The 288,358-nt window shown below is 36.1% G+C and overlaps 1 long non-coding RNA gene and 1 pseudogene across 2 annotated transcripts; one reads left to right on the forward strand and one right to left on the reverse strand.

The window, feature by feature from the left end:
• Positions 1-3,922: 3,922 nt before the first annotated feature.
• On the reverse strand, positions 3,923-218,691 carry LOC105377262 (uncharacterized). 2 transcript variants are annotated; one of them, XR_938847.2, is made up of 4 exons: positions 218,348-218,691; positions 11,825-11,906; positions 9,118-9,280; positions 3,923-4,176 (listed from the first exon to the last, which is right to left on the reverse strand). It is a non-coding gene; the product is annotated as an uncharacterized LOC105377262 (long non-coding RNA). The 2 variants fall into 2 exon arrangements; XR_938848.2 differs by lacking the exon at positions 9,118-9,280.
• RNU6-699P (RNA, U6 small nuclear 699, pseudogene) lies at positions 38,321-38,430 on the forward strand (annotated as a pseudogene).
• Positions 218,692-288,358: the final 69,667 nt, after the last annotated feature.

The following is a 288,358-nucleotide window of genomic DNA, read 5'->3' on the forward strand; positions in this document are numbered from 1 at the left end:
AAAATTGACAATTGGGATCTAATTAAACTACAGAATGCTTTTACACTGCTGGTGGGAGTGTAATTAGTTCAATCATTGTGGAAGACAATGTGGCAGTTCCTTAAGGATCTAGAACCAGAAATCCCATTTGACCCAGCAATCCCATTACTGGGTATATACCCAAAAAATTATAAATCATTCTACTATAAAGACACATGCACACGTATGTTTAGTGCAACACTATTCCCAAGCAAAGTCTTGGAGCCAACCCAAATGACCATATATGTGGCACATATATACCATGGAATACTATGTAGCCATAAAAAAGAATGAGTTCATGTCCTTTGCAGGGACATGGATGAAGCTGGAAACCATCATTCTCATCATAAGAACATGTTCTCACTCGTAAGTGGGAGTTGAACAATGAGAATATATGGGCACAGGGAGGGAAACATCACACACCAGGGCTTGTAGGGGGTTGGGAGAGGGATTGCATTAGGAGAAATACCTAATGTAGATGATGGGTTGATAGGTGCAGCAAACCACCATGGCACACATATACCTACGTAACAAATCTGCACGTTCTGCATATGTATCCCAGAACTTCAAGTATAATAAAAAGTTAAAAAATTCTGCTTTATCATTATGACTATCATCCTAATCATTATTATTATTTTACTGCCTCTCTCGGGATGCAAATAGCTATGGTTGATGATTTGCCTGTTTTACTAATTCTTCTTTAATTCTACCATATCTGCTCACCTTAACCTTTTCCCAAAGTTATAACTTTATTATAAATAATACATGAATAAGTAAAACCGTAAACCTACCATAAACCAAAAACTCTCAAACCTACACAGTTTGAGATGTGAAGGGAATCTCTGAATAAATATATCCTTCTTCTCTGTTTGTCTTTCCAGCCTTGCCATTTCTTGAGTCTGGGAATTTCCTCTCCTTTCAGATAAGAGCAAATCTAAGTGATCATCCTGCTTCCACTGGGGAAAGAAAGAGATAATGCTGCCAGGTAGTGACCAGGAAAGCTGCAATGGGTTGTGGGTGGTCACATTGAGAGGTGACAGCGTGCTGGCAGTCCTCAGAGCCCTCGCTTGCTCTCGGCACCTCCTTTGCCTGGGCTCCCACTTTGGCGGCATTTGAGGAGCCCTTCAGCCCACCAATGCACTGTGGGAGCCCCTTTCTGGGCTGGCCAAGGCCAGAGCCGGCTCCCTCAGCTTGCAGGGAGGTGTGGAGGGAGAGGCTCGAGCGGGAACCAGGGCTGTGTGCGGCGCTTGCGGGCCAGCTGGAGTTCTGGGTGGGCGTGGGCTTGGCGGGCCCCGCACTCGGAGCAGCCGGCCGGCCCTGCCGGCCCCAGGCAGTGAGGGGCTTAGCACCCGGGCCAGTGGCTGCGGAGGGTGTACTGGGTCTCCCAGCAGTGCCAGCCCACCGGTGCTGCACTCGATTTCTCACCGGGCCTTAGCTGCCCTCCCGCGGGGCAGGGCTCTGGACCTGCAGCCTGCCATGCCTGAGCCTCCCACCCACTCCATGGGCTCCTGTGCGGCCCGAGCCTCCCCGACGAGCACCACCCCCTGCTCCACAGCGCCCAGTCCCATCGACCACCCAAGGGCTGAGGAGTGCGGGCACACGGGGCGGGACTGGCAAGCAGCTCCACCTGCAGCCCCGGTGCGGGATCCACTGGGTGAAGGCAGCTGGGCTCCTGAGTCTGGTGGGGCCTTGGAGAACCTTTATGTCTACCTCAGGGATTGTAAATACACCAATCGGCACTCGTATCTAGCTCAAGGTTTGTAAACACACCAATCAGCACCCTGTGTCTAGCTCAGCGTTTGTGAGTGCACCAATGGACACTCTGTAACTAGCTGCTCTGGTGGGGCCTTGGAGAACCTGTGTGTGGAAATTCTGTATCTAACTAATCTAATGGGGACGTGGAGAACCTTTGTATCTAGCTCAGGGATTGTAAACTCACCAATCAGCACCCTGTCAAAACAGGCCACTGGGCTCTACCAATCAGCAGGATGTGGGTGGGGCCAGATAAGAGAATAAAAGCAGGCTGCCTGAGCCAGCATTGGCAACCCGCTTGGGTCCCCTTCCACACGGTGGAAGCTTTGTTCTTTAACTCTTTGCAATAAATCTTGCTACTGCTCACTCTTTGGGTCCACACTGCTTTTAAGAGCTGCAACACTCACTGCGAAGGTCTGCAGCTTCACTCCTGAGCCAGCCAGACCATGAACCCACCAGAAGGAAGAAACTCCGAACACATGGGAATATCAGAAGGAAAAAACTCCAGAGGCGCCACCTTAAGAGCTGTTACACTCACCGCGAGGGTCCGCGGCTTCATTCTTGAAGTCAGTGAGACCAAGAACCCACCAATTCTGGACACAACATGGTTGTAGTTTCTTTTTGGTACCAAACAACCGTGGTTGGTCCTTTCTTTTTTTGACTCTTGTTTTTTTTTTTTTTTTTTTTTTTTTTTGAGATGAAGTCTCAGTCTCTCCCCCAGGCTGGAGTGCAGTGGCACAACCATGGCTCACTGCAAGCTCCGCCTCCCGGGTTCACACCATTCTCCCACCTCAGCCTCCCCAGTAGCTGGAACTACAGGCATCCGCCACGATACCCAGATAATTTTTGTTTTTGTATTTTTAGTAGAGACAGGGTTTCACCGCGTTAGCAAGGATGGTCTCGATCTCTTGACCTCGTTATCCGCCCGCCTTGCCTCCCAAAGTGCTGGGCTTACAGGCGTGGTGAGCGACCTCGCCCGGCCTGACTTTTGTTTCTTAAGCCACCTTTGCAGCCAGGAGTCTAGAAAGGCATTGTGAAGCTCTAACATTCTAAGGAGCATCACTTTATCATTAATTTAGAAGTCATTCCAAGAACCAAGAGAATCTCTCTATGTATTCTGTGATTACTCAATGAATTCTTGGTTTACCCAATAGCAATCTGAAGGTAAATTATACACATAACGTTAGAGGAGAATTTTAAATTTGAGTCAATTATTCCAATGAGCAAATAAAATTCAACACAGAGACTATGGGCTTCTCTAATAGTGAGCCATCCATCACTAATGTACACCACTCTATTTATTATTTGTATTCATCTGCTTCAGTTGAGACAACAAAGTACCACAGACTGAGTTGCTTAAACAACAGAAATTCATTTCTCATAGTTCTGGAGACTGGAAGTCCAAGATCAAGGTGTCCACAAGGTAGGTTTTATTCTGAGGACTCTTTTCTTGGATTATAGGTGGCTTCTATCTCACTGTGTACTCAGATGACCTCTTTTTTTGTGATAATTTCTCTTCCTCTCTCTCTCCTTTTCTCTCTCTCTCTCTCTCTCTCTATCACATTATGAAGACACTAATCCCGTCATGAGGACTATACCTTCATGATCTCATCTAACCTGAATTACCTTCCAAAGGTCCATCTCCAAATACCATCACATGGGGTGTATAGTTAGGTCTATAAATTTAAAGAGAATATAAGTCAGTTCATAGTATTATTGATTTCTTAAATATAGTATTTTCATCAAAAAGAATTATTCTTAGTATCAAACAACTTTGCTGTCATATTGAAATGAAGAACAAAATTTAAAACTAACCTTGAAATTTAGACTGGGTCTTAAAGGGGAAAGACTATTTATTCTAGTACATCCTTATTTATACAAATGACTGGAAAATGTAAACACATTAAAGAAAGAAATGAACACAAAACAAGCAGCCAGAACAATCTGAAAGGGTTCAAGAGACTTTGTAAACAGAGTTATATGATAATAAAGTATGTTTTGACAGATGTGTAATATGCTATTTGGCCTACAGAAGATATCTGTGGTCATTTCAAAAAAAATTAGAAGGCATAAGGGAGAATTACAATATTAAAAAATGGAATTGTGAAATGAATCATACACAGCTAAATAACCTTTGCTGACTTTTAGAACATATTATAAAACGTTTTGTTTAATGTGCAACACATATAATTTGGTTCTAAATATTCTTTGTTTTTAATTGTGACAATCAAGAGTAATCTTTAAAACAGTGAACTGGCATAGTCCAGGCATCAGCCAATCTGTACACATTGGAAAAGAATCCTACAGGCCCTGCCATGCCAGTGGACCCTGTAGTTTCTGGATTCTGTTGATGTCTACTGGGGTTTTGGGGAGAGGGGATGGTGGCAGCTGAAATGGCGAAGGAACCTAGAAGAGAGAAGAATCAGAGTTTTAGCAACCAATATAGAATTATTTAAATATTATAACTGCACCAGTGTGTACCAGCTATACATCAGTCCTAATAATAATTTATGAGTAATTGAAAGGCAACTTCGAATATAAATGCTTTCTCCCAGTATGATCAAAATATGTCTCTTGACAATAATCACTACATAAAATTTATTTTTTTAATTAATATATTTTAGCACTTTACAGCTGAAAAAGGGATATTGGAGTTAATTTCATCAAAATTGTTACATTTCAATAGTGGGTTAATAAAAAAATTGATGGATGAATTTTATGTCTGTGCATGACTACTACATATGTATATACATATTACTATGGCATATGATATACACATGTACATATAGAGCTGATATATATATGTGTGTATACACACACACACACACACACACACACACATGCTTTAAATAAAAGTTGCTATGTATTTACTTTAAATCAAAATTGTATTTTCTGCATTGGTTTCAGCCTACTTAGCTTTAAGAAAAAAATGATTTCTCACTTCTCATTTCCTATTTTCATTTTTAATAATTTCTCATTTAAAACTAGTCAGAACCTGTTGGGAGAAAAAAACAAATCAGAATACATTTATTAGCATATTTTACACAAAGCTGTACAGTGAATACTATTTTAAAGTTTCTCAAATTTAAAACATGTCAATGGAATTTTACCAGTGATAGTATAATACTGTGAAACATAAGAGAAGAAAACAAGGTTTTGTCTAAGCAAGTAAAGGCAAGACATAGAAATAATATTTGCTTAACAGTATTCTTAGTAATTTGAACACCAAAAGAAGTGAAAAATGCATGAGGATGAGAAGTTTCTTACCATAGGTAAACAAAATTATATTTTATATTTTGAAATGCATAATATTATTTTTTAAAACTACGAATAAATAGGAAAAATTCTATGTCATGTTATACGGGAGTAACATAGACCTGGGGTCACATTATATATTTTGTTTCTTTCTTTCAGATCCCCAGATGTCATTAGGAATTCCATCAAAACAACCAAAATGGAATAATTTTAATACTTAATAATGTGTGTAATGAAGTGGGATATTTTTGTCACCATTTCTTGTTTTCCTTAATTTTTAATCAGTGCCTATATTTTCTAAGTTACCTAAATATTGCTTATAACTGTCATATTGACCATACAATGTGCACAATGTAATCAAATGCAACTATATTTTTACATCTCATTCTCTCTTTAAATTTTTTTCAGTGGAGGTGATCTTCTCTTGGCCCAAAATGAAAATTCAATTCAGTGTCATGAGTTTTATTCCCACTCTTAGGTAATGGAAAGTTCGAGGCGACTTTAGGTCACAAAGCAGTCTCAATCTAATAATTCTAAAATAAGATATTAATCTATGCTCTAATTTTTATCTGAAGGTAACACTCCTCTTCACTCTGCCGACTTTGTCCTGTGAATGACTGCTGCCTGAATTAGGAGAAGAGATGTGGTCAGCTTTACCCCAGTAACTTCTTTACCCCAGTAACTTCTTTCCCCATTAAGTACATGATATTTTAAATCCCGCCATAGTGGAATCAGGGCAAAGGAGTATCAGGGCAAAATATGGATACAACTGTTTTAATTTGGATAGGTGCTTTTGAGATTTCTAGGCTGACTCTCTCATGGAGGACTTTTGTAGATCCTTCAAAGAGTTCCATCACTAAAGCCTTTCATTTGCTTTCTCATGTCATAGGCAAAGTACCGATTTACCAACCTGCCATGCCCACTCCATTACTCTGTCCCTGGTTTACTGAAAGTACCATGTAATAGTTAAGACTCTCAATGTTTTTTATTTATTTGTTTATTCATTTATCTAGTATAAATTTAAGGGGTACAATGGAAGCTTTTTCACATGGCTACATTGCATCATGGTGAAGTCTGTGCTTTTAGTGTAACCATCACCTGAATAATGTACATTATTACCCGTGAAGAAATTTCTCATCCCTCACACCCCTGCCAAACTCTTACCCTTGAGTCTCCAGTATCGATTATTCCACACTCTACACGCATGTGCAGACATTATTTAGCCCCCACTCATAAGTGAAAACATGCAGGTTTGTGACTTTCTGTTTTCAATTTGTTTCACATAATATTATGGCCACCAATTCCATCCATATTGCTGCAAAAGATGATTTTATTCGTTTTAATGGCTGAATAGTATTCCTGTGTGTGTGTGTGTGTTTGTGTGTGTGTGTGTGTGTGTGTGTACAGACAACATTTTCTTTATCCAATAAACCATTGATGAACATTTAGGCTGATCCCGTATCTTTGCTATTGTAAATAATGCTATGATAAATATATAATTGAGTGCAGGTATCTTTTGATATAATGATTTCTTTTAAGACCATAAGTTTTTATGTTAAATAAACTTGGTTTTAAATCAGCACCTGTTATTTGTCAATGAAAATCTTAATATAAATTAATTTACTAAGCTTCAAGATGTGTCTGTGCGTGTGTCTGTCTGTCTGTCTCTGTGTGTGTGTGTGTGTGTGTGTGTGTGTGTTCAGTATTTTTCCATCAATATTGAACACTAAACTCTTTCTTCAGGGACAAGTAGCCTAGAAAATAAATTCCTCAGGCACAGTTGCCATCAGGAGTCAAGTTCACATTCAAATCAATGAGATAACTAGTACAAGAATTTTAAGGAAGAAGAGGAGAGGCTATTATTCTGCTCTAACAGTAGCAGGTTCATGTGGAGACAGAAGGTAACTATGAAGATTTTAGTACCTTCCAGGAGAGCTCCTGAAAATTACCTGTGTTGGTATAGGAGGCAATAGTGATAATTAGCATTTCCCTGTAATTTCAATAATTCCCAGTGTCCTCAAATCCAGTAGTGGTTCTCTCTGGACCATACTCATCAGTCCTATCAAAGTTTTGTAAGCATGTAATATATCACACTCCTTACTAAAATATCTAAATGGCTTCTATACTCTAACTTGATTAATACATGTGTAGGCTGAAAAAAATGTGTATATCTCAGGATTACACTGGGAAACATATGAGATAAAGCTTTTAGCACAGTGTCCTGCCATCATCACTGTTTTTTTGTTGTTGCTTTTTACTGTTGGTTCAATGTTCTTCCTGACCCTAATCTCCCTGATGACTATAGTGTAAATACTATGCATCTCATAATTAGCCACTGTGCATAAAAGAAAAAGCTAACTTCCAAACTCAAGATTTCCAACAGTGAATTCAGCATTTGCAACTGAAAACCTTCTTGAAATATTATTTTGAACACTGGACATGAAACTTCAGAATTATTTTTGACTAATTTCTTTAACTTGTTATATTAAATCAATTATGTTCACTCTCTCCCTGCAGCATCGTTCTCATATATTTGTCTCCATTTCTAAGGGAGCTACCATAATACAGGGATGATGAAATGTAAATTATATAATCCATTCAATCATCCAGTACACCCAGTAGAGTGCTGATCCATAGTAGGCTTTCAATTCTCATTACCTTCTGTTTCCCATAAGGCTTTCAATACTATTGTAAGTATCTCTAATTGCTGTCCTTGTAAGTGTCCACTTGGTAACTTTGCCTCTGGTATCTCCCAGTTCTCATCTATATAACATTCGATTGCCAAATTAATCTTCCTAAAAGAGCCTTCTGAGCATGGCATTGCAATTGTCAGAAAACTTCAATTACCAACAGAATAAATTTGTATATTTGTGCCTTTCTCCCTAGGAATTCAGTTTTCCGTACTCTATCTGTGTGTAACTGCCTAATGTTAACCTCTCACTGCTTCTCTCTTTATGCCTCATTTTCTAGTAAGACTGAATTAGTTACTCTTCCCAGTTAATCCTATTTTGTATTTCTGTTTTTACTGTCTGTCCTTCTGTCTAAAATGCCTTTCTTCCCATGTTTATCTACCGTAATTGTACTGATCTTTTAAGGTGCTATTCAAATCTCATGTTGCAAACAGAGCCATGCCTAAGTGAACTTTCCCTCTTTTGTGACTTTGTTATGGCTAAATTGACTATAGTCTGCCTTATATTTGGTATATTTTCATGTATACTAGTTAATTTTCTTGGCTTTTCTACCATAAGACAGAGATTGGAGCTACCTTCTAATCCTGGTACAAGAAAATGCAGGATAATGAAAACTTGTTAAGACCATTGGCTAAAAGTTCAGACCTAAGTAAAACGTCACCTCTTCTATTTCCTAGCAGCATGACTATGTAACATAGGTTAATCTAAATCTTCACTGTTATCTTTAAAAAAATGATAAAATCGTATTTTACTTTTAAAGTCCTGTGTGCCACTTAATCAATCAATCAATATTTCATTTTCCTTACCTATTTTTGAAAACATATGATAAAAACGTATCTCTTTTATTAGGAGTATAGTTTATAACCTACAAGATGCTTTGACACTGGTGACTATTAATATTTGTTGCATCAATATACATAAATTGCAGCCTCTATAATATATTTACAATGAGTTTTACAGCAGCTCAACTGCTTAGAGTAGAATGACTTCTTTAGTATTTATAAAAGTAGAAAATTTTCTCTGTTTCCAAAATATTTTACATTGGCCTCTATTATTTTCATTTTTCCAATGAAAATCTTTCTCTCATACCTCATGGGTCAACAGATTACTCATTTCTCCTGTTTTCATACTCCCTGGGTTAGATTATCCTGCTGTTTACTTTCCTATATTCAAAAAGGTAATCTTAACATCCTGATTGACCAAAGGATCACCTTGGTACATGTTTACCAACAGAACATTAACTATGGCTTCAAAATGGAAAGTGCATCATTTCCCTAAAGGGAAGAGATGCTTTCAATCACACATGAGCAGTCTGGATTTTGCTTGGGTAGGGATTGTACATCTAGAGGAACCTGAAAGGGCAAAGTATTTCTCATGCCAAATTTTATAGGATGCAACTGACCAATTAAAAAACAAAGGAGTCAGCATTTGTGTGTGTCCCTTCAGGAGGTATCATGTCAGCAAGTTATTCTTCATTGCAGCGTTTTAACACACCATTAAGCAGCATTCGTGGTCAAACTGATGTTGCTGTGGCTTTTCTTTGCTGCTCCCAGTACCCTTGAACGCTACAGAAAAAAAAAGTCAATGATCTGATAATCATAGGAATCAACAAGGTTTATTTGGAGGAGTACTGGATGTGGAATTAGATTATTCAATTTTTCGACATGGTTAATCAAATAATATATGATAGCCATTGGAGAAATTCCAATTCAAGATTGTGAAATAGTGATAACATAGGCAGAAGGAAGAGACAGACATAAAAACAAGTGATTACAACCACATGCAGAAAGTGAGATATGGCAATATACTACAAATTGATCAGATTGTCAAAGGTATTTATGGATCTATATTGTATCTGATTGGCTGTTGAAGTTTTTCCACTTACTTAACTATTATTACTCTAGAGCTTTTCTGCTAGTTGTCAACCAGATCAAAGTCTTTCTTTTTCTTTGCACATCTTATCCTGCACAAAACTAAGTTCTTACATCACTTATAAAGCCTTTATCTTAATTTATATTATAGTACTCTTAGTAAATGCTATTACAGTAGCACTGAGGGAGCAAATTTTAGCTGACAGAATTGTTATCTGGAGCAATTTTCTAAGCAAGTCGTGTGTGTGTGTGTATTTTATATATGAAATTAGGACAAATACAAAGTTTTACCATAGGTTGTAATTGGACTACATTTTGTATCCACTTCAATTCAGACTCAAATAATTAAGTCTGCTCAAGAAATCCCAAAATTAGCACTAAAGGCAAGCAAGCTGTTACTATTCCTAATAATCGCTACAGACTAATTGCTGCAAAAAAAAAGTTAAAATGTAACATCCAAATAAAAGTATCAGTAAACGATATTAAAAAGACAATTTTTAAACAAGTATGAGAGCATAATGAGCATTTTTTTTTCTACAGAGACAGGGTCTTGTTATTTTGCCCAGGCTGGTCTTCTATTCCTGAGCTCAAATGATGCTCCCACCTTGGCCTCCCAAAGTACTGGGATTACAGGTGTGAACCACTGCACTCAGCCAAATAATAAGCACATTTTTAAAGGTACCATCAGTTTCTACTATTTGTGAGCATACACTGCCTCTAGGAGCATTGGTACATTTCTAGGGAACCTTTATAAAGGAACCTTCATATAGTAAATTTCTGATTTTAGAAATTTATCTAAAAGAAAATTTGGAGATGCAGAAAACATTTTATACATGAATACTCTTTCAAAATAATATGAAATAATAATAATAGTGTAATAGGGGCAGCTGCTATTTATTAGATGCCTGTGGTATTGTATGATGTACTTTATAAAATCTAATTCTGATTGTTAAACCCTGGCAACCATTATAATAGAATGATTTATATTCCTTTGGGGATATACTCCGTAATGGGATTTTTAGGTCAAATAGTATTTCTGGTTCTAGATCTTTGAGGTCATGTCCTTTGCAGGGACATGGAGGGAGCTGGAAGCCATTATCCTCAGCTAACTAACACAGGAACAGAAAACCAAACACGCATGTTCTCACTTATAAGTAAGTGGGAGCTGAACAATGAGAACAAATGGACGGAGGGAGGGGAACATCACACATTGGGGCCTGTCGGGAATGAGGTGGAAGGGAGAGCATCAAGATAAATAGATAAGTTTTCAAGGGCTTAATACCTAGGTGATGGTTTGATAGGTGCAGCAACCACAGTGACACACGTTTACTTATGTAACAAATCTGCATGTCCTGCACATGTACTCCAAAACTTTAAAAAAAAAAAAAAAAACCTGGCCAGGCACGGTGGCTCATGCCTGTAATCACAGCACTTTGGGAGGCTGAGGCGGGTGGATCATAAGGTCAGGAGTTTGAGACCAGCCTGGCCAACATGGTGAAACCCCCTCTCTAAAAATACAAAAATACACAATACTAAAAATACAAAAATTAGTCAGGTGTGGTGGCGAGCGCCTGTAATCCCAGCTACTCGGGAGGCTAAGGCAGGAGAATCACTTGAACCGGGAGGCAGATGTTGCAGTGAGCCGAGATCGTGCCACTGCACTCCAGCCTAGACAACAAGAGCAAGACTCCATCTCAAAAAAATAAAAAAAGAAAAAGAAAAACCCTGGAAATCAAGTATAGGTAACCACATGTAAGCAATAAAGGAGTGCATTGTACGTAGAAAACATACAAATCATAAAATGTACTAACATTTATTTTTTTTTTTAACCACAGTACCATCAGTTCTAAATTTCATTGACAAAAATACTCCTTGCAAAATTCTTTTGTAAGTTTATGTTTTAAACAATCGCTGTGATTGAGATTTAATAACATAGATGTAATTTTCAAATTAGTTTTAAAATAATGTATTATTTAATATTTATTCTATTATTATAATACATAAAGTTAATTTTGTCAGTTTCCAGTTATATAGCTAGCCCCCAAAATACATGAATTCAGTGATGAGCATTTATTTAGAGAATAACTAACCTAATGATTTCAAATGGTTGAACTCAATTCAGGTTACCATTGGGTCTGCAGCCCTTGTGGTGCTACATATTCCTGTCTTTATGCACTAGATTAGAAATAAACAATGATACAGTGATTGTAAAGAGAAAAAAAACAGAAGTAGACTTACTTTAATTCTGGCATTTTATATGTCTGTTGGAAATTCTTTCTTTTTTTTAAGTACACGCATTTGAAAGCTGCTAGAATTGATTCTGAAATAACAAAGGCATGGCCAGTTTTTAATTTCTAGAATTGATTGTGCAAAGGAATTTTTATAATTTCTGCCAAATTTTTTCTTATGTTTAAATTTCTTCCTACATATTTGTGTATCCTTTCATATGAGATAAAAATTTTAAATTAATATAAATAAAAGGTGTTATTTGATAAATTATCAATAAAGATAACCTGACCAACTTGGCTATACTGTCTACTGAATATGATGTCTTCTAATGAGAAGACAATTAAGCCTGAAACAAAATAATTAACATATTTGAAAAAGTTAAGGGTTAGAAACTTTAATGCTATGATTCATATTAATAGTCATCACTTATAATACCAGGCAAATAAGTAGCTCTGAGTTTTTTCCCTCTTTTCAAAAGCTATACAAAATATACCAAATTAATTATAAAATATTAATATATAACAAAAAATTTCTTTATACAGAAATTTTCATCTTTATACAGAAAATTTTAAAAATTTATTTACTGACAAAATTATGCACACACACATGAAGTACAATTAGGAAAAGTTTCACTGTCTGATTTTTTTTCTGAACATGATTATTTGTTTCATTTCCTGTTTATTTTTGAAAACAATTCTGCCATATGAAAAGGGGGTATTAAAAATGATCCACTCCAGGTGACACATGTAGCAGGTACATGACTGCCTAGTAGGTCAAAGAGTAATTGAGGAATTGAGAAGTTACATGCTTGATTATCAATCAAGTTATATCAAATTTCATGCTTATAAAATGTAACAAGAATATTTATTTCACTGTGCTCATGTTAATGAAAGAAAAAGTTCTATAAACAAATGATTTGAAGTCTTCAAAGCAAATAAAGACAATATAAAATATATTTAACACTTCGATCTGCCATAAGAAAATACCAGAGACCAGGTAGCTTCATTCACAAAAATTTATCTTCCATGGTTCTAGAGTTCAAGATCCATGTGGCAGCAAGGTAGCTTTTATTTTGATGCCTCTTCTCTTGGCTTGTAGGTGGTCACCATCTTGCTGTGTGCTCAGTGTCCTCTGCTTTGTGCAAGTGTGAGCAGAGAGGGAGAGAAGAGAGCAAGCCCCCTAGTATCTCCTCTTACAAGGACACCAATCCCTTAATGAGGGCAGCCACCTCATGATCCCATCTAACCCTAACTACCTTCCAAAGGCCTTGTCTATAAATACCATCATATTGGGGGCTAGGGTTTTAACATATACATTTGATGGGGTAGGGGAGCCCAAACATTCAGTCCATAACATAAAATAATTCAGGAAAAACAGATTTATAATATACTTGTTCTGTAGTCAAAAGTATATTTTCAGCTTCAGTGAGGCAAATTAATATGCTATCCATTGTGGTTTCTGCAGAGGTCTTTGCTGATTAAAAAGAACACTCATACCTCTTTCTCAATCTAACAGTTTTCTGTAAACTTGATGTCTGTACCACATTGCTTTTTCACTCTGTTGTCTGAGGATATTGATTATACATGGCATGGCATGCTTAGTCATTATACTGAGGTTGAAAGAAAATTATGTTCAAAAATGACATAGCACATTACATATTCTTTACATTTGGTCAAGTATATTTGAGAATTAATTCTTCACAGATAATGCCCAAGGGCTTTGACAAAAGGAAATTGAATCATTGATGTTTTCTTCATTGTGGGGTGAATGCAATTCAAGCCGGTGGAGAAAACCACGTTAGTCATGGAAAGCTCCCTAGGGTTGCCTATGTCAAAAGATATGTGACATATATGTACATTACTAAAGATATTTTATACTACTTATTTACAGCATAAAAATCAAACTACAATTATTGGAATCAGAGTTTTAAGCAAAAGAGTTACTCTGTGACATCACTTTTCTGTCACTAATTTTGACAGTTCTGAACTTCTGAAACCAAATACAGCTGATCATGGAAAAAGCCCAAAGGCTTTTCAATCAAATGAAATTAGGCCTCAACACTGCTGGGAAGTAGATGCGTCTTAATGTTTTAGATTAGAAAAGAGTAACATGGAGGCTAAAACATGTTAAATGAATTGCTCAAGGCCACTCATTAAAAGCATCACTGGCCTTTCTGAGGTATTTTATCAGATGAAAGCCAGACTAATTCTGTGATTTTATTACACCCATTGTGCTTAGCTGGTTAGTAGATACTTTCTTTTATCTGGAAAAACTGTAGATTTATTACCTTTTGTGTGCAGTCTTGAGGGGATGGAGCATGACAAAGGGGCACAAGGTTTTGCCTTACAATATTTGAAATGTCTAGAAACCCCAGATTTTTGTCTGGCTTTTCCTGATACTAATAGTATGTCTTCCAAATTAATGTACTTATATTTATTGAAAATAAAACGATACTACAGAAAAAGTATGCAATGTGTTACTTTGTGGTGGGTTCCCCTCTTCCCTTTATTTTGAAAAGCAGTTAGCTCTTTTCCTATAAGCCAAGAAATATTTTCATTCCTGTAATACATGAGAGAGGAATCGGGCCTAGCTAAGTTTTCATATTGCTCTTTGAGTGTATTTAAGTATGCTAGTAGTCAACTTTTATTAAAGTAATTTCTATTGGGTGTATTTTACGGCTTAGCAAAGAGGCAGTATTGGGGTTTTATTCATTGTGGCTTATAATAAAAGGAACTTGAGTGACATACCATAGAGAGGCGTCCCATGATAAACTGGTACTTAGAAAACTAGACTAAATGTCTTGGAACACATTAGGAAACAATTTCCTATTAAATTTTGAAATCTTTCTCTAGGTTTAGTGTCTATAAAAATAATCATCAGAGTTCTTCAAGGTTATTTTTTTTAAAGACTTTGAAAGAGTTCCAAATAGGATGTATGTTTTTTTAATATTTTTATTTTGTAGCACCTGAATTCATTTTTCAGTTTTCCTAGTCCAAAGTTAGTCATTATTGCCTTGCTAAATATAATCATGTTTGCTTGGACAATATTACAAATAGATTTTCAGAAAATTCCAGTGAAATATCAAGTATTTTGACTGACACACAGAACTCGCTGTAACATTATTATGAAAGGGACAGAAAGGTATGTTTTTTTAGCAGTGTAGTGGCAGTAAATCTCAATTCCTACAAAATTGGCCTTCCATTTCAAGTCTTAATGTTAGAATTATTCTAATAATTTCTCCCATAGAACAATGCAGACTCAAAGGTATGATTAGAAATTTTACCATAATTTACAAGAATTAATATAATCTAATAATGTGTAACAATTTTGTATATTTCTACTCTGGGGCATAATATTCCTAGGGAATATATCAGTCAAGCAGATTTATATATATCCTATTTCCAGTTTCCTAAGTGTCACCTAATTCTATCTGCCCCACCAAATTGGCCTTGGAAGCATTATAGTAACACAATATGTATGCAAAAATGCAATATACCAGCAATTTTACTCTTATAATACATCAGATTTAATGCCTCATCAGATTCCATCTTTACTTTTTGTTATTGCAGATGTTCCACTTTTAAGAAATGTTTTATGTAATTAAAAAACACCAACTAGACATCCCCATTTAGCAAATATTTACATTAAAGAAAACAGAAAACTTTATTTGAGCATCTCTTATAGGAAAGATAATAGTTTTTTGGAACTGAAGCAAGTATTTTGAATTAATCTCATACATTGAAAGTAAAAATTCTTGTTAATTGTATTTTCTGTATTTTTGAGTCATATAATATTGAAATATTATGATAGCAAATATTAATCAAATCTCAGCCAGGCATGGTGGCTCACTGTAATCCCAGCAGTTTGCGAGGCCAAGGCAGGTGAATTGCTTAAGTCCAGGAGTTCGAGACCAACCGGGGTAACATGGCGAAACACAATCTCTACCAAAAATACAAAAAAAGATTAGCCAGGCCTGGTGGCATGTCCCTCTAGTCCCAGCTACTAGCGAGGCTGAAGTGGGAGAATTGCTTGAGCCCGGAAGGTCAAGGCTGCAGTGAGCAGTGATCATGCAACTGCATTTCAGCCTGGGCGACAGAATAAGACCCTGTCTCAAAAATAAATAAATAAATAGTCTCATTTAATGCACAGAATGTGAAGCATTGTGAACTGGACAGAAAATTATCTTCAACTTTTCATTATTTTAAAGTTGGTAGACCAGGTGATTTGTAAGCCATGTTTTAACTGTGGTAATTTGCCAAAGGACTTTATAAATTAAATGGAAAGAATTTCGTCTTTTGTCAGTAAACTTTGAACCATATTTTGATTATACAGTTGATTATCATTATTTGTGGTAGTTGGGTTCTGTAAAGCAAACAGTAGAAGCATTGCTCACAGAGAAAAAATAAGATTAGGTTCCTATGAGCTTCTGATCATAACATTTCAGCAACTGAGCAATATATAACCTTGTTTTATATGTATTTCTATTTAATACCACCTCATTGAATATATATTGTCAATTTTGAACTTTGAACTCATGGCCAGCTTTAACTCATGTCTGAAGTTACTTTCTCCATAAGGCACATCACAGCCTTCTTGCACTTAGGAACACTTTGTAGAACTTCAGCACTATCACTGTTTTAAACACAAAAATCACTGACAAAAAGCACAAAGATGCAAAAAACATGACACCAAATAGACTGCAAAAAGGTCATTTACATATAGTAGGAGAGCTGAAACAAAAAGACTGAGCATTCTTTTGTTCTACCTTAGTTGGAACATGTGTCTTAGGCAACTCAAATTTTCTGCCACTCTGCATATGTACAAGTCCACAGATGCTCATTAAAGCACGGCAATATTGATTTTGGGGTTACAAATAAATTTTAGTAAGCATGACATTCTAAATACAGAATATGAGAATAATAAGCATTGATTAGATATACTTTGGAAGTTATGCGAGTGATTTTAGTGACTTTTGTCCTTTTTTTAAACGTTCATGTTAATTGAATGCATTTTTACATTCTATAACGATGTGATTCAAACCCTTATGAAGTGCTCTTGCTGATGCTAGTGCTAGTAGTGAAAAAACTAACCCACGATCAATAATTTTGGAGTAAATGTTAAATGTTATAAAATACAAAGCCAAAGGCCACCTTGCTGCTCATTTGGAGAAAGAACCCTTTAATAATAGAAATGATAATAGTTAAAAAGAAGTATTTAAGCAACAACTTGCTATCATTATTGTATAACTGTGTGCTCTAAGACTGTCAATCCAATTTTATACTAATATCTATATAAAACTAATCTTGAATAATTTATTTTTTCACCTATGGGGGTTATTCTGAAGTGCATGCCTAACATAAAATGCAACAACATTGGCCGGGCACAGTGGCTCACGTGTGCAATCCCAGCACTTTGGGAAGCCAAGGCAGGTGGATTACCTGAGATCAGGAGTTCAAGACCAACCTGACCAACATGGTAAAACCCCATCTCTACTAAAAATACAAAAATTAGCCAGGCGTGGTGGTGCATGCCTGTAATCGCAGCTACTTGGGAGGCAAAGGCAGGAGAATCGCTTGAACCCAGGAGGCAGAGGTTGCAGTGAGCTGAGATAGCACCACTGCACTCCAGCCTGGGCAACAGAGCAAAACTCCAGCTAAAAAAAAATGCAAAAACATTATAAATGCAAAAACAAAAAAAATGCAAAAACACGATATATATATATATATAATTATATATATCACTAAGTCATTTCTACGCTCTATAGCATATACATTTTGTCATTTTTTCATTTATTCATTCAGTAAATTTTTATGGGTTGTCAACTGTATTTCAACTATTACACAAGGCCTAGAAGATACAATGACAAATGAGACAGCATACCTGTTTTTGTGAAGCACATAATCTAGTGATAAAGTCAAATAAGAAGCAAAAAATAATAAAAAGGTATTATGTACTTGTTTGCACAGGGATTCACAGAAGAGATACCTATTTCGGACTTGGTAGGAATAGAGTGAGAAGGGCAGAGGCAGACGTTTTGGAAATGTTTCCAGAAGAACAGACATCTGAGCCAAGCACTGAAGAATGAGTAGAAGTTAGAGAGGCAATGATGATGTAATAGGGGTAAAGGAATGGCATGTTCTGAGCCAGAGGCTATGAAAAGACCAGAAGAACAAAAGAAGGTGAGTGCAAAACAGGGAAGCAGAAACAAATGAGGCCGCGGGAATAAACTGTCTAAAGATCATAAACAATTGTGCTTTCCTGATTGGTCAAAATACTTAAAATAATACAGAGAGGCATTGCTGAATTTGAAACAGAGAAGTGACATGTTGAGTGTGACAGTTTTAAAATATGGCCACAAAATTCTTTGGCACTTGTCCCTTTGAGTCTAGGCTTTATAACTGCTGGGCCAACAGAATATACAGCAGACATAATGCTGTGCCAGTTTCCAGGAAGTTGCCCATCTGGGAAACTTCTTTCTTTTGGTATAGATGCTCTTAGAAACCAGCCACTGTCTTGAAAGAGTTCTAAGCAATCCTGGAAAGCCCATATAGAAAGAGGCTTAAAGTTCCTGGCCCTGAGCTGAGCTTCCAATCAGAACCAACTTGCCAGCCATGTAAATTAGCCATCTTGGAAGTTCTTCTTTAGCCTTCGAGTGTTTCTTTTGACTCCGCATATAGTAGAGATGGTCCTTTCCCCCAAATTCTGGTCCAACTAGCAGACTTGGGGCTTAATAAATTATTATTGAGTTAAACCCCTGAACTTTGAGGTGGTTTGTCATGTAGCAATGGATGACTAGGACAATGGGACTGGTTTTTGTAAAGGTGACTGACATAGTTGTATTATGGAAGTATGATTGGAAAAAGCAAAACTAGAGATAGAGAAGTCACCTGGAAGTCCACTGAAAGATCCAGAAGAAAAAAGATGATGGCTAAAACTTAGGTAACTAGAGTTGGGAACACTTCCAATGTTGAACTGCACACATACCATGGGTAAATTCTATGGTAGGTAATTACACATTAATAAAATGTCTAAAAAATAAAAGTAAAACACAATGTTCAGGTTATGGCTTGAACGATTACATATATATGATTTTAATGTTCATGTGAGAATTCTATAAAGAAATCTATTCCTCCTTGCACTTTTGCTTATTTCCATGACATTGCAAATGGTTATCTTGCCAGTAAAAATCTTAGCTAGGCTCCTTAATTAATTACCAATGTTACATACAATATTCCCACCCAACTTACCTGCATTTAAGGATAACCATTCCACACAAAATTGAATTGTCTCATGTTTTACTTTTATAGAAGTATCAGTTTGAGAGAATTATGTTGGTAGGAGGTATTTTATAGCATATGCAAACCATTAACTGCTCTATTTATCCTAGGCTTTATTCTTCAGCCATGCTGCTAATGTGTGCTGAATTGTATCAGCCTCTCAGTTTCTTTCACTCAGTTGACTAAATTTGTTTTAGTCACAACTTACATTGAATGCCTTAAGCACTTCAACAAAGCGTAACATTTAATTTATTTTAAAGATTTATTGAAAACATTATTTAATACATCATTCCAGTATTACCTATTTGCAAAATAAAACTTATATATCAAGAAAAGTTATTTACCTGATAAATCAGTTTGCATTTGTATATGTATAATACAAATTATGCATTTGACTAGATTTTCTTTGGCCACCAGGAAGTTTAGAGTGAAATTTGTGGCTCAGATCTTATAATTACATAGAAACTTATGATTTGCATGACTACATCCTCACTTTCAACCTGGTCTTGAGCTGCCATTTTAGGTATTATTTACCTAATTCTGATTTTTGTTTACTTTTCTTCATGTTATTGGGTTATGTTAGAATTTTTGTGTTAGTTATTAAAAAACAAATATTGCTAGCATCAGTAGAAAAGGATAATTTATAATAAAAAACTCAGGTAAGTATGGAATCTTTTAATTTGTTAAGCTTATTTATTTATTTATTTATTTATTTGGTCTCTTATTCCTGCTCCTCTCTATGTATTTGCTGAATTTTGCCTAGCTGTGGCAGGAAGAATATGCCCCCCTCATAAAGCCAAAACATTCATGCTACAGGTCTTATCATGTGAAAAATGCATCATTTTGTCTACTTGTGTTGTTTGTCTTTCTCTCTTTCTCTCTCTCTCCCTTACCTACCCTTGCTTCACACTTACTTACTCACTTTTACTCTCTCTACCAATTCCTAGATTTCTAACAGAGACTTGACTTGGATCAGCTTGGGGAAATTGCTCACCTCTGGTGCTAAATACAAAGGCCAGAAGTTTGTGGGTCAACCAGGAAGCTCAGTGGGCAGATGGGCATTTCAGAGCCAGGCAGACATGCCAGATGATGTCTACCTCAGCATTTAATAAGGTCCTTCAAACTCTTTGCAGAAAAGCTTATCATTATAAGGAGGCATTGGTCCCCTTACAACCTAGGAGGTATATAACTTTTATCATTGCCATTTTGCAGATAAGGCATGAGGAGTTTGTGACTTGATATATACAGGAATTAAGTAGCAAAGCTGGAATTTTAACTGAGATGATCTTGTTCAAGTCTGAGATTTAGCCGCTATACGACACTTGTTTCTATGGAAGGGAAGAAGAATGAGGAAGTTCTACATAGTGCACTGCCCTCCTCATAATGCATTATCTGGAAGAGTTGACAGTTACATTTAGATAATTAAATATCCAACACAGGGCTTTCATACATCCATTGTTTCAAAATTAAATTGTTAGTGCTGCAATACTTGTACTTTCCCAAGAAAATACATTTAATATATGAAATTATTTTAAGAGATATGGCCACATTTTTCTAAACTTTTATTTTTCGTAAGATGCAGTCAGAATCAACATTGTTCCTCCCCCCATTTCCACCCCCCAAATTAATGTTTTACAAAAATAATCTAACACTTAATACATATTTGTATAATGTTTACATAACTGTTAGTAACTAAAAATAGAAGAAACACTCCAAACTGAGGTACAGAATTTAATTTTAATATAAAATTTTGACATGTTTGGTATCTCATGATAAGGTCACCATAATAAATGAGAAGGAATTATACATTTTACCTTAGTTCCTTTTTACTTTGCATTTAAATAAATGATTCAAGAATCAATATTCATTCATAATTTCTGAGGGCCTATTATGTGCCAGGTTCTAAACTAAGAGCAGAATAGTTACACATGCTATACATTTTGAAATAATAAAGAATCTTTCAAAATAGAGATTAAGATTCAATTTTTCAGATGAGGCAAAATTACGCAGAAAATTCAAGTTGCTTCTGAAAATCATAGACCAGAATCTGAGTTTCCTTCATCCTAACAAACATTTTATTCTACAGTGCTCCATGAAAATCTAAAAGCTGCCTTTCTAAAAGTCTTCTTGGTAATTAGAGCCTGATCAAAATTGTCATTATTATAAACTGTCTACCTCTCAAAAGAGCTATATATGTGTGAAGGCTGACCAACTGTTCACTACTTCACTTAGGACAGGCTGGGTCAAAACTATGATAATTGATAGATACAGGATGAGGCTGCATACCTAATGGAAATGTTAAGCACAAAGCAAATTCTGTCAACATAAATGATTGGTTCTTTAAATGGCAGCACAGTTTAAGGATGACATACTGAATCAATCCCTAACTAATTGAAAAATTAATTAGTGCCTGTCACTTTAACTCTGAGTATTTTTAAGCTTGAGTGTGAATATAGTTAACCAGCTTCCTGCAAGAAGCCAGTTTGAAAATGCAGTGCAACTGTTGCCTAAATTTTTCACAAGAAAAGATATCATCCTTTGTGGTCTTACATACCTTAAGGCTTAAAAATCCATCAACCCACTAATATCTATCAATGACACACTAGTAAATTGTGTCATTGTTATTATATCTCTTTTATTGTATGTCTTGTAAATTTAGCTATTGCTGCTGGCCTCATTAGGGTCTATTAGATTTATTAATCCTAGAAAGATAATAAAATGTGTTTAAATGTGTTTATGTTTACTATTTTCCCTAAAGCTAAATGTTGAGTATTTTAATATATTGAATATGCTAAAGGATCAAAAATAATAATAATGACTTCTTTAAAAGACACAATTTATACATCTATTACTTATTATTATAGCTCCTTTAGTCATCATGGAAGTGAAGTCCAAGAGTCATTCTATCAGAGATAAGGACTCAACATCTACTGAGTACCTACTAGTATCCATGCTGTATATTGACGTTCTGTGCTTATCCTTCAATACGGCCTTATGAAGTGGATATTATTATCTCCATCCAGCAGATAACAAATAGATAACCTAAGAGGCAAAGCTTTTTATTAAAGGCCCCATAGCCAATGGGGTATTAAGTATATGCAAGTCTGTGTTCTTTCTATACACTAGACTCTATCCCATTTGTAGATGAAATATGAGAACAGACAATTCAGAAATATGGAAACATAATTAGTAAATAAACAGAAAATAAAATGCTTATTCGTGGGAATGGAATAAATGTAAATCTAAACAATCATAATATATCATGTGTATTTGTAAAAGAAATATTGACTTAAAATGTTAATACGCAAAGCTGATGAAAATATGATAACACATGCCCAATCCTACTCTGCTTGAGCAACGGTAACATATTACAGTATTTTAGAAAAGTGTTTGGAATTATGTACCACTAGTCAAAACATGTTTATTCATCTTAATTCTATGATCTATTTCTGAAAATTTAGGCTGAGAAAATAATACAAAATAGGAAATCTGTCTTTATATAAAGATATTAATCATCACATATGGAAATGGTCATGTAGATTATTATACATCCATTGGATAGAATATTATGCAAAATAATATGGTTTGGCTCTGTGTCTCCACCCAAATATCACCCTGAATTGTAATACAAATTGTAAGGCCAATCGTAATTTGCATTTGTAATCTGAATTGTTATTGTTGAGGGATGGACCTGGTGGGAGGTGATTGGATCCTGGGAGTGGTTTTCCTCATGCTGTTCTTGTGATAGTGAGTGAATTCTCACAAGATCTGATGGTTTTATAAATGGCAGTTTTTTCTGCTCTCTCTCTCTCTCTCTCCTGCTGCCATATAAGATGTGCCTTGCTTTCCCTTCACCTTCTATCAGAATTGTAAGTTTCCTGAGCCCCCGCCCCAGACATGTAGAGCTGTGAGTCAATTAAGACTCTTCCCTTTACAAATCACCCAGTCTCTGGTTGTATCTTTATAACAGTGTGAGAATGGACTAATACAGAGAATTGGTACTGGGAGTTGGGGCACTGATGTAAAAATAACCTGAAAATGTGGAAGCAACTTTAAAACTGGGTAATGGGCAGAGGTTGGAACTGTTTGGAGGGTTCAGAAGACAATAGGAAGATGTGGGAAAGTTTGGAACTCCCTAGAGGCATGTTGAATGGTTTTGACCAAAATGCTGATAGTGATATAGACAATGAAGTTCTGGCTGAAGTTGTCTCAGATGGAAATAATAAATTTATTGAGAACCGGAGTAAAGGTCATTCTTGCTATGCTTTAGCAAAAAGGTCAGTGACATTTTGCCCTTTCTCTAGATATCTATGGAACTTTCAACTTGAGAGAGATGGTCTGAAATTGGAACTTATGTTTCAAAGGGAAGCAGGTCATAAAAGTTTGGAAATTTTGCAGCCTGACCATGTGATAGAAAAGAAAAACCCATTTTCTGGGGAGAAATTCAAGCCAGGTGCAGAAATTTGCATAAGTAATGAGGATCCAAATGTTAATCACCAGGACAATTGGGAAAATAGCTCCAAGGCATGTCAGAGACCTTAATGGCAGCCCCTCCCATCAGAGGCCCAGAGTCCTAGGAGGGAAAATGGTTTTGTGGGCCAGGCCCAGGGGCATGTCGCTCTGTGCAGCCTCAGGACTTGATTCCCTTATCTTAGCTACTCTAGCTCCAGCCATGGCTAAAAGGGGCTAACATACAGCTCAGGCCATTGCTTCAGAGGGTGCAAGACACAGACTTTGGTGGCTTGCAGGTGTTGGGCCTATAGCTACACAGAAGAGAAAAGTTGAGCTTTAGGAACCTCCACCTAGATTTCAGAGGATGTATGGAAATGCCTGGATGTCCAGGCAGAAGTTTGCTGCAGGGACGGATCCTTCATGGAGAACCTCTGGTGGGGCAGGGCAGAAGGGAAATATGGGGTTAGAGCCCTCACACAAAGTCCCCACTGGGGCACTGCCTGGTGGAGCTGTGAGAAGAGGGCCACCATCCTCCAGACCACAAAATGGTAGATCCACTGACAGCTTGCACCATACATTTGGAAAAACCTCAGGCACTCAATGCCAGCCCATAAAGGCAGCTGTGGGGGTTGTACCATGCAAAGCCACAGGGGTGGAGCTGCCCAAAACCATGAGAGCCCACCCCTTGCATCAGTGTGCCATGGGTGTTACAGGTGGAGTCAAAAAAATTTTGGAGCTTTAAGATTTACTGACTGCCAGCTGGATTTGGACTGGGTTTGGACTTCCATGAGGCCTGAAGCACCTTTGTTTTGGCCAATTTCTCCCACTGTGTCCCCATTGTATCTTGGATGTAACTAACTTGTTTTTGATTTTATAGACTCATAGGCAGAAGAGATTTGTCTCAGATGAGACTTTGGATTTGGACTTTTGAGTTAATGCTAGAATTAGTTAATACTTTGGAGAACTATTGGGAGGGCATGATTGTGTTTTGAAATGTGAGTACCGAGATTTGGGAGGAGTCAGGAGCAGAATGATATGGTTTGATGGTGTCCCCACCCAAACCTCATCTTGAATTGTAATTGGAATTGTAATCTCCAGGTGTCAAGGTAGGGACCTGGTGGGAGGTGATTGGATCATGGGTGGTTTTCCTCATGCTGTTCTTGTGACAGTGAGTGAATTCTCACAAGATCTGATGGTTTTATAAATGAGTTTCCCCTCTTCTCTCTCCCTTTCCTACTGCCATGTAAGGGGTGCCTTGCTTCCCCTTTGCCTTCTGCCATGATTGTAAGTTTCCTAAGGCCTCCACAGCCATGCAAAACTGTGAATCAATTAAACCTCTTTCCTGTAAAAATCATTTAGTCTCTGGTAGTATCTTCATAGCAATGTGAGAACGGACTAATATACAGGTCTTACAATTATTACAAAAGGTATCTTATTATTATCTTTAAAATATTATAAAGTAAAAACATCTAGATAAAATATTATATAAGAATTGTTATCAAAATTGTATAAATATAGATAAAGGAAAAAAGATTGTATGGAAGCAACCAAAATTTCAACCAGGGTTGATGTTACCATGAATTGTATGTTTCCTGTATATACTATACACTTTATTAAAAAAAAATGCTAAAAGAAAGAATACCAGAAGTCTGTAACTAAGCCTGCAAATCAAAGTGTAGAATAATATTAGGGTGCAGTCAATTCCTAAAAACAATAAGACAGTATCAATTATTTTGGAGAATGTATATATTTGACATCAGCAGCAATGGTTTTCTTATGATGATAAAGCTTGACAAGATCAATCTAGAAGGAATATTTCCATCAATTAGTGGGTTTTGTTCACCAGCAATTGTCTACCAAATGAGATCATGTATAGAAAAGGGCTTGATTAGCTCTGGCATGTACATATTATATTAATTTTGCTATTATCAAGAAAAGAATATATGGACAATATATACCTTTTGGGATCCAGATCTACTCAAGCTTGTTATCAGGGTGCTGTTCTATAAACTAGATTTTTTTTTTCTTATTATACTCAGTGAACACATGTCCTTCTGTATGCTTGTGTCATATTTTTTCTCCTCTATACATTATTCTTGAAATAATCACACTGAGGGAGGACATGGAAACTCACTTTTGTATTAGGTTGGTGCAAAAGTAATTGCAGTTTTTGCCATTGTATTAATTTTGCGAATAGTAAGAATCAGCAAGAATCTGTAAAAGATTTAGAGTGAAATACTAAGTATTAATTACTTACTATTATAAAATCTAATAGTCACAGGATATTCATACAGAAATAAGTTCAAAATGCAATCATGTCCAGGTGCAGTGGCTCACACCTGTAATCCCAACACTTTGGGACACCAAGGTGGGCAGATCACTTGAGGTGAGGCATTCAAGACCAGCCTGGCCAACATGGTGAAAATCCATCTCTACTGAAAATATAAAAAATTGGCTGGGCATGGTTGTGCATGCTTATAATCCCAACTACTCAGGAGGCTGAGGCAGGAGAATCATTTGAACCCAGGAGGCGGAGGTTGCAGTGAGCTGAGATGGCGCCATTGCACTCCAGTCTGGGTGACAAGAGTGAAACTCCTCTAAAAAAAAAATGCAATCAGGTCTTTAAATATTGTATTAAAGTGCAGTTTTTATATAACAATTATTTTGTCAATTTAAAAAGTGTTTAAATCATTTTCTGCTTCAAAATATTTAATGTAGTTTTAAATTACTACACCAAGTATTTCCCATATCAATACTGTTCATTGATATATCATCTACATATTTCATAATGGATATCAGGTAAAATATTAAGCATCTTTAATCAACTAAATTTAAGACTTCAAATGTTTTCATTGAGATTCATTAAACTGACAAAATTTAATAAACAGAATGCAATAAATAGTACTTTCCAATATAATATAAATGGGAGGAGCTTTTGCATAACATTTACTGTTTATCTCATAATGACTTCCACTTTTCTTGCTTGTTTTTCAATCAGATTTATTCTGCTTTCTCAGGTGAGTTAATTTGCCCCTTCAAATTCACAGACCATGTCTACTATCTCCAGACTTCCCACCATCTTTCCCCACCTTTGTTCCTTTTGTCTAAAGGGATAATAGGCTTCTTGGAAAAACATTTTTTAGGTGACATGGGTTTTACATGAAATTGCTGGGGAACTAGGGAAAGGTGGCATATGTGGGCATATGTTGGTTTTGAAATGATTTCAAGACTGTAAAGCAGAAGGAAATCTAGCACTTTCAGAAATAGCAAAGGAGAGAGATTTCTGTAGATATCTGTAACTGTTCATATAATTTTGAATTTTCTATTTTTCACACTTTACAGGGATCTCAAATTTGTACATGATTGTCTTTTTGTGGCATTTGTTGCAGCCCAAAGAAGTGCTCATTGTTATCTCAGTACATAACATCCTTGATAATTCTTTAGAGATGCATCACTCAGTAGGAATCAGTTACCATTGGACACTAATAAGCACATAGCAGTCTGAAACAGAGGAACGTTAACACAACAGCTTAGGAAATGTAAGGCAGCCTGATTCATAATATATCTGATTCAAGCTATTGATGCATAATGGGCACAAAAATAAAATCTATGCCCTTTACTATTAAGAACAGAAGCCTGGCAAACCCCTTCCAAATAGCCACTCTATGTAGAATGTACACATGCTGTTGCTTTTTCTCACATGCATATGAAGAGTGAGAAGTTTAAAAGACTAGAGGGAAAAAAAGCAATACCTCAAAATTATGTATGTGACAATATGTCCTTTGGTAAATCTACTTGTGAAAGATAAAAGAGATGTTTTAGAAAAACAAAGCCCATGCCTGGCTAAACAAAGCAATGATCCTGAAAGATCATTGCCTCATTTCCCTTTGTGTTTCTACTGTGCTAATGCATGTCAAGCATTTAGAAGAGTTTCTAGCACATAGAAACTTCTTTTTTTTTTTTTTTCGGAGAGACAAGGTCTCACTATGTTGCCCAGGCTTGTCTCAAACTCCTGGGTTCAAGTAATCCTTCTTCCTCAGTCTCCCAAAGTGCTGAGATTACAAGTGTAAGCCATCACACCCAGCCCAGAAATATTTAATAAATATTTGCTACTACTACGGTGGCTGTGGCTACTGTTGCTGATGCTATGGCTAGTACTACTATTGACTACAAAATTGTAATCTCTAGTGCAAAGTAACAAAATAATCCACCTTTGAAATCAGGAAATCAAAACAAGACTTCGATCTATATCATTTACTAGTTGTGTGGCCTTGGGAAATTAAAATAACTTTTGGAACCTCCCTTCCAAAAGTTATTTTGGAACGTCCTCCTCCCTGTCTTGTCCTTCAAATAAAGGTATTAATAATAATAATTCATGGAATTGTTATTAGAATGTCATGAAATTAAGTGTGATATATAAATACAATCAGTTATTAACATTCTACATATTACGTTGCAGATTTAAAATTAAATGGTTCTTTCTGTCTTTTATTGGGGCTAATTTTGATGTGACAATTTCTAAATTATTACCACATGAGTATAAGTCACAGGATACAATATAGTCTTTCTAGCATCACACTGTATGAACTTGAAAATAAATTCCATCTGTTCTCCTCCAGCCCCCTCTCCTTCACAAACAGCAATGTACTTACTCATTTGTGCTACCTGGCTGCTTGGTTACCAAAATAAATGTATTAGCAACATCAGATTTGGTTAAAATACTTCCCTTCTCAGGGAATGTATAAATGAATTTGCATAAAAATAGAACTGGCATACAACAGTTTCACAACAATAGATACTCTTCTATCCACTTATCATAAACTCTGGAGGTCTTTGCCTTGCATTCAGCAATTCCAGCAGTTAATCCCTTAGGCAAAATGCATTTGCTGCACATCTATTATATACTCAAACATAGTTTTAGCAACAGTATGAATATGAAATTAAAATGTTCCTGCCTGCCCAGGCGTGGTGGCTCACACCTGTAATTCCAGCACTTTTGGAGGCCGAGGCAGGCAGATCACGAGGTCAGGAGTTCGAGACCAGCCTGGCCAATATAGTGAAACCCGTCTCTACTAAAAACACAAAAAATTAGCCAGGTGTGGTGGTGGGCACCTGTAATCCCAGCTACCCCAGATGCTGAGGCAGGACAATTGCTTGAATCCGGGAGGCGGAGGTTGCAGTGAGCCAAGATCATGCCATTGCACTCCAGCCTGGGCAACAGAGCGAGACTCTGTCTCAAAAAAAAAAAAATGTTCCTGCCCTTGAGGACCTTACAGCTCCATTGTTAAAGCAAGGTATATTTTCACAACAACAACAACAACAACAACAACAACAACAAAAAAATTAAAATGAATTTTGTTAATTTCATAGAGCACAGAAGGCAAAGCCAATTATATGAATTGATGGAGGAATAAATCATCAGTAAATTGATGAAGCAGAATAAATCTGAAGTATTCTGAAAGTTTTGAAAATATTCACAAAGATCTAAATCTAAATTTAAAGCCTGAATCACTACTTTGAAAAGTCTGTCTTCTTTCTCCTCTTTTCTTTTTCTCTTTGACCACTTTACTTCAAAAACATTACCACCAGGCAACTGCTCAAATTGGATAAATTGCTATAGAGACATTTGATATGTGGCCCCAAAATGCTGTTTCCTACTTCATTTGATGATGCTTAGCATTTGGTTTTCAGTTGAGATTCCTTCTAAGTTCATACCTTCAGCATCAAAACTAATACTTTTATTCCAGCAAGTAGACAGATAAATATGTTCACCTAAGTATAGCTGGCTCTATATAAATAGACTCTTTATATATATATGACCCTATAACCTAAACACCCTCTTAGTATTAATAGTTATCTTTCTTTGTGATTTCTCCTCTTTGAGGATTTCTTGCTTTGCTTTTTGGTGCCCCAGAAGACTCCCTTGGGATTTTCTCTCAGTAAATAATTATGTCAAAATTCTCTGACTGTGAGATTATTTATTCATTGGAGATTATTTACGCTCTCATGGCCAAACAGAGTATGGCTAGAATGCAGGGAGGTCTTATTTCCTTACTGTTCTTTCCACGCCATTGTGATTTTTCCTTCTCTCAGTAAGCCTTTATCTTTTGAGATGCCTGCCATCTTAGGCTACCTTTTCCACAATTCTTTACATTATCTACCAATTTTTAGATCATAACTCCACATTTAGCATTTTTCTCAACTAACTCACACCCTTTCTTTCATTACAACTCAGCTAATTTCAAGATCTAAGTGAATTTTAACAACTACCTATAGGTGAATGATGCTAAATCCATATTCTAGCATCCTTCTTTCTCTTAAACTCAGGAATAATTCCTCCTCTTGGATCTATTCATTCCGAACCATTCTGGAACTCTGAACTGTAGATTTTCTTGCCTTCTTCTTGTATCTGAGTTTAAAAAATATCTGTGTGTGTTTTTCCCCTGTAGCATGTAAACATTGTCAATTATCTGATATTTTCCCCAGAAAAGTTTTTAATCAATTTCCCTTCATAATTTGCTGCTTCCTTCTGTCCTCTTTACTAGCAACTTCTTTAAGAAAGAAGTTTCTAGGTCTACTTCTTCACCACATTGCAATTTGTCTCCTAATAGTAAACTGTACTGAAATTTCTGGAATGAAAGTCAGCAGTGGCTTCTTATTGGTCAAATTCACACCTATCTTATGTTCTTATCTGTTTCTACATCTGGTTCATCACTGCCTCCTCTTCCTTTCAATTCTTATGTATCAATTTTACCCAGGAGGGGTTGAACACCATTAGTTACTAAACAGTCATTTCCTGTCTCCTTACCCTCACTGCAAATCCCATTGCCTATAACAAAGGCTGAAAATGAATGTCATTCTCTTTCCTGAAGCTCCCTTAAGATTTTTGTGGCTTATGGTGAGTTCCTTCCAATGAGGCAAAGAAAAATCTTCTACCAAGTCTTCTCAAAAACACTTACTCCACAAATAGAAAGGGAGATGAAAGATTAAAACTCATATCCATTCTATTGTTCCTTGCTATATGTGGACTGCTTGTACAAGTAAATGATGCTTGCAGCTTTGGGAACCATTTTTTGACAATAAGGTCATAGGTTAAAAAAAAAGGTGAAAAGACCCTTAGTCCTTGATGACAGTGAGAGTGACCAAATCAACCCTGCAATTGCTGACCTGCTGATTTCTTGTTCTAAAAGAATAAATACATTTTTTGGTAACTCACTTTTAATTTTTTGTTACCAGTCCTCTTCTCAATTCATCTCACCTTTAATCCCATTTAATCTTTTGGCTCCAACTATAATACACTGCATGTGACACAGAAAGCACGCAGTGACCTGGCACACAGTTGTCTTATCTTCAAGATACCTTTCTATTTTCTTCTGGATAAAATACAAGCTCTTTCGCATGGCAGAAAGGTTCTGTCTCAAGTTGACCCTGTATTTTGACCACATAAACTTTGTGTGTCTTTGTCTATGCTGATAGCCTTGGGTTGTTCTTCCTGCCCCTTCCTGTTTAGCTTTGTGAAGTCTTGTTACAAGTCAAGTGCCAGCTACTCTGATAAACCTTGCTTTCTGCTGGAGGCACTTAAACACTCCCTCCTCCATGTTTGTGGCATCTGTTCATACCTTTATTATAGCATTTATCAACTTATATGGCAATGATTTGTTTACCTGTCTCTCTTTACACTGTGTGTGCCATGAGAAGAAGAACTGTTTCTTATCTAAGTGCGCCCAGATCCCAGCTCACTGTCTGGCACAGAGTGGAAACCCAATTAATTATTCTGTTATGAGTAATGACTCTTGCTCATTAGTTCCTCAGGAGCAAAAGTCAGATAATAGCCTGATTTTTATTTCCTTTTAAATTCTGAAAAGATGACAGTCCTAAAAAGCATATATTGTGAGATAACAACAAGAACATTGGCTGAAATTGTGCCACATATGTATTAGAAAACATTAAACATAGCCAATGTTTCAATACATCATGTTAATTAATTACAACAGCCATATTTTTACAATGTCAGTAAGGGATATTGCTCATACTTTACTATCTCATTGCAAATATGTAAGCAAGGCAAACATCTATCAGAGGATAATTTCAATTATATCATTAACTTTCTATGTTAATATAGTTTTTCCTCTGGGAATCTCTCAAATAGAATCCCTAACTTTTCTCTGGCAAAACCAGAGCCACCCCTCTTCTTGTGGCATTATTTTGCTTCACAACTCTTGCAATATGCCACTGGAGGAGGACGTGGTCATCATTTCTTTCTTCCCTGGCCAGTCAAAAGGTATACCCATCATATGCCCCCATGTTTTCCTGCAGATGCCTCCTCTGATTTAGAGGGAAGATGGCAGGGTAGAAAGAGGGATGCTCACTTAGCTCTAGTACCATGTTTTGTGGGTAAAGCAAGACTTTGAGTCATGCTTTAACGTTCAAATGAAAGAGTCTTCTCATGATTATCTGGATCCCTAACAAAGCTTAACAATTTTCATGCACTTCCATCACTGAACCCCTGTTTTTGAAGTGAGTTTTTGTACTTTCCCACAAAGTCAGGTCATTTCTCATGAAGCCAATTAGTCATCTTTCTCGACTTCATTGTGTAAAGTACAAATGATATTGGCTCCCATAATTGTCACTTAACAGCTTTATTCCTTTGAGGAATGTGAAAAGTGATTTCCAAGCTTTGACTAACCTATGCCTGCACTACTCACAAGAGCAGTAAGAGAGGTTTATCTCCTATTTTCTATGTAAGATGAAAACAAATTGAATATCTGATGATAGACCACACTGAAATTTCACTGCAGAGCACAGAGCTAGAACCAGGCACCACAACTATCAGCTCAAGATAGTTTGGACAGAAAAAAACAAGCCAAACCAAACCAACCAAACAAACAAACCAAAAACCACTCTAGGTAAACATAAATACCTCCACAAACAAAATTTTCAGAATGTTGCAACAAAGCCTGAAATATAAACAATGAATAAATGCTTGTTGAATGGATGCATAAATGAATGGGATTTTTTTTTTTTACTTTTTAAAAATAACCATTCTGATTGGTGTTAGATGGTATCTCATTGTGGTTTTCCACAAAGACCTAAAAACAGAAATACCATTTAACCCAGCAATCCCATTACTGGATATATACCCAAAGGAATATAAATCATTCTATTATAAAGACACATGCATGCATATGTTCATTACAGCCCTATTCACAACAGCAAAGACATAGAATCAACCTAAATGCCCATCAGTGATAGACTGGATAAAGAAAATGTGGTATGTCTACACCATGGAATACTAAACAGTCATAAAAAATAATGAGATCATGTCCTTTGCAAGGACATGGATCTGGAGACCATTATCCTTAGAACATTAACACAGGAATAGAAAATCAAACAGTGCATGTTCTCACCTCTAAGTGGCAGCTAAATGATAAGAACCCATGGTCACATAGAGGGGAACTATACACACTGAGGCCTTTCAGAGGGTGGGAGGCGGGAGAGGATCAGAAAAAACAACTAATGGGTACTAGGCTTAATACCTGGGTAATGAAATAATCTGTACAATAAACCCTCATGACACAAGTTTACCTATATAACAAATCTGCACTTGTACCCCTAAACTGAAAATGAAAGGTGAAAATGTAAATAAATTAAAAAATTAAATTAAAAATTTAAATAGCTAACAGGTAATAGGAAGATACTTGTCAACCAGTACAAAGTTTCAGTTAGACCAGAGGAATAAGTTCTGGGGTTCTATTACACAGCAAGGTGAGTATAGTTAATAATAATGTATTATATATTCCAAAAGAGCTAAAAGAGAAGATTTTATGTGTTCTTACCACAAATAAATGATAAATAAGTGAGGTGATGGATATGCTAATTATCCTGGTTTGATAATTTCATGATGTATACATGTATTGACACATCACATTGTACCCCATAAATCTACACAATTATTATTTGTCAGTTAAAAAATCTGAAAAAATAATGTATTATGGTTTTTCTCTCTTGGTAAAATCTTGGTTAAATCTAAAAAGTAAATAGTTTCATTCCAAACCTGCTCAATATTAAGGAATGTTCAATTTGGATTTTCAAAAAAATGGGCATCCAGGATAATATTAACTAACAATCTACATATGAAGTTAAATACTTGAGAATATTTTATGAGACCGTTCTTCATTAATAATGTTAGTCTGAGAGAAGTCCAGAAGCACCACATCTTTTATTCCTCATGTAAAATTCTCACTAATTTGTGCCAAATAGCAAATACATAATGAAGATTCCTCCCCATCCCCCAGTGTTTGGCATACAATTTAAGAGAAAAGTCCAAAACAGGCCTTCCTTTATTTTTTGCATATACATCCAGACTCATAGGCATCTCAAAGAACACTACATAAACAAATAAAATTTAAAACAATAAACCTGAAAAGATATAAAATATGCTTTTCATCCTTCAAAGGAATCTAAATTCATTTAGAGGAAACATGAATCAGGCTAGAGAATACTTGGGATGACAAATACTTGGTGACACATGGGAGCATTTCTCAGTTCGCTACCATGATTGAACTAACAAATGAGATACTTAGCAGAGTGGAACAAAATTAATGTAAACTTTATAATATAATGGATAAAGAATATTTTTATTGATATGATAATATCAAAATGCATTTGCTTATTATTGTAAACTAAGAAAGGCAGATTTATATTAGAAATTTGTCCAAGGTATCTAGAAACCTAGCCGTGGTAGGGGGACATTCTCTTAATGGAATATGAATTCACTTATACTTTTAAAAAATACATATATGTAGTTTGACGGGAAATGTCTGAAGAAAGAGAAATTTCAATATCACAAACATTCATTTTTCTATCTTCTCACCATAGCAACTTGACAAAACACCTGCCCTGTTTTCAATCATGATTTTTTTGCTCTGTGAAAGTGAGGTAAGAGAGCTTTAGCAAATCATGTGGAGATTGCTTTTTATCTGCAGGGATTGGGATGAAAGACCACTGTAACAGCTCATTTTTATGAGCATACACGGTCTTTTAAGCAAGCACCCGTTTTCACTTCTTTGCCTTCTAATTTGGATCATTTCACAGCACTCAAAGAGTTACCTGTGTAAGCCTTCCCTTATCTAGAAATGGTTGCCACTAATGTCATGAATAGGCCAATAGTCTCCTATAGCCTACAACAAACACCCCACCTCTAAGGAAATGAATTACCCCCAAATTAGTGCAATGTTTTCATTTTTATTCTTTTTATATTTCCACCATCTGAGAAAAACTGGCCTTTAAAATACCTTGAACTTGACTGTTTGAAGGAAAATCTGAGCCTGCAATTGTTCTACACAGCTTTTTCCAAATAAAATTATCTTTCATCGTGGAAATTTATTACTGTGAAACTTTTATCATTATATTACTAGCAAAAGAAAATAATTTGCTACTTACTGAAAGGCAAAACTCATCAAATTATGTCAAGATGGACTCAGGTCTCCTATAAAAAACCACTAAGGGTTTCAGGTTAGGTGCCTGAAACTGTTAGTGGTAATTTTAGGTAACACTTAGGTAATTTTCACTTTAGAATATTAACATCTATGTATGTGTCATGGGACCCATTTTATATTAAAGAGAGTTTGCTGGGTCATCAATATCAACAGCACATATTAAGAACTACAGAGGAGAGAGGATTCTGGGAAGATGGCAGGGGAGGTGGTGTAGTTATTTAATTTCTCCAAATCCCCACATAAAAAAGAGCATTTAAATAACAAAACCAATAAACCAGGGTCAGCATTTAAAACAAACTAGATGGATAGTTAACTCATGAACCCCAGAATACGTGGGGTGCAGACAAAGGGCCAATAGACTTTAAAATGCATGATATCTCTATATCTGCAGGAGGAAGAGGAAGAAAGCAACAGGGTGGGGTCTTCGGGGACTGAGAGCAGGAGAAAGTTAAAATCATCAGTGGAGCTCACTGGAAAGCAGGGACCGGTAAGGGCAAAGCCGATGAAACTGCGGCGAGTTTGTGAGTGCCACCCTTCCCTGACAGGAGGACCAAACAATCTGGAACCAAAAACACCTGTTAAATCTCAGAACTCACCTACCAGGCCTCCCCTCCCAAAGAGGAATGCACATTAAAGAAAAATAGCTGGGAGGGAATCAAAATTCAACAAGATAGAGAAAACAAAAAGAAAGGGCGGGGTGGGGGAAAAGCCCAGACCAAATCTCAGAAAGCACCTTCCCCAATTTTTAAACACAACATAAGACAACAGAAGAAGCTCTGTAGGTTCCATAAGCTTTCCTAAACCCCACCTTAGGAAAATCCACTTCACATAAACATGAGCAACAGAAAACAATTAAGGCCATATTTCTCAAGGGGTTATAATAACAAAAAAGGGAAAAAAGTGAAATAATGTACATGTAGATAATAAAAGCATGCCAAAAAGTATACCCACAAAACAGAACAAAACTGTAACCTACTGTTTCAAAACTAGCTAAGAAACATTAAGAAAATGTTACAATACATCAAAGAATAACATAAATTAGAACTAGAAAAGCTTAAAAGTAATATCCCAAAATTTTGGAAATAATTAAAAATTAGAGAAAAATTCCAAAAATAAAAAATAAACTAGAAATAACACAATAGAGAATAAACACAACAGATGATGTTTTGGTAAAAGATGAAAAGAGAGTAACTTTAAAAATCAAAAAGTAATGAAGGAAAAGAAAAAAGGATTCAGAAAACAGCAAAAACTTTGAAGACAGGCAAAAAAGTTTGAGCATATGGATAACAGCAGATGAAAGCCAAAATAAAGAAACAGAACAATTACTAAATCCAGTAATCCCAGAATATTTTCATGAAGTAAAAGATTTTAAATTGCATATTGACATTGTACACATTAAAGAATCTCAACCCATAACAACTAACACAAATACATATTCCAGTAAAGTTACATGATGTTTCTTATAAAAGAAAGAAAGAAGGAAAAAATCTTTGGGCACCTAGAAAATAAAGAGCATATGACTTACAAAGAAAAGAAAATTATATTATCATCAGACTTTTCAACTGTAATACTTTGTGCCAGAAGAAAATGCAGTAACATATTAAGATATTCAAGATAATGCAATTGTGTGCCAAGGATTTTTTTTTTATCCAACCAAAGAGATTTTCAAGTTCAAAGGACATAGGCAAACTCTTATTAGTATGCAAGAACTATAGAAATGTTGTTCCCATGAGCCCTTACTAAGGAATCTATAAGAAAACAACCTTTAGACAAGCAAAGTGACTAGAGAGACATTGACATAAGGACTGCGGGTACATAAATATATAGTTACTTGTGGCACTGAGACTAAATAAAGGCCAAGGGGGAGAGAAAATAGTGTGAAATGACTATATCCTCAGGCAATGTAGGTATAGAACAACTCTAAAAAACAGAGAATAGAGAGAACAAAAGCACTACAATGCTAACAGTTTCAGAAATCAAATTGGTGGTTGTATTAGCACTGCTACTCTGAGACTATTGAATGTGCAGTATTTGATAAAATAAATGAGCAATGATAAAATTTTCTATCATTGCCCATGCCCATGAGAACCAGTATTTTCAGTAAGAAATAAAGGAGACACAGATGCAATAAAAAAGAGGTTAAGGAAATGCCCTGTAGTTTTGAATTTGAGTAGGACACATCAATCTGAACTTAAGGTAGATGGTCATCAGTGCAAGAGAGAAAAACATGAGTGAGGAATATGAAATGAAGAGAGGATTACTATTTTAAATAGGAGGGCCTAGGAAGATGACTCTTAAAGAGAGCTGAATGATGTGAGGATGTGAGCCATTTCATATCTGGTGCAAAGCAATCTCAGGTGAAGAGATCCACAGGTAAACCATCCTGAAGCACAATGTTGGTACATTTGTCCTGGGAATTTCTGTTCCCTTTTAGTGTGCCCAAAAGTATAAAAGTTCAGAATTCACATGGAAAAAATTCATTCTTATAATGTGATTGACAAGATACATAGAAAAATCTCCCCAGAAAGTTATGAAAACTTTTTCTTCCTATTCTTTCTATTGTTCCCTTGTATTCTAGAAGGAAAGTTCTAAGAAGGATCCCAGTCTTTGCTGCCTCCCTTGGTAGACAGTGGATACTAACAGAGATAATGTGAAGCAAACACAATGGTGAACTCTGGAACCAGGGTCCCAATTATGCCACCTATCGTTTTTATGATCATTGTCAGGATGCCTGCCTTCACTGAACCTCAATTTCCTCATCTATGCACTACTGGAAATAATAGCATTTGCCTCATAGAGTTCTTATAAGGACCAAATGAAATACCACATGTAAAGAACTTAGAATAGTACTTGGCTTATATAAGACCTCAATAAATATTATCTATTCTTAGTTTATGAATTATCATTGGATACAGAACCTTCTATCTCAATGTGATGTGGGTTAGAAAATGACAGATCATATCCCAGTTCTAAAATGTACCAGTCATGTTCCTCAGTCAAGCTCCTTAAATTTGCCGAAATTCTTTCCTTCACTTATAAAGTAGAGATAACAACTATATTCCTAGAACTAATATGAAGGTTCGGTAAATTTTAGTTGAATGTGAATACTTATCTCATCGCTTAATACATATTACCATAAATGCTTCCAAAACAAATATTTAATACACAAATATATACATATACCATATCCATCATAAGAAAATTAAGTTATCCTTCTTTCTATGTTCCTGAAAAAAACAGTAGATGGTACTTTCCCATCCAAAATTAAAATTCCAAGAGTGCCTGACTTGGAAGTACATATTGGAATAAAAATTGGAACAACTTGATGAAGATTAGCATGACCCTACACAAGAATGACATGGAAATACATCAAGTGTTCTCTGTTTTTAAAACTCTTTGAACTGTACACTTACAATGGAGAATTTTTATTGTGGAAATTATTACTCAACAAACATGTTTTCAAAATGTATAACTTACTAGAACCTGAGAAAAACTTTTCTTTTTATTGATTTTCCAAACTGAGGACTTTTCCTTAGGCCTATTACCTACTCCCCAAAATCTCCACAATTTTTTAAAGATGCTATACATGTAATTATGGGCATGTATTCTTCTTTAAGAATACACTCTGGGTAACGTAAGCAGTGAAGATCTGTGTCTAATTAGATGTTCAGTCTTCTATATACAAGAGCATCAAAGATGCAATCTTTTTTTTTTTTTTTGAGACAAAGTCTCACTCTGTTGCCCAGGCTGGAGTGCAGTGGCACGATCTCAGCTCACTGCAAGCTCCGCCTCCTGGGTTCACGCCATTCTCCTGCCTCAGCCTCCCCAGTAGCTTGGACTACAGGTGCCCGCCACCATACCAGGCTAACTTTTTGTATTTTTAGTGGGGACAGGGTTTCACCGCGTTAGCCAGGATGGTCTCGATCTCCTGACTTCGTGATCCACCCACCTCTGCCTCCCAAAGTGCGGGGATTACAGGCTTGAGCCACCGCGCTAGCCTGAAGATGCAATCTTTAGTGGTTGCTTGACTGATAAGGTACAAGGGGAATTGGAAATCTTTCTTTTCTATTGCCTTCCTGAGCTGCACATAAACAGGTAAGCTAGATTCCACCTACCATATTTCTTACTAGTGTAAATAAGTTAATAATTTGTACTTTAAGGTTCACCCAACTAAGATTATTTATTATCTTTTAAACCTTACTCCTATTGTGTCCAGAATTGGTGAGTTCTTGGTCTCACTGACTTCAAGAATGAAGCCGCGGACCCTCACGGTGAGTGTTATAGTTCTTAAAGATGGTGTGTCCAGTTTGTTCCTTCTGATGTTCAGACGTGTTCTGAGTTTCTTCCTTCTGGTAGGTTCATGGTCTTGCTGGCTTCAGGAGTGAAGCTGCAGACCTTCGCAGTGAGCATTACAGCTCTCAAGGCGGCGCACCTGGAGTTGTTCGTTCCTCCGGTCCGGAGTTGTTCATTCCTCCAGGTGCGTTCGTGGTCTCGCGGGCCTCAGGAGTGAAGCTGCAGACTTTCGTGGTGAGTGTTACACCTCATAAAGGCAGTGTGGACCCAAAGAGTGAGCAGCAGCAGATTTATTGCAAAGAGTGAAAGAACAAAGGGCACCTGAGCAGGTTGCGTCTGCTGGCTCAGGCAGCCTGCTTTTATTCCCTTATCTGACCCCACCCACATCCTGCTGATTGGTCCATTTTACAGAAAGCTGATTGGTTCATTTTGACAGGGTGCTGATTGGTGTGTTTACAAACCTTGAGCTAGACACAGAGTGCTGATTGGTGCATTTACAATCCTCTAGCTAGACATAAAAGTTCTCCAAGTCCTCACCAGATTAGCTAGATACAGAGTGCTGATTGGTGCATCCACAAACCCCAAGCTAGACACAGAGTGCTGATTGGTGCATTTACCATCCCTGAGCTAGACACAGAGTGCTGATTGGTGTATTTACAATCCCTTAGCTAGACATAAAAGTTCTCCAAGTCCTCATTAGATTAGCTAGACACAGAGCACTGATTGGTGCATTTACAAACCTTGAGCTAGACACAGAGTGCTGATTGGTGCATTTACAATCCTTGAGCTAGATACAGAGTGCTGATTGGTGCATTTTCAATCCTCTAGCTAGACACAAAAGTTCTCCAAGTCCCCACTAGATAAGCTAGACACAGAACACTGATTGGTGTGTTTACAAACCTTGAGCTAGACACAGAGTGCTGATTAGTGTATTTACAATCCCTTAGCTAGACATAAAGGTTCTCCAAGTCCCCACCAGATTAGCTAGATACAGAGTGCTGATTGGTGCATTTACAAACCTTGAACTAGACACAGAGTGCTGATTGATGTGTATACAATCCTCCAGCTAGACATAAAAGTTCTCCAAGTCACCACTAGACTCAGGAGCCCAGCTGGCTTCACCTAGTGGATCCCGCACCAAGGCCACAGGCAGAGCTGCCCACCAGTCCCGCGCCGTGTGCCTGCGCCCCTCAGCCCTTGGGTGGTCAATGGGACCAGGTGCTGCGGAGCAGGGGGTGGTGTTCATTGGGGAGGCTCGGGCCGCACAGGAGCCCATGGCAGAGGGGAGGCTTGGGCGTGGCAGGCTGCAGGTCCTGAGCCCTGCCCTGCGGGGAGGCAGCTGAGGCCTGGCTAGAATTCGAGCACAGCGCCAGCGGGCCAGCACTGCTGGAAGACCTGGCGCACCCTCCACAGCTGCTGGCCCAGGTACTAAGCCCCTCACTGCCCGGGGCTGGCCGTGCCAGCCAGCTGCTCAAGTGTGGGGCCCGCAGAGCCCACACCCACTGGGAACTTGCACTGGTCCACAAGCACCAGGGCGCAGCCCCAGTTCCCGCCCACGCCTCTCCCTCCACACCTCCCCACAAGCAGAGGGAGCCAGCTCCGGCCTCGGCCAACCCAGAGAGGGGCTCCCACAGTGCAGCAGCGGGCTGAAGGGCTCCTCAAGCGCAGCCAGAGTGGGCGCTCAGGCCAAGGAGGCAGCGAGAGCAAGCGAGGGCTGCCAGCACATTGTCACCTGTCACTATTATTTAAAAAATGAGCCACTGGGCACATTTTCATGAAGAAATAAATTAAGTACAAAAGCCTGAAACCAATTTGTTCAACTTAGTAAAGGCAGTTCTTATTTTGTACTGTTATTTCAGTTACCATGGTTTAGTTAAATAACACTAGACTCCCGACAATATGGTTCAAATTTCAGTTACCAGGGTACATTAACTGTGAGTGACTGCAAAGAACAAAGTTTGCTGCTACCTCTTCAATTAACACATCACTATACAAATAGAAAGTGCACATCATGATCAGTGACAAGTCACGTCACTTCTTTTCAAAGTCTATTAGTGTCTGGTCCCTGTACATTTGTTACTCACGCATAGACAACAAAACATGTAGCTGTTATGCCTCCTTATCTCCTGGTGATACAGAGATGCTTTAGGTAGAATAATTTAATTTTTAAAATATTACTACTAGTAGATAATACTCCAGTTGATTCTGCTGGGTACATGAATGAAAATATAAAACTATGCTTTTTACCACCGAACGATTTCATTAATCCAGCCACTGAACCAATAAGTTATTTCAACTTTTGAAAAGCATATTTTCTTAGATGGATTTCTCAGACAGGCTACTGATGCTACAACTGAAGAACATGCCATTTCTTTAGCTGAGTTTGGGAAGAAATATAACATAGCATGCAACTGAGAATATCCAAACATCATGGCAAGTAGTAAAATGCATGCATCATGGCAGAAACTTTATGGCACTGTGCAAATAACTGCAGGATTTGAATTGTCTGTAAATAGAGGAATGAACGAAATAGCTGACCATGGAATGTTGACAATGATGCTACCAGAGAGACTCCAGGTACACAGTCAGAAGAACTTACTGAAGGGAAACCTACCAGAATAAGAAGTGACACTGTCAAATAAACTCCATATTAAAGAAACTCTCTAGATATTTCATGACATTGAAAATGCAAAGGATGAAGCCTTAAAACCTGATGCAATCTTAGAAAACCGTATAAAAATTTATCAAGCCATAGAAAAAAAATACTCACTTCATATCAAAATTCACATGACACAAAGAAGGCAAGCACTGGTAAACTATTCTTGACAAGATTTTTTTTTACAAAGAAACAAAACACTTTAATGTTCTATATTTCTAATTTTTAAATTACACTGCCACTGAATCAATATTGGTTTCAATATTCTGTTCATTTTTCTGCATGTTTATAACCAAATGAGAGTCCTCAATATTTTTGCAAAAATACTTGTAAAGTTTATGGAACAATCATATCTTTCCACTGATTATTAAGGTCACTTTTCATGGTTTTAGCTTGCACAATCATATTTTATGGCCCCTCACTACTGTGCAAAGTGAGGACTACCTGTGTATTCTTCAAGTACTTGGTATTCAGGAGCAAATATTTATATTCAGGACTGATATCATCTACACAAAACTAAGTTTAAGTGTCATCAAGATACTAAAGCATTTTCATCAATTTTGGAAGTCTAGAAAAGTAATTAATAGAGCAGTATGACCTAACATGGAAATATGTTCTGCTGAAGGAACTCTTGGTCTTTCACCAAAAGCCTTATTCTGAATTTCACCAAAGAGGGTTGACTAAATAAGCTTTCCCAGATTTCACTACAGGGCATTTGATATGCACTTTGTGCTCACTACTACACCGCAAATTTAATTGGAGCCTTTTTTGTTTTTCTTCTCTACCCAGTGGCTCTAATTTAGCTACCATAACGTGTTAGTGTGCATTAATACTGTTTCTATTTACTTGCTAGGTTTATTCCTATTTAGTTAAGTGAGAACAATCCTCTCCAGGAGCATTTCACATTTCTTTGATATTTAAATTCTACAATGTTCTGATAAAAATGATGAGTAGATGTGGTCCTACTTCACAGGAACAAAAAAGTTGGAGTTAGCAGAGTTTAAATGAAATCAGGAGGCTTTTTAAATAGATTAAAGGAAGAATTTGAAAACAGTAGTATTTTAAACTTTGGAGAAAGTTATAAAATAAATATCGCTGAAAATGTTTAAAGAAAAGTTTCTGAAAACACATTTATTTGTTGATCAATGAGTTTGTAAGCACCTGTTCAGTATCAAGTATCATTTAGAAATTTCTCTTGGTATTAAGCTCTCTCTTCTAAAAACTAACGGGTAGTTCAAATGCAACAATTTTAAGGTAGAACTAGCAATATGATTTTAAATTTTAATTGCCTTTTACATTTCAAGCATTCTGGTTTTACTTCCTCACATTAACTAAAAATAGTTTGCTCATTTCCATGGCTAAATGTGGAGACCACTAGGATTAACAAGAATATATTCCCATATGTTCTAAGGGGAGGAAAAAATCACTTCTTTAATCTCCTTCAGCCACTTAAACCTGTTTTTTATGCTGGACCAGAGTAGGACCTGAGTCTCCAGACTCTATAGATGGACAACTGTTACTAACACAAACCAGTTAGAATAATAATCAAAAGTGAAAAATAATTAGTACTGTTACTGGGGTGTGTTCGTGTGTGTGTGTGTGTGTGTACGTGTGGGTGTGTTTGTATGTTTGGGGGGTAGGACTGCAAACAACTGATTACATCACTGAATTCATCAGTATTACGATGTAACTGTGTTGATTTTTGTTGCTGCTCTTTTTATGAGGAGGTATCAGATAATTTGTTGAAAATTGTTTTCTTCAGTGATGCTGGAAAAATTGATGAAAAGTAAAAAATCCAAACAGATATATGTGGCTTTGATTTGTAACAGAGTATGAAAATGATGTATGTGTTCTTGAACAAACATGTGACCTGATTTGATTTAATTTATTGGTTCTTTTACTTTTAAACTCAGCGCTTATATAAATATGTTTTAGATTCCAAACTCAAGATGCAGGAAAATTATTTTTATTATGTATCTATCTGCCAACATCCAAAAGGAGCTGAGACAATTATTTTTAAAATTAATATCTGTATCATATCAACTACAATTTGAACCAATATTCATATGAACTTATCTGAACTACCTTGAATCAAGGATGATCTATAAATATTTGCCATTAGTGAAGTAATAAGAAACAGTACAATACCTTTTATTTGTACTTTCATTTAAATTAAATAAGTAAACTGATTCTGTGATTTTATGTACATTAGAATCACTAGTGGCACAACAGATGTACTAAATGAGAATGTCTAGAAGCAAGATCTGGGCATAGATACTTTGACAAAACTCCACAGAGTTGATTCTGATGTGTGGCAAAACTTGGGAATTTCTGTTCAAATGTCTAACATTCCAAAAACATTAGGCAGAATAAAACTGAAGTAAATGACATGGGCTCACTCTCAAGAAGTTTAGAATTTTACTGGAGAAAAAGATCTTAAAACATAAAAGTTTACCAGGCCATATGAAAACATATAAATACGCTATATTGACTCACTGAGAGATACATTTTAAAGCCATTAAAAATAACACTCAATGAAATAAATTTCTTCATAATCACTTTTGATAACTTTTTCTTATTAAGAAATGATCATTAAAATATGTAAATAGACTAAAAACCAATAAACAAATAAATTACACTGGAAATAAAGAATGTTAATGTGTTGCCCCTTCAGTTCAGCATTTCTAGAAATACATTTGTGGTGGTTTGGTTTGTTTGCGAAATTTGTCTCAACATGATATTATTATATCAAGAAATATGATAGTATTAATTAGTCTTCAAAATCATGGTTTTTAAACAGTGCATTTATCCATCATATGAAAGAAACAAATTATTGAACTGTTTTCATACTGGTACTCACTTATATTTCTATGCTTTAGTATTGTAAATAACACTATAATAATTTTTTTATGAATATTTGTACATATCTGATTATTTCCTCATAACACTTTTTGAATGGGTTGAATCAAATAATATATGCTATATGCTGCAAAATTGTCTTCTAAATATTTTGCCAATTTACACTCATATTAGCAGTGTTTATGAATGGCAACATTGGCTATTATATTTTATATATCACTGACAATGTGAAAGGACGGAATGTAATTTAATTGATAATTTAGTATGCATTTTTTTCTTGCTGATGATGATTAATCCCTTTTTTATGGATTTCTTGGCTAAAAGTATTCCTATAGTCATTAGAAAAAGTACATTTAAAGAAAAATATTAAAGAAAATCTATCAAGATTATAGAGAGTTTCAAGTTTGGCAAAGCTTAGAACACAGCTGATACGCATAGATTTGTTTCTCTGAATCAAAATCAAAGAAAACATAAAATTTTCAGTCATGTGTTTAGTATTTGGCATGTTAAAAGAAACTCATACATTAATTCTCATAAAACATTAAAAGTCTCTTCAATTGGCTAAAGAGACATCTCAGAGTTTTAAATTTTATGTGGCACCTACACAGAACATTTTAATTAGTCAAGGCTAAGTGACACAGAAACATATGGAACTGGCAGTAATCTGGTTGCAGAATGATTGAGCAGTTGTGGGTGAAACAAGTTAAAGAGGATAATCAACATTAATGTTAATTTTTTTTAAGCATTAATGGCTCCTTAGTTCAAAGCTTCACAGCTTCCAGGTGTCCACCCAGATGCCACACATTAAAATGGTCCTTAGGTGCACACTGAGTCACTCATGCAGGGCATAAAATGGCAACTGGCATGGAAAATTATTCTGAAAATGAAGTCACTGATGGGACATTTTTCAATTTCCACATCTTTAACACTCATAAGGATCAGTCCTTGCTCCAACTTCAGAATTTTTTGAAATTGGAAAACCCATTAAATATGATTAAATTTTTTTAAGAAAAAAAACACTTTTGCTCTTTTATTCCACAATCTTCTTTAGACACATAGACTGATCCTATAAATATTGCAACAATAACATTGCAACTTATTACACACACATTCCACAGTGCAAATGACAACTCATCACTTAAAACTACAAACATAAAGCACCTGATGTTAAGCTGATTAGGTTTTTACAATAAAATCCAAATGCCCTATGACCTAGCAATCTCCCCTACTCACCTGGCTCAGACAGGCTGGCCTTCTGCGGATCAGATGTGGTCTTGCCTTGGAGCCAGGGCCCTGCCTTGTATTTGCTTCCTTTCTAATTAGGACACCTTTCCCTTAGACATTCACATGACTAAATGAATTTTATTCGGTCTTCAGCACCTTAGAAAAGACATCCTTGACTATGCTCTCTAAGGAAGCTTCTTCCCCTAGTGTGTACTAATGTCTTTTTGTCTCACTACTCTCTTGCATTTTCCTACAGCATTTAGAACTGTAAAATTATTTATTTCTGTTCCCAGTTGGCCCATATTGGATTTTATTGACATTCCCACTTAGTTAAGAGCAATGAGACTTTTCAACTGTGTAGGTAACCTGCATATGTTGTATCTGTTACTATTTTTCACATGATAAAACAAGCTTTCTTTATAACCCCATAGAATGCATGCTAAACAGAACTTAAGGAGAATAGTGTCCATGTAATAGAAATGATTTTCCAAGGTACACTATATATTTTGGACTAGATAGAGAAAAATACGCTTTTTATCAATAAAAATATGAAAGGGAAATATGCTTTTTATCAATAATCAGTATCCTCTGAATCCTTATTCTAAAGAAGCAAAAAGAAAACTAATATATTGTCATTGGAACATAGTCTACTGGAAACAATGTATAGAAAAAGATTCTCAACACAGAAAGAAGGTCTGGACTTGGAAACTAAGAAAGATATACTTTTTTAGGGCCAGGAGGGACACCCATTGTTATGGACAAGAAAACATTCAGAATCAGAGATAGGCATGTTGCTACAGAGATGACTTAGGGTGACAGAGAAAGGAGGAACAGAGGAGTTATGGGATAGAAATTGAGTTGAGGGATAGAAATTGAAGAAAGAAGCTAAAGAAAAATAGGTGTTGAAATGTATCAACCTCATGATTGTTTCAAATAAAATATCATTCCCAACACTTAGTGAAAAATACAGTGATTGTTCAGCAGAGTACTGTCCATGTTAAAGGGTTGTTGTTATACTAATTGACCATATTTCTATTCTAAATTATAAAATGAATCAAAATAATTTTGAAGCCAACATTGTTTACTTTCTTTTTGTCTTTCCATATTATTTAAAATTATAATAATTTTTAATTTTTAATAATGGGATATTATTATGGCATAAAGAATTCCTTAGATCAGTTACCTGTGCCATAATATTTTCATTAAAGAATTATGCAGGACAAACTAAGTATATTCAAATATGAGTACATGTATTTTATCTCAAAGACAGCAGCTATTCGTACCTGGATTAAGTCTCTTTGTAGGTGCTTAGTCAAACTTTCAGCCACTAGAACTTCAGTCAGTTACAGAAGAAAATAGCCAGCATCCAATAAGCTCCTTTGTAAATTCACCTTACATAAAGAGATAACCAAAGGCTTGTCTGTTATCACATTTGTCCTCACAGTAATGGATAAGGCTCCATATCACTATTAAACCTCGAGGGACACTGAACAATAGAAAGTTAAATTACCCTTCTCGGATTACACACCTTCTGGAGTGACTAGTCTCCAGGGATGTTGAACTGAAAGCTGATGTCAAGCCTCTTAAACTGGTGTGTCAAACCTCTTAAACTGGTGTTTATGCTTTGTAGGTATATCATCAGCATACTTCATTTATTGCTACAAACACCTTGTTTTTGTTAAAATTTAATTTCACTGTAGGGAAAAAACATATTTAAAGAAAAATTTTGCAAGGTCCTTTTGCTTAAATTTACTTATTTTTATGAGGAAAAAAACATTTTTTAAAACCGAAATGGTAAAAGCATGAAAGTTTAGTGGATTATTGGTTATAATAAATATAATCCTAAATATTTTTCTTCTTTTATATTTGACCATCAAAGCAAAGGAAAATGCTTTAAATTTAAACATTGATTATTTCATTTTAAACAGTATACAATAGACATAATTGGCACAGAGTAAACTGCATATATCTAAAGTCTACAGTTTGATCAGACTTGTAAATCTATCACCATAATCGAGGTAATGAATATATTCACCACCCTCAACTTTCTGTATTATTTTATAGTCCTCCTTCCTGCCATTCCTAGTCCCACCTCCTTTTCCAGTCAAACCCTGCCCTACTTTATGCCATTATAGGTTAGCTTGCATTTTATAGAACCTTAAATGAATGACATAATATAGCATGCACTCTTTTGTGTCTAGCTTTTAAAATTCTACATTTTTTTTATTTATCCATATAGTTGCATGTACCAATAATTTATCTTTTTTTTAATGCTGAGTAATATTCCACTGCTTGGAAATACCACAACTTATTTAAGCATTCACCTGTTGTGAATGTATATTTGGGTTGTTTCCAGGGTTTTGTCTATTACAAGTAAAGTTCCTGTGAATGTTTGTGTACATGCCTTTGGATGGATATACACCCCCATTTATCTTGAGTAAATATTTAGGAATGCAATGGGTGGATCATATGATAGGTGCATATTTAACTTTTAGAAAGTGTCATAGTGTTCTCTAGAGTGCCTGTACCAGTCTACATTCCCATCAGCAGTGTATAAGAGGTCCTGTTCCTTCACATCTTTGCCAACAGTTGATATGTCTTTTTAATTTTAGTATGCTTGTAAATTTGTGGTGGTATCTCATTGTGATTTTAATTTTCACCTTTTTTAATGACTGTTGTTAAACATCTATTCATGTGCTTTTTACCATCTGTATATGTTCTTTGGTGAAATGCCTATTCAGACCTTTGGCCCATATTTTTATTGGTTTTCTTATTACCCTATTACTAATTTTAAAAGCTCTTTGTATAATCTGGATGTGAGCTTTATTTTTTTTTAAATCAGATATATTCTTTCTAAATATTTCCTCCATGTGTATGGTTTGACTTTTCATTCTCCTAACAGTGGCTTTCAAAAACAGAAAGTTTTAATTTTGATGAAGTCCAGTTTTTATCATTATGGATTGTTATCCAGTATGTAAGATTAACCTAAGAACACAAATATTTTCTCGTAAGTTTTCTTCTAGAATCTTTTAGTTGTAGATCCTGTGTTAAGATACATGAGTCAATTTCAGTTAATTTTTGTATATAGTGTGAGGTATACATTAATGTTATTTTTTAGATGTTGATATCTAAATGTTCCAGCATCATTTGTTGAAAACATTATCACTTATCCATTTAATTACTTGTCCATCTTTATCAAAAATCGGTTGTCCCTATATTTATATGAAACTATTTCTGGAATCTCTTCTCTGTTCTCTTGGTCTATTTGCCTATCTTTATGCCAATTTCATACTGTCTTGATTAATGTAGCTTTATAATGAGTCTTGAAATCAGGTAGTGTTACTCCTCCAACTTTGATATCTGTTTCCGAATTTGTTCTGGCATTCTATATCCCTACATTATTTTATGATGTTACAATCAACTTGTCAATTTATACCCTCCCAAAAATGTCTTCTGGGATTTTGATAGGGATTGTGTTAAATCTAAATATGGAGTTGGAGAGAATTCACATTTTGACAGTGTCGAGTCTTCTGAACTATGAACAATGTATGTCTCTCCTCCTTTTATTTATTTTTCTTTGATTTCTCTCAGGAATATTTTGCAGTGCTCAGTGTAAACATATTTCACACGTTTTGCCAGATTCTTCCTTAATATATTTTATATTTTGAGGCTATGATGAATGAAAATATATCTAATTGTTCATTGCTAGTAGATAGAAATGCAATTGATTGTTGTACATTGCTTTTATGTCTTGCAATCTTGCTAAAATTAATTATTAGTTCTAATAGCTTCTTTGTAGATTCCAGTAGTATTTTTATATATATGATCATGACATCTGCAAATAAAAGCATTTTTTAAATTTCTTTCTCTCCAATCTGGATGCCTTTTATTCTTTTTCTTGGATGATTTCACAGACTAGACTTCCAGTGTAACGTTAAATAGAAGTGTTGAGATCAGGATTCCCCACCTTCCTTGGTCTTAAAAGGAAAACATTTAGGTTTTTACCATTAAGAGTAATTTAGCTATAGGTTTTTCATTACTGTCTTTCATTAGCTGTAGAAACACAACTTCTTTTATTAGCTCTTTCCTTCTGCTACTAGTTTATTGAGTATTTTTTTAATCAGGAATAGACATATTTTATCAAATACTTTTCTGCATCTATTGAATTGATCATATGGTCTTACTCTTTAATTTTATTAATCTGATGAGTTATATTGACTGATTTTTAAAAAAATGTTAAACCCACCTTGCATTTCAGGGATAAATCCCATTTGGTCATTAGTTAATACCCTTTCATATACCATTGGATTTAATTTCCTAAAATTTGGTTTAGGATATTTCATCTGTGTTTTGAAATGTATTGGTCTATAGTTATCTTTTTTCTTATAATGTCTTTATCTGGTTTTCATATCAAGGTAATGTTAACTCATAGAAGGAGCTGGGATGTATTCTGTCCCCTTTGATTTTCAGGGAGAGTATTGGTAGTATTGGTATTACCACTTCCTTAAATATTTTGTAGAAGTCACACACAAAAAAGCCATTTGGGCCTTGAGTTTTCTTGGGGAGAAAGATTTTAAAGGCAAATGCAATTTATTTAATTGATATAAGACTATTCAGGTTATACATTTCTTCTTGGGTGAGCTTTTATAGTTTACCCATTGTCAAGATGAAATGGTCTACTTCACCTTTGTTGTCAAATGTATATTACATGATTATTCATAACATTCTTAATATATTTTAATATCCTCTTAATATCTGTACAATCAATAGTTAAATCACCTCTCTCATTTCTAATACTTATAATTGTCTTCATTGTTGTTGCTCTTTTTTTCTGATAGTCTGGCCAAAGGTTAATCAATGCATTAATGGTATCAAAGAACCACTTATTGGTTTCTTTGATTTTATCTATTATTTTTCCATTTCTAGTTCACATATATGAAAACTTTACAATGGTATACTTCCAGTTCTCCTCTCCTCATCTTTGTGTGGCTGTTACACATTTCTTTTGTACATAATTTATTTTTACATAATATTGATAACTATATTATGTACAAAGATAACAATATACATAACTATATATATAGATAACTATATTGTTATCTTTGTTTAAACAGTCAATTATCTTTTAAAGAGATTGAAGTAATACTTTCAACTTTCATATGCTTATTTACATCTTCACCTACTACAAATCCCTTCTTTCTTTATGTAGACATATATTTCCATTTGGTTTCATCTTCCTTGTGCCTGAAGAACTGCCTTCAATATTTCTTATAATGAGTGTCAGCTAGTGATAAAATTTTCAACTACTGTATTTCTAAGAGTCTATTTTGCCTTTGTTTTTGAAACATATGTTCACAGGATATAGAATTTTAGATTCATATTTATGCTTTCTCTCTCCTTTATCTCTTTCTTTCCTTCAATAGTTTAGAAATGCTTGCCATACTTTATTCTATCTCATGCCTTATTTCCAATGAGAAATCTGTTGTGATTTTTATCATTGTTCCTCTGTATTTATGTTTTCCCTCAAACCTTCTCCCTCAGTGCTTTCAGAATGTTCTCCCTCAGTGCTTTCAGAATGTTCTCTTTGTCACCAGTTTTGAATCATTTAATTATAACATACCTTGATGTAGTTTTCTCACATTTCTTGTGCGTGGGCGTCAATAAACTTCTAAGATCTATGGACCATAGTTTTCATCAAACTTCAAAAACTGATCCCATGTGTATTAGTCCTGGACATTTTTATCAAAAGATTTTTTTGTTCATAAAACATGTCAGGCACCTACTACTCATCCATTTATTGAACAAATATTTCTTGAATAATTGCTACACATTGGGAACTCTTTGAATCACTAGGAATACAACAGTCAACAAGAGAGCAGAAGTCCCTGCCCTCATGAAGATTACATATCATATGAGAGAGACAGATTACAAAAAATGGGTAAATAATGTGTTAAATGTCAAAAACTGCTTTAGGGGAAAATTAAGGTATTAATAATGTGACATTTGAATAGACACTTGAAACAAGGATATAAGCCATAAATGGAGCATGGAGAATTATTTTAGATAAATGGAAGAAAATACAAATGCAATGAGACAGGAGCAAGCCAATTAATATTTTTCAAGGATTTCAAGAATGCCACAGTGCCTGTAGCTGAGTCAGTGGGAGATGAACTCTTTTACTTAGTGATGGCCCAAATTATGTGTAGGTCATTATACAAACGTTAACTTTTACTTTGAGAAAATAGGGAATCCATTGCAGAATTTTTTAGAAGAAAAGTACATGATCTTCCTTATGTTTTAAAACATTCATTTCACAGCTTTTGGAAGGATATACTATAAAGGAAAAATGATGTATAAAGGCAGATAAGTAGGGAGGTTACTGTAACAATCCAGATGATAGATGATGGGGCTTAGAAAAGATTGGTGAAAATGAATGGGTGAGACATAGATTCTGGTTACATGTTTAAAGCAGAGAAAAAAAAATTTGCTTGTTGAGTGGATGTAGAGTATAAGAAAAATACAGAAGTCAAAGATAGAGTCGTTGTTTGTGACATGAGTGGTATAAATAAAGTAGCTAACATAGAGTGAGAAAGTGTGCAAAAAGGGTACATTGTGGCATTATGACTGGGATTTCTATTCAGTATTAATTTGAGATGTCAAATACATAGTTCGTTATAAGAGTCTAGAGTTAGGACTTAGATTTAATTCAAAGTATTAATAGATATATGAATTTAGCCAGTAGATGGTTTATAAAACAATGAAACTTGATGATATCTCATCTGGACAAGATCATAAGGAGTGATATAGACATAGAAAAGAAGAGGTCTGAAGATCTGTCTCAAATGTGTAGAAAAGTCCAAACACATTGTGAGAGTTTTTCATATGTTATTTTGTGGTCATTGATAGTATTTTAATATGTAGCTTGAGATTGTATTAACAATACATCAAAGTTGATTCAGAAGATACCAAAGAAATAAGTTGACATTTTAGATATCTTTGCTTTCGTCAGGAATTATTTTTGTTCACAGATGCACTGCGTATGTGTCATGCACTACATTTAGATTTTGGACACCTGGCAGTGTTGTTGGCTGAATACCAAGAATGAGAGTTTTTGTTAACTTGTGACTCATCAAGATATTTCTGATTAAATGTGGTCTTTTAAGAAAAGATCTTGCCTTTCTTCAGGACTGATGTCATATTATCTGGGTTTTCATTACCAAGATAGGTCACTGAACAAGATAAATAATTCTAGCAGATGAATGAAAATGGAAGTATCATTTAATTTTAATAAATGTTTTCTAAATCACATACACATACAATAACACCTATTGTAGTGAGCAAGCCTCTTTATATCATAATAAGAACATAGAAATAGAGAGAGCAGATTTTTAAAGTTTCCGGCAGTCTTCAAGTTACACAATCATTTTAAAAGAGGAAACAGACCAACAAACTCCATCACTTTGTTGGTATGTCTGAAAGATGCCCAATAAAGACCTCTTTTTCTTCCATTCACTTGACCTGAACCCTATATACCTATCAAAGTATCGCACAATTTCAGAAGAGCAATATTTACATTATTGTCTAAGTAGATGGAGACATTAGGAGAATTACTTACAAGTAGATAAATAAATATTTTAAAGAAAGTACATGGGCACTAATGTTTAAAATGAAAAGTAATAATATTTACTAGTAAGAGATGACTACAGGAATAAGAATAATTAGCCACAATGCTCTTCTTTACTACATTTGACTTATCTTTCTACGTCAGTGGCTTTCAAAGTGTTGTCTCTGAACCACACTATTAATATGACCTGGAAACTTCTTAGAAATAAGATTTTCAACCTTACCCAAAACCTGCTGAATCAGTAACTCTGAGAGTGGGGCCCCACAATCTATGTTTTGCAAGTCCTTTAAATGAATCTGGTTTACATTAAAGTTTGAGAACCATCGATCTATGTCAAACGTAATAATAATAATATCACCTAGTATTAAATAAAACCTATGTGTACTAGACACTCCATTAGGTACCTCACATATATTTTTAATTTTATAACTTTTCAAGGTAGCTATTTTTCTCCCACTTTAACAATGAGAAAATAAAGGCTCACAGAGGTTAGAATAAACATTTTAAAATTGTTTCGCTATTCTGAAAATAGTGATGTTTTTCTTATTTTAAAGTGCTTTAACTTTCAAGGGGAAAATGATAAATGAGCTTCAAATATCTAAAAGATAAGAAAATCAGTAGTATTTGATAATGCTAATGTATTCTCAGAAGGACTTTTCTGGGCTGTTAAATTTTTGTAATCAAGTGTCAACTTAATTCAATGATATGTAGTTCTAAAGGACACTACTAAAATTAAAAGTCAAACTGAAGTAATGTATAAAAATCAGAAGCCAATAGCAATAATATTTGCTTGACATGATTATCTTTGCAGTTAAAGAAAAGAAAACTAAAGGAAGTGAAAATACATTAACAAATCTATCAGGAACAGAAAAAAATCAGACTTTTTAAGCATTTTTTTTCTTTATTTTCAGACAAGCATAGTAGATGAAGATTAACTTTTTCCTGGAAAGAGTGCATGAAGAAAAAGTGTAAGACTATGCACTTACAAAAGAACCCTCACTTGGAAGAGAAGGAGAGAAAATGGAGACATAGAACGTCCATTGCATCTAAAAATGCCACAAACTTTCCAAAATCTTTTTTGTTCCAATTTATTAATGTCAGTATTTGACTTGATCCTATAGCACATAATCCCATTCAGAAAGGCAACATTGTTATAAATTTTCTGCCTACGAAATATTTCCTGGTACTCCACAGCTAATTTACCCCTGGAAGGGGCAGATTTTAAAATGTGCTAATGTAACTACAACTTCAGGGCAGCTCTTTGGAGACAAGAATTTATTTGAGTCATAAATATATTTTTCTTTTGTGACTTATTTTCCAAAATAATAAGAAGAAATCATCATTAGGGGTTTCTCCGCTCACCAACTGCTACTAAAAAAATTATAGAAAGACATTCTACGTAAATATAGGTCATGACTTGAACTAGAATGCAGAAATGAAAAATCATGTGGACTGATGACAGAGGATTGACATCTAAGAAAAAGAGATATTTTGGCAGAAAAGTTGTATTGTATTTAATTGTGCCAGAAATATTTGGAAACATTGTTCACAGTTTTTCGACTTGCATATGTTGGCTTGGAGAAGTAAAACAAATCAAAGATTATTAAATACATAAAAATGCACTGAGGAAACCAACACTTCATTACAGGTTAAACATGTGTTTTTACTCTTATGCCTTGGTTTTTGTGCTCTCAACTTGATATAAGTCCTCAAGCCCAAGAAATAAATGTTCATCAGTTTCTGTCTTTTGAAAAGTAATTGAAAACAAAAGTATGAAGTAAAGAATTTTTATGTAAAATAATTATGTTTTGATAATATCGACATTTTACATATTTTCCACCTCTTTAAAAATGTGTGCATATAAATTCAGTAATCCCCCAAATAACATGTTTAAAGCAAAAAAAAATGCTTGGTACATATGCTATGTCAAGTATCATCCAAGGTACTAATGATGCATTGATGAATTAGACACAGCCACAGCTACGGTGAAGCTAATATATTTGTAGATGTCAAACAGAAAACAGTGGGCAAATGTTGGCTTCAACAGCTTTTAGTTTGCTTATTTTGTTTTGTTTTAAGCGTATTCAAGGCATGTCGCTTGGATGTATTAATTACATAAGATAGTAGACATTCTTTCTCACAGATTTCTTTCCCTATTTTACCCCTTAAATTCTAGCGTTCTACAGGTTTCCATTCTAAACCTTCTTTGAATGATCTCATTACACTGCATTAAATTTTACTACCTTTCAAATGCTTTCAGAACCATCTCTCCAGGCAACATCTACCTTAGACTGAAGAAAGTATGTTGGGTCTTCCCAACACCTGTATGCCCTTGGCACAGCTGCTTACTGGCAGTATCTGCAACTTTCTGTCTGATTGCTTTCTTTGATGGCAGGAGCATGCTAGGGACCTGCATGTAAATTAGGCCACAAGTGTGCTGACCTTGTTCCCAGGAAGCAGCTTCAATCAATGACAGACCAGAGTTGGTGGATAATCCCTCTAGCCCCCTCACTTTTCAGTGGATCCACTCTGAAGCATGCTCTACAGAGTCTTTTACAGATACAAATGGAAGAAAAAAAAAAAAAAAACCCAGTTACCCACACAGGTAACTTGTGAATAGCACTCCCTGTGTTGGCTTACTTCTCCCTTTTTTTTTCTCACTTCTCTATTACCCTTCCAGTGCTTCCCAGGATGAACTTTCAAATAAACTATTTGTGTTCAAATCCAAGTCTTGCCTTAATCATCCATCTATTGGGTCTTTATATCTGTATGTTTCATAGACAACTGAAGTTAAACATACGTGAAATCAATCTCACCTTTTTCAGATATATAGCTTGGATATTCCTTATATCAACAAACAGTGCCACCATTCACCTTGGAAAACAAATGCTCAAGCACATTTTTAATTTTATTATTTCCCTTATCCTCTATGACCTGCCACAAAGCCTCTCAATTCTAACTTTTCAACATTTCCCAAATACGCCAATTTTCTACATTACCATGATCTATACTTTTATGTAGGTTCTAATTGTGTATTATCTGCATTGAAGCAATTGATTTTCACTAAAGTCGTATCTCCCTCAATCTTACATAACCAGCAACAATTAATTTTATGTATCAACTTGACTGGGCCATGAGGTATCCAGACATTTGTCAAACAGTATTCTTGATATAACTGTGAGGGTGTCTTTGGATGAGTAAGATTTGAAGTGGTGGACTGGGTAAAGCAAAATGTCCTCTCTATGTTGATGGCCCTCATGTAATCGGATGTAAAGCCTTGATATGGTTTGGCTGTGTCCCCACCCAAATCTTGAATTGTAGCTCCCATAATTCCCATGTGTTGTAGAAGGGACCTGGTGGGAGGTAATTGACTCATGGGTTGAATCATGCGGACGGGTGTTTCCTGTGCTGTTCTTGCGATAGTGAATAAGTCTCACAAGATCTGATGGTTTTATAAAGAGGAGTTCCCCTGCACATGTTCTCTTCCCTGCTGCCATACAAGACGTGCCTTCGATCCTTCTTTGACCCCTGTCATGACTGTAAGGCCTTCCCAGCTTCGTAAAACTGTGAAACTGTGAGTCCATTAAAACTCTTTTCTTTATAAATTACCCAATCTCGGGTATGTCTTTATCAGCAGCCTGAAAGTAGACTAATGCAAGCCTGAATAAAGCAGAAAGGCTGACTCTCTCACAAGTGAGAAGAAATATCTGCCTCATTGCCTTGAGTTGGGTCTTTGCACTGCTAACTGCAGCCTCTATAATCACATGAGCCAATTCTTTTTTTTTTTTTTTTTTTGAGACAGAGTCTCCCTCTGTCAACCAGGCTGGAGTGCAGTGGTGCAATCTCGACTCACTGCAACCTCTGCCTCCCAGGCTCAAGAGATTCTTCTGCCTCAGCCTCCCGAGTAGCTGGGACTACAGGCACACGCTACCACACCTGGCTAATTTTTGTATTTTTAGTAGAGACGGGGTTTCACCATATTGGCCAGGCTGGTCTTGAACTCCTGACCTTGTGATCTGCCCGTCTCAGCCTCCCAGAGTGCTGGGATTACAGGCATGAGCCACTGCTCCCAGCCCACATGAGCCAATTCTTAACAATAAATCTTTATCTGTTTATCTATCTACCGCCTATTGATTCTGCTTCTCTGGAGAACCCTGACTAATACACAGCCACTATATGCATACCCTGCCATCATGTTGGTTATTAAAAAAGAAAGAAAAAAGGAAAAAAGAAAAGAAGGAAGAAAGGGTCACAGGAAGAAAAGAAGAAAGAGACTCTATATCACCAATCTGCTTAAAATGGAAACAGTGACTGTACATAGCTTTCAGGATAATATTCAAATCCCATGAGCATGGCATAAAAATGTCTGAAATCTTCCTTCAATGAATATTTCAATCCTCATCCACTTGACGTCACAATAATATTGAATGCTTTGTAATTCACAGAACACTCCATACTCTCCTTTACCTTAATGCTCTCAAATAGTTTATCTTTATTGCCTAAAATATGCTCCCATAATCTCCTTCTTTAGGCTAACTCATTAATTAATATTGAATCCTAGTGCAACCTACTCCAGCATATCTTCACTGATCCACTTCAACCCCCAAATCTGTCTTAGTGCACTTTCTATCTGTTCCCATTTTGTACCATGTGCTAAACACTGAACTAAATGTTGGGGGAAATATGAAGTCTAAAATATCATTTCTGCTTCCAAGGAACCTACAGTCTAGCATAGCCTGGCATACAAATTTAAGAAATTTATTTGAAATGAGTAGAAGAAAAAAGTGACAGAAAAGTATAAAATGTCATGATTTCTTCCAACATAAATCCAGAAATTTTAAACTGGAAAAAAAGTGACTTGGAATTACAACTTGACATTTATGTTCTCTCATTAGTTTTTTATTCATGTAAAATATAAGCCACTAATTAATTAATTTTCTGTTTTCAGCTTCCTCCTTAAAAGCAAAAAAAAATAAACTTTCAATATGTTACTGGTATATATTAAAATTCTGAAAAATAAACTATTTAAACTTAAAAATCATTGTATCAGTTCTAAATTATTGATTATTGAAGGGTAATAAGAGTACAGATAAGAATTGCAAGTTTATCTCTGAATTACTTTAAAGGAGAGGAATTTACTTTCTGGTTCATGGTTAATTAAAATTTTAAAAGAGAGAAAATAAAATAATTGACCATTAAAAATGGCACTAAAGTAAATTTAAGGCAGGTTAAAGATAAAAACACAATATCTGCAAACTATAGAAAGAAAGGTTGGCAAATGAAATACGTGTGTGGTACTATGGAGGAACCAATTGACGTAACTGAAATTGCTATTTCTCATGTTTCTAAGCATCAAATAGGAGTTGACCTTGTGCTCTCAATAGTCTTTGTCCCTGTCTTCCATTCGAGTTAATGAAGATCTGTATAAATTTGCCAACATGAGCTGGAGCTTAAAGCCCTGGTGTAATTAGTTGATGTATTAATTTGCCAGCTAGACGTGAATTGAACATTACTATGGTGGATTACCATGCCAAACCCTTACAGTAAAAGCCCTAAAGGAAGTAAAGAATATAGGTCATTTCCAGTTTCAAACTACTGACTGAAAATTTAACACAGAAAACAAATCATTTTCTAAGAGGAGAGTAAAGCTTCTTTACCAGCAGAGGATTCAGCATCTAACCGCATAAACAAATATGCTTAAAGAATTACAAGTCAGCATCTTCATTACTATCATAGAAACAAAAGAAAAAAAATGCCAATATTAAAACTATCTCACAACAATTTAATTCAAACATCCAATGTGTTACTGATGTATTATTAAAATTCTGTTTAGCTAAATATTAAGTCTATGAAAAGGGAATACGTGAACTGCATTTACGTTTCATCTTCATGTTTGTATCTTCTTATAATGAAAGTATTATTCTATGTAGATCAGAAATAATAAGTATGTCCATTAACATTATAAACCATAATTTACTTAGATACATGCGAGTCATCCATAAACCCACTGTAAGTTTGAAACATGAATTAAAAACCATAAACACAACTTGGAAAGTACCTTTAGCAGTGAACTTCATAGAAAAAGGGATGAGAAATGTCTCAATCTATTCCTTTGTGTCTTTCTAATTTGCCACTATATCTTCAGTACCCACTTTAATTTTATTCATGCCTGTATTATCACATAGGCATGAATAGAATAGTGCTTCAGACACAGTAGGCACTCACTACATATTTTGGAAAGAATATTTAAGTGAAAGAGGTTAGAGTTCCAGCACTGTTTATAAGAAGCTAATACAATGATACAATTGTGTATTAAACACAGACAGGTGATCCTGTAAATGTGTTGTCTAAACTCATTGCCAGAAATAATTAAATGTTCTATTTCAGGCTATCTAATTAATACACACACCTGGGAAACATACAGTCAAAACTTGTCATACTGGACTGACAAAACTCAACAGGAAAACATTCTTTCCACCTCACCCCAATCCATCAAGCCAAAGACAAAGAACAAAGTAACTAGAAAAAAATAAGCAACTGAACATTTTTCTAGTCAAAGTTTACTAATAGTGTGAAAATCTATTAATAAAGACATGTAAGATATCCATAATAATCAGCTTCAACAAGCCTGTTGATTTTTTCAATTTGGATTAAATTGTTTCCCATGGAGACTATCGCCTGGGGACCCTATTTGAGTTCATAATTCTCACAGGATTCTTACCCTCTTATTTAAGAATAAACAAATTTTGCTTGTAAATAGTCATTTAATTTACAGAGGATTGTGATATCTAGGAAAAGTTGTAGCACTTAAGTAATCCAGCACCATGTTAGATAAATGCTGTTCTAACCCGCAATTTGCCAAAAGGTGAGATTCCACCAAATCATGATTTTGTTCATTCCCTATATCTAAATTTGTTATGGTTTCATTTTTCTCAATTTCTGCATCTATAAGCTGTATCTGCCTAGTGCTAACTTAGGTACAAGGCTCAATCTTGGCTAGATTTATAGAAATAATCCCCTAACACCAAAATTTTCAGAAATTTCATGTCCTACTAATGACTTGAGGAAATATGGCAGGATGTGAGACAGGCAATTGTATAGTTTTTCATTATTATATTGATTCTGTATCCCTTTCTCTTTTCCTCCGTTTTCCTACTATCATTACTTGTAGCAAATAAGTTCTCGGCTTTATAAGTAAATTTTACTGAAGTCAAAGGCAATAGTCATTTTTGTAGCTATTTTTCTCATACCAAGAAATAGGAGTAAAATAACTCTATGTCATAGTTATTCTCAATTTACCATCTCTTCACTCCAAATTTTTTCCAGATATTTCTTTTGCTCATTTCTCTCTGTCTTCTTCTGGTATTCCCATTACACATATGTTACATCTTTTACAGTTGTCCCAAAGGTCTTGGATATTCTGTTCCTTTTCATCAGTCCTTTTCTCTGTTTTTCAGTTTTGGAAGTTTCTATTGACATATCCTCAAGTTCAGAGATTCTTTCCTCAGCCATAGTCAGTCTAAGAAATTAGCCATTTCTGTTAGTATTTTGATCTCTATCATTTCCTTTTTATTCATTCTTAGAATTTCTATCCCTCTGCTTATTGTATCCGTCTGTTCTCACATATTGTCTCCTTTTTTTCTTTAGAATATTTTTCATATCAGTCATAGCTGTTTTAAATTCCTGGTCTGATATTTCTAATACTCCTTCCATATCTGAGCATAGTTCTGAGACTTGCTCTGTCCCTTCACAATGTACATCTTTCATTTTAGTGTCCTTTGTAATTTATTATTGAAAACTAGACAAGATGTATGGCAGTGGTCCCCAACCGTTTTGGCACCAGGGACTGGTTTCACGAAAGACAGTTTTTCCAGGGATGTGATCATCAGGCAGCATTAGATTATCATAAGGAGCACACAACCTACATCTCTCACATGTGCTTGTCGCAATAGGGTTCGCACTCCTATAAGAATCTAATGTCACGGCTTATCTGACAGGAGGTGGAGCTCAGGTGGTACTGCTTGCTCGCCGGTCGCTCAACTCCTTGCTGTGCCTCCTGGTATCTAACAGGTCACAGACAACTAGTGGGCTGTGGCCCGGGAGTTGGGGGCCACAGATGTATGGGGTAAAAGGAATTGCAGCAAATAGACTTTTAGTAATGCAGTGGTAAGATGTGGGGGGGAGGGCAAGCATCGTATAATATTATGACTAGGACTCAGTCTTAACGAGCCTGTGCCCCTGGACTGTTCACTTCACGTGTTTGTTTTATCATCCCTCCTTCCTCCATGGGACAGGATGGCTAGAGGGGGCTAGAGTTGGGGATATTTCCTCTCCTATGTGAAGGCTAGAGAAGGTGAGAGTTGAGTGTTTTCCTTCTCTCAGTTCAGTTAGGTTCTGGTAAAATCGTTTCTTTTGAGGGCAAGCCTTGTTAAGAACAGAACATTCTCACATATCTCAAATGACTACTTCCACTCCCAAACACCCCGCATCCCGACACTTAGAAACCGGAGAGGATTTTTCTCTGATCTTCACTGTGATAACCTGGTCAAGCAAACTAGAATTCACAAAAATGTAGGCATGTCTCCCTGATACTGGGCTCCTCTGCAGTTTCTAACTCTCAGATTTTCCTGTATTAAGCCTTCAACAATTTGTCAGTTACAGTTTAGGTTTTCTTAGTAAATACCAGCAGTATTTCTCATAGCCGTTTCTGCTTATGGGTTCCTGCTTTGGCAAGTTGTGATTCTCTATGTCCATCTGTCTGTCTCTCCAGTGTTTCAGGCAACAGTTATTCCTGTGATCTCAATTCCCCGATTGATCAAAGAAAAATTGTTGATTTTCAGTTTTTTCAGCGTTTTACTTACGGTTAGGATGGGGTGATGAATTCTAAGGTTCTAACATGTTGGACCAGAACCTGGAATTCTCCCAATCCTTTTTCTACTTTTCTCCCTTTTGCTCTGAATCCTGTGTGGCTGATCTCTGCAGTCTATACCAGCAGCACACTTTGCTGGCTGGTGTCTGCTTCCATTTAGTCATGAGAGTTACAGGCAGGAGATAGGGGAGGAGACAAGAGACAGGAAGGGCTATTTCTTTCCTAGCTCCTTCTTCCTCCGCTTCATTGCAATGCCTCTGGAAATAACTAAATATTTCAGGACCACTGTTTCCGCTCAGCAGTCCTCCACAGTACCAGCCCTCTGGGCTCCAGTAACACCCTCTTTTGGTTGTCCCATCCACTGTAGGGGTAGCAGTAGTTTCTTATTGTTGCAGATCTCTTTGTGTCTCACCATTAATATGTGTTTCCTTCAAGTAATCAGCTCATTTTAACTCTCTTCAATCGAATCACTTGGGATACATTCTGCTTCTAGTTGCAACTATGTAAATAGAAACAGGACACACAAAAATAACCCAACCAAGTGTTGGCTGTTTCTTGACTCTTTGCCATCCCATCTAAGACCTATCAGAGGTATCAGCATGGTATTACTAATAATCTCAAATATTTTAGTAAACAAATTAGGAAAACATTCATGAGTTTAGAGAAATTTAGTCAAAATATTACACATTGTTTTTATCCAGATTTATGAAATGAAACTTTTGAATATAAAGACTTTTGTTTAGGAATAGAGGATGAGTCAATTAGGATTAGAGCTGTGTTCAAATAAAGGAAAGTCTATTTTTCTTTCACGCAAAAGCAAAACTGTAGCTCCCCATAGCAATTCCACATGCATATCTGAGGTTACTATTTGCTCTTCTTTTTAATAAGGAGATGACTGGAGCTGGCTTGGTAGAATGACAAAGATACATGCATTGGCAGGCTCAGTGGCTCACGCCTATAATCCCAGAACTTTGGGAGGCCGAGGCGGGCGATAACCTGAGGTCAGGAGTTCGAGACCAGCCTGGCCAACATGGTGAAACCCTGTCTGTACTAAAAATACAAAAATTAACCGGGCGTGGTGGCATGCACCTATAATCCCAGCTACTTAGGAGGCTGAGGCAGGAGAATCGCTTGAAACCGGGAGGTGGAAGTTGCAGTGAGCCAAGATTGCACCACTGCACTCCAGCCTGGGCGACAGAGGGAGACTGTCTCAAAAAAAAAAAAAAAAAAAAAAAAAAGATACATGGCACCAAAACAGCTCTTGTCAAAATCATTTTCATGTTGCCAAACTCTCTTCATCTTACTTGCCTTGTCTGCAGCCTTCAACAGAGACGAGCACCACTTCCTTCTTGAAATAATCTGTTCTCATGGCTTTCATGGCACCACTTCTTCATCAATTTCTTTTCCTACACTTCCTTTTGTGATTCAGCCTCATTTGCTAGTTCTTGCTCCTCAACGATGGGAAGCCCTTGATCCTGGACTTTCTTCTCTTTTTCTGTTAGAGTCCTCCTTCAGTGAATGTATTCATTTCCAATTTCTAAACAAACTCATTCACTGAGATCAGATTTGTAGATTTAATCTCTTTGTTTACCTTCTATATCTCAAACCTAACAGGCCTCCAATAGTTTTTTATTCTTCCCTTCTTAAAACCTATCCCTCAATATTCTCACAATTTTGTGATTTCATTTGACAGCCTAATGTTTAATTCACCCTTGGTTCCTCTTTTCAGGTTTCACTCTCTTTGTGCCACACCCTACACATCAATTTCTATTTATGATTCTGATTCTAAAACATATCTCAATTGCCTGCTCTTCTATCTCCAGTGACACCTCCCTGGTATAGACTACTGATGTCTCTGGCCTGAGTTTCAGCAAATGCTTTAAATGAAATCTACACTTCTGTTCTTATTCTTCTCAAATTTATTTTCCACAGAGTAGAAGGAATGTTCCTAAAACACAAATTGGATAATGTTACTTCCCTTTAATGTCTTTGCATTGCACTTAGCATTAAAGCCCAAAGTTTTCTCTATGGTCTGTAGGACAAACCTATCTATTCTAGTCATTATTCTGTCTTCAGTCTTCAACCCCCTAGCATTTCACTTTGTTTTTTCCACTTCAGCTACATGCTTCTCTCTGTAGCTGAAACATTCCAAGCTCTTTCCAAGCTTAAATTCTTTGAACATGATGCTTTTTCTATCAGAAATGCTTTCCCTTTCTCTTTGCATTACCAGTTCCATTTTATCAATCTTTGTTGAAATGTCACTGCCAAAGATAGGTCTTTCTTATCCCTGTCTAAAGTCAGTGTCACCTGCTAATAAAGAAGAATAAAACATTCTTTTCATTGTCTTCCATCACAGTACCACATTTATTTTCTTAATGGCCCTTGATCATAATTTACAATTCATTAAAAACGTTTTGGTTTCCGCATTTTAATTGTGTTTACTCCACTAGAATGTGACCAAAAAAAGCAAGAGAGCATGTCTATTTTGTACACTCTTTAAGCCATAATAGAATGACTAACCTTAGAAGCTCATAATTAAATATTTCAGAATGAATTTTCAATATTTAGACACCTATTCTTTCCCTTTGTTTTAATGTGTGTATGTATTAATCTGTTATCTTGTATTTTTCATGTTAAATAACTGTTTTTAACCTTCTCCCTCAGAAAAATCTACTCAGTGCTGGCACCAACATAACTATTTTCTACCTTGCTACTCACTCAGTATGATGACTAGTATATTTGGTGAAAAAGTTTAGGGCAACTGGCTTTGAGGAGATTGGAATAACTTCCTTTGACCATTGTTTCTTCTTCCAATAAGTGCAGCCCGTTGAAGTTATAAAATATGCACAAATCACACTTAAATACAAAGTTTTGTTCTAATCTATATCTGATAAATCATTTTTTCTTAAACAGGCAGCCTTCTGTAATCTCATGTTCAACCAACCATGGATTGAAAATATTTAAAAATATAAAAAAACAATAAAAATCATATAAATAAAAAATACGATGTAACAACTATTTACATAGTATTTACATATATTAGGTATTATAAGTAGTCTAGAGATGATTTAAGGTACACAAGAGGATGTGTGTAGGTTATATGCAAATACTACATCATTTTATGTATGGCACTTGGACATTCACTGATTTTGGTAATCACTAGGGTCCTGGAACCAATCCCCCACAGATAACAAGGAACAACTGCACTATGTTTTCTAAATAACTCACTTAAAATATTTTAAGAACCTGTAATGATGTAAGAATATGTTCTTTAGTGCATTCTCATTACAGAAGATAACAATAAAATTAATTTGCTTCCTTAAGTATAGGGGGTTTATATCAATGAATTTATACTATAAAGCTACAAGCCTGATGGAATTCTGACATAATAATATATATTTCATCTAAAGATAGCTGATATTAGCAAGAAAAGATAGACAAGGAAATCATAAGACACCAGAGTATCTTAAAATTAAAATGGTACCAACCACTAATGAATTTTTTGGTTAGGAATTAGTTACTAATTAAAAGATCTTGTATGCTGCATCAACAGTGGAAAGGGAAGGCTTAGGAATGCAGAATTAATCAAAACAGACAGATTTGATCACTTTTGGCAAAAAAAAATAATTAAAGGAAAAGGAAATAAGTATTTCCTAAGCAATGATAGATTCTTATTTTTGTAACAGATACTTCTAGATAGAGTCCAATGTCATTTGTAAGATCTCCAACAGTGTTAGTCCCCCGAATAATCCATAACCTTAGAGCCTACAATAGAAGTCAACTACACATCATCTTCTTCCATTTCAGTTTCTACCTGTAACTCAGATATTCAACAGCCAAAAATTTCAGTAGCTTCAGATACCCCTGACCTAAAGGACCATTAAGATTGCCAGGGAAAATACAAGATTACCCATTTATTTTGAACTATATTATTTGAAAGTAATATTCTGTAAACTTCAAAGCAGCAGCAAACAATTGAAAGAGTTCCTAGTGTTAGTATAATTCACTGATAGTTGTTACAGGTTATGGTATGCATTTCTAGGCACTCCACGGCTCTAAGAAAAATGCTGAACATAATTGATGATAAAAAATTGCATAATCGATAATTAGAAAATCTCAGGTTTTATCTAAGGCATTTAATACAAAGTAGTTCAACTTTGAATATGCTGTATCATGTAGATTCCTTTAAAAAAAAGTCAATCCAAACTTTAACTTAAGTAACCATTATAAGGGTACTACCTATATTTTGATGGATGTATATCTGATGAATAGTATTGCAACTTTAGCTCTGTAATATCAGGTGAGGTAAACCAGATGAGTTTCACTCCAAGTAAATTTTACCCCCAAATCTAGAGTTCATGATTCTAACATCTAATTGAAGTCATAATGGCCAACATGCTTCTCTCCCCAAGGAGTACCTTTATGTTGAATTGTGTCTGACAAAAACCATCTGAGCATTATTTTTATTTGAATTATTAGCATCTTTTGTTTAATGGTTCATTATTTACCTAAAAACATTACTTTAAAAAAGGTAATAGGAGAGGTACTTTTTTAGTACAGAATTAGTTTTCACTAACATATAAGGTCACATTGTACATTACGTGCATCATTCTCACAAGTACATTTCAGTAGTTTAAAGTACATCTTATCCAATAAAATTTATTTTGCAATATTTTATATCATGTAAAGTTCTAATAAAATTAAGCTTTAGTCCACATTTCTCAATATAATGTCTAGATGAAAAATGTATGAAACAATCATTGCTTGCATATTAATAATTTCTACAGGCCGGGTGCGGTGGCTCACGCCTGCAATCCCAGCACTTTGGGAGCCCAAGGCGGGCGGATCACGAGGTCAAGAGATTGAGAACATCCTGGCCCACATGGTGAAACCGCATCTCTACTGAAAATACAAAACTTAGCTGGGTGTGGTGGCACATGCCTGTAGTCCCAGCTACTCAGGAGGCTGAGACAGGAGAATCGCTTGAACCTGGGAGACAGAGGTTGCAGTGAGCTGAAATCGTGCCACTGCTCTCCAGCCTGGCAACAGAGAGAGATTTCGTCTCAAAATAAATAAATAAATAATAATCATAACAACTTCTACAAGGTGAGGAACAAAAACAGGAACTTAAAAAGCAGAAGGAACTAGTATCAGAAACAACTATGATCATTTGCTAAAATATACAATTGTCCTAATTATGAATTATTGTAGTTAAGTCAAGATTTTACTTGATTAGAACCATCACTTTGCAATAAATGAGAGATGATAAATTTACAGATACTGAGGGTTAGGACTTCAACATCTATTTGGGCAACACAATTCAACCCATAACATCTCCTTAACATCAACAGGATCTTGGGAATCCTGAAGTCCTATACTCTGCCTCCAGCTGGAGTTTCATGGTAATGCTCCAAAGTGCGGCCCCCTCTAAAAAGCATTTGCCCTGGAACAGTGGTTCCCACACATAGCGGATCATCAAAATTGTTGGACAGTATTTACAAAATACACATACCGGTATCCTCTAATCTCAATTAGAGGATCTTAATGATTATGTATGAGGAAGAAAACTGGCAAAATCATTTTTTAAAAATTCCCCCAGACTCTTCTAATAGTCAATTTGATATGGGAATCACCTGATTCCAAATTATACTCCTCTGAATATGTAAATATAGTCTACCGGAGTGGAAGAAAAAATTTCAGAATTTCTATTTCTATTCATTCTACTGTAGATTTTTAAATGTCTGTTTATATGTATTTTTCACAAGGTAATTTATATTACAACAGTAATCACATATTACATATATGAAGGAAGGTATATAATTTATAAATTAAGGTATATTTAGGATGCATACATTCAAAGCCTTTTACCAATAGACTGCAAGCCTAGGCTTTTGGGTCCCATTGTCCTGAAGGGTACTGAGATAGACAATTATCTTGTCTTCTCTACCATGCATGTATTCACAAAAACAAACACAATGATGAGGATGGCAGTGATGAGCAAGATCCCCATTGGACTTATAATAAAAACATGTTTATGGGACCTTAAAATACATAACTTTGTACTTATTATGGGGCTTTTAATTTGTACCAATAAAACATTCTATATACCATCCACATTATATAATGTGGACATTCATTGCTAAACAATGGATGAACTGTATGCATAAATCTGCATATACATAAATCAGTGCTCCTTTGTGTATTTTAAAGTGAGAGAAATACATTAAGATGGGGATTTTTTATTTTAAAAAAGAAGTAGAAATATAAACCCCAAAAATAAAACAATATATAGCTTGAAGAAGGAAAAAAAAAAAAAGAAAGGAGAAGAAAAAAGAAAAGGGGCAAAGGAAGATTCTTTTAAATACAAGGAACATAAAAAGATTTCAGGTATTAAATTAGAATGAAAATACCTTCCCTATAAACAATATAAGTGCTGCCAATTGTGCTGAGAGAGAATGAGGTGGAATTGATTGTGCCAGAATTAGATAAAGCACTAGCTAAACAAAGAGCTTCTGGCATCCTGAGGAAGGAGCCAGAATGTACAAAAAAAGATCAGTTCAGTGGCAGTCAGCCATTAGATACCAATGAAGCTAATCCACACCGCTAACTTGTGAACGAAGTAGATTTTCCTCCTTGTCTGTTCTCACAAACAATCATTAATTTTAAGTGCAGCTTAGGCAGGTGCTCAGAGAGTCCCTACTGTTTTGACATTATGTTGGAGGATTTCCAAGCAGCAAGCTGGTATAGTCCTTGAGTCCCTTCCACTTCGCTGCTTCTGAAATTCACTTGCACCTACAGACAGCCAGTCTCCTACCCATAACATTCAGGGGTAGACTAGCTGGCCTGGCATCTAGGGAGGTTCATTTTCAAAAATTTAAAGCCAAGACGTCTATCAACATATTCAGCAAACGGCAGTAGGAGCATCTAGTCATTGATATAAACTGTCTAGGATAAGTCTGCTAGGGTAATATGATTGCTGATCATACTACCTTGATTAATATGATTGTTGATTGTGTTATATGTTGATCATATAACAGTAGCCTGTTAGATCAGCTTCTGTGGAACGAATTTCTGACATCTTTATGTCCAAGGAGATGTACTATGTAATGTGACTCACTGCCCTTACGACCAATGCAAATGATCTATAAATTTATACTGGACTTAATATACAGAAAGCATTGAAAAGGAAAATAATTCAACTTTTCCCCGATCTAAACTTTTAGCATTTTAGTTCCCATTCTACATTCTATAGTGCACGAGACTGGATGTCCACTTACTTTTCTCACCCACTTTGCCTTTTTTAGGGAAGGCAAATAAAAAATAAAAAAGGAAAAGGTTAGAAGCTGTTTCATCTACCTCTTTTCTACCCATCTGAAAGTCTTGAATAAACAGAAATTATTCCTATGAAGAGCAATAATCCATTTATTAATGCTTATAGTTAAATAAATGCAGATGTCACAAAGGAATTATAAAACCTAGGTGAAATGTGTTCCCATTGTGCATATTGCACTCACTCACCCCCTAAGGTTTATAGACTAGTACCTGTCTTGGTGACAGATCCTCCATGGCCACTGCAAGCTTTCTAGGTGGTGAGCAGAGAGTGCAGCCACATGAGGAACCATCTGTAACATAAAGACATCTGCCAACTCTCTCCTCAAGATTTGGTGAGGACCAATGACAGTGTATAGAGCAATTCAATTTCCTTGGAAAGAAAGACCTGTGAAGTAAGAGTACATTTATTGTCCCTTGGTGTTAGCAGGTAGCTGCCTCCTACCTACCCTATGTGGATATGCCTACAGATGCATAGATAGAATAGGTGGATTGCCTACTAACATGGAAGATTAAATGACAAGGTTAGAAACAAAAACCAAGCACTATTGTCTCCTAATGCAGGTAATGTGTCTTCAGTTCACCAGAGGAAAGAGACGGATGTATCAAGGTATAGAAAGCTTGAATTCCTTCTCTAAATTTCACATACTGAGAAATCTTATCAGTTATAAAATCTACCGGATAAAAATCATCTGGTAAATGGATAATATATTTAAAAAGGAAAAAAAACTTGAGAAATTAGAAGTCACTGAAGAGAACAATTACATTTCACTTTTAAGACATCTATTAGAAAATAAAATATAAGCCAAAAATTGATAAAGAAAAATTACTTCAATTTCAGCTAGAACCCAGACTACATTCTTTTATAAGCTTTGAGACTATCACATTTAAAGATAAAGTTATATTCTTTGAAATGGAAACTTGAGGAATTGTGAATGCAATTGGCCCTCTGAGTTTAAGACATTCATGTCTTGAATTTTAATTCCAATTTTACAGCTTGCAAGCTAATGCCATAATGGACATGTTTTCCTCTCTATTTAGAAGGGAGGAGGAAAGGGAAAACTACATATGGCATCACTGGAAACAAGCCAAGTGGCAGGGTGCTGGGGAAGGAATTGGCAGCCACACCATCTGAGAGATCAAACTGGCGACAACTTTTGTTGCATTTCAAAAATAAGATGTGGCATAGTATGACAAGTACAAACTTTTTAACAAAAGCAGTGAAAATCATTTCACTCCCTCCCTTTTTTTTGCAATTATCATTCTAGCTTTCTAAATGTTCCCATTTGATTTCAGCTACATTGCTATTTTGGTATAAATGTCAAGAAAGTCTTAAAGACTATATTTTTCTAATCTTGGAAGATGCATCAACTTTTTTTGAGAAAACAAGCTTCTAAAAAACAAAGAGAATTTGGAGGTGACTTCTGCATGATTAAAAATGGAAAATATCAGAAGGAATCATTGCTAAAGAAAACCAAACTGGCTATTTAAATTGTTAGCATTCTACAAGGCCTATAATCTAGTCCATGATACTTGAACATAATGGCCCCTTTTATGTGAGGTCCTTGGAGCATCTCCAAAGCAGTCATCTCTTTAATCTCCAAACTATTGCTGCAATATAGAAAAGAAGGGCTGTCTATCAAAGCCCCATTTTCTAGATAGTAAACTCTCAAGTGCAAGAAATGTAAGTCTTATTTGATCTATTAAAAAAAGAAATGGGTGTTGGATCTGAACTGTGTGAGCTCAGATTGTTACATATGGCCTTATCCTCTAACTCTTCACATTTCCATCCATGGATGGATGGGGAAAACTTATACTTCCCTCCCCAGGAAGGAAATGTGTTGGAGGAAATGTATCTAGTTACTTTCTCCCCTCCCATTCTTTCATTCAGTCTTTCCCTAGAGAGGAGGAATGGCTCATTTTAGGAGAAAGGCCCTGAGCAGGTGTAGATCAACCCCTCTGGGTGCACTCTCTGATCTAGCCCCCCTCTCAATACAAACACTCTTCTCTGTTCCAAGTTATATTTCCATCAGGACAGGCTCTGCCTAGAAAGGACAGAACCCTGGAGTTTAAGGTGGAAAAATTGATTCAGTTGGGGAAAGAATAGGAATTCTGATTTTGGTTGCAAATTTAAGCAGAATCTCCTAATCTAGCTTTATTAGTAATGAAGCTGTTGTTCTGGTCCTTTACTAAGGTCCTTTACTAAGAAGAATTATGGGTAGCACTTTATACACCTCCATCAATATGTCCTGTCATTTGGTTTAAATCAATCCATAAAAAGATGCCCAGTCCACAAGACTTAATCTGTGAAAAAGATGCTAGTAATGACAATGGTGATAATAAGTAGCATACTTTGACACTTACCACATGCCTACTCTGTTACCCATAGTTGATTTACATATAATAACTAACTAGATTCTCATACAAATCTATGAGATATAAACTATTATTATAATACAGATAATAAACTGAAGCAATCCAGGCTTAATTATCCCTTCAAAGTCACACAGCAAAGTCTGTTCCCTCCATCATCTTTATTGTCACTAATAACATCGGACATTATCTAACTCTCATCTTCAAATTGTCAAGTCATTTTATAATAAGCATTATTTATATTTTTAAAAATCTGTTCACTTTGACTACTTAGCATGTTGTATTTATGTATCTTTTTTATGGTTGTTTTTTATCTTTTGTTGTTTTTATCTTTAAACATGATAGTCTCAAAGCTTATAAAAGAATGTAATCTGGGTTCAAGCTGAAATTGAAGTAATTTTTCTTTATCAATTTTTGATTTATTATGTTATTTTCTAATAGATGTCTTAAAAGTGAAATGTAATTGTTCTCTTCAGTGACTTCTAATTTCTCAAATTTTTTTCCTTTTTATATATATTATCCACTTACTGGATGATTTTTATCTGGTAGATTTTATAACTTAAGATTTCTCAGTATGTGAAATTTAGAGAAGGAATTCAAGCTTTCTGTACCTTGATACATCCATCTCTCTCCTCTGGTGAACTGAGCATCCATTACCTGCATTAGGAGACAATAGTGTTTGCTTTTTGTTTCTAACCTTGTCATTTAATCTTCCATGTTAGTAGGCAATCCACCTACTCTATCTATGTGTCAATAGGTATATCCACATAGGGTAAGTAGGAGGCAGCTACCTGCTAACACCAAGGGACAATAAATGTACTCTTACTTCACAGGTCTTTCTTTCCAAGGAAATTGAATTGCTCTATACACTGTCATTGGTCCTCACCAAATCTTGAGGAGAGAGTTGGCAGATGTCTTTATGTCACAGATGGTTCCTCATGTGGCTGCACTCTCTGCTCACCATCTAGAAAGCTTGCAGTGGCCATGGAGGATCTGTCACCAAGACAGTTGCTAGTTGTTTTTTATGGTGATTGTATTAGTTCATTCTCAAATTGCTACAAAGAACTACCCGAGTTAACGGGTGCAGCACACCAACATGGCACATGTATACATATGTAACAAACCTGCACGTTTTGCACATGTACCCTAGAACTTAAAGTATAATTTTAAAAAGATAAAAAAGAATAAAAATAAATAAATAAAATGTTTTTAAAAAGTGAAAAAAAAAAAAAGAACTATCTGAGACTGGATAGTTTATAAAGAAAAGAGGCTTTTAAGTGGCTTACAGTTCCATGGGCTGTATAGGAAGCATGGCTGGGGAGGCCTCAGGAAATTTACAAGGCAAAGGGAAGCAAGCACGTCTTACATGGCCAGAGAAAGAGTAAGAGAGCAAAATTGGAGGTGCTACACACATTTAAACCACCAGATCTGGTGACAACTCAGTCACTGTTATGAGAACAGCAAATGGGTTGTCCAAACCCTTGATTCAATCACCTCCTACCAGGCCCCTTCTCCAACACTGAAGATTACAATTCGACATGAAATTTGGGTGGGGAAACAAATCCAAACCATATCAGTGATTTTCAAAAAAAAAAAAAAAAGGTAAATAACAACAATAAAGATAATACCTGAAATTTTTGTCCAGGAGCTATATTAAGCACTTATGTCATCTGATATAATCTTCAAAGCAATCAAATGAGGTAGTGGTGTTATATCCCTATTTTACAGATGAAGTTTCAATTTGTTTTCAACATGAAAATATTTGCTATCAAAATATCTTTAAGTAGGCCTTTAATCCCAGCACTTCGGGAGGCCAAGGCAGGAATATCACTTAAGGCCAGGAGTTTGAGACCAGCCTGGGTAACATAGCAAGATCTTGTCTCTACAAAAAAATTTAAAAACAGTTGATCATGGTGGTGCACACCTGTAGTCCTAGCTACTCAAAAGTTTAAGACACGCGGATTGCTTGAGCCCAGGAGTTCTGGGCTGCAGGAAGCTGACTACGCCACTGTACTCCAACCTGGGTGACAGATCAAGACTCTGTCTCTTAAACATGAATAAATAAAAACAAAATTAATTTTATGTATTGGTCAGTCTGTAATGCTTCAGAAAATTAACCCATACAAAATTTTAAGAAAACATATCTTTATATTAAACCACTTAATATAATAAATGCATTAATTATCTTTATATCTCAAATCATAATGTATTTTTGCTTTTTGCATATTTAAATCATGAGTCTGATCATAACTTTCTAGTTTTGATGGAACTGGGGGAAATTTGAAAGACAAGGTAACTAATGTGTTTTACTTATATTTCACAATAAAAAAATCCCAAAGCCAAGCTTATGTCACCTATTTGCAAGCTCTGAACTCACCCTCAAAACCTTCTTGGATGTTTTTGCTTAAGAAAAATGTAGCTGACAAGCTAAGTGTGGTGGCTCACGCCTGTAATCCCAGCACTTAGGAATGATGAGGTGGGTGGATCACTTGAGGTCAGGAGTTGGGGAGCAGCCTGGCCAACAGGGTGAAACCCTGTCTCTACTAAAAATACAAAAATTAGCTGGGGGTGGTGGTGCATGCCTGTAATCCCAGCTACTTGGGAGGCTGAGGCAGGAGAATTGCTTGAACCTGGCAGGTGGAGGATGCAGTGAGCCGAGATTGTGCTACTGTATTCCAGCCTGGGCAATAGAGCAAGACTCTGTCTCAAAAAAAAAAAAAAAAAAAACCAGAAAAGAAAAATGTAGTTGACTTCTTTAGCATAGTAGTTTGGATAATTCTGTCATTAAAATATCCTTCTGCTTTTTCCAGAATAAATAATCATCACAATTAATTTTTCTTTTCTACCATTTTTATACATCGCCTTCTAAATGAACCATTCTGTCTGAAAGGTTCATTAGCAACATCTAAAAGCTCTACTGATCATTAAATGGCAAGGTAGAATTACCAACAAGGAGGCCCTGGAATAGAGCCAGCCAAACTGCATTGAAACTTGATAAAATACAGCCACCTTTCTATGCCTTGCACATAATTGGAGCCCAACAAATATGGGCTGATTTGTTGATCCACTGAGTTGGATCGGTGGGGAGCATGGATGTGCACAGGATATTCAAGCAGTTCATGGATGATGAGTGAAGTAGGGTACCTACAAATGGGGAGATTAGAAACAAAATGTTTTTAAAGATATCCTGAAGCAAAACTTCAAACACTCTGTCATGGCTATGGACCACTGAGAAACCCACACAGCAGATGGCTCAATCTAATGCCCGGCTAAAATGAAATGGCTGCTTTCACAAAAGTACCAACTTCCCTCCAATGGGAAGAAACAGCTTCAAATGTAGGGCAGTCTGCATTTGTATAGGGTAGGGAAAGGGCTGCAACACACAAAAGAAACATTTTCAACTCAAATGTCATTAAAATAAGCAGTTTCTCTAAATTTCTCTCTGCCTCTTTTACTAAACTTATTTATATAAATGCCTTACTTTATCACTCAAGTCATCAGTAATATCATAGTACACAAATATATTATAGCATAATAAAAAGGACATATATTGAAAAACCTATTCCATAATTCTATCTGGTAAAATGTCATATAGATAGGCTCATCACTTTTTCTAGCCTACTTATTTTTTTTAAATCCATATATCTGCTTCATTTACATTTTTACATTAATCCAATTATTTCAAAATTGTTGACTATCCGTTATCTACAATAATTGAAATCTAGAGTTAAGCATATTTACATTGCCTGTATCACTCATACTTCCTAATTTTTTCCATGAAGTTCTCAACTAAATATTTGGATTTCAAATAAAAATAATTTAATATCACAAAAATTGTCACTAAGGCAGAATTATTAAGTAGGAACTCTCAGCAGAATCTCATTTTATCTTTCAGGTTTTTTCTTCCACTTTTCATGTCAATGCCTTTTTTATGTCAGAAATTCTTTCCACCCCCATTGCCCTCATGTTTTCACCACCCTCTTTTTACCAAAACTTTTCTTGCTATGAAACCAACTGAATGATGACATGGGAGGGTCATGGTAGCTCCTCCCTTCCCACGAGTGCCAGCCTGAGAGAAAAGTCAGGAGAGCTGAACACAGCAGGAGAGAAGGAAGTCCAAGGAACCAGAGCAGGAACATTATTTTAGAACCAGGCTGGAAGTGATGCCTGATTCCTGGTGCACACTACTGCAGAGGCCACAGTGCGCTTGCTGGGCATCCTCAGGGACCATATTGGAAAGAAACTAGTAAAGTAAATTATACTAATGTGTGATTGAGTTATAATAACTATATCTTTTACACCTCCAAAGGTTAGATAGACTTCAAAGGGGACAAAGTAGTTGGGGTTAAAGTTCGAGAAATTCAAAGAACATCTTTTGGTTTTCCTGAGGGGAAAGTGTTATATTTCAACACTCCTGGCTCCTTGCCTCCACTCTACTCCTCTCCATAGGAACAGAATATGGTACCTGGTGAGTTGGTCATGGGCATTATTCCAGTCTTTTCAACTGGGTAGAATAAGTTCTAGATATCTTCTGTAAAATATAGTACCTGTAGTTAACAGGATGTTATAGTACACTTAAAAAATTGTTAAAAGGGTAGATCTCATGTTAAGTGTTCTTACCACAAACACATACACAGGCATACACACACACACACACACACACACACACACACACTGGGACTTTTGGAGGCGATGGTATATGCATATGTTCAAACTTATTAATGGTATACATTAAACATATATTTTTGGTATATCAATTATACCTCAATAAAGCTGTTAAAAAAGAATAATGAAACAATCATGTGAAAAGTAAAGAAAAATATTACCTATTAAGGACTGAAAATTAACAAATTAAGAGACATGTCCCAAGAGCTAATTCTTTGAACACATCAATAAAACAGACTGATAGTGTTCATTAGTAAGAGAGAGAGAAAAAGAGGTAGAGAATGAGGGTATAAGAGATTGGCTTTGGAATTAAAATATTGGAAAAGATATTACAGCATATATCATAAAATACAGACTCTCAGGAAATTAACATAAAATTTTTAAGTAAAAATAATGTAAGAAGCTTTATCACATGATACATCAAATTTAAATAATAAATAAAGCAAATGTATAAAATAATTTATTATATTAGTGAGAAAACTGAGTTTAAGTATTAGTGATATTGAGAATATCAAAAAATAGAATGGTAGGTTCTCGTATGACATTTTATTCCTAAATAAATTTAAAATGGGTTAAATATTTAAATAAAGAACCATAAATGTATCAGAATGAGAAATGACTTTTAAATACTTATTTCGAGGTAAAAAATACAGAACATTTGATATTTTAGACTACATAAAAATTGAAAATATTTGTAAAGCAAAAACTATCAGAAACCAGGCCAGGCGCAGTGGCTCACACCTGTAATCCCAGAACTCTAGGAGGCCGAGGTGGGCAGATCACTTGAGGTCAGGAGTTCGAGACCAGCCTGGCCAACATGGTGAAACCCTGTCTTTCCTAAAAATACAAAAATCAGCTGGGTGTGATGGTGCGTGCCTATAGTCTCAGCTACTTGGGAAGCTGAGCCAGAAGAATCGCTTGAACCTGGGAGGCAGAGGTTGCAGTGAGCTGAGATCATGCCACTGCACTCTAGCCTGGGCAACAGAGCAATACAAAAAATTGAGGGCAATAAGTGTCAAAATAGGTGATGGACCAGATAGTTGATCTATTACTTTAGGAAGTAAAATATATTTTCTCCATACAAGTAAATGTGTATCCAAGACCCACTTTCTTGTCAGCTCCTATATTACCAGACTAGGGAAACAAAAGGTATCTTGAATATTAGGAAGTTGGACCTTGCTTCTCCCCTAAAGCCAAAGAAGAAAGGTCTGAGAGAATCAATTGAAGAAATTGGCATCTTAATCCTTAGTTGAAGGTCTTCTTATGAAGCAAACTGAATGATCTGCACACCAGAGTATTTAAGCAGGAAAGGAAATGAGAAGTTGAGAGAGAAAGTTGGATGGAAGAAGGGACAGAGCATTGGTAAATTTGTTGTGGAGAAAGTAGACATTATAGAAAATAGCAAGGCTTGAAATATTGTGTTTGTCTCAAATCGTGAAAGCAGGTTACCAGGCAAGGGGAATCCCAAAACATAGGGCTATATTGACGATCAGAAGGAGAAACTGAAGTGTGTTTGAAAAAGTTAGCAGGAAGGAGGTCTCCTGTAGTAGTCCATTCTACACTGTTATAAAGAACTTCACTCAGACTGGGTAATTTATAAAGTAAAGAGGTTTAATTGACTTACAGTTCCACATGGCTGGGGAGGCCTCAGGAAACTTACAATCATAGTAGAGGGGGAAACAGGCACGTACTTCTCATAGCAGCAGGAGAGAGAGAAGTGCAAGCAGGGGAAATGCCAGATGCTTATAAAACCATCAGATCGATTGAGAACTCACTATCATGAGAACATCATGGGGCAAACCGACCCCATGATCCAATTGCCTCACACAAGGTCCATCCCTAGACATGTGGGGATTATGGGTATTACAATTTGAGATGAGATTTGGGTGGGGACACAGAGCCAAACCATATAAACTCCCGTGTCTAGGAACTGAACACCGAGGAGATCTCCTATTGGGATCACATGAGCACCCCAAGAGAAGCAACGTATGGAAGCCTGCCACACAAGAGAAGCAATAGCTAGCCAATGTTAGCCAAGAGATAACCTAACCAGAACATCTTTCTCTCTCTCTCTTTCTGGCTTCCATTCTATAAGATAAAAAAGAGAGGCATGGAGAAAATAAATTTGGAATAGATATATTAGGAGCAGACTTGGTCTTATCCCTACTTCAAGTTCCATAAGAGAAGAACTAGCTAGTACTAAGATAAGAGGAAATGTGCAATAAATTGGATATGCAATTGTACTTTTAAAAACTGGACTTGAATTGACTGGACTTTAAAAAAAATAACTGAAAATAATGAGGAAGTTGAGGAACTAGTCAAGATGTCCCTAAGGAATGGAAAAGGGAAATCTGAGAGAGCATAGAAAAAGATAGTTTGATCCCACAAACTTCAGACTGTTCAATAAGCCTGTTATATGTACCATGGTTCCTAAAATAGTCCATTCCTCTTCACATAGAAATTTCATTTTTGGAATTTATCTGTGGTGACACAAAGAATCGTATTGTCAAATCTGACGCTAGAAATCATAGATTTTACCCAATATGAAACTTCACCAATGATTTAAAGAACACAGGTGAAGAATTCTTTCCTTGATGTGATCTGAAACCTTAAGATGCAGCTTCCAATAAAAAAGGACTTTTTTCCTACCACAATAAGACATCATTTGTCTCCAGGTTAATAGATGAAGCAGTGGAGCAATGTACATATTGCTCACACAGAAGCCATTTGGGCTACCTCACATAGTTACATGTTGTCCATGACCTTCCTCAGCTAGCCAGCCACCATAAATCTATAAATACCAGTTGCATTTACAATAAGCAACGTCAACACAATATTTTTCCCCATGAAAAATCTTCATAGATAAGAAATTACCATTATCCTTCTGCTAGTAAAAAAATAATTATTGGGTTTACTGGTAATTCGTATGTTTACCAAGAGGTAGTTTGCATGTTTGACAGTAGAATTAATACAGTCATTCTTTCTTCCTGGACATCCCTGAGAGAGAGAATAGGGTACAGAACTACTGCAAACCCTTTTCTTCCTAAACCATAGTAAAATAATTGGGTAAAATTGCACCTATTTAGGTATAAGGATGTTTTATTCAAGTAATTATAAATAACCCAAATAAGTAAGAAATGAAATTTCTTCAAATAAATTGTTCATACATTCATATTATACAATATTCTATAGTCACTATGAATGATAACATGTAGAGATATATTTTTGGACATAAAATTATGGCTATGAATGAGAGTTTAGTGAAAAGGTATGTTACAATACAATATACACAGCATGATACAGGATGATATGAGTTTATTAGCACTCAAACACGCATATAGAAAAAAACTACAATGCTTCAGAAAATATATTAACAAAGTTTACGTATAACATTCATCCAGTCAAATAGATTTGATTCTAAACTTTAGCTCCTTATAGTTTTATAGATACATAAAGACACATCAAACCCAAAATAGTCTACCCCCCTTATGTATATATGACCTAAAGAAATTTTCTTAACCTTACAACTTTTTGCAAAAATATCTGAAAATCATTATAACCCTCCTGCCTTGCCCAGGCTTTGTTATATATGGCTCCTCTCTTTTCCAACATTTCCCTATTCATACATATATAATAGCACATATCATATGTATGTTTATTATTTTGCTTGTCTCTTCTACTAAGCTGGAAATTCTCTTAGGCAGGAGCTACCTCTATCATCTTGATAATCTATCACAACACATGACATACACAATCTATTATAAACAAAATTTTTTTTCCAGTCTGGAAAGGAAGAAGAAAGAAGATAAAGAGAGAGAGAGAACTACAGGACATTATACTGTGTATTATGGGATGCAGTACTTATCTGCAGTCTTAAAAATTTAGGTTGGAAAAATAAGACACGGCTATAATTTGATTTCCAAATTATGGGACAGAGTTCCTACAGGGTCAGAGTAACTGTTAACCAGACTCTTCTTTTTCTTTCCCCTTCTTATCTTGCTCCTGACCCAGTCACTCCAGGGGAGGAGGACTACACCCATTACATGTTTGTTCTCCAAGGACAGAAACCCAACTAAGAGTAGTTTAAACCAACAGAGGTTTATTATTCACACATTACAGGAAGTCTGAAGGTTAACAGCGACTGGCATTTATTCCTTTTTTCAACATCAACAAGAAACCAAAATCTTTCTATTTTTATGCTGTTCTGACCTTAGCCCATTGGTTTGGGGCCTTACAGCTGCATGATAACTGCTGAACTTTGAATACTATAGCTACAATTCAGGGAGGAAGAGGTAAAAGGAACAGAGGTAAAGGGGTATTCTAGGTGAATAGATTACATTTTATCAAGAATTTAAAAGCATTCTGGGAACTTCTACCCAGCTGACAGACATTAATAATTCACTGGACAGAAGAAGGGTCATAAAACCATAGCTGGGTGGAAAGAAGCTAGAAGGAAGAGCATTGTATTGGCCAGAAAACATGGCAGCTACAGTTTTTTAAGTTGGTTAGTTATTGCCTGGAACATTTCATGGACTATAAATATTGGTGGGCCGTGGTATCACGCTTTAAAAGTTACAAACACATATTAAGCTTCTTCTCTTGAAATCAGTGATTCTTACTTCCATGTAATAAGCAGACTTGGCCAGGACAGGTTTCCTCTATTTGTGCCCAACCATGCCTCTCTCTTCTCCACCTCCTTTATTTCATGTAGTTCTGTGAGTAAGCTAGCTTAAGACCTGCCCCTTGACAAACCATACAAGTTGCCCCATCTTTACCTTGTTTCTTACATGTTGCTAGCCAAAGAAAACCAATTTTTAAGATTCCATTAAGGAGGATGAGGAATGCTAGGAGATCCACTTAAACTTGAGCACAACTCTCTTTGTTCTTCCAACCTTTAGCAACATTTTCATTGGCGATAAGAGGTAAAATATCACTCATAAAGAAAGTGGTATTTCCATTTTCTTTTTTATGATTTTCAGGAATCCTGTGAGCAGCAAGGAAAAACTGGCAAGTTTCAACAATTTTCATATGTTCTCTTTATAATATCAGCAATTTCCTTCGCACCCCAATTTCTAACAGACCCATGATAGGCATGCAGCAATTAGATCCATGAATGCGCAGGCATGTTTGAATATTCTCAACTAACAGACAGTAAATATTCAACTATTTACAACACAAGCTATTTAAAGTATGTTGATGCTATAAATAGGTTCTTGTATGCAAAAAAAAAAAAAAAAAAAGTTTATAACATTGCCCTAAAATGGAGCAAAGCAGATTTTTTAAAAAATCAAAGAAATAAGTATGCTGTCTTGGCCAGATTTTCTAAAATGTTAGAGAGAATTAGGGGTTACAGAAGAACAAAGAACCAACCATGAAAATCAAATTATACTGGTGGGGTAAAAAGAAAATACACATCTGAGGAAACAGATGTAGCAATATATAGAAACATTCAAACTTAGATTCTTGAGAGTAATATATAAAATATGTAAGATACATGCATATAAATGATATGTTATATCAGAAAGAAAGACAAAACCTACAAAAGTTTAGGCTTTTGAAATTGTTATATGATAATAATATTTTTATATTATGACAAATCAAATAATTTTTATTTTATATTCTACTACAAAACAGAAGGTGTTTTCTGTTGATGTTGGTGAATGGCTTACTGTTAATAAATGTCAGGAAGGAAATTAGTGTCATCTCCTATTTCATTGCCTTTTTTATCTTCAAGGAAAACATTTGTTGGAATGGGAAGTATAAGGAGAACAACGATCAGAGGAAATTAAAACTGGGATATGTGGCCCTATCAGAAGAGGACACTATAGGCTTTTATTAGTGGCTTCCAAACGCTAGCCTGCAGACTGACTACAGAAGAAGGCTGAAAATGGGTACAGATGCTCAAAGAGGAAGAAACATTGTTTAAAAATCCAGAGGAAAGATTTTTGTTTGCCTAGGTCAAAGGACAGCAAGAAGGCCACTGGAACTAGAAATATAAGCCAGTATAAGCTGGTGTGAGAGAAACAAAAAATGCAGGTGGAAAGGTAGACAGGGAGCAGCTCATGCAGGAACAAACATGGTTTATAATAAGGACACTTTTTTTATTCTCAGTGCATTGAGAAGCCAATGAAGAATTATGAGCAAAACATGCGTTTTAATATTAACAAAGTTTAAAAACTTTTATTATAGGGCAAAAGAAGATGAACAAAATTTATTGTCTAATCCAATAAATTAATGTCAGATTAACATTAATTTGCTAAGATGGCAGCAGTGAAGATAGTGAGAGCTTGACAGCCTAGATATATTTTATAAGTGTAACCAAAAGAATTTAGGATAAATAGGATATGGAGGGTGAAGAAAAGAAAGAGCTCAAGGAATATTCCTAGACATCTGGCATAGCACTTAGGTAACTGGTGGTGCCGTTTTCTGAAATGAGAAAATCTGAGAAATGAGTATGTTTGGCGGGGGAGGGTGGGGAAAGTGAGAAGACAGAATTCTATTTTGGATGTATTTTCAAAGAATTCTATTTAGGACATATTAAATTTGATATGCCTGTTAGACAACAAAGCAGAGATGTCAAGTAGCCAATGAGGCATACACGTCCAAAGTGCAGGGAGAGTTTCAGGCTGGAGCTGAAAATTGGGAAGGTCATCACAAAGGATATACTTTAGAGCCACGGGACCAGAGGAGATAATCTCAGGGATGGGTTCAGGTGAGAACTTCAAGAAGGTTGGGGAACGAACCTTGGGCGCTCCAACATGTATAGATTAGGTGAGCAAAGGAAAAGAACAGAAACTGCCAGAAAAATGGGAGCACTGGAAATCATACAAGGTAGGTATTCCAAGAGCAGGAGGGAGTAATCAATTGTATTAAGTACTTTGAACTCATGAAATAAAATGAGAAATGAGAATTAATCATTGGACTTAAAAGATAAATGACCTTGTCAAGGGTATTTTAGTGGAGCGTAGAGGTGAAAGCTGATTCAAATGAAGGGACAAATAGAAAATGAGGAATGGAAAACTGTTTTGAAAAAATCACAGTAAAAGAAAGTAGAAAAAAAAAGGTAATACAGGCAAGGGCATAGGGCCAAAAAGAAGTGAGTATTTTTTTCTTTATTAATGAGTGCTTTTGTAGTATTTTGGATGCAAATAAAAATGCTTCAGTAGCAAGAAAAATATTCATTAACCTATACTGCAGATTTTAGTTTCCAAAAGTGACTGTAATAATATTTCCTATCCCATGTGTTTTTCTACAATGGGACCTTGACACTTTTCTCATCAAGAAGGGTGGTTGATGTTCCTTCCCCTCAAATCTGGCAGTTTTTGACTAGCTTATAATCAGCAGAATAGTTGCTCTGTGAAACATCTTTCTGTTCTGTGGCTAGGACAGAAAAGGAAATGAAACTTACTCCTGGATCACTGGAACACTCCCACTGAACCCTTAAATTGCTTCGTAAGCATTCTGACTGCCCTGAAACTCTGCGCTGTGAGGAAGCCCGAAGCAACCAATGCAGAGATGCTACAGAGAGAAGTTTTGAGATTCTGTTTAGTGAGATAAACAATAGCCATTCCCCAACTGCTCCTGACTTGCTCCTCCATTGGTTCTAGCCCAACAACGATCTGAATACATCACATAAGGGATACTGGGCCAGAGAACACCTGATCCAATGACCCATACTAGATAAGAAAATGCTTGTTTTAAGATACAAGTTTTAGGATAATTTGTTAAGCAGCAATAATACTTAAAGAAAGGGGAAAATTGCAGAATAATTTTGCTGAGTAAATCAGAAGGACTGAAATTCAATGCATAAATGTAGAGTTTATCCACGGCAAAAAGTAGATAAGCAACAAATATATGTCCAGATGTGTAGAGCTGGCAGATTTCATGGTAAATGATGAGGTATTTGTCTTCTGGCTGCTTCTATATTCTCAAAGCTGTAAGAAAAGAGTCATTAATGCAGAGTAAAAAGATGAAAGAGATGTGAAAATAGGAAAGAGGAGAAGATGGGAAATCATGTTTTGAAAGAGTAAGAGGGTGACCTGATTAGAGAAATGGAGTAGCATAGCCAGGCAGTCTTGAGGAAACACAGGAGGTTTGTGATTATGATTTTTAAATGAACCAGTTGGTACATTTGTGTGTTTCCCTCTTGCTGTGTTTGGCTGCAAAGTTGCAGGTATGGCTAAAGAAGGGCTTACCTAGTGTTGGTATTTTACTTTATCAGGCAATATGGAGAACAAGAGAGGCAAGGGAGCTGAAATGAATTCAAGGAACTGCTACGGCAAAACAAGGCAATGTAATCTGGATAAGAAGAGATTTTCAGGGTTATCCTGCATGGTTAAAAAGGTGGCATAGAGTTAAAAAATGTGTAAGGTACTATGAAATAGGCAAGCTAGAAGTATTTGATGGTCAGAGAGTGGAATTCCTGAAATTGAGGTTTTGTGGAAATTGGTAATGAAGAAGTTCAGGGAATGACATAGGGATGCATGGTTGAGGATATGAGGAGGGCATAATAATTGGGGTTAAAGGCAGTCAAGCAATTGAGGGTCCATGATTTTAGACAAGGGGTCTCAATGACTGTTTAAGATACTAAGAAAAATAACATGCATAGTGAAATCAATCGCTAAATCTCCAGGGAATGGCAAGATATAACAGGGAGTTTGCAATATGAATATCCAAGAAGCACACAGGGAGCTGTTGTCATGTTCCTCAAATAATCTGAGGGTTTCGACAAAAAGCGGGACAGATGGTGGTCTGGGCAAAACAATGAGAAACACGGAGGACATCTAGTCCACCTCTGATACCCATGGTACATGAAATATAGAAGAAAAACCTGTCACAATTCAAAGAGCTATATCTAAAAGGTACCTGAGCTTATTTTAGAGCAAAAGGTGATTACATATTACGAGAAAAAGATACAGGAGATTTTGTAGACAATACAGTAAAGGGTGTGGGCAAATAGGGAAGGGAGAAAAATTGATTCCGATTAAGGAACACACAGCCATGTGGAGCTGTAACCATGGTGAATGCCCCAGGAGGCTTGAACCTGAGTTTGTGATCAAGGTAAGACATAATGAAATCAGTCCTGATGGTTTCTCGCAGAATGTAGAGAGTCAACTTGATTTATAGTCTCTTTCTTATGATTTGTCTCTTAAACATTGTATAATGTTAAGAAGAGACGAGGTGGGACAGGTGATGAGGATAGTGAGTGACAGTCTTACCAAGTGCGTATGGATTTGCGGGGGTTTCCCAAAATCTTACTCTGGTCATTGTCAATGATGTGAAGACACGATCTTACCAGAATCACAAAGACTTCCTTGGGATTGCATTAAATCTTATTGCAAGTTCTATTGTGACAATATGAGGAACAATCTTACCATGGCCAAAGGGAGCCTTGGGCCTAAAAGGAGTTACACATAAGAGAGTCAAGACCATGGGCAGAAAATATAAGCCTTGTATAGAAAAGTTATTTCTGTTTCTGAAGAATGACAAAATAAGTAAGGAATGAACAGTTAAAGATGTCTAGAAATTTTAATGTTAAGATATGAAAATTCTGAGACTCAGACAACCTTAGAAAAGTACTGATTAATAATGCCTATCACAATGTAGGAAATGAATATAAATTTGATGGATTAAATAATTGTTTGGAATTGCTGTGCTGTATGCAATGGAAAGATAAAGGAAAGGTATGTATGTATTGCTAAGTATCCTGGAGAGTTAGGCATGAAAGTGTAGATGGCAGGGATTATGTCTTCTCTGATCCTCCTGATGTACCCACCCAAGGCCATAGCATGAAAGTTCCTAAAATTTTATATTAGAAAAGGAAAATGTAGTAATTAACATTCTATGTTTATACCTTTAATGGGACTATAAATGTGATATTGCTTTCCAGCTCCTGGCTTCATCCAAGTTGGAACCCATTTACTATATATTTTTACTCAAGATATGTCATTTGATAGTCTAGAATATGTGCTCCCTGAGGTCAGGAAAGATATCTTATTCACCTTTGTATCCCCAGCTAGTATTGCAGCATCTAATATCTAATACACACACAGAGATATTGACTAGAAATGCAACTACACATACGTATTTGTGACACCTTCTAGGAGAATAATGCATGTTTATAATTTGATAAAACTAGACTATTAAAAACTTTGCCATTTTTATATTGTCAAGATTCTAGTACTTTTCTACTTGTTATATATATGTATATACTCTCTCTCTCTATATATATATATTTTTTTTTTAATGAAAAAACATCTCATTTAGCTGCCAACCTAAGACCAGTGGTAGTAATTACAGCTTGCATGCTCACCCACTGTAATGGCAAAAAACTTATGTGAAGGAAAAATGGTATTGCTGGTGTTCTTAAAAAATAAAAACCTATTGTATTGCAAGATTTTAATGCCCAGGTGTTACCTAATGTGTTGTAAATATGTATAGCAGACAATTTCAGAAGAAGTTATTTCATTTCCATGGTAACATCAGGGCCACAATGGCGGGTGCTGGTTAAAAATGGATTCTTTTCATTAAAATCACATAACACGAGGGGGCAATTAACAGACCGAAGGGAAGGCCTAATGAATTTAACAAAAATACAATAAAGCTGTCCCTCTATTTTTACTGTAAACATTTAGGAAGCAAGACTACAAATAAAATGCTTGATAGATTCCAGCCTATTTCAAGAGACAATTCTACAATTATTTGATTTCAAATGTTATATAAAATATTTCATGATTTCCTGACCAGACTGAATAGGAAAAGAAAGAACAGACAAACCTAAAAAGGTTTGTTTTGATTGTTGAAATCACTTAAACTCCATCTAGTATACAAAATTGTGAATCTTAATCACTGTTCAGTAGAAGAAAACTAGGAAAGTCAAAAAGGCTAATTAAAATTTACATAAGTCCAATATAAGATTAATAAGTAAAACCACAAAACATATATTTTCTCCACTCAACTGGGGCTGCTACTGGTCAAGATTGAAAGAATTCTTTTTAAAGTCATGCATTTATTTGCCTGATACTCTGCCACTGTCTGGCACCAAAGAATATAATTCAAAGTGAAACTTGTGTCAGTCATTCAGAGGTTTTGACTACACAAGGCTAAACATCTGCATATTTGGATGAACGCCTGGCTTTCTAATTCACTAACTGAGAGGAGATGCACCATTAGCTGTTATCCTAGGCATCAAGAAGGTTAATTCATTATGCATATCAGGTATCAGTGTACTTGTTTGGGATACATTTATCTTATCATCTAAGATTATGTTGATTTTATTTAGATCATATCCAAATAAAGGATAATTAAACTGCTATGTGACAGGAAATAATCCACTGTTAAAGAATTCTGCAAATATAAAATTAACTGCCAGGATGACCTTCAGGGTACAGGGGAAAAGAGTACAGGAGCAAGAACATGAGGCCCGTATCAATCCTCTCTTAGTAAATCGCACTGTGAGTTCTGTCAAGTCATTTAAAACAGGGGTCCTCAAACCCTGGGCCATGGACTGCTACTGATGAGCGGACTGTTAGAAACTGGGCCCCACAGCAGGAAGATAAGCTGCAGACAAGCAAGTGATGCTTCATCTGTATTTACAACCACTCCCCATCACTCACATTTACCACCTGATCTCCACCTCCTATCAAAATGGGGGTAGGGAATTAGATTCTCATAGGAGTGCAAACTCTATTATGAACTCCGTATGTGAGGGATTTAGGTTGCATGCTCCTTATGAGAATCTAATACCTGATGATCTGTCACTGTCTCTCATCACCCCCAGATGGGACTGTCTAGTTGCAGGAAATCAAGCTCAGGGCTCCCACTGATTCTACATTATGTTGAGTTGTATAATTATTTCATTATATATTATAATATAATAATAATAGAAATAAAGCACACAATAAATGTAATGTGCTTGAATCATCGCAACCTGCCATCCGTGGAAAAACTGTCTTCCATGAAACTGGTCCCTGTGCCAAAAATGTTGGGGACTGCTGATTTAAAGCATCTGTTTCCTCATCTACAAAATAGAATTAAAAATTCTTGATTTACATATTTCCACATATAGTTATAAGATTCATGATTAATTAGTGTTTAAGAGTTAAAGCTCTGGAATTAAGTATGCCTGATTTGAATCCTAAATATCACTAACACTGTAAATTTAGGCATGCTTCAGTTTCCTCACCTGCAAATTGCTACAAAGTCTCTAAGTATTAAGTGAATATACACCCTGAATGCTTAGCACAGTGCCTGGCATTCTGTAAGCAACTAAGAAATATGTGTTTTGGAAAATCAAAGAAACATGTTCCAAGTAACTTGGAAAATGCAGAGAGCCATAGATTGTATCATTTCTTACATTTGAGATGCCAGAATGTATAAGTCATACCCTATTTTCTAAGCTCTCAGAGTTAAAATGAACAAAAACTCATTAACACCGGCATAAACAAAAGGTATATTTATATTCTTTTTTTCTTTATCTGTATGTTCCTTTCTTTTCTTTAATTATTTTAATACCTACCCAGAGATAACCTAGAAATCCCCAGAAATCAACCCAGACTTCTACACCAAACGGATCAAACTGGAGGCCAAATTTAACCTGGAAATATGCTTCTTGTATTTCAAAGTGCTTAAAAAATATTACCCCAAAATAGAAAAATTGGAGTTTTCAAATAAAATTGTTCCCTGGCTTCACTTTAAAAAATTAGATAATCTGGGAGCCTTCAGTGCACGTACTCACATGCACGAAGCTGCTGAAATATAAGAGCAAATTCCCTTAATAGAGATTCACAAACTCTTCAGTTCTCATAGTCCTCACTTCTTATGATTTCTCTGATACCAGGACTCAGTCCAGTCACTGCTTATCATCATATGTACCCAATTATTTTCCTTATAGCAAAGAAACAGTTCCCTGTACTCATGTCTCTATCTAAAGCTGGAATAAGAAAGATCTTTAGGTTACAAGTTTCTAAAAAAAACAAAAGGGATGACAAATATTTTTGTGAATCTTAAGACTGTTGAGACCCATTTCTTAATCTTTTTATTGAAGTATAACATACATACAGAGGAGGACATAAATTATAAGTTCAATGAATATTTATTATCATAAATTAAACCTGTGTATGTGTAACCAGCACCCAGATCAAGAAACAGAACATTATCAGCACCACAGAAGCCTGCTTTTTTGCCTCCTTCCATTCACTATTCCCCTATTCCCACAAGGGAACTGCTATCCTAATTTCTAATGCCATAGGTTTGTTTTGTCTGTTTGAACTTTACGAAAATAGAATCACACAAAAGGTACTCTTGCATGTCTGACTCCTTTTGCTTAATATCTTGTTCATGAGATTCATTCATGTGGTTATATGTAGTTATAATTTTATTGATGCACTTATAAGGTACAAACAAAGCTTGCCTATGACCCCTTTAACTTATGTGACCTGCTGGTCCCATTAGCCATGGACACCCTAATCTAGACGTACATTTTTCTTTAAGAAGTATCCCCCCTGCAATTCTCCTGATACCTCAAAATCCCTTGGCCTTTCTACAACAATTTAACTCCCTGACCCATGATTTAAATTTTCAAAGGGCCTTCCTTGCTCAAGCAGAGATAAAGTTATGCAGTCACCTACTGACTTAATCCTCTTTCCCATCACTAAACTCTTTCCCCTACAAGTTCCCCCTTCTTTTCAAATAAGCCTGAAATATCTTTAATTGCCAAAAAGGGAAGTGATTTTTTTGTTCCTGCTTTCTGTGTTGCTATTTTGTCTGTTCTTGAAGAAGAGGAAGTGGTGTTCAAATATCACAGCTTCTTTGTACAACAGCCTAGAATCAATGCTTTGTAAGTAAAAGTAACTTTTTTGTGTGTATTTTGAATGATAAAATATGTTGCACCTGACATGTAGCCATCGTCAATTACTGATATCACATCATTAATTACCCAAGATTTTTCAGAAGAAGAATAAGGCTAGTGATTCCCAACCACAAAATTATAATCTGTCCAGACATTTAATAGCTAATAACAAATCTTTTGCTTAACACACCCACACATGGTATATGAGTTATTTTTTAATGCTCCTTTGGAAAAATTAAGATATCATGATTCAAAATGTTATTTGGGCAACAAAGAAAAAATGACTGCATTTGCCAACAACCAAGAATAATTTCACTGGGAATTCTCTACTTCATATTTTCTCTTGAGATTTTTAATAGGCTTTTAAAGAAGATTCTGAGCTGGGAACTAATCCAAGAAATAAAGAAAGCCAAGGGGAAAAAGTAATAATAATAGACAGTTGTACTTGATTGTTTCCATGGTCAGGGCCTCCTCCTGAGTGACAGATAATTCATCTTCTGTCAGTTTCCATTGCCTAGAGATCATTCTAAGTATTGTTATCAGCAAAACCTCCATAAAATGAAGGATTTTCAAACAGGAAACCAGATGTGATGGGGTCAGGCCCTGCATGTGATGGGGATATTTGGGTTAATGATGACTGATGCCATATCACATTTCATAAAGTACACACTTGCCAAATCAGGTATTTTTCCCGTCACATAGGAGCAGTTGCTAAGTTCCTTTATGGTAAAGCACCAAGGTGAATGAGGAAGGAGTGAACACAAAAGAAAGGTGGCATAATAAAACAAAGATAATCACATTGCATATTGTATAAGATTTGCATGATAATCTGTCCTAAATGTCTGTTATTTATCTGGGAATTCTAAAACATTTCAATTTTTTCTGTACCTACAACATACACCATGTTTTTGTTTCCTGTTTGTTTGTTTGGGGTCTACTTTTAACTTTGTTTCTCTAAATTAATATATTAATTACATTAACTGTGTCCTTACTGTAATTACTTTATCAAAATCAATGATTGAAGTGGTGAACTCTTAACTTTTTCATCACATATGTCATGATTTGGGGAAAAAAAGTCACTCAAAATACAAATGTATTATCGAACAACACTGCCTTCTATTTGACGGTACATGTAAAGGTAGTGATTTAATTACCAATCTTGCTTTAGTAACAAGTAGGCTTTCTTTGTGTGATATTTTAATATGGGCATATATTTAGATTCTCTAAGAGGACAATTTTCAAACATGCTCAAGGGAAAAAGAGCCCTCACTATTTAATCTTAGAAATAAATCTTTGCAAAACCATTATGCTGTTGTTTTAGAGCTTGATGTTTTCAAAGGAAGGATGATAAATGTTACAACTATCCTAAAATAGCTCTAGAAAGCTTAATAGTTATTATTATGTTGATGTATTTACAAGGACCTTAAAGCATTCATGGTTTTCTACAGCTATTGGTATATTATCAATTTTTTCAAACTAGGAATAATATTTCACAGAGGCTTATAGTCAAAGCTGGTGTAGAAGCTTATATGGTTGATTTTACAATTCCTTTCCTATAATTAAGACGTATCTGGTGGAAAGTAATTGGAAGCAAATAGTTTTGAAAGTCTAGGTGCTAAATAAAAAGCAGAACCACTTTGTCAATGGTAGACTGGGAATTATTGATCTAATAAATTATAAAGGTGTAATGGCTAATTTTATGCATCAACTTGACTGAGCCATGAAAGGCCCAGATATTTGGCTAAATATTAGCTCTGGGTTTCTCTATGAGGGTGTTTCTAGATGAGATTAGCATTTTAATCAGTAGACTGAGTAAAACAGATTGCTCTCTTCAATGTGGATTGGCATAATCTAATCTTTTGAGGGCCTGAGTAAAACAAAGATAGCCAAAGGGAGAATTTGCTCTTTTTCTCTCTGCCTGACTGTTGAACTGGGATACTGGTCTTTTTCCCTTGGACTGGGATGTGCACCATTGGCTCTCCTCATTCTCAGGACTTTAGGCTCAGCTGGAACTATACCATTAGTTCTCATGGTTTGGGCGTCTTCAGACTTGGATTGGAAATATACCACCAGCTCTCCTGGGTCTCCAACTTGCCAAATGAAGCACATGGGACTTCTCAGCCTCATAATCATGTGAATCAATTTCTTATAATTTCTCTCTCTTTCTTCCTCTCTTCCTTTCTCTCTCATTTTTCTCACTTCAATATTTTTTGTTTGTGTTTCTCTGGAGAACCCTAACTAATCACATTTTAGAACTAAGAAGTGAGATGCTGTTGTAACAAATACCAAAACATGTGAAAAGGCTTTGGAAGTGGGTAATGGATAGAGGCTAAAAGGGTTTTGAGGTGCATGCTAGAAATATGAGCATTAAGGGCAACTCTGGTGAGGGTTCAGATGGAAATGAGGAACATGTTATTGGAGACTGAAGGAAAGGAGATCCATGTTATAAAGTGGCAAAATACTTGGCTGAATTTTATTCTAGTGTTCTGTGGAAGGTAGAACTCATGAGAGATGAAACAGAATATTTAGCTGAGGAGATTTCTAAGCAAAGTGTTGAAAAAGTGGCATTGTTCCTCCTGACTGATTTTGGTAAAATGCAAGACAAGAAGAATAAATTAAAGAAGGTTAAGTAAAGAGGAACCAGAGCTTAAAGATTTGACAAATTCTCAGCCTGTCCCTATTGCAAAAGTTGAGAAACCAGGTTAGCAGGAGAATACCAAGGGTGTTGCTGACCAACCATTTGATAGGGAGATTAGCATGGGTGTGAACCACATACCCAATCAGCCATCTCAATAACACAAGCCAGAAATAGAGATGAGATTATACCATCAGAAACACTGCCAGCTGGAATTGAAAAAATAAAGAAATAAGCAGAATAAGGTCTAGTGTTCTGTAGCACTCTGGAGTGACTATAATTAACAATGATTTAATGTATGTTTTTAAATAGCTAGGAGAGCAGATTTTGAATATTCCCAACACAAATAATTGATCAATATTTTAAGTGAGGGATATGCCAATTACCCTGATTTGATCATTACACATTGTATACATGCACAGAAATATCACACTGTACCCCATACATATGTATCATTATTAAGGGTCAATTAAAAATAATAAAAGAAATAGAGAAAATAAGACAGAACAAAGGCAGACCGTGAACATGTGTTAAAGGAAAGAAGGAGCCCAGAAGTGATTTACAGATTATCAGGACTACTATTGCTACCACAGGTCCAGAGTGCCTGGGCTAGGGGGAAAAGCTGCTTTCACGTTGTTTCAAAGGGTGGAACTGCCACCCAGCAGACCCACCTGAGGGTGAGGGGGACCGTCTCAGAGAGCCAGACAGACAGCCTTCCACTGAGCTAAAGGGTACTACTGACACTAGAGGCAATACGGCCAACCCAGTGAATCTGGAGGGCAGAGCATGGAACTAAAGAGGATTATTCTTGAGCCTTAAAATATAATGAACTGAGTAATGGATAGAAGCTGAAAAGGTTTTGAGGTGCATGCTAAAAATATGAGCATTAAGGGCAATTCTGGTGTGGGTTCAGATGGAAATTAGGAACACGTTATTGGAGACTACAGGAAAGGAGATCCAGTTTATAAAGTGGCAAAATACTTGGCTGAATTGTATTCTAGTGTTCTGTGGAAGGTAGAACTCATGAGAGATTAAACAGAATATTTAACTGGATTCTGAACTTCCTTGGGATCTCTCATCTCTTTCTTCTGATTTACTGCTTTTGGAATGGGAATATTAGTTCTGTGCCTATCCCGCGATTGTTTCAGAAACACATAACTTGTCTGTTCTCACAGGTTCACAGCTGGAGAGAAATTTTACCTCAGGGTGAATTGTATCTCAAGTCTCACTTATATTGGATTTAGATGACATTTAAATAAGGCTTTGGACTTTAGACTTTAAAATGAATACTAGAATGAGTTAAGAATGTTGGAGCTGTTGGGATGATTTGATTAATGTATTTTACATGCAAGAAGGCAGGAAATTTGGGGGTCTAGGGGCAGAATGTTATGGACTGAATGTTTTTTGTCCTTTCCTAAAATTCATATGTGAAAACGCTAACTCCCAAGGTGATGATATCTGAGGTGGGGTCTTTGGGAAGTAGACTTAAATGAGGTTATGAGGGTAAGGACCCCTAATAGGATTAGTATCCTTATAAGGAGAGGAAAAGAGATCCGTAAGCTGGTCTCCCAGACTTTCTCTTTCTCTCTTTCCCCTTGCTATGTGAGGACATGAGGACAAGGTAGTTGTCTGCAAGCCAGGAAAGAGACCCTCACCAGAAACTGAATCTGTCAGCAGCTTGATCTTGGACTTCCCAGCCTCCAACTATAAAAAATAAATGTCTGTTCTTAAGCTATCCAGTCTATGGCATTTTGTTAGATAGCAAACCAATCTCACTAAGACAAAAAGAAAATCCCACACCAAACCTTGTTAACAAGTAGGGGTTATTAGCCATCTGCCTATATAATTAGAGCACATGAGGGGAACTGACTTCGGAAGAGATTCATGAGATCACTAAGATTAAATCACAAAATTTACAAAGCTCTTTGAGGCATCAGCCTTGGGTCCTTTCTTACACTCTTTAAAAGAATAAACATTAAATATTTAACGTATTCAAATCCTTCAAGCGAAGGATTCCAGGTAAATTCCTGAGAGGGATTGCCATGAGGGCAAATAAAATAGATGAGACCACAGAAGATAACTGTTTGAATTCACTTGTGAGTACTGTGTTTAAGGCTCTGCACATCTCTCTTTTGGAGTTCTTATTTTGGGAACAGATTTATTAATAAAAGCAGACATATCTATTTCTGTCTTCATTAAGGGAAGTGCCTAACCAACTAACCTGTTTAATAAAATATAAACAGAACTCATTCCCTGTTTAGGGTAATGATAATCAAATTATATCTTAATTATATACTGCACAAAGATATTTTGATGACATTTAAAAAATATATCTGCACAGCTAGTACCAGAACTAGAAGTACAGAAAACAAAGTCTTTCAAATCTGTTCTCACAAACCTCTGATAGACAGGAATCCAAAGTACAAAAGCAGCAGAGTACTCATAGTCTTCCACCAGAGGCATGGGGGGGGGAAAAACGAAATTTTACTCTCTCATGGCTCAAGGTGAAACTGCTCAAATCTGAAGGTAACATGAAAAATGGTTGAGGGAAGGGTTAGCAAAGAAGAGTAGCCTGAGCATCATTTTCTCCTGAAGCCTTCTCTTTTTCACAATGACATCTCGTCCAGAATAAAACTGGCAAACCTAATAGCCACTGACACAAGCCACATTTGCTGAACAAATAATTTTTTTTAATTCTTTCCAATGTATTCTAAGACACCAGCCATTTTAAACAAAGAAGAATTCGCATAACTCTTTAAAATGTAATAGTCTAGTATGTATAGTCTAAATCTAAGTCTAAAACATATATTGCACCATTATACTTGTTTAACATTTCCTGGGAAGAGCACATGATATGCTCGGTGAAAGGAAATCTTTTACTGTTTTCAATAATAAATCCATACGCACATAAAAGGAAGCTACAGATGATGAGCTTCACAATTCAGAGGAACGAGGAACAAGAAGAGGAAGGTATTCTATTTGCATATCTTTTATACTATTCACACAAGCATATCCAAACCTCACAACAATATTCCAGAGAAAAAACTACATATATATATATATATATATATATATATATGGAAAGTAAGAACCAGAAAAATCAAATAGCTTGTACATGTTATGCAAATATACAAGCTCCGTATCCAAATTGCAAATTGAGATACCTAAGACAACTCACATCAAAAGCAGCCCCTTAATAAAATCTCACAACAGCTGTTTACTTTGGGTTTTGTTTTTATTATTTATTTATTTACTTTTTGAGACAGAGTCTCACTCTGTCACCCAGGCTGCAGTTCAGTGGCTCCATCATGACTCACTGCAGCCTTAACCTCCCGGGCTCAAGAAATCCTTCTACCTCAGCTTTCCTGGGTAGCGGGGACTACAGGTGTGTGCCTCTCAGCTAATTTTTGTATGATTTTTAGGGAAAGGGTTTCGCTATTGTATTAGTCTATTCTCACACTGCTATGAGGAAATACCTGAGACTGGGTAATTTATAAAGAAAAGAGGTTTAATTGACTCAGTTCCACACGGCTGGAGAGGCTTTGGGAAACTTACAATTATGGCAGAAGGCACCTCTTCACAGGTCAACAGAAGAGAGAAACCAGTGTCAGTGAAGGGGGAAGCCCCTTATGAAACCATCAGATCTCCTGAGAACTAACTCACTATCACAAGAACAGGATAGGGGAAACCACCCCTGTGATTCGATTACCTCCACCTGGTCCCTCCCATGACATGTGTGGATGATGGGAACTAAAATTCAAATTGACAGTTGGGTGGGGACACAGCCAAACCATATCATTCCACCCCTGGTCCCTCCCAAATCTCATCTCCTTACAATTCAAAACACAATCATGACCTTTCCAACAGTACCCCCAAATCTTAACTCATTACAGCATTAACTCAAAATTCTAAGTCCAAAGTCTCATCTGAGGCAAGACAAGTCACTTCCAGCCATGAGCCTGTAAAATCAAAAACAAGTTAGCTATTTCCTAGATACAATGGGGATACAGTCATTGGGTAAATACAGTTGTTCCAAGTGGGAGAAATAGGCCAAACAAAGGACCTACAGGCCCCATGCGAGCCTGAAATTTAATACGGCAATCATTAAATCTTAAAGTTCCAAAATGATCTCTTTTGATGCCATGTCTCACATCCAGGTCAAGCTGATGTAAGAGGTGGGCTCCCACAGCCTTGGGTAGCTCTGCCCCTGTGGCTTTGCCTAGTACAGCCCGGCTCCCAGCTGCTTTTGGGGCTGGTGTTGAGTGTCTGCAGCTTTTCCAGGCACACGTGGCAAGCTGTTGGTGGATCTACCATTCTGGGGTCTGGAGGACAGCGGCCCTCTTCTCACGGCTCCACTAGGAAGTGTAGTGGAGGCTCTGTGTGGGGGCTCTGACCCCACATTTCCCTTCTGCACTGCCCTAGCAGAGGTACTTCATGAGGGGGTTCTGCTCCTGCAACAAACTTCTGCCTGTACATCTAGGCGTTTTCATACTTCCTCTGAAATCTAGGTGGAAAGTTTAATTCTTGACTTCTGTGCAACTGCAGGCCCAATAACATGTGTAAGCTGCCAAGGCTTGGGGCTTGTATCCTCTGAAGAAATGGCCTGAGCTATATGCTGGCCCTTTTTAGTCACAGCTGGAGCTGAAGCAGCCGGGATGCAGAGCACCAAGTCCCAGGACTGCATAGAGCCAGGGGCCCTGGGCCAGGCCCAGGAAACCACTTTTCCCTCCTAGGTCTCTGAGTCTGTGATGGGAGGGGCTGCAATGAATGTCTTTGACATGGAGACATTTTCTCTATTGTCTTGGTTGTTAATATTGGGCTCCTTGTTACTTATGCAAATTTCTGCAGCCAGCTTGAATTTCTCCCCAGAAAATGGGGTTTTCTTTTTTATGGCATAATCAGTTTCCAAATTTTCCAAACTTTTATGCTCCACTTCCTCTTGAACTATTTGCCGCTTAGAAATTTCTTCCAACAGATACCCTAAATCATCTCTCTCAACTTCAGAGTTCCACAGATCTTTAGGGCAGGGCAAAATGCCGACAGTCTCTTTGCAGAGCAAAACTTACCTTTATTCCAGTTTCCAACAAGTTCCTCATCTCCATCTGAGACATCCTCAGCCTGGACTTTATTGTCCATATCACTATCAGCATTTTGGTCAAAGCCATTCAACAAGTCTCTAGGAAGTTCCAAACTTTTCCACATTTTCCTATCTTCTTCTGAGCCCTCCAAACTGTTCCAACCTTTGCCTATTACCCAGTTCCAAAGTCGCTTCCACATTTTTGGGTATCTTTACAGCAGTGCCTCACTCACAGTACCAATTTACCGTATTAGTCCGTTCTCACGCTGCTATGAAGAAATACCCAAGACTGGATAACTTACTAAGAAAAGTTTAATTGACTCACAGTTTTGCATGGCTGGGGAGTCTTCAGGAAACTTACAATCATGGAGGAAGTCACCTCTTCACAGAGTGGCAGGAGAGAGAAATTAGTGCCCAGTGAAGAGGGAGGCCCTTTTAAAACTCACTATCACAAGAACAGGATGGAGGAAACTGCCCCTGTGATTTAATTATCTACACCTGGTCCCTCCCATGACATGTAGGGATTATGGGAACCACAATTCAAGATGAGATTTGGGTGGGGACACAGCCATACCATATAAGCCATGTTGCCCAGGCTGGTCTCGAACTCCTGGCCTCAAGTGATCTGCTCACCTCAGCCCCACAAAGTACTGATATTACAGACATGAACCACCATGCCCAGCTTGGTTTTATTTTTAAAGCTAAAATTTATTTTTATTAAATTAATGCACATACATTGTTAAAAATTAAATCATCCAAAAAGACTCATGATTAAAATGATTAGTTATTTTCTTCTCTTCCCCACTCTAAGTTTCGCTTTGCTGCTAAGAATGTACATTTTTATTGTCATTGGTTTAAGTTTTTCCTGTGATTCATGAATTTGACCTTATTCATTACCTTTCTACAGAGCTATATGAGGAGGTAACTTTACAACAATGTCCATTACCTCTCACCCTCCACTTTTCCCAAAATGTTAATATTATTAATTCCTCTATTTATAGTTTATAACCTAAATAATCTAACTTTATTACTTATCTTAAATAATATAAATAATTGTTCCTATACCCCAAGGCTATTTTTTCCTCTACCTTTCCCCTGACTTAACTTTTCCTATCTTCTAGATTTTAATTTTGGTCATCTTTACTTTTCATATTTTATATTTATATTTTGACCTCAAGTATTTTCTGTCTAATTCTAGAGTCACAAACTATGAGCTGAAAACTGTCTAGGGCTCAAAAAAGTAGTGTGAGCTAAAGAAATAAATTCAAAATGTATAAGATGTTTAAATCTATTGAAATAAATATACATTACCTAGAAGGAATGTGTATAGCAAAAAGGCAGAAGAAGAGAACTTTGAGCTTCATGAATAGTTAGGGTTTGGGTAGAGGAGGAACCCAATAAGGGAGAATGAAAAAGATATTGAAGACAAAGAATGAAAGCCAGAAGAGTGTGATGAAAATTAAGAGGAGTTAGTGTTCTTGATAAAGAGGAAATAGCATATTACATCACTTCTGCAGAGAAGTTGGATACGAAAAGGATAAAAATTCAGTGTGATAATGTTGATGACTATGACAAGTGGTGTGATGGGCGAGGAAGCAACATTACAATGGCTTAATGAATAATTTGGCAATGAGGGAGCAATGATATCTTCTGTAGAAAATGCCTTCCAAAAAAATTGGATGTGAATGGGAGCAGAGAAATGCAGCAGTAGCTGGAGGGGTGTGGAGTCAAGAAAGTAATTTTTAAGCCAGTGTACCAATGTGTCAGTAGAGAAAACCCAGTGGTGCCCCGCAAGCTGAACAGATTCTATAAGATAGTGTTGGCCAAGTACATACTGAACAAACATACTGTGGCCAGAGTGGGGCAATAAGATAAATCCATGGGCTGAGGACATCATTTTGGGCTTCAGGTTTCCAGGCTTAGAAAATGATTCTCTGATCCTTATATAACTTTGAGTCATATACTTGGGTGCTGTTAAGTATTACGTGAGTCATTATGGGCTTTGAGAGACTAGAGAACTATAGGTAGGGCCTTTATTTACTCTAATATTTCTGCTACTGATATTTACTGGTGTACAATTTTTAACTATTATTATTAAACTTTTTGCCTGATATTTTTATTTGTAGAATCTCACCATGTTACTGAAACTGTGCTGAGGACTTTAAAAATATTAACTCATTTAATTCTCATTACAACACTATTAAGTGGGTACTATTATGTTTATTTTATGAATTGAGGCACAGAAAATTCTGTTACCAAAGCAGTCTATTTTAAGAGTTCATGATGTCAAACCCTGCATTCAATTATTCCTCTTTTATAAAAGTGCTTATTTGCAAATGAGAGTTGATATGTGGTCAGGTGGAAAACATTTCACCCGACCTCTGGATGGGTGATTGAAGCCAAGTGAAGAAGATTCCTTTTGTTAGTTAACTTGGGCCTTCTGTTCTGGTATCTCTGACATAGTCTATGAACTAGCAGCATTGGCAGTGTGCCTACCATATCAGTTTTCTTTAAACCTACACTAGATGAAGTGACCTAGTATAAAAGCTCATTTTTATCATTAATAGGTATGATGAACAAAGAACTAATTACCGGTTTGCTTTTTTTCATTTGAGAGGGACAGAGTTTCTAACTGAAACTCTAACTTCTTTGCACAGACTTCCTCTGAAATCTGAAAAGGAGCATCTGGAAGAATTGCTGTAGTAACATGACTGGAGCTGCCATCTCTAAAATCATCAATTCAACATTCCCACTATGGCTGGTTGTCTCTTGTCCTCACTGCTACTGCACATGTTCTTTGACTTTAAAATATCTTAAGGTCCTTGACCTTTTAAAAATCTTATTCATTGGCTTGGCACGGTGGCTCATGCCTGTAATCCCAGCATTTTGGGAGGCCACGGCAGGCGGATCACTTGAGGTCATGAGTTCGAGACCAGCGTCGCCAACATGGTGAAACCCCATATCTACTAAAAATACAAAAATCAGCCAGGCATGATAGCATGCGCCTGTAGTCCCAGCTACTCAGGAGGCTGAGTCAGGAGAATCACTTGAACCCGGGAGGAGAAGGTTGCAGTGAGCCAAGATCACGCCATTGCACTCCAGCCTGGGCAACAGAGTGAGACTCCATTTGAAAACAAACAAACAAAAAAAACAAAAAACCTTGTTTATTATCTTATTTCCAACTTTATCTCCTTACCTGTCCATCCTAAATCTTTACCTATTTCATGACCCTCTTGTAGCACCCTCAATTTTTTTACATTTATGTTTCTAGTTCAAATTCCCAAAACATGATCACTTAAATAAATCCAAATGTTGAATTCTCTCCCTCTCCACTCAGACATCTGAAGACCCAGCTGTGTAAAATATGACAATTATATGGACTGATGGTACCGCAAGCCTTGGACATCACACATGAATCCTTTTAGATAACTCAGACCAGTTCCCTGTCTCCTTATCTCCTCTCATTAAGACATAAGCTAGACTGTGCCTGACTCAATTTCAGCCTCATAATACAAAGGGGAGTGAGGTACTTCATCTGTAAGTCCGTCTGCTTCCTATTGCCTCACCTTGATCCCCAGGTCAGGAAAGGGGGGACTGCTCCTCTTTGCAAGGTACTTCTTTCATACATGCTTTACATGCTTCTTTCCCTGCTTCCTCCAGGCTCTTGCTCCAACCATTATTCAATTTTTCTGTATTGGCGAAATTTCCCATTCCATTAGCTCCTTCCCATAAGTGTAGCCAAAATATGCCACATAAGAGACACAAAGAAAATAAATGGAAACTCTTCTACATATCTGTGTTTTTTCTCCTCTGTTACCTTTATTCTACACAGCATATCCACTTTTCCCAAAATATTAATACTTGCTAAAACTTTAGAATATACACTGCATGTCATAACTTTACATATGTTAACTCACTTAATTCCTATAACAACCCTATGAGATAGGCATTTGTATTATCTTCATTTTAGACATGAAAAACTGAGTCACAGCAAGTTTAAGTAAATTGTTCAACATCACTTAGAATCACTTCTTCCCATCCCATTGTCTCTTTGACCTGTTAATTAATTTTTCAGGAATCATCATGGGTGATTACCTGCTTACTTGTATTGCTGCCAGATTTTAAAATTTTAAACTGACCACTTCTTTCAGGATGTTTTAAAATATCTTTTTTAATTTCTACTTTAAAAATTATTTGAACTCTATTTTTATATTTTCTATTTCCATCACAATCCCAACTTGTACTCATTTCTCAGTGATTTAAATGATTAAAAAAAGCAAACTGTAATTGAAGTCAAAGTATATTAAATCTGAATGTATTTTCAGTCAGAGTGTATTGAAGTATAAAAAATACATATATTTTATCTTTGTTACCAAAAAATTATTTTTAAATATTCAAAATTAACTATTAAAAAGAAGTAGGAATAAAAAAATACTTACCATAAAATTTTTAATTTAAAAAATTGTTAAATCTTATTAAACATTTTTATAAAAATATAATTCATCTCAATTTTGCACTTAATGTCTATTTACCAAAGTAAAGCATCACTATCATGCTTCATGAAGCTTACATTGAAACCTAAGTAAATACAAATTTAAGAAAAACATGAACCATTTAATGTAAAACAGATCAAGCTCTGCCACATATTGAGAATGCCTGTTTTTTGTGAGTACCTTAGAAATGCAAATTGGAATATAAAAAGTAACAAAAAATAGATGCTCCACACTACCAGGTAATGGTACTATATTTTGCAGGAATCTTTAGTATTTGTGCCATTTGAGAAGAAGCATTTGGCAGATCAACTCATCTATCTTTTCTCTTACCAATCCCTTTCTGTGCTCTGATCCTGCTCTCACTCTGATGCACTGCTTTTATCTCCAATGTCACAGTGGCATAGCCCACAACCTTCACAGCAATTGGACACAGTTGCCTTTTGCAAGAGATGAAGAAAAATATTACCCTGGGTGAGTATATTATTAGTCAGGAGAATAGATGTTTAAGATTACAGGAGTACAAGTGTTGAGTGCTATATTCTATCTTATAGGAAAACCTATATGTCTTTAAAACGGGTACATACGTGTGTCTAAGATATTCAAAATCTTTTAAAGTACAAGGCTCATATTCAAATTCTTCTAAAGTACCAAGGGCCGCTCTTGTCAGGATCCAAGGGAGTTTTGCTCAAGATGGAAACTAAGTTTAATTGTGGAAACACAAAAAAAGATAAATTATTGAATTTCATAGTTTGAAAATATATATCCAGTATACACTACAGTAAATTACACATACTTTACAAACCTTTATTGATAGTCTGTTTTCTTTCCAAATTAGAAGCTTACTTAAAAAACTGGAATTAGGTCTCAATTAATTACTGTGGTCCCAATGAAGAGCCTATCTTCTGGCACATATCAGCAAATATTGCTGTAGATAATCCATTGTTCCTAAGGAGAATAGGCTGGGATCAAGTACATACAGGAAATGAGCATGCTGAGGGCAAAAATATGTAAAAGGGATTTAAATGAGAGTATCATGAATGGTAAGTAGAAACAAATACCAAATTTAAAGATTATTACAAATGTAATATACGTATTTTCCTCCTCTTTTCTCATTTTTCTTCTTTGAATGAACAATTCCCAATAGTAAATAAAGAAAACCAAGAGCTCTTTAACCACTATATTTTCCAATAGCTATTACTTGTATAGAGTTTCCTTGATATACAAGGAAAAATGTTGCTATTAAACTAAATTTTAAGTAAAAGCACATTATGGTAGAAATAAGGCCCTCCAGAGAATAATTTTATGAGACTATTATTGCACGGTAGCTTGGGCAGTTGAACTCACGTGAAACAAATGGCTCTATAAAACAAGTCCCAAAGTGGCCTATTGCTTAATTAAATTCATATACAAAACGTCCCTCTGCCTTGACATGTGTACATACATATATTAAATACATTTTAAAATTCAGTCTGAAAAAATATGACCTCATAAAGATGCAAAAGTCTAGACTCCACTTCAAAGCCAAAGAACTTCTTGAAGCAATATTTTATGTAGAATTGTGACTTTTAAATAATTGCTTTTTCCCCTTAACCTAGTGAAACCAGTCAGTTTGATGTATATAATATGTTTAAGCTTTCTGCCTAGAAGGGTATGCCATAGTCTCTATGAAATGTTTGCAAGGAATGCAAGTACTGCTAATTCTTTCTTCTCTTATTTCATCAAAATGGAAGCATTTCTAGAGAAGCCTGGGCATGCATAGGAAGAAACACATTTGCAAGCTCTATAGCCCAATCCTTCAAATGAAACATGTCTACTTAGAAGAATGTTAATTTAATGAATGCAAATAAATTAAGACATGTTTTTTCCCTTGAATATAAAATTGTTTTACCACAATGTATTACTCTACTCTTCTGTTTCATGAACCACCTACATGTGGGTAACAGCCCTCCAGGAACAGAATGCAGTCCAGTCTGTTCAATAACCTAAAAACATCTTAAAGCCATCTGCTATTAAACATGTTCAGGGAAGATGGAAGCAAAGGGGTAAAAAGAAAACACAATATTCAAAATGTTACTAATTGATTATAAGATTTTATTTCTGCAAATGTTCAGTTTCAAAATTTCATACTAAAGAATCTAAAATTAATAATTATAGCCTGTCTATTTTCACCTATTCTTTTGGGAAACTCTTTAATAGTGCTTATTCAACTAACATCCCAAAGAGAAATGGGAAACAGTGTGTAAAATCTAGATACATACAGATGATTCTCAAATACAGAAAGTAAATGAGGCCAGTTCTAAATATGTAGGTTACATATTTTTGGGACTTATAAAGAGAAAAATGAGAAAGGTCGTATGGTGGTCTGAATAATTTTTGCAACTAGACACTGAACATGTCCTACATAAACATGTATGGGAGAAAAAGTAATATATTTTTCTCACCCACTGAAATGATCATAGCTGATATCCCTATAACAAAAGACAAACTAACAAGAGAAAAGCAATAATAAATATATTTAACTGTATTTTTATGTGACATGGGATCCCTCAGAAATGAAGACCCAAAGATGCATAAAATACTGTGTATTTTCATGCAGACATTTGATGAAGAATGAACAATCATGTAGAACTGTAACTGGACAAAAAGGGGAGATGATTAGTAATAACTTAAGGGGAACTTAGCAGGGCCTGTTTCTTCAGATTCTTCTTGGCTTCCAGATATAGGGTGGGACTCCTCTAGAATGAGGACCTTATGACTTACTTTCAGAATTGCTTGATGACCATGCTTCAGTGAAGAAAGGTAGGAGAAGGTCAGTGACTTTGCTTCTGCTGTTTATTCAATTGCCTCAGTTCCATATTTTGGGGAAACATGTTCTGAGCTCCGGCTAACTATTATTTATTATATACTCACTGAGTACCAGGCACTATATCAAGCATTTTACACTCATTATCTCATTTAACTCTCATGGCACCTCTATGGATGCATTCTTAGTTTAAAAATGAACTGAGACACTGAGACATTATGCAAATTATTTCAAATGACACAATTAGTTAGTAAATGGCAGCATGAAATTCAGCTCATTTTTCTCTGACATAAAAGCCTATTTTTTGGCCCCTACATCCTTGCTGCCAACTTTGACAACAAATCATGTCTTTTGACCTGGGGAGAATCTTTGTAGTACACGTCTTAGAATCTCACAGAGATAACTCTAAATTTAGGCCACTGACAAGAACAACAACAGGTTAGAGTCACAGCCTGAACATTCACCTCACCAAAGGCAGACTGCACAATCTGACCAGTGTCTAAACCTGCATTTGAAAAAAAAAATTATGTTAAAAAAAGACGTTTACACCTGGCAACACAGTGTCTGCCTCAGTCATTTATATTCACAGATCATTGGATCCTTTAAAGGAATTTGTTTTACCACCATTCTGTAATATTGAGATTTAGAGTGTTTTCACTATTTTTAAATTAACACCTCTTCTGCCATGTAGCACTTTTGAATTCTATCTCTTTACTTTCTTTCAAAGAAACTTACTTTAAGGTCCACATATATTCAACAAATACTTATCAAAAGCCTACAAAATACAAAGCATTATATACAATTGCAGATATTCTTGAATTCAAAGAGAACTTACTGTCAAGCAAAAAAAGTAAAACAAATGGCCAAAGCTATAATGCTAAACAGCCCAAGAGAAGTGCTATTTGAATGACAGAAACTAAATACCTAAGAGAATTTCAGAGTTTTAATTTGGCTTTGGAATGATCAAGTGACCTTATAAACACTAGAGTGCAGCCAAGGTCAAGGCTCCTTAGATGAGGAGAGCTCTTTGTTTCGAAGGTCCTAGAATGGAAATTTCTTGGTATTGCAGAAATACTAGGATTTGTTTACTCTTAAATTGCTTTGACTCAGTTACATTGCAAAGTTACCGTTGTCCTTTGCTAAAAGACCAAATACTCACTCAACGTTAAGAGAACATCTCTTTCTTAACATGAGGGTTTTGTGAATTAAATGCTATGAAGAATATTTAAGAGAATCCAGAAAGAAAAAGTTAACTTTACAGATGAGATGCTGAAGCCCAGATAAGTGAAGTGAGTTATGGGCAGAGAGGACGTCGGCGCCTTGTTTTCTAATTTCTTTTTTTTTAATTTTATTATTATTATACTTTAAGTTTTAGGGTACATGTGCACAATGTGCAGGTTAGTTACATATGTATACATGTGTCATATTGGTGTTCTGCACCCATTAACTCGTCATTTAGCATTAGGTATATCTCCTAATGCTATCCCTCTCCCCTCCCCCCACCCCACAACAGTCCCCAGAGTGTGATGTTCCCCTTCCTGTGTCCATGTGTTCTCATTGTTCAATAACCACCTATGAGTGAGAACATGCGGTGTTTGGTTTTTTGTCCTTGCGATAGTTTACTGAGAATGATGATTTCCAATTTCATCCATGTCCCTACGAAGGACCTAAAAACATTTTATGGTTTTAGGTCTAACGTTTAAGTCTTTAATCCATCTTGAATTAATTTTTGTATAAGGTGTAAGGAAGGGATCCAGTTTCAGCTTTCTACATATGGCTAGCCAGTTTTCCCAGCACCATTTATTAAACAGGGAATCCTTTCCCCATTGCTTGATTTTCTCAGGTTTGTCAAAGATCAGATAGTTGTAGATATGTGGCATTATTTCTGAGGGCTCTGCTCTGTTCCATTGATCTATATCTCTGTTTTGGTACCAGTACCATGCTGCTTTGGTTACTGTAGCCTTGTAGTATAGTTTGAAGTCAGGTAGCGTGATGCCTCCAGCTTTGTTCTTTTGGCTTAGGACTGACTTGGCGATGTAGGCTCTTTTTTGGTTCCATATGAACTTTAAAGTAGTTTTTTCCAATTCACTTTACAGACAAGCAAATGCTGAGAGATTTTGTCACAACCAGGCCTGCCCTAAAAGAGCTCCTGAAGGAAGCACTAAACATGGAAAGGAACAACCAGTACCAGCCGCTGCAAAATCATGACAAATTGTAAAGACCATAGAGACTAGGAAGAAACTGCATCAACTAATGGGCAAAATAACCAGCTAACATCATAATGATAGGATCAAATTCACACATAACAATATTAACTTTAAATGTAAATAGACTAAACGCTCCAATTAAAAGACACAGACTGGCAAATTGGATAAAGAGTCAAGACCCATCAGTGTGCTGTATTCAGGAAACCCATCTCATGTGCAGAGACACACATAGGCTCAAAATAAAAGGATGGAGGAAGATCTACAGCAAATGGAAAACAAAAAAAGGCAGGGGTTGCAATCCTAGTCTCTGATAAAACAGACTTTAAACCAACAAAGATCAAAAGAGACAAAGAAGGCCATTACATAATGATAAAGGGATCAATTCAACAAGAAGAGCTAACTATCTTAAATATATATGCACCCAATACAGGAACACCCAGATTCATAAAGCAAGTCCTGAATGACCTACAAAGAGACTTAGATTCCCACACAATAATAATGGGAGACTTTAACACCCCACTGTCAACATTAGACAGATCAACGAGACAGAAAGTTAACGAGGATACCCAGGAATTGAACTCAGCTCTGCACCAAGCAGACCTAATAGACATCTACGGAACTCTCCACCCCAAATCAACAGAATATACATTGTTTTCAGCACCACACCACATCTATTCCAAAATTGACCACATAGTTGGAAGTAAAGCTCTCCTCAGCAAACGTAAAAGAACAGAAATTATAACAAACTGTCTCTCAGACCACAGTGCAATCAAACCAGAACTCAGGATTAAGAAACTCACTCAAAACCTCTCAACTACATGGAAACTGAACAACCTGATCCTGAAAGACTACTGGGTACATAACAAAATGAAGACAGAAATAAAGATGTTCTTTGAAACCAACGAGAACAAAGACACAACATATCAGAATCTCTGGGACACATTCAAAGCAGTGTGTAGAGAGAAATTTTTAGCACTAAATGCCCACAAGAGAAAGCAGGACAGATCCAAAATTGACACCCTAACATCACAATTAAAAGAACTAGAAAAGCAAGAGCAAACACATTCAAAAGTTAGCAGAAGGCAAGAAATAACTAAAATCAGAGCAGAACTGAAGCAAATAGAGATACAAAAAACCCTTCAAAAAATTAATGAATCCAGGAGCTGGTTTTTTGAAAGGATCAACAAAATTGATAGACTGCTAGCAAGACTAATAAAGAAGAAAAGAGAGAAGAATCAAATAGATGCAATAAAAAATGATAAAGGAGATATCACCACCGATCCCACAGAAATACAAACTACCATCAGAGAATACTACAAACGCCTCTACACAAATAAACTAGAAAATCTAGAAGAAATGGATGAATTCCTTGACACATACATCCTCCCAAGACTAAACCAGGAAGAAGTTGAATCTCTGAATAGACCAATAACAGGCTCTGACATTGTGGCAATAATCAATAGCTTTCCAATCAAAAAGAATCCAGGGCCAGATGGATTCACAGCCAAATTCCACCAGAGGTACAAGGAGGAACTGGTACCATTCCTTCTGAAACTATTCCAATCAATAGAAAAAGAGGGAATCCTCTCTAACTCATTTTATGAGGCCAGCATCATCCTGATACCAAAGCCGGGCAGAGACACAACCAAAAAAGAGAATTTTAGACCAATATCCTTGATGAACATTGATGCAAAAATCCTCAATAAAATACTGGCAAAACGAATCCAGCAGCACATCAAAAAGCTTATCCACCATGATCAAGTGGGCTTCATCCCTGGGATGCAAGGCTGGTTCAATATATGCAAATCAATAAATGTAATCCAGCATATAAACAGAACCAAAGACAAAAACCACATGATTATCTCAATAGATGCAGAAAAGGCCTTTGACAAAATTCAACAACCCTTCATGCTAAAAACTCTCAATAAATTAGGTATTGTTGGGACATATCTCAAAATAATAAGAGCTATCTATGACAACTCACAGCCAAGATCTTACTGAATGGGCAAAAACTGGAAGCATTCCCTTTGAAAACTGGCACAAGACAGGGATGCCCTCTCTCACCACTCCTATTCAACATAGTGTTGGAAGTTCTGGCCAGGGCAATTAGGCAGGAGAAGGAAATAAAGGGTATTCAATTAGGAAAAGAGGGAGTCAAATTCTCCCTGTTTGCAGATGACATGATTGTATATCTAGAAAACACCATTGTCTCAGCCTAAAATCTCCTTAAGCTGATAAGCGACTTCAGCAAAGTCTCAGGATACAAAATCAATGTACAAAAATCACAAGCATTCTTATACACCAATAACAGACAAACAGAGAGCCAAATCATGAGTGAACTCCCATTCACAATTGCTTCAAAGAGAATAAAATACCTAGGAATCCAACTTACAAGGGACGTGAAGGACCTCTTCAAGGAGAACTACAAACCACTGCTCAATGAAATAAAAGAGGATACAAACAAATGGAAGAATATTCCATGCTCATGGGTAGGAAGAATCAATATCGTGAAAATGGTCATACTGCCCAAGGTAATTTATAGATTCAATGCTATCCCCATCAAGCTACCAATGACTTTCTTCTAATTTCTTAATCTAAGTGTTAGTTCCAACACACTATCTTAGTTATTTAGTGGTTCAAATTTATTTAGTCAGTGAAATGCTGTCTATAGGTGTTTTTGCTTTGATCACATTTGATGATTTGTTAACTTGTTTTACAAGTTATATGTCTATTTCTGGGATAAAAACATAAATACAGTGTCCTGAAAGTAAGCAAAGGGATAAAGAAGCTTGGCATAAAACACCAAATAATTGCTTTTGTCTCATATTTTATGAAACATACAAATCTGTCTTTCATTCAAGAGTCGATGTCCTATTATTTTTAGGTTTTGACAACTGAATGCCATAGAATAGTTAGGACTTAATCTGACTGTATTGTTAATTATAATTTGGAGATCTTCGTTTGCACATCTTGCCCATGAAACACTCCCGAAGTTCACATGTCATTTGCACATGAAAATCATCTCAAGTCCACTAGATCAGGTGTAAGTATTCTTCAAACCTGCTCTTCATAAAAAAACAGCCTATGTTAATCTCTCTTATGGCACCCTATGTCATACTATTATTCATGACACTTAATGCGTGACAATATCATAATTTGAAATTATATATACATATGTGTGTATGCATATGTATATTTGTTCATTAGTTTAACATCTGTCATATGATACACTGTAAGCTCTGTGGAGAAAAACAATTAGTCAGCTTTGTGTCAATTTTATTTTCATTCTGGCACCTAGTGGTTATTCAGTAAATATCTTTTGAATGAACAAATGATTACTGATTGGGTGCTCTTCTGAAAATGGAAATTGATGAATATTCTTACATTTTGGCTAGGTACAATTAATAACAAAAAAGGAGTACCATTGCAATACACACCACGAAGATTTTTTAAGTCTATTATTATTCATTTGGTTTAGGTCCAAGCGATACAACACAACAGTTTTAGGTTCAAGTGATAAAACACCACTCAAACTCATTTAAACAAATGTCTTACAGGGAAGTCTGAATTTACACATAAAATAACACAGAATATAGTTAAATGCCAAAATACTTGTTACATATAATAAGAGATATACAATCCTAAGGAGGAGAGAAAAATGTCTATCCAAAATGTTAGTGGAGCATGTAGAGTAAAAAAACTCAAAATGGGTTTTGAAGATTAAACAGAAATAAGAATAAAAATGTGGAGAGGATCTTCTTATTAGAGATTACAGTAAGAGCATGGCCATTGTGGGAAGTGTAAAGAGATAAGACTATTTTGAATAGAATGGGAACTTAATTATGACAAGAATCTTGAGATCAAAAATCAAGAAGGAGGAATGAGAAAAAGAAGGGTCATCAAGGTGTTAAAGTTTCAAAAAGTTGTCTACAAATGTCTGAGAAGATTAATTTTATGAGATTCCATTATAAAGTAAAAACATACTTAACTTCATACTAAGGTTAGAAACTATTTATGGTTTCCTATTTTCTTAATCTTTTAAAAATTCTACTAAAACACGACTCTGAAAAATGTTAATTTTAACAACATTTTAAACTGCAGTAGTACATGTTTCTCTATGTGGATCCAATATGATGATCATAGAAATTTAAAAAAAAAAAACAACCTTTGACTACTGAGGCAGGATTAGAAAAACCATTGTAGAAAGGTCTAAAAGACTTAAGGGAATCAATGCAATTAAGAAGAAAGGTTGATATTAAGCTTACAAAGCATATGAATCATTCTTTTGCTTCCTAAGGTGACTCCCCAAGTCATCTGATATTTTATCCTTATTTTCTCTTTACCTTCAGGGAGAAAAATAAAGCTGGAGTTTGAGCTTCCCACTCACCACCAAAAAATTGTCAGCATTTTCCATTAACTATGTGCCATGAATGCCTCCCTCTCTGCTAGACTTTTCCTCCAGGAATTTTAAGGTATTCAACTCTCTGATTTTATTTATAAAACAAAACAAAGTTAAATCTTCTCTAAGTCATCCTCTGCCTGCTGTCTAGTTCCTCTCCTTTCCTCCTCAGGCAAGTGTCTTTAAAAAGCAGTGCTCACTTCCCATTTAGTCCTGAATTTGCTGTACTCTGACTTCGCTTCCAGCCTCCACATAAATTTTTCTTGGCAAATGATCTCAGCATCTCCTGTGATCTCTCCTTCACCTCATTCAGACCTCTACTCGCATATGACCTCTCCACAGAGGCCTACCCCATGTCCCTATATGTTCACTTGTCCTGCTTTACTGTTCCTCAAAGTATCCATCCTTCCCTAAAATCATATGATTTGGTAATTTGGTTAAGTCTGGCTCCCCACCAGAATCTGCACCCACAAAAGCAAGGACAAGGACTTTGCCTTGCTCCTCTCTGTACCCCAAGATGTAGACATCAACAGACACTAAACAAACATGTGTTGAATTATTTTTACTAAACCCAATTAAAACATTTCGATTTTGACTTACTTTGCTACAAAATTATAACCTTCTTCTTTTTAAATATGCTTTTGTCATAAGTTCAGTGATGATTATTCTTTAATGCCTTCCTTCCTTTATTTTTGTTTCATGCTTCCCATCCTAATGCAAAGAGATATCTTTTTTAACATCCCGCAGGAATGGTTTGGTCCTTGGTCCTCTTTGTTACTCACCCTCTTCAGCCTCTTCCTGCGGTCTTATTTGCTTTAATGGCTTCAATTATTATGTACATGTTCTATGACAACTTTACTTTTATTTATAAAAAACTGTGTTGTTTACATCTTTACCACAGAAATCTCTCTTTAATCCCACAAGAATGTCTTAGATGGCCTACTGATGCCTCCCCATGGAGAAATGTGAAACTAAATGATATATCTCCTCTCCTCTTTTTTCCTGGGTATGCCCTAAACCTTTAATTTATATTTATTAATTCATGGAACTACCCACTCCCTTAATCCTGCCTGACCTTCAAGCATTACGTGTTTTCAATTCTACCTCCTCAATAGCTGACACATGCCATCATTTTTCTTTATCTTTGCTGAAATAGTGTTACCTCAAGCTCTCATTGTTTTCCCTGGATTCATGCCACAGACTTCTACTGGGTCTCCTTGCCTATCATCATGCCTGAATCCCTAATCGACTTGCTATTTTGGTTATTAGAATGACAACTTAGAAATTCAAGATAGCATAATATAAAAGGTCCCTGATGGTGTGTTCCTTAGCTTCCCTCACACTGCTGTTGGGCAAATGCCCAGTGCTTTTTCCCATCACTGTGCCTTGGTGGGAAAAAGCACTGTGCACATGTTGCTTCTACTTTCCGGATGCTTTCCCCCATCGTTTCCTATTGGCCTGCCTAACTCTCACTTTTCTTTTACACCCTGGTTGAAATGTCACTTCCTTCAAGTTTCCTCTTCTGACGGTTACCCCCACCTCCACATCTAAACTTGCATTTGGTGGCACTCCAATGTGTTCCCATAGCTTCCTCCCTACTTGTCATAGGTACATTTGTACTCAAATTAATATGATTTTAAATTATGATTTACTTGCCTGACAGCCTATATCAGTAAGGTAATACTAGCTGCCTAGACAAACCAGCCCCAAAATTTCAATATTTCAATGCAATAAAGTATTATTTATCACTCGTATAACAATCTTGTCAAAGACAAAACTAAGTCTTGGCTAAAACTAACAAAGTCTGTTTATTCATAAACTTGAGCAAAAGAACCCATTTACTATCACTCTCCCTTCAGCTGGGGTTCAAAGATGTCGGAAAGGAGAGTAAGCTTTAAACAGTATAAAGAAAGAACTTAAAGACAGTTCCTGATCGGCAAGTATTTTATTAAAGTATTTTGGAAATAGAGAAGGCTTGCTGGTTTCCAAATACATTTGGTAGCCCTTGAATGCTTGCAGGAGACGAGACAAACAAGCAGTTTGTGGACATTTTAAAAAGGGATTTTTCATTGTTAGTTTAGGAGGGTTTTCTTGTTTGGTTGGTGTGTGTGTGTGTGTGTGCGCGCGTGTGTGTGTGTATGTCTGGCCATTTATTATAACAAATGGAAGTGCATGGGTTTTTTTTTTGTGGTTAAATTTTCATCATGGTCCTTAAGTTGTAGTTGCCATGACAGGGAGTTTCTCTGTCCAAGAACAGTTTCCCTAGTGGTTGAATTGCTTTCTTTCCTGTGATGATGCTGACATGTAAGCTCCTTCTTTGTATGACCCTACCATATGCTTCTAGCATATAAGGAAAGAAATGGCATCCTACTACTTACAAACACCAAACAGGGACTAATAAGCATTACTTTTATTCACATTCTATAGGTAAAATCTAAATCTATGGATATAACTGGATACAAAGGGTGCCAGGAAACATAGCACTAGCTGGGTAACAACCTCCTGGTGACTCATTTTCACTAAGCCAGGGGGAACATCAGTTTTGGGTGAACAGTTTGTAGACACCATCTCTGCCACACATTCCCATCAGATTTGTAGGTTTATAAAAGGAAATACTGTATATTTCCATTGACTGGCAAAGGGACGATGCCACATGTTAGTTGCTCAAAAAATAATGCTTGGATGATTAAATCAATAAATGTTTGAATGGCTCTATCATCCGAAAACTCAGAATCACTAAAGTTGCCTCTTTCTATTCTTAAAGGTTTACTCAAGCAAATTACGTTTAATGGTGAAATAAAAACATACAATTTATAGATATAAGGCATCATTCTGAGAGCTAATACTGAATATCCTTCTATTTGAAAAAACAAAAATGAATCTAAGAATAAGCACTATAGATAGTAAATATCAAATAAACTAATAGCATATTTTGAAAAACAAAAAATCAATATTATACAATAAATTAGAAGAAAAGTTCCTCTAATAAGTGTATTTTCGTTACATACTTGCCAAAGGAATCTTCCTAACATTTTGAAAAGTCTATTCATAAGAGTCATAGGTTTGATCTTAATAACCAACTAGAGATAGATTTTTCTTGAACTTTGAGCTAATTTTTCAGGGAGGAAGATCATTCTTAATCATTTCTATTTGTCACTTGAAGATATTTCTAAAATAAAATTGTCAAAACTAAAGCATGAAATAAATATCAGCACATCACCTAGTGAAAAATATAATAAACAACTTTCCAATTAGTTGTAGAGGTATTCAGGAATGAATTATCCTCTGCTTTCAGGTTTCATGAATAATTCAAATTCCAGTGTCAGTCGACCTAATTAGTAATTATACAAACTATTTCTGAATTATCTGGTTTGAAGCTACCTGTGTTACAGTTAGGTTTATTTCTGATATAATTATTAACCCCATCCGAGTTGGTCTTGTCTCTTTTTCTGTTTCTGGTAATGGAACAGGCATCTCCAGAATGCAGAAAAACCTGCAGATTCAGTTTATTAATGTACCATTACCAATTAGTCCCTCTAGTGCCAAGAACTGACAGCATATACCATACAAGGAAATATTTTAAGCACTTAGAAATGTCTGTCTTACATTCTACTGATTTAACTCTACAACCACAGAAAGAGAAAGCTGGCCTTAAAGGGAAAGATGAAACACTGGAGTAGATATAACAGAAGGATAGTGAAGCAAAGGGACTTACTTAAGGACAGATTGAAACATATTCGGGTGATTGTAGAGGCCCCACATGCTTGGACACTCTTCTCCATGTGATCCATGAAAGCAATTGAACATATTCAGAGCCAATATGGTACAAAGGACATCCATTAAGCTCAAATTTAATGCTGGATTATAATACCCAGAATTATGTTTTCTTTGTATTTTAAATTGCAGTATATCTCAAATTGTATATTTCTTAACAACACTATTTGAACTTACAAATACCTTCTCCCTCAAGAAAACAGGTTTACAAAATAGATTGTAACATCCCTACCCCCAACAAAACCTAAAACCTTAAAATTCTCAACAAGTCTTGAGATAAAACAAAACAAAATAAAATTATAATCGTGATGGGAAACCTACTTCATTGATGGTTCCAACAGCATCATAAATTCTGGGGTGAAAATTGCATTTAATCATGCACCTATTCTCTGATTTCATTCTACTTGTTCCTAAAAGGGGGAATTAGCTGAAATTGCATTACCTTTCTCTTCTTAAGTGTTATTTTTTCTACTGGAAGCTTTTAGAGATTATAACACTCTATGCCATTCTTTCAAAACTGTCAGAAGCATTTACTTTTAACATGCAAGAGCACATCATAAAATTTTATTTCACATTTGCTATTTTCCTGCAATAATGGCTTCACCTATTATCGTCATTAATAGTGTCCTCCAATCCCATACACATTCAACAACAACAACAAAAGAACTCTACTTTTTCTATTTGTTCTTTTTCCAGATTTTACTGACAACGGAGAAGAATAAAAGATGTGATAGGCTTATGGTCATTCCTTGAGTCAGCCTGCTCACAATTCTCACTTTACAGTGTTTTTCTCCCTGTTTTGTTCTTTCTCTTGGATATATTTATAGAAACTTTTCTTATTTCCTTTGAGTCCCTTAGCAACATTATTTCATTTTGCTTTCTTGACTCCCTTATTGTGTGCCTGCATTCCTTGATGGGCAGCTTATATCTATTGCTTTCAATCTCCCCTCTTTTCCATTTCCTATACAATTCTATTTTGTATTTCAGTGCTTACAGAGACCCACCCTTAACCACAGATATTTTTTAATCTTCTTTATATTTTTAACCTGTATTGGAATAGATGTTGAGCTTCCCATGCTGAGCTCGTCTCAAAACTCATTTCTTCCCCTTTCTACCTGCCCCTAGCAAGTCGGCCACTGACTTCATTTTAACTGGTTATTTTGCTCAATACATTAATAAAAAACTCTTCAAGTTTAGTGACTACTCATTGCATCAAGGACATGGAACAGGTATTTAACAATTAGTAGGGACTTATTGGTCTAAAAATGAAGCAGGAATTTTACACACAACCCTATAGTGTCTAACAAATAAGTGAACGGGTGATGATACAGTATCATTGCATACTAAGTCCTACTGAGTCATTGGGATAGGACTGACTTCCCTGAGCTAGGAAAACAGAAAGTCCAGATAATCTCATCATAGATAATTATTGTTGGTCAGCTGATTCATCTAATTGACAAAACTGTGACAGCTGGCACCATTGCTAAGGCCAACCCCAGGTTCACTTAACTTGGAAATACCCTGTATCCAACTGCTCCCGGGACTCAAAAGCCCTTAGTAAATTTGTTAAAGTAATCTTGATAAAGTATGGCTCTGAATCCTCAAATTGTAGCTAGTATAAATATAGCCATAGAATCATAGAAGATGATGTAATAAAAACAGCTTAGCCTAAAAATTCAAAGTTTCATGTAAAAATCTTTTAGTTAAACCTATAGACACATTTTCAGGTAAAAATCTACCAAATGTCTGACTCGTTTTGAAAAACTAAAAATGATCTGGAAGCCTAGAGAGTTTTGTTAACCAAAATTTACCTGAATACCTCAGACCTGTTCCAGCCCAGATATTTAATGATGTCTTCCCAGTAAGCCATTGTGTGCTCTTAAATGAAAGAGCTAAACCCACAGAAATTAAACTAACAGCCTTGCCCCTCCCAAACCAAAAGAAATATAGAAAATATATAAAAGACACTGTAGCTATAGATTGCTCTGAATCACTGGGTGTCATGAGGAGGAGCAAGGGCAAATATTATTCAAGTTATCTCATTTCATTTCACTGGCACCACTTGAAAAAGAAAGATAAATTAAATATTTGCTTCAGGGTGGCTATTTACAAACCTTATATCTATTTGAATCAGCTGACAATTTATATCTGTCTTTCAGTTAATATTAGCTCCTCTACACCTGAACATTTTAAACACAGCTGAAGATTCGTTAGTAACTGATGGTTTTATCCAATTATTCTGATTTTTTTTTGACATGGTGGAACTTATCATATAAAGATTAAAATGAACTTAGGCCCTTCCTTCAAGATACTTCCAAATTAATTACAATCTAGATAAAAATATCTGTTTTATCACTTGCCTTCACACACACACCATTCTAAATTATATGTGTGTACACACACACACACACACATAGCAAGTAGACTTTTAATATTCTTTTACACAGATGGCCACAAGCATTTGTATAGCTAAAAAGCAAATAATCAAGCATAAATTCAAGCAAGATTTTACAGGAGGTAGAGAAAGAAAAATCAACTTTCAGAATCTAGAAAGAAGACTGCCTGCTAAAGGATCACCCACCTCAACCCCCACCCAGTGGAAAGCAGGGCATGCTTCATACGCGTTCCTAAATAAATGACATATAAATTTGTTCATGAATAAGAGAAAAAGGACAACTTTTTTGTAACATGAAGAAAGGGTAAAAGTAAAATACCATCAACATTAAGTGGATTTTTTCCCTTTTTTATGGATTTTACATTTGAAGCTCATATGTCATGACATTTTAATGTAGCAGTACTGAAATGGAGAAAAAGAACATTGATTTTGTGCCCCAGAGAAAAATAAACAATAGCACTTTCCAAAAAGGCTTTGGCCTGAGCTTCCCTTGAATGATATAAAGGACATTAATCCTCAAACTGAATGATGTTGGTAATGACTGCACTTTCCTGACCACTCTTACCATTGAAATATTCTGATTTAATCCTATAAATGAGGTCATCATGATATCCAGGATGTAATATGAAGTGCTGATGAAATATTACCATGAATTCAGATTGATTCAATTTCAGAATACCAAAAATTCAGAATAAACTGCATAAATATAAGATTAGTAAAAATGATTGAATATCCTTCATGTATTTAGCTATAAAGTTGGCAATTTTTAAGAGCAATTTTTACTGAGACTTAAAAATTTAAAGTGTATATCCAACTAGCATATGTTTTAAATATTTTTCCTACTTAAAATTATTTTCCATTCTGTTTTTAGTTTTGATACAGACAAACTGTGTGCTGATTTTTAGTAGTCCTAAAATGAAATGAAAGAAAATACTTTCATTAGGATTAAACTAAAGTTAAAAAGGTTTTTAAAAATGCATATTCTACTTTTGATGCAGGTAAAACCTATTAAATGATGATATGAGTTATATTTAGCAACAGAGGAATTCTTTAACTTCTAGTTTTAAATACTGTCATCTGAAGATTCTTGTTGACATGTGTTGTCTGAAGTCTATTGGGAAAATAAACTATTTTCCTATTATTTTTTATATTTTCCCAGTAGACTTCAGATATCTACTTTTGAAGAAAATAAAATAATATGTGTATACTTTCTTGGATATAAAAAGCCTTCCAACTCTACCAAAATGTATATATTGGAATCCCATTAAAATACCCTAATTAGGATCTATGACACAAGACTATTGTTTAGATGAAATGATATTACGCTGACATTCTTCTGAAAATTCTTATTGTAAATCTTCCATTGTAGGAGGCCATATTTACACAATAGAGTAAAATATAGGCCTACAGCATATATAAATACATTGATTTATGTAGGAAAATTAACTCAACCATCACTTTGATGATGGGAAACTGCCATTTACCATTTTAAAAAATTACAAATTAATAAATTCTTCTTTTCTCATTTCTATATTGTTCTCTGCAATCATACTAAAACTCTATGGGTAGACAGCCTTAAAGAATCTCAAGATAGCATAGCCTTTTCACTTCCTCTGCATGGCCAATTCCCACCTGACAGATGAAAAGCCAAATTGAGGGAAGAGAATTCCCTTAAAAGATATGGGGAAGGTGTTTTCATTCCTCCACATCCACACTTTCAATTATTTTGCAACTGGGAGTTCCAGTGGTATTTGTGTGCAGTGTTTTAAAAGATGGAAGCAAGTTTGGTGGTCCTGCCTACAATTTCCAATGTCATCATCTGCTCTGGACTCTACCCATTTTTCTGAGCATGTACTCTATACTAGCAGTCATTTCCTACTGAGTTCTTACTATCTGTAATCTGGTGCCACAGAGGCCTCCAAAAACACTGTGTGTCTTTATTTCCATTTTCAATAAGATGACTTAGGGAAGCTCGAGTGTTGATTTGGAATATCTTATTATAGGATGCTTCATAGTTTAAGATCTAAGACAATGACAACTTAATTTAGCTGGCATTATAGCTATCCAAAATTATTTTTAATCCATAGACTTTTTGGAAACAAGTGAGTTGGCTTAAATTTATTTGTCTCACACTCCTATTGAGGCTCATTTTATATTTCACATTCAAGAACCTGAGCATCTCATAAATGTCAGTATAAATCTTGCATCCTGTCTAGTCAAATTCATGTTAAGTAGAGTCAAGCCTTCTCAAAAGACAAAGTAATTTAGTATAAATACTTTACCTTTCAAATTGAGAAAAACTAAACTTTGGCATATTTTAGTAAAATATTTGTTTACATTATTAAAATAGTTTGATACTGTTTTTTTCATGACTCAGACAGCCAAAATGTAAAAACCAGCTGCAAATTAATTTTATTTGTCAACACTTTGTCAGTAGTAAATGTTCCATTGGTACTGAACTTATGAAGTTTTCCAGATAAAACCTGAAGGAGAATTGTGGTAAATATTGTATTTTTAAGTATATGCATTACTCTCTGCTCCCTACTACAAGCACACTAAAATGACAGTAAAGAAAGAATAGAAAGAGAAGGAACAATGCAGGAGGATGAAGGAACAGAAGCAGGTATACGATAGCCAAAAGAAGTCAACAAGTTTTTGGAAGAGGAAAACCAGGTGGATGACAGCTTCTAATTATTAAAACAGCAGAAAACTAAAACCCAGAAATGGAAAAACTGAAACCTCCACAGGTGAGGCTGTCAAAAGAAGCAGTTAATGGATGCAGTAATATCAGAGAAAGACTAAAGAATCAAGTCTTTTGAGACTAGATATTTCAGCATGTGGGGATCATGGTAAGACTGAAAAATAGGAGGATTTTGAAAGTTAACTTAAAGATTAAACCTCACAATTTTTTTCCCAACCCTAACCATCCACGGGATTACTCTTTTTCCACTTTGGCTTAATGTTTTTGGAAGAACTGAACAACTTAGACTCTTAAAACAAGGATATAGATGTCAGGAATAGCTGAGAATAGGACCAATTTAGTGGTAATATCAAAGGACGTTTTACACATTAGAACTTATGATTTCTACTGCACAGTTGAGCCAGGTTATACTGCCTAGGCCTGTCACTGGAGAATGCTTCTTGGAGAAACAGTTCAGCTCAAAACAAAAGATATACAGATGGTAACATTTGGACATCTCCAACAAAACAGCTAAGCCCTGCCTAATTACCCTGCAAGGAAGGCTAACAGTAACAAATTCTGCCCAAACACAAGGGTCCCCAGTCCTTAGTGCTTCAATCTAATCATAAATCCAATCATAAATGTGAATAGACAGTCAAGAATTACTAAACATTTGAGGAAAGCCTTCAACATAAATGTTAGAAAATAAAAAACAAAACAGCAATTAATGCAAAGAAATAGATGCAACACAGGAAATGAGTCAGCTTCAAAATGTGTTTATATAATTAATATTCTCAGAGAGATAGAGGAAGACATTGATCTGTGAAAAAGTACAGATTACCATAAAAAGGACAATTACAGAAAAGAAAGAGGCTTTCTGAATAGAAATATGATAGTTAAACATTCTGTTGAAGTTTCAGAAAAGTTGAGAAATCTTTTAAACAAGTAGTATGAAAGAAAAAACTTAAAGAAAAACAATTAGACAGTTAGTTTACGAAGTTCAACTCCTGACCAACAGATGTTCCAGAAAAAGATACAAAGAAAATGTAGAGGAAAAATGTATTTAAATAAAATAAAATGAAATTTCTCTAAAGATGAAATGTCTCTGAAAGACATATATTCCCAGATTAGTTATCACCATAACCAATAAAAAATAACCCCCACCAAGGCACATTTCCACGAAGTTTCAGAGCTTGGGAGTTAAAGATACTACCCTAAGCTCCAGGGATGGTGCTGATGTTGATAAATAAGTTTTCAAACAATTATAAAGGAATAAAGAGGAACAGTTCAGGTCTGCAGGTCCCAGCGAGACCAATGCAGAAGGTGGGTGATTTCTGCATTTCCAACTGAGGTACCAAGTTCATCTCATTGGGACTGGTTAGACAGTGGGTGCAACCCACGGATGGCAAGTAGAAACAGGGTGAGGCATCACCGCACCCGGGAAATGCAAGGGGTCGGGGATCACCTTTCCCTAGCCAAAGGAAGCCATGAGGGACCTTGCCTTGAGAGACAGTGCTATCTGGCCCAGATACTACACTTTTCCCATGGTCTTTGCAACCCACAGACCAGGAGATTCCCTCGGGTGCCTACACCACAAGGGCCCTGGGTTTCAAGCACAAAACTGGGAGGCTGTTTGGGCAGACAGTGAGCTAGCTGCAGAAATTTTTTTTTGTACCCTAGTGGCGCCTGGAATGCCAGCGAGACAGAACCTTTCATTCCCCTGGAAAGGGGGCTGAAGCCATGGAGCCTAGTGGTCTAACTCAGCAGATCCCACTCCAATGGAGCCCAGCAAGCTAAGATCCACTGGCTTGAAATTCTCGCTGCCAGCACAGCAATCGGAAGTCGAACTGGGACACTGAAGCTTGGTGGGGGCAGCAGCATCAGCCATTACTGAGGCTTGAGTAGGTGGTTTTCCCTCAGTGTAAAAAAACCCACCAGGAAGTTTGAATTAGTTGGAGCTGACCTCAGTTTGGCAAAGCCTCTATAGCCAGACTCCCCCTCTAGATTCCTCCTCTCTGGGCAGGGCATCTCTGAAAGAAAGGCAGCAGCCCCAGTTGGGGCTTATAGATAAAAATCCTATTTCCATGGGACAGAGCACCTGGGGGAAGGGGCAGCTGTGGGCACAGCTTCAGCAGATTTAAATGTTCCTGCCTGCAAGCTCTGAAGAGAGCAGCGGATCTCCCAGCACAGTGCTCGAGCTCTTCTAAGGGACAGACTGCCTCCTTAAGTGGGTCCCTGACCCCCGTGCCTCCTGACTGGGAGACACCTCATACAGGAGAGCACTGGCTGGCTTCTGGTGGGTCCCCCTCTGGGACAAAGCTTCCAGAGGAAGGAGCAGGTAGCAATCACTGCTGTTCTGCAGCCTCCACTGATGATACCCAGGAAACAGGGTCTGGAGTGGACCCCTAGCAAACTCCAGCAGACCTGCAACAGAGGGGCCTGACTGTTAGAAGGAAAACGAACAAACAGAATGCAACAGCATCAACATCAAAAAACAAAAAACAAAACAAACAAACAAACAAAAAGACCACACAAAAACTCCATCCAAAGTTCACCAACAGCAAAGACCAAAGGTATAAATACATGAAGATGAGGAAAACCCAGTGCAAAATGCTGAAAATTCCAAAAACCAGAATGCCTCTTCTCCTCCAAAGGATCACAACTCCTTGCCAGCAAGGGAACAAAACTGAATAGACAATGAGTTTGACAAATTAACAGAAGTAGGCTTCAGAAGGTGGGTAATAACAAACTCCTCCAAGCTAAAGGAGCATGTTCTAACCCAATGCAAGGAAGCTAAGAAACTTAAGAAAAGGTTACAGGAGCTGCTAACTAGAATAACCAGTTTAGAGAAGAACGTAAATGACCTGATGGAGCTGAAAAACACAGCATGACAACTTCGTGAAGTATACACAAGTATCAATAGCCAAACTGATCAAGCAAAAGAAAGGATATCAGAGGCTGAAGATCAACTTAATGAAATAAAGCATGAAGACAAGATGAGAGAAAAAAGAATGAAAAGGAACAAAGTCTCCAAGACATAAGGGACTATGTGAAAAGACCAAACCTACATTTGATTGCTATACCTGAAAGTGATAGGGAGAATGGAAACAAGTTGGAAAACACACTTCATGATATTATCCAAAAGAACTTCCCCAACTTAGCAAGACAAATATTCAAATTCAGGAAATACAGAGAACACCACAAAGATACTCCTTGAGAAGAGCAACCCCAAGACACATGATCATCAAATTCACCAAGGTTGAAATGAAGGAAAAAATGTTAAGGGCAGCCAAAGAGAAAGTTCGGGTTATCCACAAAGGGAAGACCATCAGACTAACAGTGGATCTCTCTGCAGAAACCCTACAAGCCAGAAGAGAGTCAGGGCCAATATTCAACATTCTTAAAGAAAATAATTTTCAACCCAGAATTTCATATCTAGCCAAACTAAGCTTCACAAGGGAAGGAGAAATAAAATCCTTAACAGACAAGCAAATGCTGAGGGATTTTGTCAGCACCAGGCCTGCCTTATGAGAGCTCCTGAAGGGAGCGCTAAATATGGAATGGAAAAACTGGTACCAGCCACTGCAAAAACAAACCAAAATATAAAGACAATTGACACTGTGAAGAAACTGCACAAACTAATAGGCAAAATAACCAGCTAGCATCATAATGACAGGATCAAATTCACACATAACAATATTAACCTTAAATGTAAACAGGCAAAACACAGACTGGAAAATTAGATAAAGAGTCAAGACCCATCAGTGTGCTATATTCAGGAGACCCATTTCATGTGCAAAGACACACATAGGCTCAAAATAAAGGGATGGAGGAAGATTTACAAAGCAAATGAAAAGCAAAAAAAAAAAAAAAAAAAAAAAAAAAAAGGAGGGGTTGCAATCCTAGTCTCTGATAAAACAGACTTTAAATCAAGAAATATCAAAAAAGACAAAGAAGGGTATTACGTAATGGTAAACGGATCAATGCAACAAGCAGAGCTAACTATCCTAAATATATATGCACCCAATATAGGAGCACCCAGCTTCATAAAGCAAGCTCTTAAAGACCTACAAAGAGACTTAGACTCCCACACAATAATAGTGGGAAACTTTAACACCCCTCTGTCAATATTAGACAGATCAATGAGACAGAAAGTTAACAATGATATTCAGGACTTGAACTCAGCTCTGGACCAAGCAGACCTAATAGACATCTACAGAACTCTCCACCTCAAATCAACAGAATCAACATTCTTCTCAACACCACATCACACTGATATGGTTGTAGATGTGCAGTTTTATTTCTGAGTTCCCTATTCTGTTCCATTGGTCTATGTGCCTGTTTTTACACCAGTACTATGCTGTTTCGATCACTATGGCCTTGTAGCATAGTTTGAAGTCAGGTAGGGTGATGCCTCCAGCTTTGTTCTTTTTCCTTAGGATTGTCTTGGCTATGTCAGCTCTATTTTGGTTCCATATGAAGTTTTAAATAGTTTTTTTGTAATTCTGTGAAAAATGTCAATGATACTTTAGTGGGAATAGTATTGAATCTATAAATTGCTTTGGCAGTACGGCCATTTTCATGATGTTGATTCTTTTTATCCATGAGCATGGAATGTTTTTCCATCTGCTTGTTTCCTCTTTGACTTCCTTGATCAATGGTTTGTAGTTCTCCTTGAAGAGGTCCTTCATTTCCCTTGTTAGTTGTATTCTTAGGTATTTTACTCTCTGTGGCAATTGTGAATGGGAGTTCATTCATGATTTGGGTCTCTGCTTGTATGTTGTTGGTATATAGGAATGCTTGTGATTTCTGCACATTGATTTTGTATCCTGAGACTTTAATAAAGTTGCTTATCAGGTTAAGAAGCTTTTGAGCTGAAATAATGGAATCTTCTAGAGAGAGGATCATGTCATCTGCAAACAAAAACAATATGACTTCCTCTCTTCCTATCTCAATACCATTTCTTTCTCTTGCCTAATTGCCCTGGCCAGAATCTCCAACTCAATGTTGGAGAGTTCTAACCACTAAGATTGATGAAAGAGGGCATCCTTGTTTTGTGCCATTTTTCAAGGGGAATGCTTTCAGCTTTTGCCAATTCAGTGTGATATTTGTTGTGGGTTTGTCATAAACGGCTTTTATTATTTCAAGGTGCATTCCTTCAATACCTAGTTTATTGAGAGTTTTTAACATGAAGGGATGTTGAATTTTATCAAAGGGCTTTTCTGCATCTATTGAGAAAATCATGTGTTTTTTGTCTTTAGTTCTGTTTATATGATGAATTGCATTTATTGATTTGTGTATGTTGAACCAGCCTTGCATCCCAGGGATGAAGCCAACTTGATCACGGTGGATAAGTTTATTGTTGTGCTGCTGGACTTGATTTGCCAGTATTTTATTGAGGATTTTTGCATCGATATTCATAAGAAATATTGGCCTGAAATTTTCTTTCCTTGTTGTATCTCTGCCATGTTTTGGTATCAGGATGATGCTGGCCTCATAAAATGAGTTAGAAAAGAGTCCCTCCTTTTCAATTGTTTGGAATAGTTTCAGAAGAAATGGTACCAGCCCCCTTTGTACCTCTGGTAGAATTCAGCTGTAAATCCACCTGGACCTGGGCTTTTTTTTTTTTTTTTTTTGGTTTGTAGGCTATTTATTACTGCCTTAATTTCAGAACTTGTTATTGTTCTATTCAGGCATTCAGCTTCTTCCCGGTTCAGTCTTGGGAGGGTGTGTGTGTCCAGGAATTTATCCATTTCTTCTAGATTTCATAGTTTATTTGCATAGAGGTGCTTAGAGTATTCTCTGATGGTGGTTTGCATTTCTGTGGTGTTAGTGGTTGTATCCCCTTTATCATTTCTGATTGTGTTTATTTGAATCTTTCCTCTTTTTTTCTTTATTAGAGGTGGATTATATTGATTTTTTTTTCAAAAAAAAAAACAGCTCCTGGATTTGTTGATTCTTTGAAGCGTTTTTTTGTGTCTCTATCTCCTTCAGTTTCATTCTGAGGTTTGTCATTTCATTATTTTGCTAGCTCTGGGATTTATTTGCTCTTGATTCTCTAGTTCTTTTAGTTGTGATGTTAGTGTGTCCATTTGAGATCTTTCTAGCTATTTGATGTGGCATTTAGTGTTATAAATTTCTTTCTTAACACTGCTTTAGCTGCATCCCAGAGATTCTGATACATTGTCTCTTTGTCTCATTGGTTTCAAAAACCTTCTTTATTTCTGCCTTAATTTTATTATTTTCCCAGGAGTCATTCAGGAGGAGATTGTTCAATTTCCATGTAGTTGTGTGGTTTTGAGTGGGCTTTTTAATCTTGAGGTTTTTTTTTTTTTGGAGGCGGAGTCTTGCTCTGTTGTCCAGGATGAACTGCAGTGGCATGATCTCAGCTCACTGCAACCTCTGCCCCCCAAGTTCAAGCAATTCTCCTGCCTCAGCCTCCTGAGTAGCTGGGACTAAAGGCATGAGCCACCACACCTGGCTAATTTTTATATTTTTAGTAGAGATGGGGTTTTACCATGTTGGCCAGGCTGGTCTTGAACTCCTGACCTTAAGTGAGCCACCTGCCTCAGCCTCCCAATAATCTTGAGTTCTAATTTGATTGCATTGTAGTCTGAGAGACTGTTAGGATTTCAGTTCTTTTGCATTTGCTGAAGAGTGCTTTACTTTCAATTGTGTGATCAATTTTAGAGTAAGTGCTATGTGGTGCCAAAAATAAAGTATATTCTGTTGTTTTTGGATAGAGAGTTCTACAGATATCTATCGGGTCCACTTGGTCTAGAGCTGAGTTTAAGTCCTGAATATCTTTGTTAATCTTCTGTCTCGATGACCTGCCTAATACTGATAGTGGGGTATTAAAGTTTCCCACTATTACTGTGTGGGAGTCTAAGTCTCTTTGTAGGTCTCTGAGAACTTGTTTTATAAATCTGGGTGCTCCTGTATTGGGTGCATACATATTTAGTATAGTTAGCTCTTCTTGTTGAATTGAACCCTTTAACATTATGTGGTGCCCTTCTTTGTCTTTTTTGATCTTTATTGGTTTAAAGTCTATTTTGTCAGAAACTAGGATTCCAAACCCTGCTTTTTTCTGCTTTCCATTTACTTAGTAAATTTTCCTCCATCTCTTTACTTTGAATCTATGTGCGGTTTTGCACATGAGATGTGTCTCTTGAATACAGCACACCAGTGGGATTTGTCTTTGTATCCAGTTTGCCATTTCGTGTCTTTTAATTGGGACGTTTACCCCATTTACATTCAAGGTTAATATTTTTATGTGTGAATTTGATCCTGTCATCATGGTGCTGGCTGGTTAATTTTTCAGACGTGTTAATGTAGTTGCTTCATAGTGTCATTGGTCTGTGTTTTTCAATGTGTTTTTGTAGTGGCTGATAACGGTTTCTCCTTTCCACATTTAGTGCTTCTTTCAGGATCTCTTGCAAGGCAGGCCTGGTGGTGACAAGATCCCTCAGCATTTGCTTGTCTGAAAAATATTTTATTTCTCTTTCCCTTATAAAGCTTAGTTTGGCCAGATATAAAATTCTGGGTTGGAATTTCTTTTCTTTAAGCATGTTGAATATTAGCCCCTATCTCTTCTGGCTTATAGGGTTTCCACTGAGAGGTCCACTGTTATTCTGATAGGCTTCCCTTTGTAGGTGACCTGGCCTTTTTCTCTGGCTGCCCTTAACATTTTCTCCTTCATTTCAACCCTGGAGAATCTGATGATTTTATGTCTTGGGTAGATGTTTTTATGGAGTATCTTATTGGGGTTCTCTGGATTTCCTGAATTTGAATATTGGCCTGTCTTGCTAGGTTGGGGAAGGTCTCCTGGATGATATATGCAGTGTGCTTTCCACCTGGTTCCATTCTCCCCATCTCTTTCAGGTACTCCAATTAGTCATAGTTTCAGTATTTTTACACAGTCCCATAGTTCCTGGAGGTTTTGTTTGTTCCTTTTTATTCTTTTTTCTCTAATCTTGTCTGCTTGCCTTATTTCAGCAAGATAGTCTTTAAGCTCTGATATTCTCTCTTCCGCTTGGTCGATTCAGCTATTGATACTTGTATTTGCATGATGAAGTTCTTGTGCTGTGTTTTTCAGCTCCGTCAGGTAATTTATGTTCCTCTCTAAACTGGTTATTCTAGTTAACAGCTCCTATAATCTTTTATCATGGTTCTTAGCTTCTTTGCGTTGGGTTAGAACATAGTCCTTTAGCTCAGCAAAATCCATTATACTCACTTTCTAAAGCCTACTTCTGTCAGTTCATTCATCTCAGCTTTAGCCCCATTCTGTGCCCTTGCTGGAGAAGTGTTGTGATCATTTGGAGGAGAAGAGGCATTCTGGCTTTTGGAATTTTCAGAATTTTTGCGTTGGTTTTTCCTCATCTTCATGGATTTACGTACCTTTGATCTTTGAGGCTGATGACCTTTGGATGGGTTTTTTTGGGGGGGCGGGTGTCTTTTTTGTTGCTGTTATTGTTTTTGTTGCTTTCTGTTTGTTAGTTTTTCTTCCAACAGTCGGGCCCCTCTTCTACAGGTCTGCTTCAGTTTCTGGAGGCCCACTCCAGATTTTGTTTGCTGAGTATCATCAGTGGAGGCTGCAGAACAGCAAAGAGTGCTGCCTGCTTCTTCCTCCAAAAGCTTCATCCCAGAGGGGCACCTGCCTGATGCCAGCCAGAGCTCTTTTGTATGAGGTGTCTGTCGACCCTTGTTGGGAGATCTTACCCAATCAGGAGGCATGGGGTCAGGGACCCACTTGAGGAGGCAGTCTGTCCCTTAGCAGAGCTGGTGTGCTGTGCTGGGAAAATCCCTCTTGTCAGGATCAGCTGCAGAGCTGGTACGCTGTGCTTGCAGAATCCCCCTTGTCAGGATCAACCTCTATCTTCATAGGTGGCAGGCAAGAAAGATTAAGTCTGCTGAAACTGAGACCACAGCCACCCCTTCCCCCAGGTGCTCTGTCCCAGCCCACCTTCCCCCAGGTGTCTGTCTGTAAGCCCCTGACTGGAGCTTGTTGATTTCCTTCAGAGATGCCCTGCCTGGTGAGGAGTGATCTAGGGAAGCAGTCTGGCCACAGCCACTTTGCTGTGCTGTGGTGAATTCTGTCCCGTCCAAACCTCCCAGTCTCCTTAGCACTGTTAGGGGAAAAGCATGTACTAAAGCCACTGTAATGGTGGTCCCCTCTCCCCCAACCCCAAACTCAGTTGTTCCAGGCAGACTCCAGACTGCTGTGCTGGCAGTGGGAATTTCAAGCCAGTGATTCTTAGCTTGCTGGGCTCCATGGGAGTGGCACCATTGAGCAAGACCACTTAGCTCCCTGGCTTTAGGCCTCTTTCCGCAGTAGTGTGGATGGTTCTCCTGTCTCACTGGAGATCCAGGTGCCGCTGGAGTATGTAAAAAACTCCTGAAGCTCAGTGCCTGCCCAAACAGCTGCCCAGATTTGTCCCTGAAAAGGCTCACGAGGGAATCTCCTGATCTGCAGATTGCAAAAATCCATGGGAAAAGCCTAGTACCCTTGGCGGGTAGCACAGTCCCTCACCATTTCCCCTGGCTGGGGAAGAAAGGTTGCTCCACTTTGTGCACTTCTCAGGTGAAACGACACCCCACCCTGGTTCTGCTGGCTCTCCGTGGTTCATGCCCACCACCTAGCCAGTCCCAATTACTGCCTTCTATATTGGTCTCACTGGGAGCTGAAGACCGGAGCTGTTTCTATTTGGTCATCTTGGCCCAAGACCTATCCAAAATACTGAAAATCCTGTCCAGAAAATAATTAGTAATCAATAAATTGTTATTATTTGTATTTTTATTCATCTATATTGGTATTATTTAATTCACTATTCCCACTGTTTTCTTAAATCCACAGAATTAGCATAAATCTTAAATGCAGAGAACAAAGGTGCAGTAGGGTACTTAGACTATCCATTATTTAGGCCACAGAAAGATTAAAGAGCAGGTGAGACCCAGATCCTCCAATTGTTTCCTTTATCCACTCTAATCCATACAGCAAGTCACTTGTCCAAAGACAGCAGATTCAGAAACACAAATACATGGCACCTTAAACCTTAAATGAGAGTAAACATTGATAAAATCAGAAGTTAGTAAAGAACTAGACTCCTTTAAAAAAGTTTTTTAAAAATAATAATAACAAGATCTATTTGTCATAATTCAGCTTAGCCAAGCCCAAAGACTTTCTCTTTCCTGTGGCCTACCAATGTTCTGCTTTCTCTACAGCCTGATTATTTAACATTTTACTTTAACTATAGGGAAGGAAAATCATTTTTAGGAAATGATCATTTTTAGTACTTGACCTGGAACCTTCCCTATATAGGAAACAGATAGCTAGACAAACATTTCTTTCCAGACAGCTGAAGTCAGTTAATATATCAAGTAAATCATGAGCATTAACAGTATCTCCAACTGGTTAGATATCAAACTTGTCTTCTAGGAAATCATGATGAAACAAATGTCTTCTGTTAAGAATCAAAGCTTTTGTCTCATTAAACAGCCTGTGCATTGTAATCTTGACATTGAAGCATGATGGATAATGGTTAAGACTCACTTTTGAGTTAAGCTCCGTTTCTGACCTTGAGATATTGAGTACCCCAATGTACTTCAGCTGCATGTTGCACAGATATAATAAGATTTTTTGTTTGTTTGTTTTTGAGACAGAGTCTCGCTCTGTCACCCAGGCTGGAGTACAGTGGTGCGATATCGGCTCACTGCAACCTGGGCCTGCTGGGTTCAAGCAATTCTTCTGTCTCAGCCTCCCAAGTAGCTGGGACTACAGGCGTGCGCCACCATGCCCGGCCATTTTTCTTTTTTTTCTATTTTTAGTAGAGATGAGGTTTCACCATGCTGGCCAGGCTGGTCTCAGACTCCTGACCTCATGATCTACCTGCCAAAGTGCTGGGATTACAGGCATCAGCCACCACGCCCAGCCATAACATGATTAAAACAAACAAACAAAGAAAAAACTTAACATAGGACCTACCATAAAGTAAATGTTCGATAGATTATTGCATTTATCGTTATCATCATCTGAAGTTTGTATGATGTCATATACCTACAATAAAGTAATTTGTACTTATCTTCCCCATTCTAAAGGTAAAGTATTAAGGCTATTTTGCCCAAAGGCACATAGTTAATAAAAATACATTAATGAATTATTACATTACATTTTACATTTGTTTGTCTAAGCCTCAAACTGTTGTTTTTCCAATTGACAAAATTTAAGTGGCAGAACTTTATTTGATTCCAACAATTCCAACTCTTCTCATTCTGTAAAACTTCAAAGTCATAAGTTGCTGAAGGATTATTTACTAAGACATAAACTTCTCCCTTCCTTCCTTATTTCTTTGCTTCATTCCCCAGTTCCCTTTGTCTTGGTTGTCAATAAATAGCACTTACAGTGAAAGGAGGAAAAAGAATAATGTTTATTCAGTTCCACAAATGTTCAAATATCAAGCACAGGCCCACATGAAAAGATTCTTTTCTTCAGTGACTAAAAAGAAAACCACAATAGGAACCTATGACTGGCTCTAGGGCAAAAATATTTTACAATCTGCCAATTGATTGAAGCCCAACAGTTGCCTCAAATTTAAATAGTGAAAAAAGAGAGAATTTCATGACAGGTCAAGAGAAACAGGTTCATGTAGTGGCCTGAAGCTAGGCCAAGGGCATATTTCACAACAGGGTAAAAAAGTATTCTAACAATCTCAAAAATGTTGGAATTTATATGGTTTCAGTTATTTTATACTATACACAATATATGTTACAAAAGTCAAGGAGTCTTTTTATAAGAATCCATGTAAGTGTTTCTTTTTTTTTTTCTTTTTGAGACAGAGTCTTGCTCTGTCGCCCAGGCTGGAGTGCGGTGGTGCAATCTTGGCTCACTGCAAGCTCCGCCTCCAGGTTCACGCCATTCTCCTGCCTCAGCCTCCCGAGTAGCTGGGACTACAGGCGCCCGCCAGCACGCCAGGCTAATTTTTTGTATTTTTAGTAGAGATAGGGTTTCGCCATGTTAGCCAGGATGGTCTTGATTTCCTGACCTTGTGATCCACCTGCCTCGGCCTCCCAAAGTGCTGGGATTACAGGCGTGAGCCACCACGCCTGGCCTAAGTGTTTCTTAACATACTAGTTTTTAGAATAGAGCCTGCTGGCATATTAAATTATAACCTACACAAAATTAATAGGCTTTCAGAACCAGAAGATATCCACAGTTTTCTAAATTGATTGTTTCAGAGAATTATTTCTTGATGAATTTCTCCTGAAGGAGAGATTCCATGACTGACCAAATATGCTTAGGATTCATTTGGTCAAATAAACTTCAGCAACTCATTTTTTCTTTTCGTCTCCTAATTTTTTTAACTCCAGTACTTTTAGTAGCCTTTAAAGTACGTTGTGAATTTCCAAGAGGAAGATACAGACTCCCTTATTTTTCAAGCTGATGTGGAAAGAGAATTTTTTTTCTACTAGTGCACTTATCAAGTGGTTCTGTTAAATAATGATTAGAAAAAATGCTAATGTAATTTAGGAGATTATAGTGTCCTAAAGACCAAAGAATGAACTTATTTTCTCAAGATCAACCAACTAATTAGTAATAGAGCTAAGAGACTTCTATGTTATCTCAGATTATCCAATGAAAAGATCTACTGGTCTTCAAAAAAAAAAATGAAAAAGTTATCAATGGTAAGATACAACTTAATCCATAGCAAAACATATATATATATTAAAACACAGAAGATAGAGAATTAATCAAAGAATTGTTAGAATGTACAGAATTTAGGATATAACATCATTGTTTTTAAACATTGGGCTACGCTAGCAGAATGTATAAATGTAAGATAGCATAGAATATATATATTATATATTTAAACACTGGGCTATTCTAGCAGAATGTGTGAGTATGGTAGTATATACATACGTGTGTTTATGTGTATATATATGATACTATAAGATAAATAGTATATATATAAACATATATACACTAAGATAGATACTATGCTATATTCATACATTCTGCTAGAATAGCCCAATGTTTAAATATATAATATATGTATGATATATATAGTATCTTCTATTCATTCTGCTAGAAGAGCCAACATATATATAATATATACTATCTTATATTTATATATTTATGAATATATATTTATATACACATAAATATATATGTATGTGTATATATACATATATAAATGTATTTATGTACAAATATACATATATAATGTAAATCTATAATATATATTATGGATTTACAGGTGAAATTCTCTGATAGAATAACGTGACTTCCAGTCTTAGCCCAAGTTTTGATGTATTTACCGTAGAAATGTAAAAGGGGACATTGTAGAAATGAGCAACTGGAAAAATATTCATAGGTTATTCATAATATTATTTCTTAGAAGGATAATCTTTCCATCAATTCATTTGTTTATTTAACAAATACCAGTCAGGTACTTGGATGTGCCAGAAATTATTTTACCTCTAGGGTATACACTGGTAAACAAAACAAGAAAGGTTCTTGTTTTCATGAAGTTTACATTCAAATGAGTAAAATGAACAATAAACAAGCAAAAAATAGATCATTGCAACCAAGCACTTTGAAGATAATAAAATGATAATGACATAAAGAAGGGAAGGAAGGGAGACTTTTCCCAGATGAGGAGAAAAACACTTAGAAAGAATGAGCAGAGAAGACCTACCTGAGGAAACAACATGTGCGCTGACACCCAAATGACAGAAAAAGAACTAGATAGCTGTATGAGTTCATTTTCACGCTACTATAAAGAAATACCTGAGATGGGGTAATTTGCAAAGAAAAGAGGTTTATTTGACTCAGAGTTTCACCTGGCTGAGGAGGCCTCAGGAAACTTACAATCATGGTGAAAGGGGAAGCAGGAACCATCTTCACATGGAAGCAGGAGAGAGAAGAGCGTGTGAAGGAGGGACTGTCAAACACTTCTAAAATCATGAGAACTCACTCATTATCATAAAAACAGCATGGGGAAAATTGCCCCTATGATCCAATCACCTCTCTCCCTCAAAAGTTGGGAATTACAATTTGAGATGAGATTTGTTTGGGGACACAGATCCAAACCATATCAATAGCCATGTGAAAATCTGGAGGAAAGAACTATTGTTGAGTGGGAGGCTTCGTGTCCTAAAGGAATCATAAGAACAATATTTGAAACTCCAAAGGGGAGAATAAAGAACATTGCTATGGTTTAAATATGTCCCCAACAATTTCATGTGTTGGTAACTTGACCCCCAATATTGTTGAGAGGTGGGACCTCTGGAAGATGATTGGGTCATGAAGGCTCTACCCTAATGAATTGATTAATAGATTGATAGACTAATGGGCTATTGAGGAAGTGGGTTAGTTATCAGGAGAGTTGTTCTGTTATAAAGTCATTTTGGTCATGTCTCATGAGCCCCCTCTCACCCTGTGATGCCTTCTGCCATGTTATGACATAGCATGAGGCCCTCACCAGAAGCTGAACAGATTCAGCCCCTAGGCTTTGAACTTCCCAGCCTTCAGAACTCTAAGAAATAAATTTCTTTTCTTTATAAATTACCTAGTCTCCGGTATTCTATTATGGCAATAGAAAACAGATAAAAACAAATGGTCTCAAACTAAACAAGAAAGATGCAGGAATATAAAAGTATGATGATCAAAGAGATTCTAATACTAACAGTGCAGCAAAATGGTAAGCCTGTCCAAGATGACAGCAATGGTGAAAATTTGTGCTTTTACAGAAACAAGGTGTCTCCCCAAAAGAAGGACCCCTGAGATCTTTCTTTAAAGTACAGTTAACAGAAGATAACTAACATATTGAAAAGGAGGTTAAAAAAAGAGCAGCATGCAAAACATGGAATACCAGTTACTTAGTTCAGCCTAGCTGCTAGAGTGTTGCAGGAAAACAAAGCCCAGGAAGAACAAACATAATCTTCTAAATTTAAAGAACAGCAGCTGTATGTGGATAAAAATATATTCCGCTTAGCATTGTGATGCAATGATAAAAGATTGAAATGGATGAAAGAAGATATTTGTCTTAGTCTGCTCAGTCTATCATAACAAAATGCCATAGACTGCATGGCTTAAATAACAAATTTATTTTCACACAGTTCTGGAAGCAGAAAGTCTGAGATCAAGATGCCAGCATGGGCATTTTCTAGGGAGGTTTCCCTTCCTGATTTGCAGAAAGCAGCCTTCTCTCTGTATTCTCATCTGGCAAAGAGAGAGAGTTCTAGTGTCTCTTCTTATAAGGGCACTAATCCTGTCATTAGGGCCCCACCCTTATAACCTCACCTGAACCTAATTATCTTCCATAGGCTCCATTTCCAAATACCATCACACTGGGGTTAGGGCTTCAACATATGAATGATGGAGGAGGAGACACAAGTCAGTCCACAGCAACATTAAAGTTCTATTAGCTAAGTTTAGAAATTAATGGAAATATTTTCTAAACTGGATTTAGGATTATGACAAAAGAGTCTGAGGCATTTAAAAAATTAGAATGCTGCTAGAGACATTTGATCAAAGTATTACCTAAAGAAAGAAATATAAGAATCCAAAGAGATGACAATCCAAAAGGCAGGATCCAGGCAAAGACTGAAGTTTTGTCTCTTACCTCTAGTGAAGAACCAGTTCAACTCATGTCTTTTTTTTTTTTTTTTTTTGAGACGGAGTCTCGCTCTGTCGCCCAGGCTGGAGTGCAGTGGCGGGATCTCGGCTCACTGCAAGCTCCGCCTCCCGGGTTCACGCCATTCTCCTGCCTCAGCCTCCCGAGTAGCTGGGACTACAGGCGCCCACCACCACGCCCGGCTAATTTTTTGTATTTTTAGTAGAGACGGGGTTTCACCGTGTTAGTCAGGATGGTCTCAATCTCCTGACCTCGTCATCCGCCCGCCTCGGCCTCCCAAAGTGCTGGGATTACAGGCGTGAGTCACCATGCCCGGCCAAGAAATAGGAACACTTTTACAGTGTTAGTGGGAGTGTAAATTAGTTCCACCATTGTGGAGGACAGTGTGGGGATTCCTCAAGGATCTAGAACTAGAAGTACCATTTGACCCAGCCATCCCATTACTGGGTATATACCCAAAGGATTATAAATCATGCTACTATAAAGACACATGCACACATATGTTTATTGCGGCATTATTCACAATAGCAAAGACTTGGAACCAACCCAAATGTCCAACAATGATAGACTGGATTAAGAAAATGTGGCACATATACACCATGGAATACTATGCAGCCATAAAAAATGATGAGTTCATGTCATTTGTAGGGACATGGATGAAATTGGAAACCATCATTCTCAGTAAACTATCGCAAGAACAAAAAACCAAACACCGCATATTCTCACTCATAGGTGGGAATTGAACAATGAGATCACATGGACACAGGAAGGGGAATATCACACTCTGGGGACTGTGGTGGGGAGGGGGGAGGGGGGAGGGATAGCATTGGGAGATATACCTAATGCTAGATGACGAGTTAGTGGGTGCAGCGCACCAGCATGGCACATGTATACATATGTAACTAACCTGTTTTAACCTTTCTTAAGATGGTCTTAAGAAATGGAGAGTTGGCATTCAAAGGGTATAAAGTTTCAGTTATGCAAAATGTATACATTCGAGAGATCTGCTGTGTAACATTGTGCCTATATTAACAGTACTGGACTATACACTAAAAATGTGTTGAAGGTACATTTCATATTAAGTGTTTCTAGCACAATAAAATAAAACAAAATGATTATTTCTGAGGAAAAAAAAAGAATGTAGTAAAATATGTAACGGCATCAAGCACAATGCCTGGCACAGAGTAGGTTCTTATGAAAGTTTTCTTCTGCCCATTATACAAATCTAATTCAAAGTGGCTCATGCACAGAATTGTTTCTTCTTCTTCAGGCCTTAATTTCTGACATTTCAAGTTGGAAACCTCATTTCATATTTCTTTAAAGAGCTACATAAATACAGTTGAACTGAGCTAACAATCTGATCTTCATTTTTAGTATTTGGGAAGAAAAATAATTCTCACTGAGTTTGCTACACCAGTGGTTTCCCAGAACCTTTTTATAAAACCAGTGCCCTTTGAGATCATCCCCAATACGGGGAGCCCAAATCATAGCCTGTTTAATCTAACATATGCCACAGACTCATAAAATTCACAAGGGAAATGTAAAAAGACCTTTGCAAATTCCCATATGTGTAAATGTCACTGTATCATGTAAGTTTTCACATAAGTCTGTTGAATGTAATGATGCATTTAAATAACCCCCTCAGACCTCTAATGAGGGTTTCTGCATACCTGATAACAAGCTTAAAAAAAAACAGAACCAAAGTGATATTGAGACACAGACTGATTGAAGAGGCTCACTCAAAGCCTCACAGGCTTTTTCCCCCACACTGGCCTCAAGGACACATGATTCAAACATAAGACTCAACACACAAGTGCTGCAATTTGTGAACTTTTTAGGTTTCCTATGAATTGTCAAAATCACAAGTGTTAACTTTGTGAATGGCAAGGCTCCACTTAACCATGAGATGGAATTCAGAGGAATAGCAGGAGGTGAAAGATCTGCACTGGAATAGAAAATGAATTAAGCACACAGATCTCTTGCAGCAGCATAAATGAGAGATTGCATATGTTCAACTCAGTCTTTATATGATCAGGTGAGATATGCAACAAGTTAGTATAAACAGGAGCTAATAACCTGAGTAACAAGCTCTGCTAAGAAATAAATATCCCCATGCTCCCATTACACAATGAACATTCATTAGCATATAACCTTCCACTTACAAGTACACATGGGAAACCTGCCAATAGGACACTATACGCCAAAGACGATTAAATCAGCATTACAGAGAGAAGATCACAAAAATAGACTTTCTAAACAATTTAACTAGAAGTACTACATTTGCTGGAAGACAGAGTTTAAAATCTCTTGCTGCCAGCAATTTGTAAAATGAAATTTCAGACTAGTATGAGAAAGACAATACCAGGTGCTCTTTATTGCTAACCAACGTTGTTGTTCTATTACAAATGCCTTCCCACTTTAATGTTAGGGCATTCATGTAAGTACTAAATTTCATTAAGTAGCACGGATGATGATGATGACCATGATGACAATGATGATGATAGTGGGTTATGTCTATTGCATGCTTTCTACCTACTAAGCTCTGTTCTATGTGCTGAAATGACCTTTAACTATCACAACAATCCTGTAAGATAAAACTTACTGTATTCCCATTTTATAGTAGGAGAAAAAGATGTACAGAGTGAGAAGGGATAACAGTAGAGACTGAAATCAAAAGGACATGGTTTGGTTCTAGAGTCTGAGCCCTTTAACAATTTGCTGCAGTGCTAAAGAATAGTTAAGATAATTCAAATATCTCTTTGCCTCACTTTGCTATGAAACTGAGCAACTGACATAACCACTCTAAATGTAAATTTTTTCATCTGTAAAATGTATATGAATAAATATACCTAACTTCTATTTAAACTTATTGTAAGACTTAAGTGAGACTGAGAATGGAACTCATATTACACAATATATGGAAGAAAAACTTCAAAAATATTATCTCTTAAGAGCTGTATTAGCTCTTATTTTATTAAAAGGAAATTACTTGTCATGTGACACTCTTGCCTTAAAAAATTACCCATTGATTTTAAAGTTAGCTTTATTAAAATACATCATAAACTGCATCCTTATATAAAAATATAAATTATATATTTATAAAATAATTCTTATTAGAAAGTATCATTATTCTTTGTAACAGAAAAATTTGAAATATCAAAGCAGATGTTATATTTAGGACAATAACAGTTATATAGAATATTACTAGCCTTTCTATACCTAAACCTAATCCACTTTTCAACATTCCTTTTTCTTAGGACTTATTTAAAAAATTGAAATTCTAGGTGAACTCACCTACAGCCTTATAAAATAACAAGGACTTTGGAGAAAAACGTTCACTAAACTTAAAAATTGTCTTTAAGAAAACATAAAAGTATCTTGAGAATTATGACATTATTGTATCAATTATCTATTGATAAAAAAAAAGCAAGGAAACAATCTCAGTGGCATCCCAAAATATTCAATGATTTTCATAGATGTACAGGTCGATCAGCCAAGGTGGCCCTGCTTCAGGCTTTGACAACTGAGGAAGCTCTTCTTCCTCATACAGGTCTGAAATTGGCTGGGCGATTCTGTGCCATATATATTCCCTCGGGGTTTCGGTGTAAATGGGCAATACTACCCAGAGGAAGCTCTTCTCATAATCATGGCAAAGGCAAAGGAAGCAGAACACGCAAAGTAAAATCTAGACTTGTTACTAATAACATGTTACTTCTGCCTTGTTCTAAAAAGACAATCTCTTTTTCATTTGGAAAAAGACAAGCTGTCTTACTTCATTTGTGTTACTATAAAGGAATACCTGAGGCTGGGTAATTTATAAGGAAAAAGGTTTGTTTGGTTCACAATTCTCATATCTAAAAATGTTCAAGACTGGGCATCTGGTGAAAGCTTCAGGCTGCTGCCACTCATGGCAGAAGGCGAAGGGAAGCCGGTGTGTGCAGAGATTACGTGGTGAGAGAGAAAGCAAGAGAGAGACGGAGGAGGTATCAGGCTCCTAACAACCAGCTCTCACGGGAACTAATAGAGCAAGAAGTCACTCAACTTCACACTCAGTGAAAACATTAATCTAGGCCGGGCGCGGTGGCTCACACCTGTAATCCCAGCACTTTGGGAGGCCGAGGCGGGCGGATCACGAGGTCAGGAGATCGAGACCACCCTGGCTAACACGGTGAAACCCCGTCTCTACTAAAAACACAAAAAATTAGCCGGGCCTGGTGGCGAGTGCCTGTAGTCCCAGCTACTCAGGAGGCTGAGGCGGGAGAATGGCGTGAACCCGGGAGGCGGAGCTTGCAGTGAGCAGAGATCGCGCCACTGCACTCCAGCCTGGGCGACAGAGTGAGACTCCGTCTCAAAAAAAAAAAAAAAAAAAAAAAAAAAAAAAAGAAAACATTAATCTATTTATGAGGGATTCACTCCCATGACCCCAACAAACACCTTGCATTAGGCCTAACCTCCAACACTATGGATCATCAACATGAGATTTAGAAGGGACAAACATCCAAACTACAGCATTTCACTCCTGGAACCCCAGATCTCATGTTTTTCTCACATTGCAAAACAAAATCCCTTCCTAAAAGTCCCCAAAAGTCTTAACTTTTTTTAGCATCAACTCAAAAATTCAAAGTTTAAAGTTTCATCTGAGACTTAAAGCAAGTGTCTGCCAGCTATGAGCCTGTAAAATCAGTAACAAGCGATTTACTTCCAAGATACAATGGTTGTATCATTCCAAAGTAAACAGTCCCATTCCAAAAGGGAGAAATCAGTCATAAAAGGGGTAACAGACCCTATGCAAGTCTGAAACCCAGCAAAACAGACATTAAATGTCTTATCTGTTTTTATTATTAACTTTTTATTCCCATAGGTTTTTGGGGAACAGGTGGTATTTGGTTACATAAGTTCTTTAGTGGTGATTTGTGAGATTTTGGTGACCCCATTTCCCGAGCAGTATATACTGAACTCAATGTGTGGTCTTTTATCCCTCACCCCCTTCCCAACCTTTTCCCCTGAGTCCCCAAAGTCCATTGTGTCATTCTTATGCCTTTTCATCCTCATAGCTTATCTCCCACTTATGAGTGAGAACATACGATGTTTGGTTTTCCATTCCTGAGTTACTTCACTTAGAATGATAGTCTCCAATCCCATCCAGGTTGCTGCAAATGCCATTAATTTTTTTATGGCTTAGTATTTCATTGTATATGTATATACATACCACAGTTTCTTTATCCACTTATTGATTTATGGGCATTTGGGCTGATTCCACATTTTTGCAATTGCGAATTGCCTGCCATAAACATGAGTGTGCAAGTATCTTTTTCGTGTAATGACTTATTTGCCTCTGGATAGATACACAGTAGTGAGATTCCTCAATCAAAGGGGAGTTCTACTTTTAGTTCTTTAAGGAATTTCCACACGTTTTCCATAGTGGTTGTAGTTGTTTGCATTCCCATCTGCAGTGTAGAAGTGTTCCCTTTTCACTACATCCACACCAACATCTATTATTTTTTTATTTTTTGATAATGGCCATTCTTTCAGGAGTCAGGTGGCATCGCATTGTGGTTATGATTTGCATTTCCCTGATCTTTAGTGATGGTGAGTATTTTTTGGCCATTTGTATATCTTCTTTTGAGAATTGTCTATTCATGTTCTTAGCCCACTTTTTGATAGGATTATTTTTTTTCTTGCTAATTTGTTTGAGTTTGTTAGAGATTCTGGATATTAGTCCTTTGTCAGATGTATAGATTGTGAAGAGTTTCTCCCACTCTGTGGGTTGTCTGTTTACTCCACTGACTGTTCCTTTTGCCATGTGAAAGCTCTTAGTTTAATAAAGTCCTAACTATTTATCTTTGTTTTTATTGCATTTTGTTGGCTTCTTGGACATGGAATCCTTGCCTAAGCCAAAGACTAGAAGGTTTTTTCCAATGTTATCTTCTAGAATTTTTATAGTTTCAGGTTATAGATTTAAGTCCTTGATCTGTCTTGAGTTGACTTTTGCATAAGATGAGAGATGAGGATCCAGTTTCATTCTCCTTCACGTGGCTTCCCAATTATCTGAGCAGCATTTGTTGAATAGGATGTCCTTTCCCCACTTTTTGTTTTTGACTCTTTGTTGAAGATCAGTGGCTGTAAGTATTTGGGTTTATTTCTGGGTTCTCTCTTCTGTTCCATTGGTCTGTGTGCCTAGTTTTATACCAGTGCCATGCTGATTTAGTGCTATGGCCTTATAGTATAGTTTGAAGTCAGGTAATGTGATGCCTCCAGATTTGTTCCTTTAGATTAGTCTTGCTGTGGCTATCTAGGCTGTTTTTTGGTTCCATATGAATTCAAGCATTTTTTTTCTAGTTCTGTGAAGAATGATGGTGGTATTTTGATGGGAATAGCAGTGAATTTTTAGATTACTTTTGGCAGTATGGTCATTTTCACAATATTGATTCTACCCATCCATGAGGATGGGGATGTGTTTCCATTTGTTCGTGTCACCTGATTTCTTTCAGCAGTGTTTTGTAGTTTTCCTTGTAGAGGTCTTTTACCTCCTTGGTTATGTATGTTCCTAAGTTTTTTGTTTGTTTTGTTTTTGTTTTTGTTTTTTGCTGTTGTAAAAGGAGTTGAGTTCTTGATTTGATTTTCATCTTGGTCACTGTTGGTATATAGAGAGCTACTGATTCGTGTACATTAATTTTGTATCCTGAAACTTTGCTGAATTCTTTGATCAGTTCTAGGAGCTTTTCTGAGGAATCTTTAGGGTTTTGTAGGTATACAATCGTATCATCAGCAAACAGTGACAGTTTGACTTCCTCTTTACCAATTTAGATGCCCTTTATTTCTTTATCTTGTCTGATTGCTCTGGCTAGGACTTCCAGTACTATGTTGAATAGAGGTGGTGAGAGTGGGCATCCTTGTCTTGTTCTGGTTCTCAGAGGAAATGCTTTCAACTTTTCCCCATTCAGTTTTACGTTGCCTGTGGGTTTGTCATTGATAGCTTTTATTCAGTTGAGGTATTTGCTTTGTACACCAATTTTGTTGAGAGTTTTAATCATAAAGCGATGCTGGATTTTGTTGATTGCTTTTTCTGCATCTATTGAGATAACCATGTGATTTTTGTTTTTAATTCTGTTTATGAGGCATATCACATTTATTGACTTGCATATGCTAAACCATCCCTGCATTCCTTGTATGAAACCCACTTGATCATGGTAGATTATATGTGGTTGGATTTGGTTAGCTAGTATTTTGTTAAGGATTTTTGCATCTATGTTAATCAGGGATATTGGTCTGTAGTGTTCTTTTTGGTTATGCCCTTTCCTGGTTTTGGTATTATACTGATACTGGCTTCATAGAATGATTTAGAAAGGATTCCCTCTTTATCTTGTGGAATAGTGGCAATAGGATTGTACCAAATCTTCTTGGAATGTCTAGTAGAATTCAGCTGTGAATCTCTCTGGTCCTGGACTTTTTTTTGTTGGTAACCTTTTTTTATTACCATTTCGATCTTGCTGCTTGTTATTGGTCTGTTCAGGGTATCTAATTCTTCCTGATTTAAGATAGGAAGGTTATATCTTTCCAGGAATTTACCCATCTCCTCTAGGTTTTCTACTTTATGCACGTAAAGGTGTTCATAGTAGCATTGAATGGTCTCTTGAATTTCTGTGGTGTCAGTAGTAATATCTCCTATTTTGTTTCTAATTGAGCTTATTTGGATTCTTGTCCTTTCTTCTTGGTTAATCTTGCTAATGGTCTATCCATTTTATTTATCTTTTCAAAGAACCAGCTTTTGTTTCATGTATCTTTTGTATTTTTTGTTTTTGTCTTTATTTCAGCTTCATTTAATGCAGACATTAAATCTTAAGTTCCAAAATAATCCCCCATTCACTCCATGTTTAACATCCTGGGCACACTGATGTGAGGGGTGGGCTCCCAAAGCACTGGGCAGCTGTGACCCCATGGCTTTGCTAGATGCAGCCCACATATCTGCTTTTACTTGTTGGATTCTGGTGCCTGTAGCTATTCCAGGTTTTTCCAGGTTGAGTTGGTATACTTCTGTTGGATCTATAACTCTGGGGCTCCTGCAGCAGCTCTATTCCCACAGCCCCACTAGGCACTACCCTAGTAGTTGCTCTCTGTGGTAGCTCTCATCAGTGGCAGATACTTGCTTGGAACCCAGGTCTTCTGATACATCCTCTAAAATCTAGGTGGAAGCCGCCAAGCCTCTGCCACTCATACATTCTGGGCACCTGCAGACTTAACAACACATGGAAGCTTCCAAGGCTTATAGCTTGCACCCTTTGGAGTAGCAGCTTGAGTAGTACCTGGGACCCTTTGAGTCAAGCCTGGAGCCAGAAAATCTGGGATGTAGGAAGAATCCTAAGGCAGTGCAGGTGCAGGGTAGTGGTGTCCCAGGCCTGTCCTCCAAGGTCTCTGGGGAGGTGATGAGAGAGGCAGCCTCGAAGATTTTTGGAATGCCTTGGGGCCTTTTAACAATTGTTTTTACTATCAGCACCTGGCTCCCTTTCATTCACACTAATCTTTCTAGCAGCAAGTGGTTGCTCTGCAGCATCCTTGGATTTCTCTCTTGAAAATGCTCTTCCCTTTTCTACCACATGGCATGCTGCAAATTTTCCAAAGTTTTATGCTCTATTTCTTTTTAAATTATAAATTCCACTTTTATATCATTCCTTTCCTGCCATGTCTGAACATAAGTTGATAAGTGTAATCATGCCACTTCTTGAATGCTTTGCTTCTCAGAAATTTTATTCTACTGGATACTCTAGGTCATCACTCTTAAGTTCATCCTTCTAAAGAGCCTGAAGGCATGGACATAATGCAACCAAGTTCTTTGCTATGGCATAACAAGAGTGACTTTTGCTCCATTTCAATTCAAATTTCAACATGAGATTTGGAGAGGACAAACTTTCAAATTACAGTGCAAGCTGATAAGTGGTGACTTTCTGAGCAACACAATCTTTCTAACAACCTTGTCCTTGGTTCCTTGATTACCTCACCTCTAGTCATCTTTGTCTTCGTATTACCGCAGCCATCAACTTCTATCTTCACATCTTTTATTTCAGGCAACTTTCTTTCAAACTATGACTTCCTAACCTTCTAACTCACCTCCTCAGGAAAAATTCTGTTATTAATAAAATGTTACAAAATACTTTATATTATTAATAAAAAATTAATTACTTATGTATTGAGTAGTTACTATGTGTCAGACACTGAATTCAGTGCTGTGTATACATATTAATTTATATAACACTTTTGAGGCAATAAAACAGGAACTATCTTTATCCTGTTAACTATTTTATTCCATTATTTCATATCACAGAAGTGTTAAATTAACTTTGCTAGCACATGCACATAAGCAGCAGTCTCAGTTCAAACCAAGACAATCTGATTCGAGAACCTGTTCTCAACCACTACAGATACTGTCTTTCCATTTCTACATTTATTTGACAAATTTAGACAACCCCCCCACAAATATAGATTCTACTTCTTTTTCAAAGCAATTATCCACCCATGTCCTCTTTATTTCCTAATCCTGCTGATATTATGTGGGTCATCATCATAATCATTCCTCTGAAAATCCCCTTAACTAGTGCTCCCCTTCCTTTCTCCACAATATTAATCTTGCATTGCCCCAATCCAAAGGAAGTCCAGCTAACCTCCTAATTTCTGCACTTTACTTGAATATCTTCATGTTCCAGAGAAAGAAATACATCATCATTTGGTAATCTCACATTAAATTTAGGACCTCAAATCACAACTGACTCACCACACTCCCTGACAGTCCAAAAATATTACTGTAGTACTTTTACTTTCCCACTATCCAAAAAAATTATTTAAGGTGAAATGCTGTCATATTTTGTCAATTTTAGGGCTTATACTTCTAAAAAATACCTGAAACTTTGCAATTGCAATCAGCCAAATGGTAAATTATGTCATTCTGTTTGTATACCTGAACCAAAAAACATTGCTATCAAAACTTGCAAAATGGACTTCAGTATCTTGGAATAAAATACTATAATCAATAGTAAATCTTTTTTTAACTTCTATAAATCAACCAGTTATGGGACAGGGTGAGAAAAGTGATGAATCAGAGGTTATTAACAACTTTCCCAAAATACTAGACAAAAGTAGGCTAACTCTACAAAACACTGAAGTCAATTTAAGAGTGCAGGTTTTAGTTATGTTACTGTTTTCTTTTGTTGTTTGTTTAATTTGTTTTACTTTTGTTCGTTTTTTTTTCAATGCTACATCACCAACACTGTAGACTGCACAGATGACAATATTGTGAGGAAAAAACCCACAAATATCAACAATAATGGGTTAGAAGTCATTTAGAAGAGAGAGATTCTGAATGCAAAGTTTTAGGAATACCTTAACATATTTATCCTTGAATGAAAAGTTTTAAGAATACCTTAACATATTTATCTCATTTAATTGTAAAAAACTTTACTAGAGCAATATATGATTAAGATATATGTCTAAATCTAAAATAAACTTTTGATACATATACAATAAAATTAGTTGCAGAAAGTTGTTATCACAATTTAATTAGCAGTGCTTTTCTGTTCTGTGGTACTATAAATGATGATATAGCCTGCATGTGAACTTTAGAGAGGCAAAAGCTTCAGTACTGAATAAATTCTCATATATTTCAATAAATTGTGATTGCACAAGTGTGTGGTAGAAAAAATAATGGCCTCTGATTATGTCTGTATCCTAATTTCTTGAATCTGTGAATATGTTACCTTACATAGCAAAAGAAACTTTGCAGATATGGTTAAGTTAGGGAATTTCAGATGGGAAGAAATTTATTTTGGATTATCTGGGTGTTCCCAGATGTTAAACTGCTGACTTTGAAGATAGAGGAAGAGTCCAGGAATGATGGAATGCGGGAAGCCTGTAGAAGCTAGAAAAAGACAAGGAAATACATTGTTCCTTACAACCGCCGGAATGAATACAGCCCTGCCCAAACCTTAATTTTAGGACTTCTGATCTCTCAAACTGTAAGAAGGCAGATTTGTACTGTCTTAATTCACTAAATTGGTGGCAGTTTGTTATAGTAGCAATAGGAAACTCTTATAAAGTGTATACGGTCTAAGACAGTTGCCAAACTAGTTTAGATGTAGAGGTTTCTTTCACAGTGTCTCATGATATAGTATTCTGAAGAATGACCTCTGGAAAATGCTGTTTTTGCATGTCCCAAATGCAGAAAGGCTAGTGGTTAAGAGCCTAGACTTCCGGTCCAGATCAGCTGGCTTCAAATTCCGGTCCTACCACTTCCTAGCCAATTTCTCACTTAGGCACTTAACCTCTCTGGGATGCTTTGGATTCTTGTCTGTAAAATAAGAATGATGATAGTACCTACCTCAAAGAATTGTTATGGGATTGAAATATGTATTAAGAGCCTATAATAGTGGTTGCCACATTGTAAAGACTATGTTAAGTGTTTGTTTACGAAAAAATAGTGACATCAAGAGAAGTTAAGAAATTAGGTGAAAAGTAAATTACATCTAGCTATACTCTTAATATTAGATTAGTATATAAGTCAAAGATGCTTTTTGAGAGAATAATAGACTCAGATGGTGGGAGAGTTACATAGTAGATAAAGGAAACAAAAAATGATTTTTAAGACCTTAGTCTGAACAAAATTATATGCCGACTTTATCAAATTCCCATTGTCCACAGCCCCTAAAAGCAAACTCTCATTTTAAGAATCTGCTCTTCCTTTGCTTACTCACATTATCAGTTTAAATGTAAACCTAATATAGCCACCTTTTCCCCTGATCATTTCAATTAATTAGAAATTGCTCTCTGCCAATCAAAATATCATCACTTTATCTGCTCTGTTATGTTTTGATAATAGGTCATTTTCATATAATGGCAACTTATTCATTCAAATTCAGTACATATTTAATGGATATCAAGCGTACAGCTACATTCTTGAGATAAAAAATGAATATGTTTGGTTGTTGGCCTCTTTTAGGAATTAAACTAGATTGCAAAGTCTTTAGTAAAAAAAACTAAGAAACATTTGTCTTAAATTAACAAATTATTCTAAAAATTAAAAATGCTCTTATTTATTAAATATTGGGGGCTTAAATCTAAAAAAACTACTCTAAAATAATGATACACTGACTTTAATATATATAGGCTAATTCCTCTTAAATATAAATATGTGTCTATATCTTAAATATATATGTATATCATGAATATGTCTTAAATATATACACACGCATTTATATACACAACACATATATAAATAGCTCTACAACTAACCTGATAACTCATTTTCAACAAAAAGTATGGCTTTAAAAAATAGTATCTACTAGATAGTAGAATCTGAATGCTTTAATATTTCTATTGGAATTGAGATATCTATTTCTAAACCTACAAATAAACTCTACTTGTCTGATTTGAGAATTGCTGGTTACAAAAGAGCAGAGAAAACTCAATAGTTCTTTAGAAAGAGGTAAAACACACACATACACAAACACAAACACAATTCTCCTGTAAAAACTATATTTGATGGCAAAAATCAGATTCTTCCTAAATTCTAAAAATAAAACATATGCCTGCCAGAAGGCCAAGTATTATATCAACCTGATCTATGGAGGTTATAGTTATGAAGGCAACCATAAAATAAGTGCACACTGTTTCCACTTTTTCCTTTAAAAGAAGTTATGTCTACTCACAGAGTATGTTCAGCTATAATGGAATACATGTGCAGTCCAATGTTAGTTCACTGGGCAATGGGCATTTACTATCTTCTAGCTAAATTTATCCATTCATTACATATTTTACTTCTCAATTGCTATATGCCAAACACTTTGATAGGCATTAGGAGAGTAAATATGAATAAAATGTGCTCCTACTATGAAGGAGCCTACATGCCAACAAGTCAGATAAAGCAATGATAAAGTGTTACGGCAGAAATTTGTGCTGAAATTGTAGAAACCCAAGGAATAAGTAACTGGTGGGAAATAGATATACCAGGGGTCAGAGAAGCACCATGTTAGACAGGTCTTTAAGGACACAACAATTTTGTAAATTTATTAAAGTTACCCCTTATTTTCCCCCAGCTTAATGGATGAGACTATGCCTTCCTGTTCATAGGCAACTGAATGAAAAGGAATGTCTGATTCAAGATAGGAAAATTATCTTCTCTCTGCTATTTCTCAATAAGATAAACTGAGAGACATGGAAGCAATGTTAGCAGCTGAACCAACTGAATAGTGAAGGATGGGAATAAATTTTGAGAAAACCTTCTCCCTGAAATCCACTAATTGTTGCCCTTTTCAAAGTCTTCCTTGTCAACCATGTCAGATTTTTCCTGTATTCCATGAGATCTAAACTCAGAAAGTTAACTTTCTTTATTAGAGGGTTTTGATTCTTGCAATGAGATAGAAGGGAAATGGTAATTCAAGCAGCAAGAATTACATATGCTAAAATATAGAAGAGATAAATGAGAAACCAAAATTAAAGTAAAATTCAAATATTTTAAAATGCAAAATAAGATGTTTTCAGGTACACAGTTGGATCTAAGACACTTCCCTCTTCCAGACACAAGAAAATCCAGGGTCTTGAATTTATTTCCCATTTCCTAGCCTTAAGGGTTCTACAAAATGTGACTACAAAACATGAAAAAATATGAATACATATTTCTCATGAGAGAAGTATATTTCTCCATGATCCTAGCTGCAGAATTTTGATTTTTAATTTGGGTGGCAATAGAATGATCTTACCAAATTCTTGATTCATAATGTTATGTATACTTTAAAAGGTGTTTAACGTATTTTTCAAAATGTTACTTATAAAATTAATCTTTAATAACCAAGTCCAGTGTATGAAACTTCAGACAGAAAATAGAATAAAAGGTGAAAGGCAAAAATGAGAATACAATAGTAACTTGAGGTAGAGAATTACATGAACAAGGCATGCCACAAGGCATTATTCTAGATTCAGTCACTATTTACAATCACCTTTAATAAATTGTGAAGAATCTGGTAGTAACAACATTATATATATGTAAATGTATGTATTATATATTACATCTATAGATACTAAAACATTATATAATATGTATACATTTGTGTTTGTGTATATATAAGTATATATGTGTGTGTGTATATATATATGATATAAAAAACACAATTCCCAGCAATATGGGGTAAATATGAAACAAAATATTTCTGCAGTGTAAAGCCAACTCTACAGTTCTTTTTCTTTCTCACTTTATTGCTCTTCCTTTTCTTTTTTATTTTACTTATTTGGAAATAAATGCTGTTGAGCTATTCAGCATATCTTTTAAATACCAATAGTAAATTCAATATTCTGAATTTTTTTTAAAAACTTGTGTTTTCTTTATTGATCATATTTATTTTTCATAATACAAACATGTAAAAAAATTGTCAATATTTCCTAAACATTTTTAAAATGTTTGATGGTCATGATACTTGAATTAATTTTTAAAAGATTATTTATTGAAAGTGGACTTATTAAGCTAAAAGAGAAACAGGAAGTAATCCAGGGTATAGCCATGAGTATAGCTGTAAAGAAAAAGGGTGGGTGGAGAAGGGGAAATAATGCTAATTTTGTGATTATTAAAAATCTGTCTTTATAAGCCATAATAATAGAAGTAAAAAAAATAAATTTTTTTATTCAAAAAAATCTGTTGAGCACTCACAATTATGAAAATTAGTAGGAGGGATATAATAATAAATTATAATGTGGCAACCTTTTTTTAAATTGTACTTTAAGTTCTAGGGTACATGTGCACAACGTGCAGGTTACATAGGCATACATGTACCATGTTGGTGTGCTGCACCCATCAACTCGTCATTTCCATTAGGTATTTCTCCTAATGCTATCCCTCCCCCAGTCCTCCACCCCCTGACAGGCCCTGGTGTGTGATGTTCCCCACCCTGTATCCATGTGTTCTCATTGTTTCAACTTCCACCTATGAGTGAGAACATGCGGTATTTGGTTTTATGTCCTTGCGATAGTTTGCTCAGAAATGATGGTTTCCAGCTTCATCCATGTCCCTGCAAAGGACATGAACTCATCATTTTTTATGGCTGCATAGTATTCCATGGTCTATATGTGAACGTGGCAAACTTTAAAAATGTACTATTTAGTAGGGGGAAATATCAGGCATGCTGAGTCTTTTATTAGCTAATTTTAATACAAAGTTAAAAATTATAAGAGCCATGCTAGCTTAAAGACAGATATACAGGCCAATGAAACAACATACAGAGGCTGATAATAAACCCAGGCATATCTAGTCAAATGGTCTATGACAAGGGTGTCAAGATTATACAATGGAGAAGGTGCAAAAACTCCACAATGGGAAAGGACAGTCTCTCCAATAAATGATTTTGGGAAAGCTGGATATTTACATGCAAAATAATGAAATTGGACCAGTATTTTGCACACACACACAATGAGCAACTAAAAATGGATTAGAATCAAATGTAAGACCTGAAATTATAAAACTCCTAGAAAACAAACATAAAACAAGCTTCATAATATTGACTTTGGCAATAATTTCTTAGATATGACACTAAAAGCAAGGGAAACAAAAGCAAAAATAGACCAGTGGGACTGCATCAAATTAAAAAGGTTCTACACATTATGGGAAATAATCAATATAGTAAAAAGGCAACCTATAGAATGGAAAAAAAAACTACAAGCTATATGTCTATTAAAAAATTAATATCCAAAATATAGGGAACTCCCACAACTCAGTAGCCAAAAAAAAAGACCTGATTTTTAAAAACAAGTAAAGGACTTGAATAGACATTTCCCCAAAGAAGACATAGACATGGTTAACAGCCATATGAAAAGATGATCAACATTACTAATCATCAGAGAAAAGTAAATCAAAACCACAATGAAATACTTCATCACACCTGTCAGGGTGGTCATTATCCAAAAAACAGAAAATAACAAGTGTTGGCAAGGATGTGGAGAAAAGGAAACCCTTGTATACCATTGGTGGGAATAGAAAATGCATCAGCCACTATGGAAGGAAGTATAAAATTTCCTCAGCAAACTAAAGATAGAACTACCATTTGATCCAGCAATCCCATATCTGAGTATTTATCCCGAGAAATTAAAATTAGGATCTGGAAGAGATATTTGTACTCCTATGTTCACTGAAGCAATTTTCACAATAGCTAAAGGTAGAAACAATATAAATGTCCATTGACAGATGAATGAGTAAAGGAAATATGGGATATACATTCAATGGAATATTATTTAGCCTTAAAAATGAAGGAAATTCTGTCATATGCTACAACGTGGATGAACCTCGAGGACATCATGCTAAGTGAAATAACAGTCACAGAAGGACAAATACTGTATAATTCCACTTACGTAAGATATCTTAAGTAGTCAAACTCAAAGAAGCAGAAAGTAGGATGATGGCTGCCAGAGTTTGAAAGGGGAGGGAAATGGGGAGTTGCTGTTCCAATGAATATAGAGTTCCAGTCATGAAAGGTAAAAAAGTTCTAGAGATGTGCTTTAAAACAACGTGAATATACTTAACAATATTGTACTTCACACTTAAAATTTTGTTGAGGATAAAATTTTGTCCTCAACAAAATTTCATGTGGTTTCACGTTGTATTTTTCACCACTATACACGTACACATGTGCATATGTGTATATACACACACACATACACTATATATATGTACCATATACACAATGTATGTATACTGCATATATAGTATAAGATATATATATACACACACATAAAGTGAAATGACAGATAAGTGATATCAAAATTCAGAAAAAGGAAAGATTACTATGAGTCAAGGTTATCAGAGAAAGCTTCAAGGAAGAGACTGAATAAGTCACAGGCCTTAAAAGATACGTAAGATACGAACATTTGGAGATTATTTGCAGGACTGTTTCAGGCTAATGAAATAGCATGAGCAATAGCATAGAGGAAGGAATCTTGGAGCACTCAGGAAATAGTAGTTCATATGAACCTAAGTGAGGTATGTAAAAGGAGAAATAGTAGGATTCGAATGACCAGGCTACAATTAAAGAATGTTGGCCAGGCGTGGTGGCTCACACCTGTAATCCAAGCACTTTTGGAGGCCGAGGTGGGCTGATCAATGGAGGTCAGGAGTTCGAGACCAGCCTGGCCAACATGGTAAAACCCCCTCTCTACTAAAAATACAAAAATTAGCCAGGCATGGTGGCATGTGCATGTAATCCCAGCTACCCAGGAGGCTGAGGCAGGAGAATCTCTGGGACCCGAGAGGCAGAGGCTGCAGTGAGTCGAGATCATGCTACTGCACTCCAGACTGGGTGACAGAGGAAGATATCATCTCAAAAAAAAAAAAAAAAGGTTAAAAAAAAAAATGCCAGGTGAAACCCCGTCTCTACTAAAAATACAAAAAATTAGCCGGGCGCGGTGGCGGGCGCCTGTAGTCCCAGCTACTCGGGAGGCTGAGGCAGGAGAATGGCGTGAACCCGGGAAGCGGAGCTTGCAGTGAGGCGAGATTGCGCCACTGCAGTCCGCAGTCCGGCCTGGGCGACAGAGCGAGACTCCGTCTCAAAAAAAAAAAAAAAAAAAAAAAAAAAAAAAAAAAAATGCCTTGGAAGGTAAACTAAGCAGTACAGATTTTATGTTTCTATATAATATGAAGAACTGAACTTTTGAGGCCTTCAATGAATATAAAATGACAAGAATAAAATTTAAAACCCACAGGATAGTATATTTGAAGTTCATAGGAATATTGGCAATAACTAGCCTATATAAAGCAAAAAAATTACATCTATTCACATTTTTAATTTTTCTTGCTTTTATAGATTCATTAAAAATAATAATTACACAGTACTTATAGGTGTGATAGATGTTAGAAAAATATGAAGGAATATAAAATATTGCTTTTGCTTAAAAAAACTCTTTAGTTAAGAACACAAATCTAAATTATGCAAAGCAATTAGAATATAACCAAGTAATGAATGTACTGGTCAAATTAACATGTAGCTTCAATGAAGGGAAAAATCGGGGAGGGCTGGCTTAATCAAGAAAGGTTAGTCAGCATCAGTGTAGATTAGTGCTTAAGAAAACAGGCTCTGGAATTAGAATGAATTATGTTTAAATCCCTGCTGTGTAATTAGCTGTGCAATCTTGGGTAAGTAACTTAACTGTTTGGGATGTTTCTTACTCTATATAATTGGGAGGATTCTATGAAAATTTATGTAGATGTAAAATTATACTGCGCAGCAGAAACTTAACATGGAGTAGTTATTTTCTCTTCTCTCTTACTGTGCCTAAGGATGAATCAGAAAAATCAAAGAAAATATCAGAAAATATACTGTATATTTCTGGCTAAAAATAATACATGTACTTTTATGAATTTTTGAAAAGAACACAAAAAAGAAGATAATGGAAAAGATCACCTGTAATTTTATTCCATGAAATAAATATACTTAAGATTTTGTTTATTCTTTTCTCAGAGGAAGAGAGACAGAGCACTCCTACCTTATCTGTTGATAATATGAGTCCTCTTTTTTATGATATCAAACATTTTAGGATTGCATTATCTTTAATGACTGACCAGTTGTCCATAATAAAGATTCAACATGCATTTATTTATCAAGTATTTATTGCACATTTCCTATGTGTTCGTTACCGTTCTAGTACCGAAAACAGAGCAGTTGACAAAGAGAAAATCCTTGACTAATGGTTTCTAACCATTTGAAATCTATTTCTTCTAATGTTTCACTATCACAAACCACATATCAACAAATGTCTTTGTATATAGTTTTGCAAATATCTCTGTTTATTTCCTGTTTTCTCAGAAATAGTTATTGTAAGGTCCTCTGAGCTGGCTGCACCATGGTCAAGCCTTCATGACATTCCCCAGCCCTTGTGATAATACACTTTGTGGTATTCCCCATGCTTGTGAATGTACTTTGTAACATTCCTCCCCACCCTTGTGACAATACACCCTCCCTGCCCTTGTGAATGTACTTTGTAACATTCCTCTCCGCCCCTGTGACAATACACCCCCGCCACCCTTGAGAATGTACTTTGTAACATTCCTCTTCTCTCTTGTGACAATACACACCCCCCTACCAACTCTTGTGAATGTACTTTGTAACATCCATCCACTGCACGAAAAATCTGCTCCTAATTCCACCGCCTATCCCAAACCTGTAAGAACCAATGATAATCCCACCACTCTTTGCTGACTCCTTTCTCGGACTCAGCCCACTTGCATCCAAGTGAATAGACAGCCTTGTTGCTCACACTAAGCCTGCTCAGGTGGTCTCTCATACGGATGTGCTTAACAGTCCTGAAAATGGAAATAAAGATATAAATTTAGGAAAGACTCCTAAAACATATAACAAATATGAGTTCTAGATGAGCTGAGCCAATTTTACTTTTGTGGACAATACAGCCATACCTCAGAGACATCGTGGGTTTGATTTCAGACCACCAAATAAAGTGAATATCTCAGTAAAGCAAACCACACAGTTTTTTTTTTTTTGCTTTCCAAATGCGTATATAAAAGTTACATTTACACTATACTGTAGTATATTAAGTGTGCAATAGAATGATGTCAAAAAAATGTAGTCTATTAAGTGTGCAATAGGATGATGTCTGAATTTAAAAATACTTTGTTGCTTTAAAATGTTAATGACTATCTGAGCCTTCAGTGAGTCACAGTCTTTTTGCTGGTGGAGGGTCTTGCCTTGATATTGATGGCTGCTGACTGATGAGCATTGTTGTGGCTGACTGTTAGCTGTGGCAATTTCTTAAAAACAGACAACAATAAAGTGTACTGGATCAATTGATTGTCTTTTCATGAATGATTTCTCTATAGCATGCAATGTTGATGACATTTTCCTGGCAGTAGAACTTCTTTCCAAATTGGAGTCAATTCTCTCAAGGCCTGCTGCTATTTTATCAAATAAGTTTACGTAATATTATAAATCCTTTGTTGTCATTTCAACAGTGTTCATAGCATCTTCCCCAAAAGTAGACTCAATCTCAAGAAACCACTGTCTTTGTTAGCCATAAAAAGCAATACTTCATCCTTTCAAGATTTTTTATGCAATAGCTGAAAATTAGTTGCCTCTTCAGGCCCCACTTATAATTCCAGTTATCTTTCTATTTCTACCACATCTGCAGTTATTTCATCCACTGAAGTTTCAAACCCCTCAAAGTCATTCATTAAGGCTAGAACCAACTTCTTCTAAACTCCTGTTAATATTGATATTTTGACCTGCCCTGAATCATGAATGTTCTTAATGGCATCTAAACTGTTCAATCTTTTCACAAGATTTTCAATTTTCTTTGCCCTGATTAATCAGAGGAATCACCCATCTATGGCAGCTAAAGACTTACAAAATATATCTCTTAATAAAACTTGAAAATTTTCATTACTCTTTGATCCATGGGCTGCACAATGGGTATTGTGTTAGCGACACAAAAACATTAATCTCCTCATACATCTTCATCAGAGCTCTTGGATGACCTGGTGCATTGCCCTTAAGCAGTAATATTTTGAGCAGTAGGTCTCAACTGAAGGCTTAAAATATTCAGTAAACCATGCTGTAAAAAAATGTGTTGTCATTCAGGCTTTAATGTTTTATTTCAATCTATAGGAAGAGTAGGTAATTCTTAAGGGCCCTAGGATTTTCAGAATGGTAAATGAGCATTGGCTTCAACTTAAAACCACCAGCCACATAGGCCCCAGCAAAAGTCAGCCTGTCTTTTGAAGCTTTGAAGCCGAGCATTGACTATTCCTTTCTATTTATGAAAGTCATACATGGTGCCTTCTTCCAATATAATGCTGTTTTGTCTACACTGAAAATCTGTTGATTAGTGTAGCCATTTTCATCAACCATATTAACCAGATCTTCTCAATAGCTTACTGCCACTCCACATCAGCACTTGCTGCTTCACCTCGCACTGGTGACAGCTTCTTTCCTTAAACCTCATGAATAAACCTATGCTGGCATCAAACTATTCTTTTGCAGCTTCCTCATATCTCTCAGCCTTCATGAAACTGAAGAAAGTTAAAGCCTAACTTTGAATTATACTTTGGCTTCAGGGAATGTTGAGGTTGGTTTAATCTATCCAGACCACTAGAACTTTCTCCATACCAGCAATAAGGCTGTTTCACTTTTTTATCATTTGTGTGTTCACTGGAGTAGCACTTTTAATTTCCTTCAAGAACTTTTCCTTTGCATTCGCAATTTGGCCAACCATTTGACACAAAAGGCCTAGATTTCAGCCTATTTCTGCTTTTGACATGCCTTTCTCACTTAGCTTAATCATTTCTAGGTTATGATTTAAATTGAGAGACATTCAACTCTTCCTTTTACTTGAAGACTTGGAGGCCACTATGGGGTTATTAATTGGCCTGATTTTAATATTGTTGTGTCTCAGGGAATAGAGAGGCCTGAGGAGAGGGAGAGAAATGAGAAAAGGCTGGTTGATAGAGCAGTCGGAACACATATAACATTTATCGATTAAGTTCCCTGTCTTATATAAGTGCAGTTTATGGTGTGCCTAAACAATTATAATAGTAGCATCAAAGATCACTGATAGCAGGTCACCATAACAGATATAATAATAATGAAAAAGCTTGAAATATTGTAAGAATTACCAAAATGTGACACAGAGACAGGTAGGGAACACAAACTGTTGGAAAAACAGCACCAACAGACTTGCTTAAAGCAGGGTTGTCACAAACTTTCAATCTGTAAAAAATGTGTCTACAAAGCACAATAAAATGAGGTATGCCTGTATATAAGAATACCCAATTAATCACACTTCTGCTAAAGTATTTTTCATCAGTTTAGTAATATATAGCTGTATAAATTCCATCATCATCATCATTATTCAACAACAAATTCTAGGCTTATAAAATTATACTAAATGTGTCAATCATTTTGTCAGCCAGTCAAGCCCTGATATTTGAGGCCATTGTCAACCACCATGTGACTCAACACTATATTGCAGAAGATATGACCTGGCATGGACATCTTATGGACAAGCTGAGCAGATCAGTGAGGTGATCTAGCATAAAAGAATTTAGTCCAAAGCTTGGTCAATTATTTAGAATCTGAAATTGAAAATATAGAGATAACTAATATTTCTATGATTGAAATTAAAGAAATATGTAGAAAAGAGACTAGGAGGCTATGAAAAGGTCATGTAGAAAACAAACCTATTTAGGAGATAAAACCTTTTAGCTAGCAGAAGCTATTAAGTAGAAAAATAGGTACAAAGGGTATCTGTACAAAGCAAGAATTGTATATGAGAAGGAAATTAAATAGAGTTGCTAAGTAAACTAGTGAAAGAATAGGAGTGTCAAATGAGAGCATCCAAGAGCATAAGACAATTATACTGATGGCAGAGCTATGTAGTGAATTCTCCTCTCTCCAGTCACTGGCCCTAGTTACCAGGTAGAGATAACTAGAGTCCCAGTCGCGGACGTAATAGAATCCACAAAAGAAGCATGAGGATGTGATGGTGCTAGAAACACTATGAAATGCAGAGATAAAGGTAATGTAGACACAGACTGACAAAAAAGGCTTAGCTTAGCCCTGGAGCAGAACTGCAGTTATGCTCTTTCCATAAAACCATTCTTTGAAGTTACCTGCACAGCCCTACTCCTTGTAACCAAAGTGAACTAAAATAATAATTCTTTGCCATTTTAAAAATATTTTATTCTACAATGTCTCATCTGAATTCCCAGAGTCCATATAAATGTTCAGAGCAATCATTACTCTTGCTTTTATCTTTATTTTGCTTTACAGATGGGCCTCGGAGAGATGAAATAATTCATTCCATCAGGTCTTTTGATTCTAAATCATCTCCATTCAGAAAAAAATGTATTAAGAAATTATAAAGAAGCAGAAATCATACTAGTCAATGAAATGACATACATACATACATACATACAAAATACAAAGATACAATGCCTTCCATAAACAAGCTTACAATATAATAGGAGAGGCAAAAAAGGGAATCACGAGTTACGACACAGTTAATTGCAAAGATACATGTGTGCACAAGGTGTTAATTGTAGAAGAGAGAACTTCAACCCAAATTTCAGTGAATAGCAGTGAATATCCAGGGCTATTCAATGGATAGCCCAAAGCAATGGGGAGGAAAGCCAAGGGAAGACAGAGCAATTAAAAAGGGAAGGCTTTATGAAGGAGAGTGAGAGAATAGTATATGGCACGTTGAAGGTGGTCAATCAATTTTGACTGAATAAAGGAATAAGCTAATTACGATCTTACAATTTACTATTGAAGCATGATTGGGTGTTTGAGTAGATGAAGAGGCAGAAGATTATTTTTAAAGAGATTCAGAGATTATAGAATCATTGGGGAAGTTTGAGTTATTTGACATGGTTGGAGGTGTGAGAGCATGTATTAGAATTTGAATATTAAGAGGTAGTCAGGTGCCAAATCACACATGGCTTTCTATGTCATTTTAAGACATTTGATACTTATCTTGAGGTCCCCGAGGAATAAGGAGAGTGCTTATATTTTCACATTTGCATTTTAGAAATATGAGTCTGATAGCCATGTGAAGAGTGGATTAGGGAAAGATAAAAATAAGGCAGGTAGATAAGAAAGAAGGGTTTTGTAGAGGCTGAGGAATAAGGCTTCTGGGGTTAATATAAGTCAGGGAGAGTCAAACTGAATAGGAGGGAACAAATCACAAAGGAATTCAACAATTTATTAGCACAGGACTTAATCACCAATTAGATGTATAGAATGATGGATAAAAAGAGTGATAAATTGACTTTCAGGTCATTTTTGGCACTTTCAGGTGCCATTAACCAAATATTAAATACAAAAATTGAGCAGATTAAGAAGAAGCAGAGGAATAAAAGGAAAGCCAAGAGACAGTAGTGTCAGGGCCTGAGATAATTTAAAGAAGAAAGGAATGACCACAATGTCAAATAGCAAAGTAATGTCAAATAAAGTAAAAACCAACTTATGTGTGAGAGTTGGCAATTAGAGCGCTGGTGGCCTGTACAACAGCTGTTTCAGAGAATAGTGGAGACAGATGACAGAGAGCAGCTGGTGGAAAGAGTGAGAATGGGAATCAAGGACAGGAAACCAAAAGCCCAGAGACTTCTTCCTTATACCTTGTTAGTGGTATCTTACAAAAGTTAAGCATATTGGGAAAATATTAGGGAATTCGAGATTCAGCTAACCATATAAGTGTCATTTAGTTAGAATTAGAGTGAAATATGCGGTACATACTTAGAATCCTTCACTAGATGAAGTGCATTACATTTTCAATAAGAATCATTCCTGCTAGATGATACATTCCAAAAATCAGGAATTGCTCCTGTCTTCTTTCCCATTGTACTAACAACTGGAAGCCATTAAATATGCAGTAGATAATAACTTCCTTATCTCTATTTTTATTTTTCTCATGCCAGTAGAAATTCCATTCATTCTTTCAGGTTCAGAGCAGGAAATACCACTCCCTCCACAAAATCTTTTTCAATATCCCCTGGGTCTCTCTCTCCCTCCCTCTCTCTCTCTCCTTCCTTTTCTCTCTCTCTTGTTATTTCAATATGATAGAATATGTTATATCCATATTCATACCATCTTATCTTTCTGACTTGAATATTTCTGTATCTTTCTGACTTGAATATTTATTAGTTTTGTTTGATCAGAGTAGCAGAAACTGCATGAGTAATATTAGGAATTATTTAGAGGTTTATTTACTTCAAGCCCATCTGTTATCCCTGTCTGGCCCTAAAACAAACTGGACCAGCAGTCAGGAAGGGAAGATAAATATAAATAAGGGGAAGGCAAGAACAACCTGGAGTCCATGAGGACAGGCTTAAGTCTACAAGGATAAACAAACCCTCATCTGTCTTTCACCAGAAGCTTCCCTGATCTCATATCTCCTCCAAGCCTCTGGCCTCCAACTTCAGTGCTGCAGTTTTCCGCACATCTATTGTGCTTCAACATGGTGCTGTGAACAAATGTTTCCCAGGGTTTGAAGAAGGTTAAAAAAAAAAAAAGATCCAGCAAAACTTGGAGGCGAACCTGCAGATCCACAACCATGTAAAAATATTAAAACGGTGCCTGATGCTACACCAACCTGCTGAGTGTGAACATGGCTGCTGCTTCTCTTCTACCTCCCAAATCCCACACAAATTTCTCTTATAATCAACCCCAACCCAGGGTAGAGAATTCTGGAAAAGTAGCCCCAGATTAGCTAAGTGAACATACTATAAAATTACCACAGTCCATCCTTTATTAATTTAGCATCATATATATCCCTTTAGTCATACTTAATTTCCATACAAAAACAATATCAAAATCATGTATTCAGTATTTTGTATAACCAAAAATATGCTAACCCTCTCCCCAAAAAGGATGCAGTCATACTTTTTGAATGATATTATTTACCATCTAGGACAGTCATGTCCCTCTTTGACATCCTGTAAGTTAAATACTAATATTTGATGTTAGCTATTACTATTACTTGTTATGTTAGATCATAGGAGAGTGGTAGAAGGAAAAAATTATTAAAATAGACACAAATATTTTCATATCAAAATAATAAGGAAAAAATGTGATTATTACAGTACTCATTTCTGAAAACTGGATGCATAACAGCTAATATTCATCATGTCTTTCTTTCACTGCCAATTTCATGTATACTTTGCCCACACCAAGCACCTTAGCATGTAGAGTGACCCAAAGTTTCATTTCTCAAGGGTCAGGCCATTAGTCATTTTCTGTGTATGGAATTGTTGTAGTTTATTCATTGACTTTAACTGCAGAAATTGAAACTACTATGAAGTTTCCCAGAAGATTTCCTGCATTCCCATACAGACTTCTCTTTAACCTACTGTGCAGTAGAAAATCAATTTCCTCATGTTAGTTAGGGTTAATCACCATTAGCCAGTATGGTAACCTTCTTATTTGTCTGTTTATCCACACGTGTAAGAACCTGCCAAAGGTTGAGGGGATCTCAACTTCCAGTTTAATAGAACTATTCCTGTGCCCCTGGTGGAATAATTTACCTCTTGGTAATGAAGACCTCTCAACTAGCAGAACCCAAGGTTAGGGAGAAAGGAGCAAAAATTTCACTATCAGATCACTAAAAGTAACAGTGAGAGAATTCAGTTTCATTTCTACACCTTAATTCCTATACTTGTGAATCCTGACTATGGGAAAAACACCACCGTATATTGAAGGCTAATTTAGAGCATATACCATATTCTGATGGCCCTTATCCCAGCTTCCAAGATGTTGCCCAAACTGGCACCAAAACTGAGTCTTCAAAATGTCACGTCACATATTTATTAAAACCAGATACCTCAAGTTGATGGAAAACATGGTAAAACCAGTGAATTCCACAATCATAAGCCTATTGTCACACATTATCTGCTCTAAAATGGGTCACTTGGTCAGAAGAAATGTTTGGGGATTGCCATTACAGTGACTAAGTCATTGGTTAGTCCATGTTTGGTGGTTTTGAAAGAACAATTGAAAAAAGGGAGGTAAATCCATATCCAGAGTCAATGAGAAAAAATTCCAGCTCTTTCCATGAGGGAGGCAATCTAATGTAACAGTCTGTCACAGTTGGCTGCTGGCCACCACAATGAATGGTGTCATATTGGGGCCCACATGCTGGTCTCTGCTCTTGACAGATCAGGCATTCAGCAGTACCTGTAGCTAGTCACTGTTGATGACTGGAAGTCCATTTGCTGAATCCATGCATAACCTGCATTCCCACTACCATGGACAGTTTGTGAGCCCATTGGGCAAGAAAAAGAATGGCTGAAGTTAGAATGTGTCATTTTGTCCATATTATTATGAAGCTCCTTGATATGGTTAGGTATTGTGTCCCCACCCAAATCTCATCTTGAATTGTAATCCTCATTATCCCCACATGTTGAGGGAGAGACATCTTAGGAGATGATTGGAACATGGGGGCAGTGTTCTCATAATAGTGAGTGAGTTGTTGTGAAATCTGATGGTTTTATAAGTGTCTGACAGTTCCTCCAAACACACTCTCTTCTCTCTTGCCTGCCACCAGTTAAGATGTAGCTTTGCTTCTCCTTCACCTTCCACCATGATTCTAAGTTTCCTGAGGCCTCCCCAGCCATGCAAAGTTGTGAGTCAATTAAACCTCTTTCCTGACTACCCAATCTAAGCAAGAGTCACTGACTAACCAATCTAACCAAGAGTCACTGACTATGAAACAGTATAGAGCTATACCTCTGGCTTTTTCTCCTTTCAGATTTGAAGTTCTGGTCACTGATGGGTATTGTTTGGAGTCATCCATATACCAGATCCAATTTTTTTCAAAAATGTTTAAGGCAGATACCACATCATTAAACACAGCATCCTGTATGTGGAAGTTACTCAAATAACTGTTTACATGAACTTAAACTACTTCATTTTAACTAGCAATTTTGATTTCCTTTTGGGAGGAAAAACAGACCAACTAGGGGAGACTAGTGGAACAGAAATTTCTTCCCTTTTGTGCATTTAAATTTAGAATCATTTAAATATATTGCTTATTTTCAATTACTTTAAATTTGGAATAATAAACTCAGCAACTGCAGTTTTTTAAAAAAGAATTTTATTCTTCACAGTTAAAAAATTTATATGTATTCATTTGTATTTCCACTGTCTTGTACTTGAAATCTTAAATTCAGCGTTGATAGAATAGAGGCTGACTTTCTCTTTTATTTCTTGGAGAAAATTTGCACAGCTTTAAAGTAAGCCATGCTTACAAAATACATGCATTAACCTTTTGTAAAAATGTCATTATGCATGCATGTTCACACAGTGCCAGTGAATATCGGATGTTACTCAAATCCACTCTACCATTCCTAATCAAGTCAAACAAACTTCTTCCGACTTCTTTCACTCAACAATTAATTGTTTTAAAGAAATTTTCAATAAGGCTGTGGAGTAGAGCTACATTTTAAGAGTTTGAAATAGTAGTTGCCTTTATTTTTACTGAAGAAAATTTCAGAAAATGTGCTGGTCAGTTCTCCCACATATTGTAGGGGTGGGCATTACCTCTACTTATGTTACTTTTTGCCTCATATTTATCTGATGGTGCAGGAACATGCATGAACATGTGTGTATTCTGAGATTAATTAGGAGATTCCCATTTATTTCCTGTGTTGTACTTTTGGGTTTTTTTCTCCCATATTATATGCAGAGTTCCCATACCAGTGCTTCTCAAGTTTCTCAAGTGTACTCCTGGAATCAATGAATGGCGAGGTTTCATTTTAAAATTATGATCCAGTCTGTGTTCTCATAATGACTTGTTAATAGCATATGAAATATTTGGTCATTTCCTTCTTCAAACACTTCTTCCTCTTGGCTCTTTTGGTGCTTTATCTACATGACTGCTTACTTCCTCCCAGGCTCTTCTGTTGCATTTTCTTAATCTCCATAACCTTTAAATGTTGTAGTCACCAAGGCTTGGTTTTTTCTTCCTTATCTACTCTTATTTCTAAATGATCTCCTCCTTCTTGGTTTGAAAGACCATGCTATGCTAATTGCCAAATTTATACCATCTCAGAACTCTACGCTAAATTTCAGACTCATATTTAATTACTAGCTCCATATTTTCATTTGGATATCTGATAGATGTCTTAAACCACATGTTGAAACTCAACTCCTGATTCCCCACACTCCCCCAAAACTCATTGATTCCCACTGCCCTTCAGCTTTGAAAGTGACTACTCTATCCATCTGCTTGATCTGACCAAAATCCTTGTCACCATTCATCTTTTTTCACACTCACAGCACTTATTCTTTAGCAAATCCTATCAACAACTTTTCTCCCATTTTTCCCACAACAATTCTAATTTAAATCAATACACATCTTACCTGGATTCTTATAAAAGCTGGTCTTTTGTTTTATATCTTAGCCTATTCACAGCTTCCAGAGTGATCCTTTATAACCATATCACATCCTGTTACTCAGTCCTCAAAACCAACCAGTGGGATTAATTTTATTGTTGTCTATATTATTATTAATATGACAAGATTCTTGGCCTTCAGGAATTTATAATGCAGCATAAAGTGGGAAATAAGAGAGAGTAAATAAATTAAAAATTACTGTGGTGGTTTAAGAAGGAAAAGAACGATTCTAGGCAGGAGGAAGAGGCAGGGAAGATGTTATAGAAGGATGATACTTAATCTAGATCTTGACAATGGATAATAGAAGCCTCATGAAGCATATCTAAAAGGGAAATAGTGTGTGCAATGGAAAGAGCATAAGAGGAAAGATAGCTTATTTGAAAAACTGAGAGATGTTTATTAGGTTTGGGTCTCTGGGCTCAAAATAGAGGAGCAGCAAAGAGAAGACTGAATAAATAAGTGGATATCATAAAATCATATGCTTTGTGTGTCACAAAGGAGGTTGGATTGTAGCCTGCAAGTTATGTAAAGCCACTGAAATATTTTAAACATGGTCATATTGGCAATCAAAAAATAATTCTGGGTAGATGGATTAGAAAATGGGAGTTAGAAAGCTACTGAAATAATGTATGTAAATTTATAAGAGATTTGCCCAAGAAAATAAATGAAAAGGGGCAATACAGAGGTAAGAGATGGGAAATAGTTTAAACCAACGTAATATTAAGGTCATTTTGAAACAAGGGAAAACAGGTAATTTAGGATGATTCCCAGATTTCCAGGTCAAGAAGGTAGAAATATTTTGATAGTTTGTAAACTAGAAAAGGAATAAGTTGAAAATGAAATTGAATACAAAATTTCCATTCTGAACACATTGTGTTTAGGATAAATATGCAGCACATAAGACTTAAGCCATTTAAGAAGGTTGTGGAACATCCCAGTGGAACATTCAGTAAGAAGAGACCATTTGGAAGAGATCTGAGCTGCAGGTGGAAATTTGGAGATCATAAGTATATGTGTGTCCATTAAAACCATACATGTAAATGGCTTTATAGAATTTGGAGATTTTAAATATGTGATTCCATAAAACTATATTGCCCAAGGAAAGTACATAGCACAAGAAATGAGTAGCACTGAGATCTAAGCTCTGCAAAACACCCACTTTTAAGGGTCACACAGAGGAAGAGCAACCTGAGAAAAAGACTTGAAAACATACATAGGGAATCAGTAGGAGAATTCTGAAGTCCTAAAGGGTAAGAAAGGAGAGTTAAAAAGTAACTGGTCAACAATGTCACTCCCTGTGGAAAAACAGTAAGGTTGAAAGATAACATATGACAGCTGATAATTTGGTGGCTATCACAGAACTGCTTTATGCAGCCTATTTGTTAGGAATTGATCTTCATTATATACCAATACGAAACTAATTTTCTTTTCATTTATTCAGTATACGTTTCCATGTCTCTGTAGTCTGTGGCCAATATGGCCTCTTAAAATAAAATAGATGCTCCAAAACAAAGCCCTTTTCTTTCGTCATTGAAAGTCCTTGTTCCCTAAAGCATAGGATCAGCTGAATTTGGGCCATTTCCCTTTATCAAGATAGTCATCCTGTAACTCTATAAACATGTAAAATTCTCAAACATTAATTTTGGTAATTCTTAATTTGACATACCTTTATTTTCCTTAAAACATTATTTTATCTCTTCCATAGAAATGGTAGCACCTTTGTGTTTTACTTTGCAACCCTCATCAAAAGACTTGTACTTTATAGAAGTCTGCATTCACCACTGTCTGATATGTGGCCTTTACCCCTCCTTGCTTGCAGCTTACTCATTTTATAAGCCAAAAAAAAAAAAAAAAGAAAAGGCGTAAGATGAAAGTGAGCAAGATAAAAGAGGATAATAAAAGAAGTGAGGCTGAAAAAAGGTGGCTTCCAGAACTCCTTGAACAATAACAGGTCCTCATTCATAATAAGGAGGCACTTTGCTGGAAGCCTTCTTTCAAGAATGTAGTACAGTGCATAACCTTGGAAAGATAAGGTGAAGTCAAACTGCTATAGAGAACAGTTATTCTCCTCCAACCCCAGTATATAAGACTTAAACTTTTATTACATTCTTCCAATACTCACTGGGGAAGTGACAACATCTGTTCTGAACCAATGCAAAGTTTGCATCAAAGAAATAGGAAGGGATGCAATTTGAATAAAAAAGAAGTAAACCAAGCAAGAGCCATGATCACGAACAAGGTTTATATTAGCAGCATACTCTACCACTTTCAAAAAGGTAAGAATAACACAATCGCTTTCAGTTACACCTAAACCACATTGTCCTCACACAGAACATCTGGTAATGTTCAGTTGCAAATTCCCAAAGGATTTTACACTTATTAAATTCTTATTAAAATTAATAGCAGGCCTTCAAGGCATGGCAATATTATAACAGCCCTTTATCAAGAAAACATTATCATCTGAAATAATAAAACTGTCTTCAACTGTAAGAAAATTAAGTCCAAATATTACATACAGGAAACTAGTTAAATTTATTCCTGAAGAATGTTATTCCTTTCCATACCATATTGACACACTGATTATTTATTCATAATACAATGTCATGAACATTACAGATGAATACTTCTGTATGATGACAATAGATATTCCCACAAGCTCAAAATTCTAATTATTCCCATTCTTATATTCCTTTATGCTATAATTAAGTGGTTTTAGTGACTGGAATATCATTTTGCATATTGTGTCATTGCTGCAGTCTGATAAATGCCACTGTTTAAAAAGTCACCCTTTATATGACCTAAATCTCTTCCTGAGACATATCAACACTGCCTAATTAAGAAATTTATGTATAAATTGAAGTTGTTGTTTACCTTGATATTATTACTTTTCTAGTCTTTTGCACCCTGACTTCAACTTTGATGCCCATGCATTCTCTGCCTCTCTTTCTGTTTCTCTGTGTATCTGTCTATGAGTATGTCTCTCTCTGATTCTGTTTGTATCTCTCTGTATACATTTGTGTGTATAAATTTTATTTTTCTTCTGTGTGTGCTGTGTGTAGCTACTGTACTTATATGTTTCCATGGGGTGTGTGGTGTGGGTGTCTCTCTTTTTTTATTGGGATAAAATTGAGGCAACATAAATTTCACTATATTAATCAGTTTAAACTGTACAATTTAGTGTTTTTTAGTATATTCGTAAGGATGTGCAACCATCACTACTAAGTCCAGAATATTTTGATCACCCTAAATAGAAAGATGGTACCCATTAAGCAGTCATTCCCCATTTCTTCCTCTCATCAGCCCCTAGCAACCACTAGTCTTTCTGTCTCTAAAGATTTGCCTATTCTAGACATTTTGTATAAATGGAACCATACAATAAGTGACCTTTGGTGCCTAACTTCTTTCATTTAGTATAATATTTTCAAGGTTCATCCATACTGTAGCATGAATCGGTGCTTCATTCCTTTTTACTTTTAAATAAGTGCTAGTCTAGGTTCTTTGTATCTTCAAGTGAGTCAGCATGTGTGCCTCTCTCTCTGTAGATGTCTTTGTATGCATATTTCTTACTCCCTCTCTCAATTTCTGATAACTGTATTTTTATTAGAAAAATACTGGCTAGGCTCTTCATCTCTGAGTGTATTTGTGTACACTCAGACACAGATAAACACTACAAGAGACTTAGACAATAAATGTTGTGAGCTTGTTTACAGAAAGACTGTATTTAATGATTATTGGTTCTTTTTCTTAGAATCTTGATTGTCTATCAAAGGTAACTGGAGATCTTCCATAGAGGGCCGTTTTGAAATAAGAGGAATCACACCTTACATACAGAGTCTTTCTAGCACCAGCAGTCCCACATAACTAGACATAAAGGGCCTGTTCAATAACAAGTGCATAGTCACTTGGGCAAAGAACTGAAAAATTAAAATAAGAGCTCCACGTTAGAAAAGGTGGCATTAAAAAGGCGCATCTGCAAATGTCCAAATCAAATTATTTTCTATATATTATATTAAGGCTCCTTTTCAAACCATATTCCACACTCTCCAAAATCACAATTGTTACAATCACAAGTCATAAATGACAGGACACATTATGCTGTTACCTTCATAATTTCAGTTTGTTCCCAATTGACTACAAAAAAAAAATTAGAAACTCTTCATTATGGCTTTCCAGCAGATCCACAACTTACCCACAGTTGATAGCTTTAAGATCATCGGCTGCTTTCTTCCGCTTCACCCCAACAGCTCGTTACCTTGAACACACCGTGCTTCTTCCTAGTGCTAGTTCCTCACCTTGAGGTATCTGGGTATCTTTCCTTTTCTGGTCTACATGACCTCTTTCCAGTATCAGATCAAATGTATTTACAATTCTCTGGTTTCTCCCTATCTTCTCACTACCCAATGAAATTAATCTTGCTCACTTATACACTCACATTTTAAAAACAATGCTATCATGGGACCGATCCTAATTTTATTACAGCTCTGTATTTACTTTTCTAAATTCCTTCTAACGTATCAGATTCTGGAGTATTTTACTCAGTTGTTCATACCCAGTGCTTAACAAAATGCCTGGCACACACTAGATTCTGAATAAATTTTGGTGGAATTGGATAATTTTAAATTTTCATTTAGGTAGTGTGAAATTCACACAGCTTTTTGAACGCTGAAACTGAGAAGAAGAAAAGGATAGGGAAGTGAGCAGAATCTAAATAAGAACATGATTCCTAAGCCCAACCTTTGAGGAAGAGTGCCTGAACACTGGCTCCATCGTCTTTGTGACTGGCGAGCCAAGCAAAGAGTTCCTGTGTGCAGTCGGCGAACAATGTCACATTAGTGATGACAGTTGCCAGGCACTTGGGGAAACTTGCTGAGTACCATGGCCCACTGAAGCAGCAATTTTTCTCAAATCAATTTCAGTTTCTCAAATGCTGAGTATGTAGTGATATTTCAAAGTAATCTCCAAAGATGTACTCAAGCACCAGCAGGAGTTCCAAGCTATTGTTCCATTACATCAGGTGTTATTTTTATGCTTTTTTTAAAAAAGAGAAAAAGACACAAGAACTTCAGAGAGGACAAAATTCAACGCTTTTTGGTCAAGTACAATCCCCACTAGTTCCTTTCTAGCGCCCTACAGGTTATCACCCCAATATTCAAATCTAAGTCCCCAACCAACTTAACCTGTTGAATGTGCCTAATTATGAGACATTTTAGAGTTATTATCCTCATTCTTTCTGTGCATATGGATTAAGTATCTCTAGGTTTTTTTTTTAAATGAGCAAAAATATCTCTTTTCCCCCAGCTGAGATGAAAGAATGTTAGAAAATAATTGTATATTTTGAGTTATATATTCTTTTCTAATGTCAGAGAACTCAGATATTTATCTAAGTTGGAGAAAGAGAAACTATGTTTCATGCAGTGAATCAAAACTAAAGATATGCAAGCTTCATAAGTAGGCAAAGAGAAGAGAGACTAAAGTAGAAAAGGAGAATTAAGAGGAGTATGAGGAGGAGATAAGTTGAGCGCAGTGAGGAAAACTAACTTTCCCGAGAGCTAGACAAAGGGAACCCACACTGAAGATACTGTGTCCGATACAGTAGCCACCTTGTGAGCACTTGAAAAGTAGCTAGTCCAAACTAAGATATTCTATAAATATAAAATTATACACTGGAATTCAAAATGTAGTATGAGAAAAAGGAATATAAAATAGTTCATTAATAATTTTCATATTGACATGTTCAAATAGTATTTTGAATATAGTGGGTTAAAAAAATTAAAATTACTTTCACCTCTTTTTATATGACTTTTTCATGTGACTACTAGAAAATTTTTAATTGCATATTTAGCTCACATTACATTTCTATTGGACATGTCAAATGTTTTTAAATTCAGATTTGAATAAGTAAACAATTATTTGAAGCATTATTGTAATAAGAGGAAAGGGACTATTGCAATACAGAGAATGCTCTAACCACAAGATCTGCAAAAACCTCAAAGATTAGGCAGAAAGGAATATATATGTATATTTATCAGAGGGGTAAACAAGCCTAGAAAGAAATGAATGTGGGGAAGTGGGTGGCATGTCTGGACAATTGTTCAAGGAATGTATTTCCTTGCAGTCAGCTGATTCACAAGACATACAGTTAAGAGAACAAGAAACAAGGGTTTGTTTGCTGTATCAAGCTAGGAAGTATTAAAGTTCAGGGACTCAGGGAAGGACAGAAGTTTAAGTTAGTCAACTTAATTAATAGCACTTTGTTTCAATTGATCAACAGGGCAAAGAAATCAGCTAATATTTTATGGGGCAAAGAAATGGGAATGTGGAGGGTCTGTGTCTGGCCTTAGCATAATCAAGGGGGGTGTCCATGAGCCTTACCTGAGTCATATGGGGAAAGGTGGTTCTTCATGATAAGCTATTTTCCTGGGACAAAAAGGGTGGGGAATTTCTTAACTGTCCTTGTTTTCCAGGATCATAGGTTCCAGTAAAATTCAGCATTGTCAGACAGTGTATTTCTAGAATCTAAGTTTAGCACTATTTCCAGAGTGGTGGTTAAAATAAGATGTAGAGTAAGAAAAACTAACTTCAGATCTCAGGCCTGCCATTACCAGCTCTCTGAACTTGGACAATTTACATAAATTCTGTTTGCCTCAGTTTTTTCATTTCTCAAAAGTATTTACTTCACAGGGCTCTTATGTTTGTGGAAATAAACAAAGAGCACCAAAATGAAAACAATAAGGCTATTTGTTCAGAGCTTGCTGTAGCAAGGGAGACAGCCACCATCCCTTGCATTTGGCAGAGACTCAACAGTGGACAGGGGAGTAAAAAATGTTTATAGTGGTAAAAAGGGAAGACGTTAGATATGTTCTGATTGCAGATTGTTGGCATAGTGAAGCTGGAAACAGGCTAACTAGAAGCAGAACATCTATCTCATATCATTGGTTTGGAGAACATATTTGGCTTTCTTTGGTTGGTCTTGAGTTGGAAGCAAGGGTGGGGGCAGTGGAATAATGAAGCTCCCTGTTATTGACCAAGTCCTGGCTTTCTGGGTTGATTACTGCAGAGGTTGACATTTAGTTTCCCTGGTTGCTGCAGAGGATATGGGCCAGAGTTCTACTGGTTATTTAAGTTCTGGTCCCATCAGTTTGTACATTTAGTCTCTCATGATGATAAAGTGAGATAGTGTATGTAAAGTGCTTAATAAGTGATTTGACCCACAGTGAGAATCAGCTTTAATTTTACGCCATCTTCTTTTCTTAGTAGGTAATATGTAGCTCCTTACTCTTACTTGGGCCAGTTTTGTTAACTATAATAGGAAATAATCTATCATATGTCAAAAGCTGGCTCTCCAAACGTTCACACAATTTGGTTATAAGACAAAGGTGAGTTATCACTTATTAAAGACAAGGGAAAATATCATCTTTCAAAGCTTTTACAGTATTTCAGAGGGGAAAAGTGAGATTGGAAGTTATTAAAAATTGGAAATTGGTTTAAGGCAAGGTTTTCAATGCAGGGACTTCATTAGAGTAGGAATCATAATAAAACCATTCCAGGTTTGGTGGAAATAGTAAGATGATGATTTTGAAGGTTCCAAGAATCTTAGGGCATGAACTCTCTGTTGATATTGTCTGTTAAAGAGTTGATGAGTCTTTTTAGAAGTTCCTATAGTCAACAATCACACCACTTGCTGGAGGAAGATGGCCCTGGGAGAATAAAGACATGTTGATGAATATAAAAGTAATATTAATATAGACAGTAAGGTATGATTTCAGTTGTCAGTGCCTAAACTGAATGGGGGAAGACGATTTTGGTTCTTACATAGATTACACCTATTTATGTCTATAAATTTTAATTAGGTATTCAGTTACAAAGAGCTTGATCTAATTTAGAAAATTTGTATCTGTCATGGTGGTTCTTTTTCTCAATGTTTCCAAAAAGTATTCTCCAAAGAGGCCCTCTTCCTCAAGATACAAAAGGTAATTGCTGAAAAAATGTGCTATGGTTGAATAAGATTGACAAGTTTTTCTAGGTCTTCCTCTTGTTGATATATAGCATACTAGAATATAATAAAATGTCTGAGAAGTAGAGCATTCCAGAGTCCTCTTTAACTTGTTTAACTCAAAGGCTTTGAGTGTAAGTGGTTTATATGGAAGGTTAGGCGTTGATTCTAGGAAGAACCATTAGAATGATGGGAAATGAAAAAAAGGAAGGAAAGCAACCTAATATGGGATGTATTAATGAGCAGACTGCCAGTGCACACACCAGGGGCTCGGTGCTGCTGGGAACATGGGGAGACAGTGTGAAAGGAACTTCAGAGTTATTCCACCTAAATTGGTTGTAATCTACAGATTATTTATGCTCAAACTCTCATCATTGGTTGAGTGTTGTTCTTATGGGTATTAACTTCTCCAGCACTTCTGGCTTGCCTTGGGCAAAGGTTAAGAGAAAGCTCTCAGGCAGAGAGCCACAAGATTTTAAAGGCCAATAATATGTACCCATACTACAACAGTGAATGCTATTACAACAATCAACGTTGAAAGGGATAAGCTTTTGGCTCCAGTGGCGTCTGCTACAGTCTGCCACTTGCAATTCTCAAATTCACTCATCTCCCAAGATAAGTTCAATTTGCCCTATCACTGCTTCTTTAAGTTGATGGTCCATAACAATTTCTAAAAACAAATAAGTCTTACAACAAGAAGAATAATGGGAATTTATAACAGAAAATGGGGTAAGCTACATTCCTCACTATTGAAGTTGGTGTTGAGGCTGAAATTGACATTGTACATCTGCTATCACTCACTCTATTTCCTTTAAGTACCTTAAGCAGTACTTCAGCTTGTCTCTGAGAAGTATAAGACCTGCCTATTGTATCTTTGTGTTGGCTTTAATAGCCCACTGGTAGTTACCATTACACATTAAAGCATCAAGAACTCCAGGAACATAGGATGAATATGGTAAGCAATAATGTATTTTTTCAAACAGCTAGAAGAGAGACTTTTGCATGTTACTAACACAAAAAAATGATAATGTTCTGAGGTGATGGATATGCTAATTACCCTGATTCGATCATTACACGTTGTACACATTTATCAAAATATCATGTACCACACAAATATGTACAATTATGTGTCAATTAATATGAATAAATAAAAATAAATTTTAAAAGAGAATTCCAGAAAACTTGTGGATTTCAAATATAATCTTTCCTATCTTTACTACATAGCAGCAACTTCATCTTCTTGTTATAATGCTGGTTAATTACTTATCAGTATGTTAACTTTTTTCTTGGTTAATCTAACAGCACAAAGAATTTCAAATGACATGGAAATGGATATTAGTGGGAACACTACTATATTAGGGTTCTCTAAAGGGACAGAATTAATAGGATAAATGAATATATTAAGGTGAGTTTATTAGAAGAATTGACTCACATGACCACAAGGTGAAGTCCCACAATAGGCCATCTGCCAGCTGAGGAGCCAAGAAGCCAGTCAAAGTCTCCAAACCTCAAAAGTAGGAAAGCCGTCTGGGCGCAGTGGCTCATGCCTGTAATCCCAGCACTTTGGGAGGCCGAGGCGGGCAGATCACAAGGTAAAGAGATCAAGACCATCCTGACCAACATGGTGAAACCTCATCTCTACTAAAAATACAAAAATTTGCCAGGCATAATGGCATGCACTTGTAGTCCCAGCTACTTGGGAGGCTGAGGCAGGAGAATTGCTTGAACTCAGGAGGTGGAGGTTGCAGTGAGCCAAGATTGCGCCACTGCATTCCAGCCTAGCAACAGAGCAAGACTCCAGCTCAAAAAAAAAAATAAAAAAAAAAGTAGGGAAGCTGATAGTGCAGCCTTCAGTCTGTGCCCAAAGGCTTGAGAGCCCCTGACAAACCACCCGTGTAAGTCCAAGAGTCCACAAACTGAAGAACTTGGAATCTGATGTTTGAGGACAGGAAGTATCTAGCACAGGAGAAAGATGGAAGCCAGAAGACTTAGCCACTCTGGTCCTTCCACATTTCTCTGCCTGCTTTTATCCTAGCTGCACTGGCTGCTGATTAGATGGTGCCCACCAGAATGAGGGTGGGTCTGCCTCTCCCAGTCCACTGACTCAAATATTAATCTCTTTTGCTTTGACAACATCCTCACAGACACACCCAGGAACAATACTTTGTATCCTTCAATCCAATCAAGTTGACACTCTGTATTAACCACCACAACTACTGTCTCCCCTGATAGAAATGCTCAATCTCCCTCCCAGGAAACGAAACCTTTAATCCAGAACAGGGCATAGAAAGCAAAGTTTCTCCAGGTATGGCATTGGGAATAGTGAAAGGGGCTTCTCTGAATTCCACCCCTGTACCTGGACCTGTGTATTCTGAGTATCACACAGTATCATATATTGACCATTGGTTCAAAGTTATATCATATCTTGAAGAACAGCACCCCAACTCTGCAGGGCTATAGCTAGCAATACTTTTCGAATGCTACCCTGCTTGAAATTAAGCCAATCATTTCAAGGTTAACAGATGGTAGGATGAGTGAATCTCATGATTATGTGCCTCCTTTGCAAAACAAACAAACAAACAAACAAACAAAAAACACAAGTGGTTCCTATGTTCTAAGGCAGGATATGAGATGCATATCTATGAGTTCTCAGATAATGATGCCAATTAAGAGAATGTGGGAAGTGGAAGAAAACCCACACTCAGAAACATAAATACCAGTGATGATAAACCACTGTCCCCTCCAGAGTTCAGTGCCACCTCCTGTGTTGTTTCTTTCAAATTTGACGTTGACATCTCTCTCTGGAGAGTGGCCATAAACTCTAGCCCATCCCTGATAGGGTTCCAGGAGATTTGATCATAGATGCTTACACTGTGTCTTTCACAGGAAACTTCTTTATCCTGGCAATCAGCCTAAATGTCTGACTCATGACCAGTTGTCCCTCTCCCAGGAAATTTGTTTATACTGGCAGACACCCTAGTGGCTCTTGTCTGATCTTTGACTAGTTTACTTCTGCAAAGATAGCTACTCTCTAGAGAGAACTTGACCCAGAGAAAGGTTAGGTTTTGGTGTGTCAGCTTGGTGAGACCCAGAGAACCCACACAACAAAAACACGTGACATAAAAGAAGTTTATTACTCATAGGTCCATGAAAGAGAGGGATATTGATGAGGGACAACAAGAGGGTCACAAAAGCAATGCCCTCAACCAGCAGATATGGAGCCGGAGAAAGATAAACCTATAGGCCACAGCCTTATTGGGGTTCAAGATGTTACTCAAGCAGGCTTCCTGAGGTAAGTTATAATTGGTGGGTTTAGGGCAGGCACATGTTCCATACAGTCACACTGTGACTGACAGCTAGTCACTGCAGCATATTTGTGCAGTCCATGTGGGTTGTGTGGGGGTCAGTGGGACAAGTCAAGTACGTTGTATCTATCTGTGTCAGAGAGAGGTGGCCATCAGGAAGTGATTGTATAAGACAAATATCTGAGCCAGGTGTGCTGGCTCATGCCTGTAACCTCAACAATTTAAGAGGCCAAGGCAGGAGAATTGCCTTGAGACCAAGAGCTCAAGACCTGCCTGGGTAACATGGTGAGACCCTGTCTCTACAGAAAATACAAAAATTATCTGGGCATAGTGGCATGCACCTGTGGTCCCAGCTCCTTGAGGGGCTGAGGCAGGAGGATCCCTTGAGTTCAGGAGGTCAGGGCTGTGGTTAACCATGGTCACACTACTGCACTCCAGCCTGGGCAACAGACTGAGACCCTATCTCAAAAAAAGACAAATATCTGGTTTCACCACACAGAGGAATTGGAAGGAGACAAAGAATTGGAAATTGTCAAAGGCAACTAAAACCTGCTTCTGGTGTGAAAAAGTTAAAACCTATATTCAAAATGGATGCCAAAACAACATAAAATTATAGAAATTTGCTACAGCTTGGATTTTATGTTACTGTTTATTTGGGTGACCCTAAGAAGACTGGAAAGGAAGAGGTGATATAACACAGGAAACCAATAAAGAGTGTGTTAAGGAGCAAGATATCACCGTGGACAACAGGAGCTCAATCCTGCTAATGATCTCAGAGATAGTATAGAACATGCCTGAGAGTCACCCATCCAAAGGACAAAAACACTGGAGTATTCACACTCTAGCTTCCATTCACTATTAACTAGGAGTTTTTCCTGGTGGCATTAATTCTCCTGGTCTGCCTTATGCAAAGTCTGAGAGTAAGCACTTAGGCAGACAGCCCATAGGACACCTGTTCATTTAATGAAATATTGAGCACTAGGGGAGGGGACATAGGCAGGACAACTGCAAGGTCTCTTACACTCAGCATTTGAGAAGATCATCCTAGAGCAGAATTAATATTCAGCTGGTTTGCTCTGCCTAGCTGTTTCTTATTTACAGCTGGTGTCTGTTCTGATTGTTCAATAGCCATGCTCTGTTGGTTAAAGATTAAAAATATCACCCTCCTTAAGGGTATGGGATTGCTCCCTAATTATTAGTAAGGGAAAGACTTAAAGTATGGAATGAGTTATAGTTCAAAACCCAGAGGTATGAAGAAGAGCTCCAGACACTTGACAACAAAGACAGAGAGTTGTCAACCATCTGAACACTTTGCAAACACCTTCCTATTATATGGCAACCTGGTCTTGATGAGAAAAGCTCATTGTTTAATGATAATGTCAAGCAGAAAGCTTGAGTTTTTACAAATAGGAAGAGACCAAATTTGGATCTATGCCCTTGAAACAGAGATATTTCTTACACTCTCTCTAATGAGACATAACTTATAATCTAAACTTGTTTGAAGTTCAACTAAGTAAAGTGAGCTTGTTAGCAATCACTATCTTGGAGTTATATGTTTTATCAATATTGTGTAGAGGAGAGCTCTAGAATGAACAACTATAAAAAGACCAAGTTAGTTCCATCTTCCAGTGAGTAAAATTCTTAAAATGTAAGTAGCATGCCAAATTGCACAATAAGCATATAAATAAAACCCATCTCTTTGATTTTAGTCCAGAGTTCTGCCCAATAGAGCACATTGCCTCTTAAAACTTCTCAATGGTAAGGAATTATTATTAAATCATGTTCAAAAGGGCAAAACTAGCATGAAACTCAAGCCAATACCATATGGAACAGAGAATAAAATGAATTAGCATATTATTAATTGCATACCATTAATTTTCAAGGACAATTGCAAATTAGAACAACTCATTCATTTCTAAAATGTAGCTTATGTATAGGGAATATCTTCATGTCTCAGACAGGTTATTCATTTATTAAGTTTAAAATATTTTCTTTCAATCTTAGTTCCCTGAAGGGTGCCATAAAAAGGGGACAGATGTTAAATGGGAAGAGTGAGAGTTTGTGAGCCATAAGCCTGTCACTATAAATCAAGGAGAAAAATAGCAAGCAATAGTCAGAGAAGACTGAGGAAGCTCTTTTTGCTATAGCCCAAGCACTCAGTCCAGACACATGCAGAAAAGGAAAAATAATTTCAATAGTATCATTCAAGAAAAACTATGAACATTATAACAAGAATCTATTTTAGTCCCTTTTCAATTGCCTTCGTTATTCAGCTGATGTCAGTAAGGCAAGATTCTCGAAAATTTTACTCCTGAATTGCTTGCAACGCACTGACATTGTGTTCAGCTCCGTATTGACTTAGAAGATGACTTGGTCTTTGCCTGGGGCTCTTACAATCTGGTTGAAGTAGTCAAAGCAATTTAAACATAAAAATGCCAACTGAGAAGGGGATTAAATCCCAAGAGGTATAAAGGTGCATGTAACATTATTAGCCATAACACCACATATATGGTAATTAAGCAAAAAGCACTTCTATTTTGCTACCTTCAGCAGCCCATATCAAAAGGCCACTATTTAAATCAAGTCAACTTGTGACCTTGATGTGACTTATGATTTGCCAAACCTGTAACACTGTAATCAATAATTCAAATAAATTTAAATAATCAGAGTTGTGTGCTGCAGATTTACATGCTCTCTTAACATTTTAGAACCAAAATACATTGTGATTTTTAGACTGTGACACCATCTATGAAATTATTCCAACACTGTAAGAAGTTATGCGGCAGTATAGAAACTAAATTGGGTTTTGATAGACTCATCTTACATGTCCATTGGCTAAGTTGCACTCCTGTCAGTGAATTTATGAAGGCTAGTTGAGTAAGTCAACAATATATTCATGATATGCAACTGTGGGATCAGTGAAGTTAGTTCCACTCTACTCAAGTCTAACAGAATCAGTGGTAATTATTATTTAACTGAATTGTATTCCACATCATATAGCATTATGATTAAACAATGTCCTCAAATAGGCTCTGTTATCTCCACTATGATAATAGATAGGTAGATGATAGATAGATATGTAGGTAGGTAGGTAGGTAGGTATATAGATTAGATAGATAGATACATAGATAGATGATAGATGTTTTATAATGCTAAAGTCCCATTTTATTGTTATGAAGTTGGTATATCTGAAGTTGATGTGAAACTGATCCTTTTTTTCCCCAAAATTTTCATTCTCCTCAGCCCTTCCTCCACTCTCTATAATGTAAATGAAAATTAAGGTATGAATTTTCAGGGTGTTCTAAGAAACATTTGATAACTGAGTGTTTCTTGAACAAAGGGACTATTTACAGAGTTGTAAGTAGATTTAAGGATATCTTAAGCTAATAATGGCAAAACACACACAGAAAAACAACAAGAACCCATTATAATCCCTTGGAACCAAAGGAATCAGGGGAAAGTAAGGTAGTGGTGAAGCCCAGAGAGGTCTTAGGGCCATGAAGGAGGAGCCACGTGATACAACCTATAATTGTAGGACGAACCACTGACAGAATTGTAGCAGGCAAAGAGAGTGGTAAAGGAAGGTAAATACTCAGATTTCTAATTTCTTCTGCCCTCTGATTTCCTGTTTGTGCTTCCCATTGGCTGAAACCAATCCAAAGACAAGAAAACCAAGATGATGCAAACTATAGTTGTCAGTCTCCTGGGGCATAAGCAGGGTAGAAGACAGTAAAGAATGTACAACACAGATAGGTATGGTTAGATATTCTATTTTGCATATTACTAGTAAATGTTTGTATATTAAACATACAGTCTGTGCCTGCATGTAATAAAACTATGAAGTAGTTTTGAATGGTTTGTGTCCCCCAGAAAATCATGTTGAAATTTGATTTCCAACATGGCAGTGTTGGGAGGTGGGGCTTAGAGTTAGGTGTTTGGATCATGAGGCCACCAGCTTCATCATTAGAATAATGCCATCTTTGGGGACTGGGTGAGCTCTCAGTCTCCTGGGAATGGGTGAGGGTGGGTTGTAATAAAGTTAGCACAGCCTCTTATGTGTCTCTTTGCACATGCCCACTCACTTTCCTGCTTCTCCACCATGTTGTAATGCAGCATATGATCCTTACCAGAAGCTAAGCAGATGCTGGTGCCATGCTTCTTGGACTTATCAGCCTCCAGAGTCATGAGCCAAATAATTTTCTCTATAAATAATGCAGTCTTAAGTATTCTGTTATAGCAACACAAAATGGACTAAGGCATCCACTAAATATTGTTTATATAAGATTTCTGTTTACTCAGTTCCATTAATCCACATGTCATTTACAATCCAAGAACCTCTACTCAAGATGACATGGTTGAAACGAATAGTTTCATTCTTACAAGTTAATACCTCCATTACATAACGTTGAATGTATGATCCAATTGTGCTTTTTTCCAGAAAGTATATTCTCAAATGAAAAATTATCATAATTTAAAATGCAGTGTCAGCAATGCCAGAAAATATATAATGATATCTTTGCCTAAACAAAATAATCCAAGCAGGATAATGAGTATGGAGAGAGTGAGTGAGCCCAGTCTGAAGTATATAGATTAATAAGAGGGAAGATAGATAAGGAAATTGTAGACAGAGAAGAAGGGACAAATTCTATATCTTAGAGGTGGGGCTGCCTTATAATGACTAGGTTCATACTGGTGCTGTGTGGAGGTGGAGTACAAATGGAGGTTAGTGACTCAAGGAAAGAGAGGAACTATTCAATTAAGAGATTTAATGAACCATCAACAAGAATAAAAGTGGGAGTGAGTTACAGAGGGAAAGCATAATACATGCTTGTAACCTCCTCTGCTATTTTTTTTTCTGAACCAATTAATGTTGAAGTTTTTACCTCACATATTTACTAGGATCCATTTTTTCCCTGTTTTCAATGTATGCCTCTCAAATGTATGTAGGTATGTTAATTAGTCCCCTTATGTAATTCTACCAAACAGTAGTTGGATGTAAGTGTTTCTACTTGACCAACTGATCCATCCCAAACATGTAAAAAATTATATTCCTTAAAATTATAAAAACTTTAAGTCTACTTAAGAAAGCACAATAAGTATAGTTCTGCACAGGTGGAAATAAGTAATTCTTACTCTGCATTTCAACATTTTAAAAATAAAATTGGACTCTAACATCTATTCTATTTCTATTATACCATGATATCTTTCTTTATGAAGGTTAGTGCTATTTCCCAAACTAAATTACCAACTGCTAGACTTGTAATTCCTGGCAGCATATAGTCTACAGTGCAGAGAGAATTGTTGAAACTCAGGAAATTTTTGTTGAATTAAATTTGATTCATTTTCTATTAATCAATTTTCACAACTTTTCTCTAACTTTATAACCTAAAGAAGAGTGCATTCTAAATTCATGCTGCCTGTTTACTTTTTCATACAATTTCTAGAAGTCAGTCATTCAAATCTAAGGTGATTTAATCCACCTATAAGCATCTACACAAAGTATAAACAGAAATTTTCATATAACCATGAAAATAAAATATAACAAATGACATCCATACTGTTGTGAATTATTTTAGTCACCATTCTTTGGGTTTTTAAAGTTTTTAAGCTTTTAACTACTTTTAAAAGTCATAATTTTGGCCAGGCATGGTGGCTCATGCCTGTAATCCCAGCACTTTGGGAGGCCAAGGCGGGTGGATCACAAGGTCAGGAGATCGAGACCATCCTGGCTAACACGGTGAAACCCCATCTCTACTAAAAATACAAAAAATTAGCCAGGTGTGGTGGTGGACACCTGTAGTCCCAGCTATTCAGGAGGCTGAGGCAGGAAAACGGCGTGAACCTGGGAGGCAGAGGTTGCAGTGAGCCGAGATCGCACCACTGCACTCCAGCCTGGGCGACAGAGCGAGACTCCGTCTCAAAAAAAAAAAAAAAAAAAAGTCATAATTTTATTTTGTGCAATTTAGAACATTTATCGTCATTTTTGTTTCTTCACATAAAACATCAATATGATTTTAATCATGCCACAGCTATTCATCATATGCACATAAGATCTATAATACTATAATAAAACATTAACTTATAACATAAGAAACTAAAGACGATAACCTTCTTTACCATAGTTCTAAAAGCTTTTCCCAAACTTAAAATACAAATTTCCTTGAGAAGGGTTATATTCTTCAAAATATAGCAAAAACTCAAAGAATCAAATTTTGGGACCAGGCAGCACACTAAAAGACCCTCAAAAAATTATCCATTTCTGCTGTGCCACCCTCCTGTTCATTTCTGCTATGCTACATAAAATCCTCATCTCTTAGATGACAGAATTTTAAAATTCTATATTTTAAATTTATATTTAAAATGCTATGCTATGTAGCATAGCATAGATGTTAGAGTCCAATTTTATTTTTAAAATGTTGAAATGAAGAGTAAGAATGTGATCCTCATCTCTTAGATGACAAATTTTTAAAATTCTGTCAACTCAGATAAGAGATGAGGATTTTATGTACACAGGCTCCTCGACTTACAATGGGGTTATGTCCTCATAAACCCATCATAATTTGAAAATATCATAAGTTGAAAGTGCCTTTAATATACCTAACCTACCAGAACATCATAGCTTAGCCTATCCTACCTTAAATGTGCTCAAACATCTACGTTCACCTATATTTGGGCAAAATCATCTACCACAAAGCATATTTTATAATAAAGTGTTAAATATCTTATGTAATTTATTGAATAGTCCACTGAAAGTGAAAAACAGAATGGTTGTATGGGCATTCAAAATACAGTTTCTACTGAATGCTTCTATACCATCCCAAAGTTGAAGAATTGTTAACTCCAACCATCTTAAATTAGGAACTGTCTGTATTTTAAGTTCTCTAGAGAAATAGATTCTACAACCTTATAACATACTGTTAGCACCGTTGCTGTTATATCTTTATTTATTCAAATTCCATCCTACATCTTCTACATATCTTGTATCTTCTATATTTCAGCCCCTTTTCTTTTGTTCTGAATTCTCTAAACATGTAATTCAGACTCTAGAGAAGAGGCTTTCATGTAGTGTTAGACTCCAATTCCAATTCTCTAAACTTGGACTAGTAAGAAGTTGTCAACTCATCTAGATAAACTCCCTCCCAAAGTTGAATCTCTTCCAAAACACCCTTGATGTGTTTGCCCTTCCTTTGCTTGAACACCCCCAGTGACAGGAAGCTTAGTACCATGTGAAGATACTTCTGCAGAGATCTCTTTTCTGCACTGGGTTAATATCTGCTTCCTTCTATTATTTCAGTATCAGCTTTTCAAATAGTTGAAGACATTTGAGCTTTTCTTGGGATATTCTTTTCTAAGATAAACATTTAGTTTTCCTGTCACCACAATTGGTTCCAATCATCTCCCTCCTCCACTATTCATTCTAAATTTTCTTTACCATTAGCTATCACTGCTAATGATCACAGTGGCTTACATGGGGGTATGACCTAAACTCTTTTCTGAGAGATATGAGCACCAATAACTATACCTTTCTTATATAAGGCTTGCTGAACTATTTATAACCACAATTAAACAAGGAAGTAACAATATGTACCCAAGTAGGTACACAGTTCCACTTATATTATATCTTGCCCCCATAATGCAATATCCCTGTATCCTCTTAGTGATCAGGTAAATTATCCCTGCCAATGTCATGACTCCTCTTTTTGACTGCTGGCTCCTGGAAATAAGTAGTACAATGTGCTCAGGTGGCAATATAGCTTATAGTTCAAAAAGACACTTATTGCATCTCCTGACAAGAGCAGGATCCCTTTAAGGACCAACACCTTTAACTTGCAAAGCCCAGAGTTATAGGAACAGCAAAAACAATACCCCCTGCCCCCGCCTTAGTGATCAGGCCACTGGGAATGATGGTAGGTCGAGGCATACTTGCTTCTGCCCCTTGGTTTCTAGACCAATTAATTCTTTCTGTTGAGTTCAGAGCACTATATTGATTCAGTGGGTATACTGCATTCTGGAGTATAGCCCCTCATCCTCACAGGTATTATCTCCAGCCTCTCCTGCAGCTGTAGCTTCAGTAGACTATTCTAGCACTCTATTAGGCTGGCTTCTGCTACATGGTGCAGTATACAATTCAACCAGTGGATCTCATGGTCTGAGCCCATCTCTTCACCTTCCTCACTGTTAAGTGGATCCCTCTGTCAGGTGCTATGTTGTAGAGATTCAATGACTGAGGACCAAGCACTGCATAAGCTCCTGGATAGTAGTATTGATTAAGGAGCTCTAAGAAGGAAAGATACTAGCCAGAATAAGTGTCTGTTCCTATGAGAAAGAATTGCTGATGTTTCCAAGACAGAAGGGGCCCAAAACATTTAACTTGCTACCAAGTAGCTGGTTGATCTTCTGAACGAATAGTGTCATTCCAAGTACTCATGGTTGAGCTCTATTGTCGTCAGATTTATTTCCCATCATTTGGAAGGCTTATGTCTTATCAAGGCCTGCAGCATTGTTCTCACCTTTTGTTCATCCTACTTGATCAGCATGGTATCATTTATATCATATATTAATGTGATGTTTTATATGATATGATGTTTGTGTTATGTTGAGTCGGTATGGATCTTTTTGAATTGTAATTTGACAGAGAGTAGAAGAGTTTGTATACCCCTGAAACAAAATTGTAAATGCATATTATTCCCTGTTCTACATGAATGCAAACTAAGATATTCTTTTTCTATTGGAATAGAAAATAATGCATTCACCAAGTCAATGAATAAATATCTTGTGTCTTAGGCCATACCAATCTGCTTTAATAATAATACCATGTATGGCATAGCAGTTACAATTAGGACTATCACTGGTTGAGATTGAAGTAGTGGATAATCATTCTACAGGATCCATCTGGTTTCTGCAGGGGCCAGATTGGCAAATTAAAAAGATATATGTAGGAATCCCTTAAGTTCTTAAGGTGGATCTAATCTCTACCCTGCCCCCACAGCAAGAGGCTGTTTCAGTGCCTTCAGCTTGGCCTTCTTCATGGCAGACCAAGGACCTAATATGAGAGTTTCTCCAACTGTCAAGCATGCCATTCCCAATTGTACATTCAGAGACCAGTGAAATAAGGACTGTTTGAACCCAAAGACCCAGTGGACCTACTCTCTGCTAGACTTTGGTCAAGTCTACATGTGTTACCTGGTCCCTGTATATTGTTACTTAAATGAGGGTGGAGCAATGGTTATGCTTCAGCCCTCTGGGTATCAGTGACAACTGAGGCCTTATGTCTGAGACTCAAAATGTGTCAGGTATATTTTCCAAATAAACCTGAGTAAATGGCCATTGAGTCCAACTGGGGAAGGACTAGAAAAATCATCATACAACATTCTTTCTGCACTGTTTTACATTACTTTTTCCCAGTAGAGATTTATAAGTTGGACGTGATATGGGAGGAAGGATTCTAATTGGCTCCAGGTCTGAAAACTGACTGAGGTCTGCAAACTGGGAAAAGGATGTGACATTTTATGAAAGCTATGATCTTCAGTTTCCAGTTCATCATTTTTGCCTTCTTTTAATTATGTACAAAGCAGTGTCCTTGTTTGCTGCCCATCTATTTTGTCCCTAGAGATGCTGCTTTCTATTAAGTATCTCCACAATTCACTGCACAGAAAGTTCCCTGAGCTGCCACTCTGACCTTAATAGTTGTTACAATAATTGTGACTGCCCCCATGACCCCCACCCCCTGCATCCCTAGTTTCTGAAATTTAAGTGCCACTGCCTGGCCTCTACTGCTTCAGTGCTACATCATCCCCACTGCTATCAAAAAGCAAAGTTCCATTACAACCTCCTCCCATAATCTTGACTTTCAAAGGAGAACCTCCACTAAACATTTTGGTGATGCTAGAACCCCCCTCATCAGTGCATTCCTGATGGACTTGGTGAATGGTATATCCTGCTTTACTGACAGTCTTTTGATGGGTCTTCTGGGCTCATTTAATGTATCCAATTTAGCATGATCATTTCCAAGCTTTCTTATTCCTTCTTCTGCCATCTTCCATGGCAATTCAGGCATTTCAACTTGTTCAACAAGGGTTAGTGTTTTCTCCAGACTTCTAGGAGTCACCCTTGCAATGAGTTTGTCCCATCACCTGGGGTCTTTGCTAGAGGGTTAAGGCAGCATTTTGAGCATCTGTTCCAAGGCAATATGCTCTCCCTTTTTAAAATTTATATTCAGCCTCCTTTGATTTAATTCTGACATCCCCAAAATGTAGTCCTAAATGTATCCCTGCAGGTCCTGTTGGTTCATGGCAGCTAGTTCTTAGAGATTCTTTGATTTGAGGCCTTTTCTCACATATCACGCCCAGCCTATCCCCAGCTTGATTATGCTTCAATTTCACTCTAGTTACTGGCCCAAAAGCCAAGAGAGGACATAGGGGCTAATCCTGAGAAGAATCTCTATTGTCTTACAAGGAAGATACCCCGGCAGTACCTTTCTACATGGTATTAGCTCTTAAAAAGGAAACATGGGCCACCTCTGGAGGATGGGAAGGACCAAATGAATTGTGAGGACAAAGGCTTTAGGAACATCCACCCAGATTTATCAAGGTACAGGTTTTCCCAAGAGTCATAAAATTCCAGAGATGTTTGAATGCTCAGCCAAGACACGGTGCCGACTTAGCATGAAAATCCTGCCTTGGCTGAGCATTCAAACATCTCTGAAGTTTGGTGACCCTAACCTGAGTTTGGTCATCAGCATTTTATGTTCTGCCACCCTGTCTCCTTTCTTGGAAAATTCTCCAGAGTCACTACCAATGAAAGTTTTAGCAATTGAGCCACCACCCTGTGCCAGAAATAGAGTCCTTGGGCCAGGGATGCCACCTGGAATACCATCCTCATTGCCAACAGATGGTAAGCAACCAAGGCCCCAAATTCCTTCTGAATGGCTCTTTTAGTGGACCACTTACAGTACCACCACATCAACTGAGTTCTCCAGGAAGCAGATCCTGAGACAAAGTTAAGAGTACAAAATGTTCACAAGTAGTGTTTGTGAAAGAAAAAGAGGAAAAAAAATAGAACTGGTCAGAATTGACAGTCTCTGCCAGCCAACTGATAGCTCTGGTGCAAAAATTACCTGTTAGAGCAGTCCTACGTTGGATGGACATAGCTTGTGCTTTATATCACAGTATTGATTATTTATTGGTTAAGGCCACACTGAGAAGAACATGATCTTGACACAAATGCTGAGGTGGAAATGAAAGAGTTAACAGTCAGAGGTTGTCTATTCACCATACTCCCTGAAGGTGCGTACCACTGCCTGTCATAGCTATATTTTATATTTTTGGGTTTTTTTCCCCAAACATCTTCAAAAAGCAGAATTTTGAATTTTGGACCCCCTTAAGACATTGACCAGATGCTTTGGAGTCATGACATTACTAAAATAACCTCTTTTGAAGGTCAAATCCTTAACTAAAATAAAAATGTAATTCATGTCCATCCTGGTCCTCTATACAAGTAAGTGTGACAGGTATTTTTCTTTAGTAAAGTGTACTGATTGTTTCTCAGGAACTTGATTTTATGAAGGTGTTTGAAAATTGATTTTCTCATAGTTGTTCTTGATGCTTCTTTTGCAGGAAGTCTTATCTGAGTTAATCTATTACCTTATATATTACTACGACCATAACTCAGATAAAGCATAACACATTTTCATTTTGTCACTCCATTATTTTTGCAGTAAGTCAATATAATCTGAGATGAAGCATGCCTTGCTCAGCATTTATTGATCTGCCGGTTTGCTCATTGTTTACATCAAAATACCACTTGTCAGTTCTGGCCCTATTATAATTATCTTCTCATATGGGAAATGACAGCTTCAAAGCCCAAGTATGAGTCAATTTCTAAGATGAGTTACTCTCAAGATGCTGGTACGAAATGTGGACCCCACTTTCTCTAGGCATGAATGATGGATAACTTTCATTTTCTAGCTAAAGAAGAGAAAAGCATACATCTATCCTAACAAGACAACACTTTCTCCAATATGAGAAAAAATGTACTTTAACTTGTACCAAGTGCATGAGCATGCAGTAAATGTTCAATACATAGTAACTATTATTAATATTGGTTCAAACAGTTGTGAACATATTATCGTAATTAACAGGAATCAGTTTTGGTGAGGAATGGGAAACGTTAAAGTAAGGCAGATTAAAACAACTTTTCCAGCTCTCACAGAAGTAAAATCTAATTGGTCTTTCAAACTTCTCACTATCCAAACCTTTTACTCAATGCTGAGCTTGACTTCTCAGGTGTCTAAGCTTCTTTTTGCTTACTTTAAAAGTATCCTGCAACCACATTAATTCTCAAAAGCCATGGAAATATTACTATTCTACAAACATTTTAACTAACTTATTTACTATCATTTCAAACTTTTATTTTACTATATACTCACTTCTAGAAAGCAATTTAATCTCCAATTCAGTCAGGACCCTATTGACCCAAGTTTACATTAACCACATTGCTAACTCCAGAGAACTTTGCTTCTGACATCCTTTGAATAAAAATGTCCTTCACTTTTTTCCTTGCTTATAAAAATATATTGAACCATTCCCTTGGCCCAGTTTAAAATTTACTTTCTTCATGGACTCTCATATAAAAGGACTATCTACATACAGTAGGTCTTCTCTCACTGTCATTGAGAGGTTCTTGGAAACCGTGACTTTAAGCAAAATATGACACATACTGAAACCAGTTTTTCTTTTTCTCATCAACTTCACAACAAAACAACGCTGAACAAAACAATGTTATTCAAGGACCTGCTGTATGTCATTTTAGCTTTCCTTCTTAGCCTAGTGTTGTGTTATATGTAATTTTTACTATTCTCTCAGTACCTACCACAGTAGTTAACTTAGTACATATACGAGTATAATAAATTCATGCTGAATAAATGAATGCATGAGTTAATTAAAGTAAGTTTTTGCTGACTTAGAAAGTATAATATGGACAGAGAGATTTAGTTATAACTTCTGCTTATTGTTTACAATTTGAAAGCCTTTGTCACTATTCTACTTAGGTTTAAAAGTAAATCATTAATTTTTAAAAAATTTTTCCAGAAGCCTTTTTCTACACAACATTGTTTCCACAGGATCACTGTTAGATATACATACACAAACTTGAATGACAGTTTTGTTTGATAGGCAATACTTTTTTAAATAACTTGATCATTTGTGTTTTTGTGTCTGGTATTCTTTACTGGTCAAATTGTTGTAAATGCAACTTCTATTAACTGTTCAAAATCATTATAAAAGCTAAAGTAACTCAAAGTATGCATGCATGTATGCATATCAATTATTGAACGTGGATGAAAAGGACAAAAGCAATAGCCTAAATCTATAAATAGTGTCAAAAATTCCCATGCTTCTAACATGTATATATGAAGATAAAAGCGAATTTAGGCTAAAGAAAAGAAACAGACTTTAAGTCTGACTAAAATCTAGCAGCATATGATGATTGCTCTTATTCTGTGAATATAGAAATGAGCTGTTTCTATTACTTCTCTGTGATGAAACTGACAGTAGTTTGTTAATCACATGTACTCACAGCCCGACAGGGAGGTGGAGGGGAAGGAGGTTGTCACATGCCACACAGCACTCAGGAGTAGAGTGACCCAACAGGAGCCATTGGAGGCAGGATTTGTAGTAAAAAGAGGGTTAAGTTTTCCCTGGTTCCTGAGGTAGGTTGTGATAGGCTTGTTTGAATAATTTTGTGGAGTAGCAAAGTGAAACCTATTAAGTTAAGGACCAGGTAGAATGCAGCTGTTTAGCTGATAGGGGAACTTGCCAGGTGGGGAGACTTTCCTGCTGGGTGAAAAGCTTATTTGAGAACAGGGAACTCACAGATAGGCCTTTTGAGCCATGGGAGGCTCAAAGATGTCAAGGCAGAACTTGAAATTTTAGGCTTTACAATACACTTGGTCAATATGAGACCAATATCAGTTTATATGAAAGGAGAGGAGATGGTTAGACATTTATAATTTTTTAAGTGTTTACCATGAATGAGTCTTCTGTATAGCACTTTATGTATGTACTTAGCCACTCATATAGACATGCAACAAGAGATAATATCCAAATGGGTATGAGTGACACCTGACATTGACTGAAGGTGCAGAATCAAAAGGTGTATAATACAGTAGACATCTTTAAGTAATTTTATTAATTTATATGGCAATCTAGCCTGTAAGATTATTTATACTGAATATTTAATTCAGCTAATGTGTTAGTTGGAAACAAATAAGGAGGGGAAGAAGAAAAGAGGAAAAGGAAAAAGATTGTGAAGAATAGGAAGAGGAGAGATGGGTTTATAATGATTATGTTTTTAGGGAGTTAAGTTAAAATGAGATAGTGATAAAATGAGGGAAGCAGAAATTGGAAAAAATGTTATCAAGTATAGTAATATATCAAGTACAGCAGTGGTCATCAATCCCAGTTTGGGTCATTATGCAACATTCTCTGCATCTGCGTTTTGAGCATAAAGAAGTTTCTCAGCCAAATGCAGGATTGCCCATATATTTAGAAAAACGTTTCCAGGTGGATATGTACAAAAATATGTCAGAGATTATGAGCAACACACACTAACATGGCTTTCAACATAGTGTTCTAGTTTTAGGGTTCCTGTATGTTTTTGACATTTTTTCAATAAACTCTGAATTCTTTTTTTAAAACCAGAATATAGTAGTAATAAAGCTATACAGCTTTGTTGTTGATGCAACACTTTAAATACATATTTTTAAATTGTTCTAGTTTTAAAGTACCCTGAACTTAACATAAAGCAACATAAAGCATTTTAATCAGTGAACAAATATTCACAGCTAAAATATCCATAAGAAATAAGAGTATAAATCTCTTCTGTCATCATATTAAGAGCTTGGAAAGGTCACTTTTCTTCCCTGCCACCATCTCCTGAAATGTAAATATAGGGACCTCCTGCCAGAGTCTTTCAATACAGGAATGATTAAAAATACATTCCTTATAAAAGCAATTGAAATTAACAAAAACTCGGGAAATTACAATTAATATTATGAAAACAGAATTATTAAGAACCCACAAGGTGTAGCTTGAATATATCCACCAAGCTGTCAAAGCTATACAATAAGCTTTTATCCTGACTTCCAGCTGTAAGTACTTCAGAGGCTATGAACATCAAGCTTTCCCCCAGGAATTACATTTGCCTTTCAATAAACTCTGAGGAAAGTGTTTCAAACAGATGCCAACTGTGTCCCTATCAACATTAGACTGGGCCAGGGACAAATCCTCACAACTACACTACACTTGTAAAACATCCCCATATTCTTTTAGGAAATAAATCATTTTATGCTTATCCGTTTTTATCATGATGTGTGAACTACTACTTATTCCCTAGAAAATAATTCTCTATATCTTGGCCCCAAAAAGTTGTTGCCTGATTGTCTACACTGCATATATGTTGATTCACTTATTCTTTCAACCAATATTCTCCAATATGTAGGAGGATATAAAAATGTTAACAAGACACAGATCTTGTCAAGACTTGTCTGATAAGGGAAATGAATGGGTTCACAGGCTGTTTCAGTAGCCTTCTGCTGCAATAGGTATAAGCATTGGGTGCTATGAAAGCACACAGGAGGGACACTCACAGTCTTGAGGGGTGGCGAGAGTGCCCAGGGAAAAAGACGCTGGATTTGATAACTAAAGGAGGACTTGTGGCAAAGGAAAGAGAAAACACTCCCATGAAAAGGCCCAGAGCCCAGAATAGGATGGTTCATAGACCTGTGAATGGTGGGACCATACAGTGAGGAAGATGAATCTGTAAGTTAGGCAGAGGCCAAACAATGGAGAAGCTACCCTGGGATGCTAAAAATGTAGACTTTATTCTGAGGGCAATGGAAACCCAGGTAAGGGTTCTCAGCAAAAAAAAAAAAAAAGCAAAATGATCAAATCTGCACTTTAGGAAAACCCCTCTAGCGGCAATGTGCCAAAAAAGTTGAAGAAAAGGTTGCTAGCTGGCAGGAGTTGGATCATTACAGTCACCCGGGTGATGGATGTTGGTGTTTCAACCTCAAGCAACCTTGATAAGATTAGGGAGAACTACAAATGAACTTAAGCACTGAAGGAATAGAATCAACAGAACTTCGGGACTGACTAGATGTGGCAAATGAGTGACTCCAGGGTTTCTGGGAGAGAGTTCTGTTGGTTACCACCTGTGTAACCATACATACAGGATTTAGATGGCATATGAACACATACATACAAGCATTCCTCATGCTCTATTTCTAATTTCCTTTGACTTTTAAAAAATATACTTTAAAATGTCCAAGTCATAAAAAATATGTGTGTCCCTTTTAGAATTCCAAAATTAAGGTCCCTACCCAAGGATGAATTTAATATGCAGTGTACCTGCCTTCCTTCTTCAAGATTGTATAAGTTCCTATCAGAGTAATGGGCCTCCTGAATGAGTTCTGACCCTCAGGAAACCTTCCATAGGAATAGGTTCAATTTGATACTTTTTCATGATCCAGCATATTAGTTACAAAGCTGAGATTTGGCTCTTCTCCCATGCTTGCCTCCTGTGCCTTTTAGTGACTTCCAATACCTCACCTTCATCTTTATGAGGCTGGAATGAATTGCAACATCACTGGTCCATATTATCTGAAAATGCAGGTCAAACATAAAGAGAAGTCCTCTGAAACTGACTTCAGAAAATATTAGCTTTCCTTTTACTATCAACATTTAATATTGCTTTCAGCAAAGGATTCTACTTGTTTCTCTATTATTTTGGTATTCCACTATTTTTGAAAAAATAGTCAGATGTTCCAAATACCATATGGCCATAGGGGGAATTTAGCTGGAGTTCAGACTTTCACGCATGAGCACCAAAGGAAGTGTGAGGGGATTCAGCAGAGTGAAGGCCAGTCCTTTCTATGCTTAGGGGCATAAATCAAGATTAGGTAAAGTATGTTTCCACTTGTCCCAGGAATAGTACTGCCATGCCCTATAAGATTCAGAATAGCGTCCTAAATTATTGCTGATGAAATAGTTTTAAAGAGGAACTGCCTCGTGGGATCTATATTTTTGTTCTTGTCTCTCCATGTTCCGCATGACTTGCTTTACAAGAGCTCTCAAGCGCAAGCATGAAAGCCAAATCTGATGAGGAAACAGCTTCTTCTGATTCCCCACAACACCGTTTCCCCTGATTTCTCTGATAAGCATTTGATTTCCACATAGAGCTTTTTCAAGACATTCTTTTTACAGAATACTGAATCTCATATTGTGTTTTTAATATGATCGTTTAGTGGAAACCAATGTTCCAGTCATTATTTTTCTAGCCATATTCTAGTTTCAGCCATGCTGATTGGTATTAGGGCCACGTAATCAGTAGTGTTTCTAATTGCAGCGGAGAGAATGCTCTTCTACAGGTCACAGTGATTCATGATCTAGCACTGCAGTATCTCCTTTACAGTCCATAATGAAAGGGCTTTCTGCCTTAGCTGGACTGTGCCATGTTTTATGGCATACGGTAAAGATATTTATTTAACAAATGATTTTGCCACACTGTATGCCTACATAACTAAATCATGTCTAAATATATTCAGTCTTGTGTTAGAAAACCTCTTTATCTTAAGTAGGGCTGGTCGAATCTGCCCAAATATGATATTTAAAAACTTTGTGTATAGCTTAGTAGTGCAAGGAAAAATACTATAAAATTAATCTTAGTTTTTAAGAATTTGTGCTTATTTTTAGAATTACTCTTCTCTTAAATATTTTATTGTACAGTTTTGTTGTTGTGGCTAGATATATTTAAGATATCTTATTATATGGAATATAAATTGTAGGAGAAAAGTTGAAGTACGCCTATACAATATTGAATACAAAATGGTTAACTAGGCATATTGTGAATATCTTAAGTCACAAGAATACATTGAACTGCTGCAGCCAAGAGAGTGAAGTAAATGGTTTAATTTGGAAATGTTATAAATTCTAAACTCTGGTGGGGGATGGGATACTAAAAGGGTAACAAATTATTTAATGAAATTCTCAATTAGGAAGTTACTCCCTCTAAAAGGTATTCTAAGCACTCTTTCTTTTGCTGTACTCCAGCAGAGAACAAAGGAACTGAACAAATATGCCACCAGACCAGGAGATTACTTTAAAAAACAGAGCTGGAGCTTCAATAAATAAATAAATAAATACATAAATAAATTAAACAAATAAACCCCAAACAAAATAAAATAGTAAAACAGCAGACACTTTGTAGAATGCAATCCTCCTTATTAATACAATTGATAAATACTTTACTACAGGGAAACATTAACATATGTAAAAGTAAATAGTGGATTGTAATAATGGCTCTAATCTAAGTAGTTTAAGAAATAAGCACAGGCTAATTTTATATAAGAACCACTAAAAAGAATCAGTACAACTTGAACAATTTAAGAATAATTTAAAATATCAATAACTGTAGAAATAAAAATTATCATTTATTATTTCTATTTTCCACACACTCTGCTAAACAATTTATATTCATTGCCTTATTTAATCCTCACAATAAATCTATTGCAGTGGGTACTTATTTTAATGCTTGTTTTATGAATGAAGAAATTGTTGCTTAGAGTGGCCAAGAAATTTGCCCAAGGATAAATGATGGTAAAAACAAGATTCTGACCCAGTCAAAATTACTCCTTTATCATACTCTCTTCCCTGACACTCTAGGAAAAGTATTGTCAACAAATTATTCTCCTGATGGCTTTCACCAGCTCCTTAATAAGGATGAATTAAATAAATGAATTAATAGGAATGAATGACTCTAATTTACATTCGAATCTCAGCAAATAGCATTTGTAATTTTTGTATAACTTCATGTTCAACTTTCTAAAAAAAGTATGTACTTCTAATTATAGAGTGAGGGTTTAGTCATTCTCAAAAATTCTTTTAAAACTTTCTTAGAGTTTCTAGTTAAAAATCTTAATTTCCAGTAACTCTGTGGAACAAAACTAGATAAACATCATAATTTAGAGAATATTTTTACAAGGAGTAATCCAGTCTGGAAGTGCTCCATGTTACAGTAGTACTGACCACAGCTACAATTGATGTCATTTTTACTGGTGGCCAACTTGCCTGAGGTTTCTAAGGCAATTTTTACAAATAATTTATATATCTTCTTTCTAGGTATTTGTGCTTTCCTTATGTATTATGACAATTTTCCTCACCTACACTTTTATACAAAAGATGTACACATATGCATAAATGCATACACTCACACTTACATGCTTCACATATATGTAAACAAGCCACTCATAGCTATAGATTTTTTTTTAATTTCAAGGCTATTGTAATTGAGAGGCTACTTTGATCGCCTAGCAGTTATATCCATGCGGTGTCAGCAACTGCCCAGCTTATGATGATATAAGGGCACTAATGATATTATATTCACTGAGCTGCCATAATACGTTTCCAGAGAAAGATAACTTAATTGGCAGCCTATTATCTGAGTAGGTATATGGGTGCTCTGGCATTTGGAATGTGCTCATTGAAGCCAAGGTAATTGAGGCATCAGGTGATTTGAGTAATGGTGATTAGAATCATCTGTGTGCAATGTGCAGTGAGTAAGAACATGTGTAGGAAAGAATCCTTTTTATGAGACATTTAATTGTTGAGACCCCTGAATAACCTTGCTATTCTTTTACCCTCCTCACTTCTAAATCTACTATTAATTCAAGCTGGAAATAATTTACACAAATATTCCTGGGATTTATTTTTGTAACGATTATGAGATCTTCGGGTAAAAACCCAAACTTATTTTGAAGGTAAAATACTTGTTACTTGATACATATTCTCGTAAGTGTATATTCATTCAACAGTCTGCACCACAGCTAAAGGAATCACAAATGGTTTTGATATGTTTCAGAATATATCATGATGACAGTATCTGAAGAAACTTGAACAGATTTCTAGATTTTGTTAATGTTGGAGAAAAATATGTCAGTGTGAAAGTCTCTATAAGTATGTGGAAAATTCATGATAAACTGAATGAATAAATAATAATTTCCTCCCTATTAATACCAACAATACTGACTATAAATATTAAAGAACACATCAATTTATTCTAAATTAGATTGTATAAATTCTAAGTTTTGTTCTAAATCCCATTAGGTCTGAGAGGCCTATTGTTGGGGGAGAAAAAAACATAATATACAAGGATAGCATTAAACCCTAGGCTTCCCTACATAAACTACTAGTAAAAAATATTTTAAACAGAAAAAGACAGAGATCAAATGTCTATTTGACATGTTTTATCCTATGACAGTTGCTTACAGATATTTGTTAAATTAATAAATGTATATTTGGGAAGCAGAGTTCTGTAATCTGATTATAGGGTTATAGTAATTTTGTTTAAAATTATTTTCCAATAGGAACTTAACTTTTACAGCCAAATAGCAGTGAATTTTAAACACGTGACAAGTCACAAAAAACTTTAAAATATGTTACTTCAAATATTGGATGGTAAATGTTAGTAAATGAGAGTCAGTATGATCATGACTATGTTATCTTTGAGTGATTGTGTAGTAAGCCATTCCCAAAAATGTTGGGAAACTTAGTGAAAATTAGCATTAGATATGAATGTAATATTAATGAAGGCTTTGAAATAGCCATTACCACTATGTGGAAGCATCAGAACCAACCCTGTGGAAGATCAATTGATCCTGGAAACACTATCTTTTTCTGGGTTATTGGTGGCAAAGTTGCATGAGCCTTCTAAGGCAAGTTTTACTAATCATTTATATATTTTCTTTGTTCTTTTCTTGTGTTTTTATTTGTGCTTTTCTTATGTATTATGATAATTTCCCACCTATATTCTTATACCAAATACTTTTTTGCACATGTATGCATAAATGTATACACTCACATGCTTCACATGTATGTGAACAAGCACACAGAGCTACAATTTTTGGTTTTGTTTTTTGTAAATTTCAAGGCTATTGCAGTTGAACAGTTACTATAATAGGTGGAATAAACCTGCATCATAGCCCTTCCTGTGGCTTTTCTATATCATTTTTCTCCTTTAAAAATATTGTGTGAGTAATCTTTAATCCTTTAACAAAACAGGCTTGGTCAAAAGGTAGCATTATCTACTTACTAATGAGACTTAAACTTAGAGATAACCTTTTTCATTTAAGTCAAGTCTCTAGTTTTCCAATGTCAGGGTTTATTATAACCACTTTATATTTAACAAAAAACTTTCATGCTGCTAGAGTCTAATTAGATAGTGACATTACGAGTGAACTCTGAAGAACAGATGTTTGGAAAAGTGGAGCAAGAGGTCATGTCTGCTGAGCACATCACGGTACAATAAAACTCCTAATGTGTCTTAATAACTTACATCACAATAACCTGCCTAATAGGTTAGTTAATACTGCCAATTATGAAAGAAAACAAAATTGTTACCTAAAATGACTTCTTTCAACTAATATTTTCTTTAGCAGGTCTGATTAAAAAAAGGGGTTGGAAGGTACAAGCAGCTACCAATTTCATAGAAATACCTTCCTTGTCGATCAATCATATACCTCACTGAAGAAAGGAATCATTAACAAGCTACAAAGTTTTCATTAAATTTTAATGAAGAAGTGTAGTTGATAGAATTTATCAATCTCACAGTTAGCATAGGGTCCTTTATAATTTTCTCAATGTTCACATTTACTTTTAATCATATTTCCTGAAAAATCAACTCACTTTCCTGGTTCCCCTCCTTCTGTCAATATTACTATCATCATTCTAGTCACCTAGGAAGAAAAATCTAGATATAATATCCAGATCCTTTTAAGCATCAAGTCATGTCATTTCCCTTGGGATATTTCTCAGATCCAGCATCTTCCTCTGAATTTCTATTGCGATCAACATTAGCATGGTTTGAATCAGGAATTTATTATTATTATTATTATTATTATTATACTTTAAGTTCTGGGTTACAAGGAGAGAGTGAGCAGTTTTGTTATATAGGTATACACATGCCATGGTGGTTTGCTGCACCCATCAACCCGTCACCTACATTAGATATTTCTCCTGATGTTATCCCTCTGCTAGCCCCCCACCCGCCACAGGCCCTGGTGTGTGATGTTCCCCTTTCTATGTCCATGTGTTCTCATTGTTCAACTCCCACTTATGAGTGAGAACATCCGGTATTTGGTTTTCTGATCTTGTGATAGTTTGCAGAGAATGATGTGAACAAGGAATTTCTGAAAGCCAGAGACTAGACACATAGGGGTGAATAAGATAAAAGATGTTAAAAAAATCTGTTGATCATGCCACTGCACTCCAGATTGGCAACAAAGGGAGACTCCATCTCAAAAAAAAAAAAAAAAAGCTGTTGTATTTTGACTACTCAATATCCATTTGTCTTCCACAATAGAGATAGCCTTGAGGAACTCTGAGAATGTTTTGAAAATTTACTGGATTTAATCTTGTTAAGGAAATCAGAAGAGGCTTCCCTAAGCAATTGAGTCTGAAACTGAATTGTAACATATAAGTAGGAATAAACTAAGCAATGAAGGGAAGGAAGGGTAATCCAGGCTGAGGGAATATTATGTAAAAAGATGCTATGATGGTGAAAAAAGAAATGAGAAGAAGGCCTGTGCTGTTCCAACAGAGAGCAACAAGGAGCATCATCACATGAACGAGCCTGGAGAGACAAGACCATGCAGTCTTGAGAGCCATGTTAAAAAATTTCATTTTTATCCAAGATCACTGGACCTTTCATGAGATCTCAAATGCAACATGTTGAAAAACAAGAATCTTTCTTCACCCTGGACTCTGATTTCTCCCATTTTAGTTCCTAATGTTTAGTGAGTGGTTTCCTTTACCCAGGCTCTAAAACAAACCTTCAGTCAGTCACCAAGGTCAGTCTATTCTACCTCATATACCTCACATTTATATCACTTGTGTCACTGCTGTTCAATTCAGGTGTCATCATTTTTTTCTTGATTTACGTAATTAGAATTCTCCCTGTTCTCCAGCTTAGCCTCCCTTTAATTCATCCACTTGACTGCTCCTTAAGTGACCTTTCAAAATTATTGAAATAATCCCATTAATTCTCTGTCCCTTCATAGTAAACCTAAAAATTCAGTTCAGCTTAGTTTACCACGCAAACCACTATCTAAATCTTTATTCTCAGTCTTGCAACTTCTTTAAATGCTTTATTTCAGTACTGAGCTTCCTACAACATGAATGAGACATTATTTCATGCTGTGATTATTATTTCATGTGTGTTAGTTTGATTTGGGTCCTTTATCCAACCTTGTCAAACTATTAGTTTGGTGCAAAAGTAATTGCCATTACTGTTAATGGCCAAAACCGCAATTACTTTTGTACAAACCCAGTAACATCTTGACTTTAAGACTCAACCAAAGCAGCATCTCCTCAAGGAAGATTTTAACTCACTTATCCCTCCTCTAGCTCTGTCAACTTTTAAAAGAATATTTTATAAATGTTCAGTAATGGTTTGTTTTAAGATTTGTCACCTTAACCAGATCATCTATAACTATGTCACTTGAATCATGGAGGAACTTAACAACTCTTTGTCAAACTATAGATTTTACATGACAATGTATTTAATTGCTATAATAATTCTGTTCAGTAAACAATCTTAAAGCTATTAAAGTTGAAAGTGTGACGCGGAGAGGGTAAATATCTTGCTCAAGAAATAGTTCTTCAATTAATAAGGAACTCTGTGCTCTCTGTGTAATAGAAAACCAATATTTATGTTAAAGGTGACTCTTTCGTTTTTGAGTTTCACTGTTTACTATCTACTGTTGATAGAGTTTCACTGTTTGCTATCTACTATTGGACCATTATTAGCATTAACTATAACTTAGTCAAGAGGCCCATTTGAGGGTTTCATTGTAAAAAGCCTATATATATAGCATATTATATTACAATTATAATATTCCAATACTAAAAATAATGACAATAGCAATCCAAGATTCCCACAGTTGCAGGGAAAAAGGCCAACATCATCTCTGTATAATATGGACCAATCCTCCTAACATCATCAAATGATATTATGAAGTTAAAACTCTGAGCAGTGATTAATGATGAAAATTAGAAATGGAACTTCGCTAATCTCTATTAATATAGAGAGTTACAGGGAAGAGGGAGTTTGCAATTTTATATTAGTAGTTCTGAAAAGGCCTCACTGAAAGAGTAATATTGAGCAAACTCCTGAAAAAGAGAAGCCCATTTAGTTTCCTGAAAAAAAAAAGAAAAATTATAGCAGTAGAATTTGTCATACCAAGAGAAACTGAGATCCCCCATGGGGTCAAAGACGTAGAGAGTTTAAATAAGGAGGGAGGATGAACCACCAAATGCTACAGAGTAGACATATAACATCAAGGCAAGAAGCACCTACTAGTTTTCATAACGTTGTTTTGTTTTGTTTTGTTTTGTTTTTGAAACAGGGTCTTGCTCTGTTGTCCAGGCCAAGTGCAGTAGCACAATCATGGCTCACTGCAGCTTTGACCTCCTAGACTCAAGCAATCCTTCTGCCTCAGCCTCCTGAGTATCTGGGACTACAGGGCATGCCACCATACCCTTCTAATTTTTTATTTTTTGTAGAGACAGGGTTTTGTTATGTTGCCCAGGCTGATCTCAAACTCCCAGATGCAAACAATCCTCTCACCTCAGTTTCCCAAGATGCTGGGATTACAAGTGTTAGCTACTGTGCCTGGCCATTATTTTCTTTAAAGGATTTTCAGGGGGAGTGTAGGAGCAAACAGAAGCAAAACAACCAAAAACCCAGAGTGCAGCAAATTGAAGAAATGATTAAGAGGTGAAAACAAAATCCAGCATATGTGAACAACTGTTTTGAATAAAATGACACTTGCATCCCTCCACATTAAATTCATCAAGAAGTTGTGTCACCTCTACCTTGAAAATGTATCAGTATCTCACTGCTATTTATCCCCTCCAATGCCATTCTAATCTAAGCGACTACCATCCCTTTTCTAGGTAGTTAATAAAGTCTCCTAATTAGCCATTCCACTTACTCTGTTCCCTTCTATAGCATATTTGCCATAGCAGCAAGTACTTTTTAGTTAAAATATTACTTCTGTAATCAAAACTCACAGTATAACTTTCCTTTCACTCAAAATCTTTGCAATAATCACAAAACCCTATGTAATATACCCCCTACTACCATCTTATTGAGTTCAAATTCTACAACTGCCCACTTTCCTCATTCAGTTCCCAACCACTCTGCCCCCCTTATATTCCTCAAATATGCCAAATATAGTATTACCTCAGGACCTTTATGCATGTTGTTCCCGCTGCTTGAATTGCTACTTCCATCTGATATCTCTGTAATTTTTTTCTTCATTTACTTCAGGTCTTTGCTCAAATAGCACTCTTACACTGAGGTCTTCCTTGAGCAATATAAAATTCCAAACTCCTCTTTCATCCCTTAATCTCTCTCTACACCCATTCCCTGCTTTTTTCTTTTTCCATAGCACTTATCATCAGGTAATATTCTACCTGTTTTATTCATCTTTAATTTATCATTTATCTCTACACACTACAACAGTAGCTGCTATATCAGAGCAGGGACTTTTATCTGCTTCATTTACTGTTTTATCTACAGGACCTAGAACATGCTGAGTGAGTTATATAATAGGTGCTGAGTGAGTATTTGTTGCATAAATAAAATGAGTGAATTTTTTTTTAAAAATGAAAAAATTGGATTAAGGAAGCAGAAGTTCATGGAAGAAATTTTAAAGTATGAACAATAGCAGAACATATGTATATACTGAGGACAAAGAGGAAGAGAAGGTAGAATGGTAAACATACAGGAAAACAAGGAAATTATTGATAGAACAAAACCCCTGCAGCAGCAAGAAAGCATGGGTTTTAGCAGAAATATACATTTAAAAATGCATATTACCACCTCAAACCCATTGACATGGCTCCTATCAGCACACATACATACACACACACACACACACACACAAATAACAACTGTTGATGGAGATGAGGAAAAATTAGAACCCTTGTTCACTGCTGGTGGAAATGTAAGATGGTACAGCCACTATGAAAAACATTATGGAGATTCCTCAAAAACTTAAAAATAAAACTTCCATATGATCCAGCAATTCCACTTCTGGGCATATACCCAAAAGAATTAAAAGCAAGATCTTAAAGAGATATTTGTACACCCATGTTTATAACAGCACTATTCACACTAGCTAAAATGAGGAAGCAACAAATGTTCATAAGTGGATGGATGAATTAATAAGCAAAATGTGGTATATATATACAGTGGAATATTATTCAGCCTTAAATTAGAAGGAAATCTTTTTTTTTATTTTTTTTATTATTATTATACTTTAAGTTTTAGGGTACATGTGCACAATGTGCAGGTTTGTTACATATGTATACATGTGCCATGCTGGTGGGCTGCACCCATTAATTCGTCATTTAGCATTAGGTAAATCTCCTAATGCTATCCCTCCCCTCTCCCCCCACCCCACAACAGTCCCCAGAGTGTGATGTTCCCCTTCCTGTGTCCATGTGTTCTCATTGTTCAATTCCCATCTATGAGTGAGAACATGCGGTGTTTGGTCTCTTGTCCTTGCGATAGTTTACTGAGAATGATGATTTCCAATTTCATCCATGTCCCTACAAAGGACATGAACTCATCATTTTTTATGGCTGCATAGTATTCCATGGTGTATATGTGCCACATTTTCTTAATCCAGTCTATCATTGTTGGACATTTGGGTTGGTTCCAAGTCTTTGCTATTGTGAATAGTGCCACAATAAACATACGTGTGCATGTGTCTTTATAGCAGCATGTTTTATAGTCCTTTGGGTATATACCCAGTAATGGGATGGCTGGGTCAAATGGTATTTCTAGTTCTAGATCCCTGAGGAATCGCCACACTGAATTCCACAATGGTTGAACTAGTTTACAGTCACACCAACAGTGTAAAAGTGTTCCTATTTCTCCACATCCTCTCCAGCACCTGTTGTTTCCTGACTTTTTAATGATGGCCATTCTAACTGGTGTGAGATGGTATCTCATTGTGGTTTTGATTTGTATTTCTCTGATAGCCAGTGATGATGAGCATTTCTTCATGTGTCTTCTGGCTGCATAAATGTCTTCTTTTGAGAAGTGTCTGTTCATATCCTTTGCCCACTTTTTGATGGGGTTGTTTTTTTCTTGTAAATTTGTGTGAGTTCATTGTAGATTCTGGATATTAGCCCTTTGTCAGATGAGTACATTGCAAAAATTTTCTCCCACTTTGTAGGTTGCCTGTTCACTCTGATGGTAGTTTCTTTTGCTGTGCACAGGCTCTTTAGTTTAAGTAGATCCCATTTGTCAATTTTGGCTTTTGTTGCCATTGCTTTTGGTGTTTCAGACATGAAGTCCTTGCCCATGCCTATGTCCTGAATGGTAATGCCTAGGTTTTCTTCTAGGGTTTTTATGGTTTTAGGTCTAATGTTTAAGTCTTTAATCCATCTTGAATAAATTTTTGTATAAGGTGTAAGGAAGGGATCCAGTTTAAGCTTTCTACATATGGCTAGCCAGTTTTCCCAACACCATTTATTAAATAGGGAATCCTTTCCCCATTGCTTCTTTTTCTCAGGTTTGCCAAAGATCAGAAAGTTGTAGATATGCGGCATTATTTCTGAGGGCTCTGTTCTGTTCCATTGGTCTATATCTCTGTTTTGGTACCAGTACCATGCTGTTTTGGTTACTGTAGCCTTGTAGTATAGTTTGAAGTCAGGTAGTGAGATGCCTCCAGCTTTGTTCTTTTGGCTTAGGATTCACTTGGCGATGTGCGCTTTTTGGTTCCATATGAACTTTAAAGTAGATTTTTCCAATTCTGTGAAGAAAGTCATTGGTAGCTTGATGGGGATGGCATTGAATCTATAAATTACCTTGGGCAGTATGGCCATTTTCACAATATTGATTCTTCCTACACATGAGCATGTTTGTATCCTCTTTCATTTCATTGAGCAGTGGTTTGTAGTTCTCCTTGAAGAGGTCCTTCACCTCCCTTGGAAGTTGGATTCCTAAGTATTTTATTCTCTTTGAAGCAATTCTGAATGGGAGTTCACTCATGATTTGGCTCTCTGTTTGTCTGTTATTGGTGTATAAGAATGCTTGTGATTTTTGTACATTGATTTTGTATCCTGAGACTTTGCTGAAGTTGCTTATCAGCTTAAGGAGATTTTGGGCTGAGACAATGGGGTTTTCTAGATATACAATCATGTCGTCTGCAAACAGGGACAATTTGACTTCCTCTTTTCCTAATTGAATACCCTTTATTTCCTTCTCCTGCCTAATTGCCCTGGCCAGAACTTCCAACACTATGTTGAATAGGAGTGGTGAGAGAGGGCATTCCTGTCTTGTGCCAGTTTTCAAAGGGAATGTTTCCAGTTTTTGCCCATTCAATATGATATTGGCTGTGGGTTTGTCATAGATAGCTCTTATTATTTTGAAATACATCCCATCAATACATAATTTATTGAGAGTTTTTAGCATGAAGGGTTGTTGAATTTTGTCAAAGGCCTTTTCTGCATCTATTGAGATAATCATGTGGTTTTTGTCTTTGGTTCTGTTTATATGCTGGATTACATTTATTGATTTGCCTATATTGAACCAGCCTTGCATCCCAGGGATGAAGCCCACTTGATCATGGTGGATAAGCTTTTTGATGTGCTGCTGGATTTGGTTTGCCCGTACTTTATTGAGGATTTTTGCATCAATGTTCATCAAGGATATTGGTCTAAAATTCTCTTTTTTGGTTGTGTCTCTGCCAGGCTTTGGCATCAGGATGATGCTGGCCTCATAAAATGAGTTAGGGAGGATTCCCTCTTTTTCTATTGATTGGAATAGTTTCAGAAGGAATGGTACCAGTTCCTCCTTGTACCTCTGGTAGAATTCGGCTGTGAATCCATCTGGTCCTGGACTCTTTTTGGTTGGTAAGCTATTGATTATTGCCACAATTTCAGATCCTGTTATTGGTCTATACAGAGATTCAACTTCTTCCTGGTTTAGTCTTGGGAGAGTGTATGTGTCGAGGAATGTATCCATTTCTTCTAGATTTTCTAGTTTATTTGCGTAGAGGTGTTTGTAGTATTCTCTGATGGTAGTTTGTATTTCTGTGGGATCAGTGGTGATATCCCCTTTATCACTTTTTATTACGTCTATTTGATTCTTCTTTTTTTCTTTATTAGTCTTGCTAGCGGTCTATCAATTTTGTTGATCTTTTCAAAAAACCAGCTCCTGGATTCATTGATTTTTTGAAGGGATTTTTCTGTCTCTATTTTCTTCAGTTCTGCTCTGATTTTAGTTATTTCTTGCCTTCTGCTAGATTTTGAACGTGTTTGCTCTTGCTTTTCTAGTTCTTTTAATTGTGATGTTAGGGTGTCAATTTTGGATATTTCCTGCTTTCTCTTGTGGGCATTTAGTGCTATAAATTTCTCTCTAAACACTGCTTTGAATGTGTCCCAGAGATTCTGGTAGGTTGTGTCTTTGTTCTCATTGGTTTCAAAGAACATCTTTATTTCTGCCTTCATTTCATTATGTACCCAGTAGTCATTCAGGAGCAGGTTGTTCAGTTTCCACATAGTTGAGTGGTTTTGAGTGAGTTTCTTAATCCTGAGTTCCAGTTTGATTGCACTGTGGTCTGAGAGACAGTTTGTTATAATTTCTGTTCTCTTACATTTGCTGAGGAGAGCTTTACTTCCACCTATGTGGTCAATTTTGGAATAGGTGTGGTGTGGTGCTGAAAAAACTGTATATTCTGTTGATTTGGGGTGGAGAGTTCTGTAGATGTCTATTAGGTTCACTTGGTGCAGAGCTGAGTTCAATTCCTGGGTATCCTGGTTAACTTTCTGTCTCGTTGATCAGTCTAATGTTGACAGTTGGGTGTTAAAGTCTCCCATTATTATTGTGTGGGAGTCTAAGTCTCTTTGTAGGTCACTCAGGACTTGCTTTATGAATCTGGGTGCTCCTGTATTGGGTGCATATATATTTAGGACAGTTACCTCTTCTTGTTGAATTGATCCCTTTACCATTATGTAATGGCCTTCTTTGTCTCTTTTGATCTTTGTTGGTTTAAAGTCTGTTTTATCAGAGACTAGGATTGCAACCCCTGCCTTTTTTTGTTTTCCATATGCTTGGTAGATCTTCCTCCACCCTTTTATTTTGAACCTATGTGTGTCTCTGCACGTGAGATGGGTTTCCTGAATACTGCACACTGATGGGTCTTGACTGTTTATCCAATTTGCCAGTCTGTGTCTTTTAATTGGAGCATTTAGTCCATTTACATTTAAAGTTAATATTGTTATGTGTGAATTTGATCCTGTCATTATGATGTTAGCTGGTGATTTTGCTCGTTAGTTGATGCAGTTTCTTCCTAGTCTCGATGGTCTTTACATTTTGGCATGATTTTGCAGCGGCTGGTACCGGTTGTGCCTTTCCATGTTTAGCGCTTCCTTCAGGAGCTCTTTTAGGGCAGGCCTGGTGGTGACAAAATCTCTCAGCATTTGCTTGTCTGTAAAGGATTTTATTTCTCCTTCACTTATGAAGCTTCGTTTGGCTGGATATGAAATTCTGGGTTGAAAATTCTTTTCTTTAAGAATGTTGAATATTGGCCCCCACTCTCTTCTGGCTTGTAGGGTTTCTGCCAAGAGATCTGCTGTTAGTCTGATAGGCTTCCCTTTGTGGGTAACCCGACCTTTCTCTCTGGATGCCCTTAACATTTTTTCCTTCATTTCAACTTTGGTGAATCTGACAATTATGTGTCTTGGAGTTGCTCTTCTCGAGGAGTATCTTTGTGGTGTTCTCTGTATTTCCTGAATCTGAATGTTGGCCTGCCTTGCTAGATTGGGGAAGTTCTCCTGGATAATATCCTACAGAGTGTTTTCCAACTTGGTTCCATTCTCCCCGTCACTTTTAGGTACACCAATCAGACGCAGATTTGGTCTTTTCACCTAGTCCCATATTTCTTGGAGGCTTTGTTCATTTCTTTTTATTCTTTTTTCTCTAAACTTCCCTTCTCACTTCATTTCATTCATTTCATCTTCCATCACTGATACCCTTTCTTCCAGTTGATCACATCAGCTCCTGAGGCTTCTGCATTCTTCACATAGTTCTCGAGCCTTGGCTTTCAGCTCCATCAGCTCCTTTAAGCACTTCTCTGTATTGGTTATTCTAGTTATACATTCGTCTAAATTTTTTTCAAAGTTTTCAACTTCTTTGCCTTTGGTTTGAATTTCCTCCTGTAGCTCGGAGTGGTTTGACTGTCTGAAGCCTTCTTCTCTCAACTCGTCAAAGTCATTCTCCGTCCAGCTTTGTTCCGCTGCTGGTGAGGAACTGCATTCCTTTGGAGGAGGAGAGGCGCTCTGCTTTTTAGAGTTTCCAGTTTTTCTGCTCTGTTTTTTCCCCATCTTTGTGGTTTTATCTACTTTTGGTCTTTGATGATGGTGATGTATAAATGGGTTTTTGGTGTAGATGTCCGTTCTGTTTGTTAGTTTTCCTTCTAACAGACAGGACCCTCAGCTGCAGGTCTATTGGAGTTTGCTAGAGGTCCACTCCAGACCCTATTTGCCTGGGTATCAGCAGCGGTGTCTGCAGAACCACGGATTTTCATGATCCGCAAATGCTGCTGTCTGATCCTTCCTCTGGAAGTTTTGTCTCAGAGGAGTACCTGGCTGTGTGAGGTGTCAGTCTGCCCCTACTGGGGGGTGCCTCCCAGTTAGGCTGCTCGGGGGTCAGAGGTCAGGGACCCACTTGAGGAGGCAGTCTGCCCCTTCTCAGATCTCCAGCTGCGTGCTTGGAGAACCACTGCTCTCCTCAAAGCTGTCAGACAGGGACATTTAAGTCTGCAGAGGTTACTGCTGTCTTTTTGTTTCTTTGCGCCCTGCCCCTAGAGGTGGAGCCTACAGAGGCAGGCAGGCCTCCTTGAGCTGTGGTGGGCTTCACCCAGTTCGAGTTTCCCGGCTGCTTTGTTTACCTAAGTGAGCCTGGGCAATGGCGGATGCCCCTCCCCTAGCCTCACTGCCACCTTGCAGTTTGATCTCAGACTGCTGTGCTAGCAATCAGCAAGACTCCGTGGGCGTATGACCCTCTCAGCCAGGTGCAGGATATAATCTCCTGGTGCGCCGTTTTTTAAGCCCATCGGAAAAGTGCAGTATTCGGGTGGGAGTGGCCTGATTTTCCAGGTGCCGTCTGTCACCCCTTTCCTTGACCAGGAAAGGGAACTCCCTGATCCCCTGCACTTCCCGAGTGAGGCAATGCCTCGCCCTGCTTCGGCTGTCGCACAGTGCGCTGCACCCACTGTCCTGCGCCCACTTTCTGGCACTCCCTAGTGAGATGAACCCGGTACCTCAGATGGAAATGCAGAAATCACCCATCTTCTGCGTCGCTCACGCTGGGAGCTGTAGACCAGAGCTGTTCCTATTTGGCCATCTTGGCTCCTCCCCCCAATTAGAAGGAAATTCTAACATATGCCACAACATTAGCTGAAGCTTGAAGATACTACACTATATGAAACATGTCAGTCACAAAAACAAAAATACTCTGTCATTTCCCTTGCATGAGGTACTTAGAGTGGTCAAAGTCACAAGGACAGAAAGGAGAATAGAGGTTGCCAGGGATTGGGGATAGGAGAGAAGCGAAAAGTATTGTTTAATGGGTATAGAGTTGTAGTTTTACAAATGAAGAGTTCTGGAGATGGATGACCATAATGGTTGCACAATATTATAAATGTATTTAATATTACTCAACTGTGTACTTAAAATTAATTAAGAGGGTAAAATTTATGTAATGTGAATTTTACCACAATTTTAAAAATTGGGAAAAAAAGTACAGAGTGGTACCCAATCTATGTTTACTGGATTTTCATGTACACTGCTCTTAATAGTTCTCAGAAATGGACTTAGATGCAAAAATTAAAGTTAAAACAATTTACAGTATGTCAAAAATAAGATGGTATTTTCATGAAAATAAATTTTGTCATACAAATTGACATTATTATACATAGTCTTAAGAATTATGCTAATCATTAGTTGCTATCTCTGTAACTTAATTAAATGTGCAGTACGATTTCTATGAAAATGCTATTTTTCTTCATGATTTAATGAGACCTACCATCAAGCCATATCCAAATCATTCAAACCATTAAGAAAGCCCAACTGTTAGAAATAATCAACACATTTTTAAAGATATTTGGAGGTTAATGGGAGATTAAAGGGAACCCATTGTTATTCCATCTGGATCCAAGCATTGCAAAAATTAACATACAAGCTAAATAAAAATGATTTCCCTTTTTTATTATCCGGGAAAGAAAATCAAAGAAGAGCTGGAACATCACATCAAACAAAGTGTTCTCAAACCAATTTTACATGCCTGGTGTGCTTGATTGGTTTTGACAGCGTGTTAAGAAGGGACGACGCGTGGAGGGGTTCAAACACTTGGCATCAGATTTGGCTCTTCTGTATACCTTGTCTATTTCCATTTACCAATCATATTTCAAGAACTTTAAATTCCCCGTTTGAAAGTCTATTCATCCTTTTCAATATCACTTCCACTGATCTAAATCAAGCTCTCATCACCTCTCTCAGAGAGCGGCCTCCTTGTCAAACTCCTCAGTTTTCCGTACTTAGAACTAAGTGATTGCATACATATGGCTGTGATTGCACTACAGATCTCACAGGGAGACCTTCAGAATCTTCAGTGAAAGTTCTGTTGACAGCAGAGTTCCAAGTTGGTCAAAGTTCACAAGTGTCATGCAGAATCATAAATTTACTTTAAGTTGGCTGGAGATGGAATACCCCATAGAGAAACTCCTAAATTAAAATAAATTTTACAAGTCATGAACAACAGTCATTTGATCATATATTTTCCATGGAAAAAAGTAACATTATGTCAGAAGGTAAGTATCATTGTTTCTTGATATATAGACAAATACATACGTATATACATACATGTATACATATTTGTGACATCTTATCCCCAGAACTATTTTTCCTCAGTATTCCCAAGAAGTATCACCACATACCTGATTGATTAATAAGGAATCTGAGTGTCATTATCTCATTTAGATGCTATTGGCTGCAACTAATAGACATCCTGACTAAAACTGGTTTAGACTATAGCGATTCTTCTCACATAACACCTCTCTTTAGCACTAGCTCCTCTTCTCTGTGCTTTTCTAGGAATTGTCTTTCTTTGCCTATTGGCTTTATCTCCTAAGACGAAGGTGGTGGCAGCAAGTTCAGGCATCATATTCAGACGTTACAATATCCAAAGGAGAAAAAAGAACTAAATTTTCTCAAATCTCCTACTTAGGAACAAGAAAACTTTCCAGAACACCCCTAAAATGGGTTGCATTGTATCTCCAAAGAAGATATATTTGAGTCCTAACCTCTGATACCTGTGAATGTGACCTTCTTTGAACATTGGGTATTTGAAGACACAATTTCTTAGGACAAGGTTATTTTCCATTAGAGTGAACCCTCAATCTAATGATGGGCATTGTTATAAGAAAACCATGTGAATACACAGAAAGACAGAGGAGACACACAGGGGAGATCAGTGAAGACAGAGGCAGAGATTGGGGATTGTAGTTGCAAGCCAAGGAATAAGGATTGCCTCCAACTACCAGAAGCTTGGAGGGAGGCAAGAAACAGATACTTCCTCAGAGTCTCCAGAAGGAACCAAACCTACAGACACCTTGATTGCAGACTTCTGGCCTCCAGAACTATGAGCAAATAAATTTCTATTGTTTTAAGCAACCCAGTTTGTCATGATTTATTACAGCAGCAACTAATACAACTTCCAGGCCTTCCCTGCACATCCTTTTGGCCAAGATCGGGTTACATGACTCTTCCTAAACAGATCACTGCCAACGAGAATGGATTATGACCATTGGCTTGGACTAGTCATTAGTGGTGGAATGGATGGTGGGCACTCAGCCACAAGGACTTGTGAAAGAAACACCAGGCTGGACACGGTGGCTCACGCCTGTAATCCCAGCACTTTGGGAGGCCAAGGTGAGTCAATCACCTGAGGTCAGGAGTTCGAGACCAGCCTGACCAACATGAAGAAACTCCACCTCTACTAAAAAAAATACAAAATTAGCTGAGCCTTGTGGCACATGCCCATAATCCCAGCTACTTGGGAGGCTGAGGCAGGAGAATGGCTTGAACCCAGGGGGCAGAGGTTGCAGTGAGCTAAGATCACACCACTGCACTCCAACCTGGGCAACAAGAGCGAAATCTCCCCTCAAAAAAAAAAAAAAAAAGTGAAAAAGACACTTAAGAGCTACTTAGTCCCTCTGCCATGTGAGGACACAGCAAGAACTTGGTAGTCGGCAACCCAGAAGAGGGTCCTTGGCAGAACTTGGCCGTGTTGGCACTCTAATGTAGACTTTCAGCCTCCAGAACTGTGAGAAATGAATTTCTATTGTTTCTGCTTTCAAATATCAAATGCATGCCTAAAATCCATGATGAACAAAATATAAACATTATAATTAAAGACAAGCTCCTTACTGTCTATAACTAAAGACAGTATACTGATTTTTCCTTTTGCCTCAGGCTACGATAGCTCTCTGCACTGGTGACTGGCATTGTGCTAAGCCCTCTTCACACTTCAACTAAATTAATTTTTAAAGCAGTTCTGTTACAAAAAGATAATCATTATCCTCCTTTTATAAATGAAATGTCCTTAGGCTTAAAGAGGTTAAGCAACTATGCTTAGTCCCATGGCTAAGGGTGGTGCGGAGATTAACACTCTAGTCAGCCTGCCTCCGCGGTCACTGCTCTTAATCACTGCTAAATTGTCTCCTGGTAGGTTAATACATGTGACTGGAAATTTTGCCATATACTTTCTATTTTAAATATATGTTTAGACACGTTATAAATTACTTGACCCCAAAACACTTCTTGTGGTGAGTGGAGAAATAACATGAGAGAAAAACATTTATAAAAATAAAAACATTAAAACATTTGTTTACTCAAGTTAAAATGTTTCAAAAACTAGCAAATTTAGTCATTTGCTAACTTTCAAATTTCAACTCCCCTTTCCTTCATTCCTACGGCAGCATATTTTTAAAAATCTTCCTTAAAGTAATACTCACTTAGTCAATAAAGACATGTTTGTAATAGAAAAATATATCCATTCCAGTTAACATATGAATCAAATCATATCCATATGGTAATTTGCCCTTGAGGGCTAAAAAAGTGTCAAATAGGCTTTTTCCCTATACTGGATGGGTGATCATCCTTCTGTTAGAATCAGTCAAATGGTTTAATGAAAAGAGATAATACAAATGAGATTTTGCTACATTAAAGAAAAAAATCCTAGTTTTTACAGGTTTTTTTTTCCATCTCAGTCCTTAGGCATAGTGATTGTCAGGTGTGTTTTTTTATTTCTTCGTGTTTGCTGTTTTTTAATGTTGCAAAATAAGTAGAAGAATAACAATAATTTGACTAATGGCATACACTCTCCAAAGTGTTTGAAAAATGACTTTTTTTCATGATTGCCTCATTGTTTTCAAAGATCATTAAACAATAGAGAGAGGTCAAGTGTTCTCATTTACATTTTGTACTTGAGGAAATAAAAACACGAACAGGCTCAGTGACTTAGACCAGATAACATGGATATCAACATGATATTTGGATATTATGGCCAGATTTCCATATTGTGGTCTAATACTGTAATTGAAGAAGAAGAAAGTGTTTATGATTCAGAGAAAATAGCATAGGTGGCAATCTGGGGGTGAAAGGTGGTGAAGTAAACCTGGTAACTTAGAGAAATGTAAACTCTCTGAACAAAACTATTTACATGGTGATTTTATATACAATGGGCTAATAATATGTATTTTTTCTATTATGCCTTGAGATATGCAACATTATTATGCTCATTTACATAGGAATTGACTGAAAATCAATGTCAGACAATTAGTAAATGATGGAACTAGAATTCATTTCCATGTCCTTGACTCCAAGATTCTTTTCCTGGTATTATACCATAAAACTGAAGAAAGAATTACAGTTGACACTTGAACAAATCAGAGGTTAGGGGCACCAACCCTCCCATGCAGTCGAAAAGCCATATATAATTTTTGACTCACCAAAAACTTTACTAATAGTCTACTGTTGACCAGAAGCCTTACTGGTATATAAACAGGTGACTAACACATATTTTGCATATGTATTACATACTGTATTCTTAACAATAAAGTAAACTAGAGATAAGAAAATGTTATTAAGAAAATTATAATGAAGAGAAAATATATTGACTATTCATTATGCATAAGTGGGTTTCATAAAAGTCTTCATCTTCATCATCTTCATGTTGAATAGGCTAAGGAGGAGGAAGAAGAGAAGGGGCTGGTCTTGCTTGTCTGTCTTAGGGATGGCAGAGGTAGAAGATCTGCATGTAAAGTGGACCCTTATAGTTCAAACTCATGTCATTCAATGGTCAACTGTACTGGCAATGTTTCTTAGTAATCAATAAAATCTCTAGATTCTGCAAATTTATTTGTCTAAATTCACTTTATAGTTGTTTAGACATCAATACAAAAAAAGAATAAAAATTTTAAAATTTAATGGAAATACATCTATTAAAATTGAGCTTTAAATATTCAGGGAATTTTTCTATATAAGTTAAGTGAAATATAAATGACTAAGCAAATGAGTTTAGTCAATTTTTGTTACTTTTTTGACACTAGAATGCTTACTAGATGATAAAGTACCCCAGGAGACATTATTCTGATGAAAACAGACACCGAACACTAAAAGCTCTTACCATGATTTAGTTAAAAGCTCTCTAGGAAACAGAAGTCAAAGCACGGACTAAGTACCAGAGCTCAATTTGCGTGTGCAATTCCAGGGCAGTGAGAGTGAGGGAGAATGGATTTAGGCATCAAGAATGGCAAGCAATTCAAGGTGATGTGTTACTACACTAGCCACTGTTTTAAGAGGAGTCATGAAGAGATACCCCTAGTCATTCAGCAGGTGCATCTGTACAGCCATGCAGAATATCTCTGGAGAGCTGCTATAAGGAAAAAAAAAGTGGGCCACAGAATAGCCCAGTGGAAGAAGAAAGAATGTAGTATTCTTCACAGGTCTTGACAATCTCCTGTATTCTGCTGTTCAAAGTTGTCCCTCTAGAACATAGCTCCCCACGGTTCTGGGTTGCATACTATCTTTGGCAACCTCTTGAGAAGCATAATCCTATGTCCCACACTATGGCTAGTAGGTCCAAAGCAGTTTAACCATGCAAGTATGCATGGAGTAAGTCATCCATGACAGTGGCAGAAAGGGAACAAGAGGCTGAGGGTCCTGGGGACAGGTGAGTCCAAAAGAATATGAGGAAACACTTGTGTCTGATAACGTCGGTGATTCCACTATTCGATTGTTGCATGGACTTATATAAGCCAGCAGATTAAATTCCCTTAATTCATCATTTCTGATAATTGTTAGCAACAATTTCCCTAAACTCAATTTGGAAATTTCTAAACTATATTTCATTCCAATATCTTTGCCAACCCCCACATGCAACTGGTTGAAAATTCCCACTGATTCTTTTACTATAACTACTCATAGTCAGTAATTCCTTTCCATTAATATTTTAATCATCCTGGCTCAATCTGTCAAGAGTCTCTACTGTAAAACTCTTCTTACTGTTCACCCTATTATTTCTCTTTACCTTCAAACTAGTCTATATGCCATGGCTTCTTAAACAAGCTCTATTTAAGGAAAAAAACAGAAGGTTGTATAAATATTTCCAAAGGTCTACAAATTCCCTGCCATATTTTTAAGTTATGTTCCTTTAGAAGATAATCTCTGGATTATCTAAAAGAGCCCCAGGATTGAGTACTGCTACCCAACTTCTGACCTCCAATCAAAGTTGGCTCCAGAATTACTAGGATTCTCTCTGGCTAAGAAGCATTCCTTCTAAGACAAACACATTGTATAAACAAAAATTTGTCAATAGCTTAAATAAAAGAAATATGATGAGAGAATGGAGTGATCACTCTGCATAGCAGAATATGGGCAGACTGAGTAAAAGAAAATTTGCCCTGTAGTAGTCAGTACCATGTTCACTTTGAGAACAGCCAGGTAATCTAGCACATAAAATTTAATATTGCTATTATGAATTATCTTAGTTTTCCTGTCTCATTAGTGTTTAATTTCATATTTATTTTCATTTTATAATTATTATAAGATTTATCATAAGAATTTTTACTGAATTTACAGTTTTACATTTTTATATAGTATTAACAATAATTTGCATCCATGCTAGAAATCCAAGAGAATTACGGCAGTTTCTTTAAAAGTATGCTGTACATTGTTTGAGCTTGGAGATGTTCTGAAATATATCATTGCTGGGTTAATTTTCCTAAAGCATATCTCTAATTATGCCATAGTCTGATACAAAATCTTTAGAAGTTTCTTACTGTATATAAAATTAAAATTCATGAATCTGGCCATTCCTACATGTATGTTCTCCTTCAATGTACTTGTTTTGTTTTCCAGACTACCTCAGCAAATGGACGCATACAAACAACATGTTCACTTATCATTTTGCTGTAGTCCAAATGTTTGTGTACCCCCAAAATTCATATGTTGAAATTTAACCTCCAAGGTGATGGCATTAGTAGCTGAGGCTTTTGGAGGTAATTAGGTTATGAGGGTGGATCCTTCATGAATAGGATTTGTGCCTTTGTAAAAGAGATCTCAGAGAACTAGTAGTTCCTTCTACTACATATGAACACAGCAAAAAAGGTACCATCTAGGAGCCAGAAAGTAAGCCCTCACCCAATATAGAATCTGCCTTGATTTTAGACTTCCCAGACTCCAGAAATAAATTTTTATTATTTATAAGCCACTCTTTTTGTGATATTGTTACAGCAGCCCAAACTAAGACTTCTGTTTTTATCTGAATTTCTTTTTGCCACAATCTCCTCATGACCAGTCTTATCCATGGATTAAAACCCATGACATCTTCCTGATCCTTCAAGTACTTGGGACCTGACTCTTCATTAGAATCCTGTGAAGTTTTGGGCATATCATTCTTATGGCACTCAGCATATCTGCTTTGTATTATGGATACTTGTATAAATTCCTTAGCAAAGTCATCTTATCTTCATCTAAGAATCCGCTAATTGGCCGAGTTTGGTATTTTGTGTAGCTTATCTGTTCAATAAATACTCGTTAAGCTAATGTAAGACACAAAACACAATTAGCTGCTCACACATTTGAAAATATCTATATACTGGGAAAGTAATGACCATGAAATTATTGATGGCTAAATATGAGACAAATAAAGGAATCTCCAAAGGAGTGAATTTATGTGTAATTTGTTGAAAACCTAGCAAGTAATGACAATCTAAATGAAGCACTTTTAGAAGGTAATGGCAAGCATTGGAATCTAAGATTTTGTATTGGTATTGACTAAGATCACTAATGAAAACAAAAAAAGTAGCAAATAAGGGCCAAAATAGTTCTTCGTAGGATACCAATTAACTGCTAATCTGTTTGCTCTAATAGGCCACTATTAGAGGAAATGATAAAATTAGCTATGCACATAAGAAACATTTATTGCCTACATATTACTTTTGCCCTGAGACCAATGCAATTCAGCAAACTTGTACAATAAAATCAGCCCCAAAAGAGTTTAACAAACACAAGTTTTTACCTCTACTTGCTTGAATAAGGGTTTTATTTAAAAAAACTAAAATCCTAAATAGTCAAAGAAGTGAGAAAAATCTGTTTCTTTAAATGAGTTTTGAATACTCCTTTTTTAAACTTCTGAATTGCTTTCTGCATCTAGAATGCTATCTAAATCCCTGCTGATTTATCCTTATACTTTCAGCAGGATTTCATTGCTCCTGGGCACCAGACAGTCTTGTTAATAATGGCAAATCCTTTCAGTCCCTCTTTGGTGCAAGGTGGGCTTTGATTGACAAGGTAATAAAAGTGTTAATGAGACAGAGTGGCACAGTCAGAGATCAATAGTTGCCAATAACAAAAACAATACTGATACTCAGTTTGTAAAATTCCCTTAAACCAGATAAAAATATTTTGCATCAAAATAGAGACTTTTCATTTTATAATTGATGACTTTCTTTTTTGTCTGCAGCAAAGCTGTCATAGGCATTGTACAAAACTATAACCATGCCTAGGATGGATACTGTCCACAAAATCATGATGGAATTTCCTAGTTTGCTGTTTGCTTACCTGGTGGTCTTTAGACAAGGTGTTGTTACAAAAGACTGCAGTCAGAACTGGAATGGATTTTTCAGCCCCTTCATTGAGCAGCTAGGTTTCCCACAGCAAGTTTATAAACTTGTCTGAGACTCATATTTAAATCTGTTGAAGGACTTTACCGACACCTCCCTTGCAAAGTACTCATGAAGGATAAATGATATGAAATCGGTAACGAAGTAAACAGTGTCTGGGGCAGAGGAGACATTTCAGAAACAGAAGCTATTATCTTTAAATATGTATGGCAATTTCTTCTCAGTTACGCCTGGGTTACAGCTTAAAGAAAACTTTGTTTTTGGTTTTTTTTCTTTTCTTCATCTTGGGCATCCATGATATATTGAATTAGAAAAAACACTGGTGAATTCAGGAGGTATAAATGGATATCTACAATTGCTTTTGAATGCTTTGTTTTTATTTGATCTGATTCTGTTTTGATTTGTTTCTCTCTCCCTTTGTATCAATTAGCATTTGTTGCATAACAAACCATATCCAAAATTACTGACTCAAATAATAAACATATATTATTTCTCACAATGTTATGGGTTAGCTGGGTGTACTTCTGGTCTAGGCCAGGCTAGCTAGAACAAGATAATGTAGGATGATCTCTTTCATGTCTAGTGGTTGGTTTATCAGTGGAGGCCACAGAGATGAACTGGCTTCATGCATCTCATTATCTAGCAAGCTATATTGCTAGTGTGTATTCATGCCATAGTCACAGGGGTCCCAAGAACAGCAAGAGAGGCAAAGACCAATAAGCATGCACTTTTCAAGTCTGTTTTTGTCATGTCTGCTATTATCTTATTGATCAAAGCAAGTCATGTTGTCAAGCCCAGAGTAAGAGCATGCATATAGGGAGGTAAATTATTGAGACCATTTCTGCAACAAGCTACCACACCCTCACACTCTGTTTATTCAGATTTCCTCAAGAAATACATACATTTTCCTATAGAACAATTAATTTTTTTCAGATACAACTTAGTCAGAGTTAAATATAAAAAGCACTTTTAATATGCTTTTATGTTTTGTATTCCCATTCAGTGTCTGATTAGCTTTTAATTAGACAGAGTGCTGAGAAGTACATTTGAAACAAATAGACCATTTATACTACATATGTATGATGGTTTTGTTAGAAGCTCTTTGACCTGTAGAAAAATGTTAGTTTTATCTCTCCAGATTAGAAAGCTTGGCTTTTCCTTTGCTTTGATTCTTTTTTACTTAAAGAAATTACTCTTGGGTTAATAATACCTTTTAATTTTAGAAGGGAACCAATGTATCTCAGAACCTGAGTTGTTCCTATTTCTTTGCTAGGTACCTTGGTTTTATTTGTCAGTTTTATGCTATATAATATGACTCCAAACCAGAATCTCTTCCACCTAAAAAATGGTGACAAGGACAAGGAAATTATATTACTTTGCATGGATTGCCCTAACAAAATACCCTAGGCTGGGTGGCTTAAACAACAGAAATTTATTATCTCACAATTCTGGAGCTGAGGAAGTCCAAGATCAAGCTGCCGGTCAATTCCATTCTTGGGAGGGCCTCTTTCTGGCTTGTAGATGGCAGATTTCTCACTGTGTCTTCACATGGTGGGGAGGAAGAAAGAGAGAGAGAGACAGAGAGAGGGAGAGAGCTCTCTGGTGTCTCCTCCCATACAAACACTAATTATTTCATATCAGGGCCCCATCACTATGATCTCATTTAATCTTAGTTACCTCCTTACAGGCCCTATCTTCAAGTACAGTCACATTGAGTGTTAGCACTACAACATATGAATTTATGGGGAGAGACACAATCAGTCCATAGCAGGAATACTGAAAAAGTGAAAGCTAAAAGCTTAAATCTTTACACACTTCGGCAATTTAATTGAGATAGACTTGATCTATATAGTATGTGGTGATTATGCAAACTTCTATGTCTCTCTGTACAGCATTGACTAATCACAATACAGATGAATGAAGCAAACAAACCTAAAATTGGTCAAGAAATAGTCTCCTAAGAATATGTAACCGAAGCTAAAATTTGGCAGGTGTGGCCTAATGCAGTACCTACGAAGTCTGTTGAAAATAATTTGAAGAATCATGAAGAATGTAAACTGTTTCTTCTTCCTTTTAATTAACAAAAATAAATAACTTCATAATGCTGTTTCCTATAAGACTTTTTGAAATATATTCTTGATGTGTCTCTGGTTTCAGCATGAATAGGTTTGGAAAAAACTTAGATAATGTGACTGGAATGTAAATGTAAATTTCCATTCCTAAAATACATTTTTCCCAGAGTAGTAATTGTTTGAAAGTCTTAAAAGCATAAATTTTATTTTATAAGTGCTTTATGACTTTTTTGAAGGGACATAGAATAGATAAACTTAAAAATATTTAAAGCATTTTATAAATGCCTTTACACATTCATGGCAAAATGCTTAGTAAAATTTCAGGTACAAAATTCTCTAGGGTATTACATTGTTGAGTGTCCTTAAGAACTATAAAATTTCCTATCCCCATTATTTCTCCTGTTTAATTTCCTGTCACCACAGATGAGTCTGGGCTTTGTTTGTTTTGCCAACTACAGAGTTGAAAACTGACTTGCGGGATATTGCTAAATTATAAAAGGAGGCATTTTTTTCTTCTCGTTAATGTTCTTTGTGAAAAGAACATAGAAAAACTTAGTATTAATACTGCCCAGTATTATGCCAAAACTACAAACTAAAAGTCATTCACTTCTGTATTGAACATGTCATAATGAAACAAATTTTAGTTTAAGTTACTTGGAAATCTATATTTGACAATATATTCTTACAGTTTGTTTGTTTTTTTTTTTTTTCAACAAATCCAGGGGATTAAGATGGGTATCTAGGAAGGTGTGTTAGTCAGCTTTGGGCTGACATAAAATATCACAGACTGGGTGGCTTAAACAACAGAATTTTATGTTCTCACATTCCTGCAGCCTGGAAATTCAAGACCCGGGTGTCAGCTGATTCAGTTCTTGGTGAGAGTTTGCTTGCTGGATTGAAGACAACTGATTTCTCTGTCACCTCGCTTGATAGGAAAGGAGAGAGAGAGAGAGAGAGAGTCTGGTGTCTCTTAATATAAGGTCATTAATCCTAACATGAAGAGCTTCAATGCTATGATCTCATTTAAACTTTATCACCTCCTCATGGGCCCCATCTCCAAATGCAGTCACAATGGGGGTTAAGGTTGAATCATACCAATTTGAGGGGTAGGGGTTGATACAATGCAATCCATAGCATGAGGCAACTGCTGCATCCACAAGTCAGGCTGCAAGACTAATCTTTCCTGTTGAAATTTCCTCTTAGGCCCCACAAACTAATGGGTCTTGTATCATCAATTAGGTCATAGTTTTCCAAACTGTCAGTTATCATATGCCTGTTGATTTTGATGCTGTCTATTGTAGATCCTGCTTCAAGGATCATCCCTGAGAAGAGAAATGAGAGAATTCTCTGCTAGTGTGGAAACATCAAGGGACCTGCAGTTCAACCATCTCATCCAGTGGAAAGGGAGGAGGCTCATCTCCCTCTGCCTTTTTCCCATTTCTTCCTACTACCCTCATCTCCAAAGCATTTTCCAGAATACGAAGAGAAAATACAGAAATCAAATTTTATATTTGCTTTTTACTTATTGGTTATTTTACTTAATAAAATGTTGCCAGATGTTGTGCTGTAAATTAGGGGTAGAAATAGCACTCATTTATTCCTTCAGTGAATATTTATCAAGTGCCTACTATGTGCCAGGCACTATTCCAGAATCTGTGAATAAGATAGAAAAAGATTCCTTTCCTCCTTGAGTTTATATTCTAAGGGAGAAAAACAAACAATAAACAATCAGTTTTAAAAGTTAAATGATATGGCAGGTTAGAAGTTGATAAGTGCCAATAATTACCAGAGCAAAGAAAGAAAGTAGAAAGTGAAGAGAAGTGAGCAAGTTGCAGGAATAAGTAAGGTGGTCTAGGTGGGCCTCACTGAGAATGTAAAATTTGAGTAGGGAACCAAAGATGAGAGAGTTAGCTAAGTAGATACCTGGGTTTAGGATATTCCAAGCAGAGGGAAAAACTAGAACAAACGTTTAGGCTGGCATGTGTCTGATGAGCTCCAGAAACAGCAAAGAGGTTAATGTGGTTGAGCAGAGTGAGCAAGAAATTCAAAGTTGAAGAATTAAATTACGTAAGGCCTTGTAAGACAAAGGGTTGCCATTAACTCCTCGTGGCTTCAGGAGGCATCTCAGGGTTCCAAAAAAATGCTCTGATATATTTTCAAAGTATTATTTTTTACAGTTAAGTTCTATAAGACAAATATAATTGTATTTTGCTTTTTAATTCAATTTGATCCTCTGTCTTTAAGTAAATGGTTTACTCTATTCATCTTGATTAGAAATTTGGACTCATTTCTACCATCTTTGTATTACTTATTTGTCCTCCCCCTCTTTCCTAGTGTGCTTATTTTTTCTCTTTTTTTCTTCTTTTGAATTGACGTGGTCTCCCCAATCCCCATTTGATGTTTTCCCTCTACTCATTTTTAAGTACCTCGTCTAACTTTTTTCATTTCATTGTTTTTCCAGAAATTTTAGCATGCTTATTTAACCTCATCAGTTCTAAGCTGAATATCTTTATTTTCCCTCTGAAAAATACAATGACCTTACAATGGTTAATTCCAATAATCACACTCCTTCCTCACTTATATAATATTATTGGGGAAGATTTTTATAAACCACAAAGTGTCTGAGACACATCTCAATGGAATAGAGGTTTATTTTGCCAAAGTTAAGGATGTGTCTAAGAAACAGAATCACAAGTTATAATAGAATCCATGGCCTATGCTTCTTTCCAAAGACAGTTTTGAGGACATCAATATTTGAAGGGGACCAAGCAAGCAGGAGGGAGAGGAGGAAAGAAAAATAAAAGAGGAGGTTAGGCAACGAGGCAAGTGGTTACACTCTTGTGAGGCTTTGATTAGTGCTCACTGAGTCCACATTTTACATGCAAAAAGGGAGGGTCAATTATGCATTCCTCTAGCACTCAGTAAATCTACATTTTACATAAGATAAAGTGAGCTGTGAAATTACAGCTGTTTGGAAACAAGAGGAAGTCAGTTTTTGGTTTGTTTTCTTGTGTTTTGGTTTGGTTTGGGTTGAGTTGGGTTTTTTGGGGTGTGTGTGCACGTGTGTGTGTGTGTCTCAGCTTCCAAGCTTAAGTTTTCCCTTTGGCATAGTGAGTTTGGGGTCTCGAGATTTTATTTTCTTTTCACTTTTTTTTTTCTTTTTTGAGACAGAATCTCACTCTGTCACCCAGGTTGGAGTGTAGTGGTGCGACCTGGGCTCACTACAACCTCCGTCTCATGGGTTCAAGTGATTCTCCTGCCTCATCCTCTCGAGTAGCTGGGATTACAGGCGTGTGCCACCAAGCCGTCTAATTTTTTATTTTCAGTAGAGGCGGGGTTTCTCCATGTTGGTCAGGCTGGTCTCGAACTCCTGACCTCAGGCGATCCGCCCACCTCGGCCTCCCAAAGTGCTGGGATTACAGGCATCCTTTCACATTTTATTTCTATCTTAAGTTTTTTTTTTCCTTTCCCAATTAGACAAGATAGTTACTGTTTTACAGTCAGTGATGGTTTAGATTTTTCCCACAGGCTTGCCATTGTTTTGCTTACCATAAGTTCTTCATATGGTACTACTTCTGACTTTTCCACTATGATCCTTTTCTCTCTTAAAGGAGAAGTTTTAGACATTCCTTTAGTTAAATTCTATTGTCAGTAAAATCTCAGTTCTTGTTTACCCCAAAAAAGCATTTCTTTCTGTTTCTGAAAAATAAAATTTTGCTCAGTATAGAATTATAGGTTAATAGATATTTTCTTTCATATTTTGGCTATATCATTCTACTATCACCTGACTTCCACTGCAGTTATTAAAAGTCACCTGTCATTTAAGTAGTCACTCTTTTGTTTATCATCAAATTGTTTTCCTGCTGGAGGTTTTTATGTAATTATGATTGTAATTAATTACATTAAAACTTTTCCGAATGAAATCTTTGCATTGCTGGAATAACTCTGCATACAATGATTCTAATAATATACCTTTGGATGCTATTTACTAATACATATCTAGGATATTTACTTCATATCAGGATTTGCATTTCCTTTACCCTTTGCATAGAAGGATCTGCAATCCTCGTGTCTGGCTTCTTCTTGTCAATCAGGTGTCAGCATGAGTGTACCTTTTTTCACCGGGCCTTTCCTTTCCAAGCAATCTAACAATAGCCTCCCTTCAGTCTTCATAACATCACCCTTTTTACATTTGTTTCAGAATTCTCACAACTACAATCATCCTACCAATATGCTTGCTAATGTGTCTGCTTCTGTAGCTTTCCGTTCTCCTCTCCAAACCTACGTGAATGCAGAATGTTCCCACAGGGCCCTCTTTGTTCCTTATGGAAAAGGGCACAAAGTTTCTTTGTCCTGGAAGCTTATACAAAATCAGAGGATTCGTAATTAGAGGATTACTGACTTTTATCATTTCTTTTAACTTGGGGTTTGGGGAGGATGCACATCAGTATATGTCAAGAAACCGCCTGGGTCACAATTTCTTACTTTATTTTTTAAATGTTATTAAATATGTATTTTTAAATTTAAAACAGGAATAAACAGTATGATCTCATTTTTCATAAAATAAAAATATTTTTATGTTCAGATATTTTATTCATATTCATATGAGTCTGAAGATAGTACTGTAAAGTGGAGAGTGATTGTTTCAGTCTGTTATAGCTTTTTCCCCAAAGCTTTATGCATATAGGTAAGTTTTGCTTCCTTTTTCATGTTTTACTAAATTTATAAAATAATAAAAATTAGAAATTCACCAAGGATCCCATCAACCAAATAAATACATACTTACATAGAAAATTAATTGCCCCCCAAATCTCTTTCTTTCTTACTTAACTCTTATAAATATAGATTTAGCTTTTTGTGAATTATATGAAACTGAGCTTCCAGCTTTTATTAAACCTTCCCCAATTCTACTCAGGCCTCTAAAACACAACCTCCTATCTGCCAATTGTTCTTTATGTAATTTTTTGCCACGTCATGAATTGGCAAGTACCAGAACCAAAGGTACCCCTTAATCACATGTGCGACTAAGGAAATTGACATAACTTTTTGCCTTGGGAATCTTCAAACCTTCATGCCCAGATATCTCAGAAAGCACTGTTGCAGTCTTCCATCGGATTGTATATCAAAACAATGAATGTGTAGCACAAGAGAGCTTAACCCTGCACATTTTCTCTGAACAGGGCCATAAAGAAAGAGTACCCATAAAAAGAGGTTTATATAACTGAATTTCATGGGGAAACAGGAATATATTCTTTTTTATGAGAAATTCTTATGCCTTGGAGCCTGATTGTAAGGCACTGAATTTCATTTCAATTCTTATTACTGGAAAAAAATAAAAGATGGATTGTTCTCTGAACTAATGAAACTCAAATGGCTAGCAGATTGAGCTCTGATACCTTTGCTCCAGTTTTTTGAAGTATTTGCAATGCAAATAACTGTTCAAGATTCCTTTGGCTACACTAACATTTGTGTGTGTTGTGCCAAATAAAATAGCTATTTATGTGTTTAAGGGAGAGTATTTCTTGTTCTGTATGTGCACACCTGGGCTCACTTCCCTTGAGAAGATGCCTCAACAGTGCTAGTATAACAAGACAATAACAGCGAAATAATAGAGATTTATAGTGATTGTCCAGAAGTCAACAGGGGATGGCTCACACAGTGAGTGTAACCATAACAAGTGTCAGTTTTTTCAAGCAGAAAACAAAAGCAAAGCTGTTTGATGCAGTCTAAGTTTGAGCCAGAAAGCCACGCTGAATCTACAGGCTAGATTCATGGCATGCTCTTGCTCCTGGGATTAAAAAAAGAGGAAAAAGAATCATAAAATATTAAACTGTAAACCCTACAACCCAAATTGCATGTAAAACTCTTATTTTTAATGAAAACATCATGATTTTTCATTGCTGATGATGCTTCCTAAAGGTCTAAACCAGTCCACAGATTTTTTTTTTTTCGTCTCTGTCGCCCAGGCTGGAGTGCAGTAGTGCGATCTCGGCTCACTGAGACCTTGCCTCCAGGATTCAAGGGATTCTCCTGCCTCAGCCTCCCAAGTAGCTGGGATTACAGGCGCCCCGCACCAAGCCCAGCTAATTTCTTTTTTTATTCTTATTTTTAGTAGAGATGCAGATGTGTTTTGTTTGACCCATGCAGTAATAAGGAAATCAGAACGTCTCCACATTTAAAAGTCTAGATTTTCAGCTTCTTTGAATTGAGAGGATTTAGCAAATTCAAAATCATGCATGCATGGTAACCATCAGATGGGGCTGAGTAACAGCTGTCCATATTTTAGCTCTTTCTTTTCTAGTTGAGCACATTCTCCTCTACTCCCTATTGTCTTTCATCTCCTACTCCTTTACTAATTTACATACAGTCTTTACTTGTCTGGCCCCTTTGCACTCAAGTCTGCATTCTCAATACAAATAAGTCCTCTACTATTACTACGGAGTCGGTTTTATCATCAAGGACTTTACATCTCAGGAAAAGCTCTGAGATAGATATTATGGTGTGAAATAATTTGCAGTGCAAATTACCTTAGGCTTAGAGGTTTTGAAATGACTTATCCATGTATATTAAGACATGCCTTTGAAGGGAAACTAGAATAAAGATAAATTAAATTCACTCTTCATATGAGGTAAATTTTCCAATCTTAGAATTTGGAAGAGAATGGTATCATGACATAATGAAATCGTCCAGAGCCCCGTACTAACTCTGGGTCAGCTTTAGGCAGATTATTTTATTTATCTGGGTCTCAGATTCCTCATCCTTAAAGTAACTGTGTCTGATGTAATGAGGGCCCCTTCCCACTCTTGATTTCTGTATGAATCCCGACTAAGAGGAAAGAAGTATCTCTTTCTTAACCCTTCCTGGCTCCAGAGAGCAAATGTAAAAGGAAACAACATATTTATGTCCACCTTCTAGTTGTTCAGTAGCCTTTCTAAAGGGAAAAAATCTATTTAACCAGTATTTTCCAGTAAAATAATTACTCCTGTCTTTAAATCATCTTGAATCCTCATCATCTAGCACTAGAAACCATGCTATAAGACATATCGAAGATCTGAAAGACTGCCCCAGTGTCCAGATTCCAGGGATATCTCCAATAAATTATAGATATGCCAACCATAACTTTCTAACAACTATCATGATGATTATTGTTTATTGACATTTTACTAGGGTTTCTGCCAAGCATATCACATGCATCTTCCTATTTAATTCCAGATACCACTTCATAAACACAGGAGCCATTCATGTCTATGCATCTCTATGTTTCCTCTTAAACGTCATTGTCAATACCACATTATGGAACCATATCACTGATGCTTAGAAATGGAAAAACATAAATCCAGGATGGGACAAAAAGCTTACCTACTGTATAGAACAACCATGAAATCTTAGTGCCTGGTTATGAATTTTAAGAGTTTATAACTGTCCATTCCATCTCCATTTTATTTGTACACTCCAGTCACTTGTCTTTCTACCAATATATACTTCTTGTGTACACACACAAAAAAACCTTGTAAATATTGACTTAAATTTGTTTAAAAACACTTTTTATCCTGTTTCAAATTTGTTTCTCTAAATGCATATATTAATATTTAGTACAGAATTCACTACACAATTACTTGGGATAGAAAAGAAACTAATAACAAAGAAATTATTACTTTGATTATCCTCAGGTCTCTTGAAGAAATCACTTAAAAATGTGAAGCCTTACTTTCATCAGATACAGCAGAATCAGTAAATGATTTCTGTAAGGGGCCAGATAGTACAATAAATATTTTGGACTTTCCATAGCACAGTGTCTCTGCTGTAACTACTCAATTCTGTCGTTATAGCATTGAAGCAGCCATGGATAATATGGAAATGAATGAATATAGCTATGTGCCAATAAGACTTTATTTACAGAAATTTCAATTTTATAAGATTTCACATGTCATTAAATGTTATTCTTCTTTTGATTTTTCCCAACCATTTAAAAATTTGAAAACCATTTTAAACTCACTGGGTGTAAAATACGTTCCATACAAGGGCTATATTGGCCTACAAGCCATAGTTTGCCAAACTTGAAATACAGAATGAAGGTAAAACAACTTAGCTTATAGAGTTGTTGCGAATATATGCATATTAACCTATGTAAACTGCCTTATGGAGTATATATAATACAACAGGCCCTCAATACATAGCTTTTATTTGTAATTCTTAATATATATAAGATTTTTTTCTTTAGTTTAAGCTATACTCTTTTATAATTAAAAAAACTTAATGGTAGATAGCAAGTATTACATTAAGATAATTCTAATAGAATTAGAAAAATAAAATGTAAGATGTCTTATTACTGCTTATTTAATAAAGATTGTGTTAGCAAATGGTGTTTTATAGTTCTAGGTTAGACAATCTGTTATCATAATTTTTATATTAGGTCTGTATGATTTGTTTTCTAAATATTTTGAATATTCATAAAACAACTTACTCATCACTGTGACAACCTTAAGTCATTATGGTGAGGAGAGAGCCTCAGGGTCTCACAAATAGTTAAAATCTCAAGAGGGGTGTCATAATTTATGGTTATCCAAGTACCTTTTTAAAAGGAGGGTTACGGTAAGCCATGTGCCTTTACACTCTATCAATAACATCTATTACTCTACTCGGCAATTCTATTGAAGAATGTCTGTGAGGGTTGTGTCCACCAGGGGGAGCTGAGATGCAGTGTTAATGTTCTCAATCTTTCACTAAGCATAATCAGCAATAGTTGGTAGAAGCTTCTCTATGAAGAACCATTTCCATCAAAGGTAATTTTATAATCATTAAAATGAAGAAAATCCATTGTTCTTAGACTAAAAAGAATACACCCAGCTCTTGTTGTTGTCAAATTTGTAGATGACACAAAGATGATGATGAAAAGAAATATATTAGATGACACAATCAAGATGACAAAATATACAGGCCGTCATTTTGAATTTGTATCAAGATTCTCCAGAGAAACAGAACAAACAGGATATCTGTATGTGTATGTGTATTACATACATATTATGTATTATATATATATATAAAATACATAATACACACACACATATCCTATTGTGTGTGTGTATGTGTGTATTATACACATCCATGTTTCTTTTAAGGAATTGGCTCACACAATTATAGAGGCTTGGTAAATCCAAAATCTGCAGGGTAGTCCGGCAGGGTGGAGACAGGAAAAAGTTGATGTTGCAGTTCAACTCTGAAGAACATCTGCCTGCTGAATTACTTCTTACTCGGGAAATCCGTCTGTTCTATTGAGGCCTTCAACTGATTAGATGAAGCCCATCCACTAATAGAGGGTAATCTATTTTACTCAAAATCTAATGTTAAGTCTAAATGTTAATCTCATCTAAAAACATCTTCATTGAATGTCCACAATGTTTAACCACATATCTGGGCACTGTGACCCAGTGAAGTTGACACATAAAATTAACCATCAAAGGCCTGAATACAGCAAGAAAAAAAAAATTTAAGAGATGCAACTTGTAAGGGAAGAAAAAGTTTCCCTGCTCTAAACCTGGTCAAACCTTTCCTGGTGTCGTGTTCAAGTCTTGACAAGATGTTCTAAGAAGTGCCTAGAGACACTTGGATCATAATTACATCAGCACAGAGCAAAGCACTTTTGATAATGAAGGGACTTAAAACCATAACATGGGTAAGATGGCTAAGGGGAAGAAGAATGTTTAATTTTTTTAAAAAAATTAGAGTTTTGGAAGGGATACAATAACTATCTTCAAACAGTTGGGGAATTTTCAAGTGGAGTTTTTCTGGTTAATCTAAATATCCAAAGACAAATGCTGAATCCAGTCCAGAGACTACATGCTACAAAGAGATTGATTTCTTACCAACATTAACAAAAAGTATTTAACAGACAGTCATTAAAAGATAGAATACAAATACAGCAGAGATAGATGGCAGGTAGAGTCTGCCTTGCTGCACATGTACAAACTTGGAATGGAAGACCACATGGAGAAAATGTTCTAAAGGAGATTTGATTACCACATTGATGATTTGACCAAAATACTTTAAAAGAATCATTCTAACTTTGACTTTCATGTTTTTGTTTCTAACAAAATCTTGAGCTGGCTCATTGCCCATGCTGATGGTTTATAAATAATTTGTATTCTACAGAAAATATTCTAACCTAGGAATAATATATTTCTAGGACCTAGGAAAGTTAATTATAAGACTTGATGAGCCTGAAAAAACGGGATACAGATGACAGAATTCTTCCTATATCAACATTTTCAATGAAAAAAGCACAATGAAATATAGCACAAAATTTTAATCTAGAATCTTCCTTTTCAAAATGTATCTTCCAAGTATTCTAATTAAAATGCTTTTCTTGGCCGGGTGTGGTGGCTCACTCCTATAATCCTAGCACTTTGGGAGGCCAAGGCAGGTGGATCACCTGAGGTCAGGAGTTTGATACCAGCCTGGCCAACATGGCAAAACCCAGTCTCTACTAAAAACACAAAAATTAGCCAGGCGTGGTGGCAGGCACCTGTAATCCCAACTACTTCGGAGGCTGAGGCAGGAGAATTGCTTGAACCCGGGGAAGCGGAGGTCGCAGTGAGCTGAAATCATGCCACTTCACTTCAGCTTGGGTGAAAGTGAGAGACTCTGTCTTAAATAAATAAATAAATAAAATTATTTTCTTCTATGATACCACCTGCCTCAAATTACTTTTAAATGAACTTTTTTTTTTCCTGAAAAGTATAGTATGCACTTGGCTAGTGGCAGCTGTTCTCAATAATGAGGAGAGGCTCTACAGATTTTTTGCCAGGTTACAGTTTCCTGATTACCGTGATTTTTGCCTCTGTGAGTTTTTTCAAGGCATCTGTAAATATGCAGGGAAAGAGACACAAGATTCTAGAGGAAGACAATTGAGTAATCTGTAGCCTATTTACAGTTCAGCCAACAGGAGGACTTTCAAGCAGTCAACCCTTGTTGAAGTGCATAATACGGAGAATAAATGCTGAACTGGGGCCTTGGCACAGGGAAAAGCAAATTGTGACTGGGTGGAACAACATGCTGACATTCTGGAAACTTTTAAAATTATGATGAAAAAGTTAAAATTACTATTTAATTACTATTACTAAAAGTTATAGTTACTAAAATTTATTTACTACTAGTAAAATTTAAAAATTACTAATTTAAATTACTATTCCTCCATTTAGTAATTAAAGGGAAATGTTTGTATTCAGTGCCTTGTAGAAAAAAGTTATGGCAAAATGCTGAATTTCAAACTGTGAGAAAGTGGTGGAAGAGGTAGGTAATCCCTCTCTGCTGTCTATGACTTAAAAATTTGGCTAAATGGGGATGCCATTAAGTATAAAATCTCTGCCATAGCAAGTCTAGGATCTTTACTTTCTTTCCAATCTTTTTGAAGCAGTATTCTAGCAATTTTCAAAAGACAAAAATTGTCACTTAAGTGGCCTGATATCTGCAGCCTCTACCATCCTAGACTGTGATATCACAACTCTCAATTCTTACCTAGAACATTGCAATATTTAATGTCTCAGTACATATATCTGTCTTCCCTCACTAAACAGTAAATTCCTTCCAAGAAATAACGAGGTCCTATTGATCTTAGACTTGGCCTAACAAATCACTATGCATAGTAAGTGCCCAAACTTATGATTTAGAATGAATAAATAAATGTATAAACTCATAAATATAAAAATATATAATCTTGGATGACAGAGACCATCTTACTTATCTTTTCACACATTATATCCACATACAGTGTCTTGAACTGTTGGGATTTTTCCTGCACTACTAATTTTAAGAAAAACCTCCTGTACTGTGCCTAAAGGGAAAATAGCTCTACTGAATTCTTTCATTTTCCAAATAAGAAATAAAATTATGTTGAACCTCTGGCAACAACAACACACAAAAAAAAGAAAAATATTTACATCTGGATTGTATAGAGAACTTTTTAGAAGAATGAAGAGAAGATTATTAAATTAGGAAAAGGACTTTTTTCCTTATGATGCCTGGAATCCACACTCCAGCAGACAATATTTGCACCCTAGTTGACACTCAGTGTTAAGCACATGGTGTCTGAACACTTGCTAAACATCCCTGATTATGCTAACACCACAGAACAGTCGAATCCCTAAAGCTCCAGGTATAGATTTCATTCCACATTGGACTAATGGTAAATACTTTCACTACTTTGCTTCCTAAAAAAAAAAATGTGATTAACTTTGATGGAAACAATGAATGTTCAACCCTGGAGCAATGTCCACTTTCCATTCTTTCTATGAGAATTGTTGGAATGAAGGAAAAGAAATAGCCCAGGAGCCTTTTAAGCATCCTTATTTTTCTCTGTCACAACATTAAAGGTTCAATGAATCTCCAATTAAGTCTCCCTGGCTGCTGTCACCAATTTGATTGATAGATGTCCTTGGCTCACCCTCCACAGGACATGCCAGTACACCAGGCCCCCACCTGCCACCATCAATTATCACTCTCTTGTCATCAGTGCCCTCACTTGTCAATTTATTTGCCACAAATCCAGTGAAGCCTTCTAATCAGGAAAAAAAAAGAAAAGCCATTCTTCTTTACTTTTAATGGTGGAATAGGAAAAAAAAAAAAACTTAACAAACCACATACTGTTTAATCTTAGGAGAAGGTTTGCTTTAGCCTTTTTCAATTTCTTTCCCCACACCATTCACCAAACTGGCATAGAAACTGGGTGTCATAGGGACTGATTTGTACACACATATAGCTAACCAAAGCCAAGAGAAAAATGGGAGATTTTAAAAAATATATACTTATAGAAATATAGACTTTTGACTCTATGAATCCACCAAGCGTTTGCCAAGGGGAAAAAATTATTGAATGTCTTTCAAAATAGATATAAAGAAGCACAGATTAGAACTGATTAAAAAGAATAAAGCAGTTCTTTGGTTGTTGGCAAAACTAGTAAACATGATAAATTTTGCTTGTCTCCTGCCCCACCTGTTTAATGTTTAAACGTGAGCTGATTGTGGTCCTTGATAACTGATTACCTGTCTAGGACACTGCAATCTTCTGTCTATTGACAGGAAAATATAGTTTCCCCTGAAGTGCCAATATCCATTCTTGCCTTTGACCATGAACCACTCTGCAAACACCCGGGAAGGCTCAGGTGCATCTGACAGGCTCTTTGAGGGAGAGATTGATTCCATTTGTATGCCTGTTAGATAATGACCTTCGGCCTCTGTACCCAAAGTGACAATAAAAAACGCCATCTCATATTCATCTCATGTCCCAGGAAATACTATTTGGTTTCCTGTAAACAGTTTACAAGCTTTGGGTTTTCCAGTTGTTGGTTTGGTAGTTTTGTGTTGTTTTGCTTTCTTTTCTTTTTTTCATTTTTTTCTTTGTTTTTGTTTTCCTCATTGGACAGAAAGAAAAAATACAAGAGAGGAAAAAGAGAGATTATTTCATGAGATAAGAAAAGGTCTCATCTCATCACAGGTGAGATCATAGGAAGTCATTTTCTGGGTCTAAAGCATCTCCCAGGGATGACTGATGCTCTCCCTAGTCCATCTATTTTGCCATTTTGGTAGCACATTACTTATTACATCATTAAACATATATTCTGAAAAGACTAACTTTGTTCATTCAAGAAGGTGTGAAATGAGCAGAGAGAGGAGGGAGATTATCTTTTTCTTCTCTCTTCTATATTTAAAGTTGTCCTTCCTGCTGTGATCAAATCACAGAATGTGAACAAGCATCTATAGTGTCAAAATAATTGTAGTGCAGTGCTAAATGCCTATATGACTAAGAAGATATTGAACCAGTATTTGTAGGACTATAGTCCACCACTATTTGATGAATAGTTACTTTGTAAGGTCATTATATAGGTTCTTCCAAGGTCTATCCTTCCCCCAAAAGAGTGACGATAGTTAGGTAAATGGATTCTAAGTGTTTACTTTTGTTTTTAATTTACATTTTATCTATTAATGACCAGGCTAGGGACTTTTCACTGTTTTAAAATATTTCTCATCTTAATAGCTTCTGTTAAAGTAGTCTACCCTTAAGAAAAGGGATTCACTAAAGATAAAATTACCTATGAAGTCAAATTATAAATATTATAAATATCCTTAAATATATATCACTGAATTCTCCACAGGAGCCAATATTCCAACCCTACTTGTTAAGTCTTAAAATTGGTTCGAGAATAGATGACCATGAAGTTATTTGGGCTTAGTGATTATGAGCCTGACTTACAAAACTCATATGTCATTCTTCATATAGGAATTTCTGGCACAAGAAATGCACAATGAAGTGATGTTTCCATCAAAGTCTAATCCAGGTTATATGGCCGCACAGTCACTAATTATAGCCTTGCCCAGTTCATGCAACCTGAGATGTTTAGAAATTGAATACAATTTCCATACCAGAACACATTTAGTATACCCCCAGTTATACAAAGTAACTGATTTTTCCAGTTCATCTTTGAATAATTTGAAGTCTCCCTTTCCTTTGGGGACTCTTTGACACTTGATTTCTTCTCAGATCTGAATGTTAATGGTGATATTTGCTTTTGGTGATACAAAAATATTCTAGATCATATTGCTCCTTCTCATTATATATTATATATTAAAACAATATTGATTTACCATCTGTCTCCAAAAGTCCTCTTTATTGTACTGACAAAAAAGTTATAAAAATATTTTAGCTCTCATTTATTGATATAAATGCAGTGATTCCATTATACATTTACTCTATCCCCTTTACCAAGTTTCTAAGCATACAAATGCTTTTATCATTTATGATTCTTTTATATTTAATATACATTATCTTTTGTATAGTGCACAGCAGAAAAAAAAGTTCTTTTTAAAAATTAATAATTAATCATTCAAGTGACTATCCCCAGGAGTCTATGGAACCATTGTCAATTGTGCTCAGATACTTTTCTGGTTTAGACAGCAATTGCTGCAGTCCTTAAGTATCAACCATCTTAATATTCAAGGGCTCCTTGTTAGCTTGCTGCAAGGACCACTCGTTTCTCTTAACTGTAGTTTTAAATTTTTTAACCACAAGAGAAATCCACAAGTCCTATGTAAACAACAGTTCTGAGCCTATATTTAAGCAATACTTTCTAGGAACAAGCAGTTTCTTAGAGCACTGCTTCTTTGGCTTAATGTGCATGTAAATCACCTGGGCATCTTGTTAAAATGTAGATTCTAACTCAGCAAATTAAAAGTGGGACCTGAGATTCTGCATTTCTAACAAGCTCCTAGGTAATATCGATGCTGTTGGTCCACAGACCACACTTTGAGATTCAACCTCTCATAACACAAATAGTATACATTCAATTTTGTAAGATGACCATACCCACTACCCCATGGAATTGGTTTGATGAATTTTCTAGACTAGCCTAATCTAAACATTGAACATTTAGACCTCAGATTTCCTTTTTAATTCTAAACAACAAATAGTAAATATATTTTAATGGAGCATGAAACCAAGTTGTAAATATCCTTAAATATTTATGGCTGAATTTTGCACAGTAGCTAATATTCCAATTCTAAGTGTTAAATTGTGAAATTAGGTCAATAACAGAAGATCATGAAGTTGTTTGGCCTTATTAATCACTTGCCACTAAACTAAACTAAAAATCCTAACATGCAAGTGGCATAGTAGTTGCTAAATCTAAATTAAACCCGAAGATACAGTGCAAGTAGCATATAGTTGTTAAATCTCTATCTGTTGACAACTTAAGATATTTTATCTCCTCTTTTATTTTGTTCTCCATAAGACTGCTTCTGAAATATCAGTATGCACAAGAGTCCTCTAAGGAGTTTGTTAAAGGGGCAAATTACAAAGCCCAAATCCCCAACACTGATTCAGTAAGATGGGATAGAGCCTGAGAACCTGGATTTTCCAGCCCTCAAATGGACCTTGCACAGGCAATGAGCAAATCACTCTTTGAGATATACTGCCATATGGTGATGAAACACTTTTGGACCATCTGAAAGGCATTTTAGTTTTGAATGAAAATAAGTTATATCATTATTAATTTTATCTTTTAAGATTTGGAACTGAAATATTGTCTGTCCTGTGATTTGTATGCACATTAAGCCTAATCAGTTGTGGTGAATCCTTTTATTAACATGGATTAAAAAAATACCATTTAAGTGCATTTTATTGTTGTGCGTTGGAAAATATAATGTTGTTTCTTAAGGACAGCAGGGCTGCTTGAGGGTAGGACAAATACTTCATTTGGCCTCTTAACTAAATATTAAAATTGTTAGTTATTCAACCTCAGATTTTCTTTCTTTTTTTTTTTTTTTTCTGAGATGGAGTTTTGCTCTTGTTGCCCAGGCTGGAATGCAATGGCATGATATCCACTCACTGCAAACTCCACCTCCCAGGTTCAAGCGATTCTCTTGCCTCAGCCTCCCAAGTAGCTAGGATTACTGGCATGTGCCACCACACCCAGCTAATTTTGCATTTTTCGTAGAGACAGGGTTTCTCCATGTTGGTCAGGCTGGTCTTGAACTCCCAACCTCAGGTGATCCACCCACTTTGGCCTCCCAAAGTGCTGGGATTACAAGCATAAGCCACTGCTCCTGGACTCAGATTTTCTTAAGATATTATAAAGGAAGCTTAAAAGAACCAAGGTGCTGAAGGCGCAAAAAGCCTTGTTTGATCTATATCTCTGTTTTGGTACCAGTACCATGCTGTTTTGGTTACTGTAGCCTTGTAGTATAGTTTGAAGTCAGGTAGTGTGATGCCTCCGGCTTTGTTCTTTTGGCTTAGGATTGACTTGGAGATGCGGGCTCTTTTTTGGTTCCATATGAACTTTAAAGTAGTTTTTTCCAACTCTGTGAAGAAAGTCATTGGTAGCTTGATGGGGATGATATTGAATCTATAAATTACCTTGGGCAGTATGGCCATTTTCACAATATTGATTCTTCTAACCCATGAGCATGGAATGTTCTTCCATTTGTTTGTATGCTCTTTTATTTCATTGAGCAGTGGTTTGTAGTTCTCCTTGAAGAGGTCCTTCACATCCCTTGTAAGTTGGATTCCTAGGTATTTTATTCTCTTTGAAGCAATTGTGAATGGGAGTTCACTCATGATTTGGCTCTCTGTTTGTCTGTTATTGGTGTATAAGAATGCTTGTGATTTTTGTACATTGATTTTGTATCCTGAGACTTTGCTGAAGTTGCTTATCAGCTTAAGGAGATTTTGGGCTGAGACAACGGGGTTTTGTAGATATACAATCTTGTCATCTGCAAACAGGGAGAATTTGACTTCCTCTTTTCCTAATTGAATACCCTTTATTTCCTTCTCCTGCCTAATTGCCCTGGCCAGAACTTCCAACACTATGTTGAATAGGAGTGGTGAGAGAGGGCATCCCTGTCTTGTGCCAGTTTTCAAAGGGAATGCTTCCAGTTTTTGCCCATTCAGTATGATATTGGCTGTGGGTTTGTCACAGATAGCTCTTATTATTTTGAGATACGTCCCATCAATACCTAATTTATTGAGAGTTTTTAGCATGAAGGGTTGTTGAATTTTGTCAAAGGCCTTTTCTGCATCTATTGAGATAATCATGTGGTTTTTGTCTTTGGTTCTGTTTATATGCTGGATTACAATTATTGATTTGTGTATATTGAACCAGCCTTGCAACCCAGGGATGAAGCCCACTTGATCATGGTGGATAAACTTTTTGATCTGCTGCTGGATTTGATTTGCCAGTATTTTATTGAGGATTTTTGCATGAATGTTCATCAAGGATATTGGTCTAAAATTCTCTTTTTTGGTTGTCTCTGCCAGGCTTTGGTATCAGGATGATGCTGGCCTCATAAAATGAGTTAGGGAGGATTCCCTCTTTTTCTATTGATTGGAATAATTTCAGAAGGAATGGTACCAGCTCCTCCTTGTACCTCTGGTAGAATTCGGCTGTGAGTCCATCTGGTCCTGGACTCTTTTTGGTTGGTAAGCTATCGATTATTGCCACAATTTCAGAGCCTGTTATTGGTCTATTCAGAGATTCAACTTCTTCCTGGTTTAGTCTTGGGAGGGTGTATGTGTCAAGGAATTTATCCATTTCTTCTAGATTTTCTAGTTTATTTGCATAGAGGTGTTTGTAGTATTCTCTGATGGTAGTTTGTATTTCTGTGGGATCGGTGGTGATAGCCCCTTTATTATTTTTTATTGCATCTATTTGATTCTTCTCTTTTCTTCTTTATTAGTCTTGCTAGCAGTCTATCAACTTTGTTGATCTTTTCAAAAAACCAGCTCCTGGATTCATTAATTTTTTGAAGGGTTTTTTGTGTCTCTATTTCCTTCAGTTCTGCTCTGATTTTAGTTATTTCTTGCCTTCTGCTAGCTTTTGAATGTGTTTGCTCTTGCTTTTCTAGTTCTTTTAATTGTGACATTAGAGTGTCAATTTTGGATCCTTCCTGCTTTCTCTTGTGGGCATTTAGTGCTATAAATTTCCCTCTACACACTGCTTTGAATGTGTCCCAGAGATTCTGGTATGTTGTGTCTTTGTTCTCATTGGTTTCAAAGAACATCTTTATTTCTGCCTTCATTTCGTTATGTACCAATGGAACAGAACAGAGCCCTCAGAAATAATGCCGCATATCTACAACTATCTGATCTTCGACAAACCTGAGAAAAACAAGCAATGGGGAAAGGATTCCCTATTTCATAAATGGTGCTGGGAAAACTGGCTAGCCATATGTAGAAAGCTGAAACTGGATCCCTTCCTTACAACTTTTACAAAAATTAATTCGAGATGGATTAAAGACTTACATGTTAGACCTAAAACCATAAAAACCCTAGAAGAAAACCTAGGCAATACCATTCAGGTCATAGGCATGGGCAAGGACTTCATGTCTAAAACACCAAAAGCAATGGCAACAAAAGACAAAATTGACAAATGGAATCTAATTAAACTAAAGAGCTTCTGCACAGCAAAAAAACTACCATCAGAGTGAACAGGCAACCTGCAAAATGGGAGAAACTTTTCGCAACCTACTCATCTGACAAAGGGCTAATATCCAGAATCTACAATGAACTCAAACAAATTTACAAGAAAAAAACAAACAACCCCATCAAAAAGTGGGCAAAGGATATGAACAGACACTTCTCAAAAGAAGACATTTATGCAGCCAAAAAACACATTAAAAAATACTCATCATCACTGGCCATCAAAGAAATGCAAATCAAAACCACAATGAGATACCATCTCACACCAGTTAGAATGGCGATCATTAAAAAGTCAGGAAACAACAGGTGCCGGAGAGGATGTGGAGAAATAGGGACACTTTTACACTGTTTGTGTGTCTGTAAACTAGTTCAACCATTGTGGAAGTCAGTGTGGTGATTCCTCAGGGATCTAGAACTAGAAATACCATTTGACCCAGCCATCCCATTACTGAGTATATCCCCAAAGGATTATAAATCATGCTGCCATAAAGACACATGCACACGTATGTTTATTGCGGCACTATTCACAATAGCAAAGACTTGGAACAAACCCAAATGTCCAACGATAGACTGGATTAAGAAAATGTGGCACATATACACCATGGAATACTATGCAGCCATAAAAAAGGATGAGTTCATGTCCTTTGTAGGGACATGGATGAAACTGGAAATCATCATTCTCAGCAAACTATTGCAAGGATAAAAAACCGAACACCGCATGTTCTCACTCATAGGTGGGAATTGAACAACGAGAACACATGGACACAGGAAAGGGAACATCACACTCTGGGGACTGTTGTGGGGTGGGGGAAGGGGGGAGGGATAGCATTTGGAGATATACCTAATGCTAAATGACGAGTTAATGGGTGCAGCACACCAACATGGCACATGTATACATATGTAACAAACCTGCACATTGTGCACATGTACCCTAAAACTTAAAGTATAATTTTAAAAAAAGCCTTGTTTTATTTAGAAAATCACAGTCAAATTTTGTGCTGAAGGATGAATAGCATTTCCAGAAGTAATGTTTTCAACTTGCAATTTCTTTTCATATGATTTTGGAGGGAAAAAAATATACATAAATAAGAAACCACACAAAGATCATCTCAGACAATGAGAGGCAAAATATAGGACATTCCTCAGTTTGTTGGATGAGCCTGGGAATGAAAAGAAATAAAGCCAATGACTACCTACTATTGATGATAATCTAATAAAAGGGCAAAAGGAAACATATTTGGGAACTTGGGCCCTGGAAAGAAAAACACAAAAAGAAAGCCAGAAAAATATTGGGAAAATAATTTATATTAATAATTCACATATTTATGGGACATTGAACCTAATGATTATATCTCAAATATAATCAGAATCCACAGGGAGTAAAAAGAGGCCTCTGAATTCAAAATACATGAAAAAGTCCATTTGGTATAGTTTTCACCTTCTATTTGAGTGTGAGGGTCTTACATCCTCACTCAAAGCTTATTTAAGCATCTTATAAACAATGTTAACAAGTTTTCTATCAAGTTTTCTCTAACTTGGAGGTTAGCATTTTCCATTGAATATGGTAATGTATAATAAATTGAACAGCCTACTTTACCTCACTTATTGTAACAGACCAAGAACAGAAAAAATGCTTAATTAATATAGAGATATACATAGATTAATAGATATATGCATATATGGTTATATATATACAGAGTGTTGAACCTGAGATTCTATATCACTTGCATGTTCTGAAAGGGTATCACTGAGAATTAAATAATCTAATATTTTAAAGAGTTTGGAATACTGTGTGGTTTGTTATTATTCTTGTTTTCATTACTGTTCTTATTACCCAGTAATAAAGAGTTCAACTTCGGTCATTGTGTGGCTGGGCTTACTTTCAGGTTCCATGATTTGCTAAATGTCTGACCTTGGGCAAGTTGCTTAACACCTTAATTCCCAGTTACCTCCTCTGTAAAATTATAGTCTTCACTTCATTGTTTGACAAAGTTTAAGAGTCATAATGAAAAGTTCTTAGCCCTGTGCCTGTGCCTGGAATTTAAGCAGTATCCAATAAAAGTTGCTGTTCTTGTTGGATCTGTGGTTCTGACGAAGGTATTATAATCCCATTTTACAAATGAGAAGACCAAGGTGAAAGATGTTAGATAACTTGCCCAAATTCATACAGGTATTAACTAAATTAATTTGGTCAAATGCAGGTCTGCCGGAGGACAGGATTCATGCTTTTTTCACTCTATCAGGCTGCCTTTCATTCATCTTGACTGAATTTTGAAGATGAGAATTCAGCAATCACAGTTCTTAAAGTGTAGAATGCAATCAGTAAATATTTATGGATTGGTCTTAATAGTAGGGCAATACTTAAAAGTCAGCAAGGTATGATTTCCAAAACCCCAAGAAATATCTTTTTCCATAGATGGAATCAAAATTCACCCTTCACTAGTACATTAGTGACTGCCACTCTACAACTGATTATTTCCTTTGTTTCTGTAAAGATATAAGTACTGTATAAAGGATAATTTGTACTTTAGTGTGTAATGACATTATCTTTCTTGGTTTTTGTTTTGCTTGTCACTGTTGTTATTATTATTGTTTTCCAAAAGCAGATTTTGAGTAGGACGCGTAGGACCAAATAATGAGTACACAATGGAAAGGAGTAATGAATTGCACCTAAAGGCTTTAATATATTCTATAAAACACATAACCTAGTTCCTAATTATTTCCAAAAACCTTCTCATACCACTCACCTCCTCTCATTCTTACCTGGTAGAATATATTACTGTTCCTAGTTAGTCTCTGCTCTCCCTTTAAGAGAACTATAACATATCTGCCCATTGCTATGTGACTTGTAGTGCCCCCTAGGAGAGCAGGATACTTCCCTGCTCTACCCATGATGACCATGGCCACATGCTTGATTAACCAATGGAATATGAGCCAAAGAGCTTCAGCTATTGTGTGTGGTTCAGCTACTTCTTTCTTTTTCTTCTATCACAAGAATGGCATTTTCATTTAGGAACTGCTCTTCCTGGCTTAGTCCTGAAATGGAGACTTGGGGAGAAGCAGCACAACCCAATAGCACATCACCAGCAACAAGAGTGAGATGTGGGCCTTTATTGTAATAATCTACTGACACGGTGGGGCTGTTACTGAACCACAACAGTGAAAGCTGACTAATTCAATATTCCATTCACACTAAGCTATTTTTAATTCCCCAATTGTGTCACACTCCTCCTCAGTTCTAAGCATTTATACTTCTATTTCCTTTAGCTTAGATCATACTCATTCTCCAGTTTTGATTATGTAACTCTTATTCAGCCCTTATGCCTCAGCTTGTACACCATCCTAATCCCCCCATACTGTGTTAAGTGCCCTCCTATATGTATGCTCCCATAGCAACCAGACCTTTCCTATCATAACACATACCATGTTGAATTGCAAATACCTGTTTGTTGGCCTGCATCCTTCCTGAGGCTGCTAGCTTCATAAGAGAAGGGACAGCATCTGTTTTGCCTCTATTGTTCCATCACTGCCAAGTCTAGTGCCTGGTTTATAATGAACTCACAGCACAATTTACTGAAAAGTAAATGGATGAACAAACATGTGAAAGAATGAGGGGCTGTATGGTTAAAAGGTTAAACATATTGTCTTTAAACTCCCTGGACTGGAATCCTGGCTATTTTGCCTCCTAGCAGGACTAGCTACATATTTGTGGAGCTCAAAACAAAATGAAAATGTGAAACTCTTGTTCAAAAATAATTAATAGTTTCAATATAAGGACAGCAAGATCATTAAACCAAGTATGACACCCTTCTAAACATGGGATCCTGTGTAGCTGCTTAGGTCAAAATGCTCATGAAGCCAACCCTGATTCCTAGCTGTATAAATTTGAACAAGTGAGCTAACCTTTTTGTGGTTCTGTTTTCCTATGTGAAAAATGTGATTAAAATAGAATTGAAGTTAAGGTATATTCAGTAGTCTCTCCTTATCCAAATGGGATATGTTCCAAGAACCCCAGTGGATGCCTGAAACTGAGGATAGTACTGAACTTTATAGATACTATATACACATCCTTTTGTTTTTTTCTCACAATTTCATAGAGAGAAGATTCATTCTTACCATAGATCTTAGTAATCTCAATATATGATTGTTTTCCTTCCCTTATTAAATCAAGAACTTTCAATTTTTCACTTAAAGGAAGCACTTTAGAGCTTCTCCTTGGCATATCTGAACTGTAAGCATCACTGATCTTGAGCTTTGGGGCCATTATTAAGTAAAATCAGGGTTACTTGGCACCAGCACTGCAATACCATTACAGTTGATCTGATGACGAACACAATGATTAAGTGATGAACAAACGGGGAGCCTAGACAGTGTGGATATCCTGGACAAGGAAGAATTCACATCCCAGGAGAGATGAAGCAGGACACTTGAGAATTCATCACACTACTCATGATGACAGGCAATTTAAATCTTATGAATTTTTATTTCTAGAATTTTCCATTTATTATTTTCAGACTTTGGTTGACCAACGGTAACTGAAAATGCAGGATGTAAAGCCATGAATAATGCAGGACAAGTGTAAAGACTTCATAATAATGAATCCTACATATGTACTGTTATTACAGATGGGAGAAACTATGGATGTCAAGGGCAAATTTTTATTTTTCCAAATTTTGCTTCAGGTTTCCTAAAGGCTACAAGACCGTCCGGGCCCACCAATCTAGATCACTGTTTCTGAACTGTGGGTGATTTTGCCTCCCAAGGGACATCTGACAGTGTCTGGAGACATCTTTGGTAGTCACAACTGGGGGCATTACTGGCATCTAGTGGATGCTGCTAATATTCTGCAGTGCACAGGACAACCACCACAGCCAAGAATTACCGGTTCAAAAATATCAGTGGCACCAAGGCTGAGAAACCCTTATCTAGATTGATTTCTGGGCTTCCAAGGACAAATCACTGAGTTTTTTAGACTCTCAGTTTCTCTATCTATAAAATATGGCCAATAACAACTGTGCCTACTCACTTTGCAAAGACGTTGTAGAGATAAATTTAGAGGGAAAAAGCCTAGCTCTCAGAGGGGAAAGGGTACTATTACAGCCTGAGGTGTTATTATCAAGCTGTGCCGACACTTTCACTCTCAGGAAGCCAAATGTTCTACTTGGAAATGATAATTTCCCTCCACTAAATGAGCATTTTACTTCCCAGAGGGAGTAATTTTATTCACCTTTTGCCATCATTGGATTGGGCCCATTACAGCTGTTGTTCTTCCCTTATTTGAAATTTCATAACACACATAACAACAGAGCTTCTCCCGGTGGAATGGGCAACCATGCAGCAACAAGCCACACACATGTGCCCACATGTAAACAATCTGCTAACCCAACCAGCTTGGGTATTTATTATGTAAGCATCATCCTCATATCCAAATCTGTTTCAATGAGACTATTCAGTACAGAAGAAAAATTAATGTTCTTATGAGCCATTGTTCACATCAGCCACTCTTCCAAATTCCAATATGAGTTACCAGATAAATAGTAAAGCACCATTTTGACTTTCTGTTTATAAAGTGAATGCTTTAGAGACTGATTGGCATGGCAAGAGGTAAGGGGGAGGCGAAGGAACAAGGAAAAGTTCAGACAGGGAAAATAAAGGAGAAATCCTAGGAAACCACAAATGCACTCAGCTGATATTCTCAAATGCCTTAAATGTGTAATTAATCAATAGTTTGTGCATGAAGACTGCACCCCTTGCATGAAATCAGAATGGAACCACATTATAGCAATTAGAAGGAGCTAATGAGCCCCCAGATGTTCAGATCAATTGCTCTCTAACGAAATCTGTGTTCACAAAATAATCCCAGGACAGAAAGTACTAGCTGGGGAAAGATTTACCTAACATGAGTATTGCATCACAGTCTTGCTTTGTTCTCCCCTTTTGTCTGACAGCTGAGGAGCAGAGCTGCCACAGGCTTGCTGTGCAGGGCGTTGAAGGTGAAAGCTGAGAGGGAGACGAGCTGCTTGCTGTGAAGAGAACTACAGAGCATGAATCAACTTATCAAGTTCTATCAGTGCCTGCATGGGGGAACTCATGAGTATGAAAACATCTTTTTATGGCTTTCTCTGTGACCAGTAGAGAAGTAGTGAGCAGACAATAGTAGTAGGGATGACAGCAAGCACTATGGAAGGTACTGGGTGCCTTGGGGTCAGAATGAAGGCCTGAGCCTTCCACCCTCCAGTGTTGGCACTGCCTCTGTTTGTATGTTACCAGGACAGAGCCCTGGGGTGCAACAGAAGTAGAAGGTCTGTAAGGACCAACACCTCAGCTCTAATTTTCATCACTTTTAGCTATTTTAGTCACTGTACATCTGACTTTCAATTTCCTCCTCTGTAAAATGAGGATAATTATCCTTATATGACAGCAGCAGTCCCCAATCTTTTTGGCATCAGGGACCAGTTTTGTGGAAGATAATTTTTCCATGGGCCAGTTGTGGGAAGGCAGTTTTAGGATGAAATTGTTCCACTTCAGGTCATCAGGCATTAGTTAGATTCTCAAAAGTAGCACGCAACCTAGATCCCTCGCATGCGTAGCTCACAATACGATTTGGGCTCCTATGAGAATCTCATGCTGCCACTGATCTGACAGGAGGCAGAGCTCAGGCCATAATCTCTGCTCACTCACCTGCTCGCTGCCTGCTGTGCAGCCCAGTTCCCCACAAGCCACAGACTAGTTCTAGTTCATGGCTTGGAGGTTGGGAACTTCTGTATAACAGAAGAATAAAAAAGAAAAGAAAAGAAAAGTTCGTGAATAGAAAAACTTATAACACAACATATAGTTGTCACGCCATGCTTATTCGCTTTAGGAAAACATTTTTCCCTACTTAGATCGCCAATCTTCCTATGAAACCTCATTTAAAATTTACATCTTCCCCAAAATTGGCCTTGACTGGTTGTGCCACATCCACAGATCTCTTTTATGTCACATTCCTTGACCTTATAGGCACTCAGTTTTAGCTACTGCCCTTCACTCTTGGTCAACTATCTGTCTGTGAGCGCCCTGCAGTTCCATCGTCTCCGTGTGTTCCATCTACACCAAAGCAATGCTGACCGTCCTTGCTTGTGACTGGCCTTTACACACCTTAAAATTGTAAACAGGGGGACATGAGTGAATATTGTCAATTGCGTAAACTTTTGCATGACTGAATTACTTGGCTTGGTTCTGGAAAAAAAAAAAAGACTCAAGTGGTTCCTTCTCATCACATGCCTCTGTAATGTGATCTGGTAGAAATCTAGAGCCTGAGGCCATGTTGGAGTAAGGTCAGAGTGAGGAGAAAGTGAAAAAATTGGAGGGATTCACTCAATTTAGCCTCCCCTCCCCATCTATGTGCAGACATGTTTATGTTCCTAGTCCTTTTCTCTTCTTGTTGTAAATTAATGTCTTAAAACTCCATAGTGACTTTAAGGTACATTACAATGACCACTGATTCAATTACAGTAGAGTCACTAATTAATGGTACTTTTTTTACCATAAGCTTAATTTTTGTGCACTTGATATGCAAAATCACATAAATAAATATATAATCCAAAATAATGGGAACATTTGTTATTTTGCCAAACGAGTAAGACTGTACTGCTCCTGTCAAAGTAAGCTAACCACCACATGGCATTCAAAACCTATATGGCTGAACAACATGATATTCAGTCCCTGATTTGTTAGTGTGGCCTTTTTTAACACTAATAAGGACCAGTAAAGAAGGTCTTTCTCAATCTTGCTTTTCATATCTTTTATTTCATATCTTCAGTAATTAGAGTCACTTTTCTTATTTGCTGTAGGAATAATACTTAAACATTCCACCCAACAGTGATCATACCAACAACTCTCAGATGCTGACAACAGAATGTCATTGCTTTTGATAACCGATTATATTCTGTTATTGAACCATAATTTTAAAAAAAATGTAAAATAAAAGCAAAAGAAAACAAATTCTCAATTTTACATGCAGGTTATGATCAGCTGTTTTGTTGGAGTCTCACTTTGGATCCTCCCTACGTCTTCCTTCTGTGTTCAGACGCAGAAGTGGATAGAAATGCACCAATAAGCAGCTGCATAATTAGCAGCAATTAACCCGGAGTGAGATTCAACAAAGGCAGCAGAATACTCAATTTTCCCTCTTATTCCCAATTATTCAGTCACAATTCTAACTCTATAATTCCAAGAGAGGCTAAAACAGGAACTACCATCAGAACTGACATAAGAGAACAATAATGGAGCAAACATCGATTTGATTTTTGACTTAGGCCGGTTGTTATTTTGAAAATGCTTCATCCACTGCTACTTAAAGTGATGCTTCAGTGACTTTCCTACATCAGTTATCTAATGACAGGATCAAAAGTCAAAGATTGCAGGGTTAGAAGGAAGAGTTTGCTTGTTTGTTTGTTTAATTTGTCAACTCCATCATATTGATCATAAATGACCATGTCTTCTGTTACCAATGCTAAGAAATAGACAATCAGTGCCAGGCAGGTCCTGTTGCTATCAGGCAGCACTTAGGGTTCACCTAGCTCCCTAAGAGATAACAGCAGTCTTATGTTGTCCAGCTGCCCCTCCCAGCTTCTTACTCTCACACTCACCATCACAAGAGAGTGCTAGAAAAGCCTGCAGTCCAATCAGCACAGTCTAAGCCAGTTAGCCAGATGGTGAGTTTTGCTGCAGGGATAGCTAATGGACTCATGTGATAGTGAGATCATCCTCCAGCCTTTCAGGAGAGGAGACGGTGCTATTGAATTAGCTTTGCCAACGATCCTCTTTCAGCTTAATCAACATTTACAGAAGGAGGAATTAGATTGTACAGTCTGTAAATGCAGCTAGCCACCTTCCATAGTGAGACATTGCTGCTTCTGATCACCATGGAGAATGGACTTTATTTGCACAGCCAGGTCAGGTCTGAGTGCATATTTACTAGCAATGATCATGGTTGATTTTAAACTCTTAGCATGTTTGTTTTGAGAAAGGAAAACAGGTCAGAACCCTAAAATTTAAAACATAAAATCGCTTCTGAAGTGCAGGCTCAGATTAAACAGCCTCAAGAAAAATATTGTAGTTTCCCGGTTAACCTTGAAATTCTTTGTTTTTTAAATCTGTGAGATATTAAAATTTGTTAAATCTGTTGAGTTTGCTCCTCTTCTAAGCAAAGAACATATTCTTTTCAAAGTCTGAGATTGTTTAGCTCAGTTGGTTGGAACACCGTATTTAAAAAGACTTTATGGAGCAACTGTGTTTGTTCTATTCCATGGCCATGAGTTTCATACATGTAGTCTGGGAAATGTACACCCTGGTCATAAGGGGTCTGAATGAAACAGCCCAAACCTGAAGTTTCCTCTGGGAGAGAAAACAAAAAAAAAGAGACAATGGCAAGTAACTGCTCTGCCACAGGCATCCACTTTGTATGTTGTATCGAATGCAGCATTTTACCAATAAATGGATAAGACCATATCAATTTGAGGACTCCAAAAGTTAGATTTTAAATTTTATGAAGTAAATTATGATTTTAAGTATAAATACCTGCAGAAGTAAGCATTTAATAAAGGTATGTTGAGTAAATGAGTGAAAGAATTTATCAGCTCTGTCCAAAATCCTGAGCGAAATATAGAGGAGCATGCTTTATTTAAATGTATCTATCATATAAATATAGAAAAATTGAAACATATGGAATTAAATCCAGATATCTAAAACTATTTTAAAGGTACTTAGTCTCAAAGAGAAGTATAATATCTTCTCTACACCTGGATTTCTCTCCAAATAAAACAGGGTAATCAACTTTTGTTATCAGACATTTTAAATCTGAAGAAAAATTACATTCTTATTCCCTTTTTTCCACTAGCTCAGCTCCTGGGAAGCAGGAAAGGCAGCATCCTCAGATTATCTGTGGCTCCAGCAAGCACCATTCAGAGCATCATCTCCAGCGCTGTCTTTCCTTCAGCTCTGGCCTACCCTGTTCTACACCTTGGTTAAATGAATGGAGGCAAAGGAACACTAATCTTTGGGCATCAGTTGAAAAACTTATAGAAGTCACTGAAATGAGGATTTCAAAACTTCTAAATCCCAGCAAGTGTGAATTGTATTAAATAACAATCAAAAGCCATTTTACCAAAATGGGAGAGACTTCATTCCTGTAAAATTTGGAGTACTTGAGTCCATCCCAATCTCTGCAGTATATGATTATAAATATTAGTATAATATAAGAAAGCCAACTATGTAAATAGGAAACTAACAAAGAATTCAAAACTAAGAGTAAAACATAGCTGCTCACATCTTAGATAAAAAAGTTATCAAAAAATTATAATTAAATCATTAAAATCAAGTAAGAATTATTTTTCTCATGTTAGCATTTTTCTTAAATCAAAAGAAAAAATTCTCAGAAATATGTTGCCTTCTACAACATCTAAATTAGTAAAAATTACAAAATAGTGATTAGTTTAAATTATATGGTTAGGGCCAAATTGTTCACTTCAGGCTTTTATTTCAGATAAAATATATGTACTATACCATTTGATGCATTGTATTAAATAGAAATATTTCTGATACTTTATATATATTCACTACTTAGTCATATTTACTCATTACCTTTCATTATAACTGAAGGTAAATGGAAGAGAGAAGTGTAGTCTCTCACCATCGTCACCTTTGTTATTATAGGTATCATTAATTATCATCATATCACAAAGAATCAATATTTATTGAGCATTTTCTAAGTGCCAAAAATTATGCTTATAAAATTACTATAAATTGGGAATTCTTACTATAACTGACCAAAGTCATAGAGCTTTCTAGTATAATTGGAATTTAATTCAAATCTACCTGACTCCAAAGTTCATACTTTTGCTAATAAATAAAACATATAACATACTTTGGAATGCAAAATTCATCTTTGTAAAGTCACTTATTTGGAGAAAAATATATTAGTTTTATAAAATAGTAATACAATAAAACTATTCAATGAGAATATACAGACAGTCCCCAGCTTATGATGGTTTAACTTAGTGATTTTTCAGCTTTACAATGATGTGAAAGTGATACATGCTCAGTAGAAACCATACTTTGAGTATTCACACAGCCATTCAGTTTTTCACTTTCACTGCAGTAGTCAATAAATTACATGTGATATACAACACCTTATTGTAAAATAGACTTGTGTTAGGATTTCTCCATAAAAGTTAATAATATCAGGATAGTTTTTGCAAGTGATCCCTGTACTTAAAGATATATAAAATAACATATTTGGATCTCCTAGGGGTCAGTGGTAGACCTGCTAAGTTACTACTTTTCTTGGCTAGCCCAACCCTGGATTTGCCACGTAGGGGAAGGAAAGAAAAAAGGAAAAGAAAAGGAAAGGAAAGCAAAGAAAAGAAAAGAAAGAGAGAGAGAGAGAAAGGAAGAAAAGAAAGAAAGAAAGAAAGAAAGAAAGAAAGAAAGAAAGAAAGAGAAAGAAAGAAAGAAAAGAGAGGAAGAGAGGGAGGGAGGGAGGAAGGAAGGGAGAAGGAGAGAAAGAGAGAAAGGAAAGAAGAAAGAAGAGAGAAAGAAAAAAAGCAGACAGAAAGAGAGAAATAAAGAAAGAAAGAAAAGTAAAGAAAAGAAAAGAAAAGAAAAAGAAAAGAAAAAGTATAAAGATCTTAGAAACCAAGGATCCTGTGATGATAAAAGATTGTTGTGACGTGGTGTGGAGAGGAAAGTAAAGTCTAGGGCAGATGGGGGCTGGATGCCACAGATGAGAGATACAATGGAAGAACAACAAAGCTGGGACCAAAGTAAATATAAGTGTAACGCAAATATGAAAAATGTAAAATAAGAATAAACATAATTACAAGCTTTACGGAAGAATAAGGTTAACCTGAAACAGCACAAAGCAGTTATAAGAATAAAACAAAGTGGAATTACACTTAGGAAAAATTTACCTGTGAGGCAAGGAGAAAATGGCATGAAGTAATCATGATTAGATGGTAGACCTAAATATACTCTGTTATATAGATTTGATTTTGACATAATATATATAACCATGAAGAAACTAAATTTAAAAAAGCAATTCAAATGTTTAAAGCAAAATTAAATGAATGTAAATGTATATCCAGTTTGTAGCATAATCACACTGAGAAGAACCCTTTCTAATGACTCTAATGCAAAGAAATTTGATTATACATCTTTGGGGCAACATATCATAAGGACAAAAAACCTGAAAATAAATTAATTAAATAAACTGTTTTTAGTAATCATACTATAAGTGGTAATATTGTTATTCAATATATGACTATTACAAAAGTATTTTAGAATAAAGAGGATCAGAAATTGTATGAGTCTAGAGATACTGGCATTTGGAGCAAAGGAAAGGAGAAATTGATATCAATGTATTTCCTTTAAATTTATGTTAAAATCTGTAGTCCTGAATTTGAGTTGGAAACATGAAAATGAATTCATAAAATATTTGATACTGAAATAGAATGTATCTTCTAGCTATTATTAATACAAAACCAGTAGCAAGACACTCCCCTAGTGCCCATCTTGTGGTCTCTAAATACCAGTTTTCACTAAAAGAAACTGCAGCCTCTTAAAGGAATGTGTAATTTGAGGTCTAGACTATGAAATGTATAAAAAGAAACTGAAAAATTCTGTCTTATTAATCACCAAACAAGAAAGTTACCAAAAACTTCTGAGAGTGAATCAAAAGCACTTAGGAGTAAACTAAAGAGGCTCCTACTGACCAAAGATGGAGCAAAATGAACATCAAGAAGAATAATGATTACAATGGACTTAAAGATATCAAATTTATATAAATCCATTTGTATGCAACGATACTTAGAACAAAGAACAGCAAAATTAAAACAACCTCATTGGTCACCTTTGGAGAATGCCAGGTGTTGAAATTATTACTTAGGAAACTAGTAAACAAACGGAAAGAATCAAGCAACTATCTTTCCTTTGCTATATGAATTAACTTTAGATTAAGCAAGGAGTTGGTTAAAGTTTCTCTTTATAAAGTGTGTTGGTTTCCTAAGGTTGCTGTAAAAAATATGACAAACTGGGGGGTACCTTAAAACAACAGAAACTTATTTTCTCAAAGTTCTGAAAGCCAGAGCCCAAAATCAAAGTGTTAGTCATACCCCCTCCAGAGCCTCCAGAGGAGGATTCTTGTCTCTTCCAGCTTCTGGTGGCTGCAGGACTTCCTTGGCATGTAGCAGTAGAACTTCAGGCTCTCCCTCCCTCTGTCTTCACATGGCCATCTTTCTCTTGTTTCTGTTTGTGTCCAAATTTCTTCTCTCTTACAAGAATAATAGTCATATCAGATAAACTCCCCCCTCCCATGAATTTATCCTAACTTGATTACATCTGGAAATGCAGATGGGAATAGCAGAAAGGCTGTTTCCAGACAAGGTCACATTCACAAGTATGTGGGCTAGAACTTCAACATATCTTTTGGAAGACACATAACATAGAGAATTCCAGCTATTAATGAGAATGAATACAATAAAATATCATTTTTCAACTCCTTGTAAAATAATGAACCTATGCAAGGATGATCAATGACTAATAACATCAAAAAAGCAGCTATTTTGGACCCTCTGAGAAAAGTATACAATAACCATCTATTGAGAAGTTTTATCAAAAATTCTACCATAAGTCTGTTCAAGCCTCTAGCACTTAACTACTAATTTACAGCAAATACAGCCATCATAGGAACAATTGTAAAGAACACCATAGGGATGCAATCAACAACAAAATTCAGACTGCAGGAAACTATAAAAAACAAATAACTTATTTCTCCACTAAATACATTAAAAGGGAGACAGAGAGAGAGAATGAGAGAGAGGCAGATCTACAGATTTAAATAGATCTAAAAGAAAACTCAAGAAATTACAATATACGCTCCATGTTTTATTTCAAAACTGATTTCACCAAATAAACTGTAAAAAATCATTTTAAAGATGATAAGATGTAAATACTAGTTTTAAGTACTGATTGAATAGTACATAATGTTAAGGAATTAGCACTAATTTTCAGAAAACACTGGTATTATTATTATGCTTAGAAATAAAAAGAATTTAGCCTCTAGAGACACTTGCTGAAATACTTACTTACTTTACTTTTAAGTAAAAACCTAAATGTTCACATCAGAGAACAAATTAATGGCTGGAATATGAGATAGAGGATTCTTCAGAAGACACTGGGAAGAAATGAAGAGATAAATAGACTGGGCACAGGGGCTCATGCCTGTAATCCCAGCACTTTGGAAGACCAAGGCGGTGGATCAGTTGCCCTGCCAACACAGCGAAACTCCATGTTGTGGTGGTGCATGCCTGTAATCCTAGCCACTCAGGAGGCTGAGGCATGAGAATCACTAGAGCCCAGGAGGTGAAGGTTGCAGTGAGCCAAAATTGCACCACTGCACTCCAGCCTGGGCAACAGAGGACAACTCTGTCTAAAAAGAAAAACAAAAAAAGAAAAAAGAAAGAAATGAAGAGATAAATATATTGAAGATAGATATGAAAAGAGTTTCAATATTTATGTCATATGAGTCCCAGGAAAAAAGAAAAAAAAATTCCTGAAAGGCAGAATATATTTGGATACATAATAACCAAGAATTAGAGAAAGACATGAAACATTAAAAGGAGTCATAGAATTTTCTTTTAGGAGAGATTTTTCTAAAAATGTAACCAACCACAACAAAAACATCCATACCTGGACAGAATGTAACAGTACCAAAATGAAAGAAAAACTTTAAAAGTTTTTGGAGAGAAAAAGATCACCCCTAAAAGGTAATTATTGGATCATTATATTCTTCATCAGTAACATTAGATATAAGACAAGAGTTTGGTAACATTTTAAAGTTTTGAAAGAAAATGAATTTCTATATAATATTTTATATTCCAGTTAAACTACTATTTAAATATTTGTCTTTATAAGTGTGAGTTTTCTAGAAAACAGAATCATACGATATGAAGTTTTTAGTGACTTTTTTCACTTAGCACATTTTCAAACTCCATCCATGGTTTGGTGTAAGTTCAGTACTTTATCCCTTGTAATGGCCAAATACTATTCCAGTATATGAACATACCACATTTTGTTTGTATATTCATTGGCTGATGAAGATTTGAGTTGTCTCCACATTTTTGTTACCATGAATAATGCTGTTATGGACATTAATTTTCAAGTTTTTGTGTGAACATGTTTTCATTTTGTTTGGATATATACCACAGAGTACAACTGCTGGGTGAAATAACAACTCTGTTCAATTTTTGAGAAATTAAGAAATGGTTTTCCAAAGTAGCTACACCATTTTACATTCCCACCAGAGAGTATGAAAGTTCCAATTCTTTCACATCCCAACACTCTTTATTATTCTGTCCTTTTGATTAGAGGCATCCTAGTGGGTTTAAGTGGTATTTCACTATGTTTTTTTCTTCATTTCCCTGATGGCTAATGATATTGAGCATCTTTTTATGTAATTATCGACCATTTGTGTATCTTCTTTGGAGAAATTTCTATTCAGAAGTTTTCTCCACTTTTTGTGTCATTTGTCTTTTTGTTATTGAGTTTTATAAGACTTAAAAAAAGCAAGTACTTAGAGACCTACAAAGAGTCTTAGACTCCCACACAATAATAGTAGGAGACTTTAACACCCCACTGTCAATATGTGACAAATCAACAAGACAGAAAATTAACATGGATATTCAGGACTTGAACTCAGCTCTGGACCAAGTGGACCTAATAGATATCTACAGAACTCTTTACCCTAAAATAGCAGCATATGCATTCTCAGCACCACATCGTACTTATTCTAAAACTGACCACCTAATTGAAAGTAAAACACTCCTCAGCAAATGCAAAAGAACAGAAATCATAACAAACAGTCTCTCAGGCCACAGTGTAATCAAAGTAGAAATCAGGATGAGAATCTCACTCAAAACCGCACAACTACATGGAAACTGAATAACCTGCTCCTGAAAGACTACTGGGTAAATAATGACATTAAGACAAAAATAAATAAGTTCTTTAAAACCAATGAGAAAAAAGAGACAATGTAACAGAATCTCTGGGACACTACTACAGCAGTGTTGAGAGGAAAATTTATAGCAATAATGCCCACATAAGAAAGTGGGAAAGATCTAAAATCAAAACCCTAACATCACAAAAGAACTAGAGAAGCAAAAGCAAACAAAGTCAACAGCTAGCAGAAGACAAGAAATAACTAAGATCAGAGCAGAATTGAAGGAGATAGAGACACAAAAAACCCTTCAAAAAAAGGAATGAATCCAGGAGGTGTTTTTTTTTTTGAAAAGATTAACAAAATACACAGAACGCCAGCCTGACTATTAAAGAAAAGAAAGAAGAATCAAATAGACACAATAAAAAATGATAAAGGGGATATCACCACTGATTCTACAGAAATACAAACTACTATCAGAGAATACTATAAACATCTCTATGCAAATAAACTAGAAAATTTAGAAAAAAATTGATAAATTCCTGGATACATACACCCTCCCAAGACTAAACCAGGAAGAAGTTGAATCCCTGAATAGACCAATAACAAGTTCTGAAATTGAGGCAGTAATTAATGGCCTACCAACCAAAAAAAGCCCAGGACCAGTTGGATTCACAGCCGAATTCTACCAGAGGTACAAAGAATAGCTGGTACCATTCCTTCTAAAACTATTCCAAACAATAGAAAAAGAGGGAATCCTCCCTCACTCGTTTTATGAGGCTAGCATCATCCTGATACCAAAGCCTGGTAAAGACACAACAAAAAAAAACAGAGAATTTTAGGACAATATCCCTGATGAACACTGATGCAAAAATCCTCAATAAAATACTGGCAAACCGAATCCAGCATCATATCAAAAAGCTTATCCACCACGATCAAGTCAGCATCATCCCTGGGATGCAAGGCTGGTTCAACATACACAAATCAATAAACACAATCCATAACATAAACAGAACCAAAGACAAAAACCACGTGATTATCTCAATAGATGCAGAAAAGGCCTTCAATAAAATTCAACAGTGCTTCATGCTAAAAACTCTCAATAAACTAGGTATTGATGGAACGTATCTTAAAATAATAAGAGCTATTTATGACAAACCCACAGACAATATCATACTGAATAGGCAAAAATTGGAAGTATTCCCTTTGAAAACCAGCACAAGACAAGGATGCCCTCTCTCACTACTCCTATTCAACATAGTGTTGGAAGTTCTGGGTAGGGCAATCACGTAAGAGAAAGAAATAAAGGGTATTCAATTAGGAAGAGAGGAAGTCAAATTGTCTCTGTTTGCAGATGGTGTGATTGTATATTTAGAAAACCCCATCGTCTCAGCCCAAAATCTCCTTAAGCTGATAAGCAATTTCAGCAAAGTCTCAGGATACAAAATAAATGTGCAAAAATCACAAGCATTCCTATACACCAATAATAGACATACAGAGAGCCAAATCATGAGTGAACTCCCATTCACAATTACTACAAAGAGAATAAAATACCTAGGAATCCAACTTACAAGGGACGTGAAGGACTTCTTCAAGGAGATCTACAAACCACTGCTCAATGAAATAAAAGAGGACACAAACAAATGGAAGAACATTCCATGCTCATGGATAGGAAGAATCAATATCGTGAAAATGGCCAAACTGCCCAAGGTAATTTATAGATTCAATGCTATCCCCATCAAGCTACCACTGACTTTCTTCACAGAACTGGAAAAAAACTACTTTGAAATTCATATGGAACCAAAAAAGAGCTGCATTGCCAAGACAATCCTAAGCAAAAAGAACAAAGCTGGAGGCATCATGCTACCTGACTTCAAACAATACTACAAGGCTACAGTAACTAAAACAGAGATATTGACCAGTGGAACAGAACAGAGGCCTCAGAAGCAACACCACACATCTACAACCATCTGATCTTTGACAAACCTGACAAAAACAAGCAATGGGGAAAGGATTTCCTATTTAATAAATGGTTTTGGGAAAACTGCCTAGCCATATGCAGACAAATGAAACTGGACCCCTCCCTTACACCTTATACAAAAATTAACTCAGGAAGGATTAAAGATTTAAACATAAGACCTAAAACCATAAAAACTCTAGAAGAAAACCTAGAAAATACCATTCAGGACATAGGCATGGGCAAAGACTTCATGACTAAAACACAAAAAGCAATGGCAACAAAAGCCAAAATTGACAAATGGGATCTAATTAAACTAAAGAGCTTCTGCACAGGCAGCAAAGAGGCAACCTACAGAATGGAAGAAAAATTTTGCAATATACCCATCTGACAAAGAGCTAATATCCAGAATCTACAAAGAAGTTAAACAAATCTAAAAGAAAAAAAACAAATAACCCCATCAAAAAGTGGGCTAAGGATATGAACAGACACTTCTCAAAAGAAGACACTTACACGGACAACAAACATATGAAAAAAGCTCATCATCACTGATCATTAGGGAAATCCAAACCACAATGAGATACCATCTCACACCAGTTAGAATGACGATCATTAAAAAGTCAGGAAACAACAGATGCTAGAGAGGATGTGGAGGAATAGGAACCCTTTTATACTGTTGGTGGGGGGTGTAAATTAGTTTGACCATTGTAGAAGACAGTGTGGTGATTCCTCAAGGATCTAGAACTAGAAATACCATTTGACTCAGCAATACCATTACTGGGTATATACCCAAAGGATTTTAAATCATTCTACTATAAAGACACATACATGCACACGTATGTTTACTGCAGCACTATTCACAATAGCAAAGACTTGGAACCAACCCAAATGCCCACCAATGATAGACTGGATAAAGAAAATGTGGCATATATACACCATGGAATACTATTTAGCCATAAAAAAGAATGAGTTTATGTCCTTTGCCAGGACATGAATGAAGCTGGAAACCATCATTTTCAGCAAACTAACACAAGAACAGATAACCAAACACCAGACATTCTCACTCATAAGTGGGAGTTGAACGATGAGAACATATGGGCACAGGGAGAGGAACATCACACTCCAGGGCCTGTCAGGGGGTGGAGGGAAAAGGGAGGGATAGCATTAGGAGAAATACCTAATGTAGATGACGGGTTGACGGGTGCAGCAAACTGCCATGGCATGTGTATACCTATGTAACAAACCTGCATGTTCTGTACATGTATCCCAGAACTAAAAGTATAATAAAAAAAAGTTTAAAAAAAAAGGTGAGGTCTTGTTTCTGTGTTCTAAATTCTATTTCACTATTTGTCTATCCTTATGCTACTACCAACATTGTGTTGATTACTGCTACTCTGTAGTAAGTTTTGAAATTGACAAATGTGAATACTTCAACTTCATTCATATTTTTCAAGATCATTTTGTCTATCTGAGACTCTTGAGTTTTCAAATGAATTTTAAGGTCAGCTTATTGGTTTCTACAAAAAGAAGGTTGTCCAATCTGTTCCTCCTTCTTGGCAACTGTATCATATATCAGATTTTCATATACACATGAAATGTTAAGTTATAGCTCAGTTGTAAATTTAAGAGAAGATGGAAATATTTGCAAGGTAATAATAGTTTGCTCAGGTTTGATAATTTTACCTTAAGGTCCCCATTTCTATAAAAACTTTATGACAATGTTTAAGTATGAATGTGATTTGGAGGACACAAAAAATTCAGGGTAAAATGAAGGACAATGATACCTGAAATTCCTGAGATAATATTGTCGAAAGAGTATTTCCAATTCATTTATTTCTTTATTCCAAAGTTTTTGTTAAGAAAAACTATGTATAAAATCCCTCAAGGTGTGATATCTTTAAAAAGTTATTGAACTAGATAAAAGAGATATCTCATATTGGAACATCTAAGCCCTAACTCTACCACAGCAGGAGAAGATCTATTCTTGCATTTAGTAAGCATTTGAGTATATTCTGTGTGTCGTGTTGGGGACACAAAGTGGTTCTCCCTGAGTTCACAGTCTATTGTGGAGACAATTATGATTCAGAATGGTAAGTGCCAGGATAGCAGCAGGCATAGATATCTTTAAAAACGCCAAGGAGAGCATCTAATGAAACCTGTCATTAATGGTTAAACTGCAGAAGGAAGAATAGTTAAAATTGTGAAGAAGTAAGAAAGGTGTTTCAGTTAGAAGAATTTTTTTTAACTTTAAAGTTCAGGGATACAATGGTTTCTTACATAGGTAAACTGGTTTCATGGGGGTTTGATGTACACATTATTTTATCACCTGGATATTAAACCTAGTACTCTTTAGTTATTTTTCCTGATCCTCTCCCTCTTCCCACCCTCTACCCTTCAAAAGGCCTCAATGTGTGTTGTTCCTTTCTATGCATCCATGTGTTCTCATCATTTAGCTCATAGGTGAAAATATGTGGTATCTGGTTTTCTGTTCCTGTGTTAGTTTGCTAAGGATAATGGCCTCCAGCTCCATCCATGTCCCTGCAAAGGACTGGATCTCATTCTTCTTAATGGCTGCATAGTATTCCATCACATATACATACCACAATTTCTTTATCTAGTCTATCATTGATGGGCATTTAGGTTGATTCCAGTCTTTGCTATTGTGAACCGAAAGAAGACATACATGTGGCCAAAAATCATGTGAAAAAAAGCTCACCATCACTGATCATTAGAGAAATGCAAATCACAATCACAATGAGGTACCATCTAACACTAGTCAGAATGGCTATTATGAAAAAGTCAAGATAATAGATGCTGCTGAGGTTGTGGAGAAAAAGGAATGGTTATACACTGTTGGTGGGAATGTAATTGAGTTTGACCATTGTGGAAGACAATGTGGTGATTCCTCAAAGACCTAAAGACAGAAATACCATTTGACCTAGCAATTCTACTACTGGGTATATACCCAAAGGAATATAAATCATTCTATTATAAAATCAGAAGAAAGTTTAAGTGCAAAGGTGTGGAAATGAGAGACAGCACGGAATATTCAGAGAAGAGAAAGTAGCTAGACCGAGAAGTGAGTGTGACATGTTCAACTTTATTATTATACAAACATCTATTTTCCGTTTAGAAGTTAGCATGGTTGAAAACAATTATTTTCACTGGAGATAATGCAACTGTAGAGCTGTTTAACTTCTAATGTGTACCTCAGACCCCTAACTACCAAAGAAATAAAGACGTAGCAAAGTGGGACCTGAGGCTGATAGGACACAGACTAAGCACATCTGCCCTCCGCTCCAACTTTTCATACATCACTAAATTGTTCCTTGGAGTAATTTGAGAACCAGGAATTAAATAACAAAGCCCTAATTTGAGGGGATTTAGCTCTAAATCATACTGGAATTGTAGTAGCAAGATGGTAGAAAAAAGGAAGGAAACTATAAATGAATAGGACCAACATAAAACGATAGACATGCATATAAGAATGGATTTCAGAGGAGGTCAAATTTAGATCCTCTGAATTGGATGGTAAACTTGAGTTCAACAGTAGCAGAAATCTATAATACAGATTTTCAAGAAATGGCAATATTCAGGCAGGTAATTCTTATGGGTATCTGGTTTAAGAATCTGAAGATAGTGATAATAAGACCCCGCCTCCATGGAAAAGGAAGAAATAGTGGCAAGGAATATCTACACAGTGTCAGAGCCCTAACCTAGAGGAATGTAGTTTCATCAGAAAAACTGAAAAGAAAATAAAGAAATCAATCCAGAAATGTAGTCATACGAATTGGGAAGATACAATGGGGTGTTTTAAAGCCTGAATCTCAGGGATCACAGGGACCTGGGATAAACTCCTAACATTATGATGCCAGGCTTAGGACAGCATAATGAATAAGGGTCCCTGCTTGTAGCTAGCCATGGGGTTCTGAAAGTACTGACTGCAGAGAGCTGACTCCAGAATTGGTATCAGTAAGTCTGCAGGACAACAATATCAGAGACTTCAAGGGCTAGGGAGGGCCAGGCTGGATAGCAAGGTAAAAACATATCAATCATATTCCAGAGAAATAATTGGCTATTCAGATATTTATTCTACCTGAATAACTATATAATATAAAGTTAAAATGTGCATAGTTAAGCTCCATTTGTTTCTAAATATTTATGGCAAAAGTTAACCAATAGCAAGATGGTACACTGAACTTTGACTGTTGGTCTAGACATTTTGGCACCATAGTAACGTAACCACTGAGCACATGCTGCAGAACTGTAACTCTGCCATACATATGTGTCACTCCCATATATTTTGCAAATGCCTCCCCCAAAGATGAAATACAGCCTATTTAGGAAGGAATAAATAGCCTTATCCTCTACAAATGGAAATTCACTTTCAATTATTTTAAAATGCCTTTGTTCTATAACATTTTAAGATGATAAAAACCACCCATCAGAAAAGTTCTTTTTGAATACTTCCACAGGCTGCTGTTTATTGAGTGAGAAAAGGGAAGCATAGGAGTACAACTACGTTCACTTCTAGAGAGAATTCTGAGGGCTTTGAGAATTTACTAAGTTAGTTACTTCATTGAAAATCAGGGAAACTATCTCTATCTTATCTTTGCAATAAAGAGGCTTATTAATATTATTAAAATAGGAATCATGGAAAACATTTGGGGAATGAGATAGGAAGACTACTATCTGCTTTCTTTTAAAAGGGGTTTTGATGAGAACATAAATACAGATTTAGAGAACTATTAAAACTCCAGCTACAAAGGAAATGAAAAACTTGAATTGCCTGTATTCTTGTCATCTCCACAGCTATCCATCTCATAATAGCCTTATTGCAACTAGACACGGGGTGATGAATGCAGAAATGTCAGACAAAAAGAAATGTGTAAAGATAAAAGGCTATAGGGTGGGGAAAAAAACCCATACAACAAAGAAGTGACTGCATGTTGCTTTTGTTATCATTTTGTTTCCAAAAGCTGCCCAGGTGGCAGCTAAGCCAGAATTCCATAAAGATAGACGCAATCCACAAAAGGCCCCTGATGTTTCTGAAAAAAAATTATAATATATAAAAAGATGGACAAACCTAACACCAAAGGTTTCTCTCTCTCTCTCTCTCTCTCTCTCTCTCTCTCTTTCTCTGCCTATCTGTCTCTCTCTTTCTCTCTCTCACTGTCTCTCATCTTTCTCTAAAGTTAAGGCTTAAACTCATATGAACATGTTTTATTTAAGGACCTCAAAGCATTATACCCACAATTAATTATTCGACCATTTCCTATTATCAGTCGAAGACCGGAAGCCTTGAGAGTCAGGTTCAGCAGGAGCCTTCAAGTCCTATTATGCAGAAATAGAGGGTAAGTTACTGACTTGAGTGCCACAAGCATCAATAAGAGAGCCATTGTTGCTTCCTTCTGTTTTAACCATTCTCATTTCCCAAAAAATTGCTTATTGTAATCTGCCAGAGATAAGAAAACCACATCATACAGTGTCTTCTCTTTATTGAGTCATTAATTGTACACTTCAGAGATGCATCATCTCTTTCTCTAAAGAATACATTTTAATTAAACCAAATTACATATAGAATTACCTCACTGTTAAAAAAAAAAAAAAAAAAAACCTCCTAAATACCATCATCAAGTTTTTTTTAAGTACTCTGACTCTTCCAAATACCCATTCAGTCATGGTACAAATATTTAGATGGACTTTATTTTCTAACTTTACTCCTCTTTATTACACATAAAAATTACCTTATATAATAAAAATGAGAATATTCCATTATTTTCCCAAGTGGCACCATTGATACTACAGAAGAGAAAACTTTCTTAGGAAAAATGTATTCACCTGTGATAACGTTAGAAAGTCTTTCCCGAGAGCCCAAGTAACATTAGCTGAACTGACATTCACCAGTAGGGGGATGCATCTCTGCACAACAGAAAAAGAAGTCTGGGAGCACCTAGAGAACATACAGAACTGAAACAATGAGAAATGGAAAGGTAAAGAGAAGGAGGAAAAAACAGGCCAGTGATAACGGTGTGTGAATTATTAACTGTTACTCACTCCTATAAGCCTAACCCACAAAATAACTTCACCAAAGTCAATTAAGTTGTCTGCTCCAGGACACAGATTAAGACACTTGACTCAGGTCCCCTCACCCAAACAAAACCCTCAAGATACCAGAACCAGAAAGTATGTAGGGGATGGTGTAGGGGAATGAGATAGAATAAAAATGAAAGTAAGCTGAGATTGTTGTCTTATATTGATAGCAAAGGTCAGTACAACTAGGGGTCTTAATTAGTTAATGACAACAAGTAGATGAATAAAAATAGAATACATTCTTTCCAACCAAAGTGCCAAAAAAAATAAAATTTGAACAAAGAAAATTTTATCTCCAATCAAAAGTGAGAAAGGAAGAAAGAAGCATGGTATTTGTACAAAATAAAGTGTTAGTAATAAGTCTTGATTTACATTATTACAACAAAAGAATTAAACTCAACGTTTATGAGACATAAACTCTTAAAATGAATTTTTCCCAAGTAAATCCAACAATGTGTTGCACTAGAGGCACCAAAAAAGATAAAGGCACAGAAAAACCACAGAAAACAAAGGGATTAAACATATATATTAAGCAATATGTACTAGACATAATATAATTTAAGATGAAAAATCCCCTAAAGGATAAAGATGCAAATTTTACACTGGGCAAAAAATCCAACATACTAATAAAATATAATAATCATTAATATATACTCCCAATAATAAAATCTCATAATATATAAAGCAAAAACAATAATTACTAGAAAAAAATAACATTTAGTTTCAGTACAGATTGTAATGTATCCATCTAAAACTGGTAAATAAAACAATGAAAAAAGAACATAGAAGACAGGAATAATATTCTCAATAAATTTGAAATAATGGACATTTTGAAAAATGTATATCCAGGAAACAGAGAATATACATTATTTTTGAAACAAGAATATATTTAACAACCCGTCATAAATTAGGTTAAAAAGGCAGTCTTGAATAAATTTCAAAGAATTATTTTTGAACACGTCATATTTTCTGATAACAATATAAGAAAATAAAAATGAAGAGTAATAATATCCCATATAACTGAAAATCAATAACCTTATGTCCAAAAATCAGTGGGTTGAAGAGCAAATAGCTCAAATTATGAAATACAGTTACAAGATTATGAAAGCACGGCACATCATAATTTGAGAAACAAAGTGATGATATACGTAAAGTCTAATTTACAAATAGAAAAAAACAAGAAATAAGGATTACTAAAAAAATTAAGCATTCAACTCAAAAAATAAAAAATAAGCAAGAGAATATTTTTTAAACTAAGAAAGAAGGAGTAATAAAACCTAGAAATCAACAAAATAGAAAAAAAGGAAGAGAAAGGATTGACAAAACCATGCTATTTTAAAACACTAATATGGCAATTCATGGGAAACATTCATCAGGCAAAAATAAAAAAATGAATAAATAAGCAAAATTCTGAATGAAAAAGAAACATATCACTGTTTACAGAGCAGATTCTTAAAAATTATAAATGAATCTTTTTAGTGACAACATGGGCCAATAAGAAATAGAAAACTGGAATAGATCAATAACCATTAAAAATAATAAGATTATAGAAGAAAACTCCTCTTCAAAAGAAGTAATCACCCAGATAAATTTTTTAGGCAGAGTTTACCAACCATTCAAAGAACACATAATAACCTACAGCTTCTATGGTGCCCACCGGACTTATGCAATATGAAAATTATAATTGGAAAATGTTTAAATCAATATGGAAGAAAAAAATCCTAAAAATAACTATGATAATCCTGGAAGAGAAGAGAAAATAATGAAGACTAATTCTATCAGCTATTAAGCTATTTTATAAGGCTACAGTAATTAAGATAGTACTGTAATAATAGAAAATGAAGCCAGATCAATGTATATCCACCTTATACCAATGTTTCTTACAAATATAATAATTTAGACAATAAGAAATATTGGAAAGGGTTATAGGTTTATGTATTAGTGAAGTGATTTTAGGGTACAAATTGACAGAACCCGGTAAAACTGAGTATATGCATAGCCTATGCTCTGTTCCACTTTTGGTTTTAAACTCTCAGAGAAACTTTCATACCTGAATACAAAGAGGAAAGTATAAACATGCTCATTCTAGTCTTGTTTGTAATAGCAAACACTCGGAAGCATCTATAAATATCCATCGAGGTAAAAAGATAAATTAAATGCTATATGAGGTATTATTTAAGGCTAAAATTATATATATATATCAAATGTAGATAGGTCTTAGAAAAAGTTTTGTGAAGTCAAAAATAGAATGAGAGGCACATCAAAATATAACAGTATAGATACTTTAAGTAAATATAAAACATATATATAGTGTATACATCACAAATACGAAATATATAATATACATTATTTTACATTTTATAATGTGTATTTATATAAAAAAAAAGACATAGAAAGTACATACATACAGAACGAATGCTTGTTTGAGTGATGTTTTGGCACTGAAAATCAATTAAAGAGCTAGATTCACATTGGAATGATACACTGCAGAACATAGAAAAAAAATAAGAGGAAGAAACTAACAAGCAGAGAGCGCCAGCATATCTCAGTCTTTCATCAACCTCCCTGTACAAAAAATAAACAAAAATATTGATGGAAGCTTTGGATTTCCATAGATCATGAAATTAGAGAATTCAAGTCGCCACTATCATCTAGATAATACAAGGCTGTAGCAGGTCCCAACTGACATCTCACTTAGATTTATAACAATGAAACTTTTATTGAGGGCAAAACCATGTCTTAATTTAGTTAAGCTCAACAACTCACAATATGTTTCTTATGCATGAGATATTGTGCTAGAAGCTGCTTTGGCTTATGAGATGATTGGAAGGGCAGAAAAGATGTCTTTTAATCACATTTATAGAATATCCAAAATAGCGTCACACATTCAAAGTACTCATCAGGCTCAGAGAAGCTAAATGGCGTGCCCAATATCATGTAGTTAATAAATGGACTAAAAATGAGAAGCCGAGATACTGAAAGTTCTGAGCAATTTAGATAAATGCTAAAAATAAATCAGAAGAATAAATTCACAGCAATATTTTCTTTAAACAACAAAAAAGAATAACCAATATTAAATATAGGAGTAGACATACTTGAATGATATGAAAAAAATGGGAATATCATATTGTGTGGGAACCAAGGATAGAAGTAGTCCACTGTAGAAGTAAAAAGAGAGTACAAATTATGATAATAACATGTTATCTATGCTACATTTCTTGTTTTTTATTGTTACTTTCCCTCTAATGCAAATGGTTTGACCTCAATGCGATGCCTCTCTCATACTGAACCTATTGTCACTAGGTGGTCTTCCAGCACAAAGCCTGAACTGGCAGTCTTATCTAAATCAGACACCACCACAGTTCTCTTGTATCATGATCCACAGCTTTTGAGGTCACCGTGATGACTTCATTTAGGCAGTAATCGTTACACTGTCAGTGACAGCAATATAATAGTCCCATCCTTATCCACAGGCAATACATTGTAAGACCACCGGTGGATGCCTGAAACCACAGATACTACCAAACCCTCTATATACTATGTTTTTTCTCATATATACATAACCTCTAATAAAGTTTAATTTATAAATTAGGCACAGTACATTAACAACAACTGAAGATAAAATATAACAATTATAACAATATGCCAGCATCACTGCTCTTGAGATTGAAAACATTATTAAATAAAATAAGGATTGTTTTAACAGAAGCACTGTAATACCACAACAGTTGACTGATAACCAAGAGGGCTACTAAGTGATGAATGAGCAGATAGTGTGTACAGTGTGAATGCACTCGACAAAGGACATAATTCACATCCCAGGTAGGACAAAGCAGGATAGCACAAGATTTCATCACACCTCTCACAGTGGCCCACAATCTAAAATTTATGAATTGTTTGTCTCTGGAATTTTTCATGTAATACTTTTAGACATGGTTGAGTGAGGATAACTGAAACCACAAAAAGCAAAACAATGGATAAAGGAGGACTGCTGTAATTGCTCAATCAATCATCTAATTGTTAAATGATACAAAATTGGGATGATTCCACTAACATGTAACACCATTTTTTAACTTTCCACCAGGAATTTGAAAACTGGATTCATACGCAAGTAGGTGAACACGATTTGATAATAGATAGTCAATTCATATTTTAGCCTGGGCAGCCTCTGGGGGAGCATTTCCATTCTTTAGACAGAAAATACAAAATTTTATTCTTATTGCCAGCCCGGCCCAGGGCCAGAGAAGAAATGTGAAGATTACTGTTCTCCTAAAAAAAGACATGAATATAACCACCGGCCAACAACATCATTAGCCACCCATTCAATACTTCAATGATGATTGATGTGAATAGGGAAGCATTAGTCTCTTGGGATTGTCCAGAGTGGTTCATGACAGTAACAGAATTATTGCAGTCAGCCATAAGTCACCGATGTTGCGGCACTTCCCTTAAAAAAACTCTATCCCCATGGCCTTAAGGGTTTGCACAGCTAACCTGCCTTATATATTTAACTTTGGTTTTCTCATTCAATCTCTGAAAGGAGTTGGATTAGAATAGAAATTTAAAAGTTTATTTTAACTTCCTTATCCATAAAAACAGGTGATACAAATTGATGTTCTTAAAATGTTTTATTATTCTAAGTCAGGACTTTTCATATTTACTTTAAAGGGATTCTTATTTGCTTCCTTTCTTATATTTAACTTCTTATCTTAGTGCTCTATTGCCCAAATTAAAATGGAAGGTTTGCTTCCGAAGAATATATTCAGAACATATAGAGACTGAATTAGAATAGAATGACCATAGGGTACTTTCCTTAGTTGAAACAACTTTTTTTAAGTGCAAAACAAAAAAACAAATAAATCCTCTATAACTTCAGAGGTGAGAAGTGTGATAATTTGTGAGAAGTAAACATTTTTATTTCTCCTAAGATGACACAAAGGTGATGGAAAAACTGATGGCCTGGTGGATAGTAATTTTGAGATTTTTTTGGTCTGAGGGTCAAGAAAAAAACAAAATGGATAGTGGGGCCACCGAATGTGTTACTTAACTAAATAAAGAGGATCTTGTAATAAAGAGGGACAGCCAGTTCAAGATGAAGGAAAGAACCAATGTGTTTGTTTTCTCTACCTCCCAAAATCCCATTAAAATGACAGAAAAGATACAATAAAAATTAATTCTATGGTTTTTAGAAAACAAAAGGATTACCCGAACAGAAAATATAAGGACTTTTTGGAATAGAGAGAGAAAGTACATCGGGCATCAGATAGATGGAGAAACAACAGCACAGAAAACTACAGGCCAGAATACAAAAAAGATCTAAAGAGACTAAGAGCCATACATTCCAAGAGAATTATGGAGAAACTTCACACAGCACCAACAAGTACAGAAGATAGAAGCAAACTGTGAGCAATTAATAACTGTACTAATGGAAATTACGAACTAGTAATCCCACTTCTCCTGTATGGGAGATGGATGGAGATATAAACTGCAGGTTAGCCTTATAAAAATGCACAAGACAAAGTCTGTAAATAAAATCGACAAATGAGCAGTTACTTCCGTATATAAATGTGTATTAATACACACACACATACACACAAACTTAACATATAAACTCATACCCTGATAAAAGAGGAACTTATAACTCTGTTTCATAAAATGGGATCATATCATAAAATTACCTGAAGCACTGAATATAAAGTGATTTAAAACTCATAAGATTATCTCTCATGTGCCAAATCTCAGAATACATGATAGACTATACAGAATATAAGAACAGGAGAAATTGCTGTGATTAAGTTGTATGAATTGTAGGATTATTATTCTAACCATAACACCTAACAAAACTTATTTGACTCAATCTAACAAGACTTATTGGTTGATTTTGAAGGAAAGCTGTTTAATGAATTGCAATACAGAATTTAATTAAGAAAATAATTAAAACTACAAGTTTAACCTAACAGGAAACTTTAAGATTACTACATAATGTTACCAGGGAACATTATACAGATAATTTTATGTGCCACAAAGATCAAGATTGCAATCATGAGTCAAGAAGAGAACTGGATCACCAAGATAGCACAACTGCCAATGGTTCTCACTTTCATTGTGATGGTTCAAGAAGAATTTTGTTTGAAATGATACAGCTAAATCCATGATGTGTCATTTAGTTTTCATTTAGCTGCAAGTAAGAGAAAAACAGCTAACAGTTGGCACTTAATTATCTCAAATAATGAGAAGTCTTGAAGTAAGCAGTTTAAGGGCTACTGAAAAAGCTCAATGACTTTAAGTGACAATTTTTGATATAAACTTATAATTCAAATGTATGAGGACACTATGACATAGAAGTAACTAAGGTGACCATCAAATAAATAAATAAATACCTTCAACACATAGCTAAGGTCTACATCAACTTAGTTATATATCATAACTTATTCCTCTGCCTCCTTTTTGGCAATTTATATAACTTTGTTATTTTGAATAAAATATGCATGCTAATTTCTGAAATTTTAAAATATGAAAGAATTTGACCTTATACATAAACAAAAACATAAATGCATGATTATAGTACATTATAGCTGAACTCAAAATAACAACATTATCAGATATTCAAGGACCCAGAAAGTTCAGCATGTACTCACTCCTAAAAAGAGCTTACTCCTGGACATACTTCAGTAAAACAAAAAATCTAAGAGACAAACATGGGATCCAAGAAACAGTGAAATCACCTAAAGTATTAGTCTACTGGATGCTATAACAAAATGCCATAGACTGGGTGGCTTAACAGAAGTTTATTTTCTGAAAGTCTGGAAAATGGAAATCCAAGATTAGGATACCAGTACATTCAGTTCCTGAGGAGGGCTCTCTTGATGGTGTGCAAACAGCCACCATCTCATTGTAGGCTCACATGACCTCTTCTCTGTCTATGCTTGGAGAGACAGCACTCTCCTTATAAGTTCTCTTCTTATAAGGATACTGATCCTTTCAGATCTGGGGCCCACTTTTATGACATTATTTAATCTTAATTACCCCCTAAAGACCCTGTTTCCAAATATAGACGCACTTCAAGTTCAAGCTTCAACACAAGAATTTTGGGGAGACACAGTTCAGTCCATATCACCTAAGGTATTCAATTAATAAAAAGAACTTTGTGTAAAAGCTGTGCCATCAGTTAACCAAAAAAAAAAAAATACTGGTTAAAATTAGAACAGAAAATCTGAGACTTTTGTGAAAAAGTCTTTAAATTAGAGTGAATATTGCGATGTAGGTCATATGAATAAGAATATATAAATTAAATTATAACTTGTTTTTAATGAAAAGGCATTCTTCTTAACAGAAAAAAAAGTAAAAATAGAAACAAATACAAATAAAAAGTTATGGTCCAAACCAAGTAATCATACATAGTATGATTTTGAGTAATTGATTAGATTATAAGAAATAACAGTTCTTGAAACAACAAAGTCAAAATATTTAGTCATATAATTCAGATAAATAAATACGACTAGTACTCTGAATTGAAACTTCCTTGTTTTATAGATCTGCCTTTTCATACTTAGAGAGTAATCCTAAAGGTAGACTATGATTTTAAACTTGTTTTTATATTAATGAAAGGCAATCTGATTTTACGAGATGGTACATTAAGTTTTACTATCTGGAAACTTTACTCTTTGAGAAATATGAAGCCCTAATGTCACAGTAACAACCCCCATAACAATAATAAAATGTTAATGGAAATCTTTTCATTTTTGCCTTGATCTTTTAATTTTGGAAGAATATTTTAGCAACTATTCATATATTTTTAAAATTAAAGTCTAACATTCTCATTTTAGCATATTTTTCCTTCTGTCAAATTCAAGTAAAGTTAAGCTTAATGTGTTTTAAGATGTCAACCATCATTCTTTGGATGACAGGAATATGAACAATTTCCACTTTATTCTTGATCCTTTTTGATATTTTCCAAGTTTCCCACCATAAACACATTATTCTTAAAATCAGAACAGATTGATGATGTTATTTGTAATTAAAAGAATAATTAAATTTCAAATAAAGAAATATTGATATTAAGGATGAAATAGCTGTGGGGAAACTGATCATGATTCTACATTATCTCTAAAAGTAGAGACAAGAAAGACAGGATTCAAAGAAATGACAAAGAGAGAGAGATCACTAGACAAAATGTTTTCCACTACTGGAAACAGCTGAATAGACCACAATCCAACCTCAAAAATTTGTGAATGTTAGTCATTTGGAAATTAAAACATATTTGCCCTAGATGCTGTAAATATTTGAAAAGATATCTGAACACCCTTCCTTTAATTATCTTTACCTTTTTCGGTTTTTCTTGATATTTACTGGAAACAATTTGGATTATAGATAGCAAAAAGCATGGATAAAGAGGTTTATTCTGATTTTGTAATAATAATAAACAACAATTGGCATCTGTTGAGCCTAGACTATATGATAGGAACAAGTCTAAGAACTTTACATTAAATTTGCTCATTTGATCCTCCCAACACTGCCTTGAGGTAAGTATGGCTATCCTCACCTTACAGATGAGAAAACCAAGACATAAAGAGTTTAAATCACTTGCACCAGGTCACTCAGAGCAAGTATAAGCTCAGTAATAATCCAGACAGTTTGATTCCTGAGGCCAGCTCTAAACTGTGACACTAAGTCGTTCTTAACAGGACAAAAAAGATGATCAATCCTTTTTCCAAGATGAATTAAGAACCATACGAGGTAAAAGTGGTAATCAGTTTTCAATTTCCAACTTGGTTTATAAAAAAAAGATGTAGGCTTTCTCTTTGTGACTAAACTTGCTACCAAAAGAAATGAAATCAGTTAATCTTTGAAAAGCATCCTATAATTTACAAACCATGATTACATGTTAGAGCTAATTTAATGGGCCAAAATCTTGAAGGATCAGTGGTATTATTATTTAGTAGCTGCAGAATATGAATATCAGAGAACAGAGATGACTCACCTATTCACAAGAGAGTCAGAATGAAACCATGCTCTTTAGCCTGTATGCTATTCTCTTTCCATCACTGTTTTCACAATGAATGCCAATACTCATATCATTTGCAGTAATGTGGATAGAGCTGGAGGAAATTATGTTAAGTGAAATAAGCCAGGAACAGAAAGTTCTCACTTACATGTGGAAGATAAAAAAGTTGATCTCAAGGAAGTAAAAAGTAGAAAACAGGATAACAGAGACTGGGAAACTTGAAGGCAGGGAGAGACAGGAAGAAATATTTTAAAGAATACAAAATTAACAGTTAGATAGGAAGAATAAGTTTCAGTGTTCTATGCCACTGTAGGATGACTATAGTTAGCAATAATTATATAGTTTCAAATATCCAGAACTAAGATATTGAATGTTCCCAGCACAAAGAAATGATAAATGTTTGAGATGATGGATATGCTAATTACCCTGATGTGATCACTATACATTATATGTATCAAAACATCACTATGTGCCCCATGAATATGTACAATCATCATTTTTCAATTTAAAAAATAATTTTAAAAAATTTTAAAGCAGCAACTCTAGCTAGACACAGTGGCAAACACCTATAGTTCCAGCTACTCAAGGCTGAGGAAGGAGGATCACTTGAGCCCAGGAGTTTGAGACCAGCCTTGGCAACATAGTGAAGACTTATCTCTAACATAATAATAGTAATAATAATTAATAATAAGCTGGGTAGCTGCAGGCATCATGCTACCCAACTTCCAACTATATGATATGATTTGGCTATGTCCCCACCCAAATCTCATCTTGAATTATAGTTCTCATAATCCCCACATGCAGTGGGAGGGACCCAGTGGGAGGTAGTTGAATCATGGGAGCAGTTACCTATGTGCTGTTCTTGTGACAGTGCATTCTCGCAAGAACTCACTATAAGAGTTTTATAAGGGGCTTTTCCCCCTTTTGCTTGGTACTTCTCCTTGCTGCTGCCGTGTAAAGAAGGATGTGTTTGCTTCCACTTCTGCCATGATTGTAAGTTTCCTGAGGCCTCCCCAGCCCTGCAGAATTGTGAATCAATTAAATCAATTAAACCTCTTTCCTTTATAAATTACCCAGTCTCCGGTATGTCTTTATTAGCAGCATGAGAACAGACTAATACACTGTACTATAGGTCTACAGTAGCCCAAACACAAAACAGCATGGCACTGGTACAAAAACAGACACATAAACCAGTGGAACAAAATAGAGAGCCCAGAAATAAGGCCACACACCAACAACCATCTGATCTTTGAAAATCCTGATGACAACGAGCAATGGCGAAAGTACTCCCTGTTCAAAAAATGGTGCTGGGATAACTGGCTAGCCATATGCAAAAGATTGAAACTGGACCCCTTTATTACACCATATACAAAAATCAACTTGAGATAGATCAAAGACTTAAATGTAAAACCCAAAACTATAAAAGCCCTGGAAGACAACCTAGGCAATACCATTCTGGACAAAGAAATGGGCAAAAAATTCATGATGAAGAAGCCAAAAGCAATCACAACAAAAGCAAAAATTAACAAATGGAATCTAGTTAAACTCAAGAGCAAAAGAAACTATTAACATATTAAACCGATAACCTCCATAATGGGAGAAGATATTTACAAACTATGCTTCAGATAAAGGTCTAATATCCAGCATCAATGAGAAACTTAAACAAATCCACAAGAAAAAAACAAATTACCCCATTAAAAAGTGGGCAAAAACATCAACAGCCACTTTTCAAAAGAAAAACATGTGGCCAAAAAGCATATGAAAAAAGGCTCGACATCATTGATTATTAGATAAATGCAAATCAAAACCACAATGAGATACTGTCTCACACCAGTCAGAATGTCTATTATTAAAATGTCATAAAATAACTGGTGCTGACAAGGTTGTGGGAAAAAAAATGCTTATACATTGTTGGTGGGAGTGTAAAATAGTTCAGCTACTGTGGCAAACAGTGTAGTGACTCCTCAAAGATCTAAACACAGAACTACCATCTGACTCAGCAATTCCATTACTGGGTATATACCCAAAGAAATACAAATCATTCTATTATAAAGATACAGCATTCACATTTATGTTCACTGCAGCAGTATTCTCAATAGCAAAGACGTGGAATAAACCTAAATACCCATCAATGGTAGACTTGATAAAGAGAATGTGGTGGCCGGGCACCGTGGCTCACACCTGTAATCCCAGGACTTTGGGAGGCTGAGGCAGGCAGATCACGAGGTCAAGAGATCGAGACCATCCTGGCCAACATGGTGAAACCCCATCTTACTAAAAATACAAAAATTAGCCAGGTCTGGTGGTGCATGCCTGCAGTCCCAGCTACTCAGGAGGCCGAGGTAGGAGAATAGCTTGAACCCAGGTGGCCGAGGTTGCAGTGAGCCGGGATCATGCCACTGCACTCCAGCTTGGCAACAGAGAAAAACTCCGTCTCAAAAAAAAAAAAAGGAAAGAAAGAAAGAAAAGAAGAAAGAAAGAAAGGAAGAAAGGAAGAAAGGAAGGAAAGAAAAAGAAAGAAAGAGAAAGAAAGAAAGAATACGTGGTACATATATATCATGGAATATTATGCAGTCTTAAAAAAGAACAAGATTATGAACTTTGCAGGAACACAGATGGAGCTGGAGGCCATTATCCTTAGCAAAATAACACAGGAACAGAAAACCAAATATTGCGTGTTCTCACTTATAAGCGGGAGCTAAATAATGAGAACACATGGACACATAGAGGGGAACAACAGACACTAGGGCCTATCGGAGGGTGGAGATTGGGAGGAAGGAGAGGGTCAGGAAAAACAACTAATGTGTACTAGGCTTAATATCTGGGTGACAAAATAATTGGTACAACAAACCCCATGACAAAAGTTTAACTCCATAACAAACCTGCATATGGAATCCCTGGGTGTAAAATAAACGTTATGAAAAAAAGCAGCAACTCTTTAAAGTCTGTCTTTGTTTGAGAAATGTCAGGAAGAAATATAGAATTTTTTATTTGTTGCCATGATCTGTTTTCCCCTTCATTCTTGTACTTCACTCCAGTTCCCACCACCCCCACCCTCACCCTTGACCCCAGCCCCAGGCATCTGCTCTACTGTGTTTAATATCTGTCCTTAAATTACCATGTATCCTTATAAATGCATTTTATGTCATGCATTAATTTACAAAAATGGCATTGTGCTGTGCCTTTTATTCTGCTCCTCATCTTTGCTTTGTCAATTATCTTTGAGACTTGTATGTACATCTAGTTTACTGTTCCTGATTGTGTGTGATTTTCCTTGCTATGCAGCCACCCCAGTTTCCTTATTCACTTGTCTAGTGATAGAAACCGACTCTTCCTTTTTCCCTGTACTACAACAAATAACATCCTGACATAAGCCCTAAACTTGTTTCCTTAGTGACCGGAGAAAAAATTTCCTGGCAGATATCCATCAGATGGATTATCATAAGGCACGCATTTTCTTGTTTTCACTACGGACTGGCAGTCAGCTTCCTGTAAAAAATATATCATTTATTCTCACTAGCAGAGCATAAAATTATAGTATCTCACATCCCCTCCAACCTTCATAGCATATTCTAATCATGACCAATCTGACATTTGTAAAATTTTATCTCAGTGCCAAATTTAGTTCCATTTCTTGGATTCTTACATACCTTATATACTCACTGGCAAATCAGGTTTCCCCTTCTCTAAATTACCAATTCATATCCTTTGCCTATTTTTTCCATTTGATTTTTATCTTTTTCTTGTTTTTATAAAAATTTACTTTATATTCTAGAAATGGATCCCTTCTTGACTTTACAAAATGCAAATATTGTCTCTCAAGTAGTTGTCTAAAACCTTTCTTTGCCTGTGGCATCCTTTATTGAGCAAAAGTATTTTTATTTTTATAGATTTAGGAGTACAAGTGCAGTTGTGTTCCATGGATATATTGTGCAGTGGTAAAGTCTGGGCTTTTAGTGTACTCATCACCTGAAGAGCATACACTGTACCCAATAGGTAGTATTTCATCTCTCACCACTCTCTCATCATCCCACTTTTTAGAGTCTCCAATGCCTACTACTCCACTCTGTATGTCCATGTGTGCCCATTGTTTAGCTCTTACTTGTAAGTGAGAACATGTGGTATTTGATTTTCCGTTTCTAAGTTATTTCCCTTAGGATAATGGCCTCCAGCAGCTCCATCTATGTTGCTGCAAAGGACATGATTTTTTCTTTTCTTTTTTTTTTTTTTTTTTGACTAATAGTACTCTATGTTGCATATGTACTACATTTTCTTTATCTAATGAATTGTTGATGGACGCTTAGGCTGATTCCATGACTTTGCTGTTGTAAATGGTAATGTGGTAAACATGGGAGTGCAGGTGTCTTTCTCATATGGTGATTTACTTTCCTTTGGGTAGAGCCCTAGTAGTGGGATTGCTGGATAGAATGGTCATTCTATTTTTAGTTCTTTGCGAAATCTTCGTATGGTTTTCTACAGAAGTTGTACTAATACATTTCTATCAGCAGTGCATAAGCATTTCCTTTCTCCATATCCTCACCAATATCTGTTGTTTTTGGACTTTTTAATAATAGTCATTCTGACTGGTGTAAGATGGTATCATACCGTAGTTTTAACCCGCATGTCTGAGTAGTAATGTGGAGCCTTTTTAATACGTTTGTTGTCTATTTGTATGTTTTCGTTACAGAAGAATGCAAACATCTGTTCATGCCCTTTGCCCATTTTTCAATGGGATTACTTGTCTTTTTCTTGTTAAGTTGTTGAATTCTTTGCAGATTCAGGATATTAGCCCTTTTTCAGATGAATAGTTTGCAAATATTTTCTCCATTCTGTACATTGTCTCTTTACATCATTGATTATTTCTTTTCCTGCACAGAAGGTTTTTAATTTAAGTCCCCAAATTGGAGAGCCACATGCAGAAGAATGAAACTCAACCCCCATCTCTCACCATATACAAAAATTAACTCAAGGTCGATTACATACCTGAAACTATAAAAATCCTAGAAAGAAAACTAGAAAAAATTCTTGGGGACATTGCCCTAGGCAAAGAATTTATGACTAAATTCTCAAAAAGAAATTCAACAAACACAAAAATATTTATTTCAATGTAACCTGACCTAGCCATTTATCGTCTTAAAATGTATACCCCTGGAATTTCATCTAAAAATTCTTCTCCTCCCCTAAGTTACAAAATATTCACTATGTTTTCTTCTATCAATGCTATTTAACCTTTCACAATAAGGATTTTAATGTGTCAAATCTCCTGCAGATTAGTAAAACAAAGATCGGTGTTATTTTTCTTCATATAGGAAGCCAAATTTTTCCAATATTGTACACTAAGCTGTTGCATTCCTTTGTTTTGTGGTCCATTTTTAATATACATTATATTCCTAGAACACAAACAGATTTCACAGAAGGGCCTCATAATGATAAAAGATTTTAACCAAGACACTAGCTGTGGTCCTTAAATCATATTTAAAGAAGATGAATAGCCCATGATCCCCATTGTTTGGGACCCAAACTTAAGTTATAAGAACTGCATTATATCATGTGATATTTAATTAGTACCTATCTGCTCCATTCTTCAAATTCAGTCACCTTCTTAAACCTCTAAACTTTTTCTTCAACGTAAGAGCTTCACTTCAGAAAACAGTAACCTGCCCAGAATCCACTTTGGGGATTTCTAAAACCCACACTTTTCTGGCAGAGCTGGTAGCTAACTTGCTATACCCAGGCAAAACATTGGTCTTCCCAAGCTAAATTGCGAGACTCTTTTTCCAAGAAGAGCTGCATAAAGAAACAGTAAAAAATATTATGCAGCATGCATAATAATAAATGAATAATCAAATCTCATGCTTCAAGAAATAGAGTAATTACTGCCGGATTTAGGAACCAGAGCCTACCTCCTCCATAAATAGCATTGTCCAAATCACTGGAGGCTTTGTGTATAAATGTGTGTGTGTGTTTAAGTATGTGTGTTTATGTGTATTTGTGTGCAAGGGAGACAAATCAGGTATATTAATAAAAATCTTGGAGTGAGACACAATATGCCTCTTCCTCCTAAACTTCTGGTATTAGTCAGTAGAAAAAAATCAGAGCCTAAGATGCATAGAGTTATAGTCTACTTGGGAATAATAAATCCCAGATTTTCATTGTCTATCCTGCTTCCTTGCTCACTAGAGAATAATCTCCCCTGAGACTGTGCCCAGGTCAAAAGTGCCAAATAGCATTCATTAAAGAGATTGCTTCTAGAATTCCTCTTGCAAAACACTTATTTCTCCCTTTTGTGGTTTTGGTACATTTGACAGGTTGGTAGCAAATCTAACATTTTTCACTGTACCACCACTTCATAAAATACTACTTTTAAAAATACATATTTTCCATTATTTTTCCCATAATGCAAACCTATTTCACTTAACACTAATTCAGCTACATATAAAATCACTTAAATGCCAAAAGCCTTTTTTGATGGAGTTATTATCCTAAGCTCTAATCCTAACACTGTCAATGCCTTTCACCTTTTCAGCTTGGGCTAGTAATAACCCATTCAGCGATAGACATAAAAATCCTTGACCTAATTTCAAAAGTTCAATGAAAATCATACATTTATGTAATAAAAGGTTATAGGACAGCTTAAAACTTCAATGTGATCTCTTTGCTTAATATTATATCATGAAATCAGCTCAAATTGATGTATACCTTTCTCACTAGACTGTAAACTCCTTGAAGGCCAAGATTGTGCTTTATTCACCTTTACATCCTCAGTGCCTGGCATGCTATAGACAATCAATAAATTATACTGTTGTTGACTTCAACTATTAATGTTGATCAGAAGCTCTGAATTGGCAGTTTTATGTTATATTGATATAAAAAATATGGGGACTATAAATTAATGATTACTTAATAAAGACAGTTTGAGAAGGAGAGTACATGAAATAGGGGATTATTTTTTAAGTTGGGAATCATGCAATTACACTATCATTTTGTATATTATTTGATATTATTACACTTTCTAACTTTGGATTTCTCCAATGTAAGAGATAAATGTTAAATGTCTAACCCACAATAACATAAACGAGATTTAAGAATAAAACTATAACAAACATGGTTTCTTAAATAGGCAGTCTTGTATTTTTGGTAATTCATCTTTAGGGTAGTTTTAAGTATTTGTGTGGGAATTGGAAGTGATTATTCAATAAGAATATAATATGCAATCCTAGGCAGAACTAATTCCACCAAAAATACTTCACCAGGAATTAAATATGTTTTCTACTATTATCAATGTGTTGCTAGATTTTTTAAATTGCTTTGATTGCTATTGAAGTGCCAGACATATTCAAGAAAATGTGAATAACATTGCAGTCTAGGTGAGATGAAAGCAATAGATAATATTCTAAGATCAATTTAACAAACAAATTAAACAGGAAGGAATGTAATATAATGCACAGTAGAAAAATCATGCCTTACCTCACTAAAGACAATCTCATAGGTAGGAATCAGTTTTGACCAACATCTAGCATGCTCTTTCTTACTCTCTTCTCTCAATAGATAAATAAATATATACCGATAGATGTACATATATATCTTCTTGAAAATTTTTTCTTGTTCCCAGAACCTAACATTCCAGCTTAGTCAAGTTTAGGAGAATAGACTCTATGTGTAAAAAATAAAAAACCATATTAATTTGCCAATCTCAGTTGCCAGGCATTATAAAATGTCAAAAGCAGCAATCAAAAAGCTAGAACATCCCAATTGTTTTAGAAGCAGTCGTCACAAATTCTCCAAAAAAGAACACAACAATTGGCATATGGAAGCAGATCAACAGAAGTTTATTAAAAGCATAAGATCAAAGTTGACAAAGTATTTATCTGTTAGCTGTGTATCTTCCCTTTACCTGAGTCCTAAAAAATAACAGGCTGTTTACCAAATAGAGAAGAAAGTCCAGGGTTAGGAGCACACATGAGTAAGATGATGGAGGTCCGTGTCCCCCAAACAATGACTACACTCTACCATCTCCTACATTCTCTGAGAAAATTTCATCTAGAAAGGGTTTCTCCAGGCTCGGGCATTTTGATATTTAGGCTTCATCAGATAAACAATTCTCTTTCTGTAGACGTCAGATTTTTAACCTCTGATCAAATCAGAAGCAATAAATATGATTATTACTAGACATTACATAGAAAATTTTGTGGGTAAATGCTAAATATGAGTCTTTAAAGTAGCTCTAACTTTATCAAAATATACTGTAAACTTAATGGCATCTACTCTCCTTCAAAATTTTCTGGTTGATAATTTTAGAAAATTTTTTTTTTTTTTTGAGATGGAGTCTCGCTGTGTCGCCCAGGCAGGAGTGCAGTGGCATGATCTGGGCTCACTGCAAGCTCCGCCTCCTGGGTTCATGCCATTCTCCTGCCTTAGCCTCCCTAGTAGCTGGGACTACAGGCGCCCACCACCACGCCTGGCTAATTTTTTTTTTTTTTTGTATTTTTAGTAGAGATGGGGTTTCACCGTGTTAGCCAGGATGGTCTCGATCTCCTGACCTTGTGATCTGCCCGCCTCGGCCTCCCAAAGTGCTGGGATTACAGGCGTGAGCCACCGTGTCTGGGCTAGAAAACATTTTATCTTTGAGATGACTATGTTAACACATGGACTGCTCAGCTCACATCTTAATCCTTTTTTTTTTTTCCTAAGAACTTGGAACTGAATCTGTGGCCAAGAAGTAAAAGGGAGCCTGCCTAAAGTGGACATTCGATAAATACTTAAACAGAGTTAACTATTGGAAGGAGGAAAAATTGGATCATTACCAACACATAGCATTTTCTTATGTTGGTAAAAACATACTTACTGACTAAAGCAAAGCATTCATAACCTACAAATAAGTGGATTCATTTAAGTTTTCAAACATGCCTTACATGGGCTCACAGACCATATCTTCCTTATAAACGGATCACAATGCACCTGACTCAGGAATTTTGTACAGCTTTCTGATGGGATAGGCAATATAGCAAATGTTATTTGGATGCTTAGGACATTTATTTCAGTGATTTGCAAAACTGCAAGGAGAAATTGGACAGCTTCTGAAAGCCTGGGATATATGGTCTCTATAATTATGGAAAATTTGAAAGTTAGAGACCAGTACAAGGAGAAGCAAAAGAAAAAAGGAAATGCAGGGGTCAGCCATGCTGCCTAGGAAAACAATATTATTTTAAATGGAAAACTTTGGGACATCAAGATTAAGAGTTAGACGTAGATAGTCTCCTAATGTACCAAAAATACATTGCCTCGTGAAACCCACAATTAACCAAGTCAGCTATTAAAATATTATCTCTGTGCTGCATAAGGGCAGGAAGAGGTTTTTATCTAGGAACACCAAATTATTCTTTATGGATGAAGCATTGGTCTAGCGAATACACTAAAGCAAGGCTGTTTTACCTAGAGAAGAAAAGAATATTACTAATGACAGAAAATATAAACTAGCTAATACAAGGCTTGAAAATGGAATTTGCACATTCCCAAACCAAAGAAACACACCTTTTCTCTGCGCTCTTCCTCTCTTCAAAAACTAAAATAAAATGATAAGTAATTTCTTTCACCAAGATACCCATGTAGGCTTACTTATGTGTGAGCAGCCTGAGACCTACTGGCTGTCAATGTCATTTCAGTCATTCTGTCAATATATGCTCTCTCTACCTCACACTGATTGGAAGGGTTTTCTAATTTCAGTCACCAGTTAGTCTGCTCACTCAAGCATCCTGCAGCCATACGTGAATTCTTCCTTATTACAAGGTCACTTTCACCTTACATCTCTGCCTTCTAGTTGGATGTAAAATATCCATGTGTTCTGGATTATTAAAACATACACACAACTTACCCTGCTTGAGAAATATTATATTAATTTTTCATGGGGTTTTACATCTCATAATAAGCTACTTGTGTGATGATCCATTTTCATTTTTCATTAGGATGTCCTCTGAATTCCCTTTTTGCTCCTGCAGACAAGAAAAAAATTAATCAAGAGATATCTTTGTAAGCTTCAAAACAATTAAAATGCAATTCTTGTAGGAGTGTTATCAGATCAAGAGAATCTGGAATTAGTTGTTTGGTGTTATCATTATCAAAGGCAAACTCTCACTCTAAATGTAAAACATGTCTGATAGGCCTTATCACATAAAGTTAAAATAGTGTTTTTAAGAAGGAAAATGGATTCCTGAATCTGGTTATGGATATCTAATGTCAACTTAACAGGGTGTCTATTATGAATGAGTGATTATGATAAGTGCTGTCTTGGAAGGGAGCAAATCCTGAGAAATAATTGGAATTGCTAAATCCAGACTCGCTTTGGCTTTGGTTCTGGCACCTGCCACAAAAAAGGACAGCTATTCTGGACTCCCACCAAGTAAATACTATTAAGCTCATTAACACAAACATTTTGGCTATGATCAAGTGAAGTATCAGTTTAATCCATTCTGTGTCTCCTGTCAAGGGACTTACTTGTTCTTGCCCTGCTACTTAGAGAGGTTGTGGGGTGGAACTTGGCAGACCAACGCAATCTCTTCCATCTTTAACAGCTATGAGTTTTATTTATGATCCAGGTGAAATGGCATAACGATGATAATGATAATAATAGCTCAGGTGGATAAACACCCCAACCCTAAGGAGCTCAGAGGGCTCTGCTGATATTTATCTAATTAATCCTCACCACATGCTTGGTGAGGAGGCATGTGGCATTATCCCTAGTTTACAAACGAGGAAAACAGGGCAAAAGTGACTAGCCTGGAATCACCAAGTAAACTATTTTGGAGAAAATACTATAGTCAAGACTTCTGATCTCTCAATGAAAATACTGTGATTAAAATTAGCAATGGTCACAATTTTAAATTTCTGGTAAAAACTGCATATGTAACTGTGAATATTACTATTTGGTAATTGCATTGCATTGCCCAAGGAGCAATAATCAAACAAAATAAAGTGATATGTGGATATATTATATCCTCAGATGAGCTATAAATCCCTTTTTATCCACATATGTTGACCATTGTGTTTGAACAAGTTATAATTGAATTAAAAGGGAGAAATGGGGCAGTTATTTAGGAAGCTTTTTAGGCACTACTCCAAAAGAATTTAGAGATCACAAACAAACCTATATATTCTATAACTTATATCATGCTTCCTGTTTAAACCTCAGGATTTTACCTCATTAAAACTGCTTGTAGTAAAACAATGATTTTTGTTCATATTACTCAAATATTATCATAAATAAAACAACCTGGCAGATGGTATCTGATCCTTTAATTTTTAAAAAAATCCCAGCTTAAAGAAAAGTGATTACACACATTTAGCTTAGAAAATCAGATACAGAAAGCATTGGGCCTCCATGCTATGAATCAACCTGTCCTTGTACTTATAGGGCCAACTGAATATTTACTAACAGCCATTGGCGCTAATCCACTGAACATTTACCATGACAATGACAGCCTTTGAAATAATTGAAATTTGACCAATTGCAAACTCTAAAAAATGTATGCATGTTTTTCTGGAACTGTATGCTTTTTCTTTCTGTATGCTATTTATTTCAGCAATAAAAATATTTTGTCTTTTTCAAGGATGCCTTCTCTCACCACTCCTATTCAACATAATGTTGGAAGTTCTGGCCAGGGCACTCAGGCAAGAGAAAGTAATAAAGGGTATTCAGTTAGGAAAAGAGGAAGTCAAATTGTCCCTGTTTCTAGAGGACGTGATTGTATATTTAGAAAACCCCATCGTCTCAGCCCAAAATCTCCTTAAGCTGATAAGCAACTTCAGCAAAGTCTCAGGATACAAAATCAATGTACAAAAATCACAAGCATTCCTACGCACCAATAACAGACAAACAGAGAGTCAAATCATGAGTAAAGTCCCGTTCACAATTACTACAAAGAGAATAAAATACCTAGGAATCCAACTTACAAGGGATGTAAAGGACTTCTTCAAGGAGAACTACAAACCATTGCTCAACAAAATAAAAGAGGACACAAACAAATAGAAGAACATTCCATGCTCATGGATAGGAAGAATCAATACCGTGAAAATGGTCATATTGCCCAAGGTAATTTACAGATTCAATGTCATCTCCATCAAGCTACCAATGACTTTCTTCACAGAATTGGAAAAAACTACTTTAAAGTTCATATGGAACCAAAAAAGAGCCTGCATAACCAAGACAATCTTAAGCAAAAAGAACAAAGCCGGAGGCATAAAGCTACCTGACTTCAAACTATACTACAAGACTACAGTAACTAAAAGAGCATGGGACTGGTACCAAAGCAGATATATAGACCAATGGAACAGAACAGAGCCCTCAGAAATAATGCCGCATATATACAACTATCTGATCTTTGACAAACCTGACAAAAACAAGAAATGGGGAAAGGATTCCCTATATAATAAATGGTGCTGGGAAAACTGGCTAGCCATATGTAGAAAGCTGAAACTGGAATCCTTCCTTACACCTTATGCAAAAATTAATTCAAGATGGATTAAAGACTTAAATGTTAGACCTAAAACTATAAAATCCCTAGAAGAAAACCCAGGCAATACCATTCAGGACATAGGCATGGACAAGGACTTCATGACTAAAATACCAAAAGCAATGGCAACAAAAGCCAAAATAGACAACTGGGATCTAATTAAACTAAAGAGCTTCTGCTCTGCAAAAGAAACTACCATCAGAGTGAACAGGCAACCTACAGAATGGGAGAAAATTTTTGCAATCTACTCATCTGACAAAGGGATAATATCCAGAATCTACAAAAAAATCAAACAAATTTACAAGAAAAACACAAACAACCCCATCAAAAAGTGAGCAAAGGATATAAAGAGACACTTCTCAAAAGAAGACATTTATGCAGCCAAAAGACACATGAAAAAATGCTATCACTGGCCATCAGAGAAATGCAAATCAAAACCACAATGAGATACCATTGCACACCAGTTAGAATGGCGATCGTTAAAAAGTCAGGAAACAACAGGTGCTGGAGAGGATGGGGAGAAATAGGAACACTTTTACACTGTTGGCGAACTGTAAACTAGTTCAACCATTGCGGAAGACAGTGTGGTGATTCCTCAGGGATCTAGAACTAGAAATGCCATTTGACCCAGTGATCCCATTACTGGGTATATACCCAAAGGATTATAAATCATGCTACTATAAAGACACACGCACATGTATGTTTACTGCAGCACTATTCACAATAGCAAAGACTTGGAACCAACCCAAATGTCCATCAATGATAGACTGGATTAAGAAAATGTGGCACATATACACCATGGAATACTAAGCAGCCATAAAAAAGGATGAGTTCATGTCCTTTGCAGGGAATGGATGAAGCTGGAAACCACCATTCTGAGCAAACTATCACAAGGACAGAAAACCAAACACTGCTTGTTCTTATCTATAGGTGGGAATTGAACAATGAGAACACTTGGACACAGGGCGGGGAACATCACACACCGGGGCCTGTTAGGGGGTGGGGGGAGGGGGAGGGATAGCATTAGGAGAAATACCTAATGTAAATGACGAGTTGATGGGTGCAGCAAACCAACATGACACATGTATACCTTTGTATCAAACCTGCACGTTGTGCATATGCACCCTAGAACTTAAAGTATAACAACCAAAAAAGAGAATATTTTGTCTTTTTTCTTCTTGCAGCAATGAGGATAGTTTTACCTTTTTTGCAGTCAGAATATATCTATAACAATACCATAAAATAATCAGGAAGTAGGTTGAAGTTCAGAAAAAATTTTGCTGCTAGTCCAAAAGCCAGATGGACCACAATTTAACTTTGTTCAGAGCCTCTGCTTCCGTAAAAGAGAGAGTAAAGGAAAGATGGAATGAACAGAAAATAGACATATTTTCCTACCAGAAAATGTATCCAGCAAAGGGACAATAGCTGATTGATTTTTGAAGAATATTTTTCCTTTCAGCACTCACAACTTTTGAGTTCCCTTATCTGTCCACTCTAAGTACATTTTAGTCATAGTATAAGACCCTTAGTAAGATAATTATTAGTTGAATGTTTGATATTTTTGTATGCTAGCACTATGCAAATATGTATCACTTTTCATATGTGAGGTATTATGTTAGGCACTTTCATATTACTGTTATTTAATCTTCAAAACAAACTTGTTCTTCTCATAGGTAAACATCCAGCAAATACTGGTTGAATAAATGAATAATAGAGAAATATGTTATCTTTATTTTACAGACAAGGAAACAGGTTCATACTGATAAAATAATTTGACTGATGCCAGGTTGCCACTAAATGTCCAGGTCAGAGTTCAGATCCTGAAAATCTTACAATGAGTCCATAATTTCTATTATACAATTGTCTCCTGAAATAGGTAACTAGTTTTTAAAAATGGCTTTATTTAAGGTAACTCTTTGAGACTAATGAGTGTCATTTCTGAGCACCTAATAAGTATAACTGGGAGATAAGAGATAAGCAATCTCATAAAGACCTATCTAAATCCCAGGAAGTTAATGACTTAATTCCTGTCTACCTTCTTCTTTCTAAAGTAGAGATGCTGTTCAAATGAGTGTGGTCTTAGGAGAACAAAGATTATAACATCCTTAACCCTTGCCTCCATGGCCATTAGAATATCACTGAAGCTCCTCATGCCTCCCTCTTACTGTCCCTAGTAAATATCTGGGAAATATAACTGCTTTTGACATCTGACCTCAGGAGGAGGAAAATTGGAGAACTATTTAAAAAGTCACTACAGTAAATGTATACAAAAGAACCACAAATGTAGGAAGGAAAAAGAAGATCTGAGAAAGTGAATGAGGAACGTTTACATTTTGTTTTAAATTACTATCAATAAATAACTCTTTCAGAAATGGTCTTTGAAAACCAAAGGCAAATATGCTAGACAATGGGAGTTATATATATGAACTAAACACAAGATGTTTAAGCTTTGGTGTGCACGCTTATTTTATCAACATGCCATATGCATGCACTTTCAAATGCAAACTTCAAAACATTTTGTATTTTACTCATGAAATACTTGAAAATTATGAATTTCACAATCATGATGGAATTTAAAAGACCAGTTAAATGTTGATTTTAATTAGAAACATGATGATCTCCATTCACAAAATTATAGAACCAGTGTATAGAACCACCAAATATTGTCAGTATAATTCACACAGAAATATTAACATTTGAACAAATCCTATATTTAATCATTCATTATTTACACATCAAGTATCTGTTCTTATATTACTGTGCTATCTTGGCTCTTTTTGGTAAAATCCAAAACTAACCTGATAGGGTTTCACACATTGTTAAAAATCTCCATGGACTAATTTTGCAACCCCCTGGATCATAGTCAGCTCTTCACTGTAGGGTCTTTATGTCCACAAGTGGACCCTTCAGGTATGAGAGGCTTCAGTTTTAATGGACTCCTAAGAGCTAACAATGAACCAAACAGAAATATAGAATAGTTAAAAGGGCAAAATTGATAAGGATTATGATCCTGTGCATTTTTAAACATTATCTAAACAGGATCCTTGCCAAGAATATACATAGATTATAAATATGTGTGTGTCTGTGTAGTGTGTGTATATATATATATATATATATATATATATATATATACACACACTACACAGACACACACACACACACACACACATACACCTGAGACTGGATAATTTATAAAGGAAAGAGGTTTAATTGACTTACAGTTCTGCATTGCTGGGGAGGCCTCAGGAATAACTATATATGTAGTTATTCAACTTAGTTTAGCTAGTTCCTTTATGAAAGGTTTTCATTCCAAAGGGACTCACTTCACTCCACCTAAGAGGAATGCTCAAGCAAGTCACTGCAGATTAGGCTCTTTATGCA

The sequence above is a fragment of the Homo sapiens genome, chromosome 4 (assembly GCF_000001405.40).
Source record: "Homo sapiens chromosome 4, GRCh38.p14 Primary Assembly".
Lineage (NCBI taxonomy): Eukaryota > Metazoa > Chordata > Mammalia > Primates > Hominidae > Homo > Homo sapiens.